Consider the following 288,358-nt stretch of genomic DNA (forward strand, 5'->3'; position numbering starts at 1 on the left):
TGGCAAGGGCTGTCCTGCCCTGTGTCTTCCCCGCTTCCTCAGCTACCTGTACATCGCCCATTCTCACTTCTGAAATCTCATACCCCACTCCCCTCTTTTATCCTCTGTCCAAAATGTCTTATAGACCCAATGTGGCCTCTGTCTTTGGGGTTTTCATGCCTATGTGAATTCCCATGCGCATGGATTAAAAACTTGATTGTTCTCTTGTTAATCTGTCTTTGTTAACATGATTATTTGCCCAGTCAGAAGAACTCAGAGGGTGGGAGAAACGTATTAATTTTTTTTTTTGCATGGCTGGTGTGGCTCAATGGATTGAAAGTCACCTCATGGACTGAGAGGTCCCTGTTCAATTCCCAGTAAGGGGCATGCAGGAGACAGCTTATGGATGTTTCTCTCTCACATTGATGTTTCTCTCTCTCCCAGAAATACATATATATGTGTATGTGTGTGTGTGTGTGTGTGTGTGTGTGTGTGTGTGTGTGTATGCACATATAGCGCTCTGCAACAGTATCACTAGGCTCTCTGCTCAGTATCTCACAGGGCTGGCCTCAAGGTGTCAGTTGGGCTCATCTGAGCCCAGGATCCTCCTTCAGGATCACTTACATAGACAGAACAGTTTCTTGCTACCGTATGACTGAGGCCCCCATTTTCTTACTGCCAACCAGAAACCTCTCTCAGCTCCCAAAGACTGCTTTCAAGTCCTTGCCATGTGGCCACCTCCATATGCCCTGTCACACTGTGACCCTTCAAATCTCTTCCTTCAGGAGGGTCCAGTGCCTTTCAAGGGCCTGGCTGATTAGGCCAGACCCACCCAGGATGATCTTCCTTTTCATTGACTCAAAGTCAACTGTTTGGGCACCTTAATTACACCTGCAAAACCCCTTCTGTCATACAATACAATATAATTGCAAGAGTGATGGCCCTTCGTAGTCACAAGCCCCTGTCATATTTTGTGTACAAAAAAGGGGGCCACATACCAAACCTGACCAGCTCAGGGGAGGCTTGCGCGGTGGCCTTGCAAACTCAGGACCTGAAGGAACCACACAGGAAGGTCTGGAATGAAAACTTCCTAACGAAAAGCAATTCCTGGCAGATAGTCACCTCCTAGGGAGGTATTTTTCACTAACAAAGGTCAATCTTCACCTTAATAGAGCCTGTCTGTTGTCTTACCTGATACCACACCTTTGGAATATCCAAGTAATTTCCTTCCCTCCCCCTCCACCCGTCAAAGCACAACCATCATCAGAACAGAGACCACAAATCCCCTCATTGTTATCATTATCATGTTAATTGTTCACAGTTAGCTAGTCTATACCCGCTTATTTGTTTTACTTTTTATCCAATCCCAGAGATTTCTCCCCCTTTACTTTCTCCTGCCTCCCTAATCTATCACCAGCGGGTTGCAAATAATCCCTTTACGTGTTCCCCTTTGATTCTGATGTATAACATAAGTGATAAAACTGCCATTTCCCGGAGCATTTTCTCAATCCATTGACATTTTGCTTTCCTGGCAATTGTCAGTTCGGCTCAAATAAACTCATAAAAATTCTTACAGGTTTGGACCTTTCTTACATGGACATATTTGGTGGGTGGGGATTCTATAAAAGGTGCACAACGAAAGTAGGAGTCCTTTGGGGAAATGTTTACAGCAGTAACTGTGTGGATGGGGAAGACATGCTAATGAATGGACGCATCAGTGAGTAAGTGCGTACTGAAGGAGGTGCTCACCAACGCAGCCGCCTCACTTTGGGATAGACCCTGGGAATCTTTGACAGGTCTCAGGCTCACCTCACTCTTTAAGAAGCAGGGACCACCCTGGCCGGTTTGGCTCAGCAGTTGGAGCCTCGGCTTGCGGACCAGAGAGTCCTGGGTTCGGTTCCCTCTAGGGGAAAGTACCAAAAAAAAGAAGAAGAAGCAAGGACCATGATAGCTACCCTTCCTCTCCAGTGTCTGACGCAGGATAAGCTTATATCGAAGTTGAATGTATGATCTGTTCTCAGAAGCTTGGAGCAGGGGGAAGTAATAATCATGCAGACAGCAGTAAAGATGAAAATGCCCTGCTTTTTCATTGGGGCAACAAACTTTCATTCTAAATCCCATTTCCCCTTCGCTTGCCTTTTCTCACCTGGGAGGTGTTGGCACCATCCCCTCTGAGGGGCTCTCTCACAGAGACCCGCTGGGACTACTCGCCTGCTCAGAGAATGTGACCTAGGAAAGCCGAGGACATTCACCACCGTGGCCACACTGAGCTGGGGCCCTGAAGAAAGGCATGGGCCTCGGCCCCATTTAGCCCGGCCCTCCTCCTTCTAGCCCATAAAATCACCCGAGTCCATGACCACATTACTCTTGCGTATCACATGGGCCCAGAGAGTCGGACAGAGGCTGATCTCTTCCCAGGGGAGAGAGGCCAAGGCCATCTCCATGGTCAGTTGCCTTGCAGCCTGAATTGGACTCTAAGTCCGCCACGGGCTGGCGGTGACCGGCTCAGGTTTCCCAGGGTATATATAACCTTCTATGCCGGCATGTTTATAACCCATAATTGATGATTGGTAAATTACTGTGCTGCTCCATAATTGATGATTGGTAAATTACTGTGCTGCTCCATAATTGATGATTGGGAAAGTCACTGTATGCCCTCTAGCTGAACCTGTTTAGTCAAAATAACCTCAGTAAATTGGAATACTCCCTGAACCAGGAAATTGTTGGGAGCCAGCTATGTGTCTGACGGAGTCCACAGAGCCTGGAGGTCTTGAGTCAGAGACTCATCCTCCCCCACAATCTCAAGGAATTAGGCCTGCATTGTGTTTGTGCAGCTCGGGGCTAAGTGTGACCCAATGTACCTTGAAATACCTGGGTGTTCCTGGGTGTCCCTGTTATCCACAAGGCAAACTAATTCTATACAGCATTGTTGTAGCCCTGGGCATTATATCAAGATCCTGTTTTCTTATATCATTAAACTTTTGCTGTAAGGTATAAAAGGCATATAATAAAGCATATTGAGGCTGATCTCCGAAGACTCTATCACAGAGGTGTTCGGAATCAGATGCCAGCCGGCTAATAAACGGCTCTTATTTGGACTTTAATTCTCTAGTGGTCTTCCTTTGACTCTGTCACGCCACAACAATCTGGGGGAGGGAGCGGATGGCCATCGCAACCTCAGCTGGTGAAAACCCCACTTTAAGCATACTACTAGAGACACAGGACCCCCACCTGTTTCTGAGATGCCTTTGGGCCCAAATGTGTACTCATTTACTCATTCATACAACATTTTTTGAAGACGTGTAGAGGACCAGGAACTTCATTCTAGGTGCCAAGGGTGTGGTCACATATAAAAAAAAATCCTTCTCTTCAAGGATCTTACATCCAGTGAGGAAGACAGACAGCACACAAGATACATAAGTTAATTATTTATCAAGTTAAATGGTGATCAAGTGCTCTGGAGAAAAACAAAGTCAGCGAAGGGAGGAGGGAGGGCCCAGGGAGGAAGGAAGCCATTGTAGAGAGAGTAGGTGAGAAACCCCCTGAGAAGGTGACACGTGAACCAAATGAAGAGTTGACTGTGGTGAAAGAGTGGGTCGGCTGGGTATTTGAGCAGTTGCAAGTGTGGCTCGTGTATTTGCAGAACAGCAAGGGGGCCGCGCACAGATGGAGCCAGAGGGAAAGAAACGGGGGCTAAGGACAGAGAGGCGAGGAGGACAGAGGCTTAGAGTCATTCTGGCTGCGATGTGGAGGTCAGACTGTGGGGTAGACAGGGGTGAGCTGCCTCACTGGCCAGAAACATCAGGCCAGGCCCAAGGGGCCTCAGATCATGGAACACTGGTCCTCCACAAACGCTGCTCCTGCAGTCAGCGAATTGAATGTCTGGGAGTCAGATCAGCTGAGGGTCTGCGAAAAGCATAAGGCAGGAAGGGGACATGGGGACATGATTCCCAGGGCCTCAGGAAGTTGAGACTGGCTAATAGCTCAGCCAGGTAGAAGGAAGAGGCAGGTGGCATCCGGCAGCTAGCCGGCCAGCAAGCCAGCAAAGCCCAGGGAGGAGCCTGTCCTTCAGGCAGATGGGGTTTGCCCTTCTCCAAGCACTTGTGTTTCTTTCCACTCACCAAATCCTTCCTGAGCTCCTACTGTGTAGCAGGTGCCTTGAACACAGAGCAGTAAACAAGACAATCAAGAGCCTGCCACTTAGTGGGGAAGATGGCCAAGCAATTATATAAATAAGAAATAAGATAATTATGGGTTTCAGTAAGTGCTGTGAAGGGTAGTTTTTTTTTTCGTTGTTGTTTTTTTTATCCTCACCCGAGGACATTCTTTTTCAATATTTTGTTCAGATAGAGTAGGAGGGAGAGAGAGAGAGAGAGAAACATCGACGTGAAAGGGACACATCGAGTGGTTGCCACCCACACGACCCAACCAGGGCCGGGGACAAACTGCAACTGAGGTACGTGTCCTTAGCAGGAACCGAACCCGGGTCTCTCCAGACCGCAGGCCGAGGCTCTAACCTCTGAGCCAAACTGGCCAGGGCTGTGAAGGGTAGTTTTAATATAAAATAACTGGAGCCACCCTGGCTGGTTTGGCTCAGCGGTTGGAGCATTGGCCTGTGGACCAGAGAGTCCCAGGTTCGGTCCCCGCTAGGGGCACGTACCAAAAAAAACACAAAAACACCACATAAAATAACCGAGCCCCAGCCAGTGTGGCTCAGTTGGTTGGAGCGCCATCCTGTGCACTGAACGTTCACAGGTTTAATTACCGGTCAGGGCACAGACCCAGGTTGCAGGTTCAGTCCCCAGTTGGGGTGCAGATGAGAGGCAATGGATGAATGTTTCTCTCTCACATCAGGTGAGGAAAGAAAATAAATAAATAAAATGAAATAATTGGAAAGGTCTCCAAGGAGATGACAGTTCAGGTGAACCTGACCAAAGATCCAACCACCAAAGCATAACAGGGAGAAGAGTATTTCAGGCAGAGGAGACAGCATGTGCAAAGGCCATGGAGGGGGAAATCCGCAGTGGGTCTAAGAACCCAAGGGTTGGAAAGTTAATCAAGGACCGTGCGTCTTCCTGCTCGGGGTCCTGCACTGTGAAGGCAGGAGCAGGCTGCAGCTGCAGGGCCCCTGAGTACCAGCCACAAGTGGTCCTGAGCTCAGGGGGATGCTCACACCCCTGAGGCGCCCAGGAAAACCTGTCAGCACCAGTGGTCCTGGACTCACTTAGAACTTCAAAGAGCACCAATAACCACTGTCAAATAGTAGAAGCATTTTAATGAAGTTTATACCGGAAAATGTGATAAGAAGGTGTAGGGGCTTGCTTACTCTGTTAGTTCTTTATTGCATGAGAGTTTCATTTCTGCTTAAACACAGAAAGGAGAGAGAGAGAGAGAGAGAGAGAGAGAGAGAAGGAAGGAGGAAGGAGGGAGGGGGGAGGGAAAGAGAGGGGGGAGGGGGGAAGAGAGAGAGAGGGAAAGAAAGAAAGAAAGAAAGAAAGAAAGAAAGAAAGAAAGAAAGAAAGAAAGAAAGAAAGAAAGAAAGAAAGAAAGAAAGAAAGAAAGAAAGAAAGAAAGAAAGAAAGAAAGAAAGAAAAAAAAATATATTGTATTCCTTCCAGGTTGCTCTCCCAAAACAGAAGAATGCTATACCCATATTTTTAGCTCAATTTTTGGATTAAAGTATAAAAAGGGAAAATCCATGGACATGCCAATTAAAAGTTGCTTTGCTATACTTTTTGTGTGTGTGTGTGTGGTACATGCCCCTAGCGAGAACCGAACTCAGGACTCCCTGGTCTGCAGGCCGATGCTCAACCACTGAGCCAAACTGGCCAGGGCAGCCATACATTTTTTAAAAAGTACATAACATGCCAGTTCAATTCCAGCTAATATGAAAAATGTATGATTAAATGCATGATATCCCACTCAGGGAAAGGGCCTACTTCTTCCTCTCAAAACAATAGGACCAAAGTGATCGAACTCTTCTAGATAATACAAGCGGGCAAACAGGAAAAATCAAATCCTCTCTGAAGTTATTCTGAAGTAACAGCAGCAGCATCTCCCCAACTCCCAATACTTGCATCTCTTCTCTAGAAACCCCAGAAACCCACTCCTACCACGCCCACAGGGGGACACCTGCCCCAGCTGGACCAATGAAATGCTCACCCAGGAATTTGGATTTCAACTGACAAACAGCTTATCAGTCTTGGTAGTGGGTGGCATCAAGGTTACACATGCCAGTAGCTCCCACACAGCCAAGTCCTGCCACAGGCTCCGAGAAGTGACAAAGCTGCCGATGCCACAAGCATGTACCAGCTCTTTCCGTGGCTGATCTGGGCTCCAGGGATACTCTGGAGTATATGTGGCCTTGATCTTCCAGGCTCCTATGTAGCTCAGGAGACAGACATGCTCTCAAATCCCTGGTGGTACCCTGGGGAAGCTGTGCCAGCCACTAGGGTGACTTGGACAAGCACTTCCTGCTTGGGCCTCAGTTTCCCCATCTAGAAAACAAAGTGTCAGTCTCTCTCTTCTAGTTCCACAGCCTGTGGTCCCTGAAGACAAAGATAATCTGACTAGAGGTTGGAAGGCAGGTGTAAATTTCCCACCTGCTGTCCATCCGTCCTCTGGTGCTTTCCTGCTGCTTTCTCTGTGGCAGACGAAGCCCCACGGGGCAAACAGGCGGCCTTGGAGTGGCCGAGGACAATGGTCCTCCTGGCTGGTCCCTCAAGGCTCCTGCGGGGATGCGTGGAAAGTGCCAGACAGGCCCTCATTGAGTGTTGGGGACTGGATGACCCCAGGCTCCTCCTCCAACCAGATGGTGATCACCCAGGATTTATAGAGACTCCTCTCCTCTCTCTTCCTTCATCTCTGTTGACCCACTGCCTCCCTGAAGCTCACACAATTCCATTGTGTTTTCATTCATAAAGGAAGCCCACCATGTTCATTAAGATGAAAGACAGATAACAAAACAGATTTTCATCTTGTTTATTTGTTTTAATAATGAAAGCTTAGTTGCTCAAAATCCAATTTTTATGTCTTTTTTAAATAAATGTCTCAACTTCCCTTTATAGTTCTCTCTCTCTTAGACCTACATCATGCTCTGTGCCCTGTGGAGTTACCTTCTGAAGAGTCTTAAAACACACACACACACACACACACACACACACACACACACCCCACCCCCACCCCACCCCCGCCTCTCTCCTCCCTGGGCTCCTGGCTCCCTGGCTTCTCTCCCACTCTCTGGTCAGTCCATCTCTGGCTCCTCCCCCTCCTCCCAAGAGCCTAGCAACCCTCCCTTCCTCCCCTCAGAGTCCGACTAATATCCTCTCTCTTCACAAGCCAAGCTCTCCTGAGAAACAGACCTGGGGACACCTCCACCTGGTGTCCCATGGGTCTCCACACCACAGATTTAACCATCCTTCCCCAAGCCAGCACCTGCTTGTGGTCTCCTTCCCTCTCAGGAACCTCACCTGTGCCTGTCACGTGGCTCCCCAGCTTGGGCTCTGGCTGCCCATCATCCCTTGATTGATGGAGAGCGAGCCCTATCACACCCACCTCCCCAACGTCTCTGGCTTCCATCCCCTCCGAGATATACCCAATCCTGCTCTCACTTCCTTTTATCTGAACTTTTCCAACAATCTTACAACTCATCACCAGCTGGGGAGCTTGGGACCAGTCCCTTTACCTTCTTGAACGTCAGTTATTCTCCCTGCAAAATGGGTATGATGACGCTCACTGCTATGGGAAGATGAACTGTGGTGACATATATAAATATAAATCACCCAGCACAGTGCTCAGCATGAGCCAAACAAATGTTAATCCATCTCTCCCTTTTCCACCTCTCCAGCCTTGTTCTCCGTTGTGCGGTTTGCCCTCTAGAGACAAATCTGATTTCTAGAGTCATAGTTTGCCAAACCCGCCCTGCAATTTTCTGCTTCCCATCAACCAGCTGCAAGAGTATTGAGTGTCGGTTTTTTTTTTTTTTCATCTTAAACCAAGTTGATACTGTATAAAATTATCTAGTTATTTTTATTTATCTAAAATATGCAGATCAGGAGGATACCTGAATTTTTAAAAATAATTATGATTTCTTAAAGCTTGTCTCAGGAAGTTTTTGTAAAACAAAGTAGAAGGAATTCATTCCCTTCAGGCATTATCCTTCCTTCCCACTCTGCTTTTGCAAGGATTTGCAATTCAAATTGAGGATAAACTGTATTTTCACTTAGAAAAACACATTTTCTCTAGCAATAAAATTCTCTTCTGAATAAATCACCCACAAAAGAGCCATATCTTTACACTTTATACGTGCAACAATTTAACAAGAAAATGCTATTGATCTCTTTTCCCTTTCTTAATTCTTTTTCATCATTTCTCTAATGATGGAAATTTAGAACTGCACAATTATACACACACACACACACACACACACACACACACACACACACAACTCCTTTGTCTTTTCAGAGTCTTTTCCCAACAAATCCTCACAAATGACAGTGGTCAGCTTTAATTTAAATTATTTTAGCTGACATCAGCTTGGGGCCAGATCCTCAGTATCAATATGAAATGAAAAACTGAAATAAACCCCATGACTTCAGCTGAATTATCCTGACAGTTGCCCAAAGTTTTACATCCTCCAAGAGAACTGCTTTTGGATCACTCTAGAAGAAAAAGTGTGTTCGTGTGTTGATCATTAGAAGGGACAGATGGTTCTGGGTTGTGGAGGTGAGTGTGTGGGCTCTGAAGACAGACCCTCTGGGCTGGAACCCTGACTGTCCCCTTACCAGCTGAGGGGCCCTGGTTGAATTGCTGATGTCTCTGAGTTTGTTTTCTCATCTGGGGTAGTTGTGAGAATTAAATTAATTAAGTTGTGTAAAGATGTTAGGACAGTGCCTGGCACATAGTAAGTGATCAGTGACAATAGGTATCACTATTATTCCAGATGAAATCAGTGCCATTTCAGCGACTAAAATCCCAGAGGCAGTACAATGTAATGATCAGAACCTTTTACACAGCCAGCCTGGGTTCAAATCCTGACTCCACTGCTTACCAGCTATGTGACTCTTCAAGTCACATAACCATTCTGTTCCTCCATGGCTCCATTTGCAAAAGGGTCATTAAAAATTGTACCTGCAGCCCGGTGTCTCAGTGGTTGAGCATCAACCTATACACCAAGAGGTCGCTGGTTCGAGTTCCAGTCAGGGCACATGCTCAGGTTGTGGGCCTGATCCCCAGTGGGGAACATGCAGGAGGTGGCTGATCGATGTTTCTATCTTTCTCCCTCTCCCCTTCATCTCTCTCTAAAATCAGTAAAGAGAAAAAACCAATTGTACTTGGGTCATAGAAATGTTGTAAGAATGAAAGGAGATAATGTGAAATCCTTAGCACTTAAAGTTAATGCTTAATGAATTTTGGCTGTTACTTTTCCTTGCACCCCACAAAAATACATATAATTAATTAACTCAGAACTTTTCAAAAGGCTGTTAGATTTTCCACTTCAGTTGTTGACTAGGGGCCAAGTTGCATTACAACACACCTCCTGTTAGGGGCCTTTCCCAGAACAGGTGGGTGGAAAAGCCCCTTAGACAAAAGGAGGTCAGACTCACCCTCTCCCCACAATTGGAGGCCAGAGCCCCAGCAAGTGACCTGAGCTCAACCAAACAGATGCCAACAATTGGCAAGGGGGCCATTGTTTCTGGAGGCAGGGAAGTGGGGAGTCTGGAGAGGGGAGGGGAGAAGAAAGGGGAGACTGACAGCTGACCTGTGGGGTCTCATTCACTTCAACCACAGCACCTTCTCTTTTTCTCTGCCCTAAAATTCTTACTTACAAATTCAACACGTGGTTTTACGATCAAAAGAAGCATCCATAAATGCACTCAGAAAGTGAGATGAATCTCTTTGCAAAATACCCCCTCAATGCCCAGCCGGTGTGGCTCAGTGATTGAGTGTGGACCCGTGTACTAAGAGGTCGCCAGTTTGATTCCAGGTCAGGGCACATGCCCAGGTTGTGGGCCAAATCCCCAGTGGAGGGCATGCAGGAGGTGGCCAATCAATGTTCTCTCTCATCGATGTTTCTCTCTCTCTCTCTCTCTTCCTCTCTCTCTGTAATATCAATTTTAAAAAAAATTTTTTAAATACCCCTTTAATTCTCTTCCCAATCAGCTAAGCTCTTCTGTAATTCATTCTCTCTACTTAACAGTATCTCAGCCATTTCTCAAGGTCAGTGAATGTCTACTGTAGTCACACTATTATGGCTCCATTCTTTTCCATAATATAAACGCACTACTATTTTTCTCAAACACTCCTCTTTGGACAGACTCCTTTTAGAATATTCACTGCAATTTTATTTTATTTATTTTTTCCATATTTTGTTCAGATAGAGTGGGAGGGAGAGAGAGAGAGAGAGAGAAATATCAACATGAAAGGGACACATGGAGTGGCTGCCACCCGCACAACCCAACCAGGGCTGGGGACAACTGCAACCGAGGTACGTGCCCTTAGCTGGAACCGAACCTGGGTCTCTCCGGACCGCAGGTCGACGCTCTAACCGCTGAGCCAAACCGGCCAGGGCTTCACTGCAATTTTAAACGCACATCCTCATTGACCCAGCCCCCTCACTTTCGGAAATCAGTCCTACAGAAATAAAGCACCGGTTTGTAAGTACAACTATGTACTTAGCACACGCTGCTTGAAGTATCTGAAACTGGAAATAACCTAAATGCCCAGCAGCCTCCCCTGATCTGTGTTATTTATAGCATTTTATTTGGGGAGTGGGAAAATGTCGATGGTAAAAGTGTTTTATAGAAACCACTACTCAAGCCCAGGTGAGAATGAGACTTTTAGGTTCCTTCCAAGAATGAAATTCTAGGTGCCTTTTATTTTGGGGAACCAGCGGAGGCAGGAAGGAAAAATCAGAGGGGTATGTCAAGGTCAGATTACTACAGTACAAGTGGGTCATTGTTAGGTCTGTTTTACCTGCCTGAACAGTAACCCTGGATGCTCAGCAAGCCCACTTTCAGGTTTTGCCCCGGTCCAGAGACTCTCAAACTGCAACGTGCATGAGATTCACCTGGGACTCCTGGTAAACTGCACATTGAGCCCTGGCCGGTTGCCCAGTGGTTAGAGCGTCGGCCTGCGGTCCAGAGAGACCCGGGTTCGGTTCCCGCTAAGGGCACATACCTCGCTTGCAGTTTGTCCCCGGCCCTGGTTGGGTCGTGCAGGTGGCAGCCACTCGATGTGTCCCTTTCACATCGATGTTTCTCTCTCTCTCTTTCTCTCTCTCTCTCTCTATTTCTCTCTCTCTCTCCCTCTCTCCCCCCTCCCTCTCACTCTATCTGAGCAAAAAATGGAAAGATGTCCTCAGGTGAGAATACAAAAATAAATAAATAAATAAATAAATAAACTGCAGATTGATTCAGATGGTCTTGGGTGGAGCCCGAGATACTGTATCTCTAACCAGGGACGCAGACGCTGCTGGTTCATGGACCACACTTTGAGTTGTAAGGATCTGATTAACTCAATTCTGCTGCCTGAAAGGAATTTTCCTCATTTGCCAAATACTGTGGGTAATGAGGGTGACCGGGCATCTGAGTCTTCCCAGGACTGTCCCAGTTTTTCCACCGAAACCCCTCAAGCCCAGGAAACCAGGAAGGCTGGATGAGACTGGGGTCAGAGGACCCAGAGGCCTGAAGGTAATATAAATGGATGACATGGGCTGGTTGGAGACTTTGGTAAACAGAAGAGTTTTAAACACCCACTCTCTCAGGCTGTACCCCAAATCTCTAACTCACAATGCTGGTCCAGATGACCCTTTAGACTCTAGCCAGCCGAGAAATTTTGTAATAGATTTTTCTGATGGCGACTGTAAATGCCCATAAATGATAGGTCACAATGAAAATAAGTTAGAAAATATTAAATTTATATAATAATATAATTAGATAATGTTATCAAATGCATTACATAATATTAGAAATATTTAATACATAATATTAGAAATATTTACTACATAATATTAGAAAATATTAGACTGCCCAGAAAAGAGATAAATACTTTCAAGACAGGGCAGGAAAAGTCTACTCATGCACCCGACTGTGGCAGCCAGCCTCCTAGGTGGGCTCCAGTGATTCTCACCTCCTGGTATTCACACCGACCTGTAGCTCTCTTACACTGGATAGGGCTAACCTGTGTAATCAATAGGGTGTGTGGAAATGATGGAGTAGGACTTCCAAGGCCAAGTCATAAAAGCCCTGGCCAGTGTGGCTCAGTTGGTTGGGTATCATCCTGTGTACCAAGAGGTCGCTGGATTTCCAGTCAAGGCACACGCCCAGATTTTGGGCTAGATCCCCAGTATGGGGTGTGCAGGAGGCAGTCTATCCATTTTTCTCTCTCTGATTGATGTTTCTCCCGCTTTCCCTCTCCCTTTCTCTCTCTCTAAAATCAATAAAAGCAAATTTAAAAAGAAAGAAAGAAAGAGAGAGAGAGAGAGAGAAGAAAGAAGGGAGGGAGGGAGGGAGGGAGGGAGAAAGAGAGAGAGAGAAAGAAAGAAGAAAGAAAGAGAGAGAGAGAAAGAAAGAAGAAAGAAGAAAGAAAGAAAGAAAGAAAGAAAGAAAGAAAGAAAGAAAGAAAGAAAGAAAGAAAGAAAGAAAGAAAGAAAGTTGAGGCCCCTGTGAGGACACCCAAGCAGTCCTATGAAGAGATTCAAGAAACAAGGTCCTGAGGCCTCCAGCCAGCAGCCGCGTGAGGGAGCCATCCTGGGAGTGGATCCTCTAGCTTCAGTCAAGCCTTCAGATGATGAGCCAACCTCCTGACTGCAACCTAGTTAGAGACACTGAGAAACAACCCCTCAGCTAAGCCACCCGCAGTCAAGCACTCTGGAAACTCCTCAATCATCAAAGACCCAAGAAGTTGCACACTGACAGCCAACAGGGCCACCAACAAGTTTTATTTTGGCTGCATAATTTTTTAAATGTGAATTAGTTACCAACATCTAGAAACAAGATATTTCCATGCAAATCCAAATTTCCAGCATCTTCTGAAAAATTGGTAGGGCTTTCATTCTACAGGTCAGGGATAGGCAGGGGCTGAGCAGTGTCTGCCCCTTACGAGGAGACTGGCACTCCCTGCATCAGCTCACCCACCCCCTCTGGACGTCTCTCCCCTGGCACATTCCCCTTGTTAACATTACCTGCTGGCCCTGTTGAGTCTGTGATCCTTGACTTAAACAGAGGAAGTCTTTTCCCCAGTAGCTCTCAAAGTGTGGTCTCGGGACCAGCAGTACTCAATCTGCATCACCTGGCAACTTTCTAGAAATGTACATTCTTGGGTCTATTCAAAAACTCTGGAGTGAAACCCAGTAATCTGTATGTCAACAAGCCCTCCAGCGGATTCGGACACAGGTTCAAGTTTGAGAACCACTGCTTCTCATAAATAAGATGTCTTGCCTTTGGGAACTGTACTGGTTTCCTAGGGCTGCCATAAAAAAGTACGGCAAACCAGGTGGCTTCAACAGAAATGTCTTGGCTCAGGGTTCTGGGAGCTAGAAGTCTGAGGTCAAGGTGTTGGCTGTCTCTAAAACCTGGAGTGGACTCCTTCCTGGACTCTCCCTAGCTTCCGGGTTTGTGGGGAATCTTGGCCCTCCTTGAATTGTGGGTGCATCCCTCAGCCCTCCATCCTCACATGGCATTCTTCATGTGTGTCTTATCATCTTCCTTTGTGGGTGTTGGTCCCTGTATCCAGTGCCCCCCCCACCTGCCTTTCTTTAAAATACGTTTTTAGTAATTTTTTGGAGAGAGGAAGGAAGAGCGAGATAAAAACACCAATGTGAGAGAGAAACATCCATCAGCTGCCTCCTGCACGGCCCCCAATGGGGATCGAGCCCACAACCCTGGCATGTGCCCTGACTGGGAACTGAACTTGGACCTCTCAGTTCGTGGGACCACGTTCAATCCACTGAGCCACACCAGCCGGGCCAGTTTTCCCTTCTTATAAGGACTCCAGGCATAGAGGATTAAGGCCCACCCCAAGATGTCATTTTAACTTGATTGCCTCTGTGATGACCCTATTTCAAAATAAGGTCACATTCTGATGTTAGGACTTCAACATTTATTTTTAGGGGTGGGGTAGGGGACGTACAATTTAACTCACAACAGAAATCATTTTCTGATGTTCAGCAGAAGGAACTCAAAATGTCAGAGGGTCCAGCTCTACCAACGTGCAGACCCAGCCCTGCCCCACCAGAAATGCCAGCAGTCTGTGCCTTCTGTCAGGCTCTGTATCAGACCCTTGGTGGCCACACAGCTCCAGGTCCTCACGGCCCCTCTGAGGCACAGGCGCTGTCAGGGGCACAGTGGGGAGCCAGAGCCTGGGAGAAATTTGGTCTCAAATAATCTGCTCACCTGCCCTTATTTTCCTGACACCTATATAAATCAACAATACAGTGGGGGTTTTTGTTTGTTTGTGTGTTTTATCCTCACCCGAGGACATTTAATTTTTTGTTCAGATAGAGTGGGAGGGAGAGAGAGGAAGAGAGAGAGAGAGAAACATTGACATGAAAGGGACACATCGGACGTGAAAGGGACACATCGAGTGGCTGCCACCTGCACGACCCAACCAGGGCCAGGGACAAACTGCAACCGAGGAACCGAACCTGGGTCTCTCTGGACCGAAGGCCAACGCTCTAACTGCTGAGCCGAACCAGCCAGGGCACAGTGGGTTGTTTTTGTTTTGTTTTTTAATTAAGGGCTAATCCTACAAAGTATTGGATAGCAGACAGCCAGTCTGGATTCTCTGAGCCTCAGAATTCTCAGGTGCGAACTGAAGGGCTTGGGTGATCTGTCCACGATCTCCCTTCCAGCTCTAAATGTCTGTGATGAACTGACATTAAATGAACTTTCCATTTCAGAATACCAAATCCCCTCCTTTATCATTAAATAAATCACTGTTACACTGGACTGTACTTAATGAACCCATTCATGTGTTTTGTCAAATATCTATTATAAGCAAAACACTTTGTCCTCTTTTGCAATGCATTTGAGTTAAGTGAACTCATTAGTGACTTCAGGTAAAAATCTTGAAGCCTCTTTGGTCAGAAATGAGAGTAGGTTCTAACCTCTGGCTGGAGCAGGGAGGGGTGGGCAGCGTGAAAAATCGTGCAGTGTAGGTCAGCTTCTGTGTTGTGGGTAGGTGGTTATGAATATTGCAACACGATAACTCTCACCCAGAAAACCCACCGCGTAATCCAGGGCTAAGTTTCCACCCTGTCCCAGGGTTCTAACTCAAGTTGACTCTACTTCAAACGAAGGAAAGCTTGTTTGGCTAAAGACCCATGGAGCGTTGGTTTCAGGAATGTGACATGCTGTTAAACCACAGCCGTGTAAGCTTGCGGCCACTGAGATTTTCCAAGGACGAAAGTTTCACTTTTCAAAGAAAAATATGGCACCACAAAGCTGGAGACACGTAAGGTGAATGGTGTGGCTCGGCCCCAGGACTCTTTCCCTCTCAAAGAGCAACTACGATGTGTGAGTCTGTTCTGGGAGAAGGCAGGGAGGTGCATGAGAAAGCTGTTACAAGATTCCAACGATGAGCCCTGGCCAGTTTGGCTCAGGGTCGCAAGTTCAATTCCTGGTCAAGGGCACGTACCTGGTTGCAGGTTCAATTCCCAGCCCAAGTCGGGGTCCTGTGAGAGGCAACCAATTGATATGTCTCTCTTGCATCGATGTTTCTCCCTCTCTCCCTCCTTCCCTCCCTCCGTTCCTTCCTCCCTCGCCTTCCACTCTATCTAAAAAAATCAGTGGAGCCCAGCCGGTGTGGCTCAGTGGTTGAGAGTCAACCCATGCAGCAAGAGATCGCCAGTTTGATTCCTGGCCAGGGCACATGAGCAGGTTGTGAGCCTGATCCCCAGTGGGGGGCATGCAGGAGGGGACCAATCAGTGTTCTCTCTCATTGATGTTTCTATCTCTCTCTCCCTCTCCCTTCCTCTCTCTCTAAAATCAATAAACAAAAAATCATTGGAAAAATATCCTCAGGTGAGGATTAACCAAAAAAGAAATAGATTCCAATGATGAGATAGTTCTTGCCTTTTAGTCTTTTCAGGAGGCAGAGAAAGTTGGGTTAAGTCCAATGTCAGCCGATGGCATCTCGGAGACCTGGGAGAACTGGAAATGTTGCTGGGTATTACACAGAAGCCAGGTCAAGTGGATGGTCAGGAGGCACAACTCGGGGAGGTCTAGAGGGGTGCAGGAAGCCCCAGGGCACTGGCCAGGAGAGACATTCCCTAGTAATCAACACAGGGGACGCAGTGTCAATCTGAGGTCATGCATCAGGCCCCCTGGGCTCTCACCCACCACATCTGTCAGGAGGTTGGGCAGAATGATCACCAAGGAATGCTGGACACTGCAGGAAGAGGAGGTGGGGTGGCCTGTCTCCCTAGATTGGAGTTAATTAAGCATTTCAAAGTAGAGTCTGAACTGAATTCATACAGAATCAACTCTCAGAGAATCACTCTAATCATCCCTAACCCAACCTCTCCCTCCATGTCGGAATCTCCACGGTGGCTTAGTTATCCAGCTTCTGTTTGGATGCCTCCATTGACAGGGAGCTTGCTCTCTCACAAGGTGGCCCGAGTCATCACCAAAGGGCTCTAGTTGTCTCAAAGTGTTTTCCTTACATGGTATTAACATCTCCTTCTTCTCACCTACCCTCCTAAGTGCATGCTGTGTCCTTCAGAACAGGCCCAAACCCGTATTTTCTGCAACAGCCCTTCATTTAAAGGCGGGGCCACCAGAACATCTCAACACCCCTAATTCCTCCCACAGTGCTCTGGAAGGGTGGCTCCTCCACCTGGCCAAGTCCCCTGACTGAACAATGACTAGTATGCTCATATCCTTTAAAACTCATGCTCCTCACTCCCCCAAAACCGAGAGTCCTTTTCCAGGGATAATGAGAGCAGCACAGTTCAGAGCATGGACAGAATGTGGGCAACACCGGAAACGTGAGCCAGCTGACCTCGGAGACCGCAGTGGGATGGTGGCCACTTCAGGAACTGAATGATGATCCAGATCAACCCAGCCTGAGGTGACCCCTCCAGCCAGGCAGCCCTGACCAGGCCTGAGGCTGAGTATTTGCTCAGCCCTGAGTGGTCTGTAGCCTCTCACTGCTTGGGGTAAAAGGCCCTGGGCCAGAGTCTTGGATGCTGGATTTCATGGACACTGGTGGGGAGAATCACTGGGCCCTGAGCTTGGCATAGAAGGGAGAAGCCCGCCCCCTTGTGGACCTCTGGGGGGTGGCAAGGTACGAAAAGCACCCTGAAACCTCTCAGGTGATAGAGGTTTGGGGGAGTAGCCACTCCCTGTCACTGCTCCTATTTTACCAGTTGCCTCTGGTGGCCTCAAGAGAATTGATCTTGACTGTCACAAGGCAGGAAAATGGTGGCAGGGATATGATGAGGAGTTAGGAAGTGAAGACCCCGGGGGTCTAGTGGTTGGGCAATAGAAAATTGGAGATAAATTAGGCAGGTGTTATTAGCTGTTGAAAAAAAAAGTAAGTGCGTGTGGAGGAGAGCGCACAGTAGGAGCACTTTCCTAGTTCTGTCACTCCCGGGGGGGGCCCAAGGCACATCACAGTCCCTCTGGGCCTCCAAGGGCGAAGCTAGGTGAAGGCCACAGTCCCTCTGAATGCAAATTATAGACCCAGGTGACGGCTTTCACATGCCAGTACAGGCAATGGTCTGTCCTTGGTGTCGCCAAATCCCTGATTGAAGAGAAGAGGGCATGAGAGGTGGCCAGGGCGAAGGGCATGTGTGGAAGGGGAGGCAGAGGACACCAGCTTCAGCAGCTTGGCAGATCCACCTGTCCCTGTCACATGCCCTTCCATCATTGTGCCAAGTCCCTGGGAGCTCCAAAGAGGCATTTAGCAGTGGTCTCCCCTCCTTCCGGAACCTTGGCCAAGTCTAACTCTAGTATCGTGACCTCCTCCCGAAACACTTCCCCATTGGGGGGCGTTGCGTGTGCCATACAACATGCTTGCCCCAAGCCCATTTAATATACACTAGGACAGCCCACAAGCCTTGATTCTGCCTCGCACGCCAAACCACCTTTACTCAGCACTGAGCACATTAACAAAGATTATATTTTTAACGTATTTTCGAGGTAAATTCTGCACTGCTCTGTAATCAATGGCTGTAATTGGGCTTAATATAGCCCTGGGAAATGCAAGCCAGAGCACTTTCCTCAAAGCTCTCCAGATAAAAAATAAAGTTAGATTTTAAAAATTGAATTATATGCTAAAATGGTTCAAATTTCTTTCTACTCTATGCTCGTAGAGACACCCAGTCACGGAGTCACCAAAAACGTTTTGAAAGGTTGTTCTCTGGCACAATAAAAAGTACTGAAACCCTTAAAAACTGGCCTTGTATAAATGATCTGAAATAAGGTCCTCAGGCTAGTGTGCTCCTGGCTGGAATGATCCAGGGGACTGTTACCGGGGGAGGGGCCATCTCTGCACACCACAGTACACAAAAGCTTGGGCTGCAACTAAGTAAGCCTATAATTTCTCATTTTTAAAATAGGTATTATAAGGTTATCATGGGCATTATAAGTTGTTATGTAAACACTCCTTAAAAATCAAAGGATTCCAACAATAAGGACAATCTAAGTTCTACCCAAAAAACTAAAGTCAGGTAGAACATGTAACCCTAATTGTAGACAGACCCTTTTCAAACACCTATTTAGACCACCCAGTTTCTGCAGCGTTGCCAAACTCTAAAATTGTAATGAAAATTTTAAAGTCCAAAACCTACAAGCCATCAGAGGTTCAGTGGCAGATTGTGCCATTCCGATACTGAAAATGTGCTTACACAAGTAAGCCAGCGGGCTAACCTCTCTGGATTGAGTCTGGCCTTCAGCTCCGAACATGGCTATGCCAGGGTCAGAAATGTGACAAAACTGTGCTTTCACGGAGGTTAGCCAAGGTTCACAGGGTCATGACTGGGCCATTTTATCAGTCATGTCAGGCTCACACCCTATTGCCCAGCACAGATAAAAACTTTATCTGTCAGTTTGCTAAATCTACTCCTGCTTTATTTTCAATAAAGAAAACCTGGACTCGCTTATCTAAACCAGAGACTACTGGCCTTTCCCAATGCTCTTTTCATGGCAACTTCTGAGTAAAGGAAACACACCAGTGAGTTGTGGTCTCACTTTAGTCAATAATTGTCCATGACTGGAGTGACTGGCTTTGTCTCGCCTAAAGCTTGACTTCAGGAGACAGTTGTGGTGATGTGTGACAACATGGATATGTTTATTAAACATAATAAGTTTATGACTGAAGGTGTTACATTAAAAGTGCCATCTTTTCAAAGTCATCTTTCCCTAAAATAAACTTCCCCCAAATGTAAAATTAACTTTGATAGATTTTCCAAATAGTAATTTTTCCTGTGGTAATTGAATTTCCTGAGTTACCTTTGCACTAACACACATCCACATATATATTCTGTAATAACCGTTAAGAGAAAAAAAAAAACAGCTAAAGTTGGTTCCTCACAGATAGTAGATATGGAGAGATGACAGATAAAGCCATGCAGGCAGACATTTAGAAATCTGGTTCAATATAATATGTACAATTATTAAACCACACAAGAATCTTAAATACAAGACAAGCACCTTCAAATTTTACTTTATTTGGAAACTATACAAAATTCATTATTTTAATATTTAAAGACTGTGGTACTGTAGTAGAGACACATAAATATTATAATATACATTTAGAAATTAAATATAATAAAATCAACATGACACTATGTAAAAACTCATATGTACATTTACAATAAGTCCAAGGTCTAGGCATTCACGTCCATCAGATTTCCCCCTGGAAACGGGTGAACCTCGCCGGGAGATCGTCCACAGGGTACACCGTGGGACTGGTTTTCATTGTAGGAGGTCCATTTAGAAGCCTCCAGTCACAATGCCTGGCCAGCTCCACTGTAAATATTTTGAGAAGAATTTTTGCAAACTCTTTCCCTACACAGCTCCTAAGGCCTCCTCCAAATGGAATGAAGCTAAACCTGGATGCATCCTCAGGGTGCGGCAGCATAAATCGGTCAGGGTTAAATTCCTCCTTGTTGGTGAAAATGTCTGCTACGTCGTGAGTATCACAGATACTGTAGATAACATTCCAGCCCTTGGGAATCTGGTATCCCTGAAAAAGATTATGAAGTCCTGAAGGCTGACAAACTGGAATCTAATTTTCAACAACAAAAAGCTATCACCGATATCTTTGAAGGAGTTATGAATTAAAAGAAAGGGTGGGAGGGAGAGACAGACAGACAGATATTCAGGTTGCTAAAATGTGTCCACATGGGACAGGACACTGTTACCAAAAGCATTAAGGAATTTAAACCAATGCCCGGGAAGCAAGGGGAAATTTAAAACCACAACAAAAGGGGAGGGGAGAACTTTTCACTTACATTTAATTCAAAAGTCTTAAGGGCAACCCGAAACCCTCCTGGAACTGGAGGATTCAGTCGAAGTGTCTCTTTAATAACACACCCAATGTATTTAAGCTGTTCCAAAGTTTCTATGTCCAACTTGTTGTCTTGATTGCTCTTGCAAAGTAAACCCTATCAAAAGTCACAGAGGTGAACGGTTATTTTGTGCTCCAATAAAATCAGCCCAGCAGATGTAAACAGAGCTTAAGTGGAGACTATACCCAAAGGGCCCCATGATGAAAAAGAGTGAGGGGGGAAACACTCAGCAGCTAGTGACCATTTGTCTCCACCCCTTGGCCCAAATCCACTATCTATTTGCAATTCCAAGAGAAAGCTGTTCACAAGGTAGAACCACTTAGCTTCTTCCCCACCCCCACCACCTGCTGCCACCCACCTACAAGTCCCTAATTCATGCCCTTGAACACACAAATCCAAGGAAGTGGAACCTATCTGAAAATCTCCAAGGTTCTGCAAGAGGTGGAGATAGGAATACAAGGTCAAACCCTGTCTGAGTGGGATCACAGCTCAAGATTCCTCCCTCTTTATTCACCAAGCGCTTTCCCCACTGGCTCACCCACTCCTGGGCCCGCACTTTAAAATACTCAGCTTAGGAAGCACACTTACTTATTGGGAAGTTAGCTAGGGAGCCGCGGGCTTTCTTAAAGTAGCAGGGAACCCCCAGAGTCCCCTACCTTACTCTTCAGCTCCTCTCGCACTTTCTGGAGAACATGAGGGTAGAGCCCCAGGTAAGTGATCAGAGACGTGGCTGCACTGGCGGTGGTTTCATGTCCTCCAAAGAGGAGTTCAGTTGAAGATTGCTTCAGTGCCTGAAAGTGGAATAAGATGAACGTTTTTACAAGTCTGCCTGCAATTTTGCAGAGGGATTAACTACTCAGAACCCAACTGAGGGTTCTGGAGGGAAGAGGAAAAGGGCTGTTTTGCTGACAGAATGTCAAGGAAAGCAACGTTTTAAAAACAAAATGCACCGTCCCATTAGTTCAGCTGAAACAGGAAGGCCAGTAAAATCCCACTTTACTCGGAACTTTTGACTTAAAGCCTTAACTGTATTAAGTTCACCCAAGATTCTTTATTTACAGTTGGCAAATTCTAAGTTTCCATTTAAGACCTGGAAGGGCTAGGGTTCGCTCCCTGTTCGGCTGCAGACTCTTCCACAGCTCTCCTACCTGTTGTCTCAATTTTCCGTGTCCCATCGAGGGGGTCCGTGCAGGATGCCCATTCCGGGAAGCTGGGCCCCAGGCTGGCGCTTTGGGGATTTGGGGAACCGCACTTGGAAAACCAGATGCCCAAACTCCGCAGTGACGCTCCTGAAGCTGCCACTCACCTGCATGTCCAGCCTCTCTCCCCTCTCCCGTGAGTTCTCGATCAACAGCTGCAGCGCATCTTTGTAGCCTCCGTCCGCCTCCGCCGTCCGCAGCCCGCAGATCTTGGCGCGAATGTTCTCCTCGATGCGCGCGTGTATGAGGTTCCGCGCCTTCATGCCCTGAGCGCAGAAAGCGCACCGCTGTGAGCAGAGGCCGGGCACCCGCGCCCCGGATCCCCTAGCTCTGCACCTTGCATGCCGCCATTACCCGGTACAGCCCACTGAAGGGCACGTCGATGGGCAACGAAAAGAGATTGCGAGTCATTTCCTCGAAGGCCTCCACCAGCTGCTGCTCGGCGTCCCCGCCGCTCGCCAGACGGGGCTCGCAGCCCAACAGGATGCGCATGGCGATGCGGAACATTAGGCGCTTCACCTGTGGGTAGACCAGGAGGCCCCGCTCGCCGCAACTCAGCCACTGTTCCAAGCAGTTGTCAACTTCTTCGGTGATCACCGGCACGTAGCACTGGAGCGCCTCGCGGCTGAAGGCCCGCATAATTACCTGAGCCCCGAGGAGGAGAGAATGTTAAAACCCGGCCCCACTCCTCTCTTCCAGCGTTCCCTTCCAGACACCCCAACTCCGCCAGACCCAAGGCACTTCCCGGCTGAGAAAGCTAAGCTGAGCTGGAGAGGGTCCTAGCCGACGCCTCCTGCAGCTAGCGCTCGCCCAGCATCTCTCTGCGTGAATCCCTCTGGCGAATGGGGTCCCCCTTCTGGTCCAGGCGCCTTCACTTCCACCCTCACCTTCTTGCGCTGCTTGTGCGAGGAGTCGTGTAGGTTGGAAAGGCAGCCGGAGCCCAGGATGGTACGCACCGACGCGGGCCAGTGGACCGACACCAGTCGGTGCTCCCCGAGCAAGATGCGCCGCACATTGTCGGCGCCCATTACCCGCACGGTGGGCCTCCCAAACAGATGCGTCTTGTAGATGAAACCGTATTTCCTGCGTTTCATCTGCAGGAACTTCCTTCGCTGCAAAAGGAAAGCGGAGGAGAAAGGCGGGCGTGAGGGGGCGCCGGGGAGCTCCGCGCCTCGGGCTTGCCCAGATCCTAGCGGTAGACACGTCCTCCCGGGGGCGCTTGCTCCGGCTTCAGTAGAAGCCCGGAACCGAGTCCAGAGAATCGTCCTGTCCCGCCCCAAAATCCCTTACCTGTAGCACCATCTGCAATGTTTCCCCAAAGAAGGGAAAGCCCATAGTTCCGGGGGGCAAAGGGAGGGAGCAGCTGCGGTCGCGACTGCTCACGCAGTACAGGTCCCAGAGCTTGATCGCGGCCAGGAAGAGCAGCAACGGTAGCACGAAGGTGCAGAGCGCACTGGCCAGCAGCGCCAGGAGCCCCATAGCGCCCTGCGACCTCCCGCGCCACCTGCCGCCGCCACCAGCACTCTGAACCCAACCACACGCCCGCTTTATAGGCGGCCCAGGTTGCTGCCCACGTTACCTTGGTCAGACAAATTAGTTCACCCAAAGTTCATCTTTAATTGCGGATTGGGTCCCTGGCTCCTCCCCCCGCGAGGCGCTGCCCAAAATCTTTAACCGTTTGTTCCACGCCGAGGCAGAGGCGGCGCGGTGGCGGCTTCCCTCGGAGCGCGCCTCCTGGAGCGCGTAACTAGGAGCAGCCTGCCTCCCCCATGCAAGGTGTGTGGAGCTCCGAGGTGGCGACAGGGGCCGACCCGGGCTCCGGGTGGCCGGAACTCCAAGCCCTGGGCTTCCTGGCGGTCTCTGTGGAATCCTTCCCGTCGAGTCCGACGGTCGGTTCCAGAACAGAGCTGCCTTCATTGATTTTCCATTTACAGGCGCTACGTGGGCTCCCTTCCACCTGCTGGGGAAGCAAAGGGAAGTGCGTTCAGGGATCGTCAAGCTGCTTCATCCCACAGGTGGGGAAACTGAGGTCCAGAACACAGAGCAAAACGGAAGACTTCCCTACTTTTTCGAAGATCCCGCAGAAGATCCCGGGGCCAGGACTCATGCGAGAGCCGCGGGAAATCAGGCATGACCCAACCTCCTCAAGAGGGCCGGCATTCATGAAGTCATGGACCGTCCAACTTAAGAGTACAGGAGAGCCTCCAGGTCCCTCAGGACTCCAGGTGCAAACCTGCACAAGTCAGCCCCAGTGGGGGACCGCAGGGGAAATTCCTCGATGGCTCGGCAACCATCGCTCTGAGATCTGGTCACAGCCGGCCCGATTCCGATGACTCTGGGGCTTGCAGCTCCAGCTAAGCATAGGGGAATGGGGACCGTAGCCCCGGCAGGATCAAGAGACGGAGATAGAGGAAATAAAGCCCGGGGGTCTAGACTCGGAGACCCGGCTCCATCTCTAGTTGCATCACTTTGGGCAAGTCACTACATATCCTTGCCCCTGTTCCTCCTCCTTAAATTGGGATGATCATTCCCGGCCAGTCTGCACCTCGGGATAGTTGTGAATTTCCAAAAGGAGCTTCTGGTTGTAAACACTGTTCTTAGCTCCAGGCACGCTAAGCTACATGCATTACCAGCGTGACCTGGATTCCGGTCTCTGAAGCCTTCTTTAGCTCTCCCGGCTCCCACCCAGCATAAAGCCACCCGGGTGAGATGGGTACTCGGTCCTAAACCCAGCCTCTGCGGGCCGCCAATGGGAGTGTTGGAATCCCAACTGGGAAGAGAGTCTGCTGGCCTTTGCCTAAATACAGCTACTGTAGCCTGTGCTGCCAATACCTAGAGCTCGGACACTGCGGGAAGCGCACGTGCGATCCCCGCTTCCCACGTGGCCAAGCCACACCGCCTCCAAGCAGGCAGGGCCACGTGCTCCCTTGGTTTGGGCGCAGAAGACACCAGCGGGGCCGAAAACGAAACAGGATAACGTACGTTTGTTTAAAATTGAACACTGACACTCGCACGAGCCCACCTCACGCTTTGGAAAGAGTCCCATGGAGATGGGAAGCTCTTTATTCTTGAGAGCTGTTAAATACGTGGCCCTGCAGCGGTGGTCCCCAAAGCCCGCGGGATCGGAAAATGTCTGCGGTCTTAGGGACCGGCAGACCCCGCAACGCTCCAAGTCCGGGTCGCCACAGGGCGTGTTTCAAAGAGTTAGCGGTTCCCCATAACTCTACTTGGTGTTTCAGAGGTTCTAGAAAAGGGTGTCTCCTCCTTGTCATTGCTTCTGACGATCTGGAGACTATAACTGGTGCCAGCCAACTTCGGGGCTCTGGTAGAAACTGGAGCCAGACGCGCTAGAGGTATTCTCAGAAATCTCCGCCCCGCCCCTTTCTGGACAGTGCCTCTGGCCGGTGAGTAAAGCTGGCGAGCGGGGGCGTGACCTGGGGCCCAGTCCCAGTCCTCCAGCCTGACCCGCCTGTGACCCCTGCAGGCCGGACCGTGACATCCGAGTGAACTCTGCAGGGCCACCGCGCCAAGTTCAGCGCGCGCTGGGTCACAAGATGAGCAGGGCCTGCGGGCTGGAAATTGCCACGAGGGTTGGGGGATGATTTAATCTATCTGTCCATCGAGACCTGTAGGGGCGTCGGGCGGGGGCGTCCAGCAAAAAAAGAATTAAATGGAGGAGTGGAGTGAAGGGGGGAAGGGGTCAATAAATTACCAGCCCAATAAGAACTTTGATCTAGAAACCTTGCCAAGCTTTCTTGGGTGGCAGTGGGCAGGGAGGGGGAGTTGGTTCACTGGAAAACAAAATGTTTCCAAATTGTTTACAAAATAGTCTCCCTGTGGCTCAGGGCTGGGGTGAGTGTGGGGAGTCCCAGTCCTTGTTTTTCCTTTTTTTTTTTTTTTTTTGCTGGGGTAGGGGAGTCTGGTGAGCTAGGGCAGCTGAAGCACCCCTCATCCCCTTTTCTCCCAACACCTTCTTCCCATCTCTTGAACATTCTGTCCTGTCCTAGGGTTCTTATACCTGCTCTTCCCTTTGCAGGAGGCACCCTTTTCCAGGTCACCGCTGACTGGTTCCTTACACAGTCCAATGTCCTCTCCTTAGAGAAGACTGCCTGGCCCACCCTGCTGAGTGTGGCCCCCAGGTACTCAGCATCACAGGCCTGTTTGATTTTCTCCCCAGCACTTATCACCACGGGACATATTCTTGCTCTTTTGTTTGCTAGTTTATTTATTGTCTACTTCCTTTGTGAGCATGTTTCGTCCAGGAGGCAAGAACCATGTCTGCTCCTTCCTCAGGGAATCTGGAGCTATGAACAAAGGAGCTCAGGTATTCTGAGAAATTACGAAAAATAATGTATCAATGGGAAATTAGAGTAAAATTGAAGCTGCCCCCTACAGGGGCTTATGGTTAGTACACAATCCACAGCAGGTAAACCCGTATATAGGAACCAGCTACACTGTCAGGGCTCCTGAGAGCCCCCTCCCCCATATTTCTCTTCTTTCCCAAAACCAGAATCAACCCCCAAACTTGGTCCTCCTGTCACTTCACCCTGGTGGAGTTTCTCAGGCCTGGCTGTTGTCTCTGCAGTCTCAGAGCACCCTGAGGGCAGGCCCCAGTCCCTTCACTTTTGCTGACTCTGTCGCCTGCTGAGCCCATGGCCTGGCGCCAGTCCTGTGGTCAGCAGTGGGTGATGAATTGCCCTGGATGGGGTTATGGTGGTGTCAGGCAGGCTCGGAAAAGCCCACTTGTGCTCTTGAGCTACTGGCCCTGCTCACGCCTGCTGCTTCCCCTTTCCTCCTGGCCCAGGGATCCACCTTAAGCATAAGGTCAGGAGGGCACCAGCTTGCTTCTGGTTCACTAAGGGGTCAGCTGGGGCCTCCGCGGCAACTTTCCTGGCTCACCCATCACATCCAGCTGCCCCTGCCTGTCTGAAGATGGGTGGCAGATTGAGGCTGTTGGGAATGAAGACACTGGAGATCCTTGGCTTTGATTTAAATACTGATGGGAACCTCTGTGTTGGAAAGATCCAGTACTTAAGCCAACCTAGGGATCAGTATGAAAGGACAAAAGGGCTGAGTCCTATCTACTTGGTGGCCACAGGCCCAGAGGCTGAAGAGACCGGTGGGTGGAGGAAGGGGCTGTGTGTGTGTAAGACTTACACTGTAAGTAAAAGCATTGCTCCAACAGTCCAGAGCCTACTGCTGGCTTCTCAGGTGAGTCTTTCACCTCAGTTTCTCCTCTGTAATAAAGGAAGTGGAGGCAGTGACCCAGAAGGTCCCTGCAGCCATCTGTCATGGAGATAATTCTCAGCCCAGTTCCTGGGGCTATCCTATGCTCAGGAGGGAAGTTTGTCCGCGGTCTGGGCTCCAGACTGCCCCAGCTCCCGGCCCCTCTGGGTATATGCTGGGGTGGTCCTTTTCGGGAGGGGGTCTTTTCTGGGTGTCCCCCACCCTCTATTCCATGCCTTTCCACCAGGGAGCAGCTAGCTGCCCAATTAAGCCCTAGCCTCGCTCAGCTGTTGCCAAGAAGCTATTTCTTGGCCTTCCTGTTTTGGGTACAAATATCCCAAACCTGAATGTCTCAACCTCCCATGCAAATAATCCAGACTTAAAGAATAGGTGTGCCTATTCTCCCGTATAAATGGGAAGATTAAATGAGTTCTTGAAGAAGGAATTTTTCTTTTAAGAAGTCGCCAGCAGAATCCGGTGATGTTGAGCCCTTTAGAACCCTGGAAACACCCACAATTCTGAGTTTCCGCGGACACCCGCAGAGTGGCCACAGCACATGGCACAGAGGCCAGCTGCCTCAGGGCTTTCCGTTGGGCTCCTTCTCGGTGTGTCTTCCTATGGCCCAACGCCAGACTAGGGATGTGCTATCGACGTCCCGGCTTCCGCGCAAGGGGTGCAGGTCCAGCCATGTGCGTCGGACATCTGGCACAGTCCACGGGGCGCAATATACCCAGCGGCCCCTCGATCCAATTACCCTCCCAGGTTTGGCACAGAAAGGCGAGACCATGTAGCTCCAATGCAAATCTGTTTCTTCCATCCCTGCTTCGGGATCCTGGAAAGGACTTAAGAAGCTTGGCCCATCTTTCCTTCCTACTGGCGCTGAGCGAGCTAGAGGCACCTTCTCACCGACCTGGGCGCTTCTCCGGTGCTGTGACGGTGGCTCGCGCTCCTACTCTCTCAGAGTCCGGCACAGGGACTCATTCATTGACCGTTTGTTGAGCGAGTAAGTGAGCGCAGATGGGCGGCGCCGCGACTGAGACAATGCCGCTGACGAAGTCATGTCCCGCAGCCGCGGGTCAAAGGCGTGGCCCATCTCGCGCTGCCGAAGGCACGAGCGGGTAGAAAAAGAGCCGCAGCCCGTCCACAGGGTGCACGATGGGCACGGTCTGCATGGCGGGGAAGGCAGGCGTGGCCAGTTCCCAGCGCGCCGTGCGCACCAGCTCCACTGCGAGCAGCTGGAGCACCGCCTGCGCCAGCTCCTGGCCGAGACAGCGGCGCGCACCGCCGCCGAACGGGATGTAATGGAAGCGGCCGGAGGCGCCCCGCGCGTCCTCACCCGAGGCGCCGAAGCGCTCGGGATCAAAGCCCTCCGGCGGGCTGCGGTACACCGCGGCCATCTCGTGCGTGTCCCGGATGCTATACATCACGCTCCAGCCCTTGGGGATCTGGTAGCCCTGCGGGGAGGTGAGGAGACCTGCCTGACCACGAGGAACCTGGAAACCGGGCCTGAGCCGACCCTCCACCTCGGGTGCATCACACAGAATTCTCAAAACTAGCAGGAATTTGCGTCTAACAGGGAAGCTAGGAGACCATTCTGCGTTCCAATCTCAGCTCCTTCTCTGGTGAGCTGTGTGATCTTGGGCTAGCTACTCAATCTCTCTGAGCTTCAGTTTCTTAATTATAAAATAAGAACAAAAAAGCCCATTGTGTTGTGAGGATAAAAGAAACGGGTCTGGCATATATGTTATTGGTCAGCAAATGTGATCTGTTGTTATTTATGTTTCAATATTTTGTTTTGGTATTTATTTTTTCTTGACATTAGATCAGGAGACCTAAATTCCAGTCCTGCACCTACCAGCTGCCTGGGCTGGAACAACAGAAATAACAGAGACCCCCATTTCTCTATGGTCAGCTGAATTATAAAGCTCTTCTTTGCACTGAACTGAAAACTGCCTCTCTGTCCTTCCCATTCATTAGCTGTACAATAGTAATGTTCAGGTCTGGTAGCTACACTTTAAGAAGGTACACATGAAAATTAAATTGGGGGAGTCCTTCAAATGTTGGAGAGGAGCTTTCATATTCCCTCTGCGCACCTCCAGCTTTTAAAACTATTCCACTTTTCGATGTCTTCCTAACCCCTGACTATCCTGCTTCCCTCACCTGAACAAATTCCATCCAGGGTGTCTATAGGAAGCTCTCAGACCGGCAGAGAGATCTTAGAATCGTGGAGGAGCTCTGTCTTTCTCCTCCCTGGGCCTCCGTTTTCCTGTCTCTAGACGAGGATAGCTAAGACCCCTGAGCTCTGCTCACTCTGGTGGACCTGTGCTCCTCTCCCTGTTTCCTTGTGGTCTTGTAGGGCACCCCAGCACCTGCATAATGAAGTCTGAATTCCAAGATACAGCATCCAAGACCCTTATAAACATCTCACTAATCCACCCACCTTTGTGGGGCTGTCCGCTGTCTGTGGTGTGCTGTCCCCATCCTAACCCTTTACTGCTTCAGCTCAAATCCCAACCCCAAAGTGTTTTGGTGTCATCCAGGACTAGAGGTCACTTGCTCCTCACACCACGTTTGGTATGCAGCTGTCTGCCCTGCCCCCACCCCCTTTCTCTCCATGATAAGCTCCTCTAGGGCAGAATCCCAGTTCCCTAGTGCCTAGGAATCCCGGGATGCAATGCACCAGGGATGTTTGCTGTTTAAAATAAGAATCAGGAAAGGTGGTGCCCTTTCTGCCCGCAGCCTCCCAGGGACTGAGCTAGGGGAAGAGGGACCTGCAGGGACAGCTGATCAGGCAAACACCCTGTTTGGCAAGTTCGGGCTCCACTCCTGGATGCTCCCACATGGAGTGTCAGAGCTGGAAGAGATCAAGACAGCTTCCCCCAGAAAGCAAACAGGAGCCTGGAGTGAGGTGGAAAGTGCCCAAGGTCTTACAGAGACGGAGCCAGGCCTAGACCTTAAACTTCTTGCCCAGGCCAAGCCAGGCTGATCAGACCATTGAGAGATTCTAACCCATATCTTCATTGTCCCATTCTTCTGGAATCTGGCCTTAGCCAAGACGGTGGTCAGGTAACATTGATCGGTTCCTTTCCTTGATCTTCTGAGGGAGCCAGAAGGGTGGGGTACGGGACTTTGTGGGGGGCTCTCTTTGTTCTCCCAGACTCACTGACTAAGAGGGGGTGCTGTATGGAGAAAAGTTTTTATTCTCAAACTTGGCTCTAATTTAGTTGACCCACCAGCACAGCTGCCAAAAGCAGAGTATATGGGGTCCCTAACGTTGTGTGCTCACCAGACGCTAGGCTTGCGCCTCTCAAACGTGGATCTGGGGAAATGGAACAGAGCTCAGCCCACTTTACAGGCGGGAAAGCGGAAGCTCTGCGAGGGGAAAGGGAAGCCTTGGCAGTCCTAAGCCCCCACCCCCACCACCTCCACCCGCCAGGGCCTCGCAGCAGGCTGCCCAGCGGCAGGGGCCTGGGGGGCGGGGGGAGGGCAGCGCACTTACGTCGAGCTCAAAGGTGCACAGTGCGGTGCGGTAGCCCCCGGACACCGGCGGCAGGAGGCGCAGCACCTCCTTCACCACGCAGTCCACGTAGCGCAGACCGCCCAGCGCCGCCAGGCTGAGGTCTGGCTCGCAGCCACAGTCGGGCCAGGGCCCCGCGCCATCCCCCGCGGCCCCCGGCCTGCAGCTGCACGCGCGCCCCAGCCCCTGCTCCGCTAGCTCCTGCCGGATCTTGGCGATGGCCGCCGGGTGCTGCAGTAGCAGCAAGACGAGGGATGTGCTGGCACTGGCGGTGGTGAAGAAGGCGGCGAAGAGGAGCTCCACAGCCGACTCCTGCAAGACAGCCCGGGCGGCGCTGAGTCTCCCTGGCCTCCTGGCCAAGATGTAAAGGGCCCGAATTGACTGTTGGGCAAAGGCCGGAGAGCCGGGATGTGCCATTGTGGGGAGGGTCCCGGAGTCGATTGAATCCTGCCTGCCACTTGGGCAAGCCACAATAGCAACGGGCAAACCAGGATCTATCCATTTGCCTTCGGAGGGTTCCCAGAGATAATGCTAGGAACTTATTCTGTGTGCTGTTCTTAGTGCTTTAAGTATATTAACTCATTCCAGTCCCACCCCGGTCCTGTGAGGCACAATTACTGCCCTCGTTTTACAGGGTTGGAAAGGTCCCTGCAGTCAGTAGTAGTCCCAGTGGTAGGACTCAGAGTCCAGTGCTCTTAACCGCGTGGTGGCGCTGCCTGCAACCACAGCCGGGGCTCCTGACCATGGCTGCAATGGAGCCGAGGAAGGTAGCGGCGGCAGCAGCCCTAGCCTCTCACCAAAGCAGGCATCATGGTTTCTTCCTCCAGCTTAGTAGACTGGCCCCAATGAACGACTAAATCCCTTCCTGGTCTGCATTTCCCAGGAAAAACAGAGGAGGGGCCTGGTGGTTTCATCCTCTAGGCCCTAGCCCTCACTGCCTGCCTCTGCCCTCCCAACTCCCGTCTTCCTTCCTGGCAGCACCCACAGTGTTATTTACACTGATTTGTGTGATCGTAAGATGAAGGTGTACTCCACTCCTCCTGCACCTCAAGGGTAAGGGCTAGGTTTTGATCATCCTAAATCCCCAGTTGCAGCATCGAGCCTGACACCAACTAGGTACATAATGTCCGTGGAATGAATGACCCGGTCCAAAGCTGTCTGCCCTGAACAGGATGGAGAGCCAGGAAAGAGACCTTGAAGTCCCAACATCTATCCTGGACAGGCCTATCCTGCCTGCCCTGCCCTAAATCCCAGACCAGGATGGAAGATTCCAGCAGCCGGTCTCTTCCTGAGAACCTGGGACACCTCCTCCCCCATCCCTGTCAAGGCAGTGGGATCATCCACTCCTTTTCACACCACTTCCCTTCACCGCCCAGAACTGTTCCTACCCTTGGGCTCCCCCAGGACTTGGGAGCCTACTGCTAATCTACCTCTAACCCCTGACTCTTCCAGACTTCACAGCCCCCCAGGAGTCAGGGTGGAGATTATTAGCCCCATTCTCAGAGAAGAAACTAAGGCTGATCCCCATACTTTGAGGCTGGTGGAAAGGAGAAATGGAAGTTCAAAGGACAGGAGTTGCTTTCAGAGGGGTGAGATGTTTCCATTTCTAACTTTCTCCTGCTCCCCAACCTCTCCACTCTTTTTTAGGGCTATCAACCACATCCTGGGGGCTATTCCAAAGCTTCCCCCCACCTCTACTGCATATGCTCTATGTGTACATGGGGGAGGGGTTCCAATTCCCTGGGAGATCCCACAGCGGCCAAACACACAGGTAGAAAGAAGTGTCAAGTGCAAGGTGCCTTATAGGAGAGTATTGATTTGGGGGAAGAGGGGAGCTTCCAGGGGGATGTGGAGTTTGACCCTGAGTCAGGGTTTGTAGAAAACAGGAGTGAAGAGGGCGTCGTCATAGTCAAGGGGATAGCAGAGGCAACGGCATGGAGTGACAGAGAAAGGAGAGGGGGAGTGGAGCTGTTTGTAGCCAGAAGGGCCTAGGATTCAAGCCTTCAAGGTTCCTACTGAGAGTGGGTGTGGCTGAGCCTCTACTGGAAGCCTAATCTCCTTGCCCCCTCACCCTGAGTGACTGAGGCTTAAAGTGGGGACAGAACCTCAGTAGAAATGCAAAAGAGGGGAGAGGGAGAGCCCTCTAGCCACTTACCTTCAGCTCCTGCACTGAGAGCTCCTGGCCCAGCTCCCTAGTGCTGTGGATAATCATGGCCAGGGCATCACCTGGCTCCCCAGTCATGTCTTCATGAAGCTTCTCTGCAATGGCATCCTCCAGGTGCCGATGTAGCTGGTCCCTTGCCCGGATGCCCTGGTGGGCAGGGAGTAAAGGGAGGTGGGGCAGAAAGGCCCAGGGGACCAGGCCTGGGCACCTATCCCCCTCAAATCTTCCCAGGGATGCTCTAGCTCTGCTGAGTTCTTTTTTTTTTTTTTGTACGTGCCCCTAGGGGGAACCGAACCCGGGGACTCTCTGGTCCACAGGCCAACACTCCAACCGCTGAGCCAAACCCGCCAGGGCCCTGCTGAGTTCTTACTGTTAAATTTCCCAGTTTAGATTCATGTCTGGTATATAGAAGGGGCTTAATAAATGCTCAGGAATTTTCACACTTTTTCAACACATTCTCTCTTGATTATCACAAGCCTCCTTTGAGGCAGGCAAACAGTTTCTTTGGTCCTTATAGGAGGATGTTAAGTCCCAGAGGGGTCAAGTAATTGCCCAGAGTTACACAGCCATCAGTGCCCATGCCTGGCACAAAGTTGTGGGGGTGGAACCAGGCCACTTTCTTTCCCCTGCACAGGGCTCAGGCAGGGACAGTGGGCATCAGTATAGAGAGCAAGGGTCACCTTGATGCACTCAGAAAAGGTCTGGCTTAGAGGACACAATTTGGATGTTTCAACCATTAGTTTCTGTAAGGGGTTAGGCAAGAGGGCCATGGTGCCACTGGAGAGTTCAGGGAGCAGGTACACCAAAAGCATTTGGGCACTTGAGTTTTGTACTCAGAGTAGATCAGGTTCAAATCCTGCCTCTCTACTAGCTGTGTGATCTTGGGTAAATTATTTTACCTGTCTGAGCTTCAGTTTCTTCATCAACAAAATGAGAATAACACTTTGCAGGTTGAGAGGATTAAATCAGGAAATGTATCCAAGGTGATCAGCCCATATAATGCCCCTTTATACATAAGTATTATTTTTATTTAGGTGACTGAAAACCACTGCATTGGCACAGTGCGAATTCCTAGGTCAGGAAGAAAGGAAAGGCAGGCTGGGGCTTTCTAGCTGCTCCCTGGGTCTAGCCCTTCGCTCTGAAGTCTGAGGAGGCCACGGTTTTCTGATCCGGAAACTAGCGGCCCTGGGCCGCGGGCGGAGAGCCGGCACCCACCCTTCTCCAACTAGACCTGGCGCCGGGCTGGGCCCGGGGGCGTGTCTGCGGCCCTAAAGCTCCCATCCATTCCGCAGCCATCAGGGCTTCTAAAGCGGCGTTGGAGGCCTGGCCAGGAGGCGCCGCTCTGGGGAGGGGCAGGGCCGACTGGCCCGGCGCCTGCCACCGGGTATCCAAAGGGAAGCCCCGCGGCTGTTGGGACCGGAACACGTCCCATCTGGTATGGCTCAGAAAGGGTGCGTGGCCCGCCCCGGATCACACAGAGAATCATGGCAGAGGGCAACCCCAGAGCCCACCACCACACCACGTTGCCTCCCCTCCCTGGGCTGTGCCTCTGTCCCCCAGCAGAGGTGATGCGTGGGGGCTCCGAGGGAGCAAGAGGAAGATCGGGGGCTTGGGTGGCAGTACCTTGCGCAGGCCGCTGAAAGGCACGTCCAAGGGCAGCGAGAAGAGGTTCTCCACAAACTGCTCGAAGGTTCTGGACAGCTCCGCGCACTGCGCCTCGTCCAGCTGTAGCCCCAGTAAGATGCGCGCGGCCATACGGAAGGTTAGGGCTTTGGCGGCCTCGTAGACCGCCACCGGCTGGCGGGCTGCGCACCAGGAGCGAACCTCGCGCCGCAGGGCCCCCTGCAGGCGGGGCACGTAGCGCTCCAGCGCCGCGCGACTGAACACTCGTGCCAGGACCTGAAGGGAGCGCGAGGGGTGAGTCCTGGCCGCGGTACGGCCTCCTCTGCTGGGCAATTCCAGAGGCACCAAAAGGCCAATTTCAGGCCCTTCCTCCCCTTCTAAGTGACCTAGACCTACATGTCATAAATTTGGCTCTCGCCATTCCCTCTATTTCTTTTCTGATGTACAGCCCCTCCCATCCATCCAGGTCCCAGCTGCGTTTTCCTCGAGGAAGTCATCCCTAACTCCTTTCGAAGCCTGAGTTTCCAGCGCTTCTGGTATCAGTTACAGAAGATCGGAGGCGAAAGACCTTTAAGCCCCAGTCCTGGCCTTAAAAACCGAAGTCCGGGAAGGTAAAGGACTGGTCCAAGGCCAACCACTGGTTGGCCAGGGGTCTCGGCCAGTTCGTAGTGTACCCCTAAGACTGAGTCCCGGCCTAGCCCACAGCAGGTGCCTGAGGAACCGCGGGTCTGAGGTCCCGACAGCCCCTTCTCTGGTTTCGGCTCACCTTGCGCCGCTGCCGGTGTGGCTCGCCAACCGCGCCAAGCAGTGTGTGTGAACCCAGCAGGATGTGCGCACTCTGTGGCCACTGGCTGCGCACAATGCGGTGTTCGCCCAGCAGGATTGTGCGCACATTCTCGGCGCCGCTCACACGGATCACCGGTCTGCCCAGCAGGTGTGTCTTGAACACTGTCCCGTAGCGCTCCCGGCGGGAGCTGTGGAAGCGCGAGCCCTGCAGCGAGGCGCCGCGAATCGGGCTGGGGCCGCCGGGGATCTAGCCCAGGCCTCCCAACCGCCCCGGGATAACAGCTCCTTGCTGCAGGCTGGTGCTTTACTCTTTACAAAAGTCTCAAATGGGCCTCCCGACTACCCTATAGGAATTTAGATGCCCCTGATCCATTGGTGAAATGAGGCAAGTGCTCAGAATGGGCTCACGGCTGAGCTGCCCCCAGACTCCTGATTCTATGCTTGCAGGACATAGGGTGGCATGGTCCTCAGACTCCTTCCTAGAACCCTTCTGTTCACCCCCACGTTGTGTTGGGGCGAGGTTAAATAGCGCTGGGAAGAACTGTGTTTAAGTAGCTCTGTGGTGCCGGACAGTCCCTTCAAGGGAGCAGCTGGGTGAAGGCGAGGGCCGTGTCTGCTGCGTGGGCGACGGGAAGAGACTGGCTATGAACCCTGGGAGCACTGAGAGCGAGGAGGCTCCAGTGGGAGCCAGGGCAGAAGGAGCCATATGGCGGTACGGGAAGCGACAGACTGCTCACCTGAACTAACCAGTGCAGCGTTTCTCCGAAGAAGGGCCAGCCCATAGAGCCCTTGGGCAGGGGCAGGGCGGAAGCCCGGTCCCGGCTCAGCGTCCAGCGGAGGGTCCAGAGGTGCTGGGCCAGGCTGAGCAGCAGGCCGGCGCACAGGAGAGCGGTGACTGCCGCCCCCAGCGCAGACAGGCAGCTCAGCCCACAGGGGAACATGGCGAGCCTGCGGGGGCCAGGCCGCTCCAAGCGCAGGGGCGCAAGAGCTGGGGGTGAGGGTGGGGGGCAGCGAGCAGTGCTCACCAGTTCTGTCCGGAAAGGTCCTGCGGCTTGGGGGCCAAGACGGAGAGTTATAACCTTGGACAAGGATTTCGCTCTCAAAACAGACGGGCAGCATAAGGCAACAGTGACCATGCGCCCTTGGGGAATGTGCCTCCAAGGCCGGTGCACTGAGGACTTTTTCTTTCCCGGTGCTGGCTGCTGCCGACGGTCACACCTGGCATCTAAGGGCACCTCCCACCTCCCGTGGCCAGCATTCCTTTGATAGAAGCAGCAAGGGTGGGCAAAGAGGGGTGCAACTCACCGGTGTTGCCAACCTGGGCTTCGATCACCAGGGCTGTGGACCCCCGCCCCACCTCTCTCTCTCTCCCCCAGTCTGTTAACCCTTCTCAGCCCACCCGGGTCACATTTATATAGACACTGGCTCCCTCCCTAGAACTGATCCAGATTCACACGACGTGACGCGCCCATGCATATTTAAAGCGCTCTACGCAGAGTAATGATTGGAGGCGGTGGGCAGCGTTGTGCTCACCCAGGGCCTAGAGCAGGGCGTGGCAGCTGAAATCCTCGGGCGGGGTCTGAGGGTTCCGCGCCAGAACTTAGTCGCGGGAGCTCGGAGGTAGACAAATACAGCGCACTGAGTTAACGCACTCTCTCTTTGGGGTCCGCACCCTGGAGCTTCTAGGGGGCCTTTCCCATCTCGGGGCTCCAAAGCTAAGGGCTAGGGTTTTTCTCATTTGCTGTTTCCCTTTCGGGGGAAATTGCAGTCTTCCATGCCAATTTAGGCTTCGCAAGCGCCTGCAAGGATAGCCGGAGTCGAGATTCTCCAATATCCCCAACCCCTCCCTGGTCTCTGATTTACCACTTCAGGAATCCTTCCAAAGATGGTAGTGTCGTTGCCTGAAGCCCACAAAGAGCAATATCCCCGGGCTTCTTTTGGGTCTGGAGGACCAAATTCACTGTTCCCTCCCACTTCGGAGGGCCCCGCCCTAGTCTGCACGGTCCCTTCACGGGGTTTCTGCGTCAGAGGGCTCCAAATGCCCCCGGGACCCTCGCGTCCCTGTCCCTACAATGTAACCAGAGGGGTGGGAGGTAAAGTGCGGGGTCCTTGTATTATTGAGAAAAATAAGGTGAACTCCTCAAGACAATTCTAGCTGGGAAGCCACAGTGGTCTGCTCCAAGCATGCAAAGGCGGACCACTCTCCGAATTCAGGTCACCTTGCCAAAGCCGGGATGATGCCCTGGAGGGCTGGGTAAGGCACACGAGGGACAGCCATATTCCAGTCTTCAAAGAGAGCTAGCCAGCTGTTAACGCTCCTCTAGTAACTTCTAAGATTTACATGTTTTCCGTGTAATAGTTTTTAAAGTGTGAAAAACCTTAGAATAAGAGATGGTCAAAAGAATGTTTATTTTCTTTGTTTTAGTGATACTTCATTCCAATAGCTAGGGAATAATAGCATTTCTAAAGGAAGTAGTTGTTTTAAATCAGGAAATTGAATAGATACAATAGCAACTCATTTTCAAGAACTTCTTAACCTTTTTTATATTCCATCACAAAAGCAAGAAATGTACATATAATTCTATACACTTATTTTACAGAATCAAGCATAAGTTTTTACAGGCATAAATCCTGAAAATACAAAAGGAGTATTCAGCATAAATACAATGAAGAGAAAGTAGAGATCAGATTGCTGTTGCCACTTGGACCACAGTAATTTACACAAAGGAAAATGTACATTTGTTTTAGGTTTTCCAGAGTTCATTTGGGTTGGCTTGTTTCCACAGTGAGGACGCGGTGTGGAGGTCTGCAGAGTGAGGAAAGTAACCTGACCCCGTGGTAGCTTGTGTGAGAACATGCCCGCCACCGCACAGGCTGCACCTGAAGTGGTTAGCCCCACTGCGCTCCTGTCCTCTCTTAACTTGACCCAAACCAGCCCAAATAAATTCTAGAGTGGGGTCAGCTACAAACAATATAGTTAGAAATATTAACCCTGCTGAATAGAAACACTGCATCTTTAGAAAATCCAAACATCTTGTCTTCATATTCAGAACGATGACATTAAACCACCCAAGGAGAACAAATAATTCACATTCTTACTGAATAAGTAAAGACTGCTTTCAGAGACCTTTAAAGATTTGTCTATTTCCCCCTGAGAATCAACAGAATTAGAAAAATTTTATCTACTTAAATCATATTTAGGTGAAAGTAAAAACTAAAAGTCAGAAAATGACAGTGAAATATTCCCATATCAGACATGATTGCATTCTAAAACCAGATACTGATGAAAAAGCAAAATATCATTCAAGTCGGAATAAAAAAGATATGTAGAGACATACGTTTTTCTAATGTATTTACAGTTTCACATACAGTTTTTGACCTGATTTATATATATTTTTAAAAGTGAAAAAATTAATGTCACATTTTCCATATATAAAATAGTATTCAATTATTTAAAAATCCATACAAATGATATTTATTACTGTTTCTTGTTTCAGTTCTCATCAGTGTCTTTTCTCTATTGTATTTTTTAATTCTGCAAATTGCCATTATCATAACTAGTGCCCGTTAGAGATCAAGGTTCGATGGCGAATTCGGTGTCGTGAGCGCAGGGATGTGAAGTCTATGTGTGCTGGGACATACCATTCACCAAACTTCTCAGCTGTTTCATGACTGTCTCTATCAACTTCTGTTTGTCTCGATCATTCTTCCTGAACTGAGCAAATATATTGTTCTTTTTGTTAGTATCCTTCATCCTAGGAATATATGTGAATGAAGAAGCTTAGTAAAAGGAAATTATAAGCAATGCTGTCACAAGTAAAATGTCTTGGTGTGCTCTGAATTATCTACCCCTAATACTATGCTTGAAAAATATATTTAAAAAAACATAAGTACTAATAAAATTATGAAAATAGGAACCACACAACAAATTAACATCTTTATTCTACATTTTGTATAAAGTGGTGTTTTTGCATTAATATGTAAATCTAAAGTATATTGTTTTTTAATATACTATTTTCTAATATCATTCCAAAAAGTATGTTAAAATACATACACCCCCTATTAACTACAGATTACATTCATAGCAAGACAGGTGAAAGAAAAAAATAACATTACATAATTTAAAGCAGCAATTTTTTTGCCTCAGTGGTGTTTCATGGTATTGTAAAATAAATTTATATTTATTTTAAACAGTTCTTTTTCTTCTCAAGTAAAATACACCACAGACATTTTGAAATGTGGGAAAATAATATACACTTTTAATTCAACAATTGAAAATTTTAATAGTAATACTTAAAATGAAATATGATTGAGTAAAAAAAAAATCTGCCACACAATTTGACAGAAAATCAACACTAAACTTGTATTATTTTTCACTGGACAAGATGCACCAGTAAGTGTCCGGTTACTTCAGTTTTTACTGTATTATTTTTTGAATCACATGCTTCTCTACCTGCAAAGAACCCAAGTCTATAATGCTGGGATTTTTATCCAACACTCACTGGTGGCAAGCATTCCAATTCCTAGCCACATTTTACAAAATAACTTCTTTTCTATGTGATAGTATAAAAAACTAGTTCCAGTTCTCACCTGTCTCAAACATATTTCTAAGGCCAATTAAGCCTGCTACTGAGGATGCAATAGGAAAAATGTTTTGATCGTATCAGTATAAACAGCAGTCTCCTATAACCAACACTAAAGGGCAAGAAAAAGGTTTATGTTTTGGTCATTAAAATAGATTGAGCTCCCTTTAGACATTTCTCTTTTGATGAAAATCTCTAGTTCTTAAATTTTATTAAAATGATATAAAAAAGTTTTCAGAATATACTCACTTCTCCAAAAGGGTAAGGGCTGTGTTTGGATTCACTCGGAGGTACTTAGAAGCTGGCTGTCCATAATCAGCTAGATAAGTAGACCAATCCCAAACCATAAATAAGTCAAGGAGCTGAGAAAGATGGGGAAATGTTAAACCAACTTTTGACTATATACTTACAGCTAATACATAAGTATATGCTATTCTCGATCCATTTTAATACGACTGCTTCTTAGATAAAGCAATAATTCATTTTTAAAACTTCATTAACTATACTTTATAACCAAAATAGTATTTACTATCTTTTTACTTTTGAAATTATTAAACTTGTCAGGGACTGCTTTTCTAATAAAATACTTTATTGCATTTTCAAATAATTGTAAAATGAAAATAGTTAATATAGTTATATTAACTTTATTAGGTATAGAGATTTAAACTTTACACATTATTCAGTTCATACTCAAATTTAATAAGGGTTGGTGCTACTAACTGAAGAATTTTAAAGAAGTTAAATTGAACCTTTTCTCTTAGAGGTTAAGTATGTTTACCTTTCTAAGAAGCCATTTGCATCTAGACTTTCCCAAAGTAATTTAAACCAAAAGCTCAGATAATCTCAATTAAGTGCATTAAACAACCTCTGCTGGATTCTCCCTGGTGATAGATCCTCAGTAGTGTTATGAAAGGAGGGCTTCAGGACTCAGCATGTTAACTCTAAGCAATCATTTTGTATAAACAAACAACAACAAAAAAGAAACCCTCTTGTTTTCTGTAATGTTTTAAAATTGACTATTTGCTTTATAATCTCCAGTTAGAACTGTTGTCAAATATGGAAGTAATCTTTTAAAAGCAATGCTATGCCTAAACCAAAGCACCAAACTCCTTATCCAACTTTAAAACTCTAATCCTCTTTAAGCCATTTAAAACCAACTTCCTATCCCCATTTGAATTGTTTCAAAAAGCTAAATGCTTTACTTACTACCTTCCTTCAGTTTTTATATTATTTCTTCTTTTTTGTTTTAACTTACTTTATAAGTAAGAAGTATACTGCTTTTGCTTTCAAATGAATGAAACATTTGTATTTCCTCATATGATATGCAGCAAGCCAACCCATTAACTGTGAGAGGGATAAAACTTCTGGGGTGGTTCATACAGAAGGAAAGGTTACAAGAACTAGCTCTTCCTTTGAAAGGTAATGGACTTGTTAGACTCTTTTCCCATCCGACATACAGCTATTAACAGAGAATTTCTTGTAAAATGAAGAAAATTCTATCATGAAAATATTAAGCACTAACATTAAAAGCCATTCTGTTTTCTTTCGGACACCATTCTAGGCCATACCAAAATTTAAAACACTGGTACAGAAACTACATTGACGCGATGTTTAAAGAATACACTGTACATGCAGTGAAGGCAGGGGAGGGGGCGGGGGCGGGGAGGAGGATGTCATTGGGGAAAAAGGAGGGACATCTGTAATACTTTCAACATTAAAAATAAATTAAGGGAAAAAACCACAAATGATAAAATGGTACACATAAATCCAAACATACTAGAAATTAAATACAAATATTGTATAAGAAAGAAAAGGGAACTTATTAAAAGTTCTCTGTAATTTTTGACTGCTGCAACAAGTACTTTTTTACTCCCTTGCACAAGGAAGAAAAGTTACTTTGATATTCTCCCATAGTAAAAATGTAAATTGGTGTAACTTCTCTGCAATGTGATTTTGTTATAAGTTTGAGAACCTTATAAAAATGATCATTCCCTTTGACTCAGTAATCATACTTCTAGGAATCTAACTTCAGGAAACAATAATAAAAGGGCACAAAAATTATGAGCAAAGATATTACTCAAAAATGTTATTTATGTAATAAAAAAACTGAAGGAAAAAAAGCCCCCCAAAACAGCCAGAATCTCAATATTAAAAGAATGATTAAACAGTGAGTTATAAATTATCTTGTGGTTATTAAAATTGATGTCTATACAGAATTTTAAGTAGCTTGGGAAAACACGTATAACAAAGTTGCTACTAAAATTACATAAAAACCCATCAAAAAAGACTAGAAGAAAACTTGAGAAAATGTTCAGAATGGCTGTTATTTGAGTGATGGAATTATGGGTAACTTATTGTCTTCTTTTTTTTCCATAATATTCCACAATAAACATGTATTAACTGTAGAGTTAGAAATAAGGTTTACATATTTATACATTACATTTCAATAATGAATACTCACACAGTTGTTAACAAAGGCCTCATTTTGAAGGATTCCTCGTCAGGTTAGGTATGTGTCTGCACAAGTGTGTGTGGGCATGCGCACAGACGGCACAAAGTAACACTTAATAACTGTATACTGGCTGTAATCTCCCTTTCTTTCCAAAAGGCATTAGCAACATGACCTTTGGGATTTGCAAGAGGAAGAGGCCTTAAAATAAGTCTGTTTTTCTCTTGTGCTGATCTACCCCCAGGTGGGAAAGGAGGAGCCCACTTAATTAATTTAAAACCTAAACCTACACCTACTCCAACTGTGAATACAGAACTGGTTCTTCTACAGCACAAAACCCGACTTTCCTAGGTACAGAAATATTATGCTTACAATTTTCACATATGGCCAGACACTCCTATGCAAATCTCTCATGGCTAGATAGTACAGGAACCAAAAAATTTAACATACCTGCCCACATGTAGGCAAATCTAATCTAGATGCTTGCAAATTTACATTAATACTTTATAGAAATACATATCATGCAGAGTTAACTTGTAGATATCTATGGAAATCTGCATACATTTGCACATTAATGGTGGAGGAATGCATTGCCACTGTGTATAAAAAGGACCAAGGATCTAGATAACATTCATTTATTCATTCAACAAATATTGAGTGCCCACCTATAATGAAATAGCAGCTGTGCTAGGCACCAGAGATATAGTATTGAAGAAGGCAAAGTCCCTGTCCTCAAAAAGTTTACATTATACGTGGGGCAGGTGGACAAGTAGACAGTTAACAAAGAAACAAGTAAAATTCTGATGTTAACATGAAGAAATTATAAAGAAAAAAACTATTCACACAAAACTGTAGTATTTTAAACTACAGCAACACATGAGGAAGCTACTATCAATTTAATATGAAGTAAGATAGAAACTACTGATTTATGCAGGAGCCAGTGACTGCGTGCTCTTCTCCGCCCATGAATCCAGGGTCTGTAGACTTGCGCACCATTCCAGGGGCTGTGCCCTAAAGTACACATGGGTGTAGGAAGAGAGGAAATATGGGGCCAGCAAGCCTGCTGATCTCATATTCTGATTTCTCATTTCCATGTGTGTAAGAATTTTTCAAATGCATAGGACTGCATTAGTAAGTAAATAGAAACAAACTTCACAAAACTAGCCAGGAAAACTCATAAAATGTGTCCAACAGAGTGTAACTACTCAATAGATATTCAAGAAATAACTGACTGATGGATGATGCCAGACCACTATTCCAGGTTTATTTAGGCTTTTTCCTTAGGCTTCATGAGTACAAAAAGAGAGCACCCTCCGGACTCCTTTGGCTATGCTGACAGCTGTCTGAAAAAGGCCAATGTTGGCCTGCAGACAAACTAGGTCCTGTGAACTCAGACTTCCCTCCATCTCTCCCAGGATTTGACTGGAGCATTAGTAAAGACAGATTCCTTCACAATAAAGCATTGGGTCTAATGTTGAATGAGTTAATGTTCTCCCTAGAGAAACAAGCACTTTAATTTTTTTTTTTTATCCTCACCTGAGGACATTTTTTTCCAATTTTTTGTTCAGACAGAGTGGGAGGGAGAGAGAGAGAGAGAAACATCAACGTGAAGGGGACACATCAAGTGGCTGCCACCCACATGACCAACCAGGGCCGGGGACAAACTGCAACTGAGGTACGTGCCCTTAGCAGGAACTGAACCCGAGTCTCTCTGGACCGCAGGCCGACGCTCTAACCGCTGAGCAAACCGGCCAGGGCAGCACTGCCAGTGTCCCTTATCCAGAACAATTATAAGGTCCTTTTTCACTTTTTAAAGTACAGTTCTATTGAAGTGAAAGATAAAATATGAAGCTAGGACGCTATGAAAATGACACTATGCTAGGCCGGATTTATGCACTGAGCCCATTTCAATAGGCTGCTATCCATGCCTGCTTTGACTAAGATGCATGATTCTGGATCTTTGGGACGGTTTAAAAAGCACATGACTGCTCTGGAGCCAGAATGTGACAGGAAGGGATGAGGAAACCAGAGTGATGCTGGGTACAACCACTGGCACTCACCTTCACTCCACAGTCATTGCCTTGGGGACTGCCTCTCACACCTGGTCGGGTTTCACAGGATGCACTATGTCCTTAATACTAAAACCTAAGTTATGGAAAGCCTCATTTCTCTACCTCAGGTTTTGCTTCCTTAAGATGGCAATACATAAATAATACATTTATTATTAATCACACAAAACCTCTCTCAGTCTTGTAAATAAACAGTAAGATAGTCTCAACAGATGAATTTATTAGTTAACACATACACCTAAAATTCAAAGATATAGATCAAATATGAACAAAAACAAAAATCTCCCTTAGATTATCCAAAAGCAATTTTACAATTACTTATTAAAGGATAAAGTCAGGCATATTATAATGAACATTGGTATTAAGTTCTATAAATGGGTTTGTTCCAATAGTCAAGTAAAGTAATTCCACCTTAAATCCTTCTGGGAAGTAAGCAAAGTATGGATCATATAAAAATAAACAACAAAATAATGTGCCTCAGTTCCATCTCATGATTTATAAGATTACCTAAAATTAGTATCCTAACTTTTTTTTCATCAAGGATTCAAAAATACCCTTCACAACTAATCTGATAACATAAAGTGGATTTATGCCAATATTTGTAAATGAGTTGTAAGTTTCACTTCCTCAGCGTTCCCTGTGTGTCCACCAAACAAAAAGATTCGGCTTAAGGAAAGAAATGGTTGCATGGGTGGTCCCATTTATATGCTCAAATAGTTGAATCACTTCAGAATCACTGAAGAATTCGTTTGTGTCATCACATTTAGCTTGCTGACAGTTTCCCATCCTAAGTCGCACTCCAGATCTACACCCAAGAAACTCGGGGTCTCAGACCTGTTGAGATCACTTTGTGCAAAGGACACAATGAATCTAGGACGATTTAAAACCATTCTATGGAACTTGAAGTGACTTTTTGCCTTTGTAAAAGTGAACCCAGAGTGCCAGGTCATTTTTTCCTTGAATCTGGTTCAGCTTTCTTTGTTTTGGGTCTTTTGGGTTTTGCTTTTGAAGCACCTCAGGGGCAGTGACCCAAGACAGAAGATAAATAAAGTTAAGCCAACCTCAAGAGAAAAGCAATTGGGGATACCAGGTTTGCTTTTGTAAATGTGAACAGTGACCTGGGGGCTCAGGGTCAACCTTAGTCCCCCAAAGTCCCTTTTCCAAACACCAAATCCACCTGGGACCTCAGAGTTGCTTTGCAGATTCCAAAAGTAAACCAGGAGATCATTTTTCCTTTGCCTCCAAAAAACAAAGCCAGAGCAAGGGTTTCTAGAGCGCTTCTGAGATTTGAACAACTAAAATCCTAACCCATAATATAGCTTTAAGGAAGAAATATGAGTAATTAGGCACTAGGGATTCAAGAAAAGTGGATTTTACTACATTAGCCACAGTGGGGAAAATACCAGTCCTTTCTCTAAATAGATGCTGAAACCAAACAATGAGCTTCATATGATTTTTAAAACACTTGGCTCTACCCCTTTCCAGCTATCTGGAAAACCACATACAGTGCAGAAGAGAGTTTTAAGTAGCAGACAGAAAGGGCCAGGGCAAAACAAGAAAGAAGCAATACTGTGCCCCCACACCCTTACTCTTTGCCCTTGTGATGCCTTCTGGTTCTCTGATGCACCTGAGTCCTAACTCACACCTGCCCTCTTCTTAGCGGCCTTTCTACTACCCATGTCCCCTGGCGAGGACCAGGAGGAGCTTTGAGCACGCTGTGCTGCAGAGGTTAAGGCATTGGTCTCTTCAAGTCACTTCACGCAGCACAAGTAGCATATTCCTAAAGTATTTTTGATGGTAAGCTGTGTAGTAGTCCTAGATAATTATGAGGTGGGTTTGGAATTTGGGGAAAAAGAGGCAAAAAGTGGGATTTACATAATCAGATTTATAGACATCCATATGATTTTATATGGTTATTTTTAAAATTAACTTTATCAAATAATACATGGGTAATAATTAAAAGGGACATATCATGAAAACCAACAGTCCACTGGCCCACACCCACCCTCACCCCCAATTCTCAAAAGTAATTATGTTTAACTCCTTTTGTTTTTAATTCTGGTGATTACTTCAATATCTCTAAATATGCTTATTTTTCTGTTTTTCTTTTAAATCATCTTGCAGCTAATATATACAAAGGTTTATATCTTATACCACCTTCCTATTTTTGGTAACTGTCACAAATTTCCTCTATTTTTGCTTTTATAACTTCAATATAATTAAAATTCTATTTCTTGTTATATCACCTTTAAAAACTTTTTTGAAAAATATCTTTGATCCTCAAAATATTAAAAATTAAACTCCCATTTAACCCAGTCATCCCACTTCTAGGAATATACCCTAAGAAGCCTAGAACACCAATCAGAAAGAATATATGCACCCCTATGTTCATACCAGCACTATTTACAATTGTAAGATCTGGAAACAGTCCAAGTGTCCATCAATAGATGAGTAGATAAAAAGCTGTGGTACATGTACACAATGGAGTACTATGTACCTGTAAGAAAGAAAGAAAGATCTCTTATCCTTTGAGAAGACATGGAAGGACCTGAGAGTATTACGCCAATCAAATATCACATGATCTCACTTATTTGTGAAATAAAATGAACAAAACAAACTGATGACCAAAACAGACTCAGAGACAGAAGTAGGGTTCAGCCTGACAAAGCTCAGAGGAGGGGTGCGAGTGGGGAGGGAAGAGATAAACCAAAGCACTTACATGCACATAGGCATAACCAATTGACATAGACAACAATGCTGTGGTGGGGGGTGGGATCAGGAGGAGGGTGTCAGTGAGGGAAAAAGGAGAACCATTTGTAACAAAAATAAATTAATTAATAAAGATAAATAAGTAAAATATAATGTTCCAGAAAAAAAAAGAAAAACATCTTTAAGATATATTTCACATACCATATAATTCTTCCCTTTAAAGTGTATAAACCAATGGTTTTGAGTATATACACAGAGATGTGCAACCATCTCAATCAATTTTAGAACATTTTTATTCCCCAAAAGAATCCTATACCCATAAGTAGTCACTCCCCAAATAAAATTCATATAACATGTTGTCTTTTGTAACTGGGCTTCTTTCACTTAGTATAATGTTTTCGAGGTTTATCCATGTTGTAGGGTATATCAATACTTCATTCCTTTTTATTGCCAAATATTATTCCAATGTATGGATAAACCAGATTTTGTTTATCCATTCATTAGTTAATGAACACTTGGGTTATTTCCTTTTTTGGCTATTTTTATTTAATTTCTTATTAAATTTATTGGGGTGACATTAGTTAATAGGATCATATGGGTTTCAAGCTATGAGATGGCTATTTTTTAATATAAATTTTATTGAATTTATTGGGGTAACATTGGTTAATAAAATTATATTTTTTGGTTCTTATAAATAATATTGCTATGAACATTCTAGTCTAAACTTTTGTGTGCACCTGTTTTTATTTCTCTGAAGTATATAACTAGGAATAGAATTTGTTACATGAAGTTTTAAGAGTATCTTTTCACTTCATTTAGTAACATAAGAATATTAGCACCTTATATAATTGAGTTTTAAAATAATTATTTTGGCTATTGGGGTTTAAAATATTTATGGTTATGTATCTGAACCCAAATAATAATATGTATTTAACCAAATTTCCCTAAAAGTTCTTTATTAATGCAGAAAGATACTAATAATTAACAAAAAATTTTATCCTCTATTTTTGAAAAACAAAAACCCTATTATGATCCAAAACGGGGGGGGGGGGAGCATTTCATATAGTATCCTCAAGTAGATTTACCTCAAATACAGTTGATCCTTGACCAACACAGGTTTGAACAGTACAGGTCCACTTATAAGCAGATTTTTTCCAAAAAATACAGTAAATGTATTTTGTCTTCCTTATGATTTTATTAACATTTTCTAGTCTCTAGCTTCCTTTACTGTAAGAATATAGTATATAATACATATACAAAATATGTGGTAATCAACTGTTTTAGCTTATTTGTAAGGTTATCCAGTCAACAGTAGGCCATTAAGAGTTAAATTTTTAGGGAGTTACAAGTTATGCTCAGATTTTTTACCATGTGGGGGGTCAGTGCTCCTTATCCCCACATTGCTCAAGGGTCAATTGTAGTAGTGTGACTCTGGTTTTTGTAATACCTTTATATGTATATATATGGCTTGTTTTCCTTCAGTTGTGAAGAAATTCAGCTTCCTGATATTGTGTTCTGCACTGAATGGTAGAACTTCACCTAATTACCCAAACCAGAAATCTAGATTCAGTCTGCTTTGACTCCTCTCTCTTATAACTCCTGCATCTGACTTATTGCCAAATTGTGCCAATTAACCTCCTAAATATTTCTTGAATTCACTTGCTTCCTGCTTCCTACTTTCCATCCCTACTACTATTACTCTCCTAGTTCGGATATAGAAATCTTCTCTTGTCTATCCCCTTTGCCTCTCCCTTCTAATACCCCAGATCCATCGATCTTCACACTGTTGCCAGAGATCCAGCTAAAATACAAATACATCATTAATTTGCTTAAAACCTTCAATGGCTTACCAAATCTTACAAGATAAAGTTTAAGTTCCTTAACATGACATGAAAAGTTATCTTGCACCTGATCCAGGTCAACCTCCTGGCTTCCTCTCCTAAACAAGGAACACTCATAAATCTCATAAACCATGATGATCCCCAGGACATTAATCATTTTCTTTTCTATCACTTCCTTCTCCTTCTTCTTCATCCAGGTAACTTACTTATTCCATTAAATTTAAGTCAGAATTCACTTCTCTCAGAAAGTCTCCCCAGACCATGTGGTTTTGGTTGGGTTAGTTGTTCCTCTTTCATGTCCTCATAGCATCCTCCACATATCTCTAGTATTTTCCACAACATACTGATATTATGGGTCAATGTGTCTGTCTACATACTAAAGAATCAAATATCAATGAACTCCTTTTGTAGTTGGGTGACTCATGACTACCTCAGCCCTGTCTCTTTCCAATATCCCAATAGTTGAAGTGCCTTTCCTTCCTCCTAAAAATGTACTTTGTAAGTGCCTCAAAGCTGGTGATTTATTTTGCTTAATATCTGTATCTTCACATTTGGCCCAGTACCTGGTATATAGTAGCCACCAAATAAATGTATGTTGAGATGAACTGCATAGGTCCTTTTGACACAAAATTTTATGTCTACACTGAACCCACATCTTACATACTAATATGATGGCTATGTTTATCTTACTTTACCTGTAAATAAATAATTAAGACATTTCTGAATTTTCAGTAACCTCTTATAATGATCATGAAAGCCATATTAGCATTAGTTCATTTTATTGATTGACTTAATTTGTGCTAAAACATTTCACAACCAAAGTTCTGCTCTTGAGATTACCTTTTGTAAACCAGTGGTGCCACCATTAAACACATTAAACAAACATTCTCAGGTCATACACTGAGTTTTCTGTCCAGATTCATTACAGTATCTGCCACTCTTATATAACAGGTATTATGCAATGACTTCACCAACGGAGCTCAGACTTCCAATACTAAGGAAATCAAACCTTGAAACTCATGATAAGAGATGTTTACCAGACTTTCAATTCTCTCTGATGAGTCGTTTTGCTTTATTGAAGCAATGAAGAAATAAGATCTCGTATGAAGTGACTTTGGAAGAATTCAAGCAACAAAGGAAGACAACATGGATTAGCCAAAGAAGAAAAATTGTATGCCAACATATCGGTACTCCAGGATATAGTAGAGAGAGTAGCTGCTTGGATGAAGAAAGCTAGACTATGCTGGGATTACATACTCGTTTACAGCACAATTGTTAAGGAGAAAAAGGGGAAGGGAATAATCACTTCCTAAATATTTGTAAAAATCTAAGTGGATATTCCTCTCCCCTCCTCCCCATGGTTGTGATTTAAAATAAGGAAATGAAAACTTAGAGAAACTAACAGCTAGATTAATTTAGTCTTCAATAAAATTAATCGCATATGTTTTACTTTAAAATTCTAGTAAGTCAAGTAATATATATTATTTATAATTTGCCATTATTTATAAACACTGACTTTTGGCTTTTGAAAAAACAAAGTTAAACTAAAATTATAACTAAATACTTCAACCCCCAGAGGTATCTAATTCTGTTCTTTAAAATGATACTCAGGCCACTTGAAAAGAGTGAAACAAACCAAGTACATAAAATCCCAGCTGCCTCAGGAAGAAAAGGGGGTATTTTCTCTGGTTATGCTTTAGAAGGCAGTGACAAAAGTAGAAACCTCAGTTCTAGTCCTTACAAGAAATCTGTGGTTGAGTGGAGAATGAATTTTAGATACATATCTCATTTATTTGGCTTTCTAGAGAAAAGGTCTTCGTTTTATGTCCTAAAATACAAATACAGGCCCTTTACCATTTTGCCTTGGATTCCCAAAGAAATGCAGAATTAACTAAACTACCATACTCAGCATTACAGAAATAAGGAAAATAGGGATCTCTGTGATCTCTATTAAATACATGAATACTACAATATCTTGGTATTTTTATTTAAGGGGGTTTGCGTCCTTACTCATTTTATTTCTTTCTAATCTTACAAAAGATTTTATAATTTTTACTCAGACAATTTCTTAAGAAATATATTTTACTTTTCTAGAATCTAAAAGGCACTTTTCTTATGATAGACAATTTATTAACTCCTAGTTATCCAGTTACTTGTAGACCTGATCGCACATGTAATTACCTTTTGCCAGGTACAATAATTTGCTCAATAAACATGTCAGAACACTTGCTACTTAATTTGTTTCAGTGATAAATTCAGTTTTCCTACAACCTCAAGGCATAATTAAACATGAAGTAAAGGGTGGCTAGTTATCAAAATACTCCGAAGCTGATGCAGTAAGGTGGGAGTGCACAGCATGTAGCCACCGCTTACTTTGGGGCCTGATGCTTTCCTGAGTGCTTAGTTAGTAACAGGTTTCTGGGACAGGGCAACAATGACAACACTGCGACATTCTGGCTATGCAGGGACCCATGTGAACTTCAAAATGGGCAACAGATAAACTTGAAGATGCAGCTTAGCTAAACACCACAGGGGAAGGACTTATTTTCTTAGGAAGACAAATGCAGCCAGCAGAATCCATGGACTGTGACCAAGCTCTACAGTGCTTGCACGATGTGAATCTGCGCTACAGGAGTTCGGGTTTGAAAAGAAATGCCCACCTGACCTCTGGATAACCTGGACAGGAAATGAGGGCATCTCTAAGCAAAATAGGCTGTGTCATCCTCTGAAGATAATGGTTTCCACTGACACTTTGCATAAACATCTTACATGAGGCCACCAGAAAAAACTCAAGCCATAGCATCTCTTCTTTGTAACACATAAAACAGCCTAGCCCAGTGCCTTCAGCACAATTGCTGATAATTAGGAGGGCGAAGAAGGGGGGAGAGGAATGACAAACAGGTAAGAAAGTTGGAAGTTATTTAGTTGAAATAACTAAGTTAGTTGAAAATAAAATAATAAAATATTTAAAAGGAATTTAATTCTTATCAAGAATCTTGGGTAATTAAGAGTATTCAATAATTTTGAGAAACCACTCAATGAACACTAGAACTTAAAAATGAGTCATCTTTTTTATCCAGAATAATTTTTAAATTGATACCATTTGGTTAGGGAATATCAAACTCTTCCAATGTCTTGCCTAATCAATATTCTATGGATATTATTTGCTTACTAATTATGGCTCACTTGGATAAAAAGTGCTGCTTCATATGACACCAATATTATATTTATATACAGGCCCTATTAAATTCCTGCCCAATTCAGTTTTGAAAAAAATCAAAATACTTTCATTTTTGAATTATGTAAGCGACTTGTAAACTTGGGTCTTAACCTCCCCTTCTATTTGACATTAGCATGATGTGTGCCCAGTCTTTGGATACAAGGAGTTCATAAGTGTAATGGAAGAGATATTCGCACAATTATGAACTAACATGCTCATTCCACTGACAGAGTTATGTAGAGGTTATTACTACTAGAGCATTCAATCTGATTTGTGGGGTGAGAAACACAAGAAGGCATCTTAGGTAGAACCTAAACTGAATCCTATAAAGGAATTGATCAAGGGAAGGGTAGTGGTATTTCAAGCAGATGGGACAGCAAAGAAAAGGTACAAGGATGAGAAACAGTTGTGCTTATGGGGAGTGTCATGCACTTTAGTGTTGCTAAATTGAAATATAAGTTAAGGGGTAGTACCAAATAGGCTGAAGAAGGGGATGGGAAGCTGGATCATAAAAGGACATGTATGACTGGTTTAGGAACTTGGGGAAGCTTTTAAACAAGGGGAGCTCACATGGTCAGATTCATCATTAGATATGTAACTCCAACAGCTCTGTGAAGAATGGATTTGAGGCCCTGGCCGGTTTGGCTCAGTGGTTAGAGAGTTGGCCTGCGGTCCAGAGAGACCGGGGTTTGGTTCCCACTAAGGGCACATACCTCAGTTGCAGTTTGTCCCTAGCCCTGGTTGGGTCGTGTGGGTGGCAACCACTTGATATGTCCCTTTCACATCGATGTTTGTTTTTTTTTCTCTCTCTCTCCCTCCCACTCTATCTGAACAAAATATCAAATAGTGTCCTCGGGTGAGGATACAAATTAAATAAATAAAAAAGAATGGATTTGAGAAGAAAATACTAAAGACAAGAAAAATAATTAGGAGAGTATTGTGGTAATCTTGAAATAGACTGGGACAGACAAGTAGGTAGTTGGAGAGAGAGAGGAGGGGGTGATTAGGTAGTAGGCATTTACTTAGGATGGAAAGAGGAGGATGGGTCAAAAATATTTAGGAGGAAAAAATCCCTGGGACATGACGAGTGACTGGAAGGAGACATGGCACAGTGATGGCATCAACTGAAACAGAGAACACAGAAAGAAGACAGAATTTGAGAATAAGGAAAGATATGTGTCAACAGCTTTGGCCACATAGGATGTGAGACACACATCCCAGTGGAAACGTCTGGTATGTATTTAGGGCATACAGCATTTGTACCAGAGATATGATGCCCGTGAACATGTTCACACAGGTAAAGTGCAGAGAGACTAGTGTTGTATGGGCAGAAACCTCAGGGATACCAGCATTTAGGGGGTAGGAATGGAAGCCACAAAAGAGACAGAAAAAGAATGTTGAAGTACAGTCTTTGAAGAAGAGAGAATTTTAAAGAGGACATGATCAACATTACCAAATGCAGTGGAAAGAATCAGTAAGATCAGGGCTAAAACGTCTACCAGCTTTCCATGGTGAGCTAAGTGAATACTGCTTCAGCGGTGTGGCAAAGCACAGAATAGTGGACTGAGGGATGAATGAGAGATGAGAGAGAAAATAAGGATATCACGAATTATAAATCATTCCTTTAAGGAACTTGGATGCAAAGGAGATTGAAATAGCTAGAATGAGACTAGAGAAGGTATTTCCTCTCCCGCCCTCTCGTCCCCCTTCCTGCTCTCTCAGATAGGAAAGACCTGAGCATGCTTTTAGGCTAAGGTAGTTAGGAAAAGGATAAGCAGGGGAAAGACAGATGAATAATGAAAGAAAGTCCTATAGAAATAATGCAGTCAGGGCATAGGAAGATGAGAGAGCCTTGACTAAAACGGCTACCTGTCATCTGAATCTGAAGGAAGGGAAATGAGGATGAGTGTAAATATAGATAAACTGATTGCAAAAGCAACAATAAGAGATTGATGGTGATGGAGATGAATGAGGAGTCTCAAAGGGGCTGGAGCTTTCACTCAAGTGAAAAAAAAAAAAGGTCTATAAATAGAAACGAGCAACTAGGAAAAAACCAATGTCTCACTCTGAGGCATGTGAAAGAATGCAGGACTACCACTAGAGAGGGCTACAGGTTAGTAGTATCCTCAGAGTTCTAAGACAAGAAGGTGAAGAAAAACATTCTGCCCAACAGTTGAAGCTATAGGCCATTTCCACTGGAATGAATGTTAAGGGGTTTAGAAGTAAAAAGATACAGTGTAAACAAACCAAGGAGTGAATAGACAGGAAAAAGGTTGAGAGGTGGGAAGGAGTGCAGTAAGAAAGAGGAAAGAATAGGGAGAAAGTACTTAACTTATTGAGTAATCAGATATTTTAATTTTCTAGAATGGGGGATAATGCAAGGTGGGAAGTTTCGGGAAGCAGGCTGCCATGAGGTTTTCCAAAGGGCAGAGACGCCTCTGTTTGAATGTAGGCTATCTCAAGACATCTGGAGCAGCAGCAAGCGTCCTGGTAAGGGGAGAGCTTCTAGGAGATTTGCTGAGATTTTCTGAAGTTCTTTCCAATACTCAAGTCTTAGGATTTCAGGTCCATGAAAATCATGGAGTCACACACTGAAGGTAATTGAAAGATGTTTTGATATTTAAGAAAACACAAAAGAGTAAAAGGAAAAAAAAACCAAACCTATAAATTGTAAAATACTCCAAGAACTAACCCATCACTTAACATTAAGTATTAAGCAAATGCATACCTAAGAAAAAAGTTCAGGCAAAAATGCTATAAATGCTTAAGTCTCGGATAAAATAATCCCTTCAGCATTTTCATCCTTTTGATATATATCAGTAAAAATTGTAAAACTATGTATCCATTTGGATCTTAAGAGGTCATTATTTACTTAAAAGACACTAATCTAAACTTCTTTTAATATATGGTATCTATGGCAGAATACATCCCTTCTCAGTGCTAGCTGAATTTTAGCCACCTTAATTTGAGGATGGGTGGCTCTGTGGGCCACTGAGAACTTCCAAAAGTTTGGACTATGTATATATATCTAGTTATTGGGTATGTATGTTTTCACTTTTCCAACCAAGTTATGAGTCTCTTCAGGGGCAGAGTAATAGCTCTTACTTCTCCCTTAGGTCGCTCAATAAACGCTTGTTGAACTGAAATAAATTATATTGCACAGAACACTTTTGAGAAGCAAAAGTTTAAGGATTGTGTCTTTTCTGCAACAAAATATAGCCACAAAGGAAAAGCAGAGAGATTAATGCACAAAAGAAGGCTTTTAATTTATAGACTGAAACAGCTCCGTATAAAGATAGCTTGAGGCTGCGAGTCCTTCACATGCAGATCACCTACAAGGGATCCCGGTTAACCCGGTTCATTTCTCTTTACCTCTATGTCAGACCATTCGTTGTATCTATATATAACTTGAACAACTAATTCCTGTGAAGTGCAGACTTTTCTATACTTTATAAAAAGAGAAACTGAGTTTCAGAGAGATTAAGTAAATGTCTTGTTAAAATTACAATGTAAAGTGGGGTTAGAATCTAACTTCCTCAATTTATCAATTAAGTGCTTGAACAACTGTATTAAGATGGCTAGTTTACACAAGATTTCCTTTTATTGGTGTGTATAACCAATCTGCTTTCAAAAAGAATGTTTGGTAAGAATTTTTAAAGCACTGTCATGAAATTCATACTGGATATGGCAAAAAAGAATAGGCAGTCTAGGGAACTTCGTTTTACATAGCAAAAAGATCTCAACAACGAATATAGTGCTTCTGGTTATACTAGTCATTAGTTTATGAAACAAAGTGCATTATTGCTGTTTTTCTGACAAAGTATTTAAATGTTTTAACTTCTTATAAACTATATTCTCAACTCAAAGAAATCTGTAATAGAAAAAAAGAGAAACATTTCCATTCAATAAAAAATAATTAGAGAAAAATATTTCTTATAAGTAAACAATAGAAAATTTGGCAAAAATGTAAATTAATTTTTTTTTTATCCTCACCCGAGGACATTTTTCCATTTTTTGTTCAGATAGAGTGGGAGGGAGAGAGAGGAAGAGAGAGAGAGGGAAACATCGATGTGAAAGGGACACATCCAGTGGCTGCCACCCACACAACCAACCAGGGCCGGGGACAAACTGCAACCGAGGTACGCGCCCTTAGCGGGAATCGAACCCGGGTCTCTCGGGACCGCAGGCCGACACTCTAACCGCTGAGCCAAACTGGCCAGGGCAAATGTAAATTAATTTTGAGAGGAAGGATAAAGTTTCCTGTTGGATAGTGCCAATACAGAGATTATATCTAATAATCAATTTAATGGATGTATAATACTTACCAAAGACCAGAGAATATCATTATCCTTCATTGATGACAGACTATTCTAAAAATGTTAACCTACCCCTCTCAGTGAAAAAGATGGCAAGAATGTTGATAATTAAAAACATTTAAATTTGAGACTGCCTCTCTTTACATTATACACTGGCCTATAACACATTGAAAATTCACGTCAAAATTAATCATAGTATGAAAATGCTTATATTATAAATAAGGAATATTCCATATTTGCCCAAAGGCACACTTACATGAATTTTTCCCATAACTATGTTAACTTTGTTTCTTATCATACTGCTAACTTAAGCCCGTCTCTTAAAAATAATTCTGATTGGTTTATTTTTTTTAGTGTTATTTTGGTAATACCCAATAAATTCCACTTCAAAAGGCATACAGAGACCTGGCTGGTTTGGCTCAGCAGTTAGAGTGCCAGCCCTTGTACCAAAGGGCGTCAGGTTCGATTCCCAGTCAGGGGCACAAACCTAGATTGCAGGTTTGATCCTCAGCCCTGGTCGTGGTTGTGCGGGAGGCAACCAATCTAAGTGTCTCTCACATCAATGTTTCTCTTTCTCTCCCTCCCTCCTACTCTATCTAAAAATCAATGGAAAAATATCCTCTGGTAAGGTTTAACAACAAAAAAAGACATATAGAAATACTTATGCAATTGCTCAGTATATATGTCTAACAAAATTTAGATGTAGAAAAACTGGAGACTACTCCATAATGTCCAAAAAAAGAGAACTTGTTTAATAAATTATGGTATATTTATACTTTACAACATTATGAAGAAATGAAAAAGAATAAAACAGATCATATTTACCAATATGAAATTCATACAGCATTGTATAAGAAATGTAAATGATAACATAAATGATCAATTTCCTCCCCAAAAGTTCACACAAGTAGGTGCGTGTCTATGTTTAAATGTACATGATAAAAGGTCTGCAAGGAAACATATCGATGACTCTGAGAAACTGAAGGGGAGTGCTTCTCTTTATATACTTCTACATGTTTGATTTGTCTGTTTGTTTGTTTTATTTTTTATTTTTATTTATTTATTTTTTTTATCCTCACCCGAGGACACTTTCCCATTTTTTGTTCAGGTAGAGTGGGAGGGAGAGAGAGGAACAGAGAGAGAGAGAGAGAAACATCGATGTGAAAGGAACACATCCAGTGGCTGCCACCCGCACAACCGACCAGGGCCGGGGACAAACTGCAACCGAGGTACGCGCCCCTAGCGGAAACAGAACCCGGGTCTCTCAGGACCGCAGGTCGACACTCTAACCGCTGAGCCAAACCGGCCAGCGCTGTTTGTTTGTTTTAAAGAGTGGGCTACGTCAATTTCCTTATTTGATCATTATAGTTATATAAAAAGTTACCATGGGAGAACTGAGTAAAGTGTACATAGCACTTCTCAACTATATTTGCAATTATTTTATGAGTCTCTAATCTTTATTACTTAATAATGAAAAAATTTAAAAAACCATTGAGCATGCATTATTTTTGTAATTATTATGGTGTTTGTTTTTCTGATTTTCAAAAAAAAAATTTTATTTTATTTTATTATTAATCCTCACTGGAGGATATTTTTCCATTGATTTTTAGATAGAATGAGAGGGAGGGAGGGAGAGAGAGAGAAAGAACATCGAGCCCTGGCCGGTTTGGCTCAGCAGTTAGAGCGTTGGCCTGTAGTCCAGAAAGACCAGGGTTCGGTTCCCGCTAGGGGCATGTACCTCGGTTGCAGTTTGTCCCCGGCCCTGGCTGGGGTCGTGTGGGTGGCAGCCACTCGATGTGTCCCTTTCACATCAATGTTTCTCTCTCTCTCTCCCCCTCCCCCTCTATCTGAACAAAAAATGAAAAAAAAATGTCCTTGAGTGAAGATTAAAAAAAAAAGAACATCGATGTCAGACAAATCAATTGGTTGCCTCCCGCACAATGGGGGCCAAGGATCAAACCCACAACCCAGGCATGTGCCCTTGACCTGGAATTGAATCATTGACCCTTCAGTCCCCTGGCTGATGCTCTAACTGCTAAGCCAAACCAGCCAGGGCCCAAAAAAATCATTTTAGATGATAATTTTGTAAACTACAAACCAGCTCTAACCTTTTATTTATTTATTTATTTATTCATTTATTTATTTATTTTTTGGTACATGCCCCTAGCGGAAACCGAACCCGGGACTCTGGACCGCAGGCTGACGCTCCAACCGCCGAGCCAAACCGGCCAGGGCTAAACTTTTTTTTTTAAACCTTCATTTATTCCTTCTCTAACACTTCTGTCTTTCTACAAATAAAAAACTCTGATCAATATCATGTTCCTTTTCTCTGAAGAGCTTCTTTGAACATTTACTGGTGACAAATCCTCTCAGTTTTGTTAGTATGTGTGTTATGGATTAAATTGTTATTTTGAAGTCCTAATTCTGAATGTATCTGAATTTGGAGACAGGGCCTCTCCAACCTTTTCTCTTAAACGAATCATAAGAATCTATCAGTGCAAAATTTTTATCAATAACTGAAGGTTATGAGCATAAATCACATATGGAGTTAAGCACATAAAGTGTAAAGTACTAGAATTATGACACTGAAACAAAAAAGGACAAAAAGGCTAAAGTCATTTAGGTGCAGACTAATCCTTTATAATCTCCCAAAGGGCAGCATAGTTTTCTAATATCTGGACCTTAAGGTAAACCTGTGAGATGTCTGGTCTTGTTATACTCAGGAATAAACCCAAATACATCTTCCTTTAAGTCTTTGGCACTTCAAATGAATTTAGGATTGTCTAAGGAAAATGCATGCTGGAGGAGCTGTGTGAACAAGCTTGTTGTCCTGCTACTACAGCTAGTCAAGCATTCAGATACTACAACTTTGGCAAATCCCATTAATACTTTAAGAAGTCAAAGACTTTAAAACTTCTAAAGAAAGTTCCTGTGAAATAGTCACAGGGGCAAGTTTAAGCAAGCAGAGTGTGTATACAATATAGTAACAAATATAATGCAAACAAAAGAAGATTTGTTTAATTATAGTGGAAATAATTGTTATTTAAAAGTGCCTTCTTCCTCATCATAAAAGAATAAACTAGACTAGTGGGCAAAAGAATTGTATGTTATGATGCCTTAAGATTAGAAACAGAAGACAGAAATTTCAAAGTAAAGTCTTGGCAGACGCCCAGTCTCCAGGGCAAGAATTATGGCCGAACAATGCCTTCTTCACTTCCAAGGCTTGTTCATGTCCCTTTAGTAGGAAACCAAAGTTGTTCATTTTGAGTCAAATACAAGGGTATATCTATCAGGTTCTCCTATCTTTTCATGGCGAAGTGCATCTGAACCTCTTTCCTAAACTTTATAACCATTTGGGGTGTTGTGGAGAAGGACGGTCAGACTGTAAAAAGGGTGGAAGAAGTAGGTGTGGGGACAATGAGAACAGGAAGATAGGGGCCCAGAGTACTTCCCTGACTAAGCAATATTTCTGGAAGGGACCATGCTTCTCATTGTTCACCATGATGTAGATCGGGCACACCAGCCTTGCCATCACTCTGATGAAGTACAGGCAGATGATAGCTGCTGACTTAATCAATTAATGACCTCTGCAATGCAAGCTTCACATAAGGCACTAATTTTAGCGATGAAGATTTAGCATACCATGAAAACAGTTTCTTCCAGAAGTAAACTGTATAGCACTTTTCCTCACAGATTTCATTAAACCATTTATAGTTGAAATAGCTCAGGAAACAGTTTCCCAAGGTCATATAGCAGTTATGAAGAAAAGAGGGACTACTCCACTGCTTCCTCATTTCCTACACAATAGTGTCTTTGTCAACACACCATTTGGATACTTCAGTGGCTTTCTTTTTACACTCCTTAATTTCTACCCTTGTGTCAAGATAGGTTTCTGAATATGATAATCTTTAACTTTTTAAAAATTTTATTTATTGATGTTGAGAGAGAGAAACATCAATTTGTTGTTCCACTTAGTTATGCATTCATTGGTTTATTCTTGTGTGTGCCCTGTCCAGGGATCCAACCCACAACCTTGGTGTATCGGGACAATGTTCTGAGCAACTTGGCCAGGGCCTATCTTTAACTTTATCTCCATTGATTCCAACTAACTCGTGTCTTAAATTGTCTACCTCTTATTTATTTATTGTTTATTACTCAATTCTGTTTCCCCAGTGGCTATGGTAGGCATTCAATAAACATGTTAAATGAATGAATGAGTAAATGAAATAAATGAAAATCCATTCATACATAATTCTTTTTACTGCAAGCAGTTTTAGGATTCAACTAACAAATGTTTAATTTATTTACACACTGGTAGTTTCAAAGGGGTTTTAAAGCAACTTACAAAAATACATGCAAGACGAATACAACTTAATGACTGAGAAAAGTTAGGGCCAAGAGAAAGTGAAGGTGGGAGAGAAGATGCGTATACAAAATGCATGGATGCTATCCTCTACACCTGTGCTTTGTAGCTCCAAAGTAAAGAAGACAATGTAACTAGTTAGATAACATAGTATTCTTGACATAAAAACAAACTAGCAATTGCTCAGGATAAATTCAACTATTTCTAATATCAAAAACAGAAACTTCAGAGTCCTCATGAAGAAGCAGTCTCACCATATCGTCAGTAATTAATAGCAATCAATCATCTGTAGCTTAGACTACCAAAATAATAATCTAACCGTTCTTCCTGATTAGAATTTTGTCCCTTTTCCATCTATTTTTCTTGGAGCACCCAGAACAATCTTTTTTAAAAATGAAAATCAGAGCATGATACTAACCAGCTTAAAACCCTGGAATGCTAAACTCCTTAATGAAGCCCCACATGATTAGGCTCTGATAATCTTCCCAATTTCGTTTGCACTTCTCAGTCCCTTGCTCACTATCATAGCCACTTTATTATCCTTTCTCTTCCTTGACAGCACCTTAGGACTCCGATTTTCTCTTCCCTCTGCCAGAATGCTATTTCCTCATATCTTCCGATTGCATTCAGATAGCTACTCAAATGTTGCCTCCTTAAAGAGGTTTTCTTGACAACCCAATCTGATGTGGTCCGCCTCACTCCAAGTCACTATCACATTGACCTGCTTTATTTTTCTCATAGGATCTAAAGCTATTTGAAAGTCTATCTGGAGCTATTTGAAATTATCAATACTGCCCGGCCGATGTGGCTCAGTGGCTGAGCATCGACCCATGCACCAAAAGGTCGTGGTTCAATTCCTGGTCAGGGCACATGCCCAGGTTTTGGGCCCAATCCCCAGTGGGGGGCATTCAATGTTCTCTCTCATCGATGTTTCTATCTCCCTCTCCCTCTCCCTTCCTCTCTCTCAAAAATCAATAAAGAAAAAATATTTAAAAAAAAAGAAAAAAAAGAAATGATCACTACTTTGTGGATCGCCCTCCAAAAAATGCAGCAGGATGATGCCTGTCTTTGCTCACCACTGTATCCCCAGCACTTAAAGCAGTGCTCAGAGCAGGTGCTCAAATACCAGTTGAGTAAATGAAGAAATATCTGAAAAGGAGCAGTTCTTGGTGATCTGGCTTAATCTGGACAGCCTCCAGTTACCTTAGAACAGTGGTGTGATTATGTCATATATGCTGAGAGCCTGTTGAAAACATTGGATCCTCTTCTTAGAATAATATATACATACACAAAATTTTGCATAAATCTCTTAAACCAACCCACTGTCCCCAGGTTAGACCCCCTGATGTAAAGGTATGTAAGAACATTTGTGCAATGCAATGCAATCTATCTTATAACCAATTCCTGTCCATGGAGTTGAAGGCTGGGGAGGGGGTGTCAATAAAAAGCTGCAAATCACTCCCAACAGATTTCTCTACAAAGTGGTAGAATATAAAAATGGTCAAATGAGCCCTGGCCGTGTGGCTAAGTGGGTTGGGCATGTGTCCTTGCCTGCTAGGGCGGACTTTGTGTCAGCTAAGAGACCAACTGGACAAAGTCGCTTTTGTTCTCCCTCCCCCTCTCCTTTGGTATGTGTAGGTGCTTAAGGCTAAGGTAAGATGTCAAGTAAACCATCTGGGCAAAAAAATCTCTGTAAGTTCTAAAGGACTTAGAACTTTTTTCATCACATTTTAGTACCACTAACTAGTTAAGAGCCACTATTTTCTTTGTGGAAGTTTGGCTTTGTTTGAAGGTTCTTATTTTGGTATTAAATTTTTTGTCTTAAGGTACAATTATCTTGAAAAAGTCACTTCAACTGTATTTCCTTTTTAATACTAGGAGACACTCTGTACAGCACACAGAAACTTACCTTGATCATTTAATCAAAAATCTCTCTCCTTCAAACTTTTCCCATCTCATTTAGTGGGGGGAGGGAAGGAAGTAGCAAATATATTCGTTATCTCTCTCAAAGTATGCACACTGTGGCTCAATAACAATAGCCTTGATGATTCACTAAGGAATCTGACAACTGTTAGGATTTGAACCCCACATAAGCTGGTATTTTAATTTCCCCACTTAAATCTTTTCATTCTTCACAAGCAATCCTGTGTTACTGTTTCATGCTTCTTAAAAACAAGTTATTCTGTATGACTGACTAACTGGTTCACTGCATCTAAGCAGCATTAATCTAGTAATTATCATCTTTCCCAAAACATCTGAATATGTTTTTCAAAAAAGGAAATTCAACACATTTTTTTTTGAAAACTTAACTATTTTTCACCATTTTTTGTATAATTTGCATTTTAATATGTAAGTTCACTTGTCTGCTGAAAGGCGTATCTATTTGCTGTCATAGTCCTCTGTTTTAACCACAATGGACCTAGGAATCCACACACTAATGTAATCCAATAGTGGTCCAGGTACCTCAGTGTTTTCAATCGTGTGCTATACAACACTGTTTTGCAGGACAGTAAGAGATTTTCATTTGTGAAAAGTATTCAGGAATCAAACCAGTTTGAGGGGAAAGAGATACACCTTTACTCTAGGACTTCTAGAGCCTTTAATGTGCTAATGAAATTGTGAATTTACAATAGAGGGACACAATATGCAGGGTTTCCCAAATATATCTGACCACAGTTAACTTTCTTCGTGACTCACTGTTCCAAACAACAGTAGTTTAGGAACTGCTGCTTTATATTCAGTCATTGTTGATCACTTAAAGTGTACATTGTCTTTGTCTAAATTCCTATAATCCCCCTGTCCAAAATATTTATTTATCAATAAAATAAGCAATTGGTTTTGAAACAATGACATTTCTTAGAAATAACTTATAGCACTATTTTAGCATCCATAATAATGAATAAAATAAATCAAGAAATGTTTATCTTTATTACACTTTTTACTTGAGAAGGCAGAGAAATGTGTCATGTATTTTTAGAAATACTTTCATCAAAAATAATTGAAATAAAAAAACTTTACTGCCTTTAAAGAATGTTTGTTTATATGAAACATAAACTTTTTTTAAAAAAATTTTTTTCCTTTATTGATTTTAGAGAGAAAGGAAGTGAGAGGGAGAGAGAGACAGAAACATCGATGAGAGAGAACATCGACTGGCCGCCTCCTGCACGCCCCCCACTGAGGATTGGGCCCACAACCTGGGCATGTGTCCTGACCGGGAATTGAACCTGTGACACCTTCCTTGGTGCATGGGTTGACACTCAACCACTGAGCCACACCGGCCAGACTGGAATATAAACTTAAGTGGAATATCTCAATTCCTAATAAGGTGCTTATACACCAAAAAATGTTTTCTTAGTATAGCTAAAAATTTTGCATTCACTTATTCAATCAATCAATCGATCACTTATTTACAATCAATTCAGTTATTGATTGTTCACTCTGTGACAGAAATAGTGTTAGGCAATGGATGTACAGCAGTGAACAAAAAAAGGCAAGTCTAGTCCTCATGGACCTGTAGTTTAGATTTTTGCTTTTATATTTCGTATACTGTTATGAATACTTACTCTAGAATTGCTTTATTTTTAAATGTACCTTTGATGTGGTAAGAGTATAGTTAGGCTGGTATTAAAAAAAAATCTCAACCCGCCCTGGCCGGTTTGGCTCAGCGGTTAGAGAATCGGCCTGCGGTCCAGAAGGACCAGGGTTCAGTTCCCGCTAAGGGCACATACCTCGGTTGCAGTTTGTCCCCGGCCCCGGATGGGTCATGCAGGTGGCAACAGGTGGCAACCACTCTATGTGTCCCTTTCATGTTGATGTTTCTCTCTCTCTCTTCCTCCCACTCTATCTGAACAAAAAATGGAAAAATGTCCTCAGGAATGTCCTCAGGTGAGGATAAAAGAAAAAGAACCATAAAGGGAAAGTATGATGAACTGGATTTCATTAAAATTATGACCTGAGAGGTCTAGATTCAATTCCCGGTCAGGGCACAAGCCCTGGTTGCGGTATCGGTCCCCAGTAGGGGGCGTGCAGGAGGCAGCCAATTGATGTTTCTCCCTCACATTGATGTTTCTCTCTCTCCCTGCCTTTCTTTCTAAAAAATTCAATAAAAACATATTTTTTTTAAAAAAAACTTCTGTTCATTAAAAAGACACCATTAATATTGAACAGACAAGCCACAGAACAGAAAATATTTGCAATGCATGTATTTGACAAAGGATTCATACTCAGAATATACAAAGAACTTACAAATCAGTAAGTAGACAATCCAACAGGAAAAAAAAGATGGCAAAGGCCTGGCTGGTGTGGCTCAGTGGTTGACCATCGACCCCATGAATCAAAGGGTTACCAGTTCGATTCCTGGTCAGGGCACATGCCCAGGTTGTGGGCCGGATGCCAAGTGGGGGCTTGCAGCCGGCAGCCAATCAATGTCCTCTCTCGTCGATGTTTCTATCTGTCTTTCCCTCTCCCTTCCTCTCTCTCTAATATCAATAAAGAAAAAAATTTTTGAAAAAAAATGGCAAAAAAAAAAAAAATCTGAACAGGTTATTCACAAAAGAGAATATTCAAATGGACAATAAATATATGAAATGGAATTAAATTATATAAGTCATCAAGGAAATGCAGATTAAAACCACAATGTAAAACTACTATATACCCACTGGACTGGCTAAAAAGGAAGAGACAGATAGTATCAAGTGGTAACAAGGATGTAGAGAAACAAGAATTCTCGTACACTGCTGGCTGAAGTATAAACTCGTACTCTTGCTTTGGAAAACTGCTTCCCAGTATCTATTATAACTGATCACATATATACCACCCCCTGACTCAGCAATTCCACTCCTAGGTAAATACCTCAACAGAAATGTGAGCATATATATGTATTCACCAAAAGACATACAAAAGAATGTCATACTAGCACAATTTGTAACAGTAAACCTAAAATCAACTCACATGTCCATCATAGCAGAATGTATGAATTATGGTTTATTTGTTTAACAGCAGACTACACAGCAAAGGGAATGAATGAACCACAGCTACAGGTAACAACATGGATAAATTTTACACACAAAATATTGAGCACAAAAAGGCAGAACCAAAAAGTTGATACTGCATGATTTCATGTATACAAAGTTCAAAATCAAGCTAAATTTATCTGTTGGGTTACAAGTCATGATAGTGGTTGTGCTTTAAGAGAGAGAAGGGTAGCCCTGGCCAGTCTGGTTCAGCGGTTAAAGCGTCCACCTGCGGTCCGGAGAGACCCGGGTTCGGTTCCCGCTAAGGGCACGTACTTCAGTTGCAGTTTGTCCCCGGCCCTGGTTGGTCATGCGGGTGGCAGCCACTCGATGTGTCCCTTCACGTCGATGTTTCTCTCTCTCTCTCCCTTCCTCTCTCTCCCTCCCACTCTATCTGTACAAAAAATGGAAAAATATCCTCAGGTGAGGATAAAAAAAAAAAAAGAGAGAGAGAGAGAGAGAGAGAAGGGTAATTCATGATTGGAAAGAAATGAAGTGAGGTGAGGGGTGAGGGTCTCTTTTGAGATACTTACCAGTCAAGTTTTCTTTCTTATCTGGGTGTTAAAGAGATGTATTCAATTTGTGAAAATCAGCAATGGTATACCTATGATTTGTCTGAATGTATGTTATACTTTCACAAAACATTTACTTGAAAAGTTTTATGAGATACAAATATATTTTACAAAATTCAAATTCCCTCTTAAATTGTCTACACACAGTTCAAAGGAATGGTCATTCCCTTTTTCTTAGTTTGCCTAAAACAAAATACTTGAAAACATAATCCTGGATGGGTAAAGAATTATAATTTTTATGACACTGGATTTAAAAAAAAATTTTTTCCTTTATTAATTTTAGAGAGAGAGGAAGAGAGAGACAGAAACATTGATGAGAGAGGACATTGACTGGCCACCTCCTGCATGCCCCCTACTGGGGATTTGGCCCACAACCTGGGCATGTGTCCTGACCGGGAATCAAACCGGCAACCTCTTGGTGCATGGGCCGATGCTCAACCACTGAGCCACGCCAGCTGGACATGACATTGGATTTTAATAGGAAAAATAAAACAGTATACTTGACTCATATCTAGTCTAATAAGAACCACATATATAAGTTTCTTTACAAAGGTATACCTCTCTAAGGCTTTAGACTAAATAGTCCCAGATTTTGAAAAGGCTCTTCAAGGTATCTGATCCCTCACTAGTCTTGTAATTCTTACGTGCTCTCCAATTGGTGAGTGTCTATATCATGCAATACTGGAGACACAGTTTTAGCCTCAAAGTACAGTGGTCTAACCCAAACACGACACTTTCATTAACACAATCTAAGAATCCCCAGCATAATGTTGGTGCATTTGGAGGTTAACTAAAATTACTAGATCTTTTTCATATTATAAGTCAAATTTCCTACGGTCTGTATGTTTTTTTAATTTTTAAAAGTTAAATACAGCATTTAATATTTTCCTTGCTAAATTTCACTTTGTTGGCTTTGGCCTGTCACTCAAGCATACTCAGAGAGTTTTGATTCTGTCTTCTATCATTTTGGGTAACTCTCCTAGCTTTATGTAATCTATGCATATAATTCATATTTCTTCTATGTATTTATACAAGTCATTATTTAAAAAATTTGTTGATCCCAAGCTGTCAAAGAGAGACATCTAGAGGGTGCTGCCAGAGTCTTGACTTAGAGCAGCATTTCATAACGCATGTTTCATGTAATACAACCCAAAATGAGTGAGGGAAGTATTCTGTGATAAGTTTGGGAAATGCTGGGTTATGGCAAAATTTCTCAGCCCTTACAATTTAAATTTACATGGTAAGTCTCTAAGAGTATGAAAAGTGTTTCTTAAGCTTACCTGATTTGGAACCTTTTTTAAAAGAAATGTTTTTCTCATCTTAAGAAATCAGTATTCCTGGAAAAACATTTTGGGAAACACTGCTCTAGGGTGATAATAGTACATTAAACAGCATAAGAGATTGTTTTATTAGCTTCAAACCCACCCAACTGCATTATCATCCAACCCACCTAACCTTCTCCACTGTGTCTAAATGATTATCAAGATACTGTCAAGCACAGCAATGATATATTACCAGTCTAACTTATCACAAAGTGAAATAGGACCAGGTGAAGAGAATTTGGTATTAAGATTAGTGAACCATGCATGCTCAATTTACTGTGAGAATCATGCTCAATAACAAGCTATGAAGGTGAGAGATATATTTTTAAAGTTTCCCATTAAACTGGCTACATTTAAAAAGCTTGGTGATTAAAAACTTATCTTTAGCCCTGGCCGGTTTGGCTCAGCGGTTAGAGTGTCCGCCTGCGGTCCGGAGAGACCCGGGTTCGGTTCCCGCTAAGGGCATGTACCTCGGTTGCAGTTTGTTCCCGGCCCTGGTTGGTCCTGCGGGAGGCAGCCATTCGATGTGTCCCTTTCACATCGATGTTTCCCTCTCTCTCTCTTCCTCTCTCCCCCTCCCACTCTGTCTGTACAAAAGATGGAAAAATGTCCTCGGATGAGGATAAAAACAAAAAAACAAAAAAACTTATCTTTAGTTACTGGATAACTCAGTTATATGGGATACCTCATTTTCCAATGATAATGAAATATTTCTATGTATTAAAAATGAGTTATTAAAAATTATCACTAAATACGATATATAGAGTCTTACAATAAAAATAATTTTAAATTGTTAAGATTTTCATATATTGTCAAAAGAACTACATATTCATTTGAAATCTATTTGAAAGAATGTAGTTAACAAAATAGATGTTCTTTGTAAAAGCAAACAAACACGTAAGTATATCAAAGTCCTTCATCATTTGGTGACTTAATTTCAAAACTGGGGGGTCTGAGGACAATAGGCTTCACTTGTAAAAAGTTTACACATACTAATCATATTCAAACAGCACACTGAAAATTGATTGAGGCAGTATATTATATAATGCTATACCAGTACTGCTAATCCTCCACATTGTCTTTTGGGGCAATAGGCCTTAAGATATTGTTGAGATAACTGGCTTCCATTAACAAGCATGTGATTGGCAGGATGATAAAGTCTTTTCACTCACAGGTCAGCTATTTCCTTCTCTTTAGAAGAGGGCAATTCTGATGATCCATCTTTTAGCTACAGTCTCTCATTGAGTCCCAATTCTCTTGCCTTCAGCTTTGATATGGTTCTAACTTTCCTCTTGTATCAGCTCATACTTGTCATCAACTCCTCTATTCAGAACAGCAAATATCAGGAGTTTGACCTCAGGGCAAAGTCCGGGTGGGCAGGTAAAATTTGACCACTAGACCTACTTCCTAATCTTTCATACCCAGCAATTCACGAAGCAGTATCAAATTCAAACTAAAAAACAGAAGCATGACCCTTATAAGTACTATGAAAAGGGCTCTTTTGCCTTTCTAAGTATACTTGAAAAGAACTGTCAGCCACCCTATTAAGACAGAAATGGATCACAGACTAGAAAAAAAGAAGGAAAAGTGTAGAAACTCAACTGAAATGTAAATAAAACTGTTAACACCCTCTTTATGTTTGGTGATAAACTACTTCATATAAAAGTGTTAAAATAATATGCTATGAAATATCTTTATGAAGTCAGGAACATAACACTATTGAAACTGTAAGGTATCTTTATTTAAATAATCACTGACATCTGATACAAAAAGCCTATATCCCCTCATATGAGACTTTAGTTTTCAAGACTAATTTTATTTTTGGCCAAACCCCATACTTGGCATTTCACCACTTAACTGTTTATAATTAATTTGAAAAACAAATATAGGTGAAACATAACTATCCTTATCAAGTTATTAAATCCAGAATTTGAAATCATGAAATTCAAGTTGTGTCAAAGTGGTCCAGCAAAGACAAGAATTAACTGCATATTCTTGTTTTAGAATACAAAGGAATAAGAATAGAGTATGATTACATTCTAACATTAAAAGTCAGGGGAAATAATTTTAAGCCCCTTTTAAAACTTGAAAAATTAACATGTAAAAAATTAGCTCTATAAAAAATTTTATCCACTAGTCACTTCCACTGCTTATTAACAATCATACTTTAACACTGTGTTTTATAGTAAATGGTTGTTTCTCTATAACTCTTTTTAACAGTTCTACATGTGTCATAATAGATTGCAGAATTCTAAATGTTTCATAATAGATTTTTTTAATTCACTTAACAGTCTCTTAAAGAAATTACATTGATGAGGAAAAGTCAACCAGGACTTAATGCCTCTAAGTGCACATACTTGAAAAGTAAATTCAGCCAAAAAGACTTGAGATGTTTATTAATATTTATAAGCATGCTTTAATAACAATTCCCTAGTGAGCTATATGCCTGTAAAGAGGCCTTGCTGTCAAACGATGATTGTCTTTGAAGGAAGAAAGTACCTGGGATCAGAGTTTTAATCTGCATTAAACCAACCACTTATCTGGACAAATCAGGGAACAGAATCTTTATCAACAGTTTCATAAATTTTGTGGTCCTATTCATAATCTCACAATGAGATTACAAACTAGTCAACACCATACAAATTCATACAAAATTGAGAAAATATCATACAAAAAATGTCATAATTTCTGTGAACAGATTATTTGTATGTAATGGGAGCTATCTTCAAATTACATGTTCTTTGGATTGGAGAACATCTGATATCCCTGCAATAGAGAAACTTACCCCAGTAAGTGGCCAAAACCTAGTTTGGAAATGAATATACAACCAAACCTATTTCCAACTTGCAAAAGGACTCAGCTTTCTCTCTCTCTGTTTTTTTATCCTTACCCGAGGACACTTTTGCATTTATCTTCAGATAGAATGGGAGGGAGAGAGGGAGAAAGAGAGAGGGAGAAACATCGATGTGAGAGAGACACATCAAATGGTGCCACCTACATGACCCTAACCAGGGCCAGGGACAAACTGCAACCGAGGTATGTGCCCTTAGTGGGAACCAAACCTGGGTCTCTGGACAGTGGGCCGATGCTCTAACCGCTGAGCCAAACCAGCCAGGCCTGGACTCAGTTTTCTATATTAGATCATCATCTTGCTCAGGGATGAATTTCCACTGGAGTGAAAGTTCAGAGTCTACCTTCTTCATTTTCTACTATGTTCCCTACTGAGTAAGGCTAATTTACAGCTACAGATCTAGGTCACCCATAGGTGTTCCTTGTTTGGCATAATACATGAGCACTGATTGCAAACAAATAAATATGAATATATTTTATAAGTCCAGTGCTTTACAAACACAAATGAGAGATAGGAATGGCCTTTTCAGTCTCCTTCTAAACCAGACTTGAAGCTATACCATTTACAGTAAAATCATGGTTCTCACAAGTTTCCCATCTAGAACAATTCGGTTCTCCACTAAGTTGTTCATGACCAAGTTGTTCATGGAAAGAATATCTCAGCTGTGGAATAAAACTTCAGTTCTCCACCTGACAATCCTTGCATGCTCATACATCAGCATATCAAAAAGTGTGTCTCAGGCCACAAAGGAGAGAATGTGCCAGCATGAGTCAGTTTACAGTTAAATCTCACCTTGTTAACATCTCAGGAACTTGTGCTGTGAATATTTTTGTGGGTTTGTTCATTTGTTTTTGTTTTTTGCTTTTGTTGCTGGCAAAATGGACTTAGCACAACTTTAAAACATGAGGCCGTCAAGAGTGCTAATGTTGCTAAGGGTGTGGAAAAAAAACAATGATCACAGGCAACTGAAGAGGTATAAAACTGTTGTTGTTTTGAATAAAGGAAAAGCAGTTAGCCAGTGACAGCATTTCGGAGGCAGTGCTATGTGAAAAAGTGAAGATGCTGCATACCTGCCCCCTGATAGACACCCCTGGAGGAGTGCTGAAAGTGATCGTTTAAGGGGAGTAGGCGGTGGTTCTCTAAATTTAAGAAAAGAAGTATTTGTTTACAGATTAAACAGTACATATGACATGTACTGTATATTACAAAGGTTGAAATGGGGAATCATTTGGTGGTCTGGAACAAATTAATGAAATTTACATTATTTCTAATGGGATAAAATGATTGTTTTCAAACAAATTGCTTCTTGAACAGCTTTCCAGAATGAATTAAGTTCAAGAACCGAGGTTCCACTGTATTTCTACATGACTCACTGTCTTATAAGTACTCCTAAGTTCGTGAATATTTTGCTTCTCTAAAGGATTTTAAAGGTCCATAAGAATGAAACTGTGTCTTATATTAAATTTGTGTCTATTTCAACCATGTCTCTCCTCTCCAAATAACAAGTGTATAATCCTTCATAAACACTTACAGAACACGGGCTTGGAATTAGAACAAAAACAGCTCTACTCTCAAACATTTCCTGAAATCAAAGCTCCTTAGCTGCTCAAATTGGCCCTGCTCTAAACACCATTGTGGTAGTCTATTCATACCAGTGGTGGAGCCCCCTCTCCAGCCATCTCCATTCCCCAAAGGGGATGGGACCATAAAGAGACCCACAGCACAGTGTCTTTGTTTTAATTCCAGCTCCACGTGGTTCTTCTCGCCAAAGGCGGTAGTCACTCTGCTGTCAGTTCTAGCCCTCCTGAGCCCTCGCACTGGGACCCACCCCTCCCCCACACTCCTGTGCCTCCCAGCTTTATTAAGCTCCTTAATCCTAGGATTAAGAAAGAAAAAGAAAAAGGAGAAGGGGGAAAGAAGAAAGGAATAAGAAACAAAATATGGGGGAAATGCAAAAAAGAGTAACAGAAAAAATAAAATGATAACAGAGTAGAGGCATTAAAGAGTGGTAAAACAAATAGGAGAGATTTAAAAATGATCATATTTGTTACCACACTTTGAATTATGTACTACAAAAGAATTACATAAATGTATAATTACCTTTTTAGTTTTATCCTTCTTTCTGGAGGCATACAGCAAATTTATGGAAATAGCATTCTTTATCACTGTCAAAATTTTAAGCAAGGGGCTCCTATACAGAATGTCATAATTTACATTTAACTTGGGTTCTGACACTAATGTTCCACGCCATCGATTTTCATATACAACCATGAAGTCATTAAGAAATAACTTAAAATTCAAGTGTCATTAACCCAAAGTGTAAAGTTATTATTTAGTCATGTGCTTAGAAGGTAATGATTATGTTAAATATTTACTGATGAGAATGCTCCATGAAGTCGAGACACTGCATGGATACTGGTTCAGAAAGAAGGGCCAAATACATAGCTATCAAAGAAGCACTTTTCTAAAGACAGGTTGTGTCAAGGCAAACAAGCATTCCTGTAGTATTAAAAAGAAAGACAAAAAAAGGCAATGCATGAGAAGTACATTATGACATCTTACTTGTCTGAGGTCGATGAATGCTAGCTGCAGGGTATCCCCCTGGAATCCTGGCACAGGCTCAGAGCTGGCAAATACTATTTAAAAAATAAAAAAAAATAAAAAAAAAGAAGAAAAACAAGATTGCAAAATATACAAGGGTTTAACCGCTAAATTAATTTCTACTCATTACAAATGAATCACAATATTTACACATAACCATTTCAAATGAAGACTATTTATAACCTTCAATTTCCACTACTGAGAACATTCTCCACACCCATTACCACAAATATTTTAATAATTTTAAACTTCTAATCTGCCATTTAATCACTATAATCCTTAATTACAATAAATTTAGAATGGTTATCCTACATGAAGTTCAAGGTAGTAATAGACTTCAATCAAGAGAAGTTTTCTGACTCTTTTTAGCCTTAGGTGAACAATTACAGAAGCATTTTGAAACTATACCAATTCCATGGCTGTCAGCATATTTCAAACATCTGCTTTGTTACAGAATATGCTCTATAAAAATCCTACCTCTAACAGCAATAACAGGCAGACATGTAAGTGAGCTTTACATGCAGACAACAGGTAAAATGTTCTAAGTAGCAAAACAGGAATCATGCAGGAATGTTTGTTCTAATCTTTTAATATTTTTTCCATAAATAAATCACACCGTTTTAAAATTTTAAAGATATATTAATAAAAGATTGAAAACATATTTCAAAAGATTTTTTTGACCTTTTTTTTGTACTAAAAAAATTGTAATACACAGCTTGTTTTTAAAATTTTTTTTTCTCCTTTATTGATTTTTAGAGAGTAAGGAAGGAAGAGGGAGCGAGAGATAGAAACATTGATGAGAGAGAACATCGACTGGCTGCCTCCAGCATGCCCCCACTGGGGATTTGGCCCACAACCTGGGCATGTGCCCTGACCAGGAATCGAACTGGCGACCTCTTGGTGCATGGGTCGACGCTTAACCACTGAGCCACACTGGCCGAGCCACAGCTTGTTTAGTTAAGTTGAAGACAAGCCCAATGTTAGTAATTTTGAAGACAAAAGACGTGGCTCATAAAAAAGACCCTATTAATTTTATACTCAAGCTTCTCTGATAATAATAAGTCTGCCTGTGATCATTCTCCCTCCCCATGAATATCTGGGTTTTCTCAGAGAACATAAATTTTCCATTTGTGAATTTATCTCAGCCAGTATTTTAGAAACTACTGTATTTAAACTTTCACCCTTGCCCAGCTACTGTGGCTCAGTGGTTGAGCATTGACCCATGCACCAAGAGGTCGCCGGTTTGATTCCCAGTCAGGGCACATGCCGAGGTTGTGGGCCCGATCCCCAGTGGGGGGCATGCAGGAGGCAGCCGATTAATGTTCTCTCTCATCCATGTTTCTATCTCTCTTCCTCTCTCTCTAAAATCAATTTAAAAAATTAAACTTTTAGCCCATATTGTTCTTGTAATAACAAAAATAATTCTTAAGTTTAGTGTATTCTGTGTAAAATATAGTTTAGAAAGACTCAAAATCAATAACTAAAAATGATAAATATAAACCCAGCCAGTGTGGCTCAGTGGATTGAGCATTGTCCCATGGACTGAGAGGACCTGGTTCGATTCCTGGTCAGGGCACAAGTCTGGATTGGGAACTTGATCCCCAGTGGAGGGCATGTAGGAGGGTGGGCAGCTGATCGATGTTTCTCTCTCACATCGATGTTTCTATCTCTCCCTAAAAAAAAAAAAATCAATCAAAAAATATTTAAAACATAATAAATATATGAAAGCCTAGGAAAGCTTACTTTATCTGGCATTTTTAAGGCATGAAGACTTCAAAATGTTTTTAAGATAATGATAATTTTTGCTTCAAGCATGAAAACTCTTTTGTAAATCTTAAGTATTTTTTATAGAATTTTACACTGTAACACAGCACTTCCATTTTTTTTTGAGTATACTAGATATTATTTGAACTTTTTAAAATTATCTGAATCACCATTAAAAACATTTATATATATATACATATATATACATATATATATATATGTATATATATATATAAAATCATTCTGTTGTATACCTGAAACTAATATATTGTATGTCAAGTATACCTCAATTAAAAAAAAAACCTAGAGAGATAGCCAGGTGATTCAGTTGGTTGGAGTGTCATTCTATACACCAGAAGGCTGTGGGTTTGATTCCCTGTCAGGGCATATACCTAGGTTTTGGGTTGGATCCTCCATCTGAGTGCATACAGGAGGCAACCAATCGATGTTTCTCACATCTATGCCCACTCTCCCCCACTTTCTCTCTCTCCAGAATCAATATTCTCAGGTGAGGATTTAAAAAACAACAACAAAAACCCCTATAGAAAGTTTAAAAATAAAAAAAGAACACTTTTTATTCTATAGAATATATTTTTAGGGCTGCTATGGTTTTAAGAACTGTTTTCCACTACATTAAAAAGCTCAAAATGCTGTGTTGTGCCTAGCTTTCATCATTTCTCTGCCTTCTCTCTGGCAGTTTTAACATAAAGTCTCACTCTTGTTCTCTCACTCCTCTCTTGTTAATATGCTACTTTAATATTCTTGAGCTGGGATCTCAGGCTGAGTAAGGGCCTCTCCCACAAGTAAGGTGAATGGGTTTCACACACGCCTTTGAGTATACAATGTATACCTTTTGAGTATAAGTAACCTTTTGATTACTCTGAGGTTACCCCCCCCACCCCATTACTTTCTGGTTCTCTGCTAGGTTCTAAGTAGTTATATGCATTGGATAAGTGACTATCCTCACCTTTCTCAGGCTCCCTATTTCCAGAATACTCAGGTTTATTGATTAAATCTAGCCACACTTTTCATTATTTAGTACAATTTACTTACATCCCTGTTTATCCATACAATAAAAAGTGGCATAATTTCATACTGCAGCAATCCCATTACCCTCTACCATGTCCCAGATAACTGAGTTGCCTTTCTTTAGTATCATCAGATCTTAATAAAAATAAAAAAAATAAGCAAAATTATAATAGCCTATTAAAATAAAAGGTGTTTTTTAATTTTAAAAAATCCATTCTTAGGACCATTCAGCATACTGTTGGCTTTTCTGGCCACACCTAGGCTACTATTTCCAAGTAACATTTAATTATGAATCATTAGTGGTTTCCAACCAAGGCTGTAAATGTTAGCTCAATTTCTACCATCATCACATACACATACACACAAAAATAAGGACTTCCTATAATGCAGGGAGACTTACTTTATGTAGCAGGCATAAAAATCAGTTCAATTTCAATTACAGTTGCAATTATTATCTACTTAATCTCCCAAAATTTTTCTATGCTGAAAATAATCTGTCAGTTTTCTCCTCCCTCAGTTCCTGTTTAAGATATTATAGCTTAAGTCCCATTGCTTGGCATTAAACCAAAGAGCTTAGTGTCCAAATTATAAGTACCATAAGTTTATACAGAACTTTAAGTTTACAAAGCACTTTCTCACACACTACCTGCTTTGATCATCACAATAACTTATTTTAGTGAACAAGGCATAAACTCATGCAGCTTGAAGAGACATCCCCTTTGAAATACTTCCATCAAACCCCTGAAGGCCAGCGTAGAAGCTTACCCAGTCCTTCATTCTATAGGGTAGAAAAATAAGTGAGGTGACTTGCCCTGGATCACATAGCTAACTCAGACCTCCTGGGTGATCCAGAATCTGATTAAATATTCAGCCTCTCATCTCTTACTCATCTCTCACAAGAACCTAACCAATATGGGAGCAAAACTCACTAGTTTAGAGCTCTAGGGGCTTTTTCTCAAATTTTTTTTTTAGAAATAGCAGGCAATTGAGATGATAATCATCTGGCACAGAGGACATTTGTAATTATATGCTATTCAACTTATCAGTGGCTTCATATTTTTTCCTTTCTAATGCAGGCAATCACTCTTGTTTCTACCCTCAAAAACACCCTGAGTCTGAATCTGGGTCTACTTTATTCCAACTCGTCATTTCCTGCTTGGATTACTAAAACACACTTCCACCTCTTCTCCCTGTTGCTACATCTCTACCCACACTTCCCAGTGTGATTTACATAAGATGTAAATGTGATTTGTGCCACTTCAGACCTTAACATCTTTCAATGGTTCCCCATCATCTTCACAATAAAGCAAAACAATTAAGATCTTTTATAATCTGGCCTTTCTCTATTCCCCTAGTCTCATCTTTTACCACTTCCCGAGGGACACCGTAAAGTCCATACCAAACTACCTGCATTTCCTTACATATGCCACAGTATCTTTCCAAGTTACCTTTGATACTTCTGCCTGGAGCATCCTCTGCTTCTTCCTTTCTATTGAATAACTCTTACTTATACTTCCATTCTATGGAACACTTCCATTACCCTGCAGGCTGGGTTAGGTCCCTCCACTGTGCTCTCACTGCAACTTCCTGTGCACTGCCTAACTACACCACCCATTTTGCTATCTTAAATTGTTTATCTATCTGGGTCTACTTCATTCAAACTCGTCATTTCCTGCTTGGATTACTAAAACACCAGATTACTAAACCAGACCAGAATTCCCCTAGGTAGAGAGTATACTTCCATTTCTACATCTCTGTCACCTAGCACAATGCCTGATAATAATGAGTACTCAATGAGAGTTTCTTAAATGAATGAAGAAAAACTGAATAAACAAATTAATTCTAAGAGGACTCCATCCTGTCCTGGAAATCAATACACGTTATCTGCTTTGTTGATTAGATCTATAATTACTCTGTCCAAGAGAACTTTCAGCTTTATTTAATTAATTTAATAGCCACATATGGCTACTGGATAGTGTAAATCTAGAACATTTTAAGCATATGTAGTATATTTATTTCAAAATTAATTGATGGTGGGTGAGAATACCCCTAATGTTTTCTTTGAAGAAAACTAAACTGTGAGTTCTTCTACTAAACAAGAAGCTTGTGAAAAAGTAGAGATAATTTGTCACTTTTATACCCATCCCATGCCCAGTGTATAGAAAATATTCAATAAATATGTTGAACAGATAAATAATAATAAAAACAATTCATTTCTACAGATATTGTCTAATAGGCCCAATCATTCTGGAGGTAGATTTCAACTTCCAAATTTTAAAAAAATTAAATACTAATTTTTTAGAATCCCTCTAAGAATTGTCTTCAGATTCCTTCTTGGCTCATCCAGATTCTCATTTTGTATATGATTTGTCATATTTTGGGGTTTGTTCTCTACATTTGGTCTTTTTATTATCTTCGTTTAATAATGCCTACTTCCCTCCTTTGATATCCCTGTCTCTGTTATTTAGCCATGCTATTAAGAGTATTTTTAGACATCTCCAGTGATCCCACTTCTTGGAATATATCCTAAGAAGCTTGAAACACCAATCAGAAAGAATATATACCCCTATGTTCATAGCATTATTTACAATAGTTAAGATCTGGAAACAGCCCAAGTGTCCATCAATAAATGAGTGGATAACAAAGCCGTGGTACATTTACACAATGGAATACTATGCAGCTGTAAGAAAGAAAGATCTTTTACCCTTTGAGATGGCATAAAGGGGCCTGGAGAGTATTATACTAAGCAAAATAAGCCAGTCAGAGAAAGATAAGTACCACATGATCTCATTTATAGAATATAATGAACACAATAAGCTGACGATCAAAATAGATCCAGGGACATAAAAGTAGGGAACAGACTGACAAACTTCAGAAGGAAGGGAGGTGGGAAGAGATAAACCAAAGAACTTAAAATGCATATATGCATAACCAATGGACACAGATAATACTGTGGGGAAGGCAGGAGGGAGGATGGAGTGGGGAGGAGGGGGTCAATGGGAAAAAAGAGGGGACCTCTGTAATACTTACAACAATAAAGATTTTTTTTTAAGAGTATTTTTTAGAAACATACTGATCCTGGTCTTCCAATAAAATATATAAAATTAGTTTCCAGGCTTTCTAAAATTTGGGGGGTTTTTTGTCTGCTTTTTAATTTATTTTTAATCCTCATTCGAGGACATTTTTCCATTTTTTGTTCAGATAGAGTGGGAGGGAGAGAGAGGAAGAGAAACATCGACATGAAAGGGACACATGGAGTGGCTGCACGACCCCAACCAGGGCCAGGGACAAACTGCAACCGAGGTACGTGCCCTTAGCGGGAAGTGAACCCAGGTCTCTGTGGACCACAGGCCAATGCTCTAACCACTGAGCCAAATCGGCCAGGGCTTGTCTGCTTTTTTAAAAAGCTCATCTAAATCTTTGTATTTTTTTCTCTAATGACTCCAATTTGAAAATTTCCATTAAAAAAAAATAGCTTCATTTCTTATTTTTCACTAGAAGATGGAACTCAATAAATGATTCCAAGTTTAAAAGGCTCTAAAAGAGCACCGGCCATTTTGGCTCAGAGGTTAGAGCATCAGCCCACAGACCAAAGGGTGGCAGGTTCAACTCCCAATCAAGGGCACATAACTGGATTGCAGGTTCGATCCCCAGCCCCAGTCAGGGTGGTGTGGGAGGCAACCAATCAAGGTGAGGTTCGTGGGAGGCAACGAATCAATGTGTCTCTCTCACATCAATGTTTCTCTCTCTCTCTTTCTCCCCCATCCCCTCCCTCCTTTCCTTCCACTCAATCTGAAAAGCAATGAAAAAATATCCTCAGGTGAGGATTAACAACAAAAATACTCTAAAAGAAAGACTAGATAGGGAAGTGTCTGATCTTACTGGGAAGGTCTTTTGTAACAATAGAGTAAAACTCTGCTATATCAGTCTAACTGGGAAGAAGGCATGTCTGAATTAAATTAGATGAAAATGAAAACAAAAAATAACATACGTATGAGCTGTCATTGTAATGATCAAAAAGTGTCTTCCAAACCTGCAATCTATGAAGTATAAGAGAATAAATAAAGAATATCTGTAGGCCAAATAATGAGTTATTTGTACATATAACATTTTTTTTTTAAAACAAAAAATAACATACGTATGAGCTGTCATTGTAATGATCAAAAAGTGTCTTCCAAACCTGCAATCTATGAAGTATAAGAGAATAAATAAAGAATATCTGTAGGCCAAATAATGAGTTATTTGTACATATAACATTTTTTCCCCTGTAAAGTAGGAAAATAGGCCCTCTCTGCTCTCAGGATATATACACAGATGTGCAGGATTTGGTACAAGAGTAACTAAGATTGCTAAGAAGTCAGACTGTTAAGTACTTATTCTGGCATGAAAATATAAAACTTTCCCTGAAATTAAATGCAGAGGGAATAAGTCCTTGGACAATTTTATCCTAGGCAGATAGCTATCTTTACTGTAAGGTAAAGAATGTGTATTATTTGGTCTGGCCAGTGTAGCTCAGTGGTTGAGCGTCGATCCATGCACCAAGAGGTCACTGGTTCCATTACTGGTCAGAACTCTCGTGCCCAGGTTGTGGGTCCGATCCCCAGTGGGGGGTCATGCAGGAGGTGGCCAATCAATGTTCTCTCTCATAGATGTTTCTATCTCTCTCTCTCTCTCACTTCCTCTCTCTCTGAAATCAGTAAAGAATATGTATTATTTGGAAAACATCTACATAGAATAGAAAGAATGAGGAATTGTAGAAAGAGTGTCCATGGAGTAAAAAAAAAAAAAACGATTGACAAAAGAGTGAAAGGAGGGTGAGAAGGCTAGGATTTGCTTATGGATGACAAGGCAGGAGCATATAAAATGGAATAATTTTGTAACTAAATAACTGACTGAATATAAATGCCAAATAGTCTACATGCTGAACAGATTTCTGATCATTTCTTTCTTGCTAGATCTGAAGACTTAAAGCAGCTAGTTAGAACTCAAATTTTGGCTAGGCAAAAAGAAAGTATCCTACGTTTACCAGATGTGTCATCATTAGAACAGGTGACTAAGAGCACCATCTAGTGGTCTTTCTGGTGGTGAAGAACTTATGCTGGGAATCAAGCAAGGGTCTTAGAGTTAGAATTCTTAGCCCTTGGACTTACATTCTGTTACATGTAGTTGGCAGCAATGGGATGCAAGCCTCTTGGACCAACTGACTGTCTACATTCATCACCATACTTTCACATAAAGTAGTATCTAGTCCTCTCCCTTTCTTGGAGATAAACATGGGCAAAGTAGCCTAAATCTGATACCTTAAATGCCATTAAAACCAGGAATAAATTCAGATAGCCAAAAAGTATAATACTAAAAGTAAGCATCCAGCTTACTTTTAAAAAAGACATTTAGCCCCTAGCAAGGTAGTTCAGTTGATTAGAGCGTCATCCTGATACGCCAAAGTTGTGGGTTTGATCCCTGGTCAGGGTACATACAAGAAACAATCAATGAGTGCATGAATAAGTGGGACAACATATTGATGTTTCTCTCCCTCTTTTTCAAATTAAAAAAAAAAAGACACTTAAATATTCTTCTTATATCATCCACATGATTTTCCCTGAATCCTTTTATTTTGGGCCATGGGTCTTTTTCAAGGTTAGAATTAGAGGCCCTGAGGCATTTCATTGTCATACACACATCAACACACACACACACACACACACACACACACACACACAATCTATAAACAGGCTTCATCTTTTTTCTTTGTTGTAGGTGGGTTAAGTCTTTATCCAAAATGAATACAGACCAAGACCTTCACACCTAGAGGTTCACCAGTTCCTCAATAACTCACCACTGAAACAGGTGCCTGTGCTCTACAATGTGGAGCTTTTCTATGCCCATAGATTTAAGATGCTAAACTCTTAGGAGGTGATTACCTCACTTTGGTATTTCTGTAGAATGCATGAAAAATTACATCCTAGACCTATTCGGGGTACCTATTCTGGGTACTTCAAATCTTTCTGATTCCTGATGCTTTGGAAATATTATGTATTTTATTAGTGATGTGAAGAACTTCTGAAATACCTTTATAGGGACTTAAGAGGACATTTTGATCTTTTCCTCTATACAGTTGCATAGTAAGGAAGGTACACATATTGTGGCCCAATGCATAACAGGTGTTTAATAAATATAAAACAAAACACATACACATACAGAACATCATCTTCATGCCAACCTTTGCAAATGTTCCTCCATCTAGGAAGTGATTTCTCTTGAACTTACACAAAATCCATAATAGGATCAAAGGTTCAATGCAGCTTTCAGAGGCAGCTGTACTTGCAATTTCAAAGTATGTTCCTTGATGACTTCAAGTTTGATTTCTCCAACCACATAGTTACAGTAGTATAAAGGTTATGGTCAAGTGAACCAAAGGTTCCACTTCATTCATGCACAGACTCTACCTAATATTCTCAATCTATGCAACTTTTTATCTAAATTGTGTCTGCTATTTATACTTTCTCACAGAACCATATACTTTTCTTTTATAGAATTTAATAATTCACCATTATATTTATTACTACAGTTATTTAATGACTGCTTTCCCACTGGGATTAAGCCTCATGTGGGTAGGACCTTGAACAGAAAAGGTCCTAAATATCGAGCACAGAGAATTTATGAAGGAATTCATGAAGATATGACCCAAAGATCCACACTTTTCTTTGCCTTAAATTTTGCTGCATCTGAATCTTAGAACAAGGATATATCTTGGAAATTATCAATTTCAAATACCATATTTCAAGAAAAAGTTAAGGCCTTTAGATTGTTGAATGGTTTATCCAAAGTCACTCTCCCCAAATATAGGCAGAGCCAGAACTGAAACCATGGTCTCAACTTACCGACATGTGCTCAGACTATGTTAAGACTAATTGGAAAGCACTTTTTAAAAAAAGTTCTATGTAATTTCATATGATTCTACAGTCCTGAACACAGACATTTTATCAAGTTTGACCTAGTCTGGGTTAAAAAAGACAGTAAAAAAAATCCAAAGAAAAATGAAAACAGGGAAGTGAAAATAATCCCTTAAGAAAACATAAATGAAACTATAACTGACTTTAACTGTTCAGCTGAAAACAGATGATGTTTACAGGTCATTTAAACAGTCATCAATGTGAAGAAGTTTTATAAAATATCAGTTATGTCTATATCAAGAAGTTAAACAGTGTCGAGTTAAAGTACAGCAATATCACCTAGCTTTTTTTTTTTCCTCACCTGAGGACATTTTTGCATTTATCTCCAGATAGAGCAGGAAGGAGAGAAGGAGGAAGAGAGAGAAACACAGATGCGAGAGAGACACAACGACTGGTTGCCACCCACACAACCCCAACCGGGGCCAGGGACAAACTACAATCCAGGTACGTGCCCTTAGCAGGAACTGAACCCAGGTCTCTCTGGTCTGTGGGCCGACGCTCTAACTGCTAAGCCAAACCGGACAGGGCAGTATCACCTAGCTTTAACTTTTTGACAATAAAGGTAGAACTCTAAGAGATAAACGTAGATTAGAGAGACTTCCTGTTTTGTAATTTGTTCATTTATTCAACAAACATGCTATGAGCACAGAATTCTGCAGGGTTCCTACAATTATAAATTCTATGTTGAATTTAATTAAACTGTCTATCCCTGTGATCAAATCTCTTCTATCCCTTTTCTCCCTCTCTTTACACCCCACCTCCCTAGCTCTCTTCTACCATGGTTCTCCAATTCATCTTAATCATATCAAATTGTACCTTTACTCATTCACTAATTTTATGTATTCCCTCCTCCAAAATGTCTGGAATCCATCCTCTTCTCTTCATCTGCACTGTCCAAAGTCAAGATTTTTTTAAAAATCCTCACCTGAGGATATTTTCCCATTTATCTTCAGACAGAGTGGAAGGGAGGAAAAGAGAGAGAAAGAGAGAGAGAGAGAGAAAGAAAAACATCAATGTGAGAGAGACACATTATTTGGTTGCCTCCTGCACAACCCTGACCAGGGCCAGGGACTGAACCACAACCAAGGTATGTGCCCTTGACCAGAACCAAACTCACAACTCTTTGGTCCACGGGCCAATGCTCCAATCACTAAGCCAAACCAGCCAGGGCAAAGTCAAGGTATTTTCATCCTTCACATGAAAAAGTTCAATAGTCTAAGTAGGTTTTGCTACTTCCTGTATCTGACTATTTTTAGTTCAATTTTCACACAATACAGAGTTAACCTTCTATGACAAAGACTTCATCATGTCATAGTTCTAACTAAAAAAAGCTTCAGACAAGATTGGGCACATTCAGGGTGGTATGGCCATAGACTAAGCTTCAGTGGATCTCTACTACTTACTAAATAAAATCCAAGCATTCAGGACTCTAACTTTCTTCAGCCATATCTTTCAATATTTTCTTTTTTTTAAAAAAAAAGGAATGAAGATAAGTTTTATTTAATTTAAAATTTTTTTTGCCCAGCCAGTGTGGCTCAGTGGTTGAGCATCGACCCATGCACCAAGAGGTCACCGGTTCGAGGCCCAGTCAGGGCACATGCCCAGGTTGTGGGCCCAATCCCCAGTGGGGGGTGTGCAGAAGGCAGCCAGTCGATGTTCTCTGTCAATGATGCTTCTATCTCTCCCTCTCCCTTCCTCTCTCTCTAAAATCAATAAAAGATAGAAGCTCTGTCCCTGTCTCATTGACAGATAATATGGACTGGCCACCTCCTGCACACTCCGCCACTGGGGATTGGGTCTACAACCTGGGCATGTGCCCTGACCGAAACTCGAACTGGTGACTTCTTGGTGCATGGGTCGATGCTCAACCACTGAGCCACACCGGCTGGGCTCTTTCAATACTTTCATAATACTTCTTGCAGACCAGCCACACAAAACTGTTGGAGGATTCCCTAAACATTCTATCATCACAGTGCTTTTGCCTATGCCATTCCCTCTGTTCAGAATGCCCTTCCCTGTGTGAGATGCAATCTTACTCATCATTTAAGACCCAGCTGAAATTTCACTTCTGTTATAGTTAATCTTCTCAACGCCATGGCATGTAGAATTAATTGTTCCCTCTCTACAAGAAAAATATACTTCTATAAAGAATTTATATTCTATTATGGTTATTTACATGTCTGTGTCTGGCCCTACCAAATAGACTGTGAGATCTTTGAAGCCTGATTTATCTTTGTTTTCACAGTTTATAACAGGTAACAGGTTCTCATTAAACATCAAATATTCTTATAAATCAGTTGACTTTACATAGAAAATAATTCAGTTACAGACTGAAATTTTAGCTCAAGCTAGTTTAACTCACAAGTATGTGTATCACAGGAAATACCAGGGAAAAAGGTACCAACACACTGTTTGAAAAAACAAGTGAGAACATAGGTGGATCAGTGCTAATTCTTTCATCACCAGAAACAAAACAAACAAAAACTAAGGGCACATGGCTGAATGATGTGAAGAACTGAATTATTTCCAACTTCCCATCTCCCCAAATTCAGCTACATGTGCTACTTGTTTCTACCTGTGGAATGACATTCTGAGGCCTGAGAAATATACGTATACTTTTTTTTTACAAAGTAAGAGGATGAAAAAATAAACATTCTGCTTTCTGATAAAACCAAATAAAAAAAAATAACAGAATAAAGGCCATTTTTTTTTCCTTTATTGATTTTAGAGAGAGAGGAAGGGAGAGGGGGAGAGAGAGAGAAACATTGATGACAGAGAACATCAACTGGCCGCCTCCTGCATGCCTCCACTGGGGATTTGGCCCACAACCTGGGCATGTGCCCTGACCAGGAATCGAACCGGTGACCTCTTGAGGCATGGGTTGATGCTCAAACACTAAGCCACACCAGCCGTGCATAAAGACCATTCTGGATGCTTATATTTCATGCTCACCTTTTATTGCTTAAATTATTTGATTTAAATCTTTGTAGAGCTGCCCAGGATCTTTGGTGATTCATGGTCTCCAGTTTCTGATCCCTGTGCTACCTGACTTCCTTGGACTCTGGATCTCTTGCTAGCGTAAAACAGACTAGTAGGATTTTATGTTAATCCCAAGAACCAGTCACAGACTTTTAAGTATTGGTTTCTAAGCCTCATGAAGAGAAAGTAATTACTATGAGTCAATATGGGTTTATGAAACAGAGTAGTGTAATTTTCTTTGAAAGGCTAATTAGACTGGTAGGTGAGGAAAATTCAATGGTCATTATTACCCCTGTCTGCCAGGAAGGTATCTGAAAAAGTTGCTCATAACTGAGCAAAACTATTAGTTAGATTCAATTAGGGAATTAGTAACTGGTTGAAAAAAATCTTAAAATAAAATTCTGGCCCACTGGTGTGGCTCAGTGGTTGAGCATTGACCCATGCACGAGGAGGTCACCGGTTCTATTCCTGGTCAGGGCATATGCCTAGTTTGTGAGCCAAATCCCCAGTGGGGGGGGGGGGAGGCATGCAAGAGGAGGCCAACTGATGTTCTCGCTCATCAATGTTTCCACCTCTCTCTCCCTTTTCCTTCCCCTCTCTCTAAACAATAAAGAAAAAATTTTTTGGAAAAAAAAAAAAGATAAAATTCTGAATAGTGGATCTAAGTCAACATGAGGGGGAGGTCCATATAATGCTATGGTTCTCAAATGTTACTGTGCACCAGAATCACCGAAGGGCCTATATTCACAGAGAAATTGCGAGGTCCTGTGCCCAGAGCTCCCAATTCAGCAGATGGGGCCCAAGAATTTGCACTTCTAACAAGTTCCCCGGTAATACTGCTGCTGCTCATCTAGGGGCCAAGTATTGAGGACCACTTGGGTTTATTCAACATTTTGCTAAATATCTTAAATATGCAAAAAGCTCGATTATAAATCTCAGATTATATTAAACTGTGATATAAAAAAAATCTCAATCAGCTAGCTATGGGACAAAACTTTTTAAAAATTTTTTTAATTTATTAATTTGTTTTTGTTACAGATGTTTCTCATTCCCCCCCCCCATTGACACCCTCCTTCCCTTCCCCTCTGCCCCATCTCCAGCTTTGTTGTCTATGTTCAATGGTTATGCATACATGCATGTAAGTTCTGTGGTTTATCTCCGCCCCCCAACACCCCTTCATCTGAGGCTTGTCAGTCTGTACTATGGGACAAATCTTCAAATAAAATTTAATAAGGATAATCTTAAAACCCTAAAACAAAAAGCAATATACAAGTAGAAGATAAGAAAAACAGAGCTTAACAATAACAAAAAGAGAGAAAGATACAGAGATTTTAGAACATTTATAGCTTCAATGATTCTAGAGTATACTCTGGCAACCAAAAAAGATAACAGTTTGGGCTTTACTAATGAAGTCCAGAATATGGAACAAGATGTTTGATAGTCCAATTTCATATTATACTAGTTGCCCCACACCTGAGTATTTATGTATTCAACTTTGGGTATCAGACATTAAACAGAAGGTAGTCAAACCAATTTATTCAAAGAGCTTTGGATCTAAAATCACATCACACGAGAATAGAGTAAGAGGACTTGTTTGACTTCTGGCCTTCAGAAGATTTAAAAGGCTATAAGATGAGTTTTCATATGATGGGCTTGTGGATGAAGATTTGTTTTCTTCTGTATGACTCTCAGCAGAACTGTCACATAGAGTTGTCAGACTGCTTACTACACACAAGGTCACCCAGCCAAGGAGAGGAAAGGGAAAAGGGACAACTGAAACCTAGCTCACATTTCACTTGATAAGCCATGTGCCTTGGCTGGGCAAAAGGGTAAACAAACTATTTTTAATTCACATAAAGGGGAAAACTCTAGAGGACCTTTTCCTTTCAGTGGGGATACCTTTTCTAACTTGCAAAAAGGCACAATATGGACTTATGGTGACTCTATCCCTAATGTAGAACTAGGTTCATCAAGAGAAGTTTAGAGAAAGTGATTTCAGCTCAATATAAAAAATGGTAAGAGTGATGTATTTTATGGAAACTCATCTTCTGAAGAGTAGTTAATCCCCCAAAGTGGATGTTCAAGAATAGTTAGACAACTACTTGGTAGGGTAATTTTATTTTTAATTTTTTTAAATATGACTTTATTGATTTTTTTAGAGAGAAGAAGGGAGAGAGAGAAATATCAATCGGCTGCCTCCTGCTCGTCCCCTATTGGGGAACGAGCCCACAACCCGGGCATGTGCTCTGATCAGGAATTGAACTGGGACCTCTCAGTCCATGGGATGATGCTCAGTCCACTGAGCCACACCGCCTGGGCGTGGTAGGGTAATTTTAGAGAGGATTTCAAGGTAGATAGAGGAGAGTGTGTATGTGTGTGTGTGTGTATGAGAGAGAGAGAGAGACAGAGAGACAGAGAGAGACAGAGAGGTCCTCTAAGAAAACAAACATTTTAAAAGGAGCTTTCAGGCCCTGGCCGGTTTGGTTCAGCGGTTAGAGCGTCAGCCTGCAGTCCTGAGAGACCCGGGTTCGGTTCCCGCTAAGGGCATGTACCTCGGTTGCAGTTTGTCCCCGGCCCTGGTCGGTTGTGCGGGTGGCAGCCACTCGATGTGTTCCTTTCACATCAATGTTTCTCTCTCTCTCTGTTCCTCTCTCTCTCTCCCACTCTACCTGAACAAAGAATGGAAAAATGTCCTCGGGTGAGGATAAAAAATAAATAAATAAATAAATAAATAAAAGGAGCCTTCAGTAACTCCACCCAAAGTAACAAAACATAGAAACTGTCCTATGGCAGGAAAGAGGCAAAGATTTGTTTTTTTTATCCTCACCTGAGGACATTTTCCCATTTTTGTTCAGATAGCGTGGGAGGGAAAGGGGGAGAGAGAGAGAGAAACATCAACATGAAAGGGACACATCAAGTGGCTGCCTCCTGCACGATCCAACCAGGGCCAGGGGACAAACTGCAACTGAGATCCATGCTCTTAGCGGGAACTGAACCCAGGTCTCTCTGGACCACAGGCTGACGCTCTAACTGCTGAGCCAAACCGGCCAGGGCTAATGATTTGGTTTTTATGCACCTTTCTCTAAGCATAGTTAGACTAACCCTTCACGGAGGAAGGTAAGGGAACAGAGAGATCTATATACCTAAAGTTGCCTAGCCAAACAGTAATTTCAATTTTTGGACAAAAAAAAAAAAAAAATCTCACTGAGAAGACACACCAAGTACCTATAAATGGTTCAACCACCTAATTATTTGAATCCACATTAAAGATGTAATACAAAATGCCTCAAGCAGTATTTCTATAAGATGTTTATATAAGCAATGTCATACAGGAATGATTTCATGGACAACTTAAAAAACTTTAGGAAGTCAGTTGTAAACCATCTGTAGAACAGAATAACAATTACTTTAAGCTTGTAAACCTGCAAAAAAAACAAAAAAACGTGCCCTGGCCAGTTTGGCTCAGTGGTTAGAGTGGCGGCCCGTGGACCAATGAGTCACAGGTTTGATTCCAGTCAAGGACGTGTACCTTGGCTGCGATTCGTCCCTGGCCCTGGTTGGGGTCATGCAGAAGGCAGCCACTCGATGTGTCGCTTTCACGTTGATGTTTCTCTCTCTTCCTCTCTCTCCCTCCTACTCTAGCTGAACAAAAATGGGAAAATGTCCTCAGGTGAGGATAAAAAAAAAAAAAAAAGAATGTTTTTTGCAAATTTTTTTTTTCTTTATTGATTTTAGAGAGAGAAGATGGGGGAGGGAGGGAGAGAGAGAGAGAGACATCGATGAGAGAGAACATAGACTGGCCGCCCCCTGCATGCCCCCGACTGGAGATCAGGCCCACAACCTGACTGGGAATTGAACTGATGACCTCTTGGTGCATGGGTCGATTCTCAACCACTGAGCCACACCAGCCTGGGTGTAAATGTTTTTGTAAATACAAAATAAACATTATTTTGTAAATAAGTTTTATTTTGAAAAAGAAATATAATAAAGGTTTTCTAATTATAGAAAATTAGAATTGCTTTCTAGGAAAGGAATCCTCCTCTTCCCTAGGGAAAAACTGTCTTTCTTTTGCTTCGTAGGTAAGGATTTATCTTTTTATGAAGAAAATAGTTTTTTAAAAACTTTGAATTTATCTGTGTGTGTGTGTAATAAATAATTGACCTTGATCACACAGCCTACATAATTTTTCTTTTTAACATAATTATGGCTCTTCCTAGAAGAATGCCTTATACACAGTGGGCAGACAAATATTTGGTATTTGAAAAAAAATCTGTCACTCCTGCTTCAGTCACAATCTGCTGATACTTAATTTTTTAATGTCTTTCACACAGAATGTATTATTGCAAAACTGGAATCAGACAAATATTTTATAATCCTGATTTTCAATTTATGATCATTGGTGCCTGACTGAATTGTCAACCAGAGAGTTTCATCATTTAATCAGTGTACCACTCACTTGAAAGTGCTATTTAGAAGTTGCTCTGTATGCTCATGTCCTGCATTTCAAGAGTTAGAATTTAAGAGTGATAAAACCCACATCCAGAAGCACTTGTGACTAGGCTAATAACTGAACAGCATATCTGGTTATGAAGCTGACTGGCTAATGTCAACATTATTTTATGGAATCTGCTAACCTCATTACCTAAAGAAAATAAAGTGAAAAACAATGCTAATGGTAAAGGCTTGGGAAATTCTTTGGGGAACAGAACAAAACATTCAGAATATAAAAGAAGCTTCATTTAGAATGCATGGTCCTAAGATCATCCATCTAGCAAATATCTAAAAAGTTACTTACGGGGGGCCCTGGCCAGTTTGGCTCAGCAGTTAGAGCGTCAGCCTGCGGTCCAGAGAGACCCGGGTTCGGTTCCCGCTTGTCCCCGGCCCTGGTTGGTCGTGCGGGTGGCAGCCACTCGATGTTTCCCTTACACATCGATGGTCGATGTTTCTCTCTCTCTCTCTCTTCCTCTCCCTCCCTCCCACTCTATCTAAATAAAAAATGTCCTCGGGTAAGGATGAAAAAAAAAAGTTACTTACAGGGAAAGTAAGAATGACAAACTTAGAATAATTTCATTCATTTATGACAAACACTTGGAGAGTCAAAAAAAAAAAGTTACTTACAGGGAAAGTAAGAATGACAAACTTAGAATAATTTCATTCATTTACGACAAACATTTGGAGAGTCCTGGCAAGAATGACCAGAAGAAGGAAAAAGGGGAACATGAACAATCTTTTTAATGCATCCTGTCTGGAATGCCACTCCAGTGCCTCTCTCTAGAGCCCCTCCAGGAGAAGCTGAGATCGTTTTCTCTTCCTGGTAGGAAGCTGCTTTCTAAGGCTGCTGAAAGTTTAGCTCAATCGGGCCTCTTTCCTCCTTTCAGAACTCTCCTACTATATAATCCCCCCCTTTTCCATATAATTTAAATACAGATTCCTAGAAATGCATGAGATTTAACCAATAAGGTACTTACATTCACACTGTATGACATCTAAGTTAAACTGCTGAATGGCTCCCATGCTTATCTGTTTTAACTCATTGTCCAGTAGCATCTGCATTAAGGATGTTGACAGATGCTGGCAGGCAGACATGCAAGCAGTCTGGGCAACTTTCCCCTGTTTAAAACAAATATCCAAATCAAAAGCTAAACAAATAAAGAAATACCTCATAGTATCCTAAAAATTATATATCTGGCTTTTTTTTTGCCTTTTATGGGGGGGTACAATAGTGATTATTGGTCTTGCTGTTTCTGTATTCAGAGCGGCTTTGCCTTTTAGTATAGAAATTAAAATTAAGACTCTTGTTCACTTGTCCCTTTCAGGATATAAATATCATTAAAACTCTTAACTACACATAGAAAAATTAAATATAAGTAAAAAACAATTATTTCGGATCTCTTGAAATGTCTCAAGTATTTTAAAAGACAATAAAATATAACATTGATGACATAAAATAACTCATATTGACAGAACATTTTATTTATATAATGCTCTTTAAGCTCTCCTTTATGTAATTAACCAAGCCAGAATAAAGTTAACAGTGTAATTTAAGTTATTATTATTTAAACTGGACCTAAGTTCAAAATATATTTTGTCATAAGTTCTTCTAATCAGAACATTAGTTTGTAGCATAGTTTCAATTAGCAAGAAAAAAAAAGTTTTGCCTACCACTATGACTTTAAAATCATCTACAGATCCACATTTAGTTTTAAAAAGCAAGTTTTAAAATCATCTGATAATTTAGAAATATGTAGTTAAGTAAACTACAAGTAGTTGTGGTTTTCTTTCATTAAACGTATCATTAGAAAACAGTTTTCTACTTTAATAAGCTCCTAAAACACCATATGAACTTCCACTGATTGCCTTAATTAAGGCTGTATTTTCTCAAAATGATTTTAAAATGATAAATTTAAATGTTTAGCCATTAGATTACATAGCTGAATCACAATACAATATCATTGTAGTATAAACTGATCTTTAAACAGACTTTGTATTTCAACTAGAAGCTTAAAATAAAAGAATATAAACACTCCTTTAAAGTTTTCCAGTGTAATACTGCTCCTAGGATGGCTATCTTCAACCTACAATTATGTTATTTAGTGATGGCCTGACTCCCAAGATAGGATTCAAAGACTATAAATATGGTTAACAATGACTTTTGGAAGATGTGCCATGTTTTGCTTCATTTGCATTAATAAATATTTACTCAGTGATATTTGATAATTATTTTTTTCCAACTTATCACAAAGGCAAAGAAAGCTACAAAACCATGAAAAATATCTCCCAAACATATATGCTACAATATATTGGTACAAAAATGTTTACATAGAGTTGATATGTTAGAAAAGAAAGAACGTAAGTATATTTTCATTATATTTACTAGAACTACATCTGTTCATTAAGTTACACATTTAAAGTAAGATGAGAAACAAGCAAATTTTATGAATGAGTCTTTAGCATTTAGACACTATGCACAGTGAAAAACTGCGTATCTGAAATGGAATGTCAATTTCTCAATCAAAAACTTTAGAGATTAAAGCCGATGCAAACAATATATTTGACAGATACTGATGAACTGCCAAAAAGGAATGTAACAAACAATGCAAAACACAGCATGCTTCAAGATCCCCCAAACCCAGGAGGAATTAGTCTGGGAGACATGCAGCTCCTTTCCCCAAGCAGAATAATATCAATATGAATGGGAGGGGAAAAAAGCAGAAAAGAGAAATCAATGGCATGTCATTTAATTACAATGCAATAGTCTTGAGAATACTTAATGGAACTGTCATTTAGACCTAATGGAACAACCAGTGAATTTTAGTTTAATGTACTTCTCTATTAGATCAACTCCATGTCCTACTTACATTGCTATTATAATGTACTAACTACAAAAGCAGATTAATGAATTGCCAAAACAAAATTACTATTATATTCATTTCATAAGCAAACACACTGTACAATATAAGTGGTATTATTTTAAAGTAATCTTTAAAATTTAACATGGGTTCAGATGCTACAAATGACTATACAGTATAGCAATAGTGCTGGAGCCAAAACTGATAGAGTACAGAAATACAGGCTATTCCATAAATCTAGTGGAAACAGGTAATGAAAACATAAACACAGTGCACACACATTGGTACACACACACACAAATTTGGTCTTTTGTTTAAATCACATATGTATTAATCAAATTCTAATATTAAATTTCTTTGATTATGCATATAAGTACAGGCTTATTGTTCTCAAGGGCAGAAGTTTAAAATACTGGTAAAATATTTTATAAATCTTCAAATGAAATAAATTATTTTTTGCATAGCTCCAAACTGAAGTTAATATCAAGGGTTCAGATTCTTAAATTTTATAAAAGATTATACATTACTTTTTAAAATGTCTACTCCCTAACTATAAAATGTAAACAAAATTCTTAAATGTCATCTAATACCTATTTTTAGATATAAAAATTTGAATTTTCCAAATATTTGCACACCCAAAAAATACCTTTGGCAATTATTTCTGATGTCTGTAGCCCTTAGTACATTTTGCTATGACCAAAATACCCCTTTCTGAGCACTATTATTGCTATTATTATTGATGCTCTTAGCAATATATCATTTTCTAGGACAAAAATAATCTAAGTATCTTACAATTATCTTTAGAAACTTGACTTTGTCATTAGAGAGGCTCTCGATTTTAACATTATAACAAAGCTAAAATAATTAAGTGAAGTGACTGAGAAAACAGCACATTTAATAAATTTCAAGTACCTAGAAATTTCTGCTGCTCTCATCTGAAAAATTAATTGCAACTATTAATGACATTTTCTTTCCCTTTAACAACACAAAGTTTAATACATAAGTAAAAACACCTGCCAAACTTTTAAAGATACCTACTTTTTTACCCAGCTCTAACATTTTGCTGAAAAACAACTTGCAAAGAGAGAACACCCTTAGACAAACTTCTTATATTTCAAAGGAACTTGTAAAAGAGAATCTGCTGACATATTAGATCCTTTTTGCATTACCCAAAAGCTTTTCTTTTCAGAACAATTGTGGTAAAGAGACATTTGGCTCCTAGGAAATTCCCAAAGGGTCAACCATATGCATCCTTCCATGGCACCTTCACAGCGCTGCTTTCTAGATCCATGTCTCAAAAGCAGCTTTCATCATTTACTTGTGTGTCAGTCAATATGATTTATGGACTGCATTCAACAAAGTCAAAGCATATAGAATGAGAAATATGACTACAATCTGCTAATTTGTTTTGTATTGAGCCACTTAAGAGTCAAAGACCTGGTGTCAGACTGAGACCAGCAACACAATTAACCAGTCGGTGACAGATTCATCCATCCTCCCTGCCAGGCTGTGCCAATCAAAGACAGCATGAGGCGACATTTGGTGAAATCAGTAAGAAAACTCATTCTCTAAGTAACCTATGTGAGACCTTGATTGACACTTTTTGAATTTAGTTTGTGGAACACAGCCACTCTTTACCCAATAGTCCCTCGCTGCAAGCTGTGAAATAAGGCTTTTAATGCCAATCACAGGAACAATAAACCACAAACCACCAACCCTCAGTTTAAAAGAAATCAAGAAAACACATCTGTTTGTATGTCAAGCCAAATTTCCAAAATAATTTACTATTATAGATTAGGCTAAAGATACTGTTTCCTTTGAAATATCATAAAATGACATGATAACAAAAATACAACACATTTTATTAGATTACGGCTCAAAACTGTTTTGGTTTCAAAGCAATGTTTTGATAGATCTACTCTAATATAATAGTAGGAGAAATGTAGAATGCTTAAAGACTAATTTGACACACTTAAATTTTCACTGAAGCTTTTATTTCTGTCTCACCATTCTCTTATTTCAAAGATCTAATAAAAAAAGATTTTATTTCAACAGTAATTATTTGAAAGCACTTTTCAATGCTGCTTTCATTCTCTCAAGTACATTTAAGATAAAAACGTGCTCTTGAAATCACAACCATTCTTTCTGTATTGGTCTATTTTCCTTAACGATCCCAAGAGAGCCCATTTTCCTTCATATCTCTACAAAAGGTCAACTTTGCACAGTAAACTACTTTTTTATTTAAGTAAAAAGGAATATATAGACTTAGAAATATTCTGCTGTATTTATTATTCTTTAAATTGATAGCAGATTTTGTTTTAAAAGGTTATGTAATTCTTGCCAGAAAATAGTGGAAAAATGAAATTAAATTGTGGTCAATTTGAAAATCAAATCTAACAATGGTAAGTGAATTTATTATTCTGATTCTGTATGACTGTTTAAAGTTAATGTATTAATTTTTTAAAGTCATTTAACTTAAAGCAATAAAATACTGCTATAGTATTCAAACTCATTGCCTCTCAGTTTGCTATATAAATTTTAGTTATGAACCTGTGAAATAGTCTTTCAGAAGGGAGGCAAAAGAGGAAGGCAAGTATTTTAATCAATCGGTCTCCTAAAGAGCCACAATTTATGTGCTTTGAAAGCACACAGACCAAAAGAGTGAAAACTTTCATCAAATGTGGAGTAAAAACTAAAAGTAGAAATAAACTGTCAATTGAAATATGAAAAAATATGCCTAGCTTAAAGGTAGACATATTAATTTTAAAAATCTATTATTCTTATTTCTATTTTATGTAAGACTCACTAATCTAAAGTTTTATTATATGAAATTACATCCTGCTCTAATGAAATGTTTTTGAATCAGGAAAAAAATACTAGTATAAATATTAGTATAAAATATTAGTATAAAACATGAAAATTTCCCTAAGATGATTTCAAAAAGGCACAGAGATTCCTCTACCTAGTAAAGATAGGTTTTAATCTATTTTCTGGCTGAACACTCCGTATAACATTGAAATGTATAACACTGAAATGTCTCAGATTCCCAATAATAGAGAAAGGATGAGTCATAAGGTTTAAATATCAAGATGAATTCCTTTAGTGAGTTTTAATAATAACTTTAACACCATCTTGAAGACAGATTTTTGAGATTATGCCAAAAACATTCATAGGCTTATCAAAATATACTCAAACACCCCAACATTCTCCAAAATACTTCTTTTGCACTTCTATCTTCCTCTCATACTCTCTCTGCCCCATCTAAGTAGCTGTAGCCCCAAAAGAACTGATTACACCATCAGTTAACCACAGTTCCTCACAATTATGAATCTCCCTTCTTAGGCTGTTCTCCTCCTAATAATTCCTAATCATAAAGATATGAGACAGTAACATAAATGCTTCCTCTTGTAACTAATGAACACGGGAACACACACACACACACACACACACACACACACGGATTAAATAGAATGCAATTATTACCTTGAAGTTAGAGAAAAAAATAATTCCCCAAACTGGGAAAACTTCAGGACACCTGTAATACGTAGCGTATTTCTATTTCACTTAAAACTTCCTTATCCCAACCACAGGGTTCATCAAACTTTGGTGGCCTTTTTCTTTTTTTAAAACAAGCTTTTGAAGATGGCCTTAGATAACATGTAATGATAACATGTAACATGATATTTGCAGCTTTCTGCAAGTATCGTTGTTGTCATGGCAGTCTCACGATATCATCAAACTAATATCTATATATTTTTTTCCTTCGTTGATACTTTAGAGAGAGAGAAAGTGAGAGGGAGAGAGAGATAGAAACATTGATGAGAGAGAACATCAACTGGCCGCCTTCTGCATATCCCCCACTGGGGATCAGGCCCACAACCTGGGCATGTGTCCCGACCCGGAATCAAACTGGTGACCTCTTGGTGCATGGGTTGATGCTCAACCACTGAGCCACACACACCGGCTGGACGTCACACTAATATTAATAGGCAAAGAGATAATGTGAGGACAAGCAGAGCAGTGAAAGTAAAAGAGGTCAAGGTTTTGAAGAAATGCATCTGCTTCCAGGCTACTGATGTCAGAAATCTAGATAAAATGGTGAAAGCTGCATGCACCTTGGCCCAGAGGAGCAGGAAGAGGAAGCTAGTCTTGCTGATTGAAAGCTGACAGATTACAGTCCTCCCTCCCCACTTCGCACTTCGACGTTCGCACCTTCACTCTATTGCGGTTTTTTCAACTACTACTAGACTATATTGGAAAACACCGAGATAGAGTGAAGCCGCAAATGTTGAAGTGCGAAGTTTTGAGGGACGACTGTACATAAAGAATCCTACTTCGTAGAAATTCATTTATCGTGGTAGAGTCTGAAACTGATTAACCATGATAAATGAGGGCCGACTGTATTCCTAACTCTTAAGTCTACTTGATAACAGCGAAGTGGGTAGTCAGGCATATGTTTAAATAGGGAATTGTTAAAAATATTAAAGTGCTATAACTTCTCTCACCCAGCAAATGTAAGAAAAGCAAGGGAAGTTAGAGATGAGATGGAAAAACTGAAGCATCCCAGGAACTGTTATTAAAGCAACAGCTTTGTGATGCCACAGTCTTCCTCTTTTCTTTACATACACATCTAGTTCACAGTACCAAGTCTATATAATCATTAAAATATACTATTGCACAACCCCAGTATGACTTAAATTTTGCAAAAAAGTGGCCAGGTTATTAACATACGTGGTTTCCATATGATGATTAGTAAAATGGACAAAAGTTACCCAAGCCAACTGACTCTATCTTAATACATGTAGGTTTGTATCTGATATATTAAACACACAGCCATATATATATAAATATAGCACAGAGTATATGTGTGCTATAATATATTCTGTGCTATGAATCCTTGTCATTCAAGAATTTATATTTAGGTTTCAACCTTTAAAGAATGACTCCAGAGTCCAATAGGGCTTCATTTCATGAGAGGCACACATTTGATTAACATGCTCTGTGAACTAGGTATAGGGTGGGGTAGATGGAGAATCACTCTGCCCTGAATAAGGACACAAAATATTTTAAAGGAAAGGGCCACTGAGTAAAGAGCTAAGTAAATGAAATAAAAGCTTACTTCTCCACATGTTCCCATGACACTTCAAAATGTTAAGGATGGAAAAACAGATCCTAAAATGTGGATGCCAGAGGACAATAGAGGAATACAAAAGAAACTATTAGACTAAAAGCTATTCAACCTAGAATTATATAACCAGCTAAACTTTTAATCGTACATGAGAACATAAGAAGGTATTATGATATGCAAAGAATTAAAATAGCGTACTACTTCCTCTTTGGAGGAAGTTATTGAGGCAGTTCAACAAAACCAACCAGTGAGGTAATAAAAACACAAAGACTCCAAGAAATAGTTCCCAACCCAGAGAGCAGAAAAGGGAAGTCCCAGGATAACAGCTATGCACAATTTAAAAATTCCAGAGAGCAATGGTACACATTAGAGACAAAGGCCTCTGGAGCTGTCAGAAGATAGTAAATGAAGAACTGACAGAGGGAGGGAAAGGAGGCAAGTATCTTTACCTTAAATATGAGAACTAAGATACTGACTAAAATGGAACAAAAAATAGGAATATAACTATTTTACATAAAAAAACAAATTGAAGAAATATAACATATTTATTTCATAGCATGGAATCACTGGACAGTCTCTATTTTTTTTTAATGAAGAGAAGGATAAAAGACATAGAGGACCATCTGGAAACTCTAATGTCTAACTATTTTCCAGCCCCAACTCTTCTGGACAACTTGTCTTACTATTATGCACCTGTATTCATATCCAAATATATTCAGTATAAAGAAACTATGGTCCTAAGAATAAAGACTTTACAAAGGATACTAAATTACCTCATCAGTAAAACACTAATAGCACAAAGAAACAATTAAGCCAAGGAAAAAACCCTTTAAGGGAAACACATAAAAGAGGAATCACCTTAAAAGGGAAATAAATCAATGGGGCATTAAATACAGAGTTTAAAGATAAAGTAACATTTAGGGCATATTTTGAAAGTAGTTTCGTCTATAGTATTTTAATTTTATTACTAAGTATATACCGATTTATTTCTTGAACTAATAAAAAGTAAATAACTTTTGCCGCCCTGGCTGGTTTGGCTCAGCAGTTAGAGCATCAGCCTGCAGACCAAGGAGTCTCAGGTTTGATTCCTGTCAAGGGCACGTACCTTGGATGTGGTTTGGTTCCCTAGCCCTGGTCAGGGTCCTGCAGGAGGCAACCAATCGATGTGTCCCTCTCACATCAATGTTTCTCTCTCTCTTTCTCTCTCTCACCCTCCCTCTTCTCCCTCCCTCTCCCTCCCACTCTATCTGAAGATAAATGGAAAAATATCTTTGGGGAAGAATTAAAAAAATAAATAAAATAAAGAAGTAAATACTTTTTATTTGACAATGGGATTATAAAAGCTATGCTATGTTTAGTGCTGTGTAATAAATGTTTAACAATTCTTTGGGGGAAAAGGCCTTGATTTGTAAAATTTGCTGATTTCCATGTACTAACTACTCCTGCTTTGGCTACAAATACGTTGTCTCCGAATGCACAGTTTGGAAGAGATTTACACTACAGGCTTTCACAATATATATTTCCCAACATAATTTTGAAGCCATTTTCTCTCAGTAGGAAGGCATCTCTAATCTTAGAGTAAAAGATAATGGGAGGAATGATCCTATTAATAAATGCTTTTTCCACTAATAGCTTTTCAGGCATTTATTCTCTAAAGTGAGATATACTTTTATTGTTTTAAAAGATTTTTAAATTAATTTTGAGAGAAAGAGGAAGGGAGAAAGAGAGAAACATCAATGTGAGAGTGAAACATTGACTCTCCTGTACACCCCTAACAGGGATCAAGCCCGCAACCCTAGCACGTGCTCTGACCCGGATTCAAACCAGCAACCCTTTGGTGCACAAGACCAGATAATGATTTTCTTGAAATATACCTAATCATATTAATATGTAATTATAGAACTACATGCCAAAGATAAACTCATTATCAAAATTTTTTTTTTTATTGTTCATCACCACTCTTATTAACTCAAAAAGTCAAAAGTTAAGCATATCTGAAAGCAAAAGGAAAACATCCCTCTGGTGCGGGGCGGGGGGGGGAGAGACAGTTTTGATATTTAAAATTCAAACCAAAAGCATATTAACCTAACACTTCTAGAGTTGTAGCAAATATAAGCACAGAAGATTACTTCATGGCTAAAAATAAAACAATAGAGAGTTTCTAGAAAGGAAGAAATATGAGCACACTAATCATTTAAGATCTATGTATTTCTACTATAAAATATGACCATTTGAATCCTGGCCCGTGTGGCTCAGTTGAGTGTTGAGTGTTGTCCCATGCATCAGAAGGTCACCATTTGATTCCTGGTCAGGGCAAATGCCCAGGTTGCAGGTTAGGTTATGGTAGGGGTGCATACAGGAGGCAACAGATCAATGTTTCTCTCTCACATTGATGCTTCTCTGTCTCTCTCCCTCCCTCCCTTCCTCTCTTTCTAAAATCAATAAAAACAAATAAAATAAAATGTGATCATTTGTTAGTATAAACATTTAGGTAAAATGGGTCCCTTTAGCAAATAAATAATATGTGAAGAAATTTTAAAATGTGTTATCATTTACACATACCCTTCAGTGCTCGTAAACCAACAAAATATCTTTATTGAATCAATTAGCCCTTATGAAGGAAGGAAATGTTAATTATTCTTTCCAGAAGCAAACCAGTGCTGAGTCTTCAGGCGGTACATTCACAGTAAAACGTTATGAGTTCCACTTGGCAGTCATGAAGAATAATTTTGAGCTGCTCAAAAATTTCTTCTACTTATATACATGTAATTGGTGAATGAATATTTAATGCTGTTTTAATTCTTCTAATTAAAAAAATTCAGCTAATATAAAATCTTACTTTAAAACTCCCAAAGCTTATTTATAATATCAGAAATACATAAAAAAGACGATTTGTAGAATACATGCCAAAATGTGAACAGTGGTATCCTTTGACAAGATAATATATCATTTTAATTTTCTTGTATATTTAGCTGTATTTTCTAATTATCTGGGGAAAAATTTTTATTAGAAACAAGAAAGGCCATTTACACATTTGAAATAGTAAAAACTGCTGATTCCAAGAGAACTAATTTAGAGATAAAACAATATTTATTTCATATGCTAATCAGACTTCAATAGCATCTGACTGTTAGCCACTATAAGCACTGCATTCAAGCTAAAATAATTATTCAAATAAATATGCTTTATAGTGACATCTTTCACAATAATTTTTAAATGGCTGTCTAATGCAAAAATATAGAACCTACAGCTAAATAATGTGCTTATAAGATAAAAATGAAAATATATTAAAATGCAACTAGTACTATAAAGGGCCTTAAAACAATAACAAAGAAAGAAGGGAGAAGAAAAGACAAAACTAACATTTATTAATAGTGCCTATTAATGCCAAGAATCCTGCCAGGCAACTTTTTTTACACATTGTTTTCATTCATCTATGACAAAAATGTATTATGCCCATTTTTTCAGAAGGTTAAGGGGTTCAGAGTGGTTAAGCAACTTGCCAGGACCCCATAGTCAGTAAATTACAAATGTGAGGTTTAAACATAAGTCTTTCTGCCCTGGCCAGTTTGACTCAGCAGTTAGAGTGTCAGCCCACGGACCAATAAGTCTTGGGTTTGGCTCAGTCAAGGGCACAGTACCTCAGTTACAGTTTGTTCCCAGCCCTTGTTGGAGTCATGCGGAAGGCAACCAGTCAATGTGTCTCTCTCACATTGATGTTCCTCTCTCTCCCTCTCTCCAACTCTATCTGAAGATAAACAGAAAAATATCCTCTGGTAAGGATTAAAAAAAAATAATAATAACAATAATAAATATAAGTCTTTCTAACTATAGAGCCCATCCTATGCTCTCTTCACTTCAGCACTTTGGTTCCCAAGAACAATAAAAGATAAATGTGTTTAGTTCTAATTGAGTCATGAAAAGACAAGTTCCTTAAGGCAGATAATATATCTAGCAAGGCAGCTTAATATTTTGGGTAATGGAAAAATACCTGTGATTATTATAAATACTGCCTATTTAGTCTGCTAATTCCTATGACCAGTAGAGAGCCTGGCTTCTCTGTCAGAGCACAGGGAAATGCAGATGAATAGGTAAGTTAATATGGAAGGAAGGAAGCTCTTTATTTTTCCATCCCCAGTATAAGCTTGCACTGGCTGACTCTTAAGAGAAAAAGGTAAGGGAAATAAACAATATAACAACTCTCACAATCACCCAACCCTGGAGATAGAGGTATTTAAAGTGGACAATGCTGGTGATCCTCTGAATCCTACTGAGTTCTACCACCACCACAGTATAGTAGAAAAGTAAAAATGACAAAGTTCTTTCCCTGGGCTCTGTCAAAACTATTATTACCCACTAACTTCTACTGCTGTCATACCCTATGAGAAGAGAACAAAATTCTACTGGGTGGATTATAACTTTCCTGGAACTAACAGAACTTTTACTGGGCAATGCGATCAGCAAATGGCACATCATAACTCTCTCTGATGGAGAAAATATTATTTTGCAACAATGACAGGGACTAACAAAAACAAATATGCAGTGAAGCTAAGAGTGGAGATTCTTAACTAAAAGTGTTCTGTGTTAGGTACATTTTAGGATTGGGGGATAAAACAAATACCTTTACCCCACATAATTTACCAGTGTGTCCAATTATTTGCAGTATTGGCCAATAGTTTAACTATCTGAAAAAGTGGCCCTTGGCTTCACAGCTCCCTATGACTCTTTTTTTATTTTTAATATTGCTTTACTGATTTTTTTACAGAGAGAGATCCAAACAGTGATATGAGAGAGAAACGTTGATCATCTGCCTCCTGCACGCCCCCTACTGGAGATCAAGCCCAAAACCCGGGCATGTGCCCTGGCCAGAAATCAAACCTGGACCTCTCAGTCCATGGGAGGATGTTCAATCCACTGAGCCACACCAGCCAGGCATTCCACTGACTCTTAACTCACGGCACTGCTTCTGAACACTGCCAAAACCAAGAAGAGTGCACCAGGCTAAAACTAGCCCCAATATTTAACTCCCCATGTCTATACATGGGACAGTTAGTTCTGCTTAAGAAAAATGACTTGGGGCTGATGTGAAAAATAAATATCTTTTGAAAGCTCCTTGAAGGTTGAAGGAATCCAGAACTGGCCTCTGTTTCTCTTTTTGGGTCAGAGCAACCTTGAAACTAATGAATCATTTTTAGCTTAAAACACTTAAATAAAGATGGTAGTTATATAATACCATATGTTGCTTAAAAAATAATACATTTAATAATACTTAAAACAGCCCTGGCTGGTTTGGCTCAGCGGTTAGAGCGTCGGCCTGCGGTCCGGAGAGACCTGGGTTCGGTTCCCGCTAAGGGCATGTACCTTGGTTGCAGTTTGTCCCCGGCCCTGGTTGGTTGTGCGGGTGGCAGACACTCGATGTGTCCCTTTCACATCGATGTTTCCCTCTCTCTCTCTTCCTCTCTCTCCCTCCCACTCTGTACAAAAAATGGAAAAAATTGTCCTCAAATGAGGATAAAAATAATAATAATAATAATACTTAAAACAATCTAGTAGAATATTTTATATAATTTCAGGGTTTCAGAGAATTAATACACTATGCCTTAACATAACTATTAACTCTAGCTGAGGTTTTAATTTAGTCAATAATTTAATATTTTTGCTTGGGAATTATGCTTATAGTTCATCCCTTAAATAAGAATACACTGTTGTTAAGACCATTTTCTCTTTTCTTGACTGTGAACTATAACTTTTTATGTGGTCATGCCCTATATTTACAGTTGAATTTGTTGATCTACATTATATAAACATTTATTTCCTTTTTAGAAAAACCCATGTAAGGTGACATAAAAATTCAAAATGGCATAGGAAGACTTATCTAAAACCATACAAAATATCAGATAAGTTATCTAGTTATGCCAGGGGTATGTCTTTCTCAATGTCACCAGAGTATATCCTATGAGAAAATAGGATTTCCCTCCAGATGCCAACCTCCTGAGGTGAGACATTTACCCCAAACATTTCTAACATATAACCCCTCTTAATCCTACCACAGTTATGCACAAAATACCTACACATCACCTCATGCCATCCTATGAACCAGATATTACAACATAAAAACATGATGTGTCGCCCTGGCCAGTTTGGCTCAGCGGTTAGAGCGTCCGCCTGCGGTCCGGAGAGACCCGGGTTCGGTTCCCACTAAGGGCATGTATCTCGGTTGCGGTTTGTCCCCGGCCCTGGTTGGTCGTGCGGGTGGCAGCCACTCGATGTGTCCCTTCACATCGATGTTTCCCTCTCTCTCTCTTCCTCTCTCTCCCTCCCACTCTATCTGTACAAAAAATGGAAAAATGTCCTCGGATGAGGATAAAAAAAAACAAAAAAACATGATGTGTCTATTTGTGTACCCATGCATGTAACAGCATGTGTTATTCCTAAGGATTGCTTTTGGCTAGAAGCATGGAGATTCATACTGACAAAATTAATTCAACAATTATTTAATGAATACTTTACGAGGAGCACTTTATTAGAAACTAGTTTATATAAAAATTAAATACATATAAACGTTCCCCTTTTTACTCAAGGACAACAGTTAGAAATATAGTATCATCATTGTCTGGCCCGTGTGGCTCAGTGGTTGTGTCAACCCATGCACCAAAAGGTTGCTGCTTTAATTCCCAGTCAGGGCACATGCCCAGGTTGTGGGCCCGATCCCCAGTGGGGGACATGCAGGAGGCGGCCAATCGATGTTCTTTCTCATTGATGTTTCTATCACTCCCTTCCTCTCCCTTCCTCTCTCTCTAAAATCAATAAAGGGAAAAAAAATCAATAAAAAAAAGGTATAGTATCATCCCTGGGTAAGCTTCTCAAAGTTCTTTGGCACAGATCCACCATTATAATCTCTTTTAAGATATTTTTCTTCTTTTATTTTATTTATTTTTTTGGTACTAGCAGGAATTGAACCCAGGACTCTCTGGTCCACAGGCCGATGCTCCAATCACTGAGCCAAACCGGCCAGGGCATATTTTTTCTTTTAAATTTTTAGTAACACTTTCCTTAAACTAGTCTAACTGGCCCTTGGAGCAACTCTTGATAGGGAAAGAGTAAAAGATGTTTTGTTTTGTTTTCCATTTTAAACAAGGAAGACAGTTGGAGGCAGGGATAGGCTTCAAATTAAATACTTTTGTGTTCAGCAATATGTTATCATGAAATAACAAGGTCAATACATTTTTTTCCTATTTTATTTGTACAAAAACTGCTTCATTCATATTTTAATAGTAGTTCAATTACTTCTGAATATACCTAAAGAGAGTATGTTCATTCCACCATAACCTCCTTGATCTTTGCATTCCTCATCTGAAGAATCAATATTTCAGTTTATTCACATTCAAATGCCCCTGTTATACATTTCTTTGGAGTAATGTTTCATCAATAGATTGTTCAAGATATAAACTATAACTATATATCAAGATAGAATAATGCTCTTATTTTACTTTTAGTCTCTGGCCTAAAATTATCCAGTAATTTATTAGCCTTTTCTAATTGGAAAAGTCATAGATTATAATGACTTTTAAGAAAACAACTCCTGCCCTGGCTAGTTTGGCTCAGCGGTTAGAGCGTCGGCCTGCGGTCCGGAGAGACCCGGGTTCGGTTCCCGCTAAGGGCACGTACTTCGGTTGCAGTTTGTCCCCGGCCCTGGTTGGTTGTGCGGGTGGCAGCCACTCGATGTGTCCCTTCACGTCGATGTTTCTCTCTCTCTCTCCCTTCCTCTCTCTCCCTCCCACTCTATCTGTACAAAAAAAAAAAAAAGAAAACAACTCCTATTAGAGTTCATTTCTATTTAAGTCTACAATATCACTTGCAAAATATATTTGGGTTTTGATGAGAAGTTGCAGATATTGTGGTTAAAAATTAAAACTTCAAACAACTGGGGCCCTGGCCGGTTTGGCTCAGCGTTTAGAGCATCGGCCTGCAGTCCGGAGAGACCCGGGTTTGCTTCCCGCTAAGGGCAGGTACCTCGGTTGCAGTTTGTCCCCTGCCCTGGTTGGGTCCTGCGGGTGGCAACCACTAGATGTATCCCCTTCACGTCGATGTTTCTCTCTCTCTCGTTCCCCCTCCCTCTCGGTCTGAACAAAAAATGGAAAAATGTCCTCGGGTGAGGATAAAAAAAAACAAAAACAAAAAACTTCAAACAATTGGGTAAGTTAGGATTCTTCACAAATTGATTTATAATAATGAAAGAGGAAATATATTCAAGCTAGAAAGGTGGTTTTAACAAGTAAACCTCAAATTTAAATTGAATTCTAAAATATAGTTTACTAAGCAAAATTATAATTTTTCAAAAAAATTTTATACTTACAGGCAAATGAGTAAACACTTGAAAGATGCTTCTCAGAAAATTAATAAGATCCATTAAATAACCACTAGCTCTCCCATCTGGCTCAGACATTGTCCAGTCATAGTCAGCAAGCTGAACAAATTCATCAATTTTTTGATTAAGTTTGGTATATATTTCTCCTTCAGCCGCATGTCGGGCATCCTAACAAGGGATAAAATAACAATAAACAATAAGAAACAGTTACAGAAGCAGATAATAAAACAAGTTTTCTTAAAATTCTAAACTTTGTTTTATATTTTTCTTTGGTCTAATATTTTAGTCATTTATTCAAAGTCTAAGAAAACTGCTTTTTGCTGGCAGTACTCTGTTTTTTTCCAACTTCACTATCACCTTTTGTGGTAAGATAATTATGTGTTATTAATTCTGAATTGTTCTCACAGCTCTAAGAAGACCTTTAAGAGAAAAAGAAGTAGAAAAACAGAAGTTGTCAAGAATGCACACCACCAATCCATTGACTCATTAAGAGAAATTAAGTTGAACTATCACAGAAGAAATAAAATAGTTACTGGTGTTTTAAGTTGAAAAAGCAATAAAGAAAACAAAAAGTTAAGCCTGGCTAGAGTAGCTCAGTTGGCTGAGTATTATCCTGTGCACCAAAAAGTTGCTGATTCGATTCCCAGTCAGGGCACATATCTGAGTTGTGGGTTTGGTCCCCGGTCAGGGCACATAAGGTAGGCAACCGATCTATGTTTCTCTCTCACATCAATGTTTCTCTCTCTCACTCTATCTCTAAGCATGTCCTCGGGCAAGGATTAAAAAAGAAAAATAAGTTAACTTCTCAGAGGAGGAAAGAATAAATAAAGGGAGTGATGCAAAAATAGCAGAGTAAGGATCTCCAAACATTCTCTTCCCCATAAAAGCAACACGAAAACTAGCAAAAATAATAAAAATAAACTTTTCCATAATTCTGAAAACTTTTCCATAATTCAGAACTTACAGCAATGTAGGTAGTATTTATTTTTTTTAAAAATAGCTGAAACCTTTTTATTTATTTATTTTTTACCAAGAAAACAAGCTGTGTGACATTTTAATATGCTCTATTTCCTCCCCTGCCCCAGCTCTGCAGTACCCTTGAAAATCAACATCACACAACTCTGGTGAAAACCAGCAGCCTGTCTGCCATCAAAGGGGGCAGAATGAGTTGGAGCTTCTTCATAGCCATATTCTCAGATAATTATCATTTGACCTAGCCAGTGGTTCCTTGAAAGACCCCACTTTCAGGGATGTCTTTATATGACCTAAATTGGGCTTTTCCAGTGCAAAAAGCCTGTCCCCTGGGGACATTTGTTGACAACAATTAGAAGTAATTGTTTAACATTGCAAAAGCCTTAAGCAATGGGTAACTGCACACACCATAGACTAACCAAAAAGCTTAAAAGGAAAAGCTGAGGAATGAGATATCAATAGATGACTTTGAAAAGCTCTGACAACCCTGGCCAGTGTGGTTCAGTGGTTAAAGCAACGACCTGCGGACAGATAGTCCAGGGTTCAGTTCCCCCTAAGGACACGTACCTTGGTTGCAGTTCGTCCCTGGCCCTCATTGGGGTCGTGTGGGTGGCAGCCAGGCAATGTGTCTCTCTCACATCAATGTTTCTCTCTCTCTATTCCTCCTTCTCTCCCTCCCGCTCTATCTGAAGATAAATGCAAAAATGTCCTCGGGTGAGAATAAAAAAAAGAAAAGCTCTGACATATTCCTACGAGTCTGGAAGGCTATGTAGACCTAGAAGGCTATGTAAAGCTGTGTACATGCTCAGGAAAGACCGGAGAAAGCTCTAAGCTCTCATCTACGGCTGACCTCGAAACTCTTTGCAAGCAGGAAGTGAAGGCTAAAGCAGAGTTGTCAATGCCTGAGTGTGAAGCATGCCCCAATACACACAGAGTCCTGCAGCAGACTGAGGGACTTACTGGTCCCAGGCTTAAGGAATGTTTAATGGTTGTTTCCAATCATTAGCTGGATACCAAGCAGAGATTTCTCTGGCCACATGTGATAAAGAATACAGACTTCTTTTTTTTTTTGTTTTGTTTTGTTTTGTTTTGTTTTTTTTTTTTATCCTCACCCGAGGATATTTTTCCATTTTTTGTACAGATAGAGTGGGAGGGAGAGAGAGAGGAAGGGAGAGAGAGAGAGAAACATCGACGTGAAGGGACACATCGAGTGGCTGCCACCCGCACGACCAACCAGGGCCGGGGACAAACTGCAACCGAAGTATATGCCCTTAGTGGGAACCGAACCTGGGTCTCTCTGGACCGCAGGCCGACGCTCTAACCGCTGAGCAAAACTGGCCAGGGCAAAGAATACAGACTTCTTAAAATTAATTCAGAAAAGTCACCATACAAACCACCACCAGAAAAAAAAAAAAATCTCAGGGAGGAAAATGTGATTTTCAAAGTTGCCACATTAATTATTTTAAATGTCTAGTTTTCAACAAATTTACAAGTCACACAAAGAAACTAGAAAGTATTACTTCTACACAGGAAAACAAGCAATCAACAGAAATTGTCCCTGAAAAAGCATAGCCATTAGATTTATAAGATAAAGACTTTAAATCAACTATTTAATATATGTACAAAGAACTAAAGAAAACCACATCTAAAGAACTAAAAGAAAATATGAAAACAGTGCCTCACAAAATAAAGAATATAAAGAGAACTTATTTTTTAAAAATAGAATTCTGTAGTTAAAAGTACAATAAACGAAATGAAAAAAAAAATCACTACAGGGGTTTCAAACATTTGAACAGGCAAAGAAGATATGATCAACAATATAAACCAACTAGACCTAACAGACATCTACAGAACAGCCAACTCAACAACAGCAAACCATGAATTATTCTCAAGTGAACATGGGATGCTATCCAAAACAGTGCATATTAGACCACAAAACAAGCCTTCAATAGACTGAAATCATATAAAGTATAATCTCTGACCATAATAGTATATTAGAAATTAATAACAAAAAGAAATTTGGAAAATTTACAAATATGTAGAAATTCAACAATAGACTCCAACAAACAACCAATGGGTCAAAGAAGAAATCATGATAGAAATTTAAAAATACTCTGAGATAAATTAACAAAAATACAATACCAAAAGTTATGGGTCACAAAGAAAGCAGTGCTTAGAGAGCAATTTATAGCTACACATGCCTGTATCATAAAAGAAGAAAAATCAAATCAATAACCTAAACTTTCACCTTAAGAAACTAGAAAAAGAAGAAATGATAGTTGTATGTTTTAAAGGATCACACAGACTTGGAGAGGGAGCATCTTGAAAGTTAAAACTAGAACAATCTCTGACTTTTTTCCAGGTTTTTTAGGATTATACAAGCTCCTGAAATTCTTTGTAAATTTAAGGAGAGTATACAACTTGCCACCTTGGCCAGTAGAGCTTGAGAGCTAGATTTAATCTGATGGGGATTGAGGGGGGAGATGGCAATGTGATATTTCTGGCAAAACTAATACCTATTTAGATTCTTACCTTCACTAAGAAGAGACCTAAGTATCACTCACCATCATTAGTCACATTATATTTGAATACAACTTAAGCTAATACATAATTTATATCATGTCTATGAATAAGAACACTATATAGACAGTGAAATGAGCAAGACAGCTCCCACCCTCAAGGATCCCACAGTCCAGGGAGAGATACAATATAACAAAACATGACTAGTGCTATGTTAAAGGTTTAACAAAGCATCCTGAGTAAACAAAGGAAGAAATAATTACCACTTATTTGATAAAAAGTTCTGTGGAGGAGATGTCATTTGAGTTATAACTATAAAAAATATAATCAGGAACTCTTACTTAGGTATTTTGGTTTGTGTGCCTTAAGAAATTTTCAAAAGAACAAAATAAGAGAAGGTAAGCATGATTAGTCAAAATACTGTATACCATTTTCACATTTCAATGCTTCTTTTTTTTGGCTCTCTCTCCAGTTTTCACAATGTCTAAACTTACTACTCTTTGTCACAATGGGTTGAAGAAAACCAACTACTGCTACCATCTTTCCATTGCAGGCCTGCCTTCACAGTAGAACTGGAACAAGAAAAAGAAAGATTTTTCTTCTCTCCCCACTCAGAGGTCTAACACAAATATGACACAGACAATACATTTTCCACAGGGTCTCTCAACTACAGAAGAAAGTAAATACTACTTTAGATTCAAGAAGGGAATTTAAGCCCTGGCTGGTTTGGCTCACTGGTTAAGAGTGACGGCCCAAGGACAAAAGAGTTGCAGGTTCGATTCCTAGTAATGCTCAATAAATGTATTAAATTAACTGTATGAAAACAATTAGTATATTAGAATCTCAAACCATCCAAACTTCCGGAGTTAGCTTAACCTTACTATAGTTATTTGCATATAAAGGAGAAATACTGGATATTAAAATTCACAGGATGATTTTTTAAGCCAGCAGTGGAATGGAAATGGGGCATATTTATGTGCATTAGGCACTGTAATGTACATCTCTCTTTAACCTCCCTATCAACTTTGGAGGCAGGTACCCAAGATGGCAAGTGCGTATAGCTATCACACACCTTAATGATACCACTTATATGCCAACTTCCCAAAGAAATATCAAAATGTTTATTTACCACTTTGCATTGTGCCCCAATGTTCATAATCATCTCCCCTATTTCATATCTCATTACTTTTACTGAATCTAAGCAGATGAATACAGGTCACTTTAGAAATGAAGCTAGCCCTGGCCGGTTTGGCTCAGCGGTTAGAGCGTCGACCTGCGGTCCGGAGAGACTCGGGTTCAGTTCCCGCTAAGGGCACGTACCTCGGTTGCAGTTTGTCCCCGGCCCTGGTTGGGTCATGTGGGTGGCAACGACTCGATGTGTCCCTTTCATGTCGATGTTTCCCTCTCTCTCTCTCCCTCCCACTCTATCTGAACAAAATATCAAAAAATGTCCTCAGGTGAGAATAAAAAAAGAAAAAAAAGAAATGAAGCTAGATTGCAATCCCAGAAGGCAGCCAGATAAGGGAGGCCGAAAGCTCAGAACCATATAATCATCCCTTACTCCTCCACCCACTTCCCTTCTATTACAGGTAAAGAACATTTGGAATCTGATTGCTCATGTGCTCTACTACATTCCTTACCCGCACTCAGGCTGCTATATAGGATTTCTCTTGTTTTCCTGGGATGCCTTTACCGTAGGTAGGAAGGGGGAGAGATGTCTGTTTAAAAACCAGTATCAAGAGACTTCCAGGTACAGAGCTAAAGTACTTGGTAAAACTTTAGGTGTTTTTTAAAATAACTATTCTTTTAAGATCCTAATTTAAATCCATCTTTAAAATAAATGATATACTTCTTAATTCTTCATTTTACTACATAGAATTCTGTTAAAATTAAATAAAGATGTTATTTCAGATTTTCCTGGATTTTAAAAAGCAATATGGGACAATAAAAACATTAACCAAAAGGTAAGATGGGGAGAGGAACCAAATATCTTCAAATTTTGAAGTGATTGGGGGATACAAACACTATCTGAAGGAAAAAAAATTATAAAAATGATGATGATAAAACTATTCACATTATAGACGAGTGAAATCATTATAATGATATGCTTTCTGGATAAAGTGATTCAAAAGTCACTAACTTTCTGAAAAGGAACTAAGCAAAAATAAAAGAAAATACAAAAATTGATTTATTTAATTTTTCCCCCCAAAATTTATTTAATTTTTCCCCACTTTATTGATTTTAGAGAGAGAGGAAGTGAAAGGGAGAGAGACAGATAGAAACATTGATGAGAGAGAACATCGATTGGCCGCCTCCTGCATGCCCCCCACTGGGGATCAGGCCCACAACCTGGGCATGTGTCCCGGCCGGGAATTGAACCAGCAACCTCTTGGTGCATGGGTCGACACTCAACCACAAAGCCATACCAGCTGGACCAAAACTTTATTTATTACTATTTGTTATTATCTAGAATGTTGCTGATTAATCTACTTTCCTGAGGTGACACCAAGAGCAGGTTCCACTTTTCCCATAAACCATACAGGTTAAGATAACTTTTCACAACATGTTAAGTGAATTTTGGGGAGGGGTACTTTATATTTTTTAAAGTTTATTCATGCTTTTCACAGGTTATAAAAGTAAAAAAAAAATCTAAGAAAGACACCGGCAGTTCAGACAGCAGTTCTAGGCAGGAACATGTTTAAAGTCAACATTTGAAAGGACTGTGGTAAGGACTAAGAATTCTGCTTATTTTATAATCCGGGCAAATATAACCATTAGAAAACATATGAGCATGAACTGCATTGCATGATCGTCATGACTTACTACATTCTATTTAGTTAGTTAGTTAGTTAGACCTCACCTGAGGATATTTTTTCCATTTATCTTTAGACAGAGTAGGAGTGAGGGAGAGAGAGAGAAACATCAATTTGAGAGAGACATGTCATCGACTGGCTGCCTCTGGCACTACCCCCGACCAGGGCCAGGGACAGAACTGTAACTGAGGCAGGTGCCCTTGACCAGAATCGAACCCGTGACCCTTTGGCCAGAGGGCTGACGCTCCAACCGCTGAGCCAAACCCACCAGGAGCAAGGAACAAGAGACAGAAAAGGTTTTCACTGTAATTTTTCCTATACTCATACACAGTGATACACTGAATTATTTGCTAACACATTTCTAAAAAAGATTACTAATTGTAATTTAGAGACTGTTAAGAAATTAGTTTGGACTTCCTGAGGAGTTCTACTACAGTTGAAACCAAATACTCTCAATCCTTATGACCTCACCAGAAAATCAGGAATATAACAACTAAGTCCTAAATTAAATTTTAAAAGATTCAGTTTATAAGCAAAGCAATTAATTCTTCCTTTGCTTGTTAAAAAAAACAAAAACAAAACATTGCCCTCTGAAGGCAAAACTAGATGTAGCATAATTTGATAATCTGCATTTCAATGTTTAAGAATTAAATGATACCATACTAGCAGTGGTTCTCAATCACAGGTGTACAACAGAACCACTAGAGGAACTTTTTAAAACACACACATGCACAAACTTCACTCTACACTTCCTTGACCATAAGCATGTTTGTTTTGAATAAAAGTTAAGTAGTAATAGCTAAACATTTTAGTAAACATCAATGACTTACTGTCTATCATCTATTTCCCCTTCTTGGAACAGTCACCAAACACATTTGGAAAACCACTCTGGCCCCATTCACAGCTCTATTTGGTCTGCATAGAACTGAACCTTTATTTAGCTCCAAGGATGGATACTGATGAATTGAAATCAATTAGTAATTATTATTCTCTTACCCCAGGGAGTTCCGTAGCAGCTAGTGGGGAAACATATACCCTTCCTTCAATGATAGGGCATAAGGATATCAGCTTAGAGCTGTCATGGGGCAGCCAATTTGTTACCAGGATGAGCGAACCTACGGCTGCTGGGCCACCATGTGTAGGCTAAAGATGAGGCCAAACTGCATAAAGCAGAGCTGAAAGATGGAGGGACTCTGGGTCCTCAGTGACATTTTCTGAGCAGTTGGCTTCAGTCTCACAGGAAATCTGTCCTATTCTTGGAATTTCCCGTTACATTGGATAATAATTTCCCTTTATTGTTTATGACAGTTTGAGCTGGTTTTTCTGCCAGTTTTTGTCAATTTCCTATAAATAACTCTGATTAATTCAAGTATCTTACTTAAAACATTTTATTGAACATTCTGAAAAAAAGGTTACATTTAATATTACTTATTTGGAGCAAGGGGAATACTTCTATGACATTTTTCTGAGCCCTAAAAATCCAAGCAGAAGATGAAGTTGGAACTGTCAAATGTAAGGTACACTCTCTAGCTAATTTCTTCTTGCTCTAATTCAAGAAATGACGCTCTGTCTGTGACCATACCACCCTGAACACACTCGATCTTGTCTGATCTCGTAAGAGATGACACTCTGATCATCTGTGATCTTGATCTAGAAATTTGTAAGTGTTAGGAGCATACAGCATCCAACTCATTAGCCAATGTCACTACTGACCCTATAGACAGAGGGGGAAAGAAGACAAGGCTAAATATCAAAACCTGGTAATTAGTGATGATTGGGGAAGGGGTGTGATAGGAGCAGCTAAAAAGACATTGACGGTTGTTGGCATCAACTCAGCACCAAAAGGAATACCCAACTTGGGGTGCAGTGAAGAAGGAAACTTTATTCAGTGCAAACAGCTCAATTGTGATACAGCACAGCTATGAGAACAGCATGGTTGTGGAACAACACTGCTGTGAGGCGGCCCTGGGGCAAGGCCCTTCTGTGGCTAGTCAGCTCTGCTTTGCTCTACTCTGGCAAGACATCTTTGGTGTTTCAACTCCAGTCAGGGAAATGAAATCTTCAATCTTCAGTGGAGAGGGAAAGTACACTCTCCAGCCAGAGGGGAGCTGACTTATAAAGACAAAAGTCCCCACCCCTGATCCCTGATTGGTCTGTCTTCCCCACCCCTGGTCCCTGATTGATCTGTCCTCATGTAAATGAGGATTTCAAATCTTCACAGTTTGGTCAGAATTGAGCTGTTCTGATTGGTTGGTGAAGATGTTGATAAAGATATAGCTGTGGCCGGTTTGGTTCAGCGGTTAGAGCGTCGGCCTGCGGTCCTGAGAGACCCGGGTTCGGTTCCCGCTAAGGGCGTGTACCTCGGTTGCAGTTTGTCCCCGGCCCTGGTCGGTTGTGCGGGTGGCAGCCACTCTATGTGTTCCTTTCACATCGATGTTCCTCTCTCTCTCTCTGTTCCTCTCTCTCCCTCCCACTCTACCTGAACAAAAAATGGAAAAATGTCCTCGGGTGAGGATAAAAAAAAAAAAAAAAAAAAAGATATAGCTGTGCAGCTCCATTGGACAAGGAAAATCTTAGTCCTATTCTATTGGCTGAAACCTGATTACAGAAACCCCTTTATCAGGACTGGCTCAGACTGCAGAAACAGTGCAGGCAGGCAGTTCAGTGCAGGCTTCTCCCTGAAGTGCAGTTTGCATGAAAGGCCCTTATTTAGAAACAGATGCTAGGCTCTGCTTTAAAATTTGAGCCCAGTGAACCACCAGGAGTCCTTCTTGGTAGGTATCTTCTTTCTCAGGGCCCACACATCAAATAGTACGTCTGTTCCTTTCTTTTTTTCTCCTAATAATCCCATTACATGTATGTTACACTTTTTTTTTTTTTTTTAAACTTGATGTCATATGGATTCTACTACAATTTATTTATTTATTTATTTATTTATTTATTTATTTATTTATTGGTATGTGCCCCTAGCGGGAACCAAACCCGGGACTCTCTGGTCCACAGGCCAACGCTCCAACCGCTGAGCCAAACCGGCCAGGGCTATTACACTTTTTATAGTTGTTCTACTGTTCTTGAATATTCTGTTCAGATTTTGTTTTTCAGTTTCTCTCTCTCTCTTTTTTTTAATCCTCACCCAAGGACATTTTTCCATTTTTTGTTCAGCTACAATGGGAGGGGGAGAGAGAGAGAGAAAAAAAAACATCGACATGAAAGGGACACATCGAGTGGCTGTCACCCGCACAACCCAACCAGGGCTAGGGACAAACTGCAACTGAGGTATGTGCCCTTAGTGGGAACCGAACCAGGGCCTCTCTGGACCGCAGGCCGACACTCTAACCGCTGAGCTAAACCGGCCAGGGCTGCTTTTTTTGTTTCTATTGACATATCCCCAAGCTCAGAGATTCTTTCCTCAGCCATGTCCAGTCTACTAATAAATACATGAAAGGCATTCTTCATTTCTGTTCCAGTGTTTTTGATCTCTAGCATTTTTATATTCTTTCTTAGATTTTCCATCTTTCTGCTTACATTATGCATCTGTTCTTGCATTTTATCTACTTTATCCATTAAAGCCCTTAGCATATTAATCATAGTTTTTAAAAAAATTCCTGGTCTAATAATGCCAATTTCCCTGACATATCTGAATCTGATTCTAATAGTTACCCTATGTCTTAAAACTGCCTTTTACTCTGTCTTATTTTTCTCTTGATAGCTGGATGATATGCTGGACCAAAGGAACTGCAGTAAATAGGCCCTTAGTGATGTGGTAGTAAGGCATAAAAGGAGGGAAGTGTACTACAGTCCCATGATGAGGTCTTAGTCTTTTAGCCTTTGTCCCTTGACTATGAACTTCACAAGTGTTTCTCATTTCCACCCCTTATATAGAATAAGATGCTAGAGCAGGCTGCGGTTGACTATTTGCCCTCCTCCAGTTTGGTTAGGCTCTGATAAATCCCCAATAGTTTAGGTACATAAACAGTTGTTTTAAGGTTAGGCCTGTTGAGAAGTATAAAATACTTAAAGAACTGAACACTCTGGTATATTTCAAACGACTCCTTTTACCTTCCCCCTGTTGGAAGTACAACATAATTTTTTTCTCCAATCTTCACTGGGAGCACCTGGTAGGGCTCCAAGAGGTAAAATTCACAAAAGTGTAGTCGCCCACCTCCCCAACCCTTGAGCCATGATTAGGTCCCCCTGGAGTTTTAACTTTCAGACTTTTCTGTACTGAATCTCCAGCAATTCATCAAACACAGTTCAGGTTTTCCTACCCCAGCATGGCTCCTGCAGAAGTTCCTGCCCATTAAGTTGTGATTCTCTGTATATGCCTGACTGTCTCTCCAATTCTGGGGGCAGTGGTTTGCCCTATGATCTCACTTCTCTGACAAATCAAAGAAGGTTGTTGATTCTCCAGTTTTCTAGCGTTTTACTTATCAGGATAGAGTCAACTTCCAAGTTCGTTACATGCCAGACTAGAAACTGAAGTCTGTCTTTACTTTTTAATAATTAATTGAGCTATAGATATTTATAATCTGTGTTTTTATAAATTGTACATGTTCAGCCCTGGCCAGTTTGGCTCAGCAGTTGGAGCATCAGCCTGCGGACCATAGAGTCCCGGGTTCGGTTCCTGCTAGGGGCACATCCAAAAAAAAATTGTACATGTTCATATATGTATGATACAGTTCAATAAAAAATATTTTTTTAAAGTCCATGTACCATGTCCTAGCTCCATAGGAAGAGAATTTCAAGTCCTTAAAGACAATTTACCACTGCTTCTTTAGCCATATTCTAAAAAAAAAAAATTCATTACACAGTAATCAACAGATTTGTTAAAAGGCAAACTAGAAAAAGAGTCAGAAGTATATGCCTTTTTAGGCTCTTACAGTTACAGTCCTGCCAGGGCTCAAAGGGAAAGGACTCTCCAGAGTGGCAGGCTGGAACAGCTCCATGGAGCAAATTTAAGAGCTCTGATGCTCAAGAAAAAGAACAGAGTAATTTCTCTACCACACAGATTAAAAAGGAAATGGTATTCCCATTTCCCCCTTCTATTCTGATGCAAATCTTTTCAGTTAGAAGCCTTATATTAGTTTCAAGTAGCTCTCAGTGTGGGTCCAGGTTAATTTTAATACAAAGCTGAGGTACTGCTTGAGGGCGGAAACTACTCACTTTACCTCTTTTTTATCACTCATAGATTGAGCAAAATGAAAAGGCAAGCTAACAAGAAAATCTATGTATTTCATAAAATAAATATGATATAAATCAAGTACTTTGTGTGTGTGTGTGTGTGCTTTTTGGAGGGGAAGTAAAAGGAGGTGCGGGTAAAAGGATCCTGTAAGTGCTTATTTCCACAATCATTAAGCAACTAAATAAGAATATGTTTGGTAGACTCACTAGACTGGAAAGAATTTGGCTAAGAGGTTAACTAAGCAACCCATGTTAATGTCTGCAATCAAGACTGACTATTCACTATAAATGAAAATTCCCCCAATCTCCCACAGTAATTCACTTTAATATTGATTTAACAATTCTTGATGTTGAATTGCTTCCTCAAATAATAATTTATGACAAATTCCTCTTAAAATAGACCAAAGGTAGAAATGAAGAATACTTGACCTTCATATATCAAGCTTGAAACAGCTCTTGTTCTCATAAAACAGAAAGGGTTTCCTGAATTCCATGTGAAAATAAAATAAGCAACAAAAATAACAAGGATGCTCCATTATTTATAAAGGCTAAACTACTTTCTTGATTTCCAAGAAAACCAAAGGATATTCTATGTTAGTTGTAGTTTCAACTAAATATCTACAACTTAAGGGAACACTGGGATTATGGACCAGAGCTTACATTTCTAACATTCTCTTCCGACAGCCAGATTTTGAAAAGAGATCCCTCAGTCTAAGAGCATCATGTTTCAGTATATCTTTGGTTCTTTGAGTTAAACCTGATAAAGACCCCTAGATGCACCAGATGTCTGGGCAATTCATGTTGTTTTTTTATCCTCACCCGAGGACATTTTTCCATTTTTTGTTCAGATGGAGTGGGAGGGAGGGAGGGAGGGAGGGAGAGAGAGAGAGAGAGAGAGAGAGAGAGAGAGAGAGAGAGAGACATCGATGTGAAAGGGACACATCAAGTGACTGCCTCCCGCACCACCCAACCAGGGCCAGGGACAAACTGCAACCAAGGTACGTGCCCTTAGTGGGAACCAAACCCAGGACTCTCTGGTCCGTGGGCCAATGCTCTAACCACTGAGAAAACTGGTCAGGGCTCATCAAGTATCTTTTTAGTTTATTCTCCTGTGAGTTACTTGAAGGCAGAGATACATTTTTACATTCTCATTACCGAACTGAGTGCTCAGAGGATAGATGATGTACAAGCATAGATGATGTGCTAAGTATCCACTTTAATTTTCATAATAACTGGATGAGGTAAATAATATATTTCTACTCTAATTTTATATATGACAAAGTTGGAAATCATTAAAATTTAAAACTGTGCCCAAGTCACACAGCACTGTAACCCCAGAGTAAATGCCCTCAATTACTATACTGTGCTGTCTAGATAAGTGAATGTCTGTTTTGTTCAGCTTCTGTCTCAGTTTTAATAACTAATTTTATCAAAGTGCTCTCTCAGATGTTATCTGCATTTGTGCCTTCTAGATCAGTATGACTACATGAGCTCAAGACTCACCAGAGTGTGGTGGGTGCATGCGCGCGTGCACACACACACGGTTATTTTGAACAATTTGAGAGTAAGTTCTTTGTTACTACTAAGTACAGTAGTGTGTATTTCCTAATAAGAACATTCCCTTACATTACCACAGCATAGTTATAGAAATTCGGAACTATAATATTGATACAATACTATCTAATCCATTGTTCATATTCAAAATTTCCTCAATTTTCCCAATAAATATTCTTTTTTTTTTTTCCTCACCCGAGGACATTTTTCCATTTTTTGTTCAGATAGAGTGGGAGGGAGAGAGAGGAAGAGAGAGAGAGAGAAACATCGATGTGAAGGGACACATCGAGTGGCTGCCACCCGCACGACCAACCAGGGCCGGGGACAAACTGCAACCGAGGTACATGCCCTTAGCGGGAACCGAACCCGGGTCTCTCTGTACCGCAGGCCGACGCTCTAACCGCTGAGCCAAACCGGCCAGGGCCCAATAAATATTCTTGACAATTACTTCCCATTCCCCAGCCACAGAAGCCAACCCAGAGTCAAACACTGCAATTAGTTGTCATTTTAAAAAATCTTATTTGGCCTTGACATTTTGAAAAGTACAGATCACTTATTTTGTAGAAAGTCTCTTATTTAGGGTTCGTTTGATGTCTCTTCTTGATTATATTTAGATATGCATTTCTTCATAGAACTAAGAGATAAGTGATGTGTTTTTTCATCAATCAGGATTCAATCACAAAACAGATACCAGAGATTTTAAGGACAAATTTAATATAAAGAATTGTGTTCTACATACAAATGGCCAAGAGACATATGAAGAAATGCTCAACATCACTAATCATCAGAGAGATGCAAATTAAAACAACAATGAGATATCACCTCACACCTGTCAGAATGGCCGCCATCAACAAATCATCAAACAACAAGTGTTGGCGAGGGTGTGGAGAAAAGGGGACTCTAATACACTGCTGGTGGGAATGCAGACTGGTGCAGCCGCTATGGAAAACAATATGGTGCTACCTCAAAAAATTAAAAATTGAACTTCCATTTGACCCAGTGATCCCACTGCTGGGAATATACCCTAAGAAGCCTGAAACACCAATCAGGAAGGATATATGTACCCCCATGTTCATAGCAGCATTATTTACAATAGCTAAGATCTGGAAACAGCCCAAGTGTCCACCAGTAGACGAATGGATAAAAAAGCTGTGGTACATATACACAATGGAGTACTATGCAGCAGTAAGAAAGATCTCTTATCCTTTGAGACGACCTGGAGGGACCTGGAAAGTATTATCCTAAGTGAAAGAAGCCAAGCAGAAAAAGACAAATACCACATGATCTCACTTATATACGGAATATAATGAACATAACAGTCTGAGGAATACAGTAGACCCAGACACATGGAAGTAGGGCACAGACTGACATCCCTCAGAAGAGGGGATGGGGGGTGGGGGGGTGGGAAGAAATAAACCACAGAACTTATATGCATGTATGCATGACCAATGGACATGGACAACTAAGCCGGGGATAGGGTGGAGGGGGGTGGGGTGGGGGGTGCCAATGGGGTAAAAAGGTAAAATATCTGTAACAAAAAAATAAATAAAAATTCATAAAATAAAATTAAAAAAAAAAGAATTGTGTTCTAGTAAAAAATAGTCAGTTACTAAAAGGGGTAAAAGAGAACTCAAAGTTATATGGAAGTTATACAGCAGCAGCAGCTATTATCTCTGTGGTAGGCAGTTCGACAGATACTAGCAGAGCAAGGATGATGGGCCAGATACAGAAGGTCACCAGGCTGGAAAGTTCCTGGTGCCTAGCAAAAGACAACTAACTGTAGGGTGGGACTTCCCCTGAGGGGTGACTTTCCTCCCCTAGCATATCACTGGTCATGCTGTTTGGACCCCCTGACTTTTCCTCCCTAGAGATAATATCTAGACCTCAGTTGTATTTCAGCTCCAGGCCCAGAAAAGTAGCTAAAACAAACAAGGAATCTCACAGCTGACCTCAGGACCAGATGCACTGAATAATGACCCCCCTGCCCTGGTGCTGAGTATCCAATCAATCAGTAGAGACCCTGACCCTGAAAGGACACACCAGGAGAACTGCTAAATATTCTATTGAGATCTTCCTCTGGGACCTCCCCTAAAATCTCCACCCTTAAAACCCTTAGGATGGAGGACACTGTGCACCCTCTCCCTCCCAGGAGCACACCAGTGCCTTTCCTTTTCCCTTTCCCTTACCCTTCCCTCTGGCCCATTACCATTATCTTCCTCACTCCCAAGCTCCAATGGCCCTTCCTTTACCTCTATAATTTGTTTCCTAAGCACATTTCTTCTACAAATTACTTCTTCTACTATTGTGATTTTCCAAATAAATTTTTTCTTATAGTTTGTCTTGGCTCTGAATTCTTTCCTAGCCAGAACTCAAGTACCGAGGTTGCTGAACCCAGGTCCAGTCTGACCCCATGGGTCTAATACCTGGTGCAGTTCTCGCCACCCACAACAAGAGGAGCATAAGATTTGGGGGCCATGTAGACAATCTTAGGACCCAAAGGTAATTTCTGGACTTTCAAAGTCTGGTTATTGTTAACATTTAATTAGTTATTTCTAAATACAAGTATATTGAATTTTTAAAGTGAAAGTGATTATACCATAATTTTAGGAGATAAATTAGGTAATTTATAATATAGCAAGAGTAGAAAGATAAGCGTTATTTTTAATAGAAAACTTAGAAAAAGCTGTGAGGTTAAACTAGCAAGCATATTTTACAGAGAAGAGATAAGTGGTTTATACTATTTTAGCAAAATACTCAGTGCAAAGAGATTTATATTATAAGACTATGCCACTATCTTGTCTATATAACCCCAAATCAATAAAATAATTTAATAAACAAATTTATGAAAGTATTTAATTTTCCATTCTGTTTAAAACAACCATTAATTAATCTTTAAGTATATCCCATGATATGATACAAATAGAAACCTTTCCATTGACATAAAAGCAGGACTTTATTTATTTATTTATTTTATTTTATTTTTTTGGTACGTGCCCCTAGCAGGAACCAAACCCAGGATTCTATGGACCACAGGCCGACGCTCCAGCCGCTGAGTCAAACTGGCCAGGGCGAAAAGCAGGACTTTAATAACATGTAATAAGATACTGATTTTTCTTCAGATCAAAGCCAATTAAGAATGTAAAGCAAACCTTACATTTATGTAATTCATCTTACATTTTTAATTTCCAAACACACACACACATATACACATTATATAAAAATATTATTTATTGAACTGTGAGACTGTTAGCTCTTAACTTCCATATTACTGCCCTAAACCTCTCATTCTAAGAAACTAAAACCCATCACTCTTATCATTTAACCTTTCCCTAAGCCTCTCATTCCAGAAAACCAAAACCCATCACTCCAGTCAGGAGGAACGGAATGATGGACGTTCGACAAGAAAAACAAATTTCAGGAGACCCCAGCCCCCAACCAAAGATGACCACATCTCCTCAGCTGAACGACCACCCCCCCCCCAGCCCTGAGTTTAAAAATCCCTAGTCTGTACAAGCCGGTTGCTACTCTCTCCTTAGAGGTAGTCCGGCAGGCCAATTCCCAATAAACCTGCACTTCTGGAGACTCTGTTCCGCCTCGTTCTTACAGAGACATTAATGGAAATCCAATGAGACCAATTCAGCACTACTAGAAGTCTTCAAACACAAACAAAATGTAATATAGCTGTGGAAAATCAATGTACTTTTCTCCATATTAATGTTTAAAATGCAAAAGGAAACTGACATTAATCTGCTCACTTCTGACAGTGATTACCTCTAATTTTCCATTGTTAGGAATAAAATGGAATCATGTATATAATAAAAAGTGTCTTTAATTTTTAAAAGTTTGCTTACAGTGGTTGAAATAAAAACTTTAGTCAGATTTTTACATACCTTAAAGGTAGAAAGACCATAAAGTCTTGTAGTATGAACAGTTTCTTGAGAAATATTTGTAATGTTAGTTATAAAGTCCTCAAGGTATTTGCAAGCTTGTTCCAGGTGTGTTGTGTTGATGATGATTTGCACTAGCTAGAAAATACAAAATATATCCGGTAAGATGCATGTTACATGTACACAAAGCCATTTGAATTTTTAAACCAGGATTATTACTTCCAGTAACTGTACCATTAATTATAGCATTACAGGATACAACTAATTATCTGATTTTAGAAGTCTGGTACAAATACTGCTTATGAATGCTATCATTAAAAAAAAAAAAACAGTCTAACTGCCAATTAATTCAAAATAATGTTTCAAAGTATTTTTTCAAATTTTATACATTTACCAAGTAAAAAAGTGAATATTTTGTGTTTCATGTTGAGAGAGGCTAGTAAGCCAGGACGAGTGGAACAGGGAAACTGAGACAGACAGCTGAACAACTGGCAGAGCAATCTACAGCAGATACAGAAGGTCACCTCCCTAGAGATAACATCTAGGTCTCAGTTGTATCTCAGTTCCAGGCCCAGAAAACCGGGTAGAAGACACAAGGACCAAATGAAATGACTAATGATTCCCTGCCCTGACACTAACCAATCAGTGGAGACCATGACCCTGAAGAAGCATACCTAGAAAACTGATGAATATTCTGCTGAAATCCTTCCCTGAGACCTCCCCTAAGACTCTTGCCTGAAAGAGAGAAATAAAAGCCTCAAGACAAAGGACCCAGTGTGCACTCTCCCTCTAGGGAGCAGCCCCCATCATTCCCTTCCCCTCTTCTTCCCTCTCTTCTTCCCCTACAGGCATGCATTCTTAAACTCTAAAGGACCCCATGAGACCTACAACCAGGGGTACAATAGGCAGCATCAGCTCGTCCCAGGCTAACTCCCTGAACCTATCTCCAAGGCCTCCTTTTCTCCGACTTCCCTTCCCGGAGAGCTAAGGCAGCCCAGCCTAGGCTCTCCTGTTGCTTTTTCTATCCTAAGCCCTTTCTTGTTTTACTGTCCCCAGTTTTGATAAACGAACCCCAGTAGTCACCCAGACTCATGTTGTGAAATTTTCCCTACACGAAGTCAAGAATCTACACACTACCGGCCAACCCTAGGCAGACCAGCCCCGGGCCAGGTCCCCTTTGCAGTAACAATTAAGATCTGGCCATCATAAATCTACATATAAGTTCCTACACCCTCAACTACGGCAGTCGCCCCTTATTTGCACAGCATACATTCCAACACCCCAGTGGATTCCTGAAATTATAAATAGTACTGAACCCTACACATAGTATGTTTTTTCCTATATATACATACCTGTGATAAAGTTTAATTCATAAATTAGACACAATAAGAGATTAGCATCACTAATAAGATATATAAAAATATTTATAATGGATAGTAATAATATTATAGTAATAATAAAATAGAACAATTATAAGAATTTACTGTAATAAAAGTTATGTTAGTGTGGTCACTCATTTCAGGGGATCCCTTGCTGAAGTTCTTATAAGTTCAATACTTTCTGGCGCAACACGTTGTGTCAATCAGAACACATTGCTGTTCATGTCTTCTACCCACAAATTTAATGCCTTTTCCAACTTAACTTATCAAGCATCATGGCCTTAACTTTTGGAGTTTGAGGTGCAACAGCAAAATTAGCAGAGATTTCTTTTTCCTTCTTCACAATTTCACAGACAGAAGATTGGTGCTTCCCATAGAGCTTAGCAATTCAAGCACAATTAATTCAAGCACTCTCTCCTTTTCACTTACAGGAAGCACTTGAAGGCTTCTCTTTGGCATATTCAAATTGCCAGCATCACTATTCTTGCACTTTGGGCACCATTAAGTAAAATAAGGGTTACTGGAATGCAAGCACTGTGATACCATGACAGTTGTTTTGATAACTAAGAGGGCTAAGTAACTCACAGGTACGTAGCTTATACAGCGTGAATATGCTCAACAAAGGGATGGTTCATTTCCCTGGTAAGGAAGCGTGAAATTTCATCATGCTACTCAAAACAGTGCATAATTTAAAACTTATGAATTGTTTATGGAATTATTTCTGGAATTATCCATTTAATATTTTTTAACTACAAATGACCATGAGAAACTAAAACCATGAATAAGGGGAGACTATCTATTTCCCATGTAAAAACCGTCTTCCTTCACGTTGCTTAAACTTACCCTAATGCTTTTATTTTAAAACAAATCCACTTCTATTAATAAACTTAAAATGGACATCTCATTTTACAGAATGATGTTCAACAATAACTTAATTTATAATAATTGTTCCATACAGTGAAACGTTTGGCTATAAACCTACCTCTGTCAAACCTATATGAGGTTTTCTAATAAGGTTCAGCAAACAGCTATTCAAAGTTCTGGTCAGCAGCAGATTTGTAGATTTTCTAAGCATATCATCTATTTCCGTTGAGCTAAAAAAAAAAGTTGATATTATTAAGCTTTCTACCAGGGTACACACAGTTAGTTAACCTCCTAAATAATTTAATACAATTCAGTAAAATAATTTGCTATTTTTTTATCTTTAAGTAAATTAGAATTGCCCATATTTACTAAATCACAAATTTCAATACAATTTAATTTCATAAAAGGGACATTTCAATAAAGGAGAAATTCATTTATGGCATAATTTCAATGTATTCAATTAACCATTATAGTAAAATTATAGGGTACTTAGTATAAGGAAATAAAATTATTCTTAAATTACAACTCCATTACGGGACAGTCACTTTAAAAAAAACTTTATATACAATTACAGCCAAAAATTACTGTTAAAATGCAAATTGATGTGAGCTCTTTCCAGATATAATTACTAGATTAATTTTAATATAACTAAGATATCCATTTCCATGAGATTTTATTTATTATTATTATTTTTAGAATTTTTATTAATCTTCACCCAAGGACATTTTCCATTGATTTTTAGATAGAGTGTAAGGGAGAGATGGAGAGAGAGAGGAAAAAACATTAATGTGAGAGAGACACATCAATTGGTTGCCTCCCATACGACCCTGACCAGGGCTGGGGATTGAACCTGCAATCTAGGTACGTGCCCTTAACCAAAATCGAACCTGTGACCCTTTGGTCCGAGGGCCAAGGCTCCATCCATTGAGCCAAACCAGCCAGGGCTGCATTGAGATTTTAAAAAGAGATTCTGAGAACTATATTTAATTACCTTACACTAGTTTTAATTTGGTACAAATAAATGTTTCTTAACATCATAAAGATTCCTAGGTTAGCACTAAAAAGCTTATTATTTTCTACTAACCACAAGGCCTTTGATTTAAGTAAATAATAATTTCTTTTATATAGCTTCATTATCAACTGTTAAACTGTCATTAAACCAAGTTTTCTCAGTCTCAGCACTATTGACATTTTAGGCCAAATAATTCTTTGTTATGGAGGGCTGTACTGTGCGTTGAAAGATGTTTAGCAGCATCCCTGGGCTCTACCCACAAGATGCAGCTAGCACCCCTCCCCCTAGCTGTGACAACCCAAAATGCCTCTACACATTGCCAAGTGTTCTCTGGGAGGGCAACGTTACTCCAGTTGAGAACCACTGCCTTAAACATAGGCTAAAAATTTTAGCACTATTTTTTTGTTTTATCAAACTACTACTCTCAGTGTTCGCAGCCGCCGTCGTTCTCTAACACCTGTGCTGCCGCCAGCTCGCCAACCTCCAGCCACGGGAGAAGGGGGTAAGTAAGGAGGTCTCTATACCATGGCTTGTACAAAGCAGACTGCCTGCAAATCCACCGGTGGTAAAGCAACTGGCTACCAAAGCAGCTCACAAAGGAAACAACTGGCTACCAAAGCAGCTCACAAGAGTGCACCCCCTAATGGAGGGGTGAAGAAATCTCATCGTGCCCTGGCCAGTTTGGTTCAGCGGTTAGAGCATCGGCCTATGGTCCAGAGAGACCCGGGTTCGGTTCCCGCTAAGGGCATGTACCTCGGTTGCAGTTTGTCCCCAGCCCTGGTTGGTCGTGCGGGTGGCAGCCACTCGGTGTGTTCCTTTCACGTCGATGTTTCTCTCTCTCTCTCTCTCATCCTCTCTCTCTCTCTTCCTCTCTCTCCCTCCCACTCTGAACAAAAAAATGGAAAAATGTCCTCAGGTGAGGATGATAAAAAAAAAAGAAAGAAAGAAACCTCATCGTTACAGGACCGGTACCGTGGCACTTCGTGAAATTAGACGTTATCAGAAGTCCACTGAACTTCTGATTCGCTAACTTCCCTTCCAGGTCTGGTGCGAGAAATTGCTCAGGACTTCAAAACAGATCTGCGCTTCCAGAGTGCAGCTATTGGTGCTTTGCAGGAGGCAAGTTAGGCCTATCTGGTTGGCCTTTTTGAAGACACCAACCTGTGTGCTATCTAAGCCAAACATGTAACAATTATGCCAAAAGATATCCAGCTAGCACGCCACATATGTGGAGAATGTGTTTAAGAATCCACTATGATGGGAAACATTTCATTCTTTTTTTAAAAAAAAATTCTCTTCTTCCTGTTATTGGTAGTTCTGAACGTTAGATATTTTTTTTCCATGGGGTCAAAACGCACCTAAGTATATGATTGCAAGTTGAAAATACAGGGCAGAAATCAGGTATTGGCAGTTCTTCCATTTTCATTTGTGTGTAAATTTTTTAAATATAAATGCGGGAACATAAGGCATTAATGCAATTCAAAATGTTTCAGTGAACAAGTTTCAGGAGTTCAACTTTATAACAATATAAATAAACCTGTTAAATTTTTCTGGACAATGCTAGTATTTGGATTTTTTTAAAACAAGTAACTTTCTTATTGATGGCAACTAAATGGTGTTTGTAGCATTTTTATCATATAGTAGATTCCATCCATTCACTATACTTTTCTAACTGAGTTGTCCTACATGCAAGTACATGTTTTTAATGTTGTCTGTCTTTTGTGCTGCTCCTGTAAGTTTGCTATTAAAATACATTAAACAAACAAACAAAAAATACTACTCTCAGAATATTCTCAGAAATCTATGAAGCACAAATATTTATATTTATTTTTAAAATGCAAATAGAACAAGATCTGATAAAACATTGGTACTTTTCACTGCAACTCTAATGTTCTCCATTTTAATGGAGGCACTCTTTCCAATTTCTGCCAACCCCAATTCTGGCAGACCTGAGGAGAGTATTTCCCCCTTATTCTTTATATCTAAAATCAAGACTTTCCAGGGAATGTGCCCCTACTAGGACTTCAGGGTGACTTGGCATCAAACTCTCAGAAAACTCTTTCTAATATATCAATAGTGTCCCCAAAAAAGCAATGCACTCACTGATAAAAAGGAGGTGGTTGCCAATTCCTCTGCTTTCTTTTCTGACACACTCAAATTATGCTTAATGACACCCTATATAACCTTCTCAGATAAAATATTTGCAAATGATAAAGGGAGAAATTGATCATCTATTATGACAGAAAATGACTTTCATTTAATTTCCCTGAACTTCCTTGAATGCTGAGTCAGTGCATGCTTTTTCTTCCATGAGTAAAAGCAGAGAAAGAAAACCTATCAGCCTATAGTCCTACATGTGCCAGCAAGATTTACCCTGACAACAACCAGTATTTCCCCCATGAGGTTTTTATCCTAATGGAGCATTTTTTTTCCCTTAACCCTTTGTCCTTTGAGCCTATGACTTGTACTCTTCCTAATTTTTAAAGAACATTTCACAGTAATTAAATCTTAATATATAGTAAAACTCCTAAAATATTTTAGTTTAGCTTCTTAAACAAACTGAAAATTTCTTAAAGATCATATTAGGTCCAGATGTTTCCTCTACAACTAAATAATTGAGACTTTGTGTGTCTATTCATAAAGTCACTTCATTCTCTGGCCTGCTTTTATTCACATATAAAAAGAAACCCAATAATTTGCACTATAAAAGCTTTGAAGTATCTTCTAGTTCTAAAAATCTAACTCCAAAATATGTATAAACATAGTAAGAAAACTTCAAACATAGAAAGTGATTTTTACATAACCCTTTAATGACAAACAAAACAAACAAACAAACACAAACAAAGCAATTCTAATAACTCAATTTTAGGGCACAGATGTAAAATTTTAAAATAAAAATATATGTAAGAAAGCTGATAATCTAGAAATTTATATTTATATATTTTTTAATGAATTATGCTATCCCTGTATTTGGAATTGTTTATTACTCTCATTAATAAAATGAAAATAGCCAATGAATTTAGTAAAACATATATATATTTAAAAGTGAGTATAAAAGTTTTGCTGAATGAATAACATGGTCATAGAGAGTTAACTAGACAACTGAATATTGAACTCACAAAAGTGACTAATACTTTCATCAAAGATAGAAGGGAAAAAATTGAGAATCTTTTCTGTTATAGCAGCAATACACAACATTTACCTTTTAGAATGTTAGGAGTTGATAAGAGATGAATGCATGAATTATTGTTTTCAAAGATGACGAACTATAATTAGAATCTAGCCCTGGCCGGTTTGGCTCAGCGGTTAGAGCGTCGGCCTGCAGTCCTGAGAGACCTGGGATCGGTTCCCGCTAAGGTCATGTACCTCGGTTGCAGTTTGTCCCCGGCCCTGGTTGGTTGTGTGGGTGGCAGCCACTCGATGTGTCCCTTTCACACCGATGTTTCTCTCTCTCTCTCTCTCTGTTCCTCTCTCTCCCTCCCACTCTACCTGAACAAAAAAATGGAAAAATGTCCTCGGGTGAGGATATATATATATATATATATATATATGTATATATGTGTATATGTATATATGTGTGTGTGTGTGTGTGTGTGTGTGTGTGTGTATATATATATATATAATCTATCTGAGAATGTATAACCAAATCCAAGCCCTCCAGTCAGGTTGTTCCCTATCCCTTAATTTCTTCATTTAATTATTCACAAGTATTCTAATTTCAAGCTCCTAAAACTTCTGCATATGTTCCTTCCTCATCGTCATCACTGATCCTGATTATTTCAGGATCCTTTTCTCGAATCACTGCCTTCACTTCTTCAACATGACTATTTTTTTTTATCCTCTCCAATCTATCATCCACATTGAGGCCAAATAAACTTCCTACAAAATAACTCCATGTCATTCCTTAGTTTAAAATCCTTCAACAGCTCCCCAATGCTTACAAAATAAAACACTCCAAGCACCAGACATACATCTAAATTTGTAGTATCCCATCCTCTCCTAAATCCAATGTTTCTACCATGTACCAGGCACTATACTGAGTGCTTTACACACATGTATTACCTCATTTAACTCTTACAACCACCTTATGAATTATTTCCCTCATTTTACAGACGAGAAAACTGCAATTTAAACAGATTAGGACACCTGCCCAAGATCCTACTACAGCTAGTGAGTATCAGCATCACGACTCAAACTAAGGTCTAAGTCTGAAGATTATGATCTTAACCACTGAATTATACTGTCTCTGCCTTAGATCAGAACTTCAGAATGTTAAGATAGACACAACCTATTGGTGGCTCTCAGACAGTTCAAGCTCCACAACTGAAAACTACCATTGTAATACTTTGTTATTCCTTTTCAGTTAACACTCATTTGTATCCATTGTTTTTCAAATGTTAGATTCTATTTTGTGTGTCATGTTGAACAGTATTGAGAATACATTACCTCTAGTGAGTTTTATGACTGCAGTTAAAAGCTAATGTCTTTAAAATATATCTTTAGAGGCTAGGTATACGATGAAGCTGAAGCCAGTGGTTCTTCAACTTTAGAGTGCATAAGAATCACCCAGAGAACATGGTAAAACCAAGGGCCCCACCCTCAGGGTTTCTAAAATTGGTACATTTTATTGTACGCATTTACATAAATGGAAAAAATTTTAAATTAATAGCTAGCATCTATTGACTGATGAAGCATTGTGCTGGGCTCTGTAGAATGTTCTGTCTCACATGCATCATGTCACTCGATCCCTGCACATTTTCAGTGTGGTTCTGAGGTACGATTCTACAAAGATGAGCTCAGTGAGGCCAAGGGACATGCCCAAGATCATCCTATCCGTAAGTTGCAGAGTTGGAATGTTTTATTCTAAATTTAGTGCTCTTTTACTTACAGTCTCTTTTTCATGGAAATGCATGTTTTAAAATCTTCCTTTGATGTTTTTTTATCCTGATTCTTTTTTTTTTATTTTAATTTAATTAAATTAATTAATTTATTTTTTAATCCTTACCCGAGGATATTTTTCCATTTATCTTCAGATAGAGCGGGAAAAAGAAAGGGAGGAAGAGAGAGAGAGAGAGAGAAGGAAAGAGAGAGAGAGAGAGAGAAACATCAATATAAGAAAGACACATCGCCCTGGCCGGTTTGGCTCAGCAGTTAGAGCGTCGGCCCACGGATCAGAGAGTCCCATGTTTGGTTCCCACTAAGGGCATGTATCTCAGTTGCAGTTTGTCCCCGGCCGCAGTTGGGGTCATGTGGGTGGCAACCATTTGATGTGTCTCTGTCATGTCGATGTTTCTTTCTCTATCTTCCTCCCTCTCTCCCTCTTGCTCTATCTGAAGGTACATGCAAAAATGTCCTCTGGTGAAGATAAAAAAAAAAGAGAGAGAGACATCAACTGGTTGCCTCCCACACGACCCCAATCAGGGCCGGGGACGAATCGCAACCGAGCTACTTACCCTTGGCCGGAATCGAATCCAGGACTCTCTGGTTTGCAGGCCGACACTCTAACCACTGATCCAAACCGACCAGGAGATTTTATGTATTATTATTATCTTTAAAACTTATCTTTATTGTTGAATGTATTACAGATGTCCCCCCATTTTTCCCCATTGACCCCCTCTTCCCCAATCTTGCCCCCCTCCTGCCTTCCCCACACTATTGTCTGTGTCCACTGGTTATGCATATATGCATAGAAGTTCTTTGGTTTATCTCTTCCTGCCTTCCCTTTGAGGTTTATCAGTCTAACAACCTATTTGTACTTCTTAATTCCTTCATCTTTTTCACCTGTCCCCCCAGCCCCCTCCCACTTGGCAAGCAACAAAAAGTTCTCTGTATCTATAAGTCTGTTTCTGTTCTGCTTGTTCATTTTGTCTGAAGATTCAATTGTTGATAGATATGTATTTATTGCTATTTTATTGTTCATATTTTTGTTCTTCTCCTTCAAGAAGACCCTTCAACATTTCATATAATATTGGCTTGGTGGTGACGAATTCCTTTAGCTCTTTCTTGGTATGTCCATCAATTCTAAATGACAGCTTTGCAGGATAGTGTAATCTTGGTTGTAGGTCCTTGCTTTTCATCACTTTGAGTATCTCTTGCCACTCCTTTCTGGCCTGCAAAGTATCTTTTGAGAAATCAGCTGACAGTCTTATAGGAGCTCCTTTGTAGGTAACTAACTGCTTTTCTCTCGCTGCTTTTAATTCAGTAGGTCTGAGGTTTCTTTTCTAACCATTTCCCAGGTGACACTAAGGCTGCTGGTCTGGGGACTCCACTTTGAGAATCACTGGCTTGCAAGAAACACACAGCACAGCAAATGCTATGCATTAGGTATGCCTTCCTTTCTTCTCCAACTCATATTATTCAAGAACAAAAATTAAGAAATCCTTTAAAGAATCCCTAGTCACAGGAAAAAGCAATGTAAGACCTAAAAGCAGATACCCTTTTACCCGGCAGAATTTCTTTTTCCATTTATTTATATGCTGTTTAAATCCAAAATAATAATAATTACAGTAAGAGACACAGATACAATAAAATATAATTTACAGAACTGTTATTGTGCCCTAGCTGGTTTTTCTCAGTGGTTAGACCATTGGCCCACAAACCAAGGGGTCACAGGTTCGATTCCTAGTCAAGGGTATGCACCTCGGTTGCAGGTTTGATCCACAGCCCTGGTTGGGGTTGTGTGGAAGGCAACCAATTGATCTGTCTCTCTCACATTAATGTTTCTCTCTCTCTCTCTCTCTTAGCCTCCCTCCCTCCCTTCCATTCTATCCAGAAATCAATGGAAAAATATCCTCAGATGAAGACTAAAATAAAAAATAAAAAACTATCATGGTTCTCACTGTTTCAGCTTGAAAAATAAATAATTCTTCTGTTTTTTGTTTTTTTATCCTCACCCGAGGACATTTTTCCATTTTTTGTTCAGATAGGGTGGGAGGGAGAGAGAGAGAAACATCAACATGAAAGGGACACATCGAGTGGCTGCCACCCGCACGACCAACCAGGGCCAGGGACAAACTGCAACCGAGGTACGCGCCCTTAGCGGGAACCAAACCCGGGTCTCTCTGGACTGCAGGTTGACGCTCTAACTGCTGAGCCAAACTGGCCAGGGCGAAAAATAAATAATTCTTGGATCTGAACTTCCTTCCTGCCTTTTTATGACTTAAAATTCAAAAGTGTTCATCAGTGAAGGGTATTTCTTGCTATTCAATACACAGATTCAAAAGCACAGATTTCAGCCCTGGCCATTTTGTCTCAGTGGTTAGAGCACTGGCCCACAGACTAGAGAGTCCCGGGTTTGGTTCCCACTAAGGGCATGTACCTCAGTTGTGGTTTGTCCCCAGCGCCGGGTAGAATTGTGCGGGTGGCAACCAGTCGATGGGTGTCTCTCACATCGATGTTTCTCTCTCTCTTCCTTCCTCTCTCCCTCCTGCCCTATCTGGAAAAACAAACAAACAAACAAACAAACAAACAAACAAAAAAACCCAAAAGGACAGATTTCAGAGAGGGAGACATTAAGAAAGCCAGCATCACCCCTCTCTCCTCCAGAAAGTAATTCGCAATTAAAAATATATCATGTTTGTTCTTTTTATGTCAGATACTTCCACTGTTATATAAGATTTACAGCAACTTAACCCCATATTGTCACTAAAATACGGTAGTCTTTCCAATGAGATAATGATCCACTAAAGAGTCATGGCCTAGAAATAAAGAGTGAATGTTTCATAAAAATAGCTATGATAAGGATACAATTCCTATTATTAAACTTACCTCCGGTGCAGTGACTCCGAAAATTGCAGGCTGGCATAAATAAATTCTTTAACTTGAATGTAAATACGAGGCACTGATTGAGACATGGGGAATTTCTTTGGGAAAGATTGCTGTAGACAGAAAAAGTTAATGTTGTTTTCAACATTCTATAATCACCTAAAAATGTAAAACTTAAAGTGACTTCACCTTTGAATTAACAGTAAATACCTGCATCTCAAAGTCTCCTGCTATGTTTTTACATTATTTTTGAGTTTTTAAAGAAAACCAAAATATTTCTGAAGAAAATAATGTAGCAATTTACTTGTTTCTTGAATCATATTGTCAGACTTCTAACAAGCATATATTAATACCTCTCTATGTTCTGATAAATATCTTGCATTAGATGGTTAGCTGTCAGTCATCTGCTTCTCTTTCTCCATAATACAAGAGTCAAATTGGTCATGAAAGTTATGGGCCAGCTTCCTGGCTCAGAGTCATCAAACAATTTTAAGACTCCCTTTACCCTCAAAGAAGGCTTGATGCCAATTCAAGAAGGTATTCATTTCATCTCATAACTCTTAGAATACCTTATAATAGCTTTCTAACCAGTATACCATCAGACACTGGTATGCAGCCAATGGTTTACAATGTGCTTCATGGCTAAACTGCTTTATCAGCCAACATCCACTAGCAAATTTTTGGTTCCCAAAAGGTAAACTATCTCCAAGAGTTTTCACAAAGCCCCTTATCTATACTTCATGAAATCGAATCTAGACTTCTATCTCCACATTCATTCCAACCTAATTATATCAAGGAAAGTACCCTCATCAGGTCACTAATGACCTTGTAAATAAATGTTAAATCCAATGAACTTTCTAGTTCTCATGTTACCTGATTTATCTAAAGTATCTGACACAGTTGGCTCCCTCCTGCTTCTTAAATGATCTCTCCTTCCTTAGTATCCATTTCCTTGGTATCCATTTCCTCTGTATTCATTTCCTCTTATTTCTCCACCTTCTCTATATCTCTTCCTCTAGCCATCCTTTAATTATTGCTATGCCTTAGGGCCTATCCTACATCTTCTCCTCTTCTTACCATACATACTGTCATTGGATGATCTTGTCTACTCTAATGACTTCAATCACCATGCAAATGCCAACATCTCCCAAATCTATAAATTCAGGCCAAATCTTTCTTCTGAAGTCCAAATCTGTTTATCTAACTACCACTTGGACACCTCCATTTGGCTGTAACACTTAAACGGTACCTGTGGCTGTATACCAGTGTTTGATGGTATTCAAGACACACTTAATAGATCCAAAAGTGTAATTTTCACCCCTTCCTTCTAAATCTGCTCCTCTTGTGTTTCCTAGTCTAGTAAACGCTACAACCATTCAAGGCAGAAACTTGGGTATCATGCTTGACCCCTCCATCTTCGTCATCTCTCATATGTAAATATTCATCAACACCTATTGTTTCTACTTCCTAAACATCTCTTAAATTCCATGGCCATAACTCTCACTCAAGTCACCAATCTCTCTTATTAAGATAACTGCAACAATCCCCTAACTAATCTCCCTGTCACCAGTCTAAGCTCTTCTCCAATCTATTCTCAACACATCAGTCAAAGAGATATATCTGGAAGATATTCAGCTTTAAGAATTTATTTCAATGACAGTAGTGACAGAATATAAGTATGTTCTTACTTGAGCCAAAGGGTTCCAATCAAATTACCACAGCTATCTGCAAAAAGACTAATTTTTGCATATATGTTCAGTCTTACTCTTTTCTCACTCATAATTTACACTGAAAATAACTCATTATTTGAGAGATAGTTTTACATCTTTTCTAATAGTTTTAATGTAAATTAGGAAAATAATTAAATATGTACACACACATAACCAAGAGACTGTTACTAAATAATTTATAGTTTCTTTCTTTTTTAAAAAAAAATTTTTTTTTTTAATCCTCACCCGATGACACTTTTCCATATTTTGTTCAGAGAGAGTGGGAGGGAGAGAGAGAGAGAGAAACATCGACGTGAAAGGGACACATTGAGTGGTTGCCACCCACACGACCCAACTAGGGCCAGGGACAGACTGCAACCGAGGTACGTGCCCTTAGCAGGAACTGAACCCAGGTCTCTCTAACCGCTGAGCCAAACCGGCCAGGGCTACAGTTTCTTTTTAAGCTGTCAAATTTAAATGTTCCATGTGGCCTTTATCTTAACCACAGCTCTTCTTTTTAATGATAAGTAATATATAAACCAATAAATATAACTCCTAACTAATTTAATCCTACTTTATATTTTGGAAGCACCCTACAAGCTAAGTCAAGCTTCCTTTTAACTATAAACCTATTTAGACTACTTCATTGTAATTAGAACATTAGAGATTATTTAGTTCAGTCTCCTCACTTGACAAATGAGCCACAAATGCCCAAACAGGGTAAGTCACTTGACCAAAATAAGCCACAGGTAGAGCTGACAATGTGAACCCTACAATCCAATGTTCTTTATGGAGATACTACAGCCTGAGTAAACTTTATTACCAGTGACCAAAACTAAACGAAACCAAGCTATGAGATAGAAAATGTTCTGGTAATATTTCTTGACAGAGATAACTTTGGTGCTTTAAAAATATTGATTTAGAATAATTATTCTGGTCTTTTGTGAGTATTAGAATCTAGCTATTAGGTTTATGCAATGGCAGTGTTAGTTATAATCTAAAAGCTATGCAATTAATTACTTGATTCTATATTTAGTGACTATTACACATAATATGCTTACTTAAAATATACATATAAAAATATAACATAAAAACTTACAATCAACATTCACACATTTCACTCAGAATTCACTTTTGTTCATTGTAAAGGGATAAAAATGTAGAAAATGACTAAATTATAAAGAGCTAGAAAAATAATAAAGAATAGTAAGGAGAGGAACAAAAAGAAAACAGAGACTAAAAAAGGTAACATTAATAGGAAATAGGATATCCTTTCCCCATGAGCTCTGATTCTACCCAGGGACTCCAGACAAGTACAAGTGTGTGTATATGCACACATATATGCAATCATATGTAGTCCCAGCATACTCTACATGCTGGTGTATTTCTTTTCTGTGTCTGGTCTTTTATTAAGATATCTTGACTCCAGCCCTGGCCAGTTTTGCTCAGTGGTTAGAGCGTTGGTCTGTGGACGGAAGGGTTTTGGGTTCAATTCGTGGTCAAGGGCACATGCCTGGGTTGCAGGTTTGATCCCTGGCCCTGGTCAGGGTCATGGGGGAGGCAACCAATCAATGTGTCTCTCTCACATTGACGTTTCTCTCTCTCTCTCTCTCCATCCCTCCCTTCCACTCTATCCAAAAATCAATAGAAAAAGTATCCTCAGGTGAGGATTAACAAAAAATTTTTAAAAAGATACTTTGACTCCAAAACACAGATTTGTACTTCAGGAAAAAAATCTACAGCGGCTACTGCCTTCACTCTTATTCCACCAAAATAAATTTTGTTTAGAAGTATATTTCTAGGGGGAAAAAAAAGCCACAAATCTTCCACAGTGATAGATGTTTCAAAAAAAGTCTCCTCTCCTTCCTTACTTATTCCTACAATTTACTCAACATTCAGTATGTGTAATTTGGAATCCACCCAATGTTAGCAACACCTGCCCAGAGAATTCACCTAACATTTGGGACAACTGTTCCTAATATCCCCAAGAAAGTCCCTTAACTTCACCAAAGTAGTAATAGTAGTAGATGTAACATAATCTTTTAACAAAACATAATTAATTTTCTTAAACAACACAACAAAAGAATTGCCTCAAAAGAAGAGATTCTTACTTACAGTGTCAGGTTAATATTATGTAGCAATAAATACCATGAATGTATTTTTAAGAAAATTCTTGAATTAAAAACTAGCTTGTACCTTTTCAAGGTCTGGATCTTGAAAGGGAAATTTACTGATGACTATTTTATACTCTTCTTCATTAACAACAGGAATGGGGCTATAATTATCTTCTTCAAAAATGTCCCTGTTAAAAAAGAAGAGAGAATTGAAATTTTAATATTAAAAAACGTATTACTTGAGTGCTGAGGGACAATGAAAAAAAAATAATATCCCAACTATTACCAAAGCATTTTCAACTTGTCAGTTAAAGGTCCAAGTAGGAAAACACTGCATAATCACCTAGAATTCTAAACTTCAATACCAAACAAGTCTTGTCCCTCAAAATACACGTGCAGTCTCTTCCATGTATTTGTTTTCCACCCTCTTGGTACTTTAGTTTTAGTTTTCTAGTGTAAGCTCAATTCTGAAGATGATACACACTAAATGAAATAATTATCTATTATCTATAACTAAAAACAAAGCCATGAAATGGAGTATTCCAGCCATATTTCTTGATGGAAACAATTCTGAAGTTGTATGTCTTGTCTGTTCTTTCTTCCCAACTAGATCATAAGCTCCTTAAAGATGAAACAATATCTTCTATTGTTTAGTCTCTCATGATGTCATTAGCAAAGGACCTTTATAGTTAGTATGGCAGGATATATACTACTCACCAAATATTCATGTTCTCTCCTATACAGCCCCATTGTAAACAGGCAGAGCCATATGACCAATTTTGGCCCTTGGGCTATAAATGGAAGCGATATGTGTTGCTTGAAATCTAAAGCATTTATGAGCTAACTATGCAACACCCCCTCCCATGGTGACAAGGGAGACCACATGTTAAGAAAGCAGAATCACAAATGCAAATGACCTGGATTAGGACTATTAGACCCACTGGGGACTTCTCTGTGTGTGAAAAGTAAAAAGTCTGTTTTCATCCACTGAGATTAGAGTCACTTTTATTACTGTACATTAACCCAGCCTGTCCTACAATACCTGCTGTCCAATTATCAACTTCCTTTTAATCATAATTTAGTTTAATATTTATTAAACACTTCTACCTCATGAAGATAAAAGATTTCTGTTCTCAAACCTAACAGAAGAGATAGATATACAAATACATCTATAATGTGTATAATGATGTGTTGTTATACGTACAAAAAAAGAAGTACAAGGTTCAGAAAAAGGACAAAGGAAGAAGTGATTAACATTATCAGAGTGGGTGGGGGATATCTAATGAAAATTTGACAGAGAAGCTATAGGCTCTGTAGGGTCTTTAAAGATGAAAAGAAACACTTCTAATGAGATTATGGAAGAACAGCATTTCAGAAAGATGAAACATAACATGCAAAAGCATAAGAGGTAAAAAAGTATCAGCATGTGTGTGGAGATATAAAACCAAAGGTAGCAAAGTTGTTTCTTGTTTGTTTGTTTTATCCTCACCCAAGGACATTTTTCCATTTTTGTTCAGATAGAGAGGGAGAGAGAGAAACATCGACGTGAAAGAGACACATTGAGTAGCTGCTCCCGCACAACCCCAACTGGGGCCGGGGACAAACTGCAACCGAGGTACATGCCCTTAGCGGGAACCAAACCTGGGTCTCTCTGGACCGCGAGCTGACGCTTCAACCGCTGAGCCAAACCAGCCAGGGCATAACATTTGGAACTTTTTTTTTTGGTATGTGCCCCTAGCGGGAACTGAACCCGGGACTCTCTGGTCCGCAGGCCGATGCGCCAACCGCTGAGCCAAACTGGCCAGGGCTAGATGGCAAAGTTTTACTGGAGTGCTATGTATACAAGGACATGGTGTATAATGAGGTTGCAGAGGTGGACAAATGAGGCACCTAGAATTTATACTGTAGGAAATGGAACGCCATTACTAGGTTTAAGGCAGAGGACTGTGGAACATAACCTGGAAAAAGGCAATTAGGAACACCGAGGCCATTAGAAAGACTGAAGAATAATCTAAATAAAAGGTGATGGGGCCCTGGCCGGTTTGGTTCAGCGGTTAGAGCATCAGCCTGTGGACCGATGCATCTCGGGTTCGATTCTGGTCAAGGACACAAACCTCGGTTTCAGGTTCTATCTCCAGCCCTGGTCAGGGTCATGCGGGAGGCAACCAGTTGATGTGTCTCTCTCATATCGATGTTTCTCTCTCTCTCCCTTCCTCTCTCCCTCCCATTCTATCTGAAAAACATCAATGGAAAAATACACTCGTGTGAGGATTAAAAAATAAATAAATAAAATAAAAAATAAATAAAAGGTAATGGGGATTTGAATGAAAGTTGTACTAGTGGGGGCAAAAAGCAAGTGGCAGAAACATCAACTTTTAATAAACAGAATAAAGCTAAATGAGGATTATAAGGTAAAGTGTAATCCTGATGAATCTATGGTTTCTAGACAAGGCAAATGGACAAATGATATACACCTCACCTCATCAGAAACATTTGCTGAGGTAAGGAATACAAGAAAAGGATATGGTTTGGGTAGTGAATGATTGATATCTAAGTGATAAATGGGCCTGGGGTCTTAAGGAGAAGCTAGAAATAAAGGCACAGGTTTGTAAATCATGGTGGGGCACAAGGTAGTTAAGGCTCTGGCCCTGGTCACTTTGGCTCAGTGGTTAGAGTGTCAGCCTTCAGACTGAAGGGTCTTGGGCTTTGATTCCTGGTAAAGGGCACGTACCTGGGTTGCAGGTTCAATCCCCAGCCCCAGTTGGGATCGTGTGGGGAGCAACCAATGGATGTGTCTCTCTCACATCAATGTTTCTCTTTCCCTCTTTACGTTCCTCCCTTCCACTCTCTCAAAAAAAATCAATGGAACATTATCCTCCAGTGAGGATTAACAACAACAAAAAAAAAGACTCTGTTCACCTAAAATATAGTGAGAGCCTTCAATTAATTATATTTCCTTCTAAATAGTGTTCACAGTGGTTAAAAGGCAAGTTACAGGGAACGAAACTACTAGAAGACCATAAAGCACTCACTTTATACAAATGCCAGGAGTCAGTTAACATGCAAGGAGAGATAATTCAGTGAATGGTATATTCATATTCTGAAAATGTTAATGTAGTCTTAAAAGTGATGTATTTACTGAACCAAATTCTATCATTTACTAAGTACCTACACTGCACAAGGCACTAGATTTGGGACTAGGCAATCAAGAATATAAATAAAACACTGGTACTTACAATGTAGTTGAAGAGAACCACACACAGATAAACAAACTGTGACAGTAGTCAGATTATAAATTCTATCGTGGAAGTAGCCAAGTTTTAATTATTCAGTACTGATGATAACTTTTTTTTTTTTATCTTCACCCGAGGATATTTTCCCATTTTTTGTTCAGATAGAGTGGGAGGGAGAGAGAGAGAGAAACATCGACGTGAAAGGGACACATCGAATGGTTGCCACCCGCACGACCAACCAGGGCCGGGGACAAACTGCAACCGAGGTATGTGCCCTTAGCGGGAACCGAACCCGGGTCTCTCTGGACCACAGGAGGACGCTCTAACAGCCGAGCCAAACCGGCCAGGGCCTGATGATAACTTTTACTTTTTCCCCATTTAATTGTTAGGTTGTCAATTCACTACTTGTAACAATCTTTGAAGAAACAGGCGAGGGATACGAAGAGTTTAAATTCTGCCATTTCTTAAAAATCTAAGCAAAAAGCATGATCTAGAGGATATTGAAAGAAGGCAGATGTGTTTGGGAATTATGTACTACAATTCACATGCTATCATTTATTCTCCCCAACAATTACAGTGGATGATAATGTTAATCCTATCTCTATCTGAATGAACCCACTAGCTTCCCAGAGAGAAAACAATAATTCATAGTTTCCCTCACCTTGGGGAACAATCTCACTACTAGAAATCTTAAGATGGATAAGAGAAAACAGCTGCCTCAATACAAATCTATCAACAATTGTGAAAATGTAAACACTCTTCTGAAGAGGGCAAGTTAGTATCATCAACTTTATAAGTAAAGTTTATACATATATGTAAATAAATTATAGATAGTTATTATAGCATCACATTATATCATAGCATTTATATTATAGATTACTACCCCTATCAATAAGCACTATCTCTATTTCTAAAATACTAAATATAAAAAATTGTTGATACTTATACATGACTCATCAAGACTGTCACTTATCCATTTGGGACACCCTCCTCCCAATATCACTCCTAGGAAATGTTAATACAAAAAAGCTGAAATAAGGATTTATTTAGTTGGTTTTAATAGAACTGTATCACCTTGTGAATCACTTAAGTATTTTAAAAAGAAAAACTTCTATCACAGTATTCAGAAGGTCAGCCCTCCATAGTTTTGCAAATTGATGGCGCAAATGCCAAGCTGATGTTAGACTACTTAACGTATTTTCTATTGTAATTTCATCAAATATTATTGCCACATTACTTCTATCATGTTGTGGATGACCTAGATCTAAGATCTCAAGATTGACTTTTCTTCCAAAGGAAGGAAAGAAGAGAGGAAGGGAGGGAAAGAGGGAGGAAAGTTTTTAGAATTTAGAAAGAAGGGAGCAGATTTCTCTTTTCATGGCAATGGAAAATTACATAGATATTAAAATACTTTGTCTATGCCCTACAAGTAGGTAATCCCACTTCTAGGAATATATCCTAAGAAGACTGAAACACCAATGAGAAGAATATATGCACCCCAATGTTCATAGAAGCACTATTTACAATAGCTAAGATCTGGAAACAGCCCAAGTGTCCATCAGTAGATGAATGGATAAAAAAAGCTGTGATACATGTACACAATGAAATAGTATGCAGCTATAAAAAAAGGAAGAAGGACTCTTACCCTTTGCGACAGCGTGGAGGGACCCGGAGAGTATTATGCTAAGTGAAATAAGCCAGTCAGAGAAAGACAAGTATCACATGATCTCACTTATTTGTGGCATATAATGAACAAAATAAGCTGACAAACAAAACAGATCTAGAGACATGGAAGTAGGGAACAGACTGACAAATCTCAGAGGGAAGAGGTGTGGGAAGAGATAAACCAAAGAACTAAAATGTATAACCAATGGACACCAACAACAGTGCAGAAAAGGTGGGGTTTGGGAGGTAGGGGGTGTTAATGGAAGGAAAAAAGGAGGGACGTCTGCAATACATTTAACAATAAAGATTTTTTTTAAAAGGTAATTTTCCTAATTAGATATTTTAAGATTTTAATCTGATTATGTTGTTTGTAAAAATAACACTTTTCCCAAACAAAATTTAAAAGCTATAAATTTCTAATACTCAACACCTTTGAACACCTACAGCCGTTTGCCTAATCATTTACTCAGAAAACAAACTACAAACATTAAAACTAAAAGTAGTGCATTTAAAAATTAATTATAAGTGGTGCAACCACTGTGGAAAACAATATGGCAATTCCTTAAAATATTAAACATATATTTATATATAATCCAGCAAAATCCCACTTCTGGGTATATACCCAAAAGAACTGAAAACAGTACAGGGACTCAAACAGATATTTGTATACCAGTGTTCACAGCATCATTATTCACAATAGCCAAAAGTAGAAACAACTCAAATATCCATAAATGGATCAATGATAAATAAAATGTGGTATATACATACAATAGAATATTATAAAAAATGAAATTCTGACACATACTACAACATGAATTCACCTAAAAGACATTATTCCAAGTGAAATTATCCAGACACAAAAAATACAAATTTGTATTTAAATATGTGTGATCCCACTTATATGAAGTACCGAGTAGTTGAATTCATAGAGACAAAGGAGAATGGGGATTGCCAGGGGCTAGAAAAAGGGAATGGGAGTTACTGCTCAACTGGTATAGAGTGCCAGTTTGGGAAGATGAAAAAGTTCTGGAGAAGGATAGTGGTGATGTTTACAACATAAATGTACTTGATGCCACTAAACTGTACATTTTTAAAAGATTAAAATGGTAAATTTTATGTTATGTCTATTTTACCACAATAAAAATTATTATAAGAATTTTTTATGCTAAATAAAAAATCAATTACTTTAGCATTTGACAAATTTTCACCACATTAAGTCACCATGGCTCAGACTAACCTGAAAACTGCAGCCCATTTCTTAAGCAGTGTTTCATTGTATTGATCTCTTATTTCAAATAAAAGGTCAAAAAGTCGGTTCACTGGAAAACCATAACCCTAAAACACACACATAAAAAAACAGATAAACAAGTCAAATAAGTAAAAATATTCATTTAAAAAATGTTGAGAATACTGGAGATGTGTTTGAAAGTCACCGCTAACTGTACCATTATATACCATTCCAACAGTATGAAAAAAAGGTATCTTTTTGACTTTCTACTGGGTTGCATTAGGTAAGCAAGAGTTTAGAAAGAGTTTTGTGAAGCTGGAATCATTTTTCCATTTCTCTCTTTACTCTGGATTTCTTAGTTGGCCTTAAAAAGTATCAGAAGTCAGAACTGGTGAAAAAGTTCAAGATTAATGATCTACATAACTGTCTTGAAAAGTGGTCCCTAAATAGGACACAAGAAAAAAAGGGAATATATGCTGTCTAAAACATGCTGACGTCCCTTTATACCTTCAATTTAAGAGAAACTTTGATGTATAGGAAAAGTTATATCTTTTCATCAAACATAAACCCTCCAAAACTTTATTCTTTTTTTTTTTATTGTTATTGTCTGTGTATAAAAACACATTTGATTTTTTTTTTTTTTTTAATCCTCACTCGAGGACATTTTTTGATATTTTGTTCAGATAGAGTTGGAGGAAGAGAGAGAGAGAAACATCGACATGAAAGGAACACATCGAGTGGCTGCCACCCACATGACCCAACCAGGGCCAGGGACAAACTGCAACCTAGGTACGTGCCCTTAGCGGGAACTGAACCTGGGTGTCTCCGGACTGCAGGCCAATGCTCTAACCACTGAGCCAAACCGGCCAGGGCCAAAACTTTATTCTTTCCAAGGCTCACTGAAATCTTACCCATAGCAGGACAACCATTTTCACTCACCTCACAGAGTTGTCAAGGTTTACCTCTTCATCTTAGTTGTTGATCCTATCCCATCCTACTAGAACCACTCCATGGATTATCTTATTCACTCTACTATGTCTTTAACTTCCACTATCTCCCCTCTCTTGGTTAAATAAATACACCAAATTTCCTCCCATCTTTAAACCAAGATCAACAACAAAAAGAAAAGGCCTTCCCTTAATCTTCTGTGCCCTGCCAGCTGCCTCTCTCTGTTACTCCTTTCATAGCGACCCTGTAACAGTCTAACTCCCATTCCTATTCCTTTATTGAAACTGCTCTCAGCAGTGACACAGATTATCTCCCACAGAGAAAATTCAGTGATCTCTCACTCTACTTACCCTTCTTTCTTGAAACTCTTCTGATTTGAATTCTATAATACCATTCTCTCTCTCTCTCCTTGTTCTCTTATCTAAAAATAATCCTATTAGTTTCATTTGTTTCCTATCTCCATCCTTCATTCTTTTCTTCTAACTCTAGGGCAATCTTAAATCTACTGACTTCAAACACTACTTTCTCTATTATTCTAAATCTGTATCTCTAGCTATACCTCTACAAATTCTGATTATTTAATTCTAACACCATTTAGACATCTCCAGTCAGTCTGCCAGAAAGCACATTAAAATTGACTTATTTCATCCATTTCCAACTAAACCAAGTGTTTTTCTTTTTTTTTTATCCTCATCCGAGGGCACTTTTTTGTTTTTTGTTCAGATAGACTGGGAGGAAGAGAGAGAGAGAAACATCTATGTGAAAGGGACACATCGAGTGTCTGCCACCCACACGACCCAACCAGGGCTGGGGACAAACTTCAACGGAGGTACATGCCCCTAGCGGGAACCAAACATGGGTCTCTCTGGACCGCAGGCCGACGCTCTAACTGCTGAGCCAAAGTGGCCAGGGCCCAAGTGTTTTTCTTATTTCCTATCTCTGCTAATAGTTCTATCATCAATCCAGTTATCAGGAAAAAAACTTGAAAATCATCTAAATGTCCCCTCACAGAAACATCTAATCAGTCACCAAATTCTCTTTATTTTACCTCCTTTATGAATCTCTTTTGAATCTATTATTCTTCTCCATCATTTACCACCTTTCTTTCTTCCAGATATATTCCCAGAGCCTCTGCTTGATTTCAGTTCTTCAGTATCTCTTGCCTAGACCATTGTAAGGGCTTCCTAAACTGAACTTCTAACCATGTCTCTTTCAACTGAATCTATTGCCCAGACTCTCAAAGTGATTGTTTAACAGTGCAAATCTGGTCATGGCATTCCCCTGGTTAAAAACTACAGAAGGCTTACTAAAGTCACACAAGACCTGCCACAATCTGGGTCAAACTACCTTATCAGTTTCAATACCACTATTTGCCTTTCTCTGTTCATACCCATATACTACAGTTTCTAACACCATCAAGCTGTTCAACCCATCTCATGCTTACTATATCATACCTCGATCTACAGTTTACACATGCTATTTTCTCTGCTATTAATGCCCTTTCTTCATATCTACTTGCTGAACTCGTCCTTCAAAATCCAGCTCACATTTCAACATTCTGTATATAGCCTTTCCCAATTTCTAAAATCAAAGTTATTTATTCCATCTTCTATGACCTCAAAATTCTTTAATATATTGCTATAGCAGTATGTCACCTTATTTTTTTTTCTTTTATCCTCATCCGAGGACATTTTTCCATTTTTTTGTTCAGATAGAGTGGGAGGGAGAGAGAGGAAGAGAGAGAGTGAAAGGGACACATCGAGTGGCTGCCACCCGCACGACCAACCAGGGCCGGGGACAAATTGCAACCGGAGGTACGCGCCCTTAGTGGGAACCGAACCCGGGTCTCTCTGGACCACAGGCTGATGCTCTAACCGCCGAGCCAAACCGGCCAGAGCTCACCTTATTTTTTTTTACAACTAAACTGTGAAATTCTTGAATCCAAGGATTTTTATGTCCATACCATCTTACTAATTTTTATGTCTCTATCATTGGTATACATCAGCTAGTTGCTAGCATTTAGTGGATGCTCAAAATGTTAGTGAATAAATTAGTAAGTGTTCACTTTTGATCTTCTTAATAGGCAGAGGACAGAACTATACATATGCTGATGTTACATTTTTACTTTATTGTTCTGTCAGCGTTGTTTTAAAGGATAAATAATTAAAATTAAAATTTTTCCTTAGGGTGGCAAAGTGCCAATTTTAAACTAAATAATATGCAATACTCTTTAATCAGTTTTTATGAAAAGACCCTTCCCAATTCTTCAACTAATAGGTATAACTTGAAAAGCCACTGTTTATTAATGCAGTCTAAGATCCACCTAATGCTCAGTCTGTCCGTTTTCAATTAAATGAAAATACTGCAGGATTTCTGAATAAGGAAGAAGGACTGGTTTGATTTCCTCAATCTTATTTCAAAGCTATACGATTAGAAAGGTATACTTATAAGGGTTTATGCACCCACCACTGTTACTTTTTAGTGCCTCTATTACATGAATGTTATCAATTACTCTTCTTTGATTCTCTGAATAGTTCCTTGGAACCACATCAAATACTCTAGATTTAGCTACGCTCAAAGTGCTAGTCTGAGATCAGTGTGTTATGGTTTATAAAGAGGTAAGGAACTTGCACCAGAATATAAATCAACAAGGGAACACAAATTAAAATGACAATGAGTTATCACCTCATGTCTGTTAGAATGACCATTATCAAAAACACAAGATATAATAAATACTAGTGTGGACATCAAGAAAAGGGAACCCTTGTACACTGTTGATGGGATTGCAAATTGGTACAGCCACTATGGAAAACAGCATGGAGGTTCCTCAAAAAACCTAAAAGCAGAACTACCTTATGATCCAGCAATTCCACTTCCAGAAAACAAAAATACTAATTTGAAAAGATATCTGCACCCCTATGTTCACAGCAGCATCATTTACAATAGCCAAAAAATGGAACAATCTAAATGTCCATCGATGGATAAATGGATAGTGAAGTTGCAGTATACATATACACAATGGAATATTATTCAGCCATAAAATAATGAGGAAATCTGCCCTGGCCGGTTTGGCTCAGCGGTTAGAGCTAACGGCACATACCTCGGTTGCGGTTTATCCCTGGCCCTGGTTGGTCATGTGGGTGGCAACCACTTGACATGTCCCTTTCACATCGATGTTTCTCTCTCTCTCTCCCTCCTACTCTATAAATAATAATAATAATAATAATAATGAGGAAATCCTACCATTCGCAACAAGATGGATAGACCTGAAGGCATATGCTAAGTGAAATAAGACAGACAAAGACAAATACTATAAGATCTAACTTATATGTGGGATCTAAAAAAAAAAAAAAAGTCTCATAGAAAAAGAAATCAGACCTGTGGTTACCAAAATGGAAGGTAGGAGGAGGGGAAATTGAAGGAAGTTTAGTTAAAATGTACAAACTTCCAGTTATAAGTAAGTACTAGAGATGTAATGTAAAACATGATGACTATAGCTAACAGTGCTGTATGATACACAGAAAAGTTAAAAGAGTAAATCCTAGGAGTTCTCATAGCCAAAAAAAAAAATATTTCCCTTTTTTTGTTGTTGTTTCTATATGAAAAGATGATGTTAGCTGGGCCTACTGTTGTAATCATTTCACTATATATATGTAAATCCTATCATCATGCTCTATTTCTTAAACTTATATAGTGATATAGGTCAGTAATTTCTCAAAACTATAAAAAACATAAATCATTGCGGCCACCTACATCAAGAAAATCTTGTTACAAAAAAATGAAAATTGAGCTAAACTTTGTACTTAGTGATGTGGTTGTATTACATTCTGACAAAAATTCCTTTTTATTATGGATCCATAACAATTTGCAGTCTAGTAACAGTTTGCAGACCAGTGATTTCCAGACCATACTTTGAGTAGCAAAGCTTTAAGTCATTAAGAATTGGAAAACTCCCTGAATTTACTTAGATACAGGCCTAAAAACTTAAGGCAATCTCCAATAAAACTTACCAAAAGTATTTTTCTTTATTCCAGAGAGATTAGTATTACAAATACACTTGTCACAGAACTTATGAAAACAAAACCCCCCACATTATTTTGGTCTTACAATATAAGCCATACAAATAATAAAGATATATAGCAAATAGCCCTAGCTGATTTGGCTCAGCAGTTAGAGCGTCGGCCCACAGACCAATGAGTCGCAGGTTCGATTCCGGTGAAGGGCACATATCATGGTTGCGATTTGTCCTCGGCCCTGGTCAGGCTGTTTGGGAGGAGACCAATGTCTCTCTCTCACATCAATGTTCCTCTCCTCTCTCTCTCTCTTCCCCTTCCTCCCTCCTACTCTATCTGATGATAAACAGAAAAATATCCTCGGGTGAGAATTAAAAAATAAATAAAAATAAAACATGTATAGCAAATAAAATAATTTACTAAATGAGCTTATGGAATCTTCTTAGGTTTAAGAATAAAGTAGACAATTATTCCAGAATGGAAAGAATTTTCTAATGAAACAAAGAGTTTAAATTAGCATTTCCCAAATCATATGTTATAAAGCTCTAACTCTAATAGATGTTATAAGGGGGAAAAATTCAAGGGTCAGATATATTGAGAAAATGCTGCATAAGCACCTTCCTTTCGGAAATACACAGCACACACTTACTTTGAGAAAGGTTTTTAATGGAGAAGTCTATTTTACTTCACTTAGCATTTCCCAAATGTTTTTGACCAGACAAGTCTTATTTAAGTAACATCTATTATCACACTTTGGAAAATGCTAGTCTATATTTCATAAAACATTATTTCAACCATAAAAATCCCATAAGTTTAAGCCTAAAAACAACGTGCAATCAATTCTTTATTATCTTTGACAAAGGAGGAGGGAGAAACTTAAAACTTTGATACTAGCCCTGGCCAGTTTGGCTCAGCGGTTAGAGCGTCCACCTGCGGTCCGGAGAGACCTGGGTTCGGTTCCCGCTAAGGGCATGTACCTTGGTTGCAGTTTGTCCCCGGCCCTGGTTGGTCGTGCAGGTGGCAGCCACTTGATGTGTCCCTTTCACATTGATGTTTCCCTCTCTCTCTCTTCCTCTCTCTCCCTCCCACTCTGTCTGTACAAAAGATGGAAAAATGTCCTCGGGTGAGGATAAAAAAAAAAACTTTGATACTAAAAATCACAAAGACACTGAGTTTTCAGATAATCCATTTTAATCTTTTTTTTTTTTTTTTAAAGACTCAAAGAAGTAAAGTGATTTGCTCACAGTCATAGGACATCTGAAATTAGGAAGGAAATGAGTGAATACAACTTTCAAACTATGTGTTTTCATAATTATTATCACATTTAAAACTCAAAACAATTCTGAAAACTAGTAACAAATCTGTTTTCACAAATGAGAATATATAGTTAAAAAAACTTGTAGATATATAATTAGTCAACAGCAGAGGTGGAATATAAACTCAGGGTCTGTGTGACTTCTAGGGCCCATGATCACTGTTCTAAGGCAGAACTTGTATCTTCTAATTTCCAGTTCAGAGTTCTTTCCACTGCACCATGTATTTTTTTCTTTTAGAAATAAAATTGCGCCCTGGTCAGTTTGGCTCAGCGGTTAGAGTGTCAGCCTGTGGTCCAGAGAGACCCAGGTTCAGTTCCAGCAAAGGGCATGTACCTTGGTTGCAGTTTGTTCCCAGCCCTGGTTGGGTCGTGCGGGTGGCAACCACTCGATGTGTCCCTTTCATGTCGATGTTTCTCTCTCTCTCTCCCACTCTATCTGAACAACAACAACAACAACAAAAAAAAACACAAAAAAATGTCCTCGGGTAGGATTAAAAATAAATTTTTTAAAAAATAAAGTTGCTAGGTTTTTATTTTTAAATTGATTTTGAGAGGGAGAGAGAGAGAGAGAGAGAAACATTGATGTGAGACAGAAAAATCAATGTGAGAGGGAAACATCCACTGGCTGCCTTCTGCACACCCCCAAATGGGGATCCAGCCTACAACCTGGGAACGTGCCCTGACCAGGCATCATCCTCTCAGTGCACAGGACAATGCCCAACCAACTGAGCCACACTGGCCAGGGGTGAACCATGCATTCTTTTTAACTACAAAAATACTTTTTCTATTTTAACTGAATGACCAATATTTTAAAAGATGGTAATATTCCATGAGCTCTGTCAAAGCTTCATAACAAGAAAGAAAGTGGTGTGAAAAGTCCTGGGTCATAGGGGAATGCTAATATATAAATAAACCTGGTTACTACTAATTTACTATCACTAACCCACAATTAAATGAGCATGGTCTATTATTTTGTGTATCTTTAAGTACTTAAAATAGCTATTAATTGAATGTTAGAGCATCACCCACCTGTAAAGTATCTGCAAATATTACAATGAGATTCTTCAGCTCCAGTACAAGATCAGGATCAGTGCAATAAGACTGGGGGTTGGGAGGGATGGGTAGGGTAGGTATAGAAGCAGAAACAAACAAAAACCAGAGTCATTAGATTAAAAACTAAGAAATAAACATAAATTTTTTTCCTTTAATCTGCCAGACTTAAAATAAATTTTAAATCTTGGTTATTAGTTAGAGCCATAACTGGCTTCCTCTATTTAGTAAAAATTATTAGGGAAAGATAATAAAATTATCTACCTAACTGTATTATATAAAACAAATTTCCTGAAATGTAAACACACACTAAACTTTGGTTAAAACAATGATGCTAATATTTCTACTATTTCTTTTAAATGGGAAAAATGGATTATATACATCGACCACATATTTTTAGTTTTCAATTATTTATTCTCTTCTAAGAGACAAATGTATTACTTTTTCTCTAACATAAAAATGACAATTTAAGTATTTTCTTAGTAATTTACCAAAAGAAAAGAATTAATTTCAAAAGAATAGTAAAATGCACTGTCCCCTTAACAGTATGTATTTCATGAAATTTTGAGTGTGATATGTTGCATTCGACATATTATAATTTTGTATTTGATGTCATGGAATTAATAAGAAGTATACTATAATTTTACATAGTCAGAGCTGAGCTGAATATAAACCATGATAAAACATATTATTCTTATTAATATGTTAGGAAAATTAGTTCACTGGACAAATAGTGTATCAAGAATCTACATTACTGATAAATAAAAATGTAATCTAAATATCACATAAGCTAATAATCCTTTAAAATATTTTCAGTCTCTATTCTCAATCATAAAATTATAAATAAGATTATAAAACTTTACATATGAAAAGATTTTACTGAAGGTAAACTACTAACATTGTCTTAAGAAAAAGTCTACACAGAGCAATCATTAATTTCAGTAGTATTTATAATACTAACATATTTATTATTTCCACAAGAAGCATATTACAAAAATACTTGATCATTTTACTTTCATTCATTAAAAAAATCTCTCTCGCCCTAGCTGGTTTGGCTCAGCGGTTGGAGCGTTGGCCTGTGGACCAGACAGTCCTGGGTTCGGTTCCCGCTAGGGGCACGTACCAAAATAAAAATAAATAAAAGTTTAAAAAAAAAAAAAAATCTCTCATTACATAAAGGTTTATTATTCAAATAAGTTCAAATTCTGACATTGCACATGTTAAAGAAATCTGTAATTTTATTACTGCAAACAAATTATGAACATCGAAGAACAAGTTCTACTGAGTTTTAATGGTGGAATTTATTTGGAAGCAAAGAATTTGGAATGATAATTAAAAACCCTTTATTTATGGTGTTTTTCAGTGATCTAATGAAGCGGTCAGTTGAGACTAATGAGACCAACTTAATTCTTCATTTTCTATAACGCTGGACTAAATGTGTCTTAGGAAGCCCCAGTCAGTTGCAAAATCACAGCCCAAAATTAACAAACTAAAGCCTGACATTACTACTTCCAAATCTGAGCAATTACCAAAAATATGCAGAATGATGGAAGTACAGTTTTCTTCTGACATTATCCATCTCAGAAGTTCTTAAAGTAACTAAATTAAAAATTCAGTAACAAATTGTCTGACTTACTGAATGAGCTCTAAGGACAGCAATTATCTTTGAGAGAGCCATGTTCCAAAGTTCATCAGTGTATGCCCTGGTTACTAATCCTTGGGTCACATGTAAAATGTGATCTTCAACCACAAAGAATCTAAAAACAGTAATTACAAATATAATAAGTGTTAAAAAAAATTAAAACCCAAATACAAAATTATTAGTTCTGACATTTAACATAATATAAAAAAATATTCGTTTCCATATTACATACCCTACAATTTGAGTGAAATATCTTCTATAGCCATCAACTGTTTCATGCTTTAAATGAAAAATAAAAAAATAAATTTAAACCAATACATACCAGAACATATAAGTAAGTCCTAAGTCACTATATTTATTAACAAATATTTATTGAGAGCCTACGATATGCTACATACATTTTTAAGGCACCAGGGGATACACTGGTAAATAACAAAAAGTCCTTACCCTCATGGAACTTGCATTCAAAATAAGACAGACAATAAACAAGTTAAAAAGTAAATATGACTTCAGAAACCACCCCACCTCAGCAATTAATTCAAGCCATCATCTCTTGTTTGGGATATTACATTATGCTCCTACCTAGTCACCCCAGCTTTCAGACCTGCTCCTTAGAGTCTATTCTCCAGATAGCTCCCAGAACGATACTTTTCAAATAGTAATGAGATCATTTATCTTCCACTTAAAAACCTTCCAATGACTTTTCATCTGATTCACAATAAATGTCAAACTCTTTACAAATGGTCTACAATTGCATATTATTTATAATTTTAACAAAAAGTATGTAAGAAAAGATTTGATCATTTAAATTTCATTTATAAAAGCTTATCACATGAAATATTTCATTATTTCAATTAAGTTCAAATGTCGTATTTTGCATATTTCATAAATGTGATAGAAAATTTCAAACATCTGGACTTTTTATGGGATTGGGGAAGAACTACTATTACTTTTTTAGCTTAAAAATACTATGACCAGAGCCTGGCTTGTGTGGCTCAGTGGTTGAGCATTGACCCATGCACCAACAAGTCGCTGGTTCGATTCCCGGTCAGGGCACATGCCCAGGTTGTGGGTCCAATCCCCAGTGTGTGTGTATGTGTGTGTGGGGGGGGGTGTGTGTGTGTGCAGAAGGCAGCCAATCGATGTTCTCTCTCATTAATGTTTCCATCTCTCTCACCCTTTCCCTTCCTCTCTCTCCAAACAATAAAGAAAAAACATTTTTAAAAAGAATACTATGACCAGAGAATGTAGTCTATATGCCAGATGTTTCATATTTGATATATGCTTGTTAGCTACATTTTATGTTTCATTTGTGCTTGAGAAAAATGATTCTACAGTTGTTGAAACAGGATTCTATATAGTCCATCAGATCAAGTCTATTAAGTATGTTCTGAATTCTTATTGATATTTTATTTGGCTTATAAGATATTGAGATGTTTAAAAATCTACTATGCCTATGGATTTTTCTATTTACCCTTTTAGATGTAGCAATTTTGCTTTAAATATTTTGAGTCAATATTATCTAGCACTTACCATTTCTTAACTCTAAAACATAAATATTATATCATCCTAGCTTTTATGTATTATATGAAAGTATACACTCCATCTCTACTTTTTTAGTGGCTGTTCCAGAAATTACATTGTGCATACATAAGTTATCAAACTCTAAAATTAATCAATAGTTTTACTCTTTTGGACAATTCAGAAACTGTAGAACAGTTTCATTTTGTTAACTTCTATCTCATTCTAATGTTTATGCTATTGTTGTATATTTAATTCTATCTTCTTTTAAAGTCCATAATATTTTACTATTTCCTACAGTCAACATAGATTTACCCACTTATTTACACTTTCTTTGATATTCATTCCTTCTAGTCAAATGGAAGATATGAGAAGTGTATGAGAGTTCCAGTTGTTCCACATCCTTATCAACACTTGCTATTATTAATTTTTTTCATTTTAGCCATTCTAGTAAGTATATAGTGGTATCTCACTGGGGTTTTAATTTGCATTTCCCTAATAAAAAATGATATTGAAAATTTTTCATGTACATATTTGTCATGTTTATCTTTGTAAAATGTCTATTTGGATCTTTTGTCCATTAGTTTGTCTTTAATTATTTAGTTATACAACTTTTTTATATATTCTGGATACAACCCCTTTGTTAGACATGAGTTTTTAAAGTATATCCTCCTTGTGTCCTGTCTTTACATTTCTTGACAATGCCTTTTGAGGAGTAGAAGTTTTTCATTTTGATGTTCCATTTATCATTTCTTTCTTTTATGGTTCATGTTTTATATATCTCACCTAAGAAAATATTGACTGCCTAATCCAAGGTCACAAAGATGTTAAGCTTTGTTTTTTCTAATAGTTTTAAAATTTTAGCTCTTACATTTAGGTCCATGATCCATTTCTTGAATTGGTGAATGAGGTAAGAGTCAATATTCTTTTCTTTATTTATTTTTTTAATCATCCTCACCCGAGGACATTTTTCCATTTTTTGTTCAGGTAGAGTGGGAGGGATAGAGAGGAACAGAGAGAGAGAGAAACATCGATGTGAAAGGGACACATCGAGTGGTCGCCACCCACACAACCAACCAGGGCCGGGGACAAACTGCAACCGAGGTACATGCCCTTAGCGGGAACCGAACCCGGGTCTCTCCAGACCGCAGGCCGATGCTCTATCTGCTGAGCCAAACCGGCCAGGGCCAATATTCTTTTCTTGCATAAAGATAATTTAATTATCTTATGGTCAGAAGACATACTTTGTATGATTTTGTCTTTTATATTTGTTGAGATGTATTTCATAGCCCAGAATATGATCTATCTCAGTGAACCTTCCAAGTCTAATTGAAAAGCATGCATAGTCTGCTGTTTTAGGTAAAGTATTCCATTAATGTCAATTAATCAAATTAGCTGATAATATTTTCCAGGTTTTCTATTTTCTGTTTTTAGTGTTCTGAAGTTTCATTGTAAGGCCTTTAAGAGTACATCCCTTTGTATTTAACCTACTTGGGATTCCTTCCGCTTGACTTTGTAGGTTTCTATATCTCAACTGTCCTGGTAAATTCTCAGCCATTATATCCTCAAATACTCTTCTGTCCCATTTGTTCTATCTTCTCTTTCTGAAACTCCAACTAGATCTTCTCTCTGTATACCCTTGCTCTACTCTATTTTATCATTTTGTCTCTGTGATGCTTTCTACATAATTTATTCAGAATAACTAAGAGAATTCATTAACTGTTAAGCCCATCATAAAAAATTTTATTTTGGTTAATATATCTTTAATTTCTAGGTATTTTACTTGATTTTTCTTCACATTTTTCTGGTCATTCTTCATAGTTTCTTATTCCCTAATTTTATTTATTTATTGCCTTTTATTTCTTAAATATTTTTAATCGTGTTATTTTATATTCTATGAATAATTGTTCAAATATTTAAAGTCTTTTAGGATTTATTTCTATCGTCAATGTTTCTAATGATTCTCATTTGTTTGGTAATTATTTTTTGTTGTAAACTGCTAATTTTCCTTAAAACTTTAACTATGGATATTCTTTAACTTTGGTAAGAAGGTTCAAAAAAGATTTGCATTTGCTTCTACTATGCATCTGGAGGCAATATAAACATGAAACCACTTCAATCTAAATTTTCAACTTGAGATTTTTTTTAACTATCCAGCTAGAATAAATTTGGGTTGCAAACACAAGCGAGGAACTGTTTGTTATAAATTCTCAGTTTTTGTTTTCCTTTGTTCACTTGGTATCAAAATTTGAGATAGGCTTTCCTTAGAGTATTTGGCAGAAGGAACAAGTGGTTTTGTTAGATGGTTTTCATCTCTAGGTCATCCTAATAATGAGGCTATGATTCTTTGGAGTCTCAGCTTTCTTTACAAGGAAGATAGTCTCTTATCACCTACTTTGAGTGGCTATGGATTGTCCCTTTGTATCTCCATGTCCTAAAAACTCATGCTTTACCAGTTCAGTAGATGCCCCTATGATAAAAACTACATTGAGTGCTTCATTAAACGTATCTCAATTTCTGCCTTTATTTAGATTTACCTTTTTTGTTTGTTTTATAGTCAGATCTATTGAGGTATAAATTACATACAATAGCCCTGGCCAGTATGGCTCAGCATTTAGAGAGTCAGCCCAAGGACTGAAGGGTCGAGGGTTTGATTCCTGGTCAAGAGCACATACCTGGGATGCACATTCAATCCCCAGCTCTGGGCAGGGTCATGTGGGAGGCACCCGATTGATGTGTCTCTCTCACATTGAAGTTTCTCTCTCTCTCTGTTTCTCCCTCCCTCCCTCCTTCCCTTCCACTCTATCTAAATATCAGTGAAAAATATCTTCCAGTGAGGGTTAACAACAAAAAATTACATACAATAAAACTCACTCATTTTCATGCACTGAGTGTTTTGTTTTTTTGTACGTGCCCCTAGCGGGAACTGAACCCAGGACTCTCTGGTCCGCAGGCCAACGCTCCAACCACTGAGCCAAACCGGCCAGGGCTGAGTGTTTTTTGTTTTTTTTATTAATTTTTTTTTTGTTAATCCTCACCTGAGGATATTTTTCCATTGATTTTTAGATAGAGTGGAAGGGAGGTTGGGAGGGGGAGAGAGAGAGAGAGAGAGATCAATATGAGAGAGAGACATGGATCAGTTGCCTCACACATGTCCTCACTGGGGCTGAGATCAAAACTGCAATCCAGATACCATGCCCTTGACCAGAAATTGAACCTATGACCCTTCTGTGTGTGGGCCGATGCTCTAACCACTGCGCAAAACTGGCCAGGGCTCATTCACTATGAGTTTTCACAAACACATCTGGTTATGTAACAATCATCAAAACCAACGTATAGAACAGTTCCATATCCACTAAATTTTTGTCCTGACTATACTTTCTTACCAAATCCTTAGAACATTTAGAAAGTATTTATAATTTTATAAAAATGTTTTGTCCAACCCTGGCCGGGTAGCTCAATTGGTTAGAGTGTCATCTCTATAAGCCAAGGTTGAGGGTTTGATCTCAAGTCAGGGCACATACAAGAATCAACCAATGAATGCATAAATAAGTGGAACAACAAATTGATGTTTCTCTCTCTTCCTCTAAACATCAATTTCTTTTTTTTTTTTATCCTCACCCGAGGACATTTTTCCATTTTTTGTTCAGATAGAGCGGGAGGGAGAGAGAGGAAGAGAGAGAGAGAGAGAAACATCAACATGAAAGGGACACATCAAGGAGTGGCTGCCACCTGCACGACCAACCACGGCCGGGGACAAACTGCAACCGAGGTATGCGCCCCTAGCAGGAACCGAACCTGGGTCTCTCTGGACTGCAGGTCAACGCTCTAACCGCTGAGCCAAACCGGCCAGGGCTCACTAGTTTTTCTTTATTTTATTTTTTATTTTTTGTGGTACATGCCCCTAGCGGGAATTGAACCTGGGACTCTATGGTCCGCAGGCCGATGCTCAACCGCTGAGCCAAACTGGCCAGGGCTAAACATCAATTTCTAAAAATATTTTTTTAAAAAGTAATCAAAGTACAGAGGCCACCATATTGTCAGAAACTGATTATCACTCCCAACACTTCATACATTTATTTGTTTATCTTTTTATTTATTCACTATTTTATTTGTTTACTGTCTATCTTCCCCAATAGAATGTAAGCTCATGAGAGAAGTGACTTATCCGTTTTGTTCACTGCTGTACCATCACATCCTAAACCAACTTTTGGAAATAGTAGGTATTCAATAAATATTTATAGTTGAATGAATAGTGATGCAAGCTCTGAATAAAATTAAAACAGGTAAGGGGGTAAAAAGTGGCAGCATAAGCAATTCAAAATTTTCACATACTTACCATATTTGACTGGGGTTGCAATACCAGTCTTGCTTGTTTTTTTCTTTGTTTTCGGTAATAATTTTCAAATGTTTCCTCATCACCCTAAAATAGAATCAGCAGAGTAATGAAAACACACACTCACACACACACACACACACACACACACACACACACTCACATAGATACTTACCAAAACAGAATAAATATGCAAACATCGGTAAACTGGAGAAAAATCAACAAGGTCCTGAACAGTTAAAACCTGAAAAATAACACCATTTTTAAAAAAATTAGAGGTCAAACTACTAGTCCACTGTTGGATAATATAAAGTTAAAGCTAGACAAGGAGATTCATGAACTTCATGTTATAACATTTATCACCTATAAAAAAACATAAAATATAGCCCTGGCCAGTTTGGCTCAGCGGTTAGAGCGTTGGCCTGCGGTCCAGAGAGACCCGGGTTCGATTCCCTTTAAGGGCACGTACCTCGGTTGCAGTTTGTCCCCGGCCCTGGTTGGTCGTGCGGGTGGCAGCCACTCGATGTGTCCCTTTCACATCAATGTTTCTCTCTCTCTCTCTCTCTCTCTCTCTCTCTTCCTCTCTCTCCCTCCCACTCTATCTATACAAAAAATGGAAAAATGTCCTCGGGTGAGGATAAAAAAAAAACAACAAAAAAAAACATAAAATATAAATGTAATGCATTTTATATATTGTTTTGGCATTTGTTCAGTAGTTCATTCTTTATATATTTATCATCACTGGCTGTTTTAGATTATAAGGTAATAAAGGGGAGAGATTATATGTCTTCAACATGCTTGGTAGATTATCAGAAGACTATTATAGATATGTAGATACATCAGTATTGCTTTTGGTAAAGATGGTACATGGATTTATGGTGTAACTACAGACAAAGTTCCTACTCTTATGCAGCTAAGTTCTATGATTTACCATTATTTCATCACATTGAAGACATAATCATTATTATTTTATAAAACACTAAGAAAGAAAAACTACCATTTGAAACTATGATATCATTAATTTAAGACATATCCCAACTCTGAGAAGTTGTAATATTGTAAAAATTGCACCTCAGAATTGGTGAAATAGAGTAGTATAAAGTTTCTCAAACTTGAGAAATAAACTCTTTTAAAAGGAACATATTTCTATGCTTATGAGTCCTGAGAGTGGACTTAAATTATTATTATTACAATGTTACTTATTAGGGAAAATGATGGAAACAAAATATAGTGATATATATATATATGTAAAAACAGGAAAACAAGTTTTTCTTAGAGTATGGATTTGGCAGTAGGGCATGACAGTAATACTCCCAGCAGTTAAAGATATACAAAACAGACTAGAACCCTAGATGGTCCATTTTCACCATTCTGAATATCAAGGAGAAAAGGAATACATATAGAGATTCTCTAAATACTGATTAAGAGAAAACAAAAGGTAGATTTCAAAAACATTTATTTAATTTCAAGGGACTATTCAGACACACTATTTCTATATTAGAAAGACATTAAATTGCCTAATGCTATTTATTTGTATTCATTACAATATCAGACATCTGCTGTATATGCATATATATCTGCTATATATTAGACATATATATACATATAGTATATACATACATACACACAGACATAAATTCATATACAGAACCATCTGACATGTATTGGTTCGACTTTCCATGATGCAAAAGCAATACACATAATACATTACATTACATTACATGAGATATTCAACATTTTATTATAAAATAGAGTTTGTGTTAGATGATTTTGCCCAACTGTAGGCTAAGTATTCTAAGCACTAATGTAGGGTAGACTAAGCTATGATGTTTGGTAGTTAAGGTATATTAAATGCATTTTCAACTTAGGATAATTTTTTTCCTTATTGATTTTAGAGATAGAGGAACGGAGAGGGAGAGAAACACTGATGAGAGAGAACATCAATTGGCTGCCTAATGCATGCCCCCTACTGGGGATTAGGCCCACAACCTGGGCACGTGTCCTGGCCAGGAATTGAACTGGCGACCTCTTAGTGCACGGGTCAATATTCAACCACTGAGCCACACTGGCTGGGCTCAACTTAGGATAATTTGAACTTACAACAGGTTTGTCAGGATGTAACTCTATCATAAGTCAAGGAGCATCTGAAGTCTCATTCATCCTCAAGCATATAGTAGACATGTATATACTATCCTGTTCTCCCAACTGTAGAGAAGGCCATGGGCACATATTCATAAAGTTCTCTTTATAAACCAATTAAAAGTTCTTACTATGCCCCAACTAAGTCCTTAAAAAGAATTTAAAATCTCATTGACAAGGCAAAACTTATAAACAATTGGGAATAACTAGGATCCTTATGGTCTTCAATAAACTAAAAAAAATTCAAAAGTAAAGATAAAATGTAGGCTCAACGGAAGACTTGATGAAGAGAATCAAACAAGCAATAGGACTACAAATGAATTTGGATATAGAGGATGAAAGAAAGTAAATATTTTTAAATAATTTCACCCTGTCCAGTGTGGCTCATTTGGTTGGATGTTGTCCTGTGCACCAAAAGGTTGCCAATGGTCAGGGCGCATGCCCAGGTTGCAGGCTCAATCCCCAGTAAGGGGTGTGATGTTAAGGTTTCTAAACTTATTAAAACTTTTTTAAGAAATAAAAACCTTTATTCATGTTAGAATTATTTTGTAGTATCTCAGCACCAATTTTTTAAAAGGGTAGGCTATCCAGAATTAGCCTAAATTCAAGGTAAAGCCATCATGAAATTAAATGTTTACCACACATAATTAAAATATAAGTGATCACTTCAAAAAAAAAATCATTAGATTTACACTTTTGCTGCTAATTATGGTAAAAAAAACTAAGTTGAAATATCTATGATTTACAAGTATAAACTACAATATTTCTAGTTTACCAGTCAATTATACAGTCTAATATTTCAGATTATTCCATTGCCCTAATATCTCATTACAAACTAATCTACATAAATTCAATTTGCACATGGTAAGAACAAGAATCACATAGTCATACATTACCACTTAAAAGAAAAAATTTTAAACAAAGAAAAGAAGCAAGGGAAGAAAGGAAGACAGAGAGAGATAAATTAACTCCCGTCACCTCCTCTTCACTTGCATCCTCTTCCTCAAATGTCTGTTTTAATACAATTTCATTCCTTTCTTCTGGAATTCTATCATTTATATACATATTCTTCCCAAATTTTACATTATTTTGCTTCTGCAGAGCAACACTGAAGGTTTTCTGCTGTTGTGCCTATTATGGAAAAAAAAAAAAACTCAGATTATTTCAAAATGAATTATGGTCAAAACCGGTTCAAGAATTCATTCATATTTCCTTATATTTTTAATGTCTGTAGGTAAAGGATCTGGAGTAATATCCCATTTTTTATTTATAACCCATACCCCCTTTCTCATCTTTTTTGAACAGTTTTGCAGGGGCTTATAATTTTATTTAAAAAGACTAAGACCCAACTTTTCACTCTGTTGATCCTCCCTATAGTATTTTGTTTTCTATTATTGGTTTCTATTCTTACTTTATTTCCTACCTCTTCCTTTTTTTTTTTTTTTTTTTATCCTCCACCCGAGGATATTTTTCCATTTTTTGTACAGATAGAGTGGGAGGGAGAGAAAGGAAGGGAGAGAGAGTGAGAAACATCGACGTGAAGGGACACATCGAGTGGCTGCCACCCGCACGACCAACCAGGGCCGGGGACAAACTGCAACCGAAGTACGCGCCCTTAGCGGGAACCGAACCCGGGTCTCTCCGGACCGCAGGCCAACGCTCTAACCGCTGAGCCAAACCGGCCAGGGCTCCTTCCTCTTCCTTTTTTAAAAAATTGTATTTTACTGTAGTAAAGCACATTTAAGACGAGATCTACCCTGTTTACCAAATTTTAAGTGTACATACATTATTACATTATTCCTATATATTAATATTAATATTAAATTAATATATTAATAATATAATACATTATTGTAACTATAAGTACAATGTTGTACAGCAGTCCTCTAGAGCTTATTCATCTTGCTTAACTGAAACATTATACCTGTTTAGTAACACCCCTGTCCTCCCTCCTTCCAGCGCCTGGCAACCACCATCCCACTCTCTGATTCTTTGAATTTGACTATTTTAGATTATTTTCCTTTTTATAGGCTCGATATAGTATTTCCTTGCATGTACATTCCAAAATTTCTTAAACCATCTGTCAATTGACATTTAGGTTGTTTCCACATGTTGGGTGTTGTGAATAATACTGTAATGAACACAAAAGCACTAATATGCTTTGAAATTCTGATTTCAGTTCTTTTGGATAAACATCCAGAAGGGAATTACTGGATCATACAATAGTTCTACTTTAGCTTTTTGAGGAATATCCATACTCCTTTCCATACAGGCTACACCATTTTGTATTCCTACCAACAGTTTCAACTTCTCCACATTCTTTTTACATTTTTAAAAATTTTTATTGAATTTACTGGGGTGACATTGGTTAATAAAATTATATAGATTTCAAGTGTACAATTCTAGAATACATCATCTGCATACTGTACTGTGTTCACCACCCAAAACCAAGTCTTTCCGTCACCATTTATCCCCCTTTTATCCTCTTCTACCTCCCCCACCTCCCTTCCCCTCTTGTAATCACCATACTCTTTTCTATGTCTAGAAGACTTTTTTTGCTTACTCCCTTCACCTTTTTCACCTACCCTACAAGTTCCCCTCCCAACACCTGTCAGTCAGTTTTCTGTATCTATGACTCTGTTTCTATTTGGTTTGTCAGTTCATTTTGTTCATTAGATTCCACATCAAAGTGAAATCATATGGTATTTGTCATTTTCTGATTGACCTATGTCACTTAGCATAATACTTTGCAGGTCCATTCATGCTGTAGCAAAAGGAAAGACCTCCTTGTTTTTATAGCCTAGTAGTATTCCATTGTAGAAATGTACCAGTTTTTCTATCCACTCATCTACTGGTGAGCACTTCGGCTGCTCCCTAATCTTAGCTATTGCAAATAATGCCACAATAAACATAGGGGTGCATATATTCTTTCAAGTTAGTGTTTCAGGTTTCTTCAGATATATTCCAAGAAGTGAAATCACTGGGTCACAAAGCAGTTCAATTTTTCATTTTTTCAGGTAACTCCATACTGTTTTCCACAGTGGCTGCACCAGTCTGTAGTCACATCAACAATGCATGAGGGTTCCCTTTTCTCCACATCTTCACCAACACTTGTTGTTTGTTGATTTATTGATGATAGCCATTCTGACAGGTGTGAGGTGATAACTCACCATGGTTTTAATTTTCATTTCTTTGTTGACTAGTGACATTGAGCATCTTTTCATATGTCTGTTGGTCATCTATATGTCTTCTCTGGAGAAGGGTCTATTCAGATCCTTTGCCTATTTTTAAAATTGGATTGTTTGGGGGTTTTTTGGTGTTGTTTCATAAGTTCTTTATAAATTTCGGATATGAACCCCTTATCAGATGTACCTTTGAAGAATATGTTCTCCCACTCAGTGGGTTGTCTTCACTTTGTTGATTTCCTTTGCTGTGCAAAAACATTATAGTTTGATGTAATCCCATTGCCCAAAGAGACATGTCAGAAAAAAATACCGCTATGAGAAATGTATAAGATTTTATTGCCTATGTTTTTTTCTATGATTTTTATAGTTTCAAGACTTACAATTGAATCTTTAATCCATTTTCAGTTTATTCTTGTGCATGGTTTAGGAAGGTGGTCTAGTTTCATTTTTTGTACATACCTGTTCAATTTTCCCAACACCATTTATTGAATAGACTGTCTTTACTCCCATTGTATGTTACTGCCTGCATTGTCAAATATTGACTATAAAGGTTTGGGTTTATTTCTAGGCTCTCTCTATTGTTCCATTAATATATAAGTCTCTTTGTATGCTAATACCATGCTGTTTTGATTACTATGGCCTCGTAGTATAGTTTGATCATTTGATAGTGTGGTACCTCCAACTTTGTTCTTCTTTCTCAAAATTGTTGTTGCTATGCAGGGTTTTTTGTGCTTCCATATACATTTTTGAAATATTTGTTCTAGTTCTGTGAAATACGCCATGGGTATCTTGATAGGAATTGATTGAATGTATAATAGCTTTGGGTAGTATGGACATTTTAATGATGTTTATTCTTCCTATCCATGAACATGGTATATGCTTCCACTTATCTGTATCTTCTTCAATGTCTTACAATTTTCTGAGTACTGGTCTTTGACATCCTTGGTTAAATTTATTCCTAGGTAGTTTTTTTATGCAATTGTAAATGAGATTGTTTTCTTAGTTTCCCTTTCTGAGAGTTCATTATTGGTGTATAAAAATGCAACTGATTTCTGGACATTTATTTTGTATCCTGCTACTTTACTGAATTCATTTATTCTAACTGTTGTGGGGGTTTTTTGGTGGGAATACTTAGGATTCTCTATATATAGTATTATGTCATCTGCAAATAGTGCCAATTTGGATATCTACTGTTTCTTCTTGTTGTCCGATTGCTGTGGCTAGGACTTCCAGTACTATGTTGAATAAGAGTGGTGAAAGTGGACATCCCTGTCATGTTACTGATCTTAAGGGAAATGCCTTTAGTTTTGCCCACTCAGTATGATATTGGCTGTTGGTTTGTCACATATGGACTTTATTATGTTGAAGTATGTTCCCTCTCTTCCCACTTTGCTGAGAGTTTACCATAAATGGGTGCTGGATGCATTTTCTGCATGTATTGATATGACCATATAATTTTTATTCTTCATTCTGTTTACGTGGTGTATGTATCATGTTCATTGATTTGTAGACACAGTACCACTTGCATCCACAGAATAAATCTCACTTGATCATGGTGTATGATCTTAATGTAGTTCTAGATCTGGTTTTGCTAATATTTTGTTAAGAATTTTAGCCTATGCCCTGGCCGGTTTTGCTCAGTGGTTAGAGCATCAGCCCGTGAACCAGAGACCTGGGTTTGGTTCCCGCTAAGGGCACATACCTGAGTTGTAGCTTGTCCCTGGCCCCGGTTATGGTTGTGTGGGTGGCAACGAGTCAATGTGTCTCTCTCACATTGATGTTTCTCTCTCTCTCTTCCTCCCTGTTTCCTCCCACTCTATTTGAAGAGAAACGCAAAAAAAAAAAAAAAAAAAAAAAAAATGTCCTTGGGTGAAGATAAAAAATAAAATAAAATAAAGAATTTTAGCATCTATGCTCAGCAGGGATATTGACCTATAATTTTCTTTCTTTGTAGTGTCTTAATCTAGTGTTAATCTATCTAGTGTTAATCTGGAATTAGGATAATGGTGGCCTCATAAAATGAGCCTGGGAGTCTTTACTTCTCTTGAAATTTTTGGACTAGTTTGAAGACAGGTGTTAGTTCCACTTTGAATGTTTAATAAAATTCACCTATGAAGCCATCCAGTCCAGGATTTTTGTTTTTTCAGAGTTTTTTTTTAATTGTTGCTACAATTTCATTAGTTGCAATCAGTCTATTCTGGTTTTCTGATTCTTCCAGATTCCGTTTTGGAAGATTGTATATTTCTAGAAATCTATCCATTTCATCCAGATTGTCCTATTTGTTGGCATATAGTTGTTTATAATTTCATACTACCTTTTGTATTTCTGTGGTGTCAGCTGTTACTTCTCTTTCATTTCTGGCTTTATTTATTTGGGTCTCTCTCTCTCTCTCTTTTTTTTTCCTTGATGAGTATGATTAAAAGTGTGTCAATGTTGTTTATCTTTGCAAAGAACCAGCTCTTGGTTTCATTGATCTTTTCTTTTTTATTACTCTATTCCATTTATTTTTGCTCTGATGTATTACTTCCTTTTTCAACTTGCTTTAGGCTTTGCTTCTTGTTCCTTTTCTAGTTTCTTTAAGTGTAAAATTAGGTTGTTTATTTGAGATTTTTCTTGTTTCTTGAGGTAGGCCTATAATGCAATGGATTTCCCTCTTGGGACTGCTTTTCCTGTGTCCCATAGGTTTGGGTTGTTTTGTTCATTTTCATTTGTTTCAAGGTGTCTTTTAACTTCTTCCTTGATCTCATTGTTAACCCATTCATTTTTTAGTAACATGTTATTTAGCATACATGTCTTTGTGTGTTTTTCAGTTTTTTTGTTACTGATTTCTAGTTTCATACCATTATGGTCAGAGAAGATGCTTGACATTATTTCAATCTTCTTAAATTTACTGAGACTTGTTTGGGTCCTAACATGTGTTCTATCCTAGAAAATGTTCCATGAACACTAGAAAAGTGTATATATTCTGCTGCTTTGAGGTGAAACTGTTTGATGATAGCAATTAAATCCATCTGGTCTAGGGTATCATTTCAGGCTGCTGTTTCCTGGTTGATTTTCTGTCTAGAACATCTATCCATTGATGTCAATGGTGTCAAAATTCCCTACTATAACTGTATTACTGTGGCTCTCTACCTTTATGTCCATCAAGATTTGTTTTATATATCTAGGTGCTCCTATGTTGGGTGCATAAATGTTTACAAGGGTTATATCCTTTTTTTTTTTTTTTTTTTTGTGGTAGGTGCCCCTTAGCAGGTACCAAACCCGGGACTCTCTGGTCCGCAGTCCGATGCTCAACTGCTGAGCCAAACTGGCCAGGGCAAGGGTTATATCCTTTTGTTGGATTGATCCTTTTATCATTATGTAGTGTCATTTTTTGTCCCTTACTATAGACTTTTTCAAAGTCTATTTTGTCAAATATAAGTATTGTTACCCCAGCTTTTATTTCCATTTGCATAAAACATCTTTTTCCATCCCTTACTTTTAGTCTATATGTATCAGACAGCACAAGCACATATATGGGTCTTGTTTTCTTATCGAATTGGCTACCCTGTATCTTTTTATTGCAGCACTTAAGCCATTTACATTTTTATTGTTGTTATTCTCACCTGAGGATATTTTTTCCATTGATTTTTAGAGAAAGTGGAACAGAGGGAGGGAGGAGGAGGACAACGACACCGACAACAACGGAGAGGAGAATGAGGAGGGAGGGAGGGAAGGGGAGGGAGGGAGGGAAGGAGAGGGAAGGGGGAGGGAGGGAGGGAGAGAGAAATGTAAGAGAGACACATTGATGTGAAAGTTGCCTCCTGTAACCCAGGTACTGCCCTTGACTGGGAATCGAGCCCATGACCCTTCAGTGCAAGGTCTGATATTCTACCCACTGAGCTATACAGGCCAGGGCTAAGCCATTTACATTTAAAGTGAATATTGACAGGTATGTATTTATTGCGATTTTGTTCTTTCCAACTATGTTCCTGTTGTTGTTGTCGTTGTTCTTCTTCTCCTCCCTTCTTCCTTCTTCTTCTCCATATAAAAGTTCTTTTAATATTACTTGCAATACTGAACTCCTGTAGCATTTTCTTGTCTGAGAAGCTCTTTATTTCTCCTTCCATTTTAAATGATAGCCTTGCTGGGTAAAGTAGTCTTGGTTATAGGTACTTGCTTTTAATCACTTTGCATATTTTATGGCAATCCCTTCTGACATGAAATGTTTCTGTTGAGAAATCAGTTGTCAGTCTTATGGGAGTTCCATTTTAATTAAGATGTGTGTTGGTGTGGCCCTCTTTGGGTTCATCTTGTTTGGTACTCTCTGCACTTCCAGGACTTGAGTGTCGTTTTCCATCACCACTTTAGGGAAATTTTTGGTCATTATTTCTTCAAATAGGTTCTAGATCCTCACCTCTCTCCTTCTGGTACCCGTGATGCAGATGTAGTTATGTTTCATGTTGTCGCAAAAGTCCCTTAAACTATCCTCATTCTTTTTTTTGAAGTCTTTTTTATTTTTGCTGCTCTGAATGGGTGTTTTCTGCTACCTTGTCTTCCTAATCATTGATCTGATCCTCTGCTTCATCCAACCTACAATTTAATCCTATCAGTGTATTCTTCATTTCAAAAATTGTATGCTTCATTTCTAAGTGGTTCTTTTTTATGGTTTCTCTGTCCTTTCTCATGGTTCTGTAGTTCTCACTATGTTTCTTGTAGTTCTCACTAAGTTTCTTGAGCGTCCTAATAATCATTTTGTTGAATTCTGTATCTAGTAAAATGCTTGCCGCCTTTTCATTTAGCTTTTTTTTCTGGAGATTTCTCCTGTCCTTTTATTTGAAGCATGTTTCTCTGTCTGCCCATTTTGGCTGCCTCTTTGTGTTTGTTTCTACAAACTAGGCAGATCTGCTATGACTCCCAGTCTTGGTAGGGTAGCCTTTTGTATTAAGTGTCCTGTGGTGCCCAGTGTTGCAGTCTCCTTGATCACCTGAGCTGGGTGCTCCAGGAATGTCCTTTGTGTGGGTTATGTGGCCCCTCCTGTTGTAATTGAGTCATGATTCCTATTGGCCCGTTCATGTGTGGGGTCAACCCTCAGATTGGCTCACTGTAAGGATCAACCCTGAACACATGGTATGAGGTACTGTGCAGGTGCTGACCACACGAAGTAGAATTGGCCCCAGAAGGGTTTGGTGCCTGTCAAGATCTCCCTTTGGATATGCCATTTGTGAAGTTAACTGAATTACGCTCTGATGTTGTCTGAACTGGGTGTGTTGGTTCTGGGGTCTTTTGGAGGGAAATCTGGTACAGAACAATGAGATGCTGCCTGTGACTGGCCCTGGGCAACCTGTTTGGAGCTACAAAGCTAACCAGTTTGTGGTTGCCTCTGCTGTGCCTGGGTATGCATGGGAAAGACCAAGCTGTGCACCAAGGCCGGCTTCCACCCTTCTTATCAGTCTCAACATGGCTTCTTCTGTTAATCCATGGTTGATTTCTGTTTAGCTATTCTTTGGTTGGTTATTCAGGTTGATTGTTCTATATTCTTATTTGTAATTTCAGTTTGATCCTGGGAGGAGGTGAGTATAGCTTCCACCTACTCTACCGCCATCTTGTACCTCTTGCCAGTTTCTCCACATTCTTGCCAAAACTAGTGATTTTGTTTTGCATTTCCCTGATGGTTAATGATAGGCATTTTCTCATATACTTGTTAGTCATTTGTATGTCTACTTTTTAAAAAAATGTCTATTCAAGTTCTCAGCCAATTTTTAAAATCAGGTGATTAGTTTTTTGGGGGGTTTTTTTGGTATGTGCCCCTACAGAGAACCGAACCTGGGACTCTGGTCCACAGGCTGATGCGCCAACCACTGAGCCAAACCAACCTGGGCAGATGATTAGATTTTTTACTATTGGGTTGTAAGAGTTCCTTATATATTTTGGAGATTAATCCCTAATGAGATAAATAGGTTGCAGATATTTTCTTCCATTCTGTAGACTGCCTTTTCACTCTGTTAATTGTTTCCTTTGCTATGCAGAAGCTTTTTCATTTGATGTAACTCAGCATTAGGCTGGGAGATTTATATACAGTATGTTGTCACACATATCAGTAATTCATTCCTTTTTATTGCTAAGTAATATTCTATTGTATAAGTATAGCACAATTTGCTTATTCCTTTTTTATTTTTACAACTATGTTGTAACATTCTTTTTAAAAATTAATTTTGTGCCCTGGCCGGTTTGGCTCAGCGGTTAGAGTGTCGGCCTGCGGTACAGAGAGACCCGGGTTCGGTTCCCGCTAAGGGCACGTACCTCAGTTGCAGTTTGTCCCCGGCCCTGGTTGGTCGTGCGGGTGGCAACCACTCGATGTGTCCCTTCACATCGATGTTTTTCTCTCTCTCTCTTCCTCTCTCTCCCTCCCGGTCTGTCTGGACAAAAAATGCAAAAATGTCCTTGGTTGAGGATAAAATAAATAAATAAATTTTAAAAAATTAATTTTGTTACAGATGTCCCACCTTTTTACCCCAATGACACCCTCCTCCCCACTCACATCCCATCCCCACCTTCACAATATTGTTGTCTGTGTCCACTGGTTATGCATATATGCATATAAGTTTTTTGGTTTATCTCTTCCCGTATTCATTCTCCTTTTGATGTTCATTTGGGTTGTTTTCAGTTTTTAGCCAACTGTGAACAAAGCTACTATGAACATCATAAGGGCATGTTTTCATTTCTCATTGATAAATACCTAGGAGAGGAAATTCTGACTCAAAAGGCAGGTACATTAACTTTATAATTGCCAAATCCTTTCCCAACGTTTGTCTTTATTGTTGAGCTGTAGGATTTGTTAATTCAAGATACTTTCAATTTGTTATTTTTTTATTATTTATTTATTTTAAAAATTTATTTACTTAGCCTGGCCAGTGTGGCTCAGTGATTGAGCACTGACCCATGCACCAAGAGGTCGACAGCTCGATTCCCAGTCAGAGCACATGCCCAGGTTGTGGGCCCGATTCCCAGTGGGGGGCATGCAGGAGGTGGCCAATTGATATTCTCTCTCATCAATGTTTCTATCTTTCTCTCCCTCTCCCTTCCCTCTAAAACCAATAAGAAAAAAATAATTTAAAAAATTATAAATTTTATTTATTTATTGTTGAAAGTATTATAGATGTCTCCCCTTTTTTCCCCATTGACCCCCCATCCTCCTCACTCCCACCCTCCTCCTGCTTTCCCCCAAACTAATGTCTGTGTTCCATTGGTTGTGCACATATGCATATAAGTTCTTTGGTTTATCTTTTCCCACCCCTCCATCCCCCATCCCTCTGAGGTTTGTCAGTCTGTTCCCTACTTCCATGACTCTAGATCTATTTTGTTTGATAGCTTATTTTGTTCATGATAAACCATCAATAAGTGAGATCATATACCTTTTTCTACCTGGCTTATTTCCCTCAATTTGTTTTTAAAAAGAGAGCAATTTAGAACCTTAGCATAAAAAGGCTGCCACTTTTCAGATAATTTTATACCAAATTTGACTGCTGGGAATATTGCCAGGAAATCGGGTAGTAAGTCAAATTAAAGAATAACCTTAAAACAAAAGAAAGTGCTGATGAAATCCATTCTATACAAGAATTAGGAAAGGTTAAAAACAAAAAGGATAAAACTAAACAAAAATAAGCATTTTATGAAAGTAAAGAAAGTAAATTTGGATATATTCTATAACCTAGATTATTAAGTAACATTAAACAAAAATCATTTTTAATCTCACCTGTTTCATTGCTGTTTCGCCTATTTTATCGGAATGTTTTCTAATGCTTTCCAAAAAGTCCTTGAGATCAGACATGGAGATTTCTTTAATATCCTCACGGAGTTTAGGAAGATTTTCTATCATTAGCTGACAAAACCGGTATTGACTAACCCGGGGAAAATACACATTCTCTAATTGTTCCATAGTTTTTAGAGCAGAATAATACCTGTGAGAAGTTAAGAAGAAAGCTCTATAAAGTCCTTATCATATTTTACAAATAATTACAAATAATTTATCAGTCTAACAGTCCCATCAAAAAGGTCATAGTTATAGGTACAACAAACATTTCTATTTACTAATAAGCACAAACTATAAACCATAAGAACAAGCTGCAAACTGAAAATTCATGGCTTACAATAACATACAACTTCATTTCACTTCATCTAAATCTGTAACATCACAAGCATTATCATAGTAATAACAATATCTAAATGTATAATAATTCCAAATTTAAAAATTAGAATATTTATTTGATATGTGATTTCATTAATCTCTCCCATCCACACACCATCCCCATCAAAAAATACAAAGTACAGATTTAATTTACAGTAAAATATACTTTAAGAAACTTTAAAAATAATTTTAACTAAGATAATTAGAAATAATGTTGTCACAAAAAACAAATTAAAAAATTGATTTTTTTTTTACATTTCAACAAATATTTACTGAATGCCTATTAGCTATCAGGCAATGGTGACATGTTGTGTATACAGCAATCAATAAAGTATAGCTTGTAGCCCTGGCTGGTTTGGCTCAGCGGTTAGAGCGTCGGCCTGCGGTCCTGAGAGACCCGGGTTCGGTTCCCGCTAAGGGCATGTACCTCGGTTGCAGTTTGTCCCCGGCCCTGGTTGGTTGTGCGGGTGGCAGCCACTCGATGTGTTCCTTTCACATCGATGTTTCTCTCTCTCTCTCTGTTCCTCTCTCTCCCTCCCACTCTACCTGAACAAAAAAAAAATGTAAAAATGTCCTCGGGTGAGGATAAAAAAAAAATAAAATAAAAAAAAAATAAAGTATAGCTTGTACCCTAGAAAAACTAACATATAATTTCATATACACACTTCAGTTTTCTCTAGATGTCTATGGCAGATATTACTATTATCTATACATGAGAAAACTGAAACACAGAGAAAGGGCATATAATTTGGTGAAGATACTATAATGGATAGTAGGCCTTGAATTTTCCAAAATTGTCAATATCCTGCAATAATATTTGCTACCAAAATCCATTTAAGAGTAGGCAGAGGATTTTTTAAATTAATCAAATAACATTCTATGCCTTCACAGTGTTTTAGATATTAAAATGAGAAAAGGCCCTATCTAAAAACAAACCAAAAAAGTAATATATAAGTAAACTAAAAACACAGAACGTTGAAAAGCTATTTAATTCTCACCCGAGGATATTTTTCCATCGATTTTTAGATACAGAGGGAGGGAGGGAGTGTGTGTGGGGGGAGAGAGAGAGAGAGAGAGAGAGAGAGAAAAGCATCAATGTGAGAGAGACACAGTGATTGGTTGCCACCCACATGTGCCCTGGCCCAGGCTGGAGATCAAACCTGCAACCCAGACACGTGCCCTTGACTGGAAATCTTGTACCTGCAACCCTTGGATCCATAAGCTGACCCTCCAATCACTGAGCCAAACCAACCAGGGCTGAAAAGCTACTTAAAGATATTTATTGGTTTTCTAACTTAGATACTCTCAAAGGCAGAATATATTTTGCAGACTATCACAAAATTGTAACACTAATTTAAAAATTACACCTGTCCAGCTGGTGTGGCTCAGCAGTTGAGCGTCAACCCATGCACCAAGAGGTCGCCGGTTCGATTCCCAGTCAGAACACATGCCCAGGTTGTGGGCCCGATCCCCACTGGGGGGCATGCAGGAGGCAGCCAATCACTGTTCTCTCTCATTGATGTTTCTGTCTCTCCCTCTCATTTCCTCTCTCTCTAAAAAATCAATAAAGGAACAAATAAATAAATAAAATAAAAACTACACCTAAATTTTATCATGCTTATCTAAAATCACTAGAACTGTTATAATATAAACAATATTATAAAAATATACATTTGGCCCTGGCCGGTTTGGCTCAGCGGTTAGAGCATCGGCCTGCAGTCTGGAGAGACCCAAGTTCGGTTCCCGCTAAGGGCACATACCTCGGTTGCAGTTTGTCCCCGGCCCTGGTTGGGTTGTGTGGGTGGCAACCACTCGATGTGTCCCTTTCACATCGATGTTTCTCTCTCTCTCTCTCCCCCTCCCACTCTATCTGAACAAAATATCGAAAAATGTCCTCGGATGAGGATAAAAAAAATAAAAATAAGAAAAAAATTTTTTAAAATATATATATATATACACATTTGGCCAGAAATGAACATCTTTAGGTGAAGGTATGGGTAGAGAGATATCATTACAGTGATTCTGATTATACCTAAAACATTACAGATTTAGATGATGTGAAATAATGAATAATATATTTTCAGAGTATAATAACGTTTTCACTTATTTATTTTTCTTTATTGATTTTAGAGAGAGGAAAGGAGAGGGAGAGAGAGAGAGAAACATCAATGAGAGTGAACATCGACTGGCCGCCTCTTGTATGTCCCACTCTGGGGATCGGGCTCACAACCTGGGAATGTGCTCTAACTGGGAATTGAACCAGCGATCTCTTGGTACATGGGTCAACGCTCAAACATTGAGCCACACCAGCTGGGCTATAATAACATTTTAGATACAGTATTTCAGTCAACAGTCAAAATTGGTCCTGGTCTATTGCCTGATTTGATTTAAATTAGGAATACCCCAAAAGTATTCTCTGTATAACAGGTTAACAGGTATGCCTTCTGAAAAATCATGGTAATACTTATAATGTGTTTGAAATCGTAAGTGATAGATACTAAATGAAAAGTATTACCAGTAGTTTTTGCAACATACCACAATCAACTGACTTCATAACACAAACGTGCCTTCTTTCATCCCATTCATCTCTCACCTCCCACCCTGGATTTCCCTGTTTCATTGAGGCATGAGACATCACACAACCTTCCAAGCACCCACACACACAACCCAAAAATGTGAACAACTAGTGCGTATGGTTACATGCTTAAGTAATGAGAAAAGGAAACCAGAATATTAATTCTCCTTTCCTCCTCCTGCATGGAAAGTTTTGACTTACAATATTTAATATAAACTGCCCAAATTTCTTTGAAAGTGATCAATATTAAGCATTGGCTAATTCAGTAACTCAACTTCATATTTACTCTCCCAAATTTCCTGTCTCATCTCTCTTTCCCTCAATCCTGCTTCTCAGTTTCCCTAGGATTATACTCCTTAAAAATGTAGAAAATAGCCCTGGCCAGTTTGGCTCAGTGGTTGGAGCGTCAGCCCAAGGACCTATCTGAAGATAAATGGAAAAGTACCCTCGGGTGAGAAATTTTTTTTAAATGTAGAAACTATATGTAAGGTTATAGCTCAGGCTTTGCTCTGGGAGGCCCACACAAAGTTTATAATCTCAGAAAGAGAGCAAAAGTCAGAGACTAGATTAGGATCCTTTCTAAAATTTAGCCATTCATCTAAGCTCTATCTAATTCAAAATGTAAACATAATTTGCATAATAGATTACCACTTCTCTTTTGGTAAACATGATGGTGTTTTAAAATTTATGTTTTCTCTCATAGCTATTTCTATATATCTCTCTCTCTCTCCTTTCCTCTCTCTCTAAAAGTCAATAAAGAAAAAATATTTTTTAAAAAGCCCAGCTGGCCCTGGCCAGTTTGGCTCAGCGGTTAGAGCACTGGCCCGCAGACTGGAGAGTCCCGGGTTCGGTTCCCACTAAGGGCACGTACCTTGGTTGCCGTTTGTCCCCGGCCCCGGTTGGGGTCGCGTGGGTGGCAACCACTTCATGTGTCTCCCTCACATGGATGTTTCTCTCTCTCTCTCTCTCTCTCTCTCTCTCTCTCTCTCTCTCTCTCTCCCCCTCCCTCCCTCCCTCCCTCCCTCCTCTCCCCTTCCTGCTCTATCTGAAGATAAATGCAAAAAAAAAAAAAAAAAGTCCTTGGGTGAGGATTAAAAAAAAAAAGCCCGGCCAGTGTGACTCAGTGATTGAGCGTCAACCCATGCACCAATAGGTCATCAGTTCGATTCCCAGTCAGGGCACATGCCCAGGTTGTGGGCCCAGTCCCTGGTGGGGGGCATGCAGAAGGCAGCCAATTGATGTTCTCTCTCATCAGTGTTTCCATCTCTCTCTCTCTCCTTTCCCCTCTCTCTAAAAATCAATAAAGAAAAAATATTTTAAAAATGATAACAGTTAACCCATAACCACTTGAAAAATATAAAAACTATATTAAAAAAATAAGGCACCCATGATCTGGTGCTATCAGGTAGTAATTGCCTCAGTAACACTCGGCCACATTTATATCCAGTCATAATCTATAACATTTCCACTCTGGTATGTTCATATCCTATTTGACAATATATCATGAAATTTATCTTTAATTAAAATTATTTAGAAGCAGATTATTACCCTATATGTAAGTCTATCATAATGATGTCCTAATTGTTGGAATTTTAAGTGTCTGATTTATGTTTTAAAAAAATAATCCTATAGTAAATTTCCCTCTGTTGCCTCATACTTCAGACTTTCCTAAAATCTCTTAAACAAGCAGCATCTGGCCTCTGTGTAACCCATACCTCTTATTAAGTGGCCCCAGACCCAGCACTAGCAACAGCAAGCCTTGGTTCAAAATGTGGCCTCTCCTGGGGACCTCTAAGCCCAGCACAAGTAGCAGCCATCTCCAGGTCACTGTAACTTGTGCCAGGTGGCCCCAGGCAGGGCACCGGTAGTAGCTGACCCTGCACCTCGAGGGAGAGAGACCCCAGAGCCAGTGCACTCAGTGGAAAGTTTTAGACCACGCTGGATTACAACCCTCCTATCTCCACAAGTGATGCCTGGGGGTCAATTCCTCCCAGTGACACCAACAGCAATCAAGGCTCAAATGCAAAAGGAAAGTACACACAGCCCATACAGGGCCAAACATGGAACACCCACCTCAGGTAACTGGGGAGGGTGCGTCACTAGGTCCCACAGAACACCTATTACACAAGGTCACTCTACCAAGTCCAGGAGACATAGAATCTCTACCTAAAACATAGGAAAGCAGCCAAAATGTGGAGACAAAGAAACAGGTCCCAAATTAAAGAACAGGAGCAATGTCCAGAAAAAGAACTAAATGAAATGGAGGCAAGCAAACTACCAGATACAGACTTCAAAATAATGGTTATAAGGGTACTCAAGAAATTTAGCGAGAACTTCAACAGCATGACAAAGGTCATAGAACCCATAAAAAAGAACCAGCCAGAATTGAAGGATATACTAACTGAAATGAAGAATAAGTGACAGGAAATCAATAGTAGAGCAGATAAAGCTGGGACTCAAATCAGTAATTTGGAATATAAGGAAGCAAAAAACACCTAATCAGAACAGCAAAAAGAGAAAAGAATAACAAAAATTGTCTCTGGGACAACTTAAAGCATATCAACATTTTCATCATAGGGGTGCCAGAAGGAGAAGAGAGAAAGCAAGAAATTGAAAACCTATATGAAAAAATAATGACAGAAACTTCCCTGACCTGGTGAATGAAATAGACATACAAGTCCAAGAAGTGCAGAGAGTTCCAAACAAGATGAACCCGAACAGGTCCACAGCAAGACACATCATAATTAAAATGTCAGCAAGAGAAAAGCAGTTAGATACCAACAAGGGAGCTCCTATAAGACTGTCAACTGATTTCTCAACAGAATCTACAGACCAGAAGGGACTGGCAAGAAATATTTAAAATGATGAAAAGCAAGCACTTATAACCAAGATTACTGTAACCAGAAAAGCTATCATTTACAACTGAAGAATGGCTTCCCAGACAAGAGAAAGCTAAAAGAGTTCATCACCACCAAACCAGTATTACATAAATATTAAAGGGTCTTCTTAAAATGGCAATAAATACATATCTATCACCAACTGAATCTAAAAAACAAAATAAACAAACAAGCAGAGTAGAAACGTATTCATAGACACAGAGAACATTTTGACAATTGGCAGATGGGAGGGGAAGTTGGGGGGAAGGGTGAGAAAGATGAAGGAATTAAGAAGTACAAATTGGTTGTTACAGAACAGTCATGGGGATGTCAAGTATAACATAAGGAATATAGTCAATAATATTCTTATAACTATGTATGGTATCATATGGGTGCAAGATGTATCAGGATGATCACTTATTAATTATATAATGTCTAGTCACTAGGATGTACACCTGAAACTAATATAATATTGTATGTCAACAGTAATTTAAAAATTAAATATATTTTTAAAATGTAAATACCAAAATATTGCCTTAAAAGAGATAAAATTTTTTTCCCCTTTAAAAAGGAAGGACGACTTTCCACAACAAATAATATATATAAAGGAGAGACAGGGAATGGCAAATAGGGAATGTGATGACTGTTTTTTTCTCAACAAACACATAGAACTATTTTTGGATCTTTACAATATGAGAATGTACAATTTTGATAGAAAAAAGAATATATTAAAAATATATACATAAGCCTGGTCACTGTGGCTCAGTGAACTGAGTGTCATCCCAAGGACTGAGAGGTCCCAGTTCAATTCCCGGTCAGTGCACATGCGTGGGCTCAATCCCCCAGTAGGAGGCATGCAGGAGGTAGCCAATCGATGTTTCTCTCTCATATTGATGTTTTTGTCCCTCTCTCCCTTCCACTCTCTCTAAAAAATAATAAAAACATATTAAAAAATAAAAATGTATACATAAATAAAATACATTCAGAATAGTTTATAGCTCATGTATTAGTAAGGAAAGAAATCATTCTACTAATTACTACCAATTGATAAAGCCTAATAAAATTTAATGTGTAGCACTAAAAAAACAAAAAGATCTTTGAGAATTGATTTATATATAATGTGTTGTGATAAATAAATAGTTATTTATAAACTAAGAGGAAATCATTATTTCCCTTTTCAAAATGTGTCTCATTTATTCTGATTTTTCTCTTTTACTTTAAAATTGTTCATATTTAGGGGCTTCCAGTCAAGGTGGCAGAGTAGGTAAACATGGTGCTTCCTCCTCCCATGAACACATTCAAATTACAGCTAAACTACTGAACAACCATCATTGAGAACCTCCTGAAGTCTAGCTGAACAGAAGTCCAATAACTAAGGATATACAGAAGCCACATGGAAATTGGTAGGAGGGGTAGAGACAGAATGAGCTGGTCCCAAACCCATGTGTGGTGTTTAAAAATCTGGAGAGATATCTCAGCTGTGAGGGTTCCCCACTGAGGAACAAGGGGTCCCAGCCCCAGACCAGGCTGCCCAGTCTAGTGTTCCAGTGCCTGGAAGAGAAGTCCCTATAACTTCTGGCTGTAAAATCCATTGAGGATTGTGATGAGTGAAACAGAGGACTTCTAGAATCACAGGAGTTCCTCCTAAAGGACTAGACCATAGACTTACCCTTTGACGGACTCCCTTACTCTAAGCTCCAGCACTGGGGCAGCAGGTCAGAAACTGCCAGGGACATATGGGGAGGAACTGGATTATCTGGCTAGCTTCAGGATGAGGGCTGGAGGGGCACCTTTCACCCAGAGAGTAGTGCTTAGTTACCTTAGTTACTTACAAAAGAGCTCTCAATAGAAACGTTGAAGGAATTTGCACGAAATATTAAAAGTGATGAAAAACAAGGATTTACAGCCAATATTATTTTACCCAGCAAAGTTATCATTTAGAATCTAAGGATAGATAAAGAGTTTCCCAGATAAGAAAAAGCTAAAGGAGTCCATCACCACCAAACTAGTATTCAAGGAATAGAGAAGGAAGAGTGGGAGGGGGAGGGGGAGAAGAAGAGAAGACGGCAAAGGAGGAGGAGGAGGAGGAGAAGACAAAAAATGAAGAAGGAATAAGAAGGAAGAAAAAGAGATAAAAAATATAAATAAAATGGCAGTAACTACACATCTATCAACAATTTGTTCAAATGTCAATTAATTAAATGTTCCAATCAAAAGAGAGTGTGCCCTGGCTGGTGCAGCGCATTGGCCCATGGACCAAATGGTCACAGGTTCCATCCCTGGCTCTGGTCAGGGCACGTGTTTCTCTCATGTCGATGTCTCTCTCTCTCCCCCTCCCTCCCTCCCTTCTGCTCTCTCTAAAAATATAAATGGAAAAAATATTCTTGGGTGAGGATTAACAACAACAACAAAAGACACAGGGTCACTGAATAGATAAAACAAGACCCTTACATATGCAGCCTACCAAAAGACTTACTTCAGATCAAAAGAAACACCAAGACTGAAAGTAAAGGGAGGAAAAAAGATATTTCATGTAAATGGAAACAACAAAAAAAGCTGGGGCAGCAATACTTTCACCAGACAAACCAAAGGCTATAACAAGAGACAAAGAAGGATCCAATGCCACTTCCTAAAATTTATCCAAAGAAACACAAAACACTATTTTGAAAAAGACATATGCATCCATATGTTCACTGCAGCATTACTTACAATAGCCACCTAAGTATCCATCAAAAGACGAATGGATAAAGAAGTGGTACATATATACAGTGAAATATTACTCAGCCATAAAAAGTAATAAAATCTCACCATCTGCAACAACATGGATGGATTTGGAGGGTATTATATGCTAAGTGAAATAAGTCAAACAGAGAAAGATAAATACCATATGATTTCACTTTTATGTGGAATCTAAAAAACAAAATAAACAAAACAGAAACAAACTTACAGATACAGAGAACATTTTCATGGTTGTCAATGGGGGTTGGAAGGATGGGTGAAAAAGTGAAAGGAATTAAGATGTACGAATTGGGCCCTGGCCAGTGTTAGAGCATCAGCCATGCACCATAGGGTCCCGGGTTCAATTCCCAGTCAAGGGCACATACCTGGGTTGTAGGTTCAATCCCTGGCCCAGTCAGGGCATGTACAGGATACAACCAATCAGTGTGTCAATGTTTCTCTTACATCGATGTTTCTGTTTCTCTTTCTCTCTCTCTCCCCTCCCTCCTACCCTTCCACGCTCTCTAAAAATTAATGGAAAAAGTATCCTCGGGTGACCATTAACAACAACAACAAAAAAGAAAGTACAAATTGGTAGTTACAAAACAGTCATGGAGATGTAAAATATACCATAGGGGATATAGTTAATAATATTATACAGTAATAACTATATAGTGTCAGATGGTAACTAGATGCATCAGGGTGATCACTCCATTAGTTATATAAACACCTAAACCCTATGTTGTACACCTGAAACTAATATAATATTGTGTGTCAGCTATAATTAAAAAATAAACTGTTAGCCCTGGCTGGTTTGGCTCAGTAGTTAGAGTGTTGGCCCGTGGACCAGAGTCCTGAGTTCGGTTCCCACTAAGGGCACATACCTTGGTTGCAGTTTGTCCCTGGTCCTGGTTGGGGTCATGTGGGTGGCAACCAGTCGATGTCTCTCTTGCATTGATGTTTCTCGCTCTCTCTCTCTTCCTCCCTCTCTTCCTTCCACTCTATCTGAACAAAAATGCAAAAGTGTACTCGGGTGAAGGTAAAAAATAAAAAAAATAAACCGTTCATCGTTAAAACACTTTAAATATTAGTACACCTAATGTTTCTAAGGCAATCAATAAACTACTTCAAATTATTTTATTTTACTTTTCACTGGTCATTTATTCATTTGTGTTATAAAACAGAACATGAACTACACTAGCCCAGATTGTCAAAATGTAACTACCCACACTTTGCTTTCACTTATGGACCCACAATACGCACTTAGCCTTTGATTGTACGCAATGTCAATGTTGGTAAATTAATCAATAACTTTTTATTCCTGTTTAGTTGTCTATTTATCCCTTATCAATATGATCAATCTTTCATATCTATTATATAGGGTAAGGATCCACAAATAAATGGCTAGGAATTGTTTTATTGAATGATCCTGATGGGCAAACTGCATGAACAAAGTATAAAGGTAGAAAGCAAACTTCATGTGATTCACTATAATTTACAGCAAGTTTAAACATGGCTTCAGTAATAGGAAAAAAGAAAAGATTCTTATTAAAAACAATTAGAAAAGAAACCAACTCACCTTTTTGCACTCATCTGTTCTTTTAGCTTACTGTACATTTCCAGCACTGCATTAAAAAATATAACTTACTTTAGCTTTCGAAAATGAAAAATAATTTTTTGAGAAATGAAAACTATTAAGGAAGGGAACGGCATATTATAAATTCATTAATTTTCTCTATACTTTGATTTAGGCTTACATTTTCAAATAAAATTTTATACTTCAAGTAAATAAGAACATTTTAATTTTTACATATATCAAATATTATATTCTATGTATTACCACATTTTATTAAACTTGGAACACTTGCATATGTTGACACATATAACTGAGACATTAACCTACTAACAGATATCCTATTCAGAAACTTGCTATTATAATATCTCTTCCCTGCAGTGGAATCGGAAGTTTGGACTTTAGTTATTTGAGAAAGTTGAGTGACAGTGAGATTGAGTCAATATACCAAATAATATAACTGTGTTATAGCTCACTAAACAAAATTTTGTAACAAATCCACAAGAAAGAAAAACCTCAAAAGCTTACAGCAAACAGTGAATTATAATAAAGGCATAAACAAACACAACAAAACATCTTCATTTGTTTTATCATTTCTATCAAAGGTTCAGAAATGCAATTATTCAATAAAACTGTTATCAGCTTCAGCAAGATGACATACTACTACCAAAAAGGTTTTAATGAAACTATATACATTACTATTCATCCTTAGTAGAATTTCAAAGTATAAAGTGAGTGAATATATTAGTACTGGTTCATCAAGCCACCTCCAAAGATAGAGACAATTTTTTTCCAGAGTTTTCTATAGCTTTATGGCTACCCTCCAGGGTCTTCAAGTTTACAAAAGATACTGTTTACTTGTCTGAAAACCATAAAAACTGCAAGGGTGGCTATAGCGAACCTGTCCTAATTCTGTAGGCTGTACATCACTATCAGAGTCCCTATACATAATGCAGTATTTCTCACATTTCCAACCAAAACATCAGAGTAAATATATACCTAGGAAAGAACCTAAAACTGCTGCTACAAGTATAAACTTGCTTTGTAATCTCCTGTTTTATCTCAACAATTTATGTAAATTTACATCTACCTTCTATTATTTCTGTATTCTTTTCATATAAAAATGTACTTTCCTCGCCCTGGCCAGTTTGGCTCAGCAGTTAGAGCATCGGCCTGCGGCCCAGAGAGACCCGGGTTCGGTTCTGGCTAAGGGCACGTACCTCAGTTCCAGTTTGTCCCCGGCCCTGGTTAGGTCGTTCGGGAGGCAGCCACTCGATGTGTCCCTTCACGTCAATGTTTCTCTCTCTCTCCCTCCCACTCTATCTGAACAAAAAATAAAAAAAAGGCCTCGGGTGAGGATTAAAAAAAAAAAAGTACTTTCCTCAAATATAATCAAGTAAAACGAATGCACCAGAAAATGCATTGTTTACCTTGTGATTTCATCTATCCTCTCATACTTCTAATCTAATGAGGAGTTAAGCAATTGTACAGTAATTGATGGCTTGTCTTTATTCAGATAAATTATAGGATCCTTCAGAGCTGAGACTATGTCATTTCCAACTTTATATTTCCAATGTCCACCATAATTCCTTACATAAGAAAGTATTTGTAAGAGGATAATTAGAGAGAAGGATAGACAGAGGAAAGGACGTAGTTCTGGACATGGCTATTAGGAATACAATGTTTACGTGAACTCAGATTTCATTCCCAGCAGAGTATCAGTAACAAAAATTTAACCTCTACTTCCTTTATTTCTCTATTTCAAATAGACCACTAGGTGGATAAGCTGAATTCAGCTCTTTTGCATTCCATCAGTACCTAGTTTTGTAGGCTTATTACCATTTAGGGACAAACCATTCAAACTTAGAGACTGTCTTTATGGCTATGTCAGTGTAACTGATGGTGGCAAAGAGGTATTGCTAAACTTTATTATAAGTAAAGTAGGGTTCTTAATCCTGAAACCTAACATAATGAGCAGATATCCTGGGTCCATCAGAGATTAAACTGAGTAGAATTCCAGTAATTCTAAAAAAAAGAAAAAGCTATTCTCACAAGTCAGAAAACAATTTTTTAGCTAATAAGATCTGCTGACAGTTTTAACATATAATTTGTATTCTAAGCTAACTTTACATTATAAACAGGACAAAAATAGTTGTTCATATGGAAAATCATAAAATAATTAATACAAGAATAAACTGTGTTTCATGTACTCACAATTGTAAACCTACTTTTGCCCTCCCCTGTATAATTATTATAGACAAAGCATCTCATTCTATTCCCCAGGATATGGAGGTTCCAGCTCTTTCCTAAAAAAATGTTTAAATGGGATATTGAGTTTAATTTATCTTACTATATTAAGAAAAAGATGACACGTACACCTGCTTCCTTCTGTTTGAACAGGATACATCTGGGTGAAGAAAATATTGATTTGTTTCTTCACAATTTATCAATGTCCCCGTAATATATGAGCCCTAACAGAGAGTCCAGAACCTTACAAACCTAACAAGTCAGTCTTTCCAAAATATAGGTAGAGAGGCAAGAATGAAGAAGGGAGAAGACCTACCACTTTGGGATGTTTCCTTACCTTATCAGCAAAATGAGATTGTGAGCAAAGTAAACCAACCTGCTTAAATATAGGTAAAATTATAGGTAAATTAGGACAAGGCAAGAAAATGTAATCCAAATACACTCTCCCCAGTATTCTGAGGAAAAACAAAGTGGAGGAGGAGGTGATTATGCACAAAAGACAAATGAGGCAAAGAGGAAACGGAAAGGAAATTCTCAGAGACTGATGTGGCAGATCATGAAACGGGGCTTTGTAATAGAGGAAAATCATGAAAATCAGGGAGCAAAGTAGAGATAACCATAGGCTTTGGGGGGTAATCACCAAATATCTATAATTCCCATAATGCATAATAAATATACTATCATTAAATTATCATTTTACCAAGCCAATGTAACGTTATAGACAAATTTAACTCACCTGGAAGGCACAACTGCAATTTTTCTACTACAGTTGTAATATTCCTCTGCTGAATTCTGCATCGAATAATATCTTCTGTTTGGACTATCACCTTAGAAAAACAAGAAATGTTCATTTTTCAAACGAACAGTTAATTCACATCCACAAACTGGTACACAAATTATGTGTCATTTTCTTACCTCCTTTCCAGCATCTTGAAATCTTCGGTTAGTATCAGTAACTTGTACCTTAAAAATAATTTCACCTTAGTTAGACAAATATGCATAAAACTGCCCTGATGTAACTGCTCACCCTTGTAATCAGATCATGCTTCATGAGAAACTTTGAACAAAGAAATGCAAATTCAAATTAACTCTACAGCTTGAACTTGAACTTTTGATTGAAAAGGGCTTTTAACTTCAATTACTTATGACAGTTCTTTTTAACAGATTCTGTGGCAAACTTCTCAAATTTACTCAAGATTTTTGAACTTTACTTGCTTCTCTAAGTCTGTCAAACAATTCAAATCACTGACCCAATTGACCACTGGTCCCTTTTTGATAACTTCAATGAGGTCTATGTGCCATTCATTGTCTGTAGGAAATGGTGATTGCATTTTACGGTAATTAAACATTCATACTTTGCTGAATGCAAACACTGGGTGGTTGATTAACATCAAACACGGAAATCTCAATCCATAGCAACATTTTAATGCTGCAGGTGCAGGCAAAGCTCAACCTCAAATTTTCCCACATATTAAGTGACTCATTAGGTCATCATAGTAAAGAAGCACATTCTGTTTTATTAAAAATCTCATTAATTTTTGAACAAAGATGCTCAGTGACCTCATTGATGCTGTATTTGGTCTCTTGTCTGAACATCTTTTATATAATGGTTTTCTAATCATAACCTTTGGTAAACCAGGGTCATTCTGTCTGCTGAGCTCTCCAAATGTGAAGAAAAATAAATAGGACAATTCTTATAACTAAATATTTTGTATTCTGACTGAACAAATCCAGGTTTCATTTAATAAATAGTATTTGTCCCATGTGGCAGAAAATGTAGACCAACTTTCTTTAAGAAAATTACACACTGCTATTAACTAAAAATGTAGTTCCAATATCATTTAAAAACTTGGAGAATACAATTATATATAATAGTTTTTATATTTGGTTTTTATATTTGATTTTAAATTAAGGTTTCTATATGTGTACTAATTGTCATTTTAAAAATTCTAAAACTGATAACGAGGCCTTTCATTGTATGACGTTTTTAAGTCCATTTCCATGCATGGAAAAAAATCCTGTTAAGTTAATGCATTGCTTGCTTGACCAAAAAAGGGATTATTCCTGTCATTAGCATGACAACTGTGTTAATAAAACATGAAGCATTCCCAAATGTATAGACACTGATGTACTTGTTGAATGTAGCACAAATAATAATTTGTACATATGCTCTATAAACTAATACTTGAGTAATTCAATGACAGCAAAGATACAAAGAATTTTAACACGTTTCTTTTTTTTCTTTTTATTTTACTTATTGTTATTTTTATTTTATTATTATTTTTTTAAACATGTTTCTTACCTTCAGTTTTTCTGCATCAGTCCTTACTTTAAGGAGTTCTGTAATAGCATCCACAAAACCCTGATGATGAAAATTACACATCTTTTCAATTTCCTTGTCATGGTTACGGATACAAGCATCTAACTTTTCCATAAACTTCTTGTGTGCATTTGGTTGGTCATCATACACAGACCTGTTTGTATATATATAAAATAAAAAGCTAATGTTAATTTCCCAATTCACCAAAATTTATTCTTTAAGACTGATCTTTGCAATAGCTGATATCTTAAACTTAAATCTCTGAACAGATAAACTAGGTTGATAGTACTGCCACTAGTGGAAATAATTTGAATGAGCCCAGCCAGTATAGCTCAGAGTATTAAGCGTAGCCCCATGGACTGAGAGGTCCTGGTTTGATTCCCGGGTCAGGACACATGTCCTGGTTGTGGGCTCGATCCCCAGTAGGGAGCATGCAGGAGGCAGTCAATCTGTTTCTTTCTCACATCGATGTTTCTATCTCTCTCTCCCTTTATTTCTAAAAAATTAATAAAAACATATTTTAAAAAAAGAAATAATTTAAGTGAAAAATATTTAATTTCTTTTTGAACATGTTAACAGTAAAAGAGCCAAAAGTCCCCTAGATATATCACTAGTTTTCTGGAAATAAAAATATGAGGCTCAAACAAGAACCACTGAGTGAATGATTAAAGAATAAACGAACAGCCCTGGCCAGTTTGGCTCAGCGGTTAGAGCATTGGCCTGAGGTCCAGAGACCCGGGTTCGGTTCCAGCTAAGGGCATGTACCTCGGTTGCAGTTTGTCCCCAGCCCTGGTTGGGTGGTGCGGGTGGCAGCCACTCGATGTGTCCCTTTCACGTAGATCTCTCTCTCTCTCTCTCTCTCTCTCTCTCTCTCTCTCTCTCTCTCTCTCTCTCTCTCTCTCTCTCTCTCTTTCTCTCTCTCCCTCCCACTCTATCTGAACAAAAAATAATGAAAAAATGTCCTCGGGTGAGGATAAAAAAAAAAAGAATAAACGAACAAACTCCTTATTTCTACAGCATCTACTATGTGTTACAACATATTCTAAGTGCTTTACATAGTAACCCTTTAATCCTCACAATAAACTTACAATGTAGGTATTATTACCCTTGCTTTCCATATAAGCGACAGATTATATAACTGCTACATTTTTCCACAACTAGTGACAGCTGGGATATGAATCCTGGTAGTCTGGCTCTAAAAGTTCATATTCTCTAGTACAAGGTCATATTGCAGTCACCACAATGTTCTTTAAATATGACATACACATTCCTACTATATCTAAGCTCATGTTGTCTCCACATATAGGGCACCCCGCTCCCACCTCAGCATACAAAAAAGAATTAACCTTGCCTAAAGAAAGGTTTGGCCCTTGCCCTCAGATCCTGGGAGGCAAGCCTTTGGAATGTCCTGCCTGATAGATGCCTTTGTTTCCTTGGGGGCCTTGAGCAATGCCAAACAGTCTATGTTAACAATGTGATTTACAGTGAGGGGGAATGTTAGGCCATGGTATCAGCTCGGGGGGTGAGGGGGGGGGCTGGAGACTAAGGTCAGCAACACAGGCAGTTAGCCACATCTATGTGATCAACCCCAGTAAAAATCCTGTATACCACCCTGGCCGATTTGGCTCAGCGGTTAGAGCGTCGGCCCATGGACCAGAGAGTCCTGGGTTCGGTTCCCGATAAGGGCACGAACCTCGGTTGCGGTTTGTCCCCAGCCCCGGTAGGGGTCGTGTGGGTGGCAGCTACTTGATGTGTCTCTCTCACATTGGTGTTTCTCTCTCTCTCTCTCTTCCTCCTTCTCTCCCACCTGCTATATCTTAAGATAAATGCAAAAATGTCCTTGGGTGAAGATAAAAAATAAATCCTGGATACCAGGGCTGGGGTAAGCTTCCACTTGGCAACACTCTGTAAGTACTGACACACATCATTGCTGGGAGGTGTAAATGATGTCCAGACCACTCCATCGGAATACACAGCTGGAAGCTCCTGCCTGGAACTCTCCTAGACCCTGCCTTATAAGGCGTTTCCTCTTAAGAATTTTAATATGTACCCTTTTGCTGTTAACAAAGAGTAACTGATTCGTATAACAGCTTTGTTAAATTCTGTGAGTTCTAGTGAATTACTGAACCTAAGGGTGGTCTTTGTACCTTCCCCAAAATGTACTCCCCCAATCTGTTGCTCATTATTTGAGGTTTAGTTCAAGTCTCATTTCTTCCAATTGGCCTTTGTCAATCACTTTCATGCCAAATAATCTTTTCTCAGGCAGGACAGGTAAACATATAGTCCTTTCCATTAATTCTGACATGTGATTATATATGACTCTGCATTATAATTTAAATGTTTCAATTACATGCCATAGATTTTGTTTCTCTACATAGACCATAAGCTGCTGCTGCTGCTTCTTTTTGTTGTTGTTGTTAATCCTCACCTGAGGATATTTTTCCATTGATTTTTTAGATAGAGTAGAAGGGAGGGAATGTGGGAGGGGGGGAGAGAGAGAGAAACATTGATGTGAGAGAGACATATCGATTGGCTGCCTCCCATACAACCCCGACCGCGGCTGGGTATGGAACCTGCAACCCAGTATATACTCTTGACCAGGAATCAAACCTGAGACCCTTCAGTCTGAGAGCTGATGCTCTAACTGCTGAGCCAAACCATCCAGGGCAATTATAGGCTTCTTGAGGGCAGGCTCCACGATTTAGGTTTTTAATAAGTACCTATTATAATACTAGAGAAGACAATATAGGATAGCAGCCCTGGCCAGTTTGGCTCAGCAGTTAGAGCGTCGGCCCGTGGACCAGAGAGTCCCAGGTTCAGTTCCCGTTAAGGGCACATACCTCAGTTGCGGTTTGTCCCTGGCCCTGGTTGGGGTCGTGTGGGTGGCAACCAGTCGATGTGTCTCTCTCACATAAATATCTCTCTCTCGCTCTCTCAGCCCTCTTCTCCCTTCCTCTCTATCTGAAGATAAATGCAAAAAAAAAAAAAAATGTCCTCAGGTGAGAATTAAAAAAAATTTATATATATATATATATATATATATATATATATAGAGAGAGAGAGAGAGAGAGAGAGAGAGAGAGAGAGAGAATAGCAATTATTAAGTACTTGGGCTGTTAAGAGCTGAGCAAGAATTAGACTTTGATCTTGGACATCTCTTTTCTACCTATACTACTCTATCTAATCTAGACTTGGAGCTTTAAATTCCACAGACACACACCTTCCAGATGTGTATTTCCAGCCCTGACCTCTCCTTTGAAATTCAAACTCACATATCTCTCCAAGTCAATATTTGATAAGCATCTCAAATATGTCCAAAATGAATTCCTATCCTCTTCTCCAAAACTTGCTCCTCTCATAGTCTTCTCCCTCTCAGTAATTCCAGTCTTCTAGTTGCTCAGGCAAAAAACCAAAAAAACAAAAAACCCTTGAAATCATCACTGACTGTTCTCTTTCTCTCACCCTCCCCACCAAAACAGTGTAGCAAATCCAATCTTCACCACCTGCACTGGTACCACCCTTGAACTAAGCCATCAGCATGTCTCACCTAGATTATTGTCAGTTGCTTCCTAACCAGTCTCCTTGATTCCATCCTTGCTACCCTTCAGTTTGTTCTCAACACAGTAGACAGAATGATCCTGTTAAAACATAAATCAGATCCCATGTCTCTTTTCTGCTCAAAACCCCCTTTTTCTTACAACAGTCCATAAAGCTCTCCATAGTATTTGCCCCATGTTATCTCACTGACCTCATTTCCTACTACTTATTCTCCACTTTACTTATTCCATGTCAGTGACACTGGCCTCCTTGTGGTTCCGGAAACACACCAGGCACATTCCTATCCTATGCTTTGCCCATACCATTTCCTCAACCTGGATCACGTTTCTCACATGGGGCTGCCTCCCTCTCCTCCTCCAGTTGTTTTGATTAGGTCCTTTCTGTCTACAATATCTACATTTTACACACACACACACTTTCCTTCCCTGCTTTATTTTCTCTCCATTTTTTATTTTCTAAAATAAAGGAGTTACTTTGTCACTGCATCACTCTTAAGACTAGAGAAATACTCTCTATTTCACATTTTATTTTCTGTCTTCCCCTACTGGCATGTAAGTTGCATGAGGGCACAGAATGCATGTCTGTTTTGTTCTCTGTTGTATATCTAGCCCCAGAATAGTGTTTATTATATAGCAGATGCCCAACAAATAATTGATGAATAAATGGATAGATGTATGGATGAATAAATGGATGGATAGGTGGAATCAGAAAGAACACTTACTAGATGTTTAACCTCAAACTACCTCTTACCTAAGTCTCAATTCTTTCAACAATAAAATAGGATAAAAAGTGGTATTATGAGGATTATCAGACTACTACATGGATTACACTAAACACATGAAAAATTCTTAGCACAATAACTGACACATTGTGCGTAAGTGCTCAATATACACTGGCTACTATCATAGCATGTACTTAAGAGACAACCAAATCCTTGTTAAATGAGTGAACTGAACCCTATTCAATAACTGAGTACTAGCTGCAAGTTACCAAATACGGCTAACACTCGGTTGTCCATGCAGCTGACTACCACTACCACCTGACATTTGTATGGGGCCTTTTGCATTTTTTACATCTAATGTTTCCTTTATTTCTTATACCACACCAGAGAAAGTATCACTGCCTCTGTTGCACAAGTGAGCAAACAGGCACAGAAATGGTAAATGAACCCTGGCCATTTTGGCTCAGCAGTTAAGAGCATCAGCCCTCAGACTGAAGGATCTCAGGTTTGATTCCCAAAGGCATGTTCCTGGGTTACAGGTTCGACTCCCCTGCCCCCGTAAGGGTCTGCAGGAGGCAACAATCAATGTATCTCTCTCACATTGAAGTTTCTCTCCCTCTCCCTCTCCCTCTCTCTCTCTCCTTTCCTCCCTCCCTCCTTTTCACTGTATCTAAAAATCAATGGAAAAATATTCTCAGGTGAAGATTAACAACAACAAAAAGACACAGTAAATGACTTGCTCAATGTAGCCTAGTGAGTGACTAAGGCAGTACTAGAATTCCCACCTTGTGTTGTTCCTACAATTAATACATATAACAAGTACTCTTTAATTAAATAATGTTGTTCAAAAGGGGAAAAAATCCATATGCAAGAGGAAGTTTGTCTAACTGATCTTGGCATGCCATAAAATTTTATTTCTTAATTGTGAGCAAGTATTATATTCTTTAAGTAACATATATATGCATTTCTAAGATATTTTATATATTTTAATAAAACAGTTTGGTATTTATCTGGCTCTTAAAATACCAGGTAGTAAAAAGAACATATCAAAGAACTAGCTTTCTCTTCCCTAGAACAGTTGTAACATTGGAGCAAAAATCTAGCAAGAGACATTTCAGGACTGCCGGACTAGTGTGTTCCTCCAAAGGGTTTAACTCCTTTTGTGAGTGCAAAGACAATACTGTTACCTTTTAAATTCAATAGTAACATAAAAATAAACAGGAGGAGAAACAGTTATTTCCCAGAAGTCTATTTTATTTTAGAAAGTTCTTAAACAAGTCCATTATTTGGTCTTTCCAATTTATTCTTCAGAGTTTTAAAAACGAAACTACTATTGTTTTATAGTAATTCAGGACACTGCCAGTGGATCTATTACAGCATCACAAGTGAATGCCTCTTTTTCTATTGATGTTATTAGTATAGAGGAAAACAATATCAGAACATAACACCCTCCATTAATAGAAAACCAAAGCCTGAAACGGGAGAACTATTTATGTTTCATGCCTTCTGCTGTTAAAGTAGAACCGTAAAGTCTCAATGAAGAAAATAAAAGTAACATTAAGGAATTAGTACTGTAAATGAGAAAGAGTAGGTCATGATCTATACCTATTACTAAGTCTTGGTCTCTCCTGACCCTTGATAATCATTGCTATTCTAAACATGAACAGAAGCTGCACCCCAAACTGATACAATCGCTTGTCACTCACAAGCTATATCAATGAGAGTATTCTGGGCAGAGTAAACAGAAATAAACAGGTTGAAGTGAAAAAAACACATACACACACACATTCTAACTCACAATAATAAATTGCATTTAAAGAAAGTATTAAAGGATCAGGTAAATGCCAGAAACTAAAATTTATCAAAAGATAGAATGTTTGCCCTGGAAAGGATAATAGAAAGTTCCCAGTTCTGACTTTCTCAATTTAATAGATCTAGCAAAAATCTAAAATCTAGGACGCAAACACTTGAAATGAAATTAATCACTACATGTGGCTGGGCAGTCCTCTACCCATTCTGATGAAAAGTAGTATTAAAAGTAACTATTCTAGCCCTGGACGGTTTGGCTCAGCAGTTAGAGCGTTGGCCCGCGGACCAGAGAGTCCCGGGTTCGGTTCCCGCTAAGGGCATGTACCTTGGTTGCAGTTTGTCCTCGGCCCCTGTTGGGGTCATGTGGGTGGCAACCACTCAATGTGTCTCTCTCACATCGATGTTTCTCTCTCTCTCTCTTTCTCCCTCTCTCCCTCCTGCTCTGTCTGAAGATATATGCAAAGATGTCCTCAGGTGAGGATAAAAAATTTTAAAATTTTTTTAAATTAAAAAAAAAAAAAGTAACTATTCTAGCCCTGGATGGATACCTTGGTTGGTTGGAGCGTCGTTGCCTACACCAAAAAGCTGAGGGTTTGATTCCAGGTCAGGACACATATCTAGGTTGTAGGTTCCATCCCCAGTTGGGGTGCATATGAGAGGCAAACAATCAATGTTTCTCTCTCCCTCCCTCCTCCCTCCCTCTCTCTAGCACAATAAACATATTCGTGGGTGAGGATTAAAAAAAAATAACTATTCTAAAAATTTGCTTTAAAAGCCAGTAATAAATGTCTGACTGAATAGAGAGCAGTAAGAAAGGAGAAAGGGTAGATATGTATAAGAACACTGGTAAGGGAAGAAAGCAAAAGCAACTCTTATCCCAAGAATTTCTTGACACCATATGCATAGTAGGATTGTCAATCCCTCCTCTGAAGGGATCTATATTTACTTACAGAAAGAATCTGGAGGGATAGTGGAGGGAGAAGGGTACAGAGAAAAGCTGAGAAGATGGGTGCTACCTATAAACAAGTCTCCACAGTGACTTAACTGACTACAGAGGAGTCATATTGGGGGATGTGGGGCTGGGTGAAAAAGTTGAAGGGATTGAGCAAAATAAATTAAAAAGAAAAAGAAAAAGAAATCGTATCTGCTGTTTCTGGCTTACTGTGGTGAAGATTGAAAAAAAACAAAAACAGCCCTGGCCAGTTTGGTTCAGCGGTTAGAGTGTTTGCCTGTGGTCCAGAGAGACCCGGGTGCGGTTCCCACTAGGGGCACATACCTCGGTTGCCACTCCATGTGTCCCTTTCATGTCGATGTTTCTCTCTCTCTCTCTCTCTTCCACTCTCTCCCTCCCACTCTATCTGAACAAAAAAATGGAAAAATGTCCTTGGGTAAGGATTAAAAAAAAAACAGTAACAAACAACCAAGTACTTACTATTAAGTGCTTTACATTTATTATCTCATTAATATTCACTAAAGCTTTACAATGTACATTCTGTTAGCATCCCAATTTACAGATGTGCTTTGGGAATATTAAGATTTTAAATCCAAAGTTACACAGTAGTAGGACCAAGATTTAACCCCAGGTCTGCCTGACTCCAAAGCCAGTGCTCTTAACTATCATGTAATATAGACTAGACTCTCCAATCAGAAATGTTGATAAGCAGCAGGGAATGCAAAGAAGTTAGCAACACAGCAACTAACCAGATCACCTTTGAAGATCAACAATTGGGGATGACTCAGTAGGGAATCCCCGATCTGCACTGCTGCATCCATCAGGTGCAATCATCCAATGGACAGAAAAAAAGGATGAGAACTGAGGCATAACTAATTGTTAGGCAGTATTAAATTACAAACACAAGAAAATAAGGAGGACAAAAATACGAAGTACAGATCATTGAGAGCCCTGTACTTCTCTGACCCCAGCTGAAGAAACTCTGAAAAATCTATTTTTCTTTTCTTTTCTTTTGTCTTTGAATGATAATCATTATTCTTTAAATTTTTGATTTGCAGGGCAAGAAAGGAAATACCATTGAGCACTATTCATTCTTTGTACCTTAAGGTGGTTAACAGTTGTATCTATCTAATTAATATACTCATGTGCCAGATAGATCACTTCTACATTTTCAGGTAATATACAAGTTTAATAAAAATAATTGTTTCGTCTTTCAAAACGTCCCCCAGAATTTTATGTTTACTGGCAAGTTAATCACGTTCTTATAAATAAATACACGCAAATATATGAGAGAACCAGAAAAAGTGAACATTAGAAAATAATGTTCTAAAAAAACTAAATTTTACACTGTTCCATACACACTCAGGTTGTACCTTAATGCTCCATATACAGATAATGACTTCAATATAACAGTTAAGTCATCTTTTTCAAAAGCTTAGCAGAATAAAATCTTACTTCTGGCAAAATCTATTGCTAATTAGAAAAAATGCAGATGCAAAATCAATTTTAAAAGAAGAGATAACTTTATGATGATTACCACAGGGAAAGGGGTGTTGGGCAACATAGAAGAAAGTAAAAGGGGGATAAATGGTGATGGAAAGAGATCTGACATGCGGTGGTGAACACACAATACAATATACAGATGATGTGTTACAGAACTGTACACCTGAAACCTGTATTTCTTTTTTTTTTATCCTTACCTGAGGATATTTTTCCATTTTTTATACAGATAGAGTGGGAGGGAGAGAGAGGAAGGGAGAGAGAGAGAGAAACATCGACGTGAAGGGACACATCGAGTGGCTGCCACCCGCACGACCAACCAGGGCCGGGGACAAACTGCAACTGAAGTACGTGCCCTTAGCGGGAACCGAACCCGGGTCTCTCCCGACCGCAGGCCGACGCTCTAACCGCTGAGACAAACTGGCCAGGGCTGAAACTTGTATTTCTTTATTGACCAATGTCATTCCAATAAATTCAATAAAAAGGTAAAAATAAATATATAAATAAAGAATACATAACTTTAAAATTTCATGTGACAAGAAAACAAAGATGGACTATGCTATACTGAAGATTTTATTTACAGCCTGTCTGATGTGGCTTAATGGCTAAGAATCAATCCATGCACCAAGAGATTCTCAGTCAGGGCACATGCCCAGGTTGTGAACCAAATCCCCAGTGGGGGGCATGCAGGATGTAGCCAGTGGATGTCCTCTCTCATCGATGTTTCTCTTTCTCTCTCCTTCTCCCCTCCTCTCTCTCTAAAATCAATAAAGAAAAACAAATAAAAAGATCTAATTTACACATTTTAATTTTGGCAACTAGGAATGCACAGAAACAAAGTATGTCTTGAAAGCATAGCTAAAAATTTTTTAAGTACAAACACATTTTCTATCCTTATTATATCTAATCTTCCTCATCAAAGCAAAGTGTTGAAATATGAGTTATCACAGAGATTTTGATCATCTGATATTTTAGGCTTATAGAATTTAAACAAGTAAATAATATTTCAAAAAAGCCATCTTGATTTCTATGTACAGGGTGCCACCTAGTGGTAATAAAAATAAATATAAGAAAACTAAGATATTAAAATTGGTTCACTGAAAATTAATGTTTTTATCACCAAATCAAATATCTTAACAGAGGAACTCAGGCTACTTTAACTTCTGAACACATGCTATATTCTGTTAAGGTAATTGATTACTCATATTCCACTGTTGTTGTTTTTAAGGAAAATATCTTTTTCTGACGGAAAACAAACATTCACAAGATACTATGTGAGAAAGGACTCTTTTCATTACTGGTAACATATTAGGATTTTTTTTTTTTTTTTGTCAAAAAGCACATAATATCCCTATATTATTTTCAGTATTTTTTACTGTATCTTTGTTGTTAAAACAAAACAAAAAGTAATTCCATCACAATAACTATGAAGAAAATAAAATGTTTCCTGAGAAAGACTTTTTAACTTTTACTAAAATCATGCTTACACTTTGAGAAAAACTGTATAATCTCAAGGTACCCAATCTCAATTTCTCCAAACTACCTTTATTTACTAGATACTATAATATAGTTCCTTTTCTAGACAAAAATAAAATGGCCTTTCTCTATCACAGAATCTGTTGTTCTCCAACAAAATGAATATATCATTGCATAACTACAAAAGACCATAGCTCAGGCCTACCCAGAATACCGTGAGAAGATACTCACCGAGAGTGACTGCCTTTACATTGTTAGCCATTAGCCAATTTTCCTATAAATGTTATGAAATGTCAACCGGCCAATTTCAAGAAAAACCAATGACTCTAGCAAGGAAGAGAGAGAGAGAGAGAGAGAGAGAGAGAGGGAGAGAGAGAGAGAGAGAAACATCGACATGAAAGAAACACATTGAGTGGCTGCCACCCGCACGACCCAACCAGGACAGGGGACAAACTGCAACTGAGGTACATGCCCTTAGCGGGAAGCGAACCTGGGTCTCTCCAGACCGCAGGCCAATGCTCTAACCACTGAGAAAACCGGCCAGGGCTAGATCAAGAATCTTTAATTCATGTGATATTACTTATCTGTATGTCTTTATTTTCCTCAGTAGTTCTTGGGAAAGGAGGAAAGAAGCATTCTAAGCATTTGCTGCCTAACAAACTCTACACACGAAACAGATTGCATACACATTCTTAATTTCCTTGCAAGAATTTAGAGGGCACATCAAATAGTGGTTAAGAGGCCTGCCTGGAGGCAGGCTGCCAGGTTTTGAACCCAGGCTCTGCAATTTACTGCCTCTGTGACCTTGAGCAAGTTATTTATCCTTCCTGGGCCTCCAACTTGTCATCTATAAAATGCCATTAATGATAGTATCCCCCCTCACAGGGTGATTGTGAGGATTAAATGAAAGAAGGTCTAAAAAGTGCCTAAGACAGTCAAGGGTAAATGCAAAACAAATATAAGTTTCTATTACCGGTGAATTTGTCTTATAAAAACTATGAGCTCGACTTCTGGTCCAGATGGTGGTGTAGGTAAATGCGGTATCGAGCCCTCCCACAACCACATCAAAGTTACAACTAAACTACAGAACAACCATCACTCAAAACCGCCTGAAATCCAGCTGAATAGAAGTCCTACAACTATAGAATTAAAGCAGCAGCCACATAGAAACTGGTAGGAGGGGCGGAGACAGAGGGGCTGGTCCCACACCCACGTGTGGCGGATAAAAATCAGGAGGACACCTCGGCTGGGAAGGTCCTCCCTGAGGACTGAGGGGTCCCCGTCCCACACCAAGTGCCCCGCTCAGGGTTCCAGTGCCAGGAAGACAACTCCCCATAACTTCTGGCTGGAAAAACCAGCGGGAACTGAGGTTCAAGGAGGTTGAGGCAGCTGGAGCTCCAGGCAGCACCTCTTAAAGGGCCTGCACACGAACTTATTGGACTCACTCCCTCTAAACTTGGAGAGGAGGCAGCTTGAGGGCCGTCAGAGACATACAGGGAAGAACTGAGCTGTTTGGCATTGAAGCAAGGACAAACGTGCTGTCAGAGGCCTTTGTTCCTTTGGTGAGCCCTTCCCTGGGGCGGCAGACAGCTGCCATATCAGGGACTCCAGCAACCTGGCTCACACTGGTAGCCCCACCCTGGTGACTCCCTGAGGCCACGCCCGACCCCACCCAACTTTCAGGCCCACCCAAGCTGTTGCCAGTTGCTTAGCCATAGGATTGGCCTGTCTTGGATCCTGCTTCAGGTTTTCCTAAATTCTTTCAAACAAGCAGCATCTGGTCTCAGATAGCCCCATACCTCTCATTAAATAATACACAGAAACAAACACAGGGAGGCAGCCAAAATGAGGAGACAAAGAAACAGGTCCCAAATGAAAGAACAGAACAAAACCCCAAGAAAAGAACTACGCAAAATGGAGATAAGCAACCTAACAGATGCTGAGTTCAAAATACTGCTTATAAGGATGCTCAATGAACTTAGTGAGAACCTCAGTGAACTTAGTGAGGGCCTCAAGAGCATAAAAAAGGACCAGTCAGAAATGATGGATGCACAGTCAGAAATGAAGGAGGCATTAACTGAAATAAAGAATAATTTACACAGATTCAATAGTAGAGTACGTAAATCCAAGAAGCAAACCTTTGATTTGGAATACAAGGAAGCAAAAAACACCCAATCAGAACAGCAAAAAGAAAAAAGAAGCCAAAAAAATGAGGATAGAGTAAGGAGCCTCTGGGACAACGTCAAGCGTGCCAACATTCGCATCTTGGGGGTGCCAGAAGGAGAAGAGAGAGAACAAGAAATTGAAAACCTATTTGAAACAATAATAGCAGAAAACTTCCCTAACTTGGTGAAGGAAACAGACATACAAGTCCAGGAAGCACAGAGAGTCCCAAACAAGATGAACCCCAAGAGGCCCACACCAAGACACATCATCATCAAAATGCAAAAGGTTCAAGACAAAGAGAGAATCTTAAAAGCAGCAAGAGAAAAGCAGTTAGTTACCTACAAGGGAATTCCCATAAGGCTGTCAGCTGATTTCTCAAAAGAAACTTTGCAGGCCAGAAGGGAGTGGCAAGAAATATTCAGAGTGATGAAAAGCAAGAACTTACAACCAAGGTTACTCTATCCTGCAAAGCTGTCATTTAGAATCAATGACCATATAAAGAGTTTCCCAGACAAGAAAAAGTTAAAGGAGTTCATCACCACCAAACCATTAATATATGAAATGATGAAGGGTTTTTTTGAAGAAAAAGATAAAATATATGAACAAACAAAATGGCAATGAATACATATCTATCGACAATGGGATTTACAAACAAAATGAACAGGCAGAACAGAAACATTCTCATAGATACAGAGAACATTTTGTTGGTTGCCAGATGGGAGGGGGGGGTTGGGGGAATGGGTGAAAAAGGTGAAGGGATTAAGAAGTACAAATTGGTTGTTAAACTGACAAACCTCAAAGGGAAGGGGGTTGGGGAGTGGGAAGAAATAAACCAAAGAACTTATATGCATAACCAATGGACACAGACAATAGTGTGGGAAAAGGCGGGAAGGGGATGGGAGTGGGGACGAGGGAGTCAATGGGGGTAAAATGAGGAACATCTGTAATACATTCTACATTCAACAATAAAGATTTTTTTAAAAAATTAGAAAAAAAAACACCTATGGGCTCCTTAGATTAAAGGGTGAAATATAATAGAATGCTGGCCAAGAATTCCAAACCAATTATCTCACTTGAATCCAAAGCAAAACAAAAAATAGTTAAAGTCAACTCCTGGTCATACTTGTAAGATAGAGAAGGTTGAAAAATGGGAAAAAATAGAGAGAGAGTTCTCTGCTAGTAAAGAATAAAGACAAAAAGAGCCCTGGCCAGTTTGGCTCAGCGGTTGGAGCATTGGCCTGCAGACCAGAGAGTCCTGAATTTGATTCCCACTAGGGGCACTTACCACACACACACACACAAAAAAAGAATTTGGGCTGGCTTATGACTATTTTGACCAACAGAATTTGACAAAAGCAATAATATGTGACTTCAGAAGCTACAAAAAGCCACACAACTTCCACTTGGACTTCTTTCAACACTCACTCTGGGGAACGTCAGCCACCATGTAAGAAATCTGACCACTCTAAAAATAACATGTTGGAAAGGCCACATGTGGGCACTCCCAAATGACAGCACCAATTGCCAGCAATGTGAGTGAGCCACCTTGGCCATTTAGTCCAGTGGAGCCTTCAGATGACTTTAGTCCAAGCAGCAACCAATACCTGACTGCAAGTGCATGAAAGACCTCAAGTCACAACTGCCCAGCCAAATCCTTCCTGAGCACCTGAAAAAATGTTTCCGAGTACAATACAAATTATTTAAACATTTGCATAAAACATTTATAATAGAATTAAATTTAAACCTATTCCAAAATAATTACCTTTTTCTCTCTCCCCCCCTTTTGGCACTAATCCTTTTTGGTACTGTCCTTAACTTATTTTTCCACCCCCACAATGCCCTTCCCCCATAATATGCCTCAATCTTAATCTTAAACTTTCTTCAAAATTCAGCTCAAGACAGTTCCTTCAGAGTAATTTCGTGAATAGCCATAATAAGTAACTTTGATTACCTGGAATTTTCTCAGTTATTTTGATGTAAAGTCTATACTACACTATCTTTTATTTGTATTAACACATCAAATTTATTCTCCAATTACTTAGTGTATGTTTTATCATCTAAATTCCTTGAGAACTTAGGTGTCTTCTATTTCTTTATTCAATTCACAGTGCTGTGAGAATGTAAAACAAAAATTTTTTAATAAAAAAAAAAAGGTAACAGGTTCACTAGAGGGCACACTTCGCCAAAAAGTAGCCTCTAGAAATCCAAATATTTTCTTTTACTATTGCATCAAAATATGATAGGAATCTCATGTTCAACCTAGTTAACTACTAAGAACTATAAAATAAAAATTAATTTCTCTCTTTTCTGAAGCTGCTTTATGCTATTACCTATTGTTTTAATATAATGACTAAAAATAGCAGAACAGAACCATAAACACCATAGAAAGTATTTTGCAATCAGGCTCCTATGGGTAAGTACGGACAATCTAGCATGGGATAAACTTTTATATATTACTTACTGTCTGACATATTGTAGGCCCTCAGGTACTGAAAGAGCACACATAAAAATAATTTTACTAAATAATATCTTAAAGTTGGTGTTTGAATTTATAATAAATATATAAAAGAGTTGATATACTGAAAACTGATAAAGTTAGCACTGACTCATAACTCTAAGACCTAAAGAAACTGAGTATCAGTAAAATACAAATAAAAATGCTTCTCCATCGGCACTGAAAAATCTACAAATAAGTTTTTTTATTTATTTATTTATTTTTGGTCAGTCCTCACCCGAGGATACTATTCCTTTGATTTTAGAAAGACTGAAAGGGAGAGAGACAGAAACATCGACGCGAGAGAGAGATCCAATCAGGGCCAGAGATCAAACCTGAAACCCTGGACCTTTCGGTCCACAGGCTGACTCTCTAACCACTGAGCAAAACTGGCCAGGACCAAATAAGTGATTTTTACAGTTTATTCATATGAGGTATTTTATATATGAGGATAATGCTGAAATTAATGAATTAAAAATTATTTAAAACTTCTAACAGATTGAGTATTTTAACCTATCTCTAAACTATATATAACTATTATTTTTATGGGGAAAATATGTCAAATAAAATTAATGTTTAAAAAAGTCATAATTTTTAGAGGCTCTCCTGAAAAAGATATCATTGCATAAGTATATCTTGAAGTAAAAGCAAGAACTTTACTAAACTGCAGAAAATATTTAAAATGAATGACAGATGCTGATATATTGTATTTAAAAATAAATATGTAGCCCTGGCCGGTTTGGTTCAGCGGTTAGAGCGTCGGCCTGCGGTCCTGAGAGACCCGGGTTCGGTTCCCGCTAAGGGCGCGTGCCTCGGTTGCAGTTTGTCCCCAGCCCTGGTCAGTTGTGCGGGTGGCAGCCACTCAATGTGTTCCTTTCACATCGATGTTTCTCTCTCTGTCTCTGTTCCTTTCTCTCCCTCCCACTCTACCTGAACAAAAAATGGAAAAATGTCCTCGGGTGAGGATAAAATAAATAAATAAATAAATAAAAATAAATATGTAGCCCTGGCTGGTTTGGCTCAGCGGTTAGAGTGTCGGCCTACGGTCCAGAGAGAACCGGGTTCGGTTCCCGCTAAGGGCATGTACCTCGGTTGCAGTTTGTCCCCTGCCCTGGTTGGGTCATGCAGGTGGAAACCACTCGATGTGTCCCTTTCATGTCAATGTTTCTCTCTCTCTCTCTCCCTCCCACTCTATCTGAACAAAATATGAAAAAATGTCCTCGGGTAAGCATAAAAATAAATAAATAAATAACATATATTAATTTAATTTTATAATGTGCTTTTCAAAAAACAAAGAATTTTGCCAAATAAGTATAATTCAGAAGTAGTATGGAGGAAAACAAAAACATGGTTACTCTGGTACAAGACTCATCCCAACTCCCACTATTGACACTGACCACACACACAATCCACTTCTGTTGGTCATTTCACAGGATTACAGAAGAAATAGAGAGAAAACAAGAATTTGAGAAGTGCTATTCTGTGTCCACTCAAAAGTAGAATGTAAAAGCAAAACAAAAAATAATATTTTACATTTGTACTAGTGCTTTGCAATCCACAAAGCAATTGCATGCGTCATTGGATTTGATCCAAGAACCCTTGGCAAAGTGGACAGGGCAATTGGTTTTATCTCTATCTCACAGATGAAGGGATTGAGTTTCAGAGAAGTTAAAGGATTTGCTCAACACCATGTGCCTACTAAAAGGCCAGAGCCAGGCACACAATCCAAGTCTTGGACTTATAAGGAGTGTTGGAGGATACTGTACAAAAAAGGTAAAAGGAGCTCACTGCAAAATATCACCAAACATTCCGTTGCTGAAATTATTTTCCTTAAATATATCAGTAATATGCTCATTGCTCATTTCTAGAGTATCTTTCTTTTCACTATGGCAATGCCTCTATTAATAAAGGCTCTAAAAATTAATCTTCTTCATAATGAAGTAGGCAATACCCTGACATAAACAACACATACACACTCTCTCACATTCAGGTATGACAAAACAGAAAACAATGAAGGAAGGAAGGGAGGGATGGGGAGGAGGGGGGAGGGGGAGAGGGGAGGGGAGAGGAGGGGAAGGGAGGGGAAAAGAAGGGAGGGGAAGGGAGAAGGAAGGAAAGATGAAACACTACAGAGATTCCATTAGTCCTGGTCTGCTACACTGAAAAGAAACAGCTCTTCTTGTATGAAAGGCCTTAAAAGCAAACTTCACTTATGTTCTTTTTTAACCCAAGAAATGAATGAATAAAAATAGGAATAAAAAAGTAAGATAGGGAATAAAGGTGATATTTTGTTGTTACCATCATTTAGAATTGAAAAGGAGCATGGACAGGGTAAAAAGGCGTGTGTGTGCATGTGCGTGTGCGTGTGCGTGTGTGTGTGTGTGTGTGTGTGTGTGTGTATTGTTGTTGTTGTTTGGAGAGGGAGGAAGGAAGAAAGAAAAAAAAATCAATGTGAGGGAGATACATCAATCAGTTGCCTACAGTAAGCACCCTGACCAGGGCTCAAACCCTTGACCTTCTGGTGCACGGGGCAATGCTCCAACCAGCTAAGCCACACCAGCCAGGGCAAGGCATGTGTTTTTCATGTATCAAGCATCCCCCATCTCCTGGAAAGAATGAATTTGGATAGTTGCCTAACAAAGCTACTGAAGGCCTGTATGGGAACTGCAGAGGAATAAGAGACCTGCACCACTTGTCTGTGACTTAATTTCAATATCTGAGCCTGCTCTGAGCTAACACAAGTTCAAAATACAGAACCCTGCCTTCCTGAGTACAGTAAGGTCACATTCTTTACCAGTCCCAATCTTAAAGTAAACCTTCCCATGTTTTATTTTTAGTTAAAATTTAATAATATTTTTATATTGCAGTTTTCATGAACTGATCCTCTAAAAGGCAAAGCATAATAATGAAAAGTATAGTCTCAGAAGCAAATGGCCTGCATTCACATCTCACTCTACCACTTAACTGAGTACCCACAGCAAATAACCTAATCTATCTCTACCTCATTTTCTTTATCTGCAAAATGAGTATTAATGGTATCTCATTTGCTTCTTGTGAAGATTAAATAAAATAATATATTTAAGTGTTTAAAACAGTGTCACAGTAAATATTCAATAGATCTTAATTGTTACCTATTATTACCTACATGATTACTTTTACTTCCAGAAATAAAAATCTTGAATAAAAAATTATTTTAGAGTTATTATCACTGTTAATAGAATTTCTGAACAACAAAAAAGAACCACTAAATGTGAAAAAATAAGAAAGTAATCAAATAAATAGAAAAAAAACAAGATAAAAATTATATAAAATTATAACATCATTTAACAAATATTTAACAATACTTAACATATCAAACAATTTAACATTTAATAATACTTATGTTGAATATCGTAACTTCATTCAATAATTATTCAACAAATAAATGTTTGTTGTTTCTGATATTAAAAAAAGACTAGGGTTAATGTCTATTATAATTATCCTTCAGTTGCAGGAAAAAAAGTGGTTTTTTTCCTCCTCTCTATTCTTCTATATTTTCCAAGATTTCTATAATAAAGGTTTTGTTGTTTTATTAATTCAGTTTAAAAGTATTTACTGAAAGTCTGTTGTACCCATAGCACTACGCTATGTGTAACATATTCAGACCCTATTAGATATGAATGACAATTATAGGCCTCAGGGACAATTTCATTCAGCCTGCAATTAAGACATTTACTTGAGGCACACATACAAAGACATACATTCGCACACAACTAAATAACATGTGTATAGTTTTTAAAATCCATGTATAAGAATTCAGACACAGGAGCCCTGGCCGGTTTGGTTCAGCGGTTAGAGCATCGGCCTGCGGTCTCGAGGGACCTGGGTTCGGTTCCCACTAAGGGCATATACCTCGGTTGCAGACTGTCCCCGGCCCTGGTTGGGTTGTGCGGGTGGCAGCCACTTGATGTATCCCTTTTACATCAATGTTTCTCTCTCTCTTCCTCTCTTTCCCTCCCACTCTATCTGAACAAAAAATTGGAAAAATGTCCTCGGGTGAGGATTAAAAAAAAAGAATTCAGACACAGGAAAAAATGTGTGTGTGTATGTCCAAGTAAAATGCAGTGTTCAGGTTGCAAAGATTTCATGGAGGATCTAAAATGAGAATTCAATGAATAGGTGGAGAAATAAGGAGGGTGGTATTCAATCACGGGTAAAAACAGGAAAGAACATGGCATTGTGAAAGAGCTTAACTAATATGAAGGATACTGGTTATAAGTAGTGGAAATTCTATTATAACTCTTACAATAGTTATTTTTTATTTTTATTTGAGCAATGGCCTGGAGAGTGGCAAGTTCCTCCTCTGTGACTTTGATAAAAGCTATGGATCTTTTCCCCAGAAAAGTGCACAAACACACTGTATTATATACTCTCTCTCTGAGAACTTCTGATCATCTATCCACAAGGCTGGACGAGCAGTACAGCCTCTTCCAAACACAGTAAATTGCACCAGAAGTGTACAACTGATCCGATCTGGTTCAATCAAACACTCTCAGGAATTTTGAATTAGAATTCAGAGATACCCAGCTGTATGTACCTGAGTGACATGGAAAATGTAGGTGGTCATCTTCTACCAAGCACAGAGAGAGATACAGAGAATGCCAGACTTCAGGGAAGAATGAATGAAAATAGACAGAAACACGGTCTTCTCCTTTGCTCCAGAAGTATGACTGCCCTAAGAATTTTGTGAGACTCCCCAGTAACCTTCCATTATTTTTTTTCATTTTTCCTTAGGTTAACTCAAGTTGAAGTGGTACTTACAATTAAAACAAACAAACAAAAAAATCCTTGACTAAGACATACATGTACAAACACCCCCACACATACACATTTCTTACCATTATAAGGGGTTTACAAACCCCCTTAATCTGACCAATACATTACAGCACATCTTCCCAAATGAACAGGTTACAAGCATACCACAATATTGATATCAGACTTGAACCTAACTTTCTGTTTGTGCCATGATATAAAAAATGCTGGGAAGCACTACTACAAAATAATCCAGAAATAAGGGTCTAATGATATAGTTTAAAAATAATATATATAGCCCTGGCCGGTTTGGCTCAGCGGTTAGAGCGTCGGCCTGCGGTCCTGAGAGACCCGGGTTCGGTTCCCGCTAAGGGCATGTACCTCGGTTGCAGTTTGTCCTCGGCCCTGGTTGGTTGTGCAGGTGGCAGCCACTCGATGTGTTCCTTTCACAATCGATGTTTCTCTCTCTCTCTCTGTTCCTCTCTCTCCCTCCCACTCTACCTGAACAAAAAAATGGAAAAATGTCCTCGGGTGAGAATAAAAAAAAAAATAATAATAATAATATTTATTTATTTATTTATTTATTTAGTTATTTATTTATTTATTTATTTAAGAGAGAGAGAGAGGAAGGGAAAGGGAGAGAGAAATGTCAATGATGAGAGAACACCAACTGGCCTCCTCCTGTGTGCTCCCCACCGGGGATCGGGCCCACATCCTGGGCATGTGCCCTGACCGGGAATGGAACCAGCGACCTCTTGGTGCATGGGTCAATACTCAACCACTGAGCCACACCAGCCAGGCTAATGGTATAGTTTAAATGAACAGAGTTCTGAGGGGAAAAGTTTGACAAACGGGCCTCTAGAAAAATAATGATAAATAATAACAATTCCACCTACATTTTATACAACACTTTTAATTTTTTCAAAATAGCCACAATATTGTACAGCTAAGTAAAGAATAGGACAAGGTAAGTGTCCTAAATTACCTCTTTCGGGTGTATCTAAACCAAGTAGGTACCCTGTAGCTAGAGAGGAACTGGGAGCTTCTAGTAGCTCTGGGAAGAAAAAAATGTACACAGAGAATCCAATTTCTCTCATCACAAACTATTGACAAAGATTTCTTGTTTATAAAATATTAGCCTTCTGTGTATTTTCCCATGAAATATTTCTTCTAGTTTGCCACATGCACTCTTAGAATGCTTTATAAAATAATGCCCAGGTGCTTCCTCTAATTCAACTGAAGACATTCTGCCAAACAATTTTTTAAATAATAGATTAACAGCCCTGGCCAGTTTGGCTCAGCGGTTGGAGCGTCAGCCTGTGGGCCAGAGAGACCCGGGTTCGGTTCCTGCTAAGGGCATGTACTTCGGTTGCAGTTTGTCCCCGGTCCTGGTTGGGTCATGCAGGTGTCAGCCCCTCGATGTGTCCCTTTCACATCGATGTTTCTATCTCTCTCTCTTCCTCTCTCTCCCTCCCGCTCTGTCTGAAAAATGGAAAAATGTCCTCGGGTGAGGATTAAATAAATAAATAAATATAGATTAACATCTTAATCTTTTTAAAAAAGGGTACAATCATATCTTAAAGGATCATACAATCTGTCAAAGCATCAAGATCAATCAAAAACCAAAAATAAAAAATGATTTGCCCTATATTTCTGATGCTGAATTTTATTTGCCTTGTTGTCGTCTATGTGCAAATCCTGTGACTTGTTCTAATAGTATATCCTGTTGCCATGCATAGGAAAGAGCTTAATGCAGTTTGTTAGTTAACATTACTTCCTATAACTAAGGTTCATATTCTGTAACACTGACTGACATTAAAACTCACTGTAATTCTGGATAACAATAGCACGAGGATGATCGTTAATGGTGAAAACTGAATTAATAATCAGCTAACACAGATTTGCAATAGACTTCCTCCTTCCTGTTTTTACACTCCTAACCAAGGAGATGTCGCTTCCTGTTGACTTTGCGCTACTTGTTAAAATGCAAAAGATGAGAAATAGAAACACCCAATATATAAAAATTTATCTGTCTTCTAGGATAACAAATTGAATTGCTAAATACAATTTAAAAAGCCTGAACCATTAAGCAGATTAATGAATGCAGATGTAGACTGGTTCCCCAGAAGATTTTAGAAAATTAAACAAAAATATTCAACTGTCTAGAACTGATCTAATGTGAAATTTGCCTAATAGCTTAAGAGATGACCTATATACCTTACCAAAGTCCTTTCTTTATAAGAGTATTAATCTACAATTAAGGAAAAATTCTCTTAAGAATTGACTTTTCAGCAAAACAGTAAAAAACAAACAAAAAACACTATTCACCATGAATAATAAAACAGAAAATTAATTAATATTTATATACCCATTACTTCAGCAACAAACTTTCACAAAACAGAAACTACAAAAGATATGAGACAAACAAATTAATAAAAAAGGGACTTCAAAACACCTCTCAATCCAAGAAATAACAGATGAAAAACAATATGAGGCCTTAGAAGATATAACCAACTTCATAGAGAGAGAGAAATGAATAAAACTGAGTCCTAATAAAAAAGAATATGTTTTCCCAAGAATACATGCATGAAAACCAATCATATATTAAGCCACAATAAAACCTCAATGAATTCCAAGGAAAAGAAATAATATAAATTAATCTACTTATAATATAATAAAACTAAAAATTATTAGCAAAATTAAAAAAATGATCACTTCTAGAATTTGTTTAAAACCCTATTTTAAAAAACTGTTGGATCGCCCAGCCAGAGTGACTCAGTTGGTTGGAGCTTTGTATGTGCACCGAAAGGTTGGTTTGATTCCTTGGTTTGAGGGTTCAATCCCCAGTCAGGGCAGGTACAGATGGCAACCAATGTTTTTCTTTCTCTCTTTCTCTCCCCCCCACCCCCACCCACCTGTCCGCAGGTGAGGATTTAATTTTTAAAAATAAAAAAAAACTGTTACATCAAAGGGAAAATACAAAAATAAAATAGCAGAATTTCTTTAAAATACAAATAAACAAAATATGTCAGAATATGTGAAATAAGGCTAGTGCAATAATCAGAGAAAAACTTATAGCATTAAATAATTACATTAGTAAAATAAATGAATGAAGTACAAAATATAGAAAGCTAGTAAATAAATCAGAAGCAATAAATCATTAAAAATAAATGCAGAAAGTGCCCTGGCCGGTTTGGCTCAGCGGTTAGAGCGTAAGCCTGCGGTCCCGAGAGACCCGGGTTCGGTTCCCGCTAAGGGCATGTACCTCGGTTGCAGTTTGTCCCCGGCCCTGGTTGGTCGTGCGGGTGGCAGCCACTCGATGTGTCCCTTTCACATCGATGTTTCTCTCTCTCTTCCTCTCTCTCCCTCCCACTCTACCTGAACAAAAAATGGAAAAATGTCCTCAGGTGAGGATAAAAAAAAAAAGAAAAAATAAATAAATAAATGCAGAAAGCAATGTCTTAGAAAACAGAAAATTATTAGAACAAATAAATTCAAAAATCAACAAAACAGACTAACCACCAAATGGGGGGAAAAAATGAATGAAATCACAAATATCCAACATTAGAACTGACAATGGGGATAAAACCATCAAAATAGAAGAGATTATAACATAAGACTATATTTGCACAACTGTATTCTAATAAATTTGAAAAGGATAATTTTTCTAAATTATACAATTTATTGGCCCTCTAGAGACAGAACGTCTAAAAGAGAACAATTATCACAGAAGAAAGAGAAAAGAATTATAAAACTCTCCCACGCAAAAAAGCACAGGCCCAGTTGATTTTACAAGATAATTCTAACAAATCTTTAAATGTCAGATAATATCAGTGCTAATTATAGTACTCCAAGCACAGAAAAAGAGAGCTTCCATTTTTGTTTAATGAAACAAGCATAACATTTATTTGAACACCTGAAAAAGACTGCACACAAAAAAAGAACAACCATAACTACAAACCAATCTCACTTATATCAATTAAAAACAGTTTTTTAAACATACTAGCTAACGGAGTTCAACAACACACTAAAAGAGCAATTCATCATGACCAAGTGGGATTTATTCTATGAATACAGAAACTTTTTAATAGAAAATGCATTAATAAATTCAATCACAGAAGAAGGCAAAAGAGGAAAAATTATATGACGATCTCCACAGATGCAGAAAATAATTCTGAAAAAAATTCAGTAGTCTTTCATGTTAAAAACACTAAATAAAATAGGTATTGATAGATATTTCCTCAGCATAGTAAAATATAAATACCTCAGCCCAAAAGCCAGAGTTATCTTTAATGAGGAAACACTAATGGCTTTCCTGCTAAAGTCAGGAAAAAGATAAAGATGCCCACTATCTCAACTATTGTGTTGCAATTAGGCTATGAAGTTAAGACTAAACAATCTATAGGACAAGAAGTGGAAAAGATGTAAAATTATTTCTAAATACAGATTATACAATTATATTCCTAGAAAACCCATTGGAATAAATGGGAAAATTACTACAAACATTAAGAAAATTAAAATAAAAGGTTAAAATTTAACATACAAAGATCATTAGCAGTCACACCTATAAGCAAAAACCAATTAGAAGATCCAATTAAAACTACAACCAAAAACACACAAAATCTTAAGGCGTTCTAAAATTTATTTTTGAAAAACTTTTTAACTTTCCTGACAGATATAATATGCTCTTGGAAATGAAGATTTAATATCATCAAGAGTTCTGGTCCCCCTAATTAATTTATAAATTTGACTCAATACAATAAAATATTTTGAGAATCTGTCTAGAGCAAGACAAGCTTATTAAGTTGATTTGGAAGAATAAACAAGGTCACCAGGAAACCCCTGAAAAAAAGATGAGCAATGGGGTGAGGGTAACTCTACCAGATATAATATCTGCTACAAGACAATTAAACCTCTATAATTAAAAGCAAGCTATAGCATGTAAATAGACATACAGACAATGTACAGAATAGAAAAATCAGAGATAGACCCACCGCATATGAAAATTTAGTAAATTATGATAGCATCTCAAATCAGTGTGAAAACAATTTACTTTTTTTTTTTATCCTCACCCGAGGACATCTTTCCATTTTTTATTCAGATAGAGTGGGAGGGAGAGAGAGAGACAGAAACATCGATGGGAAAGGGATACATCGAGTGGCTGCCACTGCACGACCCAGGGCCAGGGACAAACTGCAACTGAAGTACATGCCCTTAGTGGGAACCGAACCCGGGTCTCTGGACTGCAGGCCCACGCTCTAACCGCTGAGCCAAACCAGCCAGGGCAATGATCTACTTTTTAATGTGTTAAGATTAACATGGATTGCCATATTAAAAAAAAAAACAAAAAAACGATAAAACTGGAGTCATTCATCACACCATACATACCCCAGGAATATTCAGAAAGGTATAGAAATGTAAAACTAAAAAAATAAAATAAAACCAGCCCTGGCCGGTTTGGCTCAGTGGTTAGAGTGTCCACCCGAGGACCAAAGAGTTGGGCGTTCGATTCTGGTCAAGGGCACATACCTTAGTTGCAGTTCAGTCCCTGGCCCTGGTAGGGGTCATGCAGGAGGCAACCAATTGATGTGTCTCTCTAGCATCGATGTTTCTCTCTCTTTCTTTAGCATCGATATTTCTCTCTCCTCTCTCTCATCTCTCTCTTCTCTCTCCTCTCTGTCTCTCTCTCTTCCTATCTCACCCCTCCCATTCTGTCTAAAAATAAATGAAAATATATCCTTGGGTGAGGATTTACAATAAATAAATAAAACCATACAAGTACCAAAACAAAACGTGGGTGGATTCCCCTATAACCTGGTAATATGGAAGACTTTTCCTATGACTCAAAATCCAGAAGCAAAAAAGGAAAAGATTGATGAAGTTTATTTTGATAAAAATAGAGAACTTTTGCTTGGTTTCTTGTTACTGTATGGCCAACTAGTTATTACCCCTAAGTGGTAGCAATGACAAAGAATTTGGTTTTATGGTTTGACCATTTATTTGATGACCCTCCACATGAATGACAGAGATCTCTTGGATAAAAGATAAAAGACACTCTGGTTTGTTAATCTTTTTTGTTTGTCTATTTGTCTATCTTGAGCTCAAATTGGTTAAGAATTTGATAAATACCAATAACAGGTCATTGATATCTGAACAAATAAAGTTGTTGGTTTTTTAAAAATCTCTACAACTGTCTGGCCGGTGTAGCTCAGTGGTTGAACACTGACCCATGTATCAAGAGGTGTCGCCGGTTCGATTCCTGGTCAGGGCACATGCGCAGGTTGTGGGCCCAATCCCCAGCGGGTGGCATGCAGAAGGCAGCCAATCAATGTTCTCTCTCATCGATGTTTTTCTCTCTCTCTCTCCCTTTCCCTTTCTGTCTCTACAATCAATAAAGAAAAAAAAATTTTTTTAATCTCTACGACTCACGTCTCTTTACCTGTGGGTGTAATTACAAAAACAAAGTTATAATGTTCTATATCAGTAATTCAGAAAGACTTTTACCTCTCATTATGTGTGACAAATCAAATAATTTACCTCCAGAGAGTACTAATAATTTTGATTTTAAAGTCACTTACGTTAAAACAACTCTGTTAAGACTGTCTTATTGGTTAAAAATAAAAAACCAAAAAAAGCATGTACATAAATGGAATACTTGTAAAATTCCCAGAAAACAAGGAAATTAACCTTCTAATACTTTAAATATACTAATTTAAAAAAAATATTTTTCTTACAGGAATTAACTCAGAAACATTGAAAAACTCCAAGTTCATATAACTAAAGTACAACTTTAGCAAACAAACATACTTTGAAAATTCGGGTGTGTAAAAATAGCTATTCTTTCTCACTGATCATTTTATTGTGGTTGGGTTTTTCCTAAATGCATATAGGTTTACTGATTGCATAAGCTAACATTATTCTACATAAATATTTAGGATGATTAAAAATGTAGATTTGTGCTCTACTAAGTTGAATCATTATTCTGACAAACTTTTTTTTTTTAATGTGGAGGATTTATTTACTTATTTAATCCTCACCCGAGGACATTTTCTGTTCAGATACAGTGGGAGGGAGAGAGAGGAAGAGAGAAAGAGAGAGAAACATCGATGTGAAAGGGACACATCGAGTGGCTGCCACCCGCACCACCAACCAGGGCCGGGGACAAACTGAACCGAGGTATGTGCCCTTAGCGGAAACCAAACCTGGGCCTCTCTGGACCACAGGCTGATGCTCTAACCGCTGAGCCAAACCGGCCAGGGCTCTGACAAACTTTTTATTTCAACATGTATTGAAGATAATTTCCAAGATTTTTAAATTTAAAACCTTGATATTAATAATCTCAGAAGGCTGATTATTAAGCATAATTAAATTTATATATTTTTGCTTATTTTTATATACTACAGAAAAGCTATAGTTTGGAACATGCTAATGACAGTGTTCACATTTGCCACTTTAAGAACGTGTAAATGGGATGTTTATGTTTGTACAAAGCTGCATTATGTATACTCATGAGTTTTGCTAGTCTGATAAAATGTTTGTGTACAACAGGCATTACTTCAGTATTTCAATGTGAAATATAAATTACTTTGCTTAAAAGTTTAAATCATTACCAGTGGTTAGAATCATATACCAGGAAAAATAACAACAGAGAAAAACAATTGTGTGTGTGCTTTTGTTTTTTAAGGAAAAAGAGTAGTTTTGTCCTAAAGCAGTCATGCTCAACTTTTGGTTTTTTGTCTGTTTTACACTCTTAAAACTTATTAAGAATTCCAAAAAACTTTCTGTTCATGTGGATTATAACTATCAATATTTACATTAAAAATTAAAACTGAGATTTAAAAAATATATTTACTGATGAATTTGAAAACACTTCCAATCTCACAGATCCCCAAGAAAAAAGCCAGTGATCTAAAGCAAACTGATTATTTCAGAATATGAAAGAACACAATGAAGGACAAAATATGGAAAATTCATTGTATTTGCCTTGGTTTACAATACCCGAGTCTGAAAACAAGGTATGAAATAAATATGTTAAAAATTTAGCAACACTTGCTCAGTTTGTTGGACTTGCTTTTGCTTCCTTGATTTATTGGTTAATGACTTGCCTATAATATAAAAGGTTATTCTTTACCTTCTGTGTAATCAATCTGACTAGATAACAGTAAATCTGTTTTGCCAGAATAATTTTCTGTGCTTCATGTGGACTTTATTATATTCTTGATTATTTAATAAACAAACCAAAAAATAAGGTTTCCTGTCATTTATGAAAGGAATAAGGTTCTTTACACTCAAGCTATCTATGTTTATTTTTTTAACTGTTTCATTTTCCCTTTGATTAAATAGGTAACCAAGTATTTCTTCCCAGGCAGCCTCTGACAACTGTTTTGATTTTGCCTTCCAAAATTTGGATCCTAGATACAGAAAAAAATAAATAAAACTTTCAAGATATCTTTTTTTTTTTTTATCCTCACCCGAGGATATTTTTCCATTTTTTGTACAGACAGAGTGGGAGGGAGAGATAGGAAGGGAGAGACAGACAGAAACATCGATGTGAAGAGACACATCGAGTGGCTGCGACCCGCACAGCCAACCAGGGCCGGGGACAAACTGCAACCGAAGTACGTGCCCTTAGCGGGAACCGAACCTGGGTCTCTCCAGACCGCAGGCCGATGCTCTAACCGCTGAGCCAAACTGGCCAGGGCAAGATATCTTTCATATATAAAACTATCTTTGAGATTTCCCAGAGGAACCCTGGAAGAGCAGTTATTCATTCTTTTTTTTTTATCCTCACCCGAGGACATTTTCCCATTTTTTTGTTCAGGTAGAGCGGGAGGGAGAGAGAAGAACAGAGAGAGAGAGAGAAACATCGATGTGAAAGGGACACATCGAGTGGCTGCCACCCGCACGACCGACCAGGGCCGGGGACAAACCGCAACCGAGGTACATGCCCTTAGCGGGAACCGAACGCAGGTCTCTCAGGACCGCAGGTCGACGCTCCAACCGCTGAGCCAAACCGGCCAGGGCAGTTATTCATTCTTTACAAATAGAGAAATGCTGGAAATAACTAGGTTTATTTGATGTCTCACTGCAGTGAAACTTGCATGGGAAGAGCTGTAAAATTAGAAGATGCTTCCCAAGGAGGAAACTGAGCCATGGAATATCAGCCTGCTGAGAGGAGAGTGGTAGTGTCATGCCTTACTTGAGGGAGTGGGTATCTTCCCCTTTGCAGCTTCTAATCCAGAGATCATGAACTCAGTACTTATAGGAGCCAGACAGCCGAGGGACAAGGAGTGCTGGGGGTTGTGGGAACAGGAATGTAGATACCCTTTGAAGGGACATCCTTGCTGAAAGAAGCTGAAAATGCAGACTTGTATGATATGTCCCCTTTTTAAATATCGTGAAGCTAAGGAAAACATACAAATTTAGGTCTATGAGCTGGTTTCCAGCACTATGCCAAATGAGTCAATAAACATCAGCTTGGGCTCCTAGCCTATATATTAAAAAAAAAAAAAAAAATTAGAACATGCTCAGCCTCCCTACATTAAATTTGTATAGGTAAAAAATGTTATAATACAAACATATCAGAAATTGTACTCTTTATGTGAAGTCCCTGAAAATTTGTTAATTTATGGGGAGTCCTTTGCTAGCCATAATTATGTTTAAACTAGTCAAAATCTTTAAGTAGCAATGTACTATACTTGACAAAAGTTTACTCTTCTCCATTCCAATATTACTGATTACAATGATAAATTAAACATAGCCATTAAAACTCTACCATGAGATAGTTTTTGTTTTACTCTAATACTTAGCTGAAACCTCTGCTAAAAGCTGTCACAGTTTGTGTCTTCAACAATGAGGGACCGTTTCAGAGCCTCATGGCACTTCAAACTATTGATATTTCACAACATGGACTCTTTTTAAAGTTAAAAATAAAATAACCATTTGACTCAGCAATTCCATTCTTAGGCATATACTCCCCCAAATTAAAAACAGGCATTCAAACAAAAACTTGTATATAAATGTTCATAGCATAATATTCACAACAGCCAAAGGAAGAAAAAAATCAAATGTTCATCAACTGATGAATGAACAAAATGTGAAATATCCATACAATGGAATATTATCCAGCCTAAAAAGAAAGAAGTATACATGCTACAACACAGATGAATCCGAGAAACATTATGCTGAAGTGAAAGAAGCCAGACACAAAACTCACATATTGTATGTTTCTATTTAAATTAAATATCCAGAATAGGTAAGTCCATAGAAACAGAGAGAAAACTAGTAGTTGCCAGAGGCTGGAAAAAAAGAGAGAATAGGAACCCTGGTTGGTGTGGTTCAATTGGTTGGGTGTCGTTCCTCTACCAAAGGGTTGCCAGTTTAATTCCCGGTTGGGGCACATGCCCAGGTTGCAGGTTTGATCCCCCATCAGGGTGCATTTGGGAGGTAGCCGATTGATGTTTCTCACATGAATGTTTTTTTCTCTCTCTCCGCCTCTCACTTCCTCTCTCTAAAAATCAATAAAAACATTTTCTTTAAAAGAGAGAGAATGGGGAATGACTGCTTAATGAGTATAGAGTTTCCTTTTTAATGATGAAAATGATTTGGAACTAGATAAAGGTGATGGTTGGTACAACACTGTGAATGTACTACATATCACTAAATTGTATCTTTAGAATGGCTTATTTTGTTTCGTGAATTTTACCTCTATTAAAAAAAAGAAACTTCCAAAACTCATAAACCTGCTTCCTAGTCTAACAAACATAATCAGTGAAAATTATTCAAAACAAACCAACCCCCACCCTCCGCCGCCGCCCACCACCACCATTTGAAGTCTCTGCAAATTGTCCTAAGAGCACACAATAAATGAAGAAGCATTTATTCAAGAAAAGCTACTGCCCTGGTCAGTGGGGCTCAATTGGTTGGGCATCATCCTGAGCACCGAAGGGTTACTGGTTCAATTCCAGATCAGGGCAGATGCCCAGGTTACTGGCTGCATCACAGTAGGGGGACCTGCAGGAGGCAACCAATTGATGTTTTGTTCTCATATCAATGTTTCTCTCTCTCCCCCTCTCCCTTCTTCACTCTCTAAAAAAATAATTAAAAAGTCTTTTTAAAAAATTCTAAATACGTGGTAAGAAATAAGAGTTTGTGTCCCTTGAACCACAATCCACACCCTTCCTCTATAACCCCAGACTCAGCATAATAGAACCTCCATCCTGGGTGGGTGTGGCTAAGACACGGTAGGGCTTTCTCTCCTCCCAGGTTTTAGTCAAGGGTCAAAGAAAGGGCAGACATCCAGCATTTCTCATTCTCCCTCCCCTCTGCCTTGTCCTACAGAAGCTAAAATCCAAGTGAGTGCGGCCAAGAGATTGAAGGCTCCCCTCTTCCACCTAGTCCCCCTTCCTCAACCCAGCTCCATAAAAGTGTCATAGGACATAGGTTCTATCACAAATGCCACAACCAGGAATACTGGGGTCCTGTCTGCCATACCTCAGCTCACCGATAGGAGAGAGGCCCTATAATGTGAGTATCAAGCTAAGAAGACAAGAAATTACTGTCCCATTCAGAGTCCTGCTCTTAAAGCAAGGGTATCACTGAAAGAGAAGCAAGCCACTGTTCCTGCCCATAGCTCTAAGCACTGGCTCAAGCATTATGTTCATGGGGAGAGGCAAGTGATAACAAAAAGCTGCAAAGCTCTCCCCAAAGATACTGACTTTATTTAAAACAGAGTGTGGGGAAGTTTAAACACAAGGGCGCTCTCAAAAACAATGGAGATTTTGGTAGTAAGCATTTGAGAGGAGCCTGGTAGTTCCATGAGAGCAACAAGCTAAATCATAGATCAGCTAGGTTTGCTAAAGTAAACCAGGGGAAGAAAAACCCTCTGGCAGTCAAAACAGATATCAGAGATTGGCCTGAAAAACTACCACTGCACTCAGTACTTATTTGTATACCATGTTCACAGCAGTATTATTCATAACAGGATGAACTTTGAGAACATTATGCTAAGTGTAATAAGCCAGCCACAAAAGGTCAAATATTATATGATTTAATTTATATAAAGTATCTAAAGTAGTCAAATCCACAGAGATGAAAAGTAGAATGGAAGTTGCCAAGGGCTGGTGGGAAGAGGGAATGGGGAGTTAGTATTTAATCAATACAGTATGGAAAGTTCTGGAGATAGATGTATTGATGGTTGCAGAATGTGAGTGTACTTAATGACACAGACTGTATGCTTAAAAATTGTTAAATAATAAATGTTATGTTATGCATAATTTACCACAATTTTTAAAAATCAAGATTAGGAAGGTTAGATTATTTAATCCACTAGAAAAATCTTAAGCCAGAAATAAATGTGAAATATAGAGATAAATAACAAAATAAGCTGTCAGCCAAAATAGATCCAAAGACATGGAAGTAGGGAACAGACTAACAAACCTCAGAGGGATAGGGGGTGGGAGGGATGGAAGAGGTAAACCAAAGAACTTATATGCATATATGCACAACCAATGGACACAGGCATTACGTTGGGGAAGGCAGAAGGGGGGCAGGAGTGGAGAGGAGGGGGTCAATGGGGAAAAAGGGGGGACATCTATAATACTTTCAACAATAAAAAAAAAGAGATAAATGAAAAAGTTATGTCATTTATTCCTTCAACAAAAATTGAGTGTGATCTGGTTGGATCTCTTCTAGCTACTGGGCTGTGTAGTAGTAGATCCCCATTACCTGGTGATGCAGCCATCTTCCCAGCTTGCAAAGGACTGAAATCTGCACCCTTCTCAAGAGACCTGCAAACAGGTCACACTCCACCCAGTGATGCTTCGGAGGTGATGCCTCCCAACACACACACACACTCTGGAGCAGCCTGTAGTCAATAAGAGACTGTTGGAGGTAAGGGTAAAAGCACAGCCCCTTTGCCTCAAGGTGAAACAACTCTGTGATATTATTTGAGCTTCAAATCTCCCTCAAGAATCAGGCTGACTCTAGACTTTAGCTGAACCTACAGTTTTACTGATCTCCTCTTCCCTATTCTGGTTCCTTCCCACTCTTACAGGTTTCATCTAAAGTATTCCCTTAACAAATTAATTGCATAAAAAGTAAAAGAAAACACCTATCGCTGCAAAGAGGACCAAGTTTAACTGAATCAGTGTGAAAAAATGTATGCTCCAGGATATTATTTAAAACAATAAAGCAGCCAGCAATTACTGAAGTATAACAACTGAGTGTGATGCCAACAGAGGCAGACAACTTAACAGAGAGATCAGAAAAAGAGAGAGTCAAAAGAGAACTCTACTAAAACCACTATCATCCCAGAGCAACTCTGTACATGCTAAGGTTGCACCTTCTGAACAGTAACAGCAGAGGCTTCACACTGTGAGGGAAATACACTCAACTAACATAGTCCAGGCAAGCCACTAAACAAACAAACACAAACAACAACAAGCCCTGGACGGGGTGGAGTGGTGGGAATGAATATAAAGAGTTGCTACAGTAGATTATTTAAAATTTGTTATTTTCAACCACAATAACAAATTACGAGATAAAAGAAACAGGAGACTGGAATTTATACACAGGAAAAAAAAAAAGGCCTTGAGAAAGGGCCCAGATGTTGAATTTTAGAAAGATTTCAAAGTACTATGTTCATAATACCAAAGAGAACCATGCTTAAAGAAGTAAAGAAAGTATAAATGGCAATGTCTAATAAAATATACATTAAAAAAGACAATAAAATATTGATAAATAGAAATGATAAAAAATAACCAAATATAAATTTTGAAGTTGAAAAGTAACAAAAATAAAAAGTCATTGGGAGATTTCAAGCATAGCTGTGACAGGACTTCCGGTCAAGATGGTGGCATAGGTAAACGCGGGATCGATCCTCCCACAACCACATCAAAGTTACAACTAAACTACAGAACAACCATCATTCAAAACCGCCTGAAATCAAGCTGAATGGAAGTCCTACAACTACAGAATTAAAGCAGCGGCCACATCGAGACTGGTAGGAGGGGCGGAGGCGGAAGGGCTGGTCCCACACCCACGTGCGGTGGATAAAAATCAGGAGGACACCTCGGCTGGGAAGGTCCTCCCTGAGGACTGAGGGGTCCCTGTCCCACACCAGGCGCCCCACTCAGGGTTCCAGTGCCAGAAAGAGAAGTCCCCGTAACTTCTGGCTGGAAAAACCAGCAGGAACTGAGGCTCAGGGAGGCTGAGGCAGCTGGAGCCCCAGGCAGCTCCTTAAAGGGCCCGCGCACGGACTTATCGGACTCACTCCCTCTAAGCTTGGAGGGGAGGCAGCTCGAGGGGCGCCAGAGACATACAGGGAAGAACTGAGCTGTTTGGCATTGGAGCGAGGGCTGGAGAGGGGGCTTTCTCCGGGGCAAACGTGCTGTCAGAGGCCTTTGTTCCTTTGGTGAGCCCTTCCCTGGGGCGGCAGACAGCTGCCATATCAGGGACTCCAGCAACCTGGCTCACACTGGTAGCCCCACCCTGGTGATTCCCTGAGGCCACGCCCGACCCCACCCAACTTTCAGGCCCACCCAAGCTGTTGCCAGTTGCTTAGCCATAGGATTGGCCTGTCTTGGATCCTGCTTCAGGTTTTCCTAAATTCTTTCAAACAAGCAGCATCTGGTCTCAGATAGCCCCATACCTCTCATTAAGTAATACACAGAAACAAACACGGAGAGGCAGCCAAAATGAGAAGACAAAGAAATAGGTCCCAAATGAAAGAACAGAGCAAAACCTAGGAAAAGAACTAAGCGAAATGGAGATAAGCAACCTAACAGATGCTGAGTTCAAAATACTGCTTATAAGGATGCTCAGTGAACTTAGTGAGAACCTCAGCAAACTTAGTGAGGGCCTCAAGAGCATAAAAAAGGACCAGTCAGAAATGAAGGAGGCACTAACTGAAATAAAGAATAATTTACACAGATTCAATAGTAGAGTAGGTAAAGCCAAGAAGCAAACCATCAATTGGGAATATAAGGAAGCAAAAAACAACCAATCAGAACAGCAAAAAGAAAAAAGAATAAAAAAAAATGAGGGTAGTGTAAGGAGCCTCTGGGACAACTTAAAGCGTGCCAACATTTACATCTTGGGGGTGCCAGAAGGAGAAGAGAGAGAACAAGAAATCGAAAACCTATTTGAAACAATAATAGCAGAAAACTTCCCTAACTAGGTGAAGGAAACAGACATACAAGTCCAGGAAGCACAGAGAGTCCCAAACAAGATGAACCCCAAGAGGCCCACACCAAGACACATCATCATCAAAATGCAAAAGGTTCAAGACAAAGAGAGAATCTTAAAAGCAGCAAGAGAAAAGCAGTTAGTTACCTACAAGGGAATTCCCATAAGGCTGTCAGCTGATTTCTCAAAAGAAACTTTGCAGGCCAGAAGGGAGTGGCAAGAAATATTCAGAGTGATGAAAAGCAAGAACTTACAACCAAGGTTACTCTATCCTGCAAAGTTGTCATTTAGAATCAATGACCATATAAAGAGTTTCCCAGACAAGAAAAAGTTAAAGGAGTTCATCACCACCAAACCGTTACTATATGAAATGATGAAGGGTTTTTTTGAAGAAAAAGATAAAATATATGAACAAACAAAATGGCAATGAATACATATCTATCGACAATGGGATTTACAAACAAAATGAACAGGCAGAACAGAAACATTCTCACAGATACAGAGAACATTTTGTTGGTTGCCAGATGGGGGGGGGGGGGTTGGGGGGATGGGTGAAAAAGGTGAAGGGATTAAGAAGTACAAATTGGTTGTTAAACTGACAAACCTCAAAGGGAAGGGGGTTGGGGAGTGGGAAGAAATAAACCAAAGAACTTATATGCATAACCAATGGACACAAACAACAGTGTGGGAAAAGGCGGAAGGGGGGTGGGAGTCAGGAGGAGGGGGTCAATGGGGAAAAAATTAGGAACATCTGTAATACATTCAACAATAAAGATGTTACTTGTCAGAAGAAACTCAGACTACTTGAAGAGAGACTAACAGAGATTATTCAATCCAAAGAATAAAGAGAAAAAAATGAAGAAAATAAATAGAACCCCAGAGAAATGTGGACACCATTAAACACACCAACATTAACGTGATGGGAGTAAAGAAGAGGAAGGAGCAGAAAGAATATTTAAAGAAATAATGACTGAACTCTCCCAAGTTTGATGAAAAACATTAATGTAAACATCTAATATGATCAACAAGCCCTGGCCGGTTTGACTCAGCGGTTAGAGCGTCAGCCTGCGGTCCAGAGAGACCCGGGTTCGGTTCCCGCTAAGGGCACGTACCTCGGTTGCAGTTTGTCCCCGGCCCTGGTCAGTCGTGCGGGTGGCAGCCACTCGATGTGATCTTTTCACGTCAATGTTTCTCTCTCTCTCTCTGTTCCTCTCTCTCCCTCCCACTCTACCTGAACAAAAATGGAAAAATGTCCTCGGGTGAGGATAAAAAAAAATAATAAAAAAATAAAATGATCAACAAACTCCAAGAAGGATGAATGCAAAGAGATCCATATCCAGGCACATCATAGTAAAAATAATGAAAGACAAAAGGAAAATCTTGAATGCAGCAAAAGAGAAACCACTTAACCACATATAAGGGAATACCAATAAGTTAACAGCTGACTTCTAATTAGAAACAATGGAGGCCAAAAGGCAGTGTGATGCATGTTTCAAAGTACTAAAGGAAAAAAACTGTCAACCATCAAAACTATCTTTCAAAAAATGAAGGTGAAATGAAGACATTCCCAGATAAACAAAACCTGAGAGAATTAGTTACTAGCAGACCAACACTGCAAGAAACACTAGTGGAAGTTCTACAAGATCAAAAGAGTACGCCCAGATGGCAGTATAAATATATACACCACACACAACAGAATGCCAGTAAAGGTAACTATAAAACACAAAGGTAATTTTAAAACACCATACAAATGCATCTTTCCTCTTAACTAATTTAAAAAGCAACTGCATAAAGCAACACATACATAATTCTCTTGATGGGCAAAACATACAGAAATGTAATATATTTGACAATAACAGTACAAAAGACATATGTGAAAGCAAAGCTGTACTAAAATAAGAAAGTGACACAAGATGAAAATTAAAAACTCAGCAACAAAGAAGAGAAACAGAAATAGTAATTAAGGTTAGCACAACAAACTCTATAATATATACTAGCTCTTCTTTCTTCTCTCAGCTTTCTTCAAAGACAAATGTTATATAAAGAAACAAATGTAACAATGTATTGTTGGGTTTGTAACATATATAAATATAAAATATATAACAACAAGGGGAAATATGGAATAGAGCTAAATAAGAGTAACATTTCTGTATTTCACTGAATTAAGTTAGAATAAATCTGAAATTTAATCTAGAACCACCACTAAGAAACTTTTGTAAAAATACTAAAAAAATACTAAGAAAACAAAGTCATTAAAATGTTACACTAGAAAATATTTATTTAATAAAAAATAGTAAAAAAAAAAAAAAGGAAAAGAGGACCAGAAATGAGACATAAGAAAACAAAAAAAATAAAATGATAGGCCTAAATCCAAATATAGAAATAACATTAAATATAAATAGAGTAAACAATTAAAACAAAAGTCAGAGATTGGCCCAGCTGGTGTGGCTCAGTGAACTGAGCATCATTCCATGGACTGAGGGTTCCCGGTTCAATCCCTGGTCAGGGCACATGCCTAGGTTGTGAGCCCAATCCCCAGGAGGGAGTGTGCAGGAGGCAGCTGATCAATGTTTCTCTCTCACATAGATGTTTCTATCTCTCTCTCCTTTCCTCTCTCTAAAGAAATCAATAAAAACATATTTTTTAAAAAGCCAGAGATTGTCAAACTGGACAAAAAAAAAAAAAAAAAAAACAAGATCCACCCAGCTGGTGTGGCTCAGTGGATTGAGCATCCTCCCATGGACTGCAAGGTCCCAGTTCGAATCCCTGTCAGGACACAAGGCAGGGTTTGGGGCCGGATCCCCATTAGGGGGTGTGCAGGAGGCAGTCAATCTATGTTTCTCTTTCATCAATGTTTCTATCTTCCTTCATCTCTCTCTAAAAAATTAATAAAAACATATTTTTTAAAAAGATCCAATAATATGTTATTGGTACTATTGTAATAACCTGGTTATTATTACAGGAAAGGAGCAAAAGAGAGACTAGGTGATATAGGCATGCCATTTACACAGCTTTGTCAGAAAGTTGCAGTTCTATTCCCCACAGACCAGTGTGGGAAGGGACTGGACAGAGGTAGTTTAGACACATGCCCAGTAAGGTCTGGGTGACATGGGAAGGTGCTTGCCTGTCAATAACACCTAGGAGTGAGTTGTTGGCCAGAATAAGTATGGCCACTGCAAGGGCAAGAATCCTGAGATACTTAACTCCTAAACAAAGAGAGTCTCCCCTCTCTTGGCTCTCTCTCTTGCTTGCCTGCACTCCTGGCTCTCTTGTTGCAATGCAGGGAGAGCATTCCCCTGCCCTGGCCCATGTGGCCCACAGCCATGTGGACTCCACACCATGGACTAATGGACTGTGACTAACCTGATGCCTGATGCTACCCTAGACTCATTTACTTAGGTCTTTTTAAAGTTCTATCAACAATGTTTTATAGTTTTCAAGTACAAGTCTTTCACGTCTTTTGTCAGGTTTATCTTTTAAGTATTTCATATTTTATTAAATCAATTTTGAATTTGAATTTCACTTTTCCTTGCTAGCATATAGAAACACAACTGGTTTTTGTACATTAATATGGTATCCTACATCCTTGCTAAGTTCACTTATCAGTTCTAGCAGCTTTTCTAGATTGCACATGATTTTCTCTATAAATGATCACATTACCTGCAAATGAAGACAGTAGCTAATCTACTTATTTTCCCTATGTCTTATTATACTGGTCAGAACCTCCAGCATAATGCTGAATGGAAGTGGTGTGAATGAACATCCTTGCTTTATTCCTAATTTTAGGAGGAAAGCATTCAGTCCTCCACCATTAAGTACAATGTTAGCGCCCTGGCCGGTTTGGCTCAGCGGTTAGAGCATCAGCCTGCGGTCCAGAGAGACCCAGGTTCGGTTCCCGCTAAGGGCATGTACCTCGGTTGCAGTTTGTCCCCGGCCCTGGTTGGTCGTGCGGGTGGCAGCCACTCGATGTGTCCCTTTCACGTCGATGTTTCTCTCTCTCTCTCTCCCTCCCACTCTATCTGTGCAAAAAATGGGAAAAGTGTCCTTGGGTGAGGATAAAAAAAAAGTACAATGTTAGCTATAGGTTTTTCATAGATGCCCTATTTCAGGCTGAGAATTTTCCACTCCTAGATTCTGATTATTTTTATCAGAAATGAATGTTAGGTTTGTGGATGCTTTCTCTTCATCGACAATTTTTCTTTAGCTTAATATGATGAATTATATTGATTGGTTTTTCAAATGTTAAGCCAACAAGCTTTCTTGAAATAAATCCCATTTGATCACGATGTATTATTCTTTTTATATACTGTTGGATTTAATTTGTTTGTTTAAAGTATTTTCATCTGTTTTTATGAGTAATATTGGTCAATAGTCTCCTATTCTAGAGCCGTCTTTCTTTAATTTTGGTAGCAGGTTAATGTTGACCTCAAAAATGAATTGAGAAATATTCCCTCCTCTTCAATTTTTCTGGAATAATTTTAATAGAATTGGTATCAATTTTTTTTTTAATGTTGTAAAATTCACCAGTAAAACCATCTGGGCCCAGAGTTTCTTTTGGGGAAAATTTTATGTAGCAAATTCAACTTCTTTAATTGATATAGGTCTATTTGGTTATCTATTTATTCTTAAGTGAGTTTTTTTTAAAAGAGTTTTTAATTTATTTTTAGAGAGAGAGGAAACAACATCAATGTGAGAGAGAAACATCAATCAGTTACCTCTCATAAGCACCTCGACCGGGGATCAAACCTGAAACCTGGGCATGTGCCCTTACCGGGAATCTAACCCAAGACCTTTCCATGCACAGGACCAAGCTCAAGCAACTGAGCCACACTGGCCAGGGTTTAAGTGAGCTCTGATAGTTTTTATCTTTCAAGGGTTTTGTCTATTTCTTCCATGTTTTTAACTGCACTGGCATGAGGTTGTTCATATTATTCCCTTTTATCTTTTTTAATATCTGTAGAATCTGTAGTGATGTTACCTTGCTCATTCCTGATATTCCTAATGGGAATTGGAAACTCCTGATAATTGGTATCTTCTCTTTTTTTTCCCTAGAGGTTCATCAATTTAACTGATCTCAAAAGACCCAGGTTTCCTTTTCAATGATTTTCTCAACTGTTTTTCTATTTCCTGTTTCACTGATTTTCATCCTGATGTTTATCATCTTCTTTCTTGGGCTTTTTTTGGATTTTGCTCTTCTTTTCCTAGTACAGGTGTTTAGTGCTTAAATTTCTAAGTATTGCTTTAGTTGTATCACACAAATTCTGAGATGTATTTTCATTTTATTCAATTCAAAATACTTTCTAATTTCTGATTTCTTCTTTCACCTGTGGGTTACAGTGATACCTCGGTTCTCGAACGCCTCGACTTTCGACCAAATCGGTATTCGACCAGGAGATTCGAGAAACTTTTGTCTTGGAATCCGAACAAATATTTGGAACTCGAACTTCCGAGATGAGCCGAGTTGAGCCGAATGGCGTTCATTCGGCCCAGCGCGTCTTGCTTGCGTCATCAGTGTGAGTGCAGAGAGAGAGTCACGCTTTGTGGAGAGAGTCACGCTTTGTGGAGAGAGTCACGCTTTACACTGAATTTAACCCTTAGACATACTGTACACTTTTATTTCTTGTTGAGACTTATGTTTTTCTACATATTATATACAAATTAGGCCAGTAAATAGGCATTTTCTGGGGCTTGGAACAAATTAATCCAGTTTCCATTATTTCCTATTGGGTTTCATTGCTTCGGTTCTCGAACAATTTGGTTCTCGACCGTCCTCCTGGAACGAATTATGTTCGAGAACCGAGGTATCACTGGTATTTAGATGAGTGTTATTCAGTGTCCAAATATTTGAGGATTTTCCAAAGTTTTCTATGATTGATTTCTAATTTACTTCCATTGTGGTCAGATAACCAGATTATATGCCAGTCACTGTGAAGAGTGTATACATGTTTCTCAGTTTATCATCTGGCTTCCCGTAGAAAGCAGGATCTGATAAAAAGCAAGTCAAGAAAAGGCCAGGCTAAAAAACACCTGCCACTGAGAAAAATAAGAACATAAGCTTACAGGCCAGATAAAAGATAACTGGAAAATAACAACAAAAATTAATCTTGATGCTGAAATATTTATGGGTGAACTGATGTCTGGGATTTACTTCAAAATAATCCAGGGTAAGGGAAAATGGATAGAGGGGAAAAGATCAAATGAGATTGGCCAGATGAACTGCAGCAAGATGATGGGTTCATAGTGCTTCATTACACTATTTTACTTTTAAAACATTTCAATTTTACCATAATAAAAGATTTGTTAGAATTTAATATTAGCACTTCAGTCAGAGAAACCTAAGGGGAAAACAGTAGTAGCTTAAACACTGTTCAAGAAAAAGAACTGCTAGCAGTGACTTCCATGTGTTTATAGAAAGAGTCAGCTTGTAAATGAGAGATGACAAGTGTATAAATAGAATAAGTATGAGTCACTGGAGTTAGCCAAAGAAAAGATCATGGGTTTCAAAAGTGAGCAGATGCCAGGCTGATGTGGCTCAGTGGCTGAGCATCAACCTGTGTACTAAGAAATTGCGGGTTGGATTCCTTATCAGGGCACAAGCCTAGCTTTCTGGCTGGGTCCCATGGAGGGGACCTGCCAGGAGGCAGCCACTGATGTTTCCTTTTCATCAATGTTTCTCTTTCTCCCTCTCCCTTCCTTTCTAAAAATCAATAAAAATATATAAAAATAAAAAAGTGAGGAGGTGACACAATTGTCCAACAAAATAAACCAGAACCTGTAACTATAAATATTCTAATTTGTGTCACAAAAGTGTCTCAATTTCAAATTTTTCTTCTAAGTTATTTTCATGTTTTTTGAAGGATACTGCCTAGCATATTTTCCCAAGATGAGGCATCTCTTTCATAACCAACACTGTTTTCAAAATGGACTGTTCTGATAACTATACCACATTCTATATTCTTTCTGTTTCACCATGTGATAAAGAAAAGAAAGCTTCCTTTTAATCTTCTTTCATTATCAAATGTAGTTTTATAAAAAGAAATAATTAAGTTGGGAAATGAAGGAAATACACTAATATGCTTATCATATCGTAACAAGAACATTATGTAACAAAAATTTACCAGGTGCCCGCCATATGTTTGGTGTTAGGGTTACAGCAGTGAATAAATACACAAGGTCCCTAACATCCTGATCTTTCTGGGCATCTAAACATCCCCTCCATCCCCTACCCAATCTACAAATAAGGAAACTGAAGTTCAGAAAGGTTAAACAATTTTTGCCGGAGACTGCACACTTCATCAGTTATAGGACTAGGGCAAAACTCAGGTCTCTGGACTCTCTTAGGGCAAGGTGGATTTGTATTATAACTTGAACTGGTTTCACTTTATATTACATCCACAGGTCCACAAACCACAGAGCGCTCCATTTCTAAGAAGTGTATCCTGAAGAAAATGATAAAGCACAATCAGTCCTAAATTCCCTAAACGGATCATAATTTCATTGTCATCACTGCAAAAGATGAAGCCTTGTATTTAAAAGGCACTTATTCTTGAAGAGAACGCCTAACGTAATCTAATAGATCAGTACAGTGTCCGCCTGATGTTCTATTATAAGGGCAGCAGGTTGTCAACCAGAAATATTTGTTACCTAGTACTATTTGTAAAGGGTGGAGATCCTTTTTTTAAATAAACGGAAAAATTAATGCAAAATTAATGCAACTTTCTTAAATAAGTAAAAGCTCTGCCGGGTGAACGCACGATCACACTGGCGTGTTCCTAAGCACCAGCTCCTCCCCTCTAGCCCGTGCTCCCTTCTCGCCCACTCCGACCGCGCCCCGGGATGATGGTGCCCTCGTCTCCCGCTCAATTTCAATTCTCCCACGCCCGCGGCAGCCCAGCCGCCAGGGTTTCCACCTGCGCGCGCCCCCGCACATCAGTCACGCCCGCCAGCAGCGGTTAACCTTCGCTCCCGGCACGCCCGCGGCCAATGCGCCCTCAGCCCGGCCGCGATCAAGGCGCCGGACAGGCCCGAGGCGGGGAAGCAGACGGGGGACTGCGCAGCGGCTCTCCGGGTCCGAGGCTCCGCGGCAGACACACCCACCGCCTGCGCGTTGACAGCTCCCGCCGCAGAGGCCGGCTGTGCCCACAGGTGCAGCCGCCAGCTCCGCCCCGCCCCAGCGCGGCCAGAGTCCCAGACCTCCGCCTCGGACCGCCTCCGCGCGCACCACCTGTCGGGCTGCCCCGCCCGGCTTCCGACTAGAGGCCAGTGGGGGCAGTTCGAGGTCCCGGGGGGATGACGGTTTTACCGGAGAGTGGGCCCCACGCAGGCGGTGTCGGTGCTCTCGATCTCCTGCAAGATCCGCTCATGCTCCGGGACGGTGCCCAAACCTTCGCCGCTCTCCGCCATCTTGGCTGGAAGCTGAGGAACCGGGGAGGCGCGCCCCCGCGCAGACGGCGGCGCGAGCGCAAAGGGGCGGGGCGGGGCAGGCGCGGGAGCGCCGCCCGCCGGGGATGGGGCCCGGGGCCCTGGCCCTTGCCCGAGGCTTTCAAGCAGCCTGGGACGGCGAGGAGAGGAGGCGCGTCGCCTCCCGCTCAGTCCCGCCACTTACCCCCGTTGCTGTCTTGTGACTGGTCTGGCTTTAACATATATTCTTGTTTTCTGTGTGCCAGACCCTCTGCTGCGACAATCAAATAATCACCTTCCACCTGTGATAAAAGCTATGGGAAAGTTGAACAAGGAGGCCGGATGCACCTGGGCGGTGGGCAGTCACAAAAAGGAAAACGTGCACTCATGAAAAGCAAAACTCTGTATTCGGGAATAATATTTACTTTAGGAATGAACCAGGAAAATCCCAGCGGAGACCAAGACGACCGCTCTGGGTGGATTTACGTCCCTGCCCCAAGAAGTTTGCAGAGGCCAGTCGGCTTGAAAATAAATTATAAGCGCCAGAATAATTAAATGACGAAGAGCTATGACACTTAATGCAAAGATGCAAGAGAAGCCCAGGGCAATGTATGGTTTCATACCAAAGTCCTTGAATTCGAATGACCCCAAGTAGCTGTAGCTGGGATAAGGAGGGTGGACGTTTTTAAGAGGAGAGGTCATCAGAGACATGGGAAATAAAGAGGCGGGTGACTTGCACAAAAGAACTAGTGTCGAAGAGTCCTGTTTAATGACATGTTTGTGGGACACTGAGAAAAACCAGTTTGCCATGATCAAAGCAGCGACTGAGGAAGATTAATCTGAAAGAGAATGCAAACCTAGCCCTGAAGGACAACTATTTTCTGGCCTCTATTAATCCAGGGCTCTGAACTTCCCTGTGAGTCAACCAAGCCCTTCACTACCCAGCTGTGTAACTCCCCCATTTCAGTGAGCATTTTCTAGAAGCCTATCTCCATCGCCTCCCCACAGAAACCTGGGAGGTGGCATATTGCACAATAGTTAAAAGCATGAGCTCTGAAGACAGGCATCCTTAATGTAATTCCTGGCTCCACCTCAATTCACAGCTGGGTGACATTGGGTAGGAAGCTAATCTCTTTATATTTCAATCTCCCCATCTGTAAATGACACTAGATTCAATTTAGCACATTTATCCATTCCACCAACAACTGTTTTAATAGTTTGCACTTTGATTGGTTCCTTTTCATACATTTGGGAGTTTTGTTTGTTTTTGTACACTGAGTCTCCAGAGAACCAAAAGCTGAAGTCCTCAAGGCATGCTGCCTTGGAAGACCAAGGAAGCTCTGCTATTTCCAACTGCTCATTCTACCAGAAACCCCATCACATGCCTGTTTCCACTGTCTTGGTGGTAAAGGAGAATCCAGATCATCTCTGGAAAATCCCACTCTTTTGAGCTGCAAAAATATGCAGAAACAAACTAACAAACCTCTTCCCAAGTTCACCAACATTGTCACACTATGTTAAGGTCCTTAAATTCAGAGAAACTTTTTCAATTTTGCAATTTCCCATAGTTCCTCAGAGTTCTTCACATAGCTGAGAGAAAGCTGGAGGGGTTTTGGATGTTGAAGCTCTGAAGCCACTGAAAAGAGGTCAGGTTGGGTTGGAAAGGAGCATTCCAAACAGGTCTGAGCATAAGGCGGTAGTTTGATTAATCTGTGATTGGTAACTATTAGAAATTAGAACAATATTAAATTGTAAAAAGTTAGTTTCTTCAAACTTGCTTTTTACACATTGACATTATATATTATATAATATAATGTAATATAATGTGGCCTGTATTCAGTTGTCTTAATAGAAATCTGTAGCACTAATGGAAAATATTGCCTCAAATTCCCTAATGCCCACTTTTATCAAGAACTACAATGAAAGAAACAATACTTAACGATCTTTGTCTGAAGCGATCTTCATCCATTCCTCTGGTTATTTAAAATTTCACCTTTGGGTTAAGCCAGATTGCCATATCCCTGTGTTTTGGCCCTTCCTGTCATTGATTTTTATTGAGTAGTAAAAAAAGTTTTTTTCTTTGCTGATTGCCTTTCCAATTACTGGGGCACCATCACGTGGGGTTAGCACATCTGCATTGCAGGTTCAGCTCTTGAGAGGCAAAGTAAACCTTTTGAAAATTGAAACTGAAATAAGAAATGAAGACAAATTCTGTACCTTGCTATAAAGAGAATAGAAAGCCCGTTGCCTCTGCAGAAACTGGCAGATTATCTTAGTTTAGTGGATGTGCATGGCCAGAATTCATTGCTCTGAAGAGGAAAGCAAGGTGGCACAGGCCAGCTTCTTATTTGGCAGCTGTCTCCTGACGGGACATTCCTTTCCTGGGCATTCATTACTCAGACCATTTCCCGTGCTCTTCTCCAATCCTGATGCCATCAATCCAAACCCAGCTCCAAATGCCCCTGTCCTGGCAGCCAGCCCTGCTTAGGCACTCCTCACTCCTGGCTCATTTCAACACCTACCTATAGAGATTGCCTCAACATAAGCAGCAGTATTTTCCCTGCAATTTAAGTCAAGAAAGGAGAAGTCCATATACCACTTCTTCTTCTGAAACAGCTTTTGCTGGTTCCCTCTGTGACCTCTGACAGTTCCGTTAGTAGCTGAAGGTTTTTGCTAAGAATTTAAAGATAAATATCCCAAATATCTTTGTAAATTTTAACTATGGACATAGATATAACAAATGTGCTCCCCCAAAAGCCTATTCTAATAAAGTGATACATTTCTAAAGGCTCTAAAATTAAGATCTTCAGCTGTAGGCCAAAATAAAAGCCATAGTAGCTATTTATTGAGGACTGTTTGCTAAGCCCTTTTTACTATCTAATCTTTATTAATTGAATTAGTAATTTCATTGATAATTAACTTAGTACTAGTTTTACTAAAATTTAATTTAAATCCTGTGGGGTAGGTACTTTTACTACCTCCAATTCAATTTGAAGTAACTGAGACTTACTGAAATTAGGTTTCTTGTCCAAGGCCACACAGCAGTGAGTTGGAGAAGAGGGACCTATTAACTAGTTCCTGTTTTTCCCGTTAAAAAGTCAGCCAAGAAAAATGTTCCAAAGTTGTTTTACCCAAGGGATGAGTGATTTAATCAGTCTAGTCTGAGGAGGTTGGAGGGCAGTAGGGCACACAGAGGCAGGCTCCACATGCACACGGAGTTATTTCTCAGGCAGTGGACGCTGACTCCCAGAGATCCACCCAAACTCTCTTCAGGACTTCCGGCAGGGGAAAGACACACCAGAAAGATGGGCAGGGCAGGAGATGCATTCTGTGTCCAGGATGAAACTAACCAGTGAATTAAGGATTTTACCTGTAAATTAACTCTTAGTCATTAATGACTTATACTTTGAGCCGCTTGTCTTCAGACTAATAACCAATTTTGGAAAAGCCCTTCCCTAAGAAGGAGTCTGTAGAATGCAGCTGCCTTAGTCCAGCATTTAACTGCTTGGGTTCCAATTCCAACTCATCTTTTTTGGGCCTTGGGAGAGTTACTTAACTTGTATAAGCCTCAGTTTCTTCAAATATGAATTAGGGACAATGATAGTTCCTAGTTTACCAAGTTGCATGGTGATTAAAGGAGATAATATATGTATAATATTTAGCCCAGAGCTCAATCAACATTAGTATTGGAGACTAGGCTCATCAGACATTTATTATTAAATCAGAAAGCCCAGAATTTAGCTTCCTCTTGATAAAATAAAAATAAAACAAATACACAAATATTCTTTTTAAAATCGTTAACAAAATATTCTAACTTTGTATCAGGGTTCTCTGAACCTGAACCTCATTTTTTCTGAATGCTCAGTTGGAAGAAATTGCCTAAAATTTGTTTTCTGTTGTGGAGGAGGAAACAGGACCATGTCTTTGGGTTAGACTCTTAGTTCCTGATCTACTTTAGTGAACCCCTCAGATCTTGCTTCCAAGTCAAGTGCCTCTTGGTTGTCCTTGGAAATAGTGCTTATCATCCTTTGAGGCACCTGTAGTGGTAAATAAATTACTGAGTTTGTCTCCACTTACAGGCACAGAAACAGTGTCTGTATTGTTTACCACCCAGCCCAGTTAATAGCTGTTAAACGAATGGTCCACATGCAGATACTTCTGTGTTAAACTAAATGTTGCAAACGCATGTTTCATGAGGTAGGGTGCAATTCTACAAAACGATTCCCATCCCCACTCCTTTAGTTGACTTCCTGATCTTCAATTTCTCAAGACTGCTACTATCATTCAGATGTTTCTTACATGGTTTAAGAGCCCTCATTATATAATTGTAGAACTGTATCAAAATGTAAAGTACAGGCAATCTTTATACACTGACTCTAATAAATTAACCCTTCCTGGTGCCTTTAGCCAGCCACTCGGGGGATGTCTTGACAGCAGCACTACTCAGCTTCTGCCTTGTTGGTGCAGTGACCCCAAGTGGCCACACTCTGTAAGTGTAAGAGAGTATCAACAGAGCCAGGGCAGTCCTGGGAGAATTCCTGCTGCAAAACCATGTCTAGGAATCTGTTGTTCCATAAAGATCTGGACCTCCTGGTGGAGAACAATAAAAGAACATTTGAAAGTGAAGGCAAGTAAAATCAGTTTTTCTTAAATATGAGCCAGTCCTCAGAGAAATTAAAAAATAATTAGCCCCAGGTTCTGTTCATACAACTATTTCATTGAATGCTTGCTGTGTGTCCGGCTCTGTGCTAAGCTCAGACAGGGCTGGCTCATCCGTGTGTGACCTATGCAGTTGCCCTTGACTTAATGCTGTGCCATCACCATCTTGTCATTCTAAATAATTTTTTTATCGAGGGGGCTGCATTTTCTTTTCTTTTTTATTAATTTATTTTTGTTACAGATATTTTTCCTTCCCCTCCCAGATTCCACCCCCACCCCCAGCATTGTTGTCTATGTCCATTGGTTACACGTTTGTGCATATAAGTTATTTGGTTTATTTCATTCCTCCCTCCACCCCCATTCCCCGCCCCCTTACTCTGAGATTTGTCAGTCTGAACCCTACTCCTTTCTATGACCCTGGGTCTGGGAGGAGTGGGGGGGGGGGGAGGGTGGCTACATTTTCATTTTGTATTTGGTTCTGTAAATTATATCACTGGTCCTACCCTCAGAACAATGTCCTGAAAGCACCATTAGCTTGCCTACACTAAAGCTGAACATTTTAAAGTCTGTTGAGCAATTGAAGAGCAATATTAATTTCTTTGCATTCCATTCTCCTCTTTCCTTCCTCTTTTCCCCTCCCCTATTTTCCACCAACTATTTTGTTTCCTCCACTCTCTGTTTCTCCTCATTGTTAGTATTTTTGTTTTTGTTTTTGTTTTTTTTCTTTATTGATTTGAGAGAGAGAGGAAGGGAGAGGGAGAGAGAGAGAACATCGATTGGTTACCTCCTGCATGCCCCCCACTGGGGATTGGGCCCACAACCTGGGCATGTGCCCTGACCAGGAATCAAACTGGTGACCTCTTGGTGCACGAGTCGATACTAACCACTAAGCCACACCGGCTGGACTCATTGTTAGTGTTTTTTATCCTTCATCATATTCAATGCATTCTTAGTTCTTCACTCTTTCCCCACTTAGCTTTCCTTTATTGCCTTTTTCATTTTCTCCCTCTTCTCTCACTTGTCCTGTTTTTCTTTTTCTTTTCTTTTTTCAGCAAAATGGATTTAGAAATGTCATATGATGAAATTATAATAAAAGCTAACATTAACTTCCTGGCCACTCTCTGTAAAATAATGTTTTGATACCTTTCTCTCCTTTACCTTGTTTTGTTATTCTTCATATTATTTTATTACCACTTTTTAATTTATTTATTTCTAGCTCTCTTTAATAAAAATACAAACCCCCTGACACCTGAAACCAAAACAAAATAATATTGAATGTAAACATAATTGAGAAATGAAATTTACTAAGAATCCCAAAATACCCATCAGAAAGAATATATGTACCCCTATGTTCATAGCAGCACTACTTACAATAGTTAAGATCTGGAAACAGCCCAAGTGTCCATCAGTAGATGAGTGGATAAAAAAGCTGTGGTACATTTACACAGTGAAATACTACATGGCTGTAAAAAAGAAGGAAGTCTTACCCTTCATGACAGGGTGGATGGTCCTGAAGAGCATTATGCTAAGCAAAATAAGCCAGTCAGAGAAAGACAAATACTATATGCTTTCACTAATATGTAGACTCTAATGAATAAAATAAACTGATGAACAAAATGGAACCAGAGACATGGATACATGGAACAGACTGACAAATGTCAGAGGGAAGGGTTGGGAGGGACTGGAAAAGGAAGGTGAGAGGGTTAGCTGAATAACATATATGCATAGCCCATGGACACACACAATAGTGTGAGAAGGGCCAAAGGTCCTAGCAGGCTGGGTGGAGGTGGGAAAAGGGGAGAAAATAGGGGATATCTGCAATAGTGTTAACAATAAAAGTTTTAAATTAAAAACAAAGAAAAAATATATAATTTTAGAACATAATAAAATTTTGAAACTACAAGCTCCCTGTGAACAGGTAATTTCCAGGCTTTGATCTTGCCATCTCAACAAGTCCATTGACCATCTTAAACTACTGCCTGCCACATTGTAGGTGCTCCATAAATAGTTTTATCTACTAAATGAATGAATGAGTGACTGACCAGTGCTGTGTGAGGATTACATTAACTACATTTCATGCCTAATTCATGTAATCCTTTCAACAGTTCTATTAGTAAGTATAGATGCAAAATCTGAACCCGTATTCTTCTGGTTCCATAGCCCATTTTCTTCACCACTATATAAACAAAACTGTCTCCCTGGTTGGTATACTTGGTTCCGAAATAAAAAACAAAACAAACACAAACATTTTTATAACTTCTCTCTAATATTGTACTGACGATAAAACAACTAATGGATCATTTAAATGTTCAGCAAAAATTTGGCAACTACACAGCTCGCTGTCCCCAGGGAGCCCAGGCTTTCCCGGGGCGCTGCAGAGGGGGCAGGCCTCGGCGATGGGGAGGCCACGCTGACTTCCGAACAGTTTCTCTGGACTCCGCTCTGTATCCACAGCACATCAGCGCTGCACCACTGTCACTGCAGATTCAATGAGGTCATGATATTACACCAGTAAGCAATGTTCAACCTTTTTCATCTCTTGGCACATATAAACTAATTACTAAAATTCTGTGGCACACCAAAAAATGTATTGCAGTTTTTGCCAATATGACAAAAAAAAAATAGGTATAATTTTGATTCATTCATACCAGATGGCTATTGTGTTGGCTGTTGTCTTTTTTTCTTTTCTTTTTTTATTTGATAATCTAAGGGAAAAGAGGTCAGTGCCCCTGATTAAATAGCCAGGTTGTGCATGTTTTAAAAATTCTTGCAGCATACCAGTTGAAAATTGCTGCATTAGTATAAAATATCATTATTAGTAGTAAACTATTAGTAATGATAGTAGTAAATGTGATTTTGAAAAAGGGATACCTCTCTCTCCTGCATATTATGTAACCAAAATAAAATTTACATTATTCAGTATTTCCCACCTGCTCAGAATTTCAAAATGCTATGAGTGTTTGTTTACATCAATATTCTAAAGTATATATTTATTAAAGTAAACTGGAATATTATTACCAGATGTAAGTTAGGCATAATAATAACAGCCAATATTTATTAAGCATTTACAATGTGCTAGGCAAGCATTGTGCTAAGCACTTCATATACATTAACCATTTGAGATAAATTTTATTATAAGCCCCATTTTATAGTTTGAGATACTAAGGCCAAAATCAAATAACTTAATAAAACCTAGGCCATTAATCTTAGTCAATATACTTAATGAAATATGATTTAATAGAAATCTTACATGTCTGAAGATATAAACAGCAAGAGCATTCTAGAATGTCTGCAGTTTAATTCGACTAGTCATAATTTTTAGTATGTCATCCTAAAATTTTATTGTGTATACAGTTAAGGTTGTTCATTGTTTTCTTTATATATATGCACATACATACATATACATATATATATATATTTTAAATACGTTCTGTCCTTTCCTAAAGGTATGTTATCTTTATTACCAAAAACATTAAAGTCAAAGAAGTAACAATATCCTGTTTTCTCTTAAACTGGTGAAACACCACAGTCAGTTTTTGGAAAAGAGCCCGAGAGAGCCTGTGAATACAAGTGTAAAACAATCATGTTATCATAAAACAATTACAAACATTTCTTCTGGTACGTCACCTTGTACAATTCCCTTTTCCTCCTATTTTTCCCACCCTCTGCAGGGCTTTCTTTGGGTATGTCCCCTTTCTCCACCTCCCACTACTTTCGTCGTGTTCTTCGATGTAACCCTGGCTTTCTTATCTCAGGCTCAGCTCTAGCAACAACACACACTGCAACTTTTCAACTCAAATTGGTTCTGATATGCTGTAACTTCAGAACATGCTGTAACTTCTAAGAAGTTAACAATACCCCTGTAAGACCCCAAGAGGAATAATGGCTACATCCAGGTTGGAGTCAGGATCCATGGGGGAGCAGATCAAATGGGTGTGACCTGGCAGCAAGAAGTTCTAGAACAAATACGATAAATATTATGATACTGCTACTGCCCTATCCTAACACCGTAGCTGCCATGACTAATTTATCAGAATCACTCTCAGCATGAGATTCAGACACCACTACCAATGCATTGGAATCCGTATGTTAGATGAGACCTATGGACCGTCCTTATTCAAAGAAGTTGGTTATCCCGAATGAAGCTGGTACTAGTACTTTCCTTTAGTGTGGTTCCAAACAGCCATGAAGCCTACCAGGGACAGCCCCCTAAAGGGAGGATCTGGGTATATCTAGGAGGATCTGGGTATATCTAGGCCAAATGGAAGAACTGAAATGAAAAATTAGAAAATCTAAAGAGAATGAGAAAATCCAATGGAAATTAGCGTATGGTGGTAATGCTATGAAAACAGTGATGCCCAGGACAAAATGATTAGGGCAGCAAAGCTAATTCCAGACCCTTCCCACTAGTGAGTTCCAGCCTACCAACAACTTGACAGCCAGAAGATTTTGAATGCCCAAAGCAAAGCCATGCTGGGACAACACAGGCACTAGCAGTAGGCCTTCCTTTACATTTCTCCCTTTTCTCTTAAATTCATTCACTATCTGCATGGCTAATATCAACTTCCACTGTGCGCTCTGGAATGTTATTCCCCAATTCAATTGTTATGGCTGCCTGAGATGTCTTTAATGGGTATTTCCTTTTTTTTTTTTTTTTTTTTGTACAGATAGAGTGGGAGAGAAAGGAAGAGAGAGAGAGTGAGAGAGAGAGAAACATCGACGTGAAGGGACACATCGAGTGGCTGCCACCCGCACGACCAACCAGGGCCGGGGACAAACTGCAACCGAAGTACGTGCCCCTAGCGGGAACTGAACCCAGGTCTCTCCAGACCGCAGGCCGATGCTCTAACCGCTGAGCCAAACCGGCCAGGGCTAATGGGTATTTCATTGGCAACACAAATAATCCATGGAAAAAGCATGGTGCCTCTGTTCTCTCCTAAACCTGTCTTTTGAATGTTATATTACGGACAGTGGTCCCATCTCACACATAGAATGAAAACAAACACTTCAGCATCATCATATTCTTCACTTTTCCACCAAAACAAAAAGAAGGCCAAAGGAACTGATCCAAGGGCCCATTGCGGGGCTCCGGCAATAGACAGGCTAGGAGAAGCTTGCTCTGGGAGTAGCGGAGTGTGAAGTCAGGAGTGAGAAGGCATGCAGCCTGGGCTGGATGAAAGGGACGGTGGGCCATTGTCGCTCTCCAAAGGCAGGACTCCTGGTCTCAGCCACCCCCCACCATGACTCCTCAGGTGGAGGAGTCCCATTCTCCCAGGTGACTTGTGTGGGTCAGTTGGGTGAGTGAGGCAGGAAGCTTGCACACTCTGTGAAAAAAAAAATGGCTATGGAGCAATCCTTAAATGACATTGGTAAAAACCATGAGTCACTGAGGTCTCTGACCTTCCCTTGTTAGACTATGAGAATCAGACTCCACCTGACCTGATCTGAGCACTGAAAAACAAGGTGGGCAGGAAGAGGGAACTAACGGGGTTCAGGATTTTTACAACAGAAAATGTTTGGTGAAGCAATGTCTTTCTTCTGTGACAGGGAAAAACAGAGTTTTTGGATGTTCTCTCGACCTCAGTTCCAAGGTGCAGAGCGTTCCCTGAGAATGTTGCATTTCTCAGCCCATCCCATGGGTGTCCCAGCTCCTCCTCACTGTCCATTCATTCCAGGGCCTCTGGGCAGGGCCGGCCAGTCTCCCTCCAGCCAAACCGCTTCTCCACCCTCTCTGCCTGTAGAGCTTTCAGCTATTTAAATCCTTTCGCCATCTCTTCTTCCCTAAAGGGTGACTTTCTCTCTGAACTGCCTTCCTTCTTTTGCTTCACAAAATCACCATTAGCTCAGAAGCTCATGCAAACATGTCCATTTAAGTAGCTACTATGCACCAGGCACAGCAAATGCTTCTGCAGGGAATGCTAAGATACAAGGCTCAGGTGCTGCCCTCAGGAATCTTTTGTCTGAGAATGGTTATAACACAAACCACATGCACAAATGCACACACACACACACACACACACACATCCAAGTGAGTCAAAATGCCCTGGATTCTTTGGGGCTTCAAAGGACGGAACGTTCATTCGTATCTGGTTGGGGGATCAGGAGAGGTTTCCTAGAAGAAAGAGCGTTGAGCTGTGCCTTGCAGATGGGCTGCAGTTCGGCAGCAGGAGTGAGAGTGAAGAAGGATGATAAAGGAAGGGAACCAGTGAGCAACAGAAGGAAGAAAATCTCTGAGCATTTGTCAAACCGTAAACACTCCAGTTTGGCCAAAATGGAAGTCCTCCCTTTATTTTCCAACCTTCACATTTGGCCACCTGAGCTCCTGTGCTCCACAAGAGCAGTGGCACAGAATGTTGACACTGGACTACTGCTGCCATGCATACATACGTGTAGAAAGGCATGAATGCCAACCTTAAAAGTCTTCATCTAATCAATGATTTTAGCAACAGTTTAGTAAACCAATTTGGGCTAATGTTGTCTCAGATAAAGGACAACATTAGCATTGAGGTGTTTTAACTGTAGGCTTTGGAAAAGAATGTTCTCACTCATTTAATAACCTAAACACAAAGCGAACAGCCGGCCTTCCAGCAGTGGTGATGGGGCAGCACGTGGGGCAAGTGTTTGTGCAGTGTCCACTCCTGCGGGTGATGCTGGGAGAGTTCTGTGACTGCCGGATCTACAGTGGTACTTTTCTTTAGGAAGATCAGGTACAAGAACAGAGGGTATTTGCCCTAAGAGCAGATGGTGGAACAGATCCAAGAACCATCGTAGGAAGTCAGGTCCAAAGCCAGAAAAAGACTAGCTAGTAGTTCCAGGGATGGATGAAGTCTGTAGATGTTGGCCAGGGTTGTGAGGCCAGGGGAGAGATGAAGAGAGTCAGGGGTTGAGGCCAAGACTCTGCAGCAGCAATGGCAGCAGAGGCCAAAGTAACTAACACACATCCAGGCTCCCGTCACCTGTTTCTCTTATTTCCCTTTAGACTTCTCACCTAGCCGCCAGGCAAATGCACAAATCCTAGAAGGTGCTGGTACAGTATAAAGTATGTTCCATGGGGAGGGGGGGGTGGAATTGAGTTTCCCATTAGGAGAAAGCTCTGGTTTCTTCTACCTATTGATTCAGGTAAAATTACTTGCTCTTCTTCACATGATACTCAGATAAAATGAAGGTGTAAAGAATAGTTATAATGAAGTTATAAGGATTTTGCAACTCACCAACATGTCGATAACCGAAGAATCAACCAATAAATATCATAGCTTCCCATTCTTACAACACTACCCTCGGTCTTTTGAAGAGATTCAAAGTATACTTAATGCAAAATCAAATTTAAACACTTGGCAGAAATATATTCAGATATAAACTGTAGTGAATTTCAAACCACCTGGCCCCAGGACCTTTCTGAGAATGAAGAGACAACACCACAAAAAAAAAAAAAAAAAAATCTTTTCACTTAATCTACAAATATTAGTCAACAAATATTTATTGACTGCTATTATCACATTCGGCGGTTGCCATCCCAATCCCACACTGACAGGTGTTAGATAGATACAGGCAGACAGTCCGAAAGAATTAAATGTTAAAAGCTGCCCTTTTAACACAAAGAAACATTGTCTTTCATTTTAAACCTGTTCTTGAACCCAGCAAATTAATTCCCATATTGGCAAAGAAGCTATTTTTAAGTCTTATGTGGAAATTTTAAAAATGCATATCTGAGAGGTCACCAGATATTTGAGAGAGCACCAACAACACAAATAAACATTCTGTATTTTCCTACTACTCACATCCACCCAAATATAAATTAGTTTCAATGATATGATACATCTAATTTTTCTCTAAGCTTTTTAAAATTTATTTTTATTTTAGAGAAAGAGGAAAGGAGAGAGAGAGAGAAACATCGATGGGAGAGAGAAACATTGATGGGCTGTCTCCTGCATGCCCCCTACTTGGGCATGTGCCCTGACCGGGAATTGAATCAGCACCTCTCAGTCCATGGGACAATGCTCAATCCACTAAGCCACACCGGCGGGGCTCCCTGCTTTTGACTAAGCAATATTTTAGAGAAAACAAGTGAAACTTTCTATAAATGAGCTAGAATATCTGTTTGGAAATGGCAGGAGGCCCTTTTTGATCACTTGAAAGTCATTTCTACTTTGAAATCTTGTGATGAATTGAAAAATAAATATAATGCCCAACAAAATGTGGATTACTTAGTTATTGTAATTTCTCTAAGAATAAGAAAATTTTGAGATTAGGTGTATATAGAATTGTAACTATTTCTGAAAACTATCTTTTATTCTGTTGTAGAGAAAAGTACAAAAAGAAGTGAATAAAACTACCTTATTGCCACTAAAGAAGAAACAATAAAATACAAAGGAGCCCTACCTCAAAGTAGCTTCGATGGGCAGCTCAAAAGACTGAATCTCAGCCAGGACATTCTCATAGGTTTGATCTGGATCCTCTTCCAACATTGCTCCGCGTGCCCCTGATTTTCCAGCTGTAGACATCAGATTTCGAGTGCAATACAGTTGTAATTTATAAAAGAAATGCCGTTTCCTTATAATTATTATAAGGTTCTCTGTTCACCCAGAGTAGCTGCAAAAACTGAGCTCACTGTCTGACTTCATGCTATCAAATCCCTGCTCCCAAGAATGTTGCACAGCTGTTGCTGTCCTGTCTCTACTTATAACATTTTACTTATTATTAACCTTGACACAGTTCAGAAAGTTCCTGCCTGGTGCTTGCTATATTTACTTACTTGTTTCTCAAAGACAGAAACCACAAACTTGGTAGGAATTAGATCCATTGCACTATAAAAAGTTATTAAATACAGTTAACTCATTAGGGCACATATTTTAATATCATTTATGCTATGTACATAATTAAAGCTATGCTCCTAATTATTCCTGCAACTATACCCTGGCCCACAAAGCCAAGCATGTAGCTTGTCCAGGAAAAATGTGACCTCCTATAGGATAGGATTTTGAGGTCACTAGGCTACTTCCTTGTTCCCCCTTCTTCCCTTCTCCACCCACTCACTGTTGTGTGAAGTTTCTCCTTTATAGAACCTTCTTTTCTTTTGTCCCCTGTCCAAATACAAATGCTCCTGAAAGCAGTTAGATTTTAGTCACTTAGGCCTCACTGCAAATGAGTGTGCCAGATTGCTTCTGCAGACTCGGTTTTGATGGGGAGAGAGAAAGCATGGGGATGCCAGGATACTGAAGAACACTGGCTGCACTAAGAGGAAGAAACAGTACTGGAAGTAGAGGCCTGAAATACCAAGGGAAAGTGTGGCTTGCAGCCAGCTCCACGTTCAATGACAAATTAGATGTGCATGTATGCCCCATACAATTTGCACTAGATCTTCCTGAGCTCCGAATTTAACCTCAGGTAAGCAGCTAAAAAGATGGGTAGTGATATTCTTCCATATGAACCTACTTTGTACAGTTTTTATGAGATTTCTAAATATTGCTCTAAAAACATGAAGTTTTTTTCCTCCTAACAATGTAGTATTCATATAAGGCATGCAGGGCATATGTCATAAATTGCATCCGTTTTTCACTCCTCCCTGGATCACACCCTAGCCAGTGTCTTACTGCAGGCCCAGGGTGCCTCTGTGCCCTCTGACTTTGGATGTAGTCATGTGACTTCTGGCCAATGATATATGAGCTCAGTGACCGTCTGTGAACTCCAAGCCTAGGCTTTGTAAGGCCTTGCATATTTCTGTTTGCCTTCTTGCACCTCTACCATCGCCTAAGAAAAACATGTCCTAGCTAGCTTGCTGGTCCAAGGAGGAAGCAGAGTCATCCCCACTGATCCATAAAACTGCAGGGGGAAGCATATATCCAATCTAGCTGCAGCAGCCCAAAGAAGAGCAGCCCACCCAAGCCCAGGCTGGATCGGCCACGCCCCAGTGACCCTCAGACACAGGAGCAATAATAAATGATTGTTGTTTTCAGCTATGGAATGATGGGGTATGCAGCAACAGCAAACCAGGGCAGCATCCTGCACTTCAGCACCACCAATAGGCTCAGTGCTTAGCTCTGGAGTCCCTCCAGGTGAGGAGGGAAGAAATGCAACAGGAGTATGCCTAACACCGTTTCCCCCAAGACGAAGTGACGATGCCCTCCTTTGAGGCTTGACACAAAGCAGCGATTTCCTATCTTGTGTTAAAGTCATTTGCGTGCAAGATTCTTAATTTACATCAAATTATCACATTATTTAAGAACAGAATGTTTATTTTATTCATATTTGTATTCCTCATAACACTTAACACATTGCCCTGTATACAGCATTGCCCAAGAAATACTAAATAGTACATGAATGAGTGAATGATTGCAAAAGCTACCTCTGACTCGTGAGAAAATGTTGGTCCAAATTGGGCAAAAATCTGACAATTCTAGATTGAGTTTATCAGAATCTGAGAATGCATAAATGCAAGATGACAAATTACTCTGCTCATAAGAGAGCTTTGGTCATCGTAGAGAACAAATCACAGGTAATAATGCCACATACCCATGAATATATAAAGTAATGACCCAGCCTTACATATCACAAGTTTAAAAAATCTGATCCTTCTTTCCACATACCCAAAATTTTTATTTTTTAAATTTTCAAACTTACAGAAGAGTGTTACAAGATGAATGCAATGAACAGCCATATCCTTTCATCTGATTCACTAGTTGTTAAAAGTTTGCCACATTTACTTTCTCTGTTTATTCAAAGGGATTATATGACGTAGGCATATGTTTTTAATATACATAGTGAGAAATTTGTATTAAGTAAAATAGAGTATGTTTAGAATAATATGCTACTACACTACAAAGTAGTATAATAATCAAATCACAAGAGCTTTGACTTATTGTTACCGTGTGACCCTGTTCTTACTACACAGCCTGTCATCCCTGTCTGGTACAGCGGCCCCGCCGGAGACTCAAGGTCATGTTGTCCAGATTGCTTCATCTTCCGCTCTCCCCACCCCTCTCTACTCCTACACTTCTCCTGCTCCTCCCATTTCTGTTCAGTGAATTTTCTCTCTGCCTCTTACTTTCTTTTAAGCAGGAGAAGACGCAGGCAACAACTTCCTGTTTCCAGTGGCTAACCAGCATCTTCCTTTTATTCAAAACTTTCCTGGAGTGCCATTTCCTGCCGGAAGTCCACACAGATTGAATGAACAGGAGGTGATCTCCTCCCGAAAGTAACATTTAAGAAAAACAACCTTCCCTATCCCGTAGTGCTGACAACAAAGTCACCAAATAAGGAGAAGAAAAGGAGGAAATGGAAATTTTTTAAACAGCTATATTCCAAGATGCCCATAAAAGTGAATGGTGTGCGTGATTGGAATGTTCCCTCTCCCCTCAGCTGCAGCTCAAACTGACTACTTCCTAGATCCAGCCTGGCCACTGACGAGATGTTTGAGTGGCCCTAGGCCCGAGGTTCTTGTCCCTCCCCAGCCCCAGGGCAATGCCTGAGGACATTTTTGGTTGTTACAACTGGAGGTGAGTGCTACTGACCTCTAGTGGGTAGAGGCCTGAGATGTTGCTAAATGACCTAGAACGCACAACACAATCTCCCACAATTATCCAGCCCAAAATGCCAACAGTGTGCAGGTTGGGAATTCCTGCCCTAAGATGATCTTTGGGGCATGTGATCAGGCTATGTGTGGTGTTGATACCGCCCTGTTCCTGGGGCCCCTTTCTGGGCCTGTTTCCCCCTTCTTCATAGCCATGTCTGTGTCTTATTAGTCTACTAAGAATCTTAGTCCCTCTAGAACTTTTTTACCTTGTTTATTATCTGTCTCTCCTCTTAGGATATAAGATTAATGAGGACAGGAAATAATTTCTGTTTTGTTCACTGATGTATCTCCAGTGCCCAGAACTGTGCCTGGCAAATAGGGGACACACAATAAATGTTGAATGGATGGATGGATGAATAAAAAAAGAAACAGAAAAATGAGAAAATAGTAAAATAAATACTTGAATAAATTTAACATATGAGAGCAAAAAATTAGTACTAGAAAAGAAGGAATAAAAATGCCAGAAAGGGCAACCTAATTGCACATTGAAAGATGAATAAATAAATAAAATGTTTTACAAACATACAGTGGAATATTATTTAGTCTTTAGGACATCCTGCCCGACCAGTGTGGCTGAGTGGTTGAGGGTCAACCCATGCACCAAGAGATTGCTGGTTCAATTCCCTGTCAGGGCACATACCCAGGTTGTGGGCCAAATCCTCAGTGGGGGCACGCAGGAGGCAGACAATTGATGTTCTCTTTCATCGGATGTTTCTATCTCTCTCTCCCTCTCCCTTCCTCTCTCTCTAAAATCAATAAAGAAAAAAAATTTTTTTTATAAAGAAAGGATATCCTGTCTCATGCTCCAACATGGATGAAGCTTAAGGACAATATATTAGCCAGTCACACACATGTAGAAACAAATACTGTATGATTCCACTTATATGAAGTGCCTAAAGGACTTAAATTCATGGAAACAAAAGGTAGAAAGTTGATTGCCAGGGGCTTAGGATAGAAGGGAATGGGGAGTTGTTTAATGGGTATAGAGGTGTTTTGTTTTGTTTTTTACTTTATTATCGAATTTACTGGAGTGAGCTTGGTTAATAAAAGTATATGTTTCAAGTGTACAATTCTATAATATATCACCTGTATATTTATTGTACTGTGTTCACCACCCAAGTCAAGTCTCCTTCCATCGCTATTCCCCGCCTTCATCCCCATGCCCTCTTCTACCTCCCTGGGGCATAGACTTTCACTTTTGCAAGATGAAAAGTTCTGGAGATTTCTTTCACAACAATATAAATATACTTAACACTACTGAACTGCGCACAAAATGGTTAACATGATTTTTTTTAAATGCAAGAAAGGCTCTGAAGAGAACAAAATGTCAATGTAGGAAGGGCATTGAGACAGAGAATTGAAGAATGAATACTATTCGGAAATTCTAGGGTGGTGAAGGCACTTACAGCCAATTCATATGCAAAGCAGGTGGGAACCAGGGACCCCTAATGTAGAAAGAGGTCATAGCCAGGGAAGGGAGAGTGTGGCTGGGGTGGTGAACAAAGGTTGCTGCTGGAGGCAAGTGTGGAGATGCAGAGGCAGCAGAGATTGGGCCCTTACTGTTGTTTTGCTGCTACTGTAACAATACCCACAGCTACTAACACAATGGCTGGCACAAGTTAAGTGCTCAATAAATATTTGTTCAATAAATAATCTTGACACAGCAGTGCAGTGCTTTGGAAGTAATGGGCAACCAATAAATATTTAATCATGATATCACACAGTTTAACTTACAAAGGCTATCTCAAATAAAATAGTTAAAAGTTGTTTTAGTTACATTAGTATTATTATTTCAACATTAAAAAATTTTTCAAGATATTCAGTTAAATTTTAAAACTATAGCATTATTATTTTCAGGAGACTCACACAACATGGTTTGTTATCTGAAAGTTATTTTTAAAGAAATATATTATTCAAAATTGTGATTCAAGAGGGCCAGTCTATATTTTTTTCTACCATCTTCAAGATTTAGGATGTAATTCTTTATTACAGAAAAGTATTTTGGTCTTTCAATGGCTCTGCATTTTCTCAGTAAACTATAATTCTACTGTTCTTTGAAGAATACAATTTTTTTTTTTTTTTTATCCTCACCCGAGGACATTTTTCGATATTTTGTTCAGATAGAGTGGGAGGGAGGGAGAGAGAGAGAAACATCGACGTGAAAGCGACACATCGAGTGGTTGCCACCCACACGACCCAACCAGGGCCGGGGACAAACTGCAACCGAGGTACACGCCCTTAGCGGTAACCGAACCCGGGTCTCTCCGGACCGCAGGCCGATGCTCTAACCGCTGAGCCAAACCGGCCAGGGCTGAAGAATACAATTTTTAAGTAATTAATGGTTTATAAAAATCTGTTCTAAATGTCTGATATAACTCATCACATTTTTCTGTTTGTAAAATCATAGAGGACATGGTGATTTTGTAAACATTATAATATCATTACTGTAATCTGAGCTACAATTCCCCAGAACATGCTGTGGTTTTGTACATCTCTGAACCCTTGTACATGCTGCTTCCTTCATCTTCCTCCCCAAACTTGTTTTCTTGTCTATAACATGGGCATAATAATAGCATCACCTACTTCATATGGTTGCTGTGAAGAGTACATGATTTTTTTTTAAAAATATTTTTTCTTGCACTGGCCGGTTTGGCTCCGCAGTTAGAGCTTTGGCCTGCAGTCCAGAGAGACCCGGATTTGGTTCCTGCTAAGGGCACGTACTTCGGTTGCAGTTTGTCCCGGGCCCTGAATGGGTCATGTGGGTGGCCGCCACTCAGTGTGTCCCTTTCACGTCGATGTTTCTCTCTCTCTTCCTCTCTCTTCCTCCCACTCTATCTGAACAAAAAATGGAAAAAAGTCCTCGGGTGAGGATAAAAATATATATATTTTTTTCCTTTATTGATTTTAGAGAGCAAGGAAGAGAGAGGGAGAGAGAGACAGAGAAACATTGATGAGAGAGAACATCGACTGGCTGCCCCACTAGGGATCAGGCCCACAACCTGGGCATGTGCCCTGACCGGTAATTGAACTGGCGACCTCTTGGTACATGGATTGATGCTCATCCAGTGAGCCACACCGGCTGGGCAAGAGTACATGACTTTTGAGCATTTATCAGGCAGAGCACTCTGGAGTGTTCAGCACACAATGAGCATAGGTCAGTGTTAGCTGTTATAATTACTCATCTTTTAAGGCCATTTTCAAATGCCACCTCATTGTGGGGAGTGATTTGCTACTATCTCCCATAACTCTTCTGAATATGTCTTTATCAAAGATCTATCCCTTGGTATTACTGTTTTTGTTATATATTTGTCTACCTCTCTGGACAATAAGCTACACAAAGGCAAAGAATCTGCCTTATGCTTCTTTAGACTCAAAGCATCTAGCATGATGCTAGGTGTACAGTAGGAATACATGAATGGAAGACTTAAATAGGAATGATGAAATAAAAAATGACGCTCCAAAGCAAATATCGTGCTGTTGACTGCTTAATTAAATTGACATTTTCCCAATTTGACAAAAAAATTCTGCACTAATGCAAGAAATTTTAATCATAGTTTTAACTGTGATTTTTTGTTTTCTTTATCTCAGTGCAAGTCCATGGTTTCAATAACAGAAGGCAAAGTAAAATTTTTCCTACCACCTACATTGTCTGTTTCTCTGAGTTCTCAAACATAATTGCTATAGTAGAAATACCTTCACCAAATCGAATCCCTCTTTTGTTTGTTATATTAGGGTCCTCTGACTAAAAAATTTTAGGGTATCCTTGCTGATCTTTTCCCAGGTGTGAATCTTAAACATTTTCATCCTGGCCAACAGAGAATCAAGTCAGCCCTATTGTCAGAGAGCTAGATTATGGCGCTACCTAGCGGTCATCTTTTGGCACACATTTGATTACAACTGGCTCATCCTCTTTTAGGTTTTCATTTTATCTTTTATATTGGTAAATGTAAAACATCATTAGAAACCACTAAATACCTTGCTCTCTCTCTCTTTTTTTTTTTTAAAAGGTTTTTTGTTTTTTTTCTTTTTTTAGAGAGAGAGAGGAAGGGAGAGAGAGATAGAAACATCGATGTGAGAGAGATACATCAACCAGGTGCCTCCTACATGCCCCCCACTGGGGATCAAGCCCAGAACCCCAGCATGTGCCCTGACCAGGAATCAAAGCAGGACCTCTCAGTCCATTAGAGGACACAATCCACTGAGCCACACTGGCTGGGCATCTTGCTCTCTCTTTTTGTTCTATGTGTGATTTATCCTCCATTCATCTAGTTCAGATCTCTTCAGCAGAACTGAGAATTTAAAGACATGCTACAAGGTCTATCATCAAGAAGCCAAAGATACCCTTTACTCCCACAGGAAAACAGGGATCTTTATAGTCAGAATTCAGGACACTAACTTTTTGGGGCCATGCTATGAAAGGATAGGCTACCAGGTACCCCATTTGAGTCCACGCATGTCTGGCAGGCTGGCTGCCCACAGCAAGTGCACCCCTCCTTCGCACACATTCTTCTAAACAATCATTCTCTTTTTCCTCTTTTGAAACCAAACAATTCCCTCCAAAATAAGGCTTCAGGCATCAAATAGGAAATAGTACTAAACAAACGGAAATGTTTTGCTTTAAATACCGAAGCATTTGTTTACATTAAGAAATACTTTGCATTCAAAGCCCATAATTGAAAAGAAACATGAATCATCAATCACAAGAGGACTTTATAGATAAGAAGTTAGCTCTGGCCTGAACAATTGTAGTAAACACATACAACTCTTCTGGGGCGCTTTTGCTGAGTCACTTTTCAGGAAGTGGGCTGTCCAGGGAGATTTCTACAGGAGGAACAATTGACAATATTTTCATATTAATAACCTCCAGTTACTTTATTGTTCTCAAAACTTTTGTTAATGAGTATTTTCCTGTTCAGTTAACAAAGACATTAATCAAAAGACAATCTGACTTATTTTTGTGTTTGGGGTTTTTTCTTCTATAAGTTATATTAAATATTAAATGTATTTAAGTAAGTTGTAAAATGTCCTCATCACTGAGCATAAAATTAGAAAATATTTTGTTCTGAATCATTATTTTAAAACATATGTGCTATAGCCCTGGCCGGTTTGGCTCAGCGGTTAGAGCGTCGGCCTGCGGTCCAGAGCGACCCAGGTTCGGTTCCCGCTAAGGGCACATACCTCGGTTGCAGTTTGTCCTCGGTCTTGGTTGGTCGTGCAGGTGGCAGCCACTCAATGTGTCCCTTTCCCATCGATGTTTCTCTCTCTCCCTCCCACTCTATCTGAACAAAAAACTAAAAAATGTCCTCGGGTGAAGATAAAAACAAAAACAAAAACATATGTGCTATAGCATAAGTTGGATATATTCCTTAGAGTGATTCCAAATAATTATTTTGTAGTCAGGTCCCAACAAGGCAGCAGAAACATTTCTACCTGATGGTTTGGGGCCGCTTCAGTCCAATTCCTTCTGATATCTCTCTGTTACCCCTCAGATCAGGGACAATCAGTGTGGGCTCCTGGAGACCAACTGATAAAATTAGGCCATTCACACACAGGCCCCTCAGAAAACACTCTAGCAGGACTGCAGAGGAAGGGCAAGGTCAGTGTGTTCCTTGGGGGCTGCCTAGCAGACACATTTATGGGCGCTGTCCTGTCCACAAGCACTGAGCCTCTCTCTCTCTTATGAATGAGGGTTTGTCACAAGGGGCTGAAGTCACCTGTCTATGGGATTGGGGGAGGTAAATTGTGAAATAACATCATTGTGTGATTATTCCTGTTCGCATAAATAATGATCATGCTTGTTGTCTTGATTTAACACAAATATATCTCCCACCACCTACCAGCACACAACCCACCTCTGTCCTCCCTGCCCCGACAAAGCCCTGGTGAGAAAGCCTCACTTTGCATGGTGAAAGCCTCACAACGTGGCTTTCCTTCTGCACTCGGTGATAAACAAAGTGCTCCCAGCTACACAGTCAGGTACCAGAGCTAAAGTAGGCCTTCTGTGTAGTGTAGCAGTTGAATGCACACACTCTGGAGTTGGACCACCTGGGTTCAAATCCTACCTCTGCTACATATTAGCTATGTGACCCTGGAGTTTCATAATCTTCATAATAAACAAGCTCCTACCTTATAGATTTAGGGAGGGGGGATTAAATTAATGAATGCAAATAAGGTCTTCAGAACAGTGTCAAGAAATAAAAAGCACTATAGAAGCATGGTTATGTCCTTGTTTAATAAGAAACCATGTTATGAACTATTGAGGATAATTTTTTAAAAATCAACTGCTTTATAATTGTGTTGTGGTGAACAGGATTGTTCTTCTACTGCTTTTCAAAAGGACACATGTGTCCCTCATGCTCAATGGTCAGAGTTTTGAAAATGTCAGGGACCCATAAAAATGTTATGAGACTACAATGCTCATATACTTGTTATAAAGTTATTTTCTATGAACTGATCATTATGTTTTGTTAATTTACTCATTCATCTTATGTATATATAAGAGTTTTGTACGTACAAAGCCTTTGAAAAGTCCATAGGTCAGTGGAGAAATTTCTCCTTTATCCCATCTGGACTGAGGGTGTGTGAGGTTTGGGATTAAGGCACCTGCAGTCCACACCCAGGATGGCACACACACCTGCTGGGAGAATTCACATCTGCACCTCAAGGTCAGGCTTTCAATGCAGATCAGTCTAACACTCGAGCTTATAACCACTGTGTGATGTTGCCTTTCCCGCTCAGTGGAGTTTCATATCCCAGGATTACCCCTTTTAATGACTCCTAGAACCTTCCAGTCTCCAGGTTCCAGGCTCCTGGAGTTTATTTTGGGGGGGTGAAGAAAAGAATCAACATTAGAAAAAGAACCTCAAATCCTAGAAAAGAACCTTAAAAAATGATCTGATTAAATACACCTTTAGTGGGTTTATGTTTTTGTTTTGTTTTTTCTGCTTTGACATTCCCCAACCATCATTATAAAAGGACTGTACTATGGGAAAAGGGGAAGCTGAGATGTTCCTGTGGTTTTTCATCGTATCTCCCTGGCTTCTCCTTCTCAGCCTCCTTCCCAGGTTTCTCTTCTAGCCTGTCCCTTAAATGTACTGTTTCCCAGGAATCTGTCCTCAGTTTTTTTTTTTCCTTATGCTAGACTCTTATATCCTCCACTTGTGTATTGACAGGTCTCAAATCTAGATCTTCAATTGCATTTCTCTCCTAAGCTCTAAACTTTATTCCTAATAACCTATAATAACATCTCCGCCAGAATATCCTGTCCCACTGACATTCATCAAGTTCAAAACTGAACTCATTAACTTCCCTGTCTTAGTCCATTTGTACTGCTATAATGGAAGACCATGGACTGGGTGGCTTAAACAGCAAACATTTATTTCTCACAGGTAAGGAAGTCCAAGATCAAGTCTTCAGCAGATTCTCTGTCTGGTGAAAGCCTGCATGTTGGTCCATTAATTGCCATCTTCTAACTATGTCCTCACATGGTGGAAGGGGGCAAGGGAGCTTTCTGGGGTCTCTTTTATAAGGATGTTAATTTCATTCATGAGAGCTCCAACCTCTGGATCTAATCACCTCCCAAAGGCCCCAAATACCATCACATTGGGGATTAGATTTCAACACAAACTTTGAGGAACACTAACATTCAATCTACAGCATTCTCTTCCCGCTTTAAGCCTGTCTCCACACACCAAACACCCACTCACTAATAATGATGATATCCCCAACATAGATATTCCTAATCTGCTCTTGCTTTTCAGATCAATCTCTGCCTATCTCTGATCTATTAGCCCTGAGCCGGTCACTTTTGGGCCTTTGTAGATGCTGTTCTTTTTGTCTGGAATGCCTTTCCATCTGTCTACCTGGTGAACAAATTTCTATGTTTTTTTTTAAGATTCAACACAGACATCTCCCTCCTCAAAGCCACCTTAGGTTCTGAATTATACTTCACATAGCACATAATTTAAACAGGGAACATATGTATTTTATTTCTAATACTAAGCTATGAATTCTTTGAAGCCTACCTCTGGTCCTGATTCACCTTCATAGTTCTCAGAGCACTTAGTACAGACATATATAGAATTTCTTAATAAATGTTTGTTAAAACAGTCAATTAATTAATATAGTAAAAAGGAGCCAGTGTGTTTTAGAGTGGTGAGTTATTTCTTCCTCCACCCATACTTTACTTTCAAATTTCCCATTACCTACAATCACTTTTCTGGATTGGTCACCACTTAGAAATTTTGATGTTGTAAACACTCTATCTCATAAAATGTTTTGGAGCATATTTGGTTCACAAGGCTTGACACAATCTGTCCCCTTACAAGGATACCTATTGTAGAGTAAAAACTGAATGAATGGCCCTGACCAATGTGGCCCAGCGGTTAGAGCATCAGCCTCCAGACCCAAGGGTTGAGGGTTTGATTCCCGGTCAAGGGCAATCGAAGTAGACATGTCGATGTTTCTCTGTCTCTAACCCTCCCTCCCTTCCACTCTATCTAAAAAAAAATCAATGGAAAAATATCCTTGGGTGAGGATTAACCAAATTAAAAAATGTTAAAAAATAAAGAAAGAAAGAAATGACTAATGTGGATTTCTTCTCTTCAAACACACTATGATAAAAAGAAAAGTTTCCATTTATACCAGGTTTTACAGGATTATGGTTCAATAGGTGATCTGTATGCTTCCTTTTTACTTCTAAACACATGTGTTCCTTTGTTTCTCAGGAAGCAATTATCATGTAGCCATGGAAATCAACAAGTGCAAAGGAAATGTTGCAGGGGAATAATGAAGCCAACTAACTCAAATCCACAAAAGTTGGTCACATCCTAAAATAATTAAAATACAACCATCTAAAAGCTCTTAGGTGAAGTGTTAATCAGTGCTTGGTATTTTGACAGTAACTGTATAGTATGTAAAAATATTTCAAAAATTCTCAAGCATTTATAAAATGTAATATACATTATCGAGATGAATGAACAAATGTTTATTGAGTGATTACTATGAACTACTCCCTTTCACATATAGTCCCTCATTTTATCATCTCAAACATCCATATGGAATAGCTATTTTGGAATCCGTTGTACAGATAAAAAATAATAACAAGTTGCCCAGAGACTAGTGAGAGACAGCACTTGAAGGGCATGCTCTTTCCATCAATCAGAATTCATCTGAATGATATCTGGATCCTCTAGCCTGCTTTTCAACACAGAACCATCTCCCAACCAACTTTCCACAATTGTAAGATTTAACTGCTTCTCTGCTTAAATAGGCCTACAGTTCATAGCCTTGAGGTGGATTTGTGATATGAAGGCATAAGATCTCTCAATAACAGGAAAAGTCAAGACTACAAACTGTTTTCTTTTAAGTCATTTATAAGTCATAAAAGTCTCATAAGTAAAATTCCGACACAATGAACAATATTATTATATTCTTCTTATAGTAGATTTTGTAATGTCAAAATTGTTGTAGGTTCTACAAAAGATCCAGAAGAAATATGTGGTAAGGCAAATTAACAGGAATTATGTTAAACTTTAAGTCGCGATGAAGAGACTACAATGGTTTTTGTTCATCCATGTGAAAGAGTCCAGAAATGAACCAGCACAGTCTAGGGCTGATGTGGCAACTCCACAAAGTCATGAGACACCCAGATTGCTTTTATATTTCTGCTTTTAGTAAGTGGCTACCATACATACTCAAGGTCATCTCAGGATACAAAAACACTGCTGGAGCTTCAGCCACCAAGTCCTCAATCCAGGCAGCAGGAAGAAGGATGGGGAGGGGGGGAGGCAGAAAGGGTTTGGACCAGCTGTGTATTCCCCTTACTTGGGAGTTTTCCTGGAAGTTCCACCCAGCAACATCTGCTTTTATCTCATTGGTCAGGACTTAGTTACATGGCCAACCTATCCGCACATGAGGCTAGGAAGGATAGTCTTTATTTGGTCACAGTGTCATTTTGAATGTAGTTAAGTTTCCATTACTAAGGAGGAATAGAAAGAATGGGAAATTATATAGGGGCGGAACATACATTCACAACCACCAAAGGTAAAGAGGCAGAGGGACAGCAGAGCCCAGACAAAAGACCAAAGTCTTCAAAATGGAAGAATAATAGGGTTTGAAGCTCAGCTCTGCTATTTATCAGATATAAGAGAAGAAGTGGGATCAGCTGGAGGGTAGTTTAGACCAGGGTGGTAATAATGGAGATGGTGAGAAGTGGTCAGATTTTGAATATCTTTTGAAGAATTTATTAATGGATTAGAATGTGAGGTGTTAGAGTCTAGGGTGATGCCAAGATTTGTTTGTTTGTTTGAGTAACTGGAAGAATGAAGTTGCCATTTACTAAGAAGGGAAACACTCTGGGAGGAGCAGGTTCTGGATAAGGGTGGACAGTCAGATTCTCAGATATATCTTTAGATATCCAAGTGAAGATATTATGTTGAAAGTTGAACATATGGTCTGGAGCACAGGGAACTGGTACAGACTGGAAATTTTATATATATAATGTAAAAAATATATATATATTCTCCTTTAAAGCCCTGAGATTGGATGAGATCAAGGTAGTAAGTGTAGATGGAGAAAAGGAGAGATTCTAGGACTGAATCCAGGGCACTACAACATAGAGAGATCAAGAAAATGAAAAGAACCATGCAAGAAAAATGAGAAACAATGAGGTAGATGAAAACTTCATGGAAATCAGGTAAGGGAAATATTTATATGAGAAGGGAATGACTGTTTCAGATGCTACCAATAGGTCAAGTAAGATGAGGACTGAAAATCTACCACTGCATTTGCTGTGGTTGCATTATAAGAGTAGTTTCAGTGGATAGTGGGGGTTAAAGAAGAAGAAATGAGAAAAAAAAATGGGAGACAGCAAGTAGATACAACTTTGGGGGGGGGTGTTATAAAGGAAAGGAGAAAAACATGGGGATGGGGTAAATTGGAAGAAGAAAGAGGGATCAAGAGAGTTTTGAGTTTGGGTGGGAGGGTGGTGGTGTTGTTTTGTTTTGTTTTTTGTGATGAGGGAATGCTTATATGGTACTGAGGAGGAAATTCACAATGCGATAGAGAGGAAAGGAATCAGCAGCACTATCCTTGACTGGCGTGTGGGGGGTAGTGGACATGTTGGTCTTCGGAAAGACTGTGGAGAGTTCATCCAGAGGCCAGGAGGAGAGACAGAGTCTATGAGCCCAGGTGCTGGTAGGTGGATAGATGTGGCCCTGGGAGCCTGTGGAAGTTTTCTTCTATGGCTTCCATTTTCTCAGTGTATAGAAAGCCAAGTCTTCCAGTAGAGTGAACAAATGAATGGCCGAAGGGAACATAGTATGACTTCTGGGCAGCTGAATATTCCACTGGAGATGAATAATCAGGACTTTAAAATGACACCAATCAGCTCGATAGTGTTTTTTTGTTTGTCTGTTTTGTTTTGTTTGCAGCTTAATTCAACCATGCGAATGAAGTAGGGAAAGCTGAATTTAACAAAGGTTATGGAGTAGCCAACTTAGTCAACAAAATGAGAAAGGCAGAAGGGAGGTGTGAGTATATTCAAGAGAGTTATTAAAACGTTTGACCACAGATTTCCACTGAGTAAGGAGGGGAGTGAGGACATGAAAGGAGTGAGGGGCAGTGAAAATATAGTTGAATCAGTGGGTTTTAGGTTCCAGTAGAGTTAAAGGATTGTTGGAGTTTGTCAACATAAGAACGTCCAAACCTGTGGAGAATTTTTAGAAAAATGTATTTGAGCCAAACAGAGGATACACCTGGAATCAAGATCTCAACAGACTGAGATGAATGTTCCCCCCAAAAACAGTTTGCAGTTTCTTTTACGTGTTCCAGATGAAGGCGTGAACTTAAGGAAGATTACATGAAGGTGGGAGAAAGCAAGATGGTGATTGGATTATAGGATCATTGAGATTATGTTCTCTCTTAGATGCTTTAGATTAAAGGGGTGGGGAGGTTTTTTCTGCCAAGGGCCATTTGGATATTTATAACATCATTCAAGGGCCATACAAAATTATCAACTTAAAAATTAGCCTGCTGTATTTGGTCAGGCTAATATGGAGAGGCGTGTGATGTCAGCTGGTATTGATTTTGTACGTTTGAAAATGGGCAGTTTGAAGGTGTATTAACCTAGAGGCACAAAAACAATGGACTGACCTTGCTTAAGGAAAAGATAAGCCTTTTAATAAAGAAGTTATATGCCTGGGGTGTGACTACCTACCATGACTTGCCCAGTTAGGAATTTATGATCAGATAGATCACCCTGTGAGATTACTTTCTGTAGAAACCACCACCCCTTTTCTTTCATCCACTAGCTCACAGAGTATTTGCATATCCACTAAAAAAAAAAGCCTGAAATTCTTAAATCTATGCCTAATAATCATCAAAGATGCTAGAATTAGGAACTTGCCCATGTGAGTTCCCCCACTCACCCACCCCAAAGTAAATAAACCAGCCTCTTCCCTCTCAATCCTGGGCCCGATACAGAGAGTGACCTCATGTGGCATGATTAAATTCTGTTCCTGGATTCCAGGTCTGCATAGACTTCCAGCCATTTCCTGCAAATAACAAAGTGGAGATTCCAGTGGGCTCTCTGACATGGCAGAATGCCAGGTCAACCAAACAGTCTCTCATGTCTCTAGCCCAAAGAGGATTGAACATCAGATCTCAGGCGGTCTCTCGAGTTGATCATTTTCAAGGCAAGGCCGCGTCTGTTTTGAAAGTGGCTCACCAAAGCTGTTCCACAAGAGCAGGAGTCCCACTCTTGTCGCAGGTGTGGAGTGGAACCATCGATCACAACCTTTCCAGTCAGACTCTTTAAAGAGGAACTCACAGAGCTCAACACCTTGGATGTATACCAGAAAAGAAAAAATATAGCCCAGAATCAAACATCTCAGGAAAACCACTCTTTCGGAGTGAAATGCCGGGGCTCACTCTTTCCAGCCAGTAACTAGCAAATGCACTCCCTTCCTATGCTTGACTAACAACATCATAGACTCGAAAGGGCATTTATACAAGTCATGCTGAAAGTCTTCCTTCTCCTCTCTCTGGCACCGAACACCCAGTTTCTTTAGCATCTAAACTGATGGCTGGATAGTCAGGCATTTTCTTTTTTAAATCTTCACCCAAGGACATGCTGAGAGAGAGAGAGAGAGAGAGAGAGAGATCAATGTGAAACGTCAACTGGTTGCCTTCCATACTTTTGTGCCCCAACTGGGGATGGAACCTGCAACCCAGGTATGTGCCCTGACGGAATCAAACCATCAGCCTTTCAGTGCACAGGACAATGCTCAACCAACTGAGCCACTCTGGCCAGCAGGTCAGACTTTTTTTAACTTCCTTTATACAAATCTCTTGTTAGGATTTTAGAATCTTCAAACTGTATTGAAAATTGAGTAACATATTTCCCGGAAGAGAGAAAATGGATAATTAATAGTACTTTTTTTTTTTCCTTTCAGCATCTTTTAAAAAATAATCCAGCAATAAATATAGCACCAACTATCCAAAAGTTCTGAGTAAATGTGAGTTTACTTGATAATAACAAACAAAACTAGCAAGTAATTTTGACTTTTAAAACAAAAGTCATTTTAAACATTTAAAATTAGCATCAAATACTACCCCCTTTCCCATTTTAGTCAAGTCCTATGATACTTAAAATACTTGTCACCCTTCACAAATCTTTAGATTATAAACTGAAGATTTGCCATCAGAAAATGGAACTGAAATCAGAATGTCCTCTTCTGTGAGTTTAAGAAAGAGCCTTAATGGTTCTTTTTAGTGTGGGGTTTGGGGTTGAGTAGTATTTAAAGCACTAAACTGTCTCTCCAGTATTTGAGAGGATTAGGTTTAGAGTTCATTGTGTTGACTGTCTTTTGAAAGATTAGATAGTTTAGTTAGGCTCCTACTGACCATGTAAATGTCTCAGTGTTTATTGACTGTCTGCAGTCATTATCAAAGGCTCTGAACACCTTGTAAACAGAAATCCCATTATTTTTGTGGTACTGATAAGATTTACTGAGGATTTAAATTTTGTATGATTGACTGGCCAGTTAAACATATTAATACAGTACAGGAAAGCATGATAAATGAGTATAAAGTCAGTCAATAAATGCCCTTTTATTTAGTTTGGAAACTACAATCTCATTTTTGCTCGTAGATTACAGAAATAGTATCTGTACAGTACTCTGTTTAAAATACTTTTCAAGCACATTTGAATTGGTATATGCATTTCTACTAATCTGTCAATGATCTACAAAGGGATTTACTTTCTTTAGAAACATGTCTTAAATCTTTCCGTATATAGAAAAATTTCGGAGAGTGTACTAATTTAGCTTGGGAAGATTATAAAGACTTATTTGTTGGGTGGTTTGGGCCTACATTTTAAAAATGCTTTAATCAAAATATAATTTGGAAAGGCATGCAACAGACATGTTGCATTTGACCACGGATAAAAAAACAATCTGCGGATCAACCTCGTTTTGATTCTGAATTTGGTGCTGTCTGCTAGGGGTTGCTATCAAGCTCCCCTCCCTGCCCTCCATTACGATGTGTGAAAGATCAAAGAGGCCTTCCCTGGGGACCTGTATGGCAAGGCTTCAAGAAAAGATGACTTGGCAGCATTCAGAGTTTAATGAAAGCAGGAAGGAGCCAATGCTTCAGAAAGCATCGGAAGGGGGCTGATGTCCAAGAGACAGCCGAAAGATAGACCTGAAATTAGACAGTTTTGCCTAAGACATGTGCAAAGGGTGGTCCCTCAATCACTTTCAATGGCCTTAACTCAAAACACAAAACCTTCACAATGAAGCCCCGACACACCTTAACAGCCTCGGCTCCCAGACTTTGATCCCAGCCTTCGCAACCCTGGCCTTTGCTTGGCAGTACCTTGCTTCCTCTCCTCGTCTCTAAACGTCCAAATGTTAGTTCTTCTGCGATGTCTTTACAAACTCAGAAAAGTATCTTATTTGCTCTACTATATTCATGGATTTCTCACCATATCTTTGTGTGTTCAGCTTCCCCACATCACTAAGTTCCTAAAGGGCAGGACTCAATCACTGTTTTTTAATAACCTCAGGGTCTAGCATATATTGTGTGCCTAATAAATGCATTGGGTAGGAAGAGGAAGGGAAGAAGAAAGACACATCTCTATGCCTTTGCTCACACACCTACCTTATTCTCTCTTCCAATATGAAGCTCACCCAGTTAAAAACCAACTGCTTTTTGAAGACCTCCCTGACCAATGATCTCCCACTTCTTTAAACTTCCGTTGCACCTACGTGAGAATTACACAATTGATACTTAACAGACATGTGCTGTCATCTTAGTTGTGTTTTTATATCTATGTGCTATTTCCCCAACCACAATCAAAGAGCCCTTTGCATCACCCACAATGCCTCCTGGTGCTCTGCGTAGGGTTGTCACCTACCAACTGTTTGCTGATTAAGGAGGAGAGGGGGAAGGTCTGAAAGGTAGACCAGGAAGGTGATTTTGAAGGAGGGCACATTCAGGACAGCCCAGGCCACGACAGAAGTCAAGCAATAAGGAACAGCAGGCAGACCGCCCCCAAACCCTCAAGTGCCTCAAAAGAAGACAAAGTCAGTCCATCAGGTGTTGAACAAGGGCGAAAAAAGAGCCTGTACTTAAGTTAATGAAAAGCCAGGGCATTGCAAGTAGGAGCAAATGTCCACAATCAATCGCTAGAGACAAATCAGGCAAGGAGGAGAAAGACAGAACAGTGACGAGCTATTGAGCACCAATTATGTGCTAAGTCTTTGACATACATTTCTTTTTTAAATGTATCTTTGTTGAGATATCATTCACATACCATATAATTCACCCATTTAAAGTGTCCGTTTCAATGGTTTTTTTAGTGTATCCACAGAGCTGTGCACACAACAGCACAAGCGGCTTCAGAACATTCTCACTCCTCCAGAAAGGAACACTTGCCTATTAGAAGTCACTTGCCATTTCCCTCACAGTGTCCCTCTCCCATCCCACCTCCAGCCCCAGGCAACCACTAGTCAACTCTCTGTGCCTACATATTTGCCTAGTCTGGATATTTCATATACATGGAATCATACAATGTGTGGTCTTTTCTCTTTCACTTAGCATAATGATTTCATGTTGTAGAATGCATCAGAATGTCATTGCTTTTTAGTTTCCCTACAGTATTTTCGGTCGGTGGTTGGGAATCTGAGTATGCGGAGAGCCAGCTAGGAGTTATACACAAATTTTCAACTGCATGGGTGTTGGCACCCCTAACCGCCCCCGCATCAAGGGTCAATTGTATTTCATTATGTGCATACATGACATATTTTTTTATCCATTCATCACTTGATGGACATTCCAGTTGATTCTAGATGTATATTCTTTTGTTTACTCTTCCCAATACTCCTGGAAGGTAGGTGTTAGTGTCCTCGTTTCACAGATGAGTAATCTGGGCCTTAGAAAAGTTAACTATCCTGCCCGCTCATGTAAATAATGGCACTGAGATTGGATCCAGGTCTGCCTGAATCCAAAGCTTCTATGTTTAATCATCATCAGTTATTCGACAAACATTGTCAATGGAGGGATGTAGATCATGACAAATTCCAAGGACTCATGGAAATCATTGATGTTCCCCACCTTTCAAGGAATTTAAACTGTGATAGTTGTGTGACACAGAAGAAGGAACTTGAGCCTTGGGATTCAGTCTTGAATTTGAATACCACATAACTAGCTCTGTAATTTGGGATAAATCAACTTCTCTGAGCCTCAGTTTCTTTACCTATAGAAATGCAGATAAGTCCTACCTTACAGGGTTGTGAGGGTTGAATAAGCTGATAAATATAAAGTACCTGACATATCGAGGTAATCAGAATATGGTAGCTATTATTATCATTACTATTTGCAGGGGTGCAAAAAGCAAGTAAAATATCCCCCTCCCCAACACACACACACACACACACATACACACACACTTTCCCCATAGGGAGTAATCTAGAGGTTGGTTTGGGATATGTGGTAGTGGGAAATCCAAGCAGAAGTCTCCAGTGGTAAGCAGACAGAGATAACAGGCAGGAGCTCAGGTGATAGGTCAGGGCTAGAGATATAGATTTGGGGGTTATCAGCATGGTCATGAGGGTTGAAGCTGTGACAGCTATTCAGGTACAACCAGGCAAAAAATAATGAGTCCAGTGTCTGAGCCTTGGGATGTCCACATTAAAGCCAGGAGAAGAAATAAGAAGCAGTAAAGGATACAGAAATAGCTTTTTATTTTGAAAGCCAAAGGAGAAAATGTATTGAAGAAAGGAACACGAGGCAGGGGAGAAAGTTGAGAAGGTTATGTTGTATAAAGGTTTACAATAATGCGAACTGAGAATAGGCCATTACATTTGGCAGCCAAGAAGTCAAAGCTGAAACATTGATGTGAGAGAGACACATTGACTGGCTGCCTCCCGCACGACCCCGACCAGGGCCGGCGACAAACCACAACCGAGGTACATACCCTTGTCGAGAATCGAACCCGCAGCTGTTTGTTCCACGGATTGACACTCTAACTGCTGAGCCAAACCAGCCAGGGTGACACATTTAAAGGGCAAAATAAGTTAACAACGAAAAAAGTTAAACAAAAAATTTCAAGAATGAACTTTGAAAAAACTTAAAACTGTAGTAAACTTAACATAAATAAACTTTAAAAAATGGAACAGACTAAAACCACAAGAAAAAAAAAAGACTAGTGACAAGCTAAATTAATAAAACTTTTAAACCTGAATGATAAGAAAAATTAGTAACATTAAGATAAATAAGAAAGATGATAGAAGTAGATTTTTAAAACTCCAATCAAAAGATTAAGAATAAAAGAGAAAATGATAAAATAACATAATAAAAGTAGAAAATAATGAGTGTAAATAAAATAGCAAAGAAACTAAGTTTTAAAACCAAAAACTTAGACATAAAAGAATACAATTATATCAAAGCTAAAATGAGTAAAATTAGTAGAAATTAAAGAGAAATATAAATCAGAATAAAAAACACATTGCACACAAAAATACGAATATTTTTAAAGCTTAGGTGTTAAAATAAACCTCAAATAAGAATTAAATACGCATCTACAGAGAAAAATTGAGAAGTGTCTGTTCCTAACATGCTCCTCTGGGTTGAACGAGGCCACACCCACTCTGGTTCCTGGCAGAGGGTGAGGGCAGAGCCAAGGGAATAAGAGCAGAGCAGGGTTTCTCTCCTCCATCGTGATGGGAACACAATGCCATGCCCTGGGTGCCAATGCAGCTGGGAGCGAAGAGATCCCCAGGGACTCTCTGGGAAAGCACCACTATCTCATTTCTGCTCTACACCATAAAAGCTCCTGTAAGTGGTAACATCACAGGAGAACTGGCAGCCAGCTGAAGGGCCTACAGGGAGTCAGCTGGTTCTTCTTCTCACATAAAAGAAGGTATCATTTAGGGTCAGGGTTAGCTGCAAGTAATAGAGGCCCAGAACAAGAGGCTTGAACAAGCTGGAATTGCATTTGTTTCTCATGTAACAGTCCAGAGATAAACCCAGACTGAGATGGTAATTCTGCTCCATGAGACCCTCAGGGTCTTGCCCTGGCCGGTTTGGCACAGCGGTTAGAGCGTCCGCCTACGGTCCAGAGAGACCCGGGTTCGGTTCCCGCTAAGGGCGTGTACCTCGGTTGCAGTTTGTCCCTGGCCCTGGTTGGGTAGTGTGGGTGGCAGCCACTCGATGTGTCCCTTTCACATCGATGTTTCTCTCTCTCTCCCCCCCTCCCCCCCACTCTATCTGAACAAAAAATGGAAAGATGTCCTCTGGTGAGGATAAAAAAAAAAAAAGAAATCCTCAGGGTCTTGAGCCACTTCCAGCTTTCTGCTACATTCCTAGGACCCTATGCGTAGGCCTTGACCTCATGGCCCGTGATGAAGCTCCTGTCATCTCTCTCCAGGAAGAAGAAGCAAGAAAGGGCAAAGGGCATGTATCAGCTAGCTCTTAAAGAAGATTTTCAGAACTGCCTCCCAGCACTTCAACTCACAGCACATCTCATTGACCAGAACTAAGCAACACTTAGCTGCAAGGGATGCTGTAGTTTTAATGCTGGTGGTCATATGCATTAGCTGCACATTCTATTATAATTAAAAGGGAGAGCGGATGCTGAGGGTCAGTGAAAGGTCCCAGTCGGTGCAACATTAGCACGCTTCTCCCTTCCTCTCCTATTTCAGGTGAGAGCCAATTTTAAAAGTCTTGGATTACCCTGGTCTTACTAAAAGAAAGAAGACTCCAGTGAAACTACATGAACAAATACTGACATAAATATGAATGTTTCCACACACTCTGAGAGAGGTCATGATTTGATCACAAGATTCTGATGTCTCACTCTGGTCTAATGTACCAAGAATCTGAAAACTAAAATTATGACCCAATTGTGTAGATGTGTCATGATTTAATCACAAGATGTTGATGTCTCACTCTGGTCTAATGTATGAAGAATCCGAAAACTAAAATTATTACCCAGTTGCGTAGACGCAGGGTAGCCTTTTTATACAAATGAAGGTACTGGCTTTATGGTTTATTTTCTGCTTCCCATTTAGTTCCCTGAATATCCTGCCCTGAATAAGTTGCCCACCTGGATAAGTAGCCTTTTCCCCCCATATCCCCCATTTTCCCTTTGGAATAGACCTATTGGATACAAAGAAATTTATGGCAAAATTTAGAGGATTGTACAGGTCTCCAGTTATTAGTCACTAAGAAAAATCACAAAAGGAAAGGCCTTTGGGCCCTGTGACAAGAAGATGTATTTATGGGGCCTCAGTTTACCCCTGAGTAATAAAGGGTGTGAATTGTATTTGATGGTTCTAAAACTATGCTCTGTATAAGCATCACACTAAGTAGTTGGTTTAAAAAGGCAGATTCCAGATAGAGGGATAAATTTTACTTTAACATTATGAAAACTTCAATAATGTGACTTCAGAACCCATATTATAATTACCCTTTAAGTAACTGTCAATTATCCAGTTTTGGTGAAATATAGAATATATATTTGGGTTTTAACTTGTTTCTTCTTTGCTATTTTAATTTATTTGCACTAATTTTTTTCTTCTTCTTTTTTTTATCCTCACCCGAGGACATTTTTCCATTTTTTGTTCAGATAGAGTGGGAGAGAGAGAAAGAGAGAGAAACATCGATGTGAAAGGGACACATCTAGTGGCTGCCACCCACATGACCCAACCAGGGCCGGGGACAAACTGCAACCGAGGTACATGCCCTTAGCGGGAACCAAACCCAGGTCTCTCCGGACCGCAGGCCGACGCTCTAACCGCTGAGCCAAACCAGCCAGGGTTGCACTAATTATTTTCTATTTTTATTCTCTTAAAGTTATCATTTTATTATCTGAAAATGCTTTTAAAACATCCTTCCTTTTTCCAGCTGCATATCTGTATGAGACCAGACTTCAACCAAAACAACACATCACAGCAGATTCAATGCAGAAACCGAAAAAAGAATTCATCTGTTCTTAATTAAAGATAGGTGTTAAAGAGATTTGCAAAAATATAAAATAATACCACTCTTCTCACTAAATTATTTGTTGTTTCGAAAAATATATTTTTCTTGAGATATGTACGTTAGCATGTAATGGTTTTATTATTTTAAAATAGATTAATAAATACATGTTTTAAAATTTAAAAGAAAAATATCAGAATCCAAGCCTTCCAACACCTTCCCCCACTCGCACCACCACTACCACCACCAGCACCAGCACCACAAGGTTTCTGGCTCAGTAGGAATGAGGTTGGGCCTCCCAGTGCTCATTCTTGATAATCGCTCAGATGATTCTAATGCAGGTGGTCCTCAGACTACACTTGGATGGACTCTCTCTCCAGTCCTTCCCATCCCTAACTGTAAATAGGAAAAAAAGGAAGAGAAATACATTATTATAGGGTCAATGGAGAGAATTCCAAATGATATTTTGGATTCCTCTGAGTATATTTCAGGGCCAGTCATGTGACTTCACAAAAGACAAGTTTTTTTTAGTTAATGCCTCAAAGTGTCCTGGCTTCCTCACCTGTCCTTAAACCTGCCCTTCTGGCCAGTGCATTTAGCTATGTTTGAACTCAATGTTTCCTTTGGTAAAGCTTTTCCCATTATAGTCATTTCTCAAAGGATTTATAACCTTCAAAATAAAGGTCCCTGAAACAGGACTGGAAGGATGATCCCTTCCATAGACTCATTAAGAGCACTTCAGGTACATTAATGTCCTTGGTCCCTGGATTTATTGCAACACGGTAAAGCCTCTTTTGAGAAAGCATACTCTTAGTTCCATTTATCCAGCAGGCTTTTCCAGAAAGAGATTAGAAGTAAAATGATTTGAGATAGAATCAAAGAATTCCATCTTTTTAATTAGTGTGTTAAACACAGGAACACCTAATACAAATATTTGACTATGTGGTCGAGCGTTGGCTCTAAGGTCACCAGGGGAAATTTATAGGGAACTCTAAAGGCCCTCACAATAATTGTCTTGGGTTATGACTTCTCGAATTGCTCTTCATTGCCAATAGCACTGCATTTGGACATAAATAAAATTTGCTGAATTAGGGCACTGTTCTTGTTAAAATGTTTAATCTTCACTTTAAATGAGTTGTGGTTATTGAGGCCTTTTTGCTTGGTGGAAGAGGGTACCTTTGCACAAGGTAAGCTCTTTTTACACAAACTAATGACTCACTAATTTAAAATCCTTTTTGGGTAGATGCCAGACCTCTCTGGTCAACATGGGGGAGGGAGGAAGCAGAAATCTATTTCAAAAATATTTTTGGTTAGTATAATTCTACAATGCATAATTTATTATTAAACCTATTATATAAATAATTTTATTAAGTACTTCAGTGGGGAAGAAGTTGCTAATCACGTACTTACGCAGGATATGCTTGGCATGGAAATCTGCCTCACGAATGAGATTTAATATTTCATCACAGGATGCTTTGCACCCTGGCTCTTGGACTGTCTCTGATGTGCCCCATTTGGTTTTTTTGCCTGAAATGAGAGGCAGCTGGGCCGTGGAGAGAGAAGCAAAGGAACCTTCCATAGCCAGGACTTGGGGACAAAGAAGGGCAGAGAGGAAAAAACCCTAGGGACAGGGTATGGGGTGGAAGAGTATATGGGCCATTTCAGAACACCTTTGCATGGACTTTTACCTTTCTACTAGATTTTTGCTCAGGGCTACCTTTAAATACTGTGTTGGGTAGAACCTTGAAACGGCTCCCTTTTACCACACACCCCTCCCATGCCGTCCCAAAGATTACTGCCCCCACTGACAGCATGCAAAAGTCCTTATTTTATCTTTGCATCCCCAGGGCCTAACCCAGTGCTTTGCATATGGTGGATAGTCATTAAATGCTTATTGAAGGAATTGACAGATGGATAAAGGGTTAGAAAAGTTATCAATTTAACACATCTTTTAAAGTACGAATCTCCATATGAAGGTGAGAGGACTGTCATTGTCATTAATGTGTATGGATTGGGGACCATGCACATTATCCCTCGGGAGGAATTATGTAAATTCCTCGGGAGGAATTACAATAGTGAAGAATTTGGGAGCAGGGGTCCTAGCTTAGGGAAGAGAGAAGGCAGGCCTAGGTCAGAACTTGGGAGAGGAGCCAGAGGCAACGCAAGGGCAAGGGCGTTCAGGACCCGGAGGATGGGACCAGGGTGTGAAGAATCCCAGTGAATTTTCCAAGCTGGAATCACACTATTGTTCTGGCTGGAAACTTTACCTCTCCTGGGCTTTAATTATTTTGTTTCTATTTGTTCTCTACCCCAGTTTCAAACCCCTGAAAAATGGAGGAATCCTCTAGCAAAGAAACACTTGCAATCAATTTTGAGCATCTCTGGGGAAATGGTGTAGCTTTAAGAGAGGGTTTGGGGAAGTCAGAGTCATCAGCAGTGGCCCTCAGTCATAAATGTGAACGACCTGTTTAATTTCTCAATCTCTACAGACTTGCCATCCTCCTCTCTAAAAATGATGCTATTTTCACCATCAAAAAGAGGTCACTGTGCCCAGCCGGCGTGGCTCAGTGGATTGAGCATCATCCCTTGCATTGAGCATCATCCCTTGGATTGAGACATCTGGTTCAATTCCTGGTCAGGGCACATGCCCAGGTTGTAGGCTCAATCCCCAGTAGGGGGCGCACAGGAGGCGGCCCATGAATGTTTCTCGCATTGGTGTTTCTCTCTCTCTCTTCCTTCCTCTCGCTCTAAAAATATCAATAAAAACATTTTTTAAGAAAAGAGGTCATTGTATCCACTGTTGTTCTAATAGCAACATAAACTAGAAAGAGCCCATCTATTGATGAGGAAATGGATAAAAAAATTATAGACTACTATGCAACAGTTTAAAAGAATGAGATTGATAAATCTACCAACACGAAAAGTTCTCAAAACCATATTGCTAAATAAGAAGAGCAAATTGGGAAACAATATACATGCTATTTTACCAGGTTTTTAAAAACAGACATGTCAGTAAAATATTTCTGAATGTATGCATGTATGTAAAGGCATGCAAACAGATCTAGAAGCATGACACCGCTAACAGTGGCTTCTCCTGGAGAGGGGATTAGGAACAGTTAGAGGCAACTGGATCAAAGGTGACATTTGCTTTATCTGTACCAGTACTGGGGACAAAAAAAGAAAAAAAAAAATCAAATTATGGCCTTTCCTCTGGAAAAACCAAAAAGGAGATATTCATCATTCACTCATTCACATTCTGATGGGCCTCTCATGCACTTGCCCTACTGGGTCATTAACTCCAAAAGCTAGAACCAGTGTACTTGTACTTTACATAGTCTGTTATGTCTGTTGTCCAATAGGGTTGCTCCATGTGGCTACTGAGCCCTTGAAAGGTGGCTAGTCCAAAGTGAAATAGACTGGAAGTCTAACGGCAGAATTCAAAGACTTAGCATGAAAAAGGGAAAATAGCTCATTAATAATCTTGTGTATTGCTTACATGTTGAAATTATATATTAAATAAAATATTTAAATTGTTTGTTTCTTTTACTCTTTAAGATGTGACTACTAGAAGATTTAAATCATATTAGGGGGCTTATGTTACATTTCAATTGGGCAGTGGTGGTCTAGGTGATGAAAATTTTAAACATGCCAATTACCTGAGCAACTCTACTACATTTAAACAGTAAACACATTTTTTTTTCTATGTAGGAAAATGTAGATAATTGCTTCAAACCACTTTGGCTGGTTTATAGTCAAAAAGTACTCTGAGTAGATATCTCCAGGACTTCATGCTGGACTTCAGGTCCTCCATCTGTAATATCACCCACCTTGTGGGATTATGGTGAAGATTAAAAGGGATCCCCTATTTAATAAAGGTCCTAAATCTGGAATTGTTTAAATGTGAAGTCGTCTTTGGGCTGGAGGCCGAAACCAAGTTATCCTTTTACTCCTCCCAGCCATTCAATGACCCTACTAAGTCCCAATAAATGTTAGTGCCTTCCTCCTCCTTCCTCAATTCAGTACTAAAAGGCACTCATTCCACTATCTATTGCTCCACACAGATTTTTTTTCAATGATTTTTTTCAAGTTAACTCCACTTAATATATTATCTACTTTGGGTTTTTTTTTCTTCTGGGTTTGTTCAAGCCTTTTCATCATATTCTTTCCCAACGCTCCTCATTCTCCACGCAACCTCCTCCAGGTGCCCACCTCCTCCCCTTTGCCCCCCCATTGTGTTCCCTGCAAAACAGACTTTCTAGGAAACCACTGAATCTAGTCTTAGTGATTTGGACACAGCTGTTGATTTGAATCAGCCATTCCCTTATATGTTCTAATTTCACTTTCAAGTTTCATTTTCTTGGCTATTTGATTCTTGGAGTAGTACAGATCACTTTTTCCAGAAAGGAGGTGAAAATAATTTTAGCATATATTGTAGCACTGAAACATTTCCCCCAGTTCTTTATTATAAAAGTAATTGAACTTAAACTATATGTTTAAGATCTGTTCAATTTCCTGCAGGCAAATGAATCTTCATGCTGTTTTTTTAAGTAATTGAGCCAGACATTTTTTTTCTCTCTAAAGAAAACAAGTTTCTCACCAGTCCTCAGTTGATATTCTTAACAGGAGACTTTAATAGATGAGAAGAATAACAATAGTTAACATTTTTTGGCTTCTTATAAGCCAAGCACTGTTCCATGCACTTGACATTTAACGTTTTTAGCAACGTTTCCTCAGCCTGCTCAAGGGGAAACTGCTGGGTAAAGTAGCTGTTCGTTCCCTAGTCTTCTATTTGTTCTCTTTCTGTTGTGTACCCAGGAAAACCTCTGGTCTCAGATTCCACAATCCCTGGTTTTGAATATTCACACCCAAAGTCACTAATCTTTCTTGTTAACACCTTGTAGTTTGGCCCTTGATTAATTTAATCAGTGATTAGCACTTTTACAATAAGTGTTAATCTCTTTTAAAATACCTCAAAGCTCAGTCCTTTATTGAGGCTTTCTGCCCCAATCACAGTCCACAGGAGAGGATTTCCCCATTGTGAGGATATCTACAAGGCATTTCCCATGCATGCCACCAGCTTGGGAAAGGCCTGCTTCAAAGTCCTGCTGTACAGTTAAAGCACAGAATTACAGGCTCACGTTTGCCCCCACCGCAGGCTAGACTCCAGCTGTGTACAGCTATTAATTCTGTTAAAAGCAGGGGCCAGATACTTAAATAATGAGTAAATCTCCAGAGGGCACCCTCAGCCGTTGGGTCTGGGAGGAGAGAACCCCGGGCCTTGCTGGGCACTGCTTTCTGGTTCCCAGCCACCCAAATGCTAAGAGCTCATACCCAGAAGTAGCCTAAGCAGCCTCAAGTGCCTCACCTAGCAGGTGTGAAGGCCTCCATCCCCCAAGAACAGTTTTCTCCCTGACACTAAGTGTATGTGAACTAACAAATCATTTGGGTATGCACCCTACAATTGTCCTTTCTATTTCACAAGTGAGGATGTTGGTTTTTACCCTAAAGACATTGGCACACACTCTTGAAGGGGCGAGCCCTGAGAAGGCACCCCACGTGAAGAGAGGCAAACATGACAAGTTATCGTTTCCTTTTCCATGTAAAAGAGAACAGCTTTGATCTTGGTCTCCTGGTAGGTTGTCAGCTTTCACAGGAGACTTTTTAAAAGTTTTGTAGCCCTGGCCGATTTGGCTTAGAGCATCGGCCTGCGGTCCAGAGAGACCCAGGTTCGGTTCCCACTAAGGGCAAGTACCTTGGTTGCAGTTTGTCCCCGGCCCTGGTAGATCGTGCGGGTGGCAGCCACTCGATGTGTTCCTTTCACATCGATATTTCTCTCTCTCTCTGTTCCTCTCTCTCCCTCCCAAACAAAAAAAAAAGTGAAAAAAATGTCCTGGGGTGAGGATAAAAAAATAAATAAATAAAAGTTTTATAAAAAGGCAAACTTCTCCGTGCTCCCCACTGCTTACAGACCCCTATGGGGGCTAGGTTCTCTCAATATAAAAGAGTGTTCTAAAAGATCATCCCATCTATTTTGAAGATTTTCCTTTTTAGCACTACAGTAAAGTCGAAACCTCACTTTTAGGATGCATCATTAGCCCATTCTTTCCACTCATTAACTCTTTGACATAAGTGTAGCAAATATCCTCGTTCTATTTTACAAATAAGGAAGTGGAGGCCTGCCCAGCCCGTGTGGTTCAGTGGATTAAGTGTTGTCCCGTGGACAGAGAGGTCGCTGTTCAATTTTCAGACAGGGCACATGCCTGGGTTGCAGGCTCGATCCCCAGTAGGGAGCGTGCAGGAGGCAGCTGATCGATGTTTCTCTCTCACATCAATGTTTCTATCTCTCTCCCTTCTTCTCCTCTAAAACATAAATAAAAACATATTCTAAAAAAAAAGTGGAGGGCCAAAGAGATTTGGTGTCTGACTAAATCACATAATCGTGTTACTGAGTGAAGTTGAGATTTAAAGTCAGGTCCCTCCAGTTTCCATGGCCAAGAGCATAACCACCATGTGCCTTTGGGCTCTTCTCAATGAGTGGAGTCAGAACTCTGTGTGAGCTAATTACTCACAGTGAAGCAAGGGTCAGAAAATAATTGATAAGCATCACAGCTGCACTGGAATAAAGTAAATATGTATTTGCCTGTGGCCAAGCCAAGGGGCTGGGGGAGTCTGAAAGCCAGGCACAGTGGTAGCAGCCAGTTGTGCAAAGACCCATGGGACTGGGGTAGAAAGAGAAATGAGAATTCCAAAGGAGGAGTCAATGGCAACCATGAGTGAGGGTGTGCTTTCATTACGCTTTCCCTTCACACTCTCCTTGACCAGATGGGCCTGCACCAATGAATGGTTCTTGGAATTTATTTTTATACAAAAAACATCTTATTTTATATATCACTAACCATGAGTTTTTGTCATTAGTTATTACACAAAGGCTGCCTGGTGCCATTATTCAAGTGGCATGATCATTTTATGTTCACGATTCACTTTGTATTTATAGAGTTTTCATGATTTACATGAGTACATCAGTGGAGGTTTAACACTGAGATGCAATCTAGCATCTATACTATCTAATGTTTTGCATATAGCAATGTAGAAAAGATGTACTTTTAATCACCTTTTCATTTGAGTCACTTTAGAAAAAACGGCGGCGGAGTGAATGGAGCTACACAGACCATCTCCCAGGACCAAACTGGATTTACAACGAAAATAAAGACAAATCATCAGGAAGGGGCAACCGAAAGGCAGCCTGGAGGACCACATAACCAGGGACACTGACTCAATCCTGGTAGGCTTGCGAGGACGCGAGAGGGGGCCGGGAGCCCACCGTATGCAGCGGCCTGGGTTGGGACCAGCGGACTCGGCTGGGACCAGGGGACTCGGCTAGAAGCTGCTGCCACCTCGGCTGGGTGCTAAGCCCTCGGCTGGTGACGCACAGACTCGGCTGAGACCAGGGGGCTCGGCGGGAAGCTGCTGGCGCCTCGGCTGAGTGCTACCCCTCGGCTGGTGCCGCAGACTCGCAGACTCGGCCGCCCTTGGCTGAGAGCAGCGCCCTCGGGTTAAAAGTCCCAGGCGGCTCCATGACACAGAGTCTGGACAGAGGCTAAATTGGCAGCAGCCACTCACCTTGGGCTCCAGCAGAGGGAAGGCTGACTGGACTGGAACTGTGTGGGGACACTCGGGACTTAGAGGGTGCTAAGAGCTTTTGCTGAGTGCAGCCACGCAGGACTGTGGTCATCTTACTCCTTCCCAGGGCCCTGGGGAGAGGTGGCGGCCCCTCCCTCGGAGATTCAACCCCACCTGGTGGCCATTGAAATGCTAATTGAGGCCCATTAACAACCAGCAGCTGCCCCACCCTCGGGAAATCCTCTTACACTGAGCACCTGAGGGAGTTTTTCAGGCAACTCAGAAACCAAGGTTCTTCAGGTGACCTCTACAATTAGCCTCCAGGCAAAAAAAAAAAAGCCAGAGGAAAGTTAAGACTTGACAGTGATGGTTAAAGTGGGTCCTCCCTGCCTCATCCAAACCCAGGAGAGGGAGCCACAAACAGCAGAATATTGGCAGACTCCAAAGCCCACTGTGATAGCCAAAATGGTGAAAAACAGAAACAAAAGCCAAATGAAAGAACAAGAGACCTCTACCGAAGATGAGATAAATGAGGTGCAGTTAAGCAAGTTAAGAGAACTAGAATTCAGAGCCATGATCTTGAGGAAGCTCAACAGCATGTGTAAGGACATGAGCACCATGAGTAAAGACACAGAAATGTTGAAAATCATTTGAGTCACTTTATGTAAAGAATAAATCAATAACTTAGGCGTTCTAAATCTCTACAGGAGATTTTCCAGTGCACTCATAGAAATGGTTAAACAGTAGGGTTGTCAGAAACAACTTCCACGTCCACATCCTCTTGTAGCGTCTGTACCATTTTGTCTTCCAGCTGCTTTCCTCTGCATGCAAAGGGGACCGGATGAGATTCCTGTTTTGCTCGGCTTCTTTGATGTCCTGAGCTTTCTGAGTTCTTTATTTTTCTTCAACCTGTTCATTATAAATTTAGCTTGACGTGTGTTTGATCTCTCCCACTCTCTTCATTGCATCATTCGTTTCATTCCACAGCTCTCGCTGGCCCTTGACAGGTTCGTTTCTATGTTTTTCAAATTCAGATAAATGATCCACCGTAAGCTCTTTACCAGCTGCCTTATGGAATGCTGTAGTCCACCTGAACGTGCAAGAATTGCACTCCTTTTTAAAGTTTTTATGACACTTGGATTTACAGAACCTGAACACCTTGTAATCGTTGCAGACGAACATCATGCCATGGCTGGGATATATCTGATTCTTGGGATTTCAAGTAAAATCTCTGGGGGGAAGGGGTATTAAAACACAAATTCCCGCCCTGGCCGGTTTGACTCAGTGGTTAGAGCGTTGGCCTGCGATCCAGAGAGACCCGGGTTCGGTTCCCGCTAAGGGCATGTACCTCGGTTGCAGTTTGTTCCCAGCCCTGGTTGGGTCGTTCGGGTGGCAACCACTCGATGTGTCCCTTTCATGTCAATATTTCTCTCTCTCTCTCCCTCTCTCTCCCTCCCACTCTATCTGAACAAAAAACAAAAAAATGTCCTCGGGTGAGGATTAAAAAACAACAACACAGATTCCCTATTCCACCTATTCCTATGACTCAAAATCCACGAAAGTGATCCCAGGGAATGCGCATTTAAAGAAGCTTCCCAGGGATTCGGATCACACTTGGAGAGCCAGGGCCAGCTTACAGGGCGGATCTGCAGGTGTATGTGGCTTCCTGCACAGACAACGTGGCTGGTTTCTGCGCTGCATGAGAGCAGACGAACAAGGGAAAGCCTTTCCATGAGCTGAAACAGGAAAGACTGTTATTATCAGAGGTGTGAAGGTTCGAGGAGCAAATGTCCTGACCTCTCCCAAAGAGGGTCCAGCACAGCAGAGGAGCAGGTGTGGTGAGGTCAGAGGGAGGACTGGATACCTAGGCATCTACTACCAGACCCAGGCTGTGGACCAACCGTGTCCTACTGCAGTGTGGAGGGAAGTGGAGAGAGAGCAACACCAGTGAAGAGACTTTTTATATGTTTCATACCTGAGCTTTCGTGCTAACCGCTACTTACACAGACACACAAAACATTAAAAAGAAATTTGTAACAGGAGCAACAGAAGCCTTTACAGTCTGGGAAAGAATAAGCAAACTTAAAGAAAGGATGCACGTGTGTTATCATTTGTTGAGACAGGTAAGCAGAGACAGGGCTCAGCCTTAGGCACTAAAGGAAGACATTTGTCAAAGGCAATGTGAGGACACGAGGACACTAGGGGTTGTTTTGGAAAATTAACAGGAAAACAGGTCTACAATTGATAACTTACATGCCCTTACTAAGCCTCAGATGCCTCATCTGTAAAATGAGGATAAAACATTATTTTTGACATAGGGTTGTTGAGAGAATTAAATAGGATAATGTATATAATAATGTTTGTGATGAGTATAACAGGCATATAGTAATTGCTAATAATTATAGTTCATGTCATAGGTATTAAGTGGACTAAGTGAGATAATAAATGCAACATTCTTGGCACAGCAGCTGTACATTGTAAGTACTCAATAAATTGTAGCTCTAAACATTATTATAAATTTTTAAATAGCTTTAGATGATGGAAGACATAGATAAAAGCAAAGAACAAAAGTAATGAATAGAAAACTAACAAATGAAGTTAACCAACTATATGAATAATCATTTTAAACATCAATGGTATAAATACACCAGCGAAAAGACAGAGATTGTCAGAGTAAGTTAAAAACAAGACCCAGCTTTATGTTGTCTACAAGAAACCCACTTGAAATATAAAGACACAAACAGATTTAAAGGAAATGGACGGAGAAAAAATATACCAGGGTCACTCAGCTGGAGTGGCTCAGTGGTTGAGTGCCAACCCATGCACCAAGAGGTCACCAGTTCGATTCCCAGTCTGGGCACATGCCCAGGTTGTGGGCCTGATCCCCAGTGGGGGGCATGCAGGAGGTGGCCAGTCGATATTCTCTCTCATTCATGTTTCTATCTCTCTCTCCCTCTTCCTTCCTCTCTCTCTAAAATCAATAAAGAAAAAATAATTTTAAAATATATTTATATACTAGGCTCCCAGTCAAGGTGGCAGCATAGGTAAATACAATCCTCACCTCCTCCCACAATCACATCAAAATTACAACTAAAGGAGAGTTGGTGATATAGTAGTGAGCATAGCTGCCTTCCAAAATTACAACTAAACTACATAACAACCATCATTTAGGATCACCTGAAATCTAGCTGACTAGAAGTGCTACAACTAAGGATTTAAGAAAGAGCTTCATTGAGATTAGTAGGAGGGGCAGAGATGCAGAACAGGCTGGTCCCACACCCACATGTAGTGGAAAACATTGAGAGGAATACCTCAGCTGCAGAGGTTCCTCCTGAGGATTCAGGGATCCCAGCCCCACACCAGGCTCCCCATACCAGGATTCCAGTGCCAGGAAGAGAAGGCCCCATAACTTCTGGCTGTAAAAAACAGACAGGGTTGTGGCTGAGTGAGACCAAGAGCTTCTGAAGTCCCAGGAAGTTCCTCTTAAAGAGCCCACATGGACTTATTCAGACTCACTGGCTCTGAGCTCCAGTTCAGTGGCAGCAGCTCAAAAGGTACCAGGAACATAGAGGAGGAAACTGCATTGTCTGGTATCATGATGAGAGTTGTGGGGGGCAACTGTTTCCAGTGGCTTTTCCCTACAAATAGCCTGTCTTGGCTCATGATTCAGACTTTCCTAAAGTCTCTCAAACAAGCAGCATCTGGCCTCAATATGCTCTGCACCTCTCTCTAAGTGGCCCCAAGCCCAGCACTAGCAGTAACCAGCCATTGGCCTCACCTGGACATATCCAAGCCCAGCACAAGTAGCAGCCATCTGCAAATCGCTTTGTACCTCATGCTGGATGGCCCCAGGCAGAACACAGGCAGCAACTGACCTTGGCCTACATTTCCTAGGATGTCCCAGAGCCAGTGCAACTGATGGACAGCTTTGGACTACACTGAAGCACCACTCAACCACCTCCACAAGCAACACATTCAAGGGGCTAACTCAGCATGCACAAGAGCCCACTGAAGTAAGTCCTGCTCTGTGTGGTGGGCTCCTGCACAGCTAATCCTCCATGGTGGTGGGTGGTCAGAGCAGGTCCTTGCAGCTGATCAGCATTGAGGTAAATCCCTCCTGTTGATATTGCAACAACAATCAAGGCTCAACTACAACAGAAGGATGTGCATAGCCTGCACAGGGGGAAAGGGGTCACACCTGGAGTGCCAAGCTTGGGTGATTGGGGAGGAATTGCCACTGGACCCTACAGAACACCTGCTACATAAGGCCACTCTATGAAGTCCAGAAGATACAGCAGCTCTACCTAATATATAGAAACACACACAGGAAGGCTGCCAAAATGAGGAGACAAAGAAACAGATCCCAAATGAAAGAACAGAACAAAACTCCAGAAAGATAACTAAACAAAATGGAGACAAAAAAATCTACTAGGTGCAGAATTCAAAACACTGATTATAAGGATGCCCAATAAACTTAGAATTTCAACAGCATTAACAAAAGGACATGGAAGCCATTAAAAAGAACCAGTCAGAAACGAAGGATATACTAACTAAATGAAGAATCATTTACAGGGAGTCAACAGTAGAGTAGATGAAGCCAAGAATCAAATCAGCAATTTGGAATATAAGGAAGTAAATTTTAAAAAATCCAATCAGAACAGAAAAAATAATCCCCCCCCAAAATGAGGACAGTATAAGGAGCCTCTGGGACAATTTCAAGTATATCAACATTTGCATCATGGGGTTGTCAGAAGGAGAAGAGAGGGAGTGATAAATTGAAAATATGTTTGAAAAAAATAATGACAGAAAACTGCCCTAACCTAGTGAAGGAAATAGACATACAAGTCCAGGAAGCTCAGAGAGTCCCAAACAAGATGAACTCAAAGAAGCCCACACAAAGACTAATCATAATTAAGATGCAAAAGGTTAGAGACAAAGAGAGAATCTTAAAAGCAGCAAGAGAAAAGCAGTTAGTTACCTACAAGGACGCTCTCATAAGACTTTGAGCTGAGCCCAGCCGGCGTGGCTCACTTGTTGAGCATCGACCCATGCACCAAGAGTTCACTGGTTCGATTCCCAGTCAGGGCACATGCCCAGGTTGTGGGCCAAATCCCCAGTGGGGCGCAAGAGGCAGCCAATCAATGTTCTCTCTCATAGATGTTTCTATTTCTCTCTTCCTCTCCCTTCCTCTTTCTCTAAAATCAATAAAGAAAAAACATTTAAAAAAAGACTGTCAGCTGATTTCTCAATAGAAACTTTGCAGGCCAGAAAGGAGTGGCAAGGAATATTCAAAGTGATAAAAAGCAAGGACCTACAACCAAGATTACTCTACACAGCAAGGCGATCATTTAAGATCAAAAGACATATCAAGAACTTCCCAGACAAGGAAAAGCTAAAGGATTTTATTACCACAAAACCAGCACTGCATGAAATATTAGAGTCTTCTTTCTGAAGGATAAGAAAAGATAAAAAATATGAATAATAAAATGGCAAAAATACATATCTATCAACAATTGAAACACAAAAATAAAAGGAATGAATGAGCAAAATGAAAACAGAGTCATAGATGGAGAGAACTTTTTTTTGGTACATGCCCCTAGCAGGAACCAAACCCGGGACTCTCTGGTCCACAGGCCAACGCTCAACCGCTGAGCCAAACCGGCCAGGGCTGGAGAGAACCTTTTGATGTTTGCCAGATGAGATGGGGTTTTTGAGATTGAGAGGGACTGACTTTTTTGAGAATTTTGATGTTTTCCCCAAAGTAAATGACTTTCAAGTTTAGGAATGATGAGATTTTTTTCTGGGAAAGCTCAAAGCAATGGCAACAATCTTCTAACCTGGTCTGAAAACATTCCTGTACATTACTGAATGCTAATGATTGTGGGAGAAGATGGGGAGGTTGGCTTATTTTCTTTTGTATGGACAAGTGTGCCCCAACTCATAAAAAAGATGATTTTGAGAACGTTTTAAGGTTAAAAATTTAGGGGTACAGAAGTGATGAAACTATCAAAGTTGAGCTGGTAATATATATGTTCATTTTTATCATACAAAAGATCATCTTTAATGGTAATTCTCTACTTCAAACTCCTACACAAAGTAAAACAACAATGAGATACCACTACACTCTTTTCCAAATGGACAAACTCCAAAACCACCAAATGCCAGTGAGGAGGCGGTACAACAACAGGAACTCTCACTCACTACTTGTGGAATGCAAAATGGTATAGCCGCTTTAGACAGTTGACAGTTTCTTACAAAATTAAACATATTTTTACCATACAATCCTACAACCGTGTTCCTTGATATTTGTCCAAGTTGAAAACATATGTCCACACAAAAACCTGCACACAAATGTTTGCAGCAACTTTTTTCATAATTGCCAAAACTTGGAAGCAACCAAAATTTCCCTGATGATTATAATGCAGGCAATGGAAAAGTATCTGCATTAAAAGGAAATGAGCGATTGAGGAGACTTTGCCTGTGGAGGCAGCGGGGTATATGGGAAATCTCTGCACCTTGAATTTTGCTGTGAACCTAAACTGCTCTAAAAAAATAAAGTTTATTTTTAAAAAGAATAAAATTAGATAAATAAAATGTTGTACTTATTATACCACACTTGGTCTTCCGGTATGTTTTCAAATGCATACTGAAGATTTTAAAAGATTCACATGGTGACTATGTTATAAAAGGTAAATAAAAAATACCAATAGTCTTAACTTTAGTGCCCAAGGGAATACTGGGGGAAAAAATCAGTACAACCAATGTTCAAACCCCACAAGAGAACAGAGTACATGATGTTGATTTTATTAAGACGACTCTGGTCAGGCTAAGAAGACAGATTGTACAGAGCCACAGCAGCAGAGCAGAATCGATCTGGCTAATTACAGCGTGACTTTTGTCCCACATCCTTGAGTTTTCTGAAAGGTCAGGAAACAGGAGTTCGGTGACATTGTTCTTGGTTGGAAAGGCAAAGGTTCTCATTAATTAAGGGACTGAGGAGAGCTTTAAGAGGTCAGTCCTGGGTCCAGTGGTATTTAAAGGGTCCACTGAGGAGGAGTCTTCAATAAGGATGAAAGGAGGGCACTGCCAAGGCTGTGGAAAGGTCAAAGGGAAGGGGTTGAACTAAGAGGCACCCCACCTTGGCAGGTCTTATTCCAGCTCCCTCAGAAGGCTTCTCCCAGCTGGAGAAACATTGGTCTGGAATGTTCCCATCTTGTTGAAGTAGGAGCCATGTGAAGCCGAAACAAAGACCAGATATGCACTTTTCTTCTTGTTTCCCTGAATATTCATTTATTCAGTCTCTCCCTTATCAATATATATATTTATAGAATGCCTTCCATCTACTAGACTGTGTGCTAGGTATTGGGGGTGCAGCAGTAAACAAAGTCCTTGCAGACAATATAGTAAACAGATATTTAATAACATGTCAAGATATGAGAGATGCAATGAGAAAAAATAAGGCAGGTAAGGGAATAAAGAATAATGAAGCATTGGGGTGCTATTTTAAATGAGGGATGGCTTCTCTGAGGGGGCAAAGTTTGAGCAGCTATCTGACTGAAGGGGTTGTTTTTTAAAAATATGTTTTCATTGATTTTAGAGAGAACGGGAGAGGGACAGAAAGGGAGAGAAACATCAATGTGAGAGAGAAACATGGATAGGTTGCCTCCAGCATGCACCCCAATCAGGGATCAAACCTACAACCTGGGCATGTGCCCTGATCCGGAATCGAACTGGTGACCTTTTGGTGCACAGGAGTATGCCCAACCAACTGAGTCATACTGACCAGGGCTGAAGGGTTTTTGTTTTTTTAAAAATAGATTAAATAATCTCATCAATAGGAACTTGATGAAATGTTTCTTGTGGCACTGGAGGTTCCTAAAATATTATTGCACTGAAAATGTGAAGATGTGGCACCCACCTGAAAACAAAAAATTGGGGCAGGAAGACCAGCACATGACAATCAGAAGAAGTTGGTGAGTTTTGGTATCAGACAAACATGGGTTCGAATCCTTGCCCTGCTGTGTGACCTTTATGAAGTTATTTAACCTCTCTAAGTCAGCCTCAGTTTCCCAATCTTTAAAACAAGGACCAACTAAGGTTTTCAACTTTACAGGTTATTGCAAGAATTATAACAATTTAATAAGATGATATATTTAAGACTATTAAGCCTCGTGCCTTGTCATTCTGTATAAGGTTTTTTAAATGAGCCCTGGCCGGTTTGGCTCAGCGGTTAGAGCATCGGCCTGTGTTCCAGAGAGACCAGGGTTCGGTTCCCGCTAAGGGCACGTATCTCAGTTGCAGTTTGTCCCCGGCCCTGGTTGGGTCGTGCAGGTGTCAACCACTCGATGTGTCCCTTTCATGTCGATGTTTCTCTCTCTCTCTCTCTCTCTCTCTTTCTCTCTCTCTCTCTCTCTCCCTCTCCCACTCTATCTGAACAAAATTTAAAAATGTCCTCGGGTGAGGATAAAAAAATTTTAAAAATAAAGTTTTTAAATGATAGCTATAAGTATTATTAATCAGAATGTGACAGATCAATTGGTTTCATTTTCTTGCCCCAAAGAATTTTAAAACAAAGATTCACATGCTTAAAAGAAGAGTTTTAACCTAGGATCTGTGAAATCTCTAGGGTGGGAAGGAGAGTGTCTGTGGCTTGGATTTTAAGGTGTCTGTGAATTCCTGAAAATGTATGCAAAACCTGGGGAATATAAGTGCAGTTTTCCGGAAGAGTGTACTTAAATTTCGCTACATTCTCAAAGTAGACCCCGACCCCAGCAGCTCAGAGCGGCTGCTTCCGAACCACCATTTCCCTGTCTCGGTTGCTTTCCTGCTTTTCCATTTCAGGTTTTTCTAGTTTTCTGACCACAGAGTTTTTGTTATTTTTTTCCAGAAAGATGGAAGGTTTGAAATTGAACAAAAATATTTACAAGTCTCTCTCTTTATCACCTTAATAGTTTAAAGACATTATCTATTGATGATAACGTTCTCTTTCATTATCCTTTTTACTTGCTAGAGCTGGAAAGTGATTTCTTTTTCACTTTCATATTTTAAAAAGATACATCTTCTCTTTGGCTTGACTTTCTGATTCTGTGCTTAAAAGACAGTGCTGCTTTCTCATACTCCTTACTGTATAGCCTAATTTCCACTTTTATCCAGCAGGATTTTCTCTTATTTATCATCTGTGAGTACAGCTGAAACCCAAGTTGTATAAGTGATACACTCCTTTAAAAAGAAAAGAAAATGCTCTGACCAATTTGGCTCAGCAGTTAGAGCATCAACCTGCAGATCAGAGAGTCCTGGGTTCAGTTCCTGCTAAGGGCACGTACCTCGGTTGCAGTTTGTCCCCGGTCCAGGTTGGCAGCCAGTAGATGTATCTCTCTCACATCAATCTTTCTCTCCCCCCACTTTCTCTCTCCAGATCTATCTGAAGATAAATGCAAAAATGTCCTCCAGTGAGGATAAAAAAAAAAGAAAAGAAAAAAAAAATGCAATCAGAGCCTATATAACCGAACAATATTTAGAATGCACAAAACATTACAATAAAATGTACAAACTTATCAAAACCTTGTACATATCCATTGCAACTTGAGGAAATGACACACTGTTTTTATACCTGCATACAATTTGCTAGGTCATTACTACATTGGCCACACAATGGACTGTCACTGGCTCCCTCAGGTTGCCTGGCTGATTCTTCAGAGAGAAGGTGACAGTAATTGAAGAGTCTGGGCCTCCTGAGAGAAGTGACTCTAACTACACCATTTGTTAAGACTCTTGCTAGCAAAATCCACATCCAACTTAAACTGGACTAGGAACAGAGAGAATTCACAAGGTCAAGTAACTAAAAGGTCTAGGAGCCAACCTCCAGATTTAGACCTAGCTGGACCAGGGGCCCACACTATCAGGCCCTTTCTCCATCTGACCATTGTGTCTTAGATACATATCACCAATGTGAAGGTCTTGGTTGACTGAGGCTTGTTCCTTACAACCAGCACTACCAGCCAGAAGGCTTCACTTCCTCAATAGTCCCGCAGAAGTCCTTGTAGGAATTAGGCTTACCCTTTTCATTCTCCTGACACACGGCTTGTGAATGGGGCTGCTCCATCTGATCTACATGGGTTGAATATAGGAGAGAGTGGATTTCACAAAGGAAAATGAAAGTTCCATAGCAGCCCTGGCCGGTTTGGCTCAGCGGTTAGAGCACTGGCCTGTGGTCCTGAGAGACCCGGGTTCGGTTCCCGCTAAGGGCATGTGCCTCGGTTGCAGTTTGTCCCCGGCCCTGGTCAGTTGTGTGGGTGGCAGCCACTCGATGTGTCCCTTTCACGTCGATGTTTCTCTCTCTCTCTCTGTTCCTCTCTCTCCCTCCCACTCTACCTGAACAAAAAAAAAAAAAAAGAAAGTTCCATAGCAGATACTGTCCCCTGCCAGCCAATATACATTTACCTCATTCCGCAATGAATTCCAGTGATTCAGGTAGAACAAGACCCTTTGATCTTAGGAAGAGCTTTCTCTCATCTTGACCTCTGGGATAAAATATTATTAGAACTTTTATTCCTTGCCCAGCCTGTGTGGCTCTGCGGATTGGGTGTCATCCCCTAAAGTGAAAGGTCCTGTTTAGATTCCCAGTCAGGGCACATGCCCGGGTTGTGAACTCAATCCCCAGTAGGGGGTGTGCAGGAGGCAGCGGATCGATGTTTCTCTCTCACATTGATGTTTCTATCTCTCTCAAAAAGTAATAATATATTTTTTAAAAATTTTATTTCTTTAGCCCTGGTATGAATCTAGGAATGGCCATGTAATTCAGTTTCAACCAGATATAAGCAGAAGTTTGCTAGGTGGAGCATTTTGGAATGATTTGCTTTTCTGGAAAAAATCTGGCATGCTCCTTTGCTCCATTGCCCTTTACCCCTTCTTTCTACTTGGAATATAGATGTGATGCCAGGGAGGCAACAGCCATAATGTGACTATGAGGCAACAAGCATGAGTATGCATTTGGACACCCCCAAGGTTGGTAGGCCAAATAAATATCCTGGATACCCAATATCTCCAATGAGCCCATGTACAAGTCCTGATTGTCAATATTCAGACACATTGTGTGATATAAGAAACCTTATTTATTTAAGCTATTATTAGTTTTGTTTCCAGTTAATTGCAGCCAAATACAATTCTAATCACTACAAATACTAGTACCAGAAGAATAGGGAATGGATGCTGGGCAGGCAAAAAAAATTCACCAGACATGCTAAGATATTGATAACCCAAGGCTAGATTTTTCATTTCTTCAAAGAGGTATGAGGAAATTACTCCCTAAATAATAGCAAAAAGGAGGCCACAGAAAGGAATATGAAAGGGATCTCAGACTCATTTAGTCCTCCTTCGTTCTTCACTGAAAACAGATAGGGTGACACATAGCCATTCTGCCAATTAAAGATGAATTTGAGGAAACAAGTTCTTCTTTTAAAATGTTAACACCATGCTACCAGGGAGTGTTACACCCAAAATAGTCAAAAAGAGAATGGATTTTGGAACTACATTCAAATTCTATCTATCTCTACCACTCATTAGCTGTGAGACTTAGAGCAGGTTAGAGTTGACTGAGACTGAGCCTCGGTTTCCTCTTGTGAAAGATGGAGATGATGACTGCTACCTTCTAGTGGTTTTTTCTCTCCCATAATTGATTTACAAAGAGTTTTATTAAAGCATAATGTCACACACGCACACACATACACACACTTACAGACCTCACCTTGTACTCGCTTCCCAGACACCTCCTAGGAATTTTTTAATGAACTACTTTACTTATGTTTAGGTATACCAAAAAGCATGGACAATTCAGTAACATGCCCCCAAAGTATTCTGTCCCTAATGCTGGATTAGATTATTTCCAATTCCAGTAGAAATTATTTGCCTATTTTCCACTAAATTGCCTGTATTTTTCTTATCCAGTTATAGAATTCTTCAAATATTCTGAATATCAATCATTCATCATTTAATGGACCTCTTTCTGCAGAAAAAAAAAAACAACAACCTGAAGTTAACTTCTATCATTGCCTGCATGTTTTTCTACTTTCACTATGTACATTAAATATTCATAAACAAATATTTTCTTGGATGTTTTCAAATTCCATGTCAATGGAATTATGCTGTAAGAATACTTATGTATCTTAGGGTTTTTGTTTCATTTTGCTCTTTTTTTTTTAGATTTACCCATGTAGATACATGTAGCTCTAGTTGAATCATTATAACTGTAATATGGCATTCAATTGTACGCATATATTTTACACAACCACAGGACATTTATGAAAACTAAGAAATTAATCTTGATATAATGCTATTAACTAAAACAGAATTTATTCAGATTTTACCAACTTTTTTTGTTAATTGTTCTCAAGGACAAATAGATGTATCAACTGTAGTATAAAAACAAAGAATTCCCTGTGAGAAACATATTTGCCAACTACAGTTCAGTGTCTGTATACAGTTCATTTAACTTCAACCTTACAGTATTTAGTCAAAACACTGTCTCCTAAAGTTACTGCCATCAGCTCCTTTCTTTCCATTCTCTTCAGTTTTCTTTTTTAATTTATCTGCTGTATTCTATTGGTTAGAAACAAGTCACGGTTCCAACTCTCTAGGGAATGAGGTCTCCCTCACCAAAATTTTATAAATTTACAATTTATTCACTTATTTTGTTGTTAGATGGACATTTAGGTACTTTCTAATTGTTTACTATTAAAATCTAATATTTCTTTGTGCACATCTGCTAGAACTTCTCTAAAATATATATACAGAAGTAGCATTAGGTCATTGGGTAGGCATTTGTCAGGGAAGAAAACTAGTTTTTGCTGCAGCACAACCAACCATAGAATGTTGGTAGTTTAAAAGGCTTCTTTTAGTCCAGTGTGGTGGAGGTGACTCTGCAGGGCAGCTGGCCTCCACCTGCTAGCTCTTGTTTCTAGACTGCTTCCTATGACATCGCCATAAACTCACATTCCCAAGATCTTAGCAGTAGGAAAGAGACAGCAGAGAGACCAGCACACCAGCTGCTAAAAGCCTCTGCCCAGAGTGACACACATTACTTCCGCTCACATGTCACTGGTTAAAGCAAATGGCATGGCCAACCTAACTTCAAGGAATTGGGGAGAAGTCTTCCCAAGAAGAGAAGAATCAGAAATATTAAAGGACAAAACTAATATTTATCATAAGCATCTCCATTTTTCCTAAAAACTTCTGGCAAGTATGGTTTCCAAGGCAAGAGCATTATTTCTCTCCACAGTGATTTTATCAAATCCCCCACCAAGAAAGTACTAGAGAATTTAATTGCTATACACCTGCTTGGGCTACTAAACAAAGTACTACAGACTGGGTGGCACATAAACAACAAAACTTTATCTCACTGCTTTGGAGGCTGGAATCCAAGATCAGGGTGTCAGCATGGTCAGGTTCTGGTAAGAGCTCTCTTCCAAGTTGCAGACTTTTCATTGTGTCCTCATGGTGGAAGGAGCGAGGGGTCTCTCTGGAGCCTCTTTCCCAAGGCACTACTGTTGAACCTTGAACAACATGGGTTTGAACTGCACTGGACCACTTAATACACATTTTTTTCAATAAATACAGTTGGCCCTTTGTATCCACGGGTTTCACACCCAGGGATTCAACCAACCACTGATGGAAAACAGTATTTTTGCATTGCCAATCTTGGATTCCCAACCATGGTTTAGAAATACTGTTTTTCCATCCCAGTTGTTGAATCTGCAGATGCGAAGGGCCAACTGCAGTCAGAAATTATACACAGATTTTTGACTGCCCGGGGGGTTGGCACCCCTAACCTGTGTGTTGTTCAAGGGTCAACTGTAATTCCACTCACGAGGGCTCCGCTCTCATCACTTAAGCATGTTCCAAAGGCCTCACCTCCTAATACCTGGGATGAATTTTATGGGGACGCAAACATTCAGACTATAGCACACTTTTT

General features: G+C 39.8%; 3 protein-coding genes and 1 pseudogene across 10 annotated transcripts; all 4 read right to left on the bottom strand.

Moving 5' to 3' along the window:
• Positions 1-19,256: 19,256 nt before the first annotated feature.
• LOC118632380 (cytochrome P450 26A1) lies at positions 19,257-23,631 on the bottom strand. 2 transcript variants are annotated; one of them, XM_036265445.1, is made up of 7 exons: positions 23,273-23,631; positions 22,581-22,805; positions 22,048-22,338; positions 21,801-21,959; positions 21,151-21,285; positions 20,438-20,590; positions 19,257-20,169 (listed from the first exon to the last, which is right to left on the bottom strand). In XM_036265445.1, the coding sequence occupies exons 2-7, from the start codon at positions 22,785-22,787 to the stop codon at positions 19,828-19,830; spliced, it is 1,287 nt and encodes a 428-aa protein (XP_036121338.1). In that variant the 5' UTR covers positions 22,788-22,805; positions 23,273-23,631; the 3' UTR covers positions 19,257-19,827. The 2 variants fall into 2 exon arrangements, with proteins under 2 accessions (XP_036121338.1, XP_036121336.1); XM_036265443.1 differs by lacking the exon at positions 23,273-23,631 and adding an exon at positions 22,984-23,211 and having other exon boundaries at positions 19,633-20,169.
• A 4,364-nt stretch (positions 23,632-27,995) lies between these two features.
• On the bottom strand, positions 27,996-35,950 carry LOC118632610 (cytochrome P450 26C1). The gene is made up of 6 exons (XM_036265848.1): positions 35,747-35,950; positions 34,990-35,214; positions 34,224-34,499; positions 32,592-32,747; positions 30,419-30,748; positions 27,996-28,373 (listed from the first exon to the last, which is right to left on the bottom strand). Exons 1-6 carry the CDS (start codon positions 35,948-35,950, stop codon positions 27,996-27,998), a joined length of 1,569 nt encoding a protein of 522 aa, XP_036121741.1.
• Positions 35,951-37,532: 1,582 nt separating this feature from the next.
• On the bottom strand, positions 37,533-243,240 carry EXOC6 (exocyst complex component 6). 7 transcript variants are annotated; one of them, XM_036264683.1, is made up of 22 exons: positions 243,099-243,240; positions 186,990-187,161; positions 185,603-185,650; positions 185,424-185,514; positions 182,447-182,492; positions 172,267-172,471; positions 162,325-162,477; positions 159,383-159,451; positions 159,211-159,294; positions 153,583-153,629; positions 153,345-153,465; positions 151,688-151,759; positions 144,392-144,489; positions 138,339-138,444; positions 134,437-134,546; positions 125,776-125,887; positions 123,418-123,552; positions 106,476-106,655; positions 91,111-91,252; positions 72,879-72,952; positions 39,842-39,954; positions 37,533-38,764 (listed from the first exon to the last, which is right to left on the bottom strand). In XM_036264683.1, exons 1-22 carry the CDS (start codon positions 243,218-243,220, stop codon positions 38,632-38,634), a joined length of 2,433 nt encoding a protein of 810 aa, XP_036120576.1. In that variant the 5' UTR covers positions 243,221-243,240; the 3' UTR covers positions 37,533-38,631. The 7 variants fall into 7 exon arrangements, with proteins under 7 accessions (XP_036120576.1, XP_036120575.1, XP_036120580.1 ...); XM_036264682.1 differs by lacking the exon at positions 243,099-243,240 and adding an exon at positions 229,963-230,072; XM_036264687.1 differs by lacking the exon at positions 243,099-243,240 and adding an exon at positions 194,797-194,861.
• Positions 243,241-275,128: 31,888 nt separating this feature from the next.
• LOC118632715 lies at positions 275,129-278,206 on the bottom strand (annotated as a pseudogene).
• Positions 278,207-288,358: the final 10,152 nt, after the last annotated feature.

The sequence above is a fragment of the Molossus molossus genome, unplaced genomic scaffold (assembly GCF_014108415.1).
Source record: "Molossus molossus isolate mMolMol1 unplaced genomic scaffold, mMolMol1.p scaffold_m16_p_17, whole genome shotgun sequence".
NCBI lineage: Eukaryota > Metazoa > Chordata > Mammalia > Chiroptera > Molossidae > Molossus > Molossus molossus.

Excerpts from the sequence above, each read along its gene's own strand:
- LOC118632380 (XM_036265443.1), bottom strand. The coding sequence starts at position 23,172 with ATGGGGCTCCTGGCGCTGCTGGCCAGTGCGCTCTGCACCTTCGTGCTA. Across the intron at positions 21,960-22,047 it reads CCTTCAGTGGGCTGTACCGG|GGCATGAAGGCGCGGAACCT; the intron begins GTAATGGCGGCA and ends TTCTGCGCTCAG. Across the intron at positions 20,591-21,150 it reads GAGAGGAGCTGAAGAGTAAG|GGTTTACTTTGCAAGAGCAA; the intron begins GTAGGGGACTCT and ends GACTTTTGATAG.
- EXOC6 (XM_036264683.1), bottom strand. The coding sequence starts at position 243,220 with ATGTCTACAGCTGGAAAATCAGGGGCACGCGGAGCAATGTTGGAAGAG. Across the intron at positions 159,452-162,324 it reads AGGATGCAAGTGAAGAGGAG|GTTTTAACTGTTCAGGACCT; the intron begins GTGACGGGAGTT and ends GTTATTTTTCAG. Across the intron at positions 138,445-144,391 it reads AAATGGGCTGCAGTTTTCAG|GGACATTTTTGAAGAAGATA; the intron begins GTTAGTCTGAGC and ends CTTTTTTAACAG.
- LOC118632610 (XM_036265848.1), bottom strand. The coding sequence starts at position 35,950 with ATGTTCCCCTGTGGGCTGAGCTGCCTGTCTGCGCTGGGGGCGGCAGTC. Across the intron at positions 34,500-34,989 it reads CACACCGGCAGCGGCGCAAG|GTCCTGGCACGAGTGTTCAG; the intron begins GTGAGCCGAAAC and ends CGCTCCCTTCAG. Across the intron at positions 28,374-30,418 it reads TGTGCACCTTTGAGCTCGAC|GGCTACCAGATCCCCAAGGG; the intron begins GTAAGTGCGCTG and ends ACCTCCCCGCAG.